At 44.0% G+C, this 288,358-nt stretch overlaps 5 protein-coding genes across 16 annotated transcripts; all 5 read right to left on the bottom strand.

The window, feature by feature from the left end:
- Positions 1 to 7,668: 7,668 nt before the first annotated feature.
- On the bottom strand, positions 7,669 to 68,521 carry LOC117548250 (protein NLRC3-like). Of its 5 annotated transcripts, none has more exons than XM_034219402.1 (15): positions 68,366 to 68,521; positions 67,277 to 67,476; positions 59,377 to 61,237; positions 58,701 to 58,874; positions 51,837 to 52,007; positions 48,214 to 48,387; positions 30,126 to 30,299; positions 23,675 to 23,715; positions 23,439 to 23,479; positions 17,739 to 17,785; positions 17,127 to 17,344; positions 16,022 to 16,281; positions 10,770 to 10,886; positions 10,500 to 10,641; positions 7,669 to 8,570 (listed from the first exon to the last, which is right to left on the bottom strand). In XM_034219402.1, the coding sequence occupies exons 1-15, from the start codon at positions 68,488 to 68,490 to the stop codon at positions 8,143 to 8,145; spliced, it is 4,173 nt and encodes a 1,390-aa protein (XP_034075293.1). In that variant the 5' UTR covers positions 68,491 to 68,521; the 3' UTR covers positions 7,669 to 8,142. The 5 variants fall into 5 exon arrangements, with proteins under 5 accessions (XP_034075293.1, XP_034075294.1, XP_034075295.1 ...); XM_034219403.1 differs by having other exon boundaries at positions 59,377 to 61,234; XM_034219404.1 differs by lacking the exon at positions 51,837 to 52,007.
- Positions 68,522 to 81,595: 13,074 nt separating this feature from the next.
- Positions 81,596 to 112,534, bottom strand: LOC117548245 (protein NLRC3-like). Of its 5 annotated transcripts, none has more exons than XM_034219391.1 (15): positions 112,398 to 112,534; positions 111,658 to 111,816; positions 110,495 to 110,694; positions 102,485 to 104,342; positions 101,814 to 101,987; positions 99,078 to 99,248; positions 96,693 to 96,860; positions 94,294 to 94,334; positions 94,058 to 94,098; positions 91,272 to 91,318; positions 90,660 to 90,877; positions 89,558 to 89,817; positions 83,510 to 83,626; positions 83,249 to 83,390; positions 81,596 to 82,755 (listed from the first exon to the last, which is right to left on the bottom strand). In XM_034219391.1, exons 1-15 carry the CDS (start codon positions 112,517 to 112,519, stop codon positions 82,403 to 82,405), a joined length of 4,071 nt encoding a protein of 1,356 aa, XP_034075282.1. In that variant the 5' UTR covers positions 112,520 to 112,534; the 3' UTR covers positions 81,596 to 82,402. The 5 variants fall into 5 exon arrangements, with proteins under 5 accessions (XP_034075282.1, XP_034075281.1, XP_034075285.1 ...); XM_034219390.1 differs by having other exon boundaries at positions 81,597 to 82,755; positions 102,485 to 104,345; XM_034219394.1 differs by having other exon boundaries at positions 81,598 to 82,755; positions 96,693 to 96,845; positions 99,234 to 99,248; positions 102,485 to 104,345.
- An 8,149-nt stretch (positions 112,535 to 120,683) lies between these two features.
- On the bottom strand, positions 120,684 to 186,064 carry LOC117548247 (protein NLRC3-like). 2 transcript variants are annotated; one of them, XM_034219395.1, is made up of 15 exons: positions 185,973 to 186,064; positions 185,277 to 185,429; positions 184,108 to 184,307; positions 172,113 to 173,922; positions 171,443 to 171,616; positions 166,740 to 166,910; positions 146,146 to 146,319; positions 139,696 to 139,736; positions 139,460 to 139,500; positions 133,770 to 133,816; positions 133,158 to 133,375; positions 132,053 to 132,312; positions 122,085 to 122,201; positions 121,824 to 121,965; positions 120,684 to 121,320 (listed from the first exon to the last, which is right to left on the bottom strand). In XM_034219395.1, exons 1-15 carry the CDS (start codon positions 186,047 to 186,049, stop codon positions 120,968 to 120,970), a joined length of 3,978 nt encoding a protein of 1,325 aa, XP_034075286.1. In that variant the 5' UTR covers positions 186,050 to 186,064; the 3' UTR covers positions 120,684 to 120,967. The 2 variants fall into 2 exon arrangements, with proteins under 2 accessions (XP_034075286.1, XP_034075288.1); XM_034219397.1 differs by having other exon boundaries at positions 172,113 to 173,919.
- Positions 186,065 to 193,739: 7,675 nt separating this feature from the next.
- On the bottom strand, positions 193,740 to 227,587 carry LOC117548248 (protein NLRC3-like). Of its 2 annotated transcripts, XM_034219398.1 has the most exons (14): positions 227,432 to 227,587; positions 226,344 to 226,543; positions 218,372 to 220,232; positions 217,696 to 217,869; positions 214,963 to 215,130; positions 212,596 to 212,763; positions 210,197 to 210,237; positions 209,961 to 210,001; positions 206,852 to 206,898; positions 206,240 to 206,457; positions 205,134 to 205,393; positions 195,669 to 195,785; positions 195,408 to 195,549; positions 193,740 to 194,915 (listed from the first exon to the last, which is right to left on the bottom strand). In XM_034219398.1, exons 1-14 carry the CDS (start codon positions 227,554 to 227,556, stop codon positions 194,563 to 194,565), a joined length of 3,915 nt encoding a protein of 1,304 aa, XP_034075289.1. In that variant the 5' UTR covers positions 227,557 to 227,587; the 3' UTR covers positions 193,740 to 194,562. The 2 variants fall into 2 exon arrangements, with proteins under 2 accessions (XP_034075289.1, XP_034075290.1); XM_034219399.1 differs by lacking the exon at positions 212,596 to 212,763.
- A 13,543-nt stretch (positions 227,588 to 241,130) lies between these two features.
- On the bottom strand, positions 241,131 to 286,762 carry LOC117548249 (protein NLRC3-like). Of its 2 annotated transcripts, XM_034219400.1 has the most exons (14): positions 285,042 to 286,762; positions 284,664 to 284,986; positions 283,993 to 284,166; positions 279,279 to 279,452; positions 274,793 to 274,963; positions 270,182 to 270,222; positions 269,946 to 269,986; positions 256,100 to 256,165; positions 253,782 to 253,828; positions 253,170 to 253,387; positions 252,110 to 252,369; positions 242,532 to 242,648; positions 242,271 to 242,412; positions 241,131 to 241,767 (listed from the first exon to the last, which is right to left on the bottom strand). In XM_034219400.1, exons 1-14 carry the CDS (start codon positions 286,545 to 286,547, stop codon positions 241,415 to 241,417), a joined length of 3,633 nt encoding a protein of 1,210 aa, XP_034075291.1. In that variant the 5' UTR covers positions 286,548 to 286,762; the 3' UTR covers positions 241,131 to 241,414. The 2 variants fall into 2 exon arrangements, with proteins under 2 accessions (XP_034075291.1, XP_034075292.1); XM_034219401.1 differs by lacking the exon at positions 256,100 to 256,165.
- Positions 286,763 to 288,358: the final 1,596 nt, after the last annotated feature.

Here is a 288,358-nt window from a genome sequence, read left to right as displayed (position 1 = left end):
TTAATAGCCAACAAATATATAATACAAATACATTTAAATAGTAAAAGGTACAATTGTGCTCCTAATTACCCACAATTTGATTTATATAGCCCCATGATAGTGAATACAAATCATTTTCATGGGAAAAAAGTGTTAAAATGCCTGATTAATATGTTTGTAATGCTGGCAGCAGGTTCACTGCTGTAAGCAGGGTCCCACACTCACAGGCAGAGATCCAGGGTGATGCAAATGGATTTCTTACCCAGGAATGAGTGTGTGAAAGCTGGGTAAAAGTGCTGTGAATACAGGGAGGGAGAGAGAGCAGCAGCAGCAGCAGGATGTGACCCAGAGAGCTCCTTCCAGCACCTCGCTCTCCCACCACCAAGAGGACAGGCTGCTTCACAGCACTATGTAACCCAGGAAAGAAGCTTGAAACCTGTCCATTTCATCCACATTTGACTCATGAAATGTACAGGAATATGTCCATTTCATCCACATTTGACTCATGAAATGTACAGCAGAGTCACTGCTGTGTCAGCAGGGTGTCAGCTTCGTGGACCTCAATTTAGCAGGAGATGTCCTTGATATTGACAAACATATTTATCTACAGAATGATGATTATTTTACCCTCAGACACATGCATAGAGAACCCACAAGTGTTGCATGTGTGTAGGCATAGTTGGTAAAAATGTGTCCTGCCCGTGGCAGGGACTTTGCATTGGAAGTTGACATCACATTCCATTTCCATTCCATTCATCCAGAGGCAGAAAAAGTCTAAGTTAACTTTTGGAAGAACCAGAGAAAAGGGTGAAAATGGATCAATTGTATACCAAAAATAGTGTCTCTTAAGGCGGGTAAAAGTTATGTGAATATGGGGTGACGTATATGGACACTTGAGCACCAGCAAGACCCCCACCTCCATAACCTTGTGTCCTGCCCGTGGCAGGGACTTTGCATTGGAAGTTGACATCACATTCCATTTCCATTCCATTCATCCAGAGGCAGAAAAAGTCTAAGTTAACTTTTGGAAGAACCAGAGAAAAGGGTGAAAATGGATCAATTGTATACCAAAAATAGTGTCTCTTAAGGCGGGTAAAAGTTATGTGAATATGGGGTGACGTATATGGACACTTGAGCACCAGCAAGACCCAAACCTCCATAACCTTGTGTCCTGCCCGTGGCAGGGACTTTGAATTGGAAGTTGACATCACATTCCATTTCCATTCCATTCATCCAGAGGCAGAAAAAGTCTATGTTAACTTTTGGAAGAACCAGAGGAAGGGGTGAAAATGGATAAAATGTATCCGAAAATAGTGTCTCATTATTCCGTGACAACTCCCCTTGAATTCCTCCAGAGACCAGTTCAAAAACTTAATGTTGTGTAAGAACCATGATTGGGGGTCCTCCAGGCAACAATTGTATCCGATCCAAAGTGCTCATGTAGCGGATGCATTCCTCCATGATTTCCCCATCATGTGAAATAGGCCGTTTTTTTTCAAAGTGCTCTCAGAAACCGGGTTTCCGATTTCGTGCAGATTGTAGCTTGGAAAAGATGAATGAATTTTTTGGACGGAGGAAGGGAGGTCTCGATTCCCCTCTCCGTTGTAAATTGCACCGGGGAGTGCAAATGTCTCCGGGGCTTCCGCCGGAAGCACCGAAGACTTGAGCTTGTTGTAGCCCCTCCTCCGTTGGCACTTAGCCGTTTTTTCGAGAATTTTTTCAAACTTCATTTTCGATTCTTTTAAGATATAATTGACCGTTTTCTTTACTTTGTTTTGCTTTCCACGGGTGGGGGTGCATGACAGGCCGCCTATGAGCTCCCAAATTCGGCCTGGAACCTCCGGGAATTGTGGGCTAAGCTCCATAAACTGACAAAGTCACCCAGAAATGTCACTTTAATAGCCAACAAATATATAATACAAATACATTTAAATAGTAAAAGGTACAATTGTGCTCCTAATTACCCACAATTTGATTTATATAGCCCCATGATAGTGAATACAAATCATTTTCATGGGAAAAAAGTGTTAAAATGCCTGATTAATATGTTTGTAATGCTGGCAGCAGGTTCACTGCTGTAAGCAGGGTCCCACACTCACAGGCAGAGATCCAGGGTGATGCAAATGGATTTCTTACCCAGGAATGAGTGTGTGAAAGCTGGGTAAAAGTGCTGTGAATACAGGGAGGGAGAGAGAGCAGCAGCAGCAGCAGGATGTGACCCAGAGAGCTCCTTCCAGCACCTCGCTCTCCCACCACCAAGAGGACAGGCTGCTTCACAGCACTATGTAACCCAGGAAAGAAGCTTGAAACCTGTCCATTTCATCCACATTTGACTCATGAAATGTACAGGAATATGTCCATTTCATCCACATTTGACTCATGAAATGTACAGCAGAGTCACTGCTGTGTCAGCAGGGTGTCAGCTTCGTGGACCTCAATTTAGCAGGAGATGTCCATGATATTGACAAACATATTTATCTACAGAATGATGATTATTTTACCCTCAGACACATGCATAGAGAACCCACAAGTGTTGCATGTGTGTAGGCATAGTTGGTAAAAATGTGTCCTGCCCGTGGCAGGGACTTTGCATTGGAAGTTGACATCACATTCCATTTCCATTCCATTCATCCAGAGGCAGAAAAAGTCTAAGTTAACTTTTGGAAGAACCAGAGAAAAGGGTGAAAATGGATCAATTGTATACCAAAAATAGTGTCTCTTAAGGCGGGTAAAAGTTATGTGAATATGGGGTGACGTATATGGACACTTGAGCACCAGCAAGACCCCCACCTCCATAACATTGTGTCCTGCCCGTGGCAGGGACTTTGCATTGGAAGTTGACATCACATTCCATTTCCATTCCATTCATCCAGAGGCAGAAAAAGTCTAAGTTAACTTTTGGAAGAACCAGAGGAAGGGGTGAAAATGGATAAAATGTATCCGAAAATAGTGTCTCATTATTCCGTGACAACTCCCCTTGAATTCCTCCAGAGACCAGTTCAAAAACTTAATGTTGTGTAAGAACCATGATTGGGGGTCCTCCAGGCAACAATTGTATCCGATCCAAAGTGCTCATGTAGCGGATGCATTCCTCCATGATTTCCCCATCATGTGAAATAGGCCGTTTTTTTCAAAGTGCTCTCAGAAACCGGGTTTCCGATTTCGTGCAGATTGTAGCTTGGAAAAGATGAATGAATTTTTTGGACGGAGGAAGGGAGGTCTCGATTCCCCTCTCCGTTGTAAATTGCACCGGGGAGTGCAAATGTCTCCGGGGCTTCCGCCGGAAGCACCGAAGACTTGAGCTTGTTGTAGCCCCTCCTCCGTTGGCACTTAGCCGTTTTTTCGAGAATTTTTTCAAACTTCATTTTCGATTCTTTTAAGATATAATTGACCGTTTTCTTTACTTTGTTTTGCTTTCCACGGGTGGGGGTGCATGACAGGCCACCTATGAGCTCCCAAATTCGGCCTGGAACCTCCGGGAATTGTGGGCTAAGCTCCATAAACTGACAAAGTCACCCAGAAATGTCACTTTAATAGCCAACAAATATATAATACAAATACATTTAAATAGTAAAAGGTACAATTGTGCTCCTATTTACCCGCAATTTGATTTATATAGCCCCATGATAGTGAATACAAATCATTTCCATGGGAAAAAAGTGTTAAAATGCCTGATTAATATGTTTGTAATGCTGGCAGCAGGTTCACTGCTGTAAGCAGGGTCCCACAGTCACAGGCAGAGATCCAGGGTGATGCACATGGATTTCTTACCCAGGAATGAGTGTGTGAAAGCTGGGTAAAAGTGCTGTGAATACAGGGAGGGAGAGAGAGCAGCAGCAGCAGCAGGATGTGACCCAGAGACCCCCACCTCCAGGGGGACAGGTGTCGGCAGGATCCCCCACGGAAGAGGACAAGTACTTGGCAGGACCCCCGGCAGAAGAGTAGTCGGCGGGACCTCCAACGGCACAGGACATAGGGTTGGCAGGACCCCCGGCAGAAGAGTAGTCGGCGGGACCTCCAACGGCACAGGACATAGGGTTGGCAGGACCCCCGCAGAAGAGTAGTCGGCAGGACCCCCAACGGGACAGGACATGGAGTTGGCAGGACCCCGAGCGGAACCTCCAACATACCAAGACATTGGGTAGGGACTCGAGAGGAGACTCGAGAGGGAACTCGAGAGGTGAGTTGAGAGGGAACTCGAGAGGAGACTCGAGAGGAGACTTGAGAGGGGACTCGAGAGGAGAGTCGAGAGGAGACTTGAGAGGAGACTTGAGAGGGAACTGGAGAGGTGACTTGAGACGGTCGGTACGCCGACAGAACACGGGGAGCTGGCGTCGGCCGGGGAGCCAGTACTGGAGCCGAAACTGGAGCCAGAAACATGGCTGCTGGGGCCGGAACCATGGCTGCTGGGGCCAGGACTAAGGCTGGAACCATGGCTGCTGGGTCCAGAACTGGGGCCGGAACCATGGCTGCTGGGGCACGGGCTGGAACCCTGCGTCTCCTAGAGGCCCTTTGGAGACACCGTGGACCTCTACCAGGATAGTAGTCGGATCCCAGGAAAGGGTTAGAGGCTTGAGAAAAGTTTCCAGGACTACTGGTAAAAAGTTGTAGCCACTCAGGCAACAAACTCCTGAGCCAGGGCTTGCGAGTAACCTCCTGGCCTGCCTCCTTCAAAGCAGCCACTCTACCCCGTATAGATGAGGCGTCATACCACATATAAAAAATGTACTCCAGAGAGTACCCAAGACGTTCTGCCCGTAGCATCAAAAAAGCTGAATCTGCTGAGTCCAAAGCTGGTCGGTTCATTCTGTTACGGTTTGGGAAAGGTAGGACCCAAAAGCAGATTACAAAAAAAGGCTAAGGTCTACAAACAAAAGCGAGATTTATTTCAAAGCCGATCAGCAAAATAGCATGGCATGGATAGCACAGAGGTAACACGAGGAAAATACAATACCCAAAACACGGTCGTGACCAACATGGAGGGAGACAGGACAAAACAAACAATGAACCGACACCGAACACAGGAAGAGACAAGACTAAATACAGGGACGGGTAATCACGAGAAACACAAGGGCAACAGGTGAACACAATCAGACAATCAGACACACCAGGGAAACTAACGACAGGGAGGAAAACACAGGGAGAAGGACCAGACAAGAAACAAGGAGGAAAACATGACAGGGAGAACAGAACAACAAAATAACCCCACAACTAGACACAACAAAACTCAAACCCTGACATGATTGAAAATAAAACAGTGTCTTACATTATCATATTTGTTATATCATTACTGTTATATCATTGCTTACTATACGTGGTTATCAAGTATCAGACACTTAAACAACAGCGAAGGTTTTAAGAAATAGGACTATACTGACTTATTCAGCCGTTTGCTTGTTTAATCTGATGGGAAATATATCATTCAAAAGAGAGAAAAAAGCTTATTAAACTAGACGAACGCTCAATACAGGCGATGACGTCACCTTTGCGCGTCCCCGCGAACAGGGCTTCAATCTACGGCACAACACCGGGCCACACTCTTCTCTTGATTGCCGAGACAGGCAGCCGCAGAACCCCTACATTGCCAATCTGCCCTTAATTGTTGTATATCCAGTACATACTGTAAGCCGGTATGTTCAGGAATGATACTGTGAGTTATTTTATCATACAGTCTCTGCCCCGCACCATAGCCCCGTTTATCCTTATCCCATCCATTATTTTATATTTTCATCAGCCATTGTCACTTCATATAGTCCGTCTCCTTTCACCCTGCACCCCATCACCACTCCACTTTTTTTTTTTTAAACTCCTTTTAGCAGATCCATTACAGATACCACTGCTTTTCCCCTTTCCACCGCCGCCGCCACCACCGTAAGCTCTTTTTTTATATTTATCCTCTTCCACCACCCACTCCAACTCCTCTCTCACCTCTTTTTGTTTCCCTACTGCTGTTTTTCCATTTTGTCCGCTCGCATTTTCGTTGTCATTGTCCTTTCCTTGTTCATTCACAGTTTCCCGTCCCTCTCCACACTCCGCTGTAATGTTTCAATGTCCGGGATCCGTGACGCAGTCAATAAAGCCATTCCAGTTTTCGTTGCCAGTATCCATCAAAACGAAAAACACACGGGTCGGGGGAAACCCCCAGACAGCAAGGCTGTTTTGGGGGGGGGGGGGGACTAAAAACAAAAACAAACTATAAGTTTGACGAAACAAAATAGATTCACAAACAAACAATTCACCTCTCCTTCTTGGACCAAAACACGCACGCAGGCTCATAGGCCCCCTACTGACTGAGCCACTGTCGGACACTGTTATCACACATAGCTCAACGTTCTCCATATCTGTTCAGAAACTTATGAAACGTCATTGTTTATAAATGTACAAACCACAGACTGAATGAAAGTGCTGCTTTATTTCTGTCTGTATGACGTTGTTGTGAGTGTGGAAGGAGCGGCTACATGTTAGCTTAGCGCGATCGATCCGACCTCCATTCAGACAACATGTTAAACGTCTGCCGTCTTTTAAGCACACTTATCAAACCAAAACCATTCATTCATAGTTTTACTTCCCGGTTTTATTCTGTAGTTATTTCGGCATCAATTTGAAAACGTGTATTTCAATTAAATCCCAGAAAAATATGTTGATATTGTTGTTGGTATTTACATGGAGATAAGCCCCGCCTCCTCGCCAGTGCGTCTAGTTTGAGTGACGCGAGGAAACACCAATGAGGCTGCCGTTAAACTCGTAACGGTATGCGTATCTTAGCTGTCAGTGAAAAGCATTAAAAAACATTATTTTAATTTCAAAATGACGACAACAATAAAGACGTTAAAGTTAATTTACTGGAGTTTTTTTTTAACGTGAGTCTTATTTTTGTAGCTCTAACTTCCTGTTGCTTCTGTTTTCAAACCCTTTAGAAAATAGGATCATTAGTTGTTTATTGCGGATGATTTTAATCGGAAACCTTTTATACAAAAAAATGAAGCTGCTAATACTTAATAATTAAAAAATAGTTTGTCATTTTTCAAGTGTCTTAAATGTGAGGAAATATTTTGATTATTTTCAAATCAAAGGAGTTATTCTGATTTACTTTCAAACTGTGACACACTTTATTAAATATTTTTTTAAACCTTTAAATCTTTAGTTAAAAAACGTTTTTTCAATACAATTCCAAACAAATTGAGAAATGAAATGTCAAAGGATGACTGAAAATAAAGTCAGCCGTCTCCAGCCTGACTGAAAGTTATTATAATATCATCTTTATGAAATAATTTATTAAGTTTAAGGTATTTTTTCAATCAAGAAATGGAGCTTAAAGTACATTTTCAATTATACAAAATCTACACATTTAATTGAAAATAAACTTCAAAATAATGATTTTTTTAAAGTAAATTATTAAATATATAAATCAACAAATAAATAAACCCAGGGAAAACAAACTTCTAAAAATATGTTCAAGAGAAATTATAAAACTTCAGCGTTCTCCCGTGAATAAAACAATTTAATTTTTAAAATGCATATTCAATTTTGTGGGACCGTAATCATTTACACAATATTTAATACATACAACTCGACTATGTTAGTGTCTTTGATGTACCTCTTTTAGAAGCGTGCGTTTGTGTGTGTGTGTGTGTGTGTGTATGTGTGTGTTTGTGTGTGTGTGTGTGTAAATATTTTGAAGAAGCTTACTTTGTTTTTAATTCATGTTTTTAATAATAATGAATTTATTCACAGAGGCAGTTTGAACAGTGTTACAAGTTGAATCACATATCAAATGTAACATGTCTGTGTTTAAATCCTCCTCTTTTCTCTCAGTAAGTGCAAAAAAAGTAATTAAACAGACTGACAGGAAATAAACACTAAAGGGAACAGCAGAAGAAGACAGACAACAGGTACACGGTATGAACAGACTTGGACAGTTATAGCATTGGTTTTTATAACATATGTCTCCCCCTGATGTCAATTGGTTTGTATTCAAAATATATGATGTTCATATATGTTTTTGTATAAAATAAATGAAAGAAAAGGTGGCTTTAGGGTCTGCGCTGCTGGCGGTCAGACGGCCACATCACCTGGCCAATCAGGTACCGGTAACAATTCAGTACCTGACACCCATCTCTAGTTACAGTTAGCAACGTACAAAACTAGCAGGGGCTTTCACACTCACTCCACGAGGTTTTTCTTGTTGAGCTCTTCGTAAAGAAGCGGGTCCAGCTCACGGAGAGCTTTGATCAGAACCTTGCTGGCTGCTACTCCTTTTTTTTGCACCGCGTCCACCACCTCTCGTGCTCCGTCTCGTGCTCCCTTATTTTGGGATTTGGCTCTGGCTGACTCCATTTCAGATGTCCTGATCACTCCAGACTCAAGGAGTTTATCCAGAAGGTCGTTAAGGACAGTTTCAGTCATTCTGTTAATGAACTCTGTCCGAAAGAGCCGCCACTTCTCTGCTGGGACTCTGCTCTCTGCTGGGTCTCTGCTCTCTGCTGGGACTCTGCTCTCTGCTGGGACTCTGCTCTCTGCTGGGACTCTGCTCTCTGCTGGGACTCTGCTCTCTGCTGGGACATTTATCTGGGACAATTCCTTCCTTGGATCTGGAAGACAAACAGGGGAAATACTTTTGTTAACCAACAATCACATTAAACAGATCTCTTAACAATTAAAGTATAACTCAGCATTCCCAGAGGTGGATTTATGTTCACTTGAAGTTATAATATGTAGCATTTCCTTATAATGTATAACAACTCCTACACCTCTATTATTTATATTGTGTTGAGTTGTGTACGTACATTATCCCAAATGGTTCAGAGAGATGTGTCATTTTAATCAAGGTAACAGTACGTTCATCACGGTCTCCTGTAATGGCGGCGTATCCACTTAACCACGAGAAGCTGAAGACTACAACTCCCATGATTTGTAGGACTAGAGGGAAAGCGTTCTTGGACGCCTTTTCAGCTTACTATATTCTTCCTACCTCGTTTACCTTGAACTATTCTAGGAGAGTGTGTTGACGTTGACTCGTTGGGCCTTTCCTCCTGTACTTGTTTGTTCCCCAGTTCTTTCCTTTAACTGAATCTAGGAGAGGGCATTTAGGCCTCTCTACTTCCTTCTTTTGATTAGTTTAGTTTTTCACCCCCTTTCCCTTGAACTAATTTATACAGGAGAGTGCATTTACGTAGTCACGTTGTGCCTCTCGGCGTATACTTTGACTTTCTGTCTCTTTGGAGAGTGCTAGTACGTTGGATACGTTGGGATTTTTCACTGTTGTCCCTCTTCACTAGTATCCCATGTCCCCTCTTTATAATTTGGGTCTTCATAATTTCCACCCTATTCTAAGGGGAAGCATGATGGTGCCTTTTCTTTTCAATTTCTGGCTTTGTGTTTCTCATTTAATATTTAGGAGAGTGCATTTACGTAGTCACGTTCTGCCTCTCTTCCTGGCTATTCTTTTCATACCCTTGTTTCTCTGAGAAGAGAAGAAATTATATTCTAAAAGGAGCTGACACATGGTGTCTCTTCACTTGTACACTTGAGGGGTCAGAGTTCATATGGTGAGGGATTCCATGAGCGATATAGGCCTTTACCTTGGACTTCTAATAGAACTGCTCGGGTCTTGATAGATTGAGTGGGGAAGTTCATGAGATCTTTCTAGAGGGTTATCAAGAATAACTTTTATCCAATGACCTTTTCCCTCTCTGTCTGTGTCTGTGTATTCTCTTGTTCCGATTAACCCAGCCAAATCTTTTTTCTTGTTTTGTATCTATATCTACGCCGGGATCCGGAGTCGAGGCTGATCCTCTTGCTGTAGTCCTGTGTCTTGGATCCTCTATCCCGAGTTCTGGATTAAGTCGTGGACGTTTCGGGTTGTGGCTGAACCTGTCTCTGCGGTCCTGCCTTGGGTCTCGCCATGCTGCTTCCCTGATGGCTTCCTCAGGATTGTAGCTGACATCCTCGTGGATTAATCTTCTTATTACAGACACATGCATTTCCTAACATTCGGTCTATATGCTGTAAAATGTATTATCTCTTCGATTTACACACGGCATCTATTGCACGTCTGTCCGTCCTGGGAGAGGGATCCCTCCTCTGTTGCTCTCCCTGAGGTTTCTCCCATGTTCCCTTTAAACTGTGGGTTTTCTCTGGAAGTTTTTCCTTGTACGATGTGAGGGTCTAAGGACAGAGGGTGTCGTCTTTCTCATACTGATATTCTGAACAATCTGTGTTGTTGTATTTGCTCTAAAGTGTCTCTACTGTAGGCTAATTTTATTATATGTACAACACTTTGGCTCCACCAAAAATCGTTTATAAATGTGCTATATAAATAAAACTTGATTTGATTTGATTTGATGATGCCCCGCTGTTTCACCACCACACTAGTTTTTACTATGGTTTTAGAATATAACAGGTTGTGTGTTTAATGTCGTAATGATACGCTGCCATGGAGTCTTAATAGAGAAGGCTATGAGATAGAGCTTTAGCGTTATCAGTCTATCACTGGGTCTGAGCTCAGGTGGAGTCTTTACCTTCCAGTGACACGCGATAATTCCAGACTTCATTTCCACCTTGGTCCTTGACCTTCAAGAACACTCTCTCTGTGCTCGTCATCAGGGACACTTGAAATGTCGGATGGTAGTTTGGTCCAAACATGGATTTAAATGTTTTACTCTGAAAACCAGAAGCAGAAGTTAAATGTTTATCTTCTTTCTTTCTTTCTTTCCTGATTGTGGATCCACATGCAGATAAATGTGTGTTAATGATCATTGTGTTTCTTTAGAGGAGTATCAGTGACTCACCTCAGGCTGAATGAAGAAGCCCTCAGGTTCACAGTGCACACTGTAACTGTGATCAATGTCCAGCTCACAGTCGGAGGAGATTGGGATGTTCACAGCCCGTTTGTGTTTTTTAACAACCTTCAGTAACAGGACAATTTGATCAATTTAAAACAACATATGTTGACAGACCTGCAGTACAGAGAGATAAGAATTACAATCAATTAAGAATAACATCATGAGGACATATTTGAGTAGATTAATTAAAGTGTGGTTAGATGTCTTTGCAGGGGTGGGGAACCTCCAGGCCGTATACGGACCGCGAGACCATTTGGTACGGCCCTCGAGGTAATTTATAAACACACGCAAAATAGAAAACAATTCAAGAAATCTAGACCGCAAAGTAATCAAACATGCGAGTGCCTGTTTTTCCTGGCCAAGGTCAGGGTCCTTGAACACAACACGAGCCTAACGTGTCATCACGTGGTATATGTCTCGTCTGACTGTGGCCGTTTCTCAATCTCAAGGATACTGGCTTCCAAGCCAATATTTCAAGGATGCTACGTCATAGAGTGCCGCCGAAGGACTATTCCAATGTCCAGCATACTTGGAATTCCACCGAGGCCGCGTCCTTGGTTTGGGGATAATTTCGAGGCTGCACATGGGTAGACTTTGCGTCCTTAAAATCCCCACAATGCTTTGCGCACGGACCAATTTCCCCAAATCTGTGGCGGAAAATGTAAGGCGGGGCCTCTCATATGACGCACACCTGCACACTTGCTAGCCTGTTCCACTCTTCGTTTTCCGAATGCCAGGAAGGATTCTTGCCTAGCTGCTGAAGCAAGTGACTCGGAAGCAGAGGTTGCGTTAACCGAATATTTTCCGCCTATGACGGATTTTTTTTAACAATGACGGAAAAATCTGAAAACAGTCCGTCATTTTGACAGATTAGAACAAACTCAGAACAGCACCAAAGCTTCCCCGCAGCGAGGCTCCGGTGTTATGCATGCCCACCAAAAAGGAAATGATATAGTTTCCAAACCTAACTTTGCCGTACAAATAATTGATAAGTCTTTGAGTTTTTACTTTACGCTGTGGCACGCTCCAGCGAGGTGCAGTGAGCATGCATAATACGGCATAACACCGGCGCTAATAGTTCACCACCCCTGCCCTAAAGGGTCATGAAAAAAAATAAAGAATGTATCTCATGCAAGAAAGTTACCGGTTCGCCAAGTAGGAGAGATGTGCCTTTTACGCACCACCTTCACTGTGTTTACCTTCATTAGAACAGCTGAATAGAGATCGACGCTGCTACGTTTTAACCACACACACCTCTACACACACACACACACACACACACACACACACACACACACACACACACACACACACACACACACACACACACACACACACACACCTCTACACACATCGAACTGCCCGATTATTAAGCCATATTATTAGTTTTATGAAGGAGATGTCCGGTCGCCAGGGCGTGTGTATGTGTGTGTGTGTGTGTGACAATGGCATTTGTTTTCAGAAGATATTATGAAAGTGTTGTTTGTTCCGGTGCACTCCGATAGGACTGAGCACTACATCGAGATTAAGATTAAACAAACTTCTTCACTTGGGAACACACACATATACCTATGGAGTTGGCCAGATGTGTGTAAATTAATGTTCATGGTCATTTGAAAACAAAGGCTGGTGTCGGGCACATACGAACACACACGCACAGAGCAAAGCTGAGCAGAGCACACACACACACACCATGTGCCTTAGTGACCGGACATCTCCTTCATAAAACGAGTAATAGGGGGAACTAGAGAATGCAATTCCTGAAGAAATTGCTAGTTGGAATGCTTTATGCTGAAAAGCTGACACTGAATTGGTATGCTGAAATGTAATGTGTAAGAAGAAAGTGAATAATTTAGATTGAAATGATACATGAACACTGGGGGCTTGAATGTGTGATGAGAGAAGAAAATAAAGTAAAAAGGCTTGGAAAAGCAGCAGAATATTTGAACTGCAAACTTTTGAACTAACTTGGTGGCAAATGATCTGTCGCCATGCCAACGGCATTTGATGACGTCCCATAATACGCTTAGATGCGTTGATGGCTGCATCGTTACCAAACCTGTGAAGTTTTGGGCCGTTTGGAACATTTTCACTGAAGTTATGAGAAAACCGTGTTACATGGTGACGAGCATTGTGTTGCCATGGCAACAGCATTTGAAGAAATCTCAAAACTGTCCCGTAGATGTCTTCACGGCTGGACTGTTAGCACACATGTGAAGTTTGAGCACTTTTTGAACATTTTCATAGAAGTTAATGGGACATCGTCTTTTATGGAGAGGGATGGAAACGGCATATGGTGAGATCTCAGATTTGGCGTAAAGCTGTTGAGGCATGGACCGGTGATATACAAGTGAAGATTGGGGGACGATTGGACCGTGTCCATTGGACTTACATCGACATCGTGTTTTATGGCGAGTGGTCTGTCGCCATGGCAACGGCATTTGATGACACCCCATAATACGCTTAGATGCGTTGATGGCTGCATCGTTACCAAACCTGTGAAGTTTTGGGCGGTTTGGAGCATTTTCACTGAAGTTATGAGAAAACCATGTTTCATGGCGAGCATTGTGTTGCCATGGCGACGGCATTTGAAGAAATCTCAAAACTGTCCCGTAGATGTCTTCAAGGCTGGACTGAAGTTTGAGCACTTTTTGAACATTTTCATAGGAGTTAATGTATAGCGACATCGTCTTTTATGGCGAGGGATGCGTTTCCATAGAAGCGGCATATGATGATGACACCCCATATTTGACGTAGAGCTGTTGAGGGCATGGCCGTTAACCTTTATCTGAAGTCTGCTGCTCTGAGCATGTCATTGGAGCGATGACATCATCGTGTTCCATTACACAGGTGTTTCTATTTGAGCTAACGAGGTGTCCAGAGATCAAAGGTTTTCATCGCTCTGAATGAGAGATAAACCTCTTACATGTGAACATTTTGTTAAAGAACCGTAACAGATATCGGTGAAATTTCAAAGCGTGAAGTATCTCAAGGAAGTTGAGTATCTGAAGTGTGCTTTTTGTGTACTTTCGGGTCAATAATGTGGCCTTTTTGGCAGATTAACTAAAGGTGTGCGGCTGCCGATGTGAGGAGAAATCAGCCTGAAATTACAATGGGCTTTAATGGAGGAATGTTGAACGTTGTTGTCACTTCATGCCCTCAAGAGGCACTTTGTTTAATTATTATTGCTTAATTATTTGTCATTTTTCAAGCTACGAGATGTTTTCCTACGTTTGTCATGAAAAATGTTGTCTCAGGAATGTAGGGTTTTGCACAGCAGCCACCGCTCATCGGTTCAGTAAGACAATGCGGTCCGTACGCTTGGTTATGGTCATTTTCAGATAATGATTTGAAGGTCACCTATTGAGCAAAATCCACTTTTTCATCTCTCTTCTACATCAACATGTGTCCTCTCTTCTTCATGTCTCTTCTACATCAACATGTGTCCCCTCTTCTTCATGTCTCTTCCACATCAACATGTGTCCCCTCTTCTTCATGTCTCTTCTACATCAACATGTGTCCCCTCTTCTTCATGTCTCTTCTACATCAACATGTGTCCCCTCTTCTTCATGTCTCTTCTACATCAGCATGTGTCCCCTCTTCTTCATGTCTCTTCCACATCAACATGTGTCCCCTCTTCTTCATGTCTCTTCTACATCAACACGTGTCCCCTCTTCTTCATGTCTCTTCTACATCAACACGTGTCCCCTCTTCTTCATGTCTCTTCTACATCAACATGTGTCCCCTCTTCTTCATGTCTCTTCTACATCAACATGTGTCCCCTCTTCTTCATGTCTCTTCTACATCAACATGTGTCCCCTCTTCTTCATGTCTCCTCTACATCAACATGTGTCCCCTCTTCTTCATGTCTCTTCTACATCAACATGTGTCCCCTCTTCTTCATGTCTCTTCTACATCAACATGTGTCCCCTCTTCTTCATGTCTCTTCTACATCAACATGTGTCCCCTCTTCTTCATGTCTCTTCTACATCAACATGTGTCCCCTCTTCTTCATGTCTCCTCTACATCAACATGTGTCCCCTCTTCTTCATGTCTCTTCTACATCAACATGTGTCCCCTCTTCTTCATGTCTCTTCTACATCAACATGTGTCCCCTCTTCTTCATGTCTCTTCTATATCAACATGTGTCCCCTCTGTGGAAAGAGACTCTGAAAGTTTCAGGAACAAAGATTCTCTCTCTTTTTGATCCATTTCTATAAAAACCTGTCTGAAAATGAGCTGATCAGATTGTGGCCACTTTATGATGTCATAACGATGTTTTGGCTTGTGTAACCATTAGCCAATCAGCAACCAAGGTAACGATTAGGGTTGGACTCTCAAAATACTTCCTCTCAATCTTTCAGTTGTTGAGTGTTTCAACCGTGCCTTTCAGTATTTGCTAACCATCTGATTTACTGTCGATGTTAATTATGTAACCTGCCATTCATACATTCATCATCACATTATTGATATAATACTTATGTTATTCTGTGGTTTATATATTCTTAGCAGTTCATGATTATTTCATTTATAAAGAACCATGGTATGTGTTTTGTGTGTGAAGTAAATCAGCCGATGTTCACAGAGTAAACTCAGATTTTCAGATTATGAAACTAATTGTGTTATCATGTTATCTCTCTCAGTAGGGAGCTTGGGGCCACAACATCTTAACATTTATTTTTACATATTTTAAAGTATGAAGGTAAACTTCGAGTTTGATAACCAAAGTAGAGTGTGGCACATCTGAGTCTTCTCACAACCAAGAAAGTTTGAAAAGAGGAGCAGTGTCCGGCAGTGGCTCAAACAGCAGGGGCTTGGACTGGGAGCTGTAGGGCCGCTGGTTCAAGTCCCTGAACAGATGTTAAATATGAAGTGTGGACTGCTACTTGGAGAGGTCCCAGTTCACCTCCTGCCCTGCTGTGGTGCCCTTGAGCAAGGCATTGGACACCCCCCACCCCCCCACTCCTGTTGCTCCCCAGGCGCTGTGCAATAGCTGCCCACTGCTCCTAGTGCTAGACTAGGATGGGTAAAAAGCAGAGAACACATTTCACTGTGTGCATGTATGTGTGACCATTAAAGAGGGTTGCAATCCTCCAATTATATTATATTCTATTCAGTAGGGAGCTTGGGGCCACAACTTCTCTGTGGAAACAGCTATGGTTTCAAACCAGTGTTTAGTCTGATGGTGAGCACTTTACCTCCTCCTCAGGGACGTTGTTGTGCAGCAGAAATACATCCAGTATTTGCTCCTCTCGGCCCGGGGGTCGTAGGAACACCAGAACTTGGCCATTTATCCGCCACTTTAGAAGCCTTTTCAATTTATCGATGATGAGGCCAAACGGAGAGAGGTGAAGCACCTTCACCACCACGTGAGTGCGTGTGACCTCCAGCGGCTCCAAGATGCTCAGGCCTTCATCAGTGATGTGGACGACAGACAACAGGCCGTCCAGGAGCAGCGCTGTGGAGCAAAGAGCTGGTCATCTGTTGCTTTGCTGCTGAAACAGCTTCATCATATTCAATGTCCCACCACGTTAGCTCAGAGCTAATGTTCATCTAATTCACTTTGGAGCCTCACTAGGATGTACCAGTTTATATCCTCCACCTTTTATCCTAATGTGTAATTATTGATCTGCCCCCTGTGATCTTTCTGGATGTGAGCATTTACTGAAATGTTTGCAATCTGCAGCCAGAACAGCTTGACTGAGTCCGGTCTCATGTCTGAGTGATTCTCTAGATGTGTGAAGAGTCTTCTAAAGCTTTCAGGGCGTAGAAAGTCTAACTTATAAATGTTGTTGTCTGTTGTTTTGTTTTGTTCATGGTTCAGCCAGACTGACAGTGTGAAGAGCAGAAAGAGCAACAGATGGAAATCAAAGTAAGAAGTATTCAAACTGCTAGCTTAGCATCACAACAGTAACAGAGAGTTAGCGTTGAGTTAGCACTGTTAGCAGCAGAGCATGCTGTGGACTGACCAATCACAGTTTAAAACTCTTTAATATTACAGAGAGGAGACTGCAGAGGGCGCAAAGAAAATCCAACTCAGTATTTAGAGCTGCATTGCATCGTCTGCTTCAATAATGATCAATGATGTCATGAAACACATCGACTAAATGGACGTTTTATAATTTAATTCTTCTTCTTTTGGGGACAAAACTATTTGAATGTAAAGAACAGATTTGGTGTTTGAATGATCTTATCTTTATTAAACTAGTTTAATAAAGCTGATTCATAACCTTTGAACAGTAGTGGAGAGTATAAGGTGCTAATAATTATATAAGTATATTTGTGAACACTAGATGTCTTTACCATCCTCTGTCTCACTGTGTGGCAGGTGGAGCTGGCAGATGGCAGCTTCATCAGAACTCTTCACGTCGAACAGCGGCCCTGCTGCCTGCTTGCCAGCTGATTGGAGGAGGCTCTCCTCCCAAGGGACCGCCCTGTACAGAAGCTCCGCCTCCTGAGCCATGACGAACACCAGGCCAGTCGAAGCACACTGGAACTCACCTGGACCAGGACACCTGAACCTGTAGACACGCAGGGGACAAGTTACTACAACAAGCTTCACTGGCCTGTGTTCTGACTGACAGGTGTTCATCCAGCTGGAGTCTGACCTGCAGGAGGGTTTGATGTAAGATCTGAAACACCTGATGATTACAGGAACATCACTGAAGATGTGTCCACATGCATCAGGATGTGTGTGTACACACACCTTCATTAAATTAACACAATGTCTAGTCCAGCGAGGATCTAGACTGGTACAAGAAAACAATCCTTCCTACACAGAGGCATTATTTTATTGTCTGTTGGAAAGAGATCGGATGCAATTCCTCAAGGTGAAAGACATGAAATCAAACACAATTAAATTAATATATATTTGTAATGTGTTTAAAATAATGTTTGGTCATGTTATAGGATTACCTGTATGAAGACTCAGTTGTGAGTTCAGGTGAGAAGGATTGAGGAGCCTGGAACAAACAAAGTTATTATTTTAATAGAAATCAAGTTAAGTTCTAGCTTCATGAAACTAAACCAGCACATATTCAGAGCAATTAGAACAATGCAAATGAGTCTGGATCATCTGAGTTCATTGTCAATTTCAATATCATGTCACAGCAGTACCAGCCAATCACAGCACAGTAGTACCACACACACACACACACACACACACACACACACACACACACACACACACACACACACACACACACACACACACACACACACACACACACACACACACACACACACACACACACACACACACACACACACACACACCTCTTGTGGAACGCTGAATGAAGGGCGATGTAGCCCTTCATTCAGGAAAAATGATTCTTATGGTATTCCCAAAAACAAATATGAGACCTTTTATAAATGCTGTTCAACACATAAATGGGATGATCTTTTTCTGGGAATAGACCACGAAGAAGACAGTCAAATGTTCTCAAAAACATTAGAGAGCACTATCAGAGATTTCAATTGCAAATTCAAGCAAGAAAATAAGAAAAACACTGTCCCTTGGATACATTTGAATATTTTAAAACTAATGAATGAAAACAAATCCATCAGGCCATGACAGGCATCACTTTGCTGTGCTGAGGAACAAAGTCATTAAGAAGTTACGGAAGGCTTAGGCAGACTTCTTCTTGACTATAATAGACAAGGCAGGGTTCATTCTAAAATGATCTGGAAACAGTCATAACTATTCACTGGAAATACATATAGGGAAATAAAACAGCTTGAACTTAAAGACAATGGAAAGCTTATAAACAATCCAGCTGACAGAGCTGAAGTTTTAAACCACTACTTCATGGATTCTGTTGCAACCATTGCACAGTGTTTCTCACCTGACTGCACACATTTGTGTTATGTTAATACAATTGAGCCGGCTTTCAGCATAAGAAATATCACTGAATCTGAAGTTACAAAAGTGATAGGATCTCTTAAAGCATTTAGAACAAAGGATATATTTGGCATGGACATGGCTAAAAGATCTCAGCACAACACTTTCTTATCCTATTGCCAACCTTTCTGTCAGGGAATGATTCCAAGTGTTTGGAAGCTGGCTATAGTGATCCAAATCTTTAAAAGTGGAGACATTCCTGTTACGACAGTCCAATTAGTATCCTTCCTACAGCGTCAAAGGTTGCTGAGAAACTTGTGTCTGAGCAAATTATTGACCATTTAAACACTAGTACATTTTCTCTGCATCCAGTGCAGTTTGGCTTTAGGGCCAAATAGTCAACAGAGACCGCCAACTGTTTTTTCATAGAACAAATCAAAAACACTTAAATGGATAGCATCTTATTTGTTTAACCGATCTCAGTATGTGAGAGTTCAAAATTATGAATCTTTTGACCTTCGTCTTTCGACAGGGGTCCCACAAGGTTCAATCCTGGGACCATTACTATTTTCGCTATATATAAATGATTTACCATCTGTATGTCCTGACACAAACATCCAAATGTACGCATATGACACTGTAATATATGTACATGGAAGCAATATGACACAAGTGGCTAATGAACTAACAAACACCATGGTTCATGTAACAGCTTGGTTGGAACAATGCTGTTTGCAACTAAATATTTGTAAAACCGTATGCATCTTCTTCACCAAAACAAAGTCCTCTTGTGTTGAGCCAGATATGTTTGTATCAGGGGAGAGGCTACAGGTGGTGTCACAATCCAATACCTCGGAGTCATGATTGATTCAACACTTAATTTCAAGGCTCAGGTTCAAAAAGTATGTAATAGGGTCAAATTCAGTCTGTCGAATGTTAGGTTCACCAGAGATTACATGTCAATTGAGGCATCTCTGATGTACACACACTCTATGGTTCTCTCACACATCACCCACAATTAAACATGCAAATGCTTGTCTTTTGCCGGAGAGCAATTAGCAGTGCAAAGAGACAATACAGAGACGAAGTGGAGTCTGACTTCAAAGGCTGTAAAACCCGGAACTTGTGGGCGGGACTAAGAACAATGACAGACTACAAAGGAGCAGCAGGGGGTGCTGCGGGACTGTCTGCGTGCGCATCTCTCCCAGATGAGCTGAACAGCTTTTGTGCTCGATTCGAGAGCAGCCAGGCTGTGGAGGCACAGAAGGACCGGGAGCCCTGCCCTTTTGTTTTAAACAGGGCGGATGTGTGTAAATCCTTTAAAAGGGTTAACCCACACAAGGCTCCTGGACCTGATGGCATCCCTGGCCGTGATCTCAGGGTGTGTGCAGTTCAGTTGGCAGAGGTGTTCACAGACATCTTCAACAGGTCCCTGCTGCAGTTTGTAGTCCCCACATGCTTCAAACACTCCACCATCGTTCCTGTCCCCAAGAAGACAATAATCACCAGCCTCAATGACTACCGCCCAGTAGCACTCCATCATAATGAAGTGCTTTGAGCGGTTAGTCAAAACCAGTGGCGAGTGACTTTTATACCTAGGCCCCCTGACCCCCCCTTCCCTCGAAAAAAAAGAAGAGATATTATGTCACAGCGTATACTTCAGCGGAATATCAAAACAACGGCCCGGGGTGCAAAACGCATCAATGACAGCGACCCTCTACCACACAGAACAACACCATTTATATAAACACCTATCATGACAGGGCACCCACAGCCAAGTAACAATTAAACATGAATTAAGTCGGCACGGCGGCCCACATTGAAAATGACTTAGGCCTACCTTTGATGATAAATCACTGAAACACAAAGTCCATCCTCCTGTCCTTTTGGATGAAGCACTTGATGGCGGGTCATTCAGCTGATCCTTTGCCACTCCAGTTTATCATTGTAACTCAATCTTGAAAATGACTCGGTTAATAATTTCGCAACGATGTCATCACTATCACTGAAGTGAGCAATCATGAACGAACTTATGCTAATTATAAATCTATCGATCATAAATCTATCGATTAGATTTATGATTCAAAAATAATAAAAGTAGGATAGACATGTGGATATTATCCGTCTGAACAAAACGTGCATTTATCTAACAGGTTCTTTTCCACAGACCTTATTTCGAACTATTTTCCAAAATCGTATGGAGAAATGCCATTGCTTTCTGTCGAGGGAATCCGAGCGGAGCTTACTTCCGGGTTTTAGGACGCGTCACTGCACCACTTACATAGACCTCACAGCGGGCGGAACTTGTCATAAAGTCCGCGAAAATAAAGCCCGCCCATTTAGAGGGAAGATATGATTGGTCAATTGTACTGTCATTTGACATTACTCTCTCGTTGAGTTACTACAGCGGGCCCTCTGTGAATGTAGAGAGGGACCAACAAGCTCTCCCGTCTTCACATAACTCGCAGAGACGGCATTTAACCCTTCACATTCCAACAGAAACTGAACAGGCAGATTCGAAGGATTTATTTCTTTGGAAATATTATTTTTAAATACAATTAAATCAAGTTATTTTGGTAAAACTAATGAAAAATGTAACAACAAAAACATATTAAAAAAATATTTTAAAAAAAAAGTATTTTTTTTATTTTTTTTTTTAATGTTTTCAAATATTATTTCTTAGAATACTTAGGCCCTCACAGAGGGCCTAGAGGGCCCTGACGGCTCGCCACTGGTCAAAAACCTTCATCACCTCCTCCCTGACTCTCTGGACCCCCTGCAGTTTGCCTACAGAGCAAACAGGTCCACAGACGACGCCATAGCCCTCACCATCCATACTGCCCTGACCTTCTACAGGTGCACCATAGAGAGGATCCTGACCTTCTACAGATGCACCATAGAGAGCATCCTGACCTTCTACAGGTGCACCATAGAGAGGATCCTGACCTTCTACAGGTGCACCATAGAGAGGATCCTGACCTTCTACAGGTGCACCATAGAGAGCATCCTGACCTTCTACAGGTGCACCATAGAGAGGATCCTGACCTTCTACAGGTGCACCAGAGAGAGGACCCTGACCTTCTACAGGTGCACCAGAGAGAGGACCCTGACCTTCTACAGGTGCTCCATAGAGAGGATCCTGACCTTCCACAGGTGCACCATAGAGAGGACCCTGACCTTCTACAGGTGCTCCATAGAAAGGATCCTGACCTTCTACAGGTGCTCCATAGAGAGGATCCTGACCTTCTACAGGTGCTCCATAGAGAGGATCCTGACCTTCTACAGGTGCTCCATAGAGAGGATCCTGACATTCTACAGGTGCTCCATAGAGAGGATCCTGACTGGCTGCATCACGGCCTGGTACAGCAGCTGCACCGCCCTCAATAGTAAGGCTTTACAGAGGTTGGTGAAAACTGCACAGAACATCACCAGGAAGGAGCTGCCATCCATGGAGGACCTTTACTCCCAGCGGCTCAGGAAGAAATCCCTCAGGATTATAAAAGACCCCCATCCCCCCAGCCACACACTGTTCTGTCTGCTGCCGTCTGGCAGGCGGTTCCGCAGCATCCGGACTAAAACCACCAGACTCTGGGACAGTTTCATCGCACCGGCCATAAGACTATTAAACACCTGAACTTTGAAACAACATAAATAACATTCATCTGTTTGCAACTCACATTTATCATATATACCAACATTCCAATTACTGTATCTAGAATATTCTGCACAGTTTCTATCATATTCTGTTTCTATTATATTTTATTTACTTGTATTATTGTATCTGTTTATTGTGTTGCTCTGTTGGAGGAGCCTGTGACCTCAGATTTTCATTGTCACAACTGCACTGTAGCTGCTGCACAAATGACCATAAAACCCTTAAACCCTTGAACCCTTGAAACCTTGAACCCTTGAAACCTTAAATGACCAAGCCGACTGTTTGTTTTGTTGTTGTAATGTATCGTATGTCATGATCTGCACAACTGTAATGTGACACTGTCAATTCCAACTGCTCTGTCATTCCTGTCCATTTGTGTTTGACACTCAATAAACAAAGTTCATAATAAAAAGCTTGACGCTATTGAGTCAGTTAATTGAATATTGATGATAGCTGCTTTAGAAAGTGTCTCATCAGCTGCATGTTAGTGGTGTTCTGAAATGCCTCCACGCTCCTCGTCTCAAACACACCCACATTAAATAAACGGTAAATAAATCAATCTGAGCTCAAAGAATTGTCTTGATGCCATCAAACAATTACCAACAACTACAAGCAGTCTCAATCAATTAAAACATGTGATCGCTTTAATCACATTGATAATCTGTGTTTAAACTAAACGTTAGTATTTTAGAACAGACTTGTATTCAGGGATAGTGATTGATATCTTCTCTCGTACCTGCTCACATCGTTAGTAAGCAGCTCAGCAGCTGCAGTGCAAATTGCTCTTCATCCCTGACATCGCTCAGCGGTGATGTAGGCTTGCATTTCTCAATAACAACAATTTGAATACATAAATGGACATGTCTTTATGATGTCAGTCTTTATAGAGCCTTCATTATGAATTGTTTTTAAGTTGAAAGATAAACTCAGACAATAGTCGACAGCAATATCTCCTATTTCTCCGGTAAATAAAAATGTACGAACTTGTTTCTTTTGACTCATTAAGGTTTCTAGATGAATTACGAGCGCTCTATTGTTTAACTGGACAGCCCTAACAATTATATTTTAATTCAGTGGGGAAATAAATACACGCCACTCTGTTCATCTGCTCCTCTCTCACCTCTCTGTCTGTCTTCACTTCCTGTTCCACATCGGAGTCACCTGATGGAGAGAAGAGGTGAAACAGAAAGATAATAATGAAACTTGAACAAAGAGAAACATTAGCAGCCAAATTGATTGAATAGAGCTGTAACAAAATGGAACTAAAATATATTGTTGTTGTGCTATAAAGAACTTTGAAGATCAGGTTTAATGTACAATGTCTGGATGAATGGAGGATATGGTTTCAGTACTCACAGGTCTTCTGGATCTTGGCTCTGATCGTCTCTCCATTGATCCTGTAGAGATGAACACAATCCAACAGTTTTAGATCCAGTTTAAAATAAGTGTTTGTTCTTTGAGTCAGCTTCAGAGTCCTGATCTCATGCTTTACATCCCATCATATCTTCTCTGCAAACACTACGACTGCCTGCCTCAGCTCTCAGCTGCATCACAGGAAGTAACGTCGGGTTACGTGTGGTAACCCTTGTTATATTAGCACAGGCGGAGCCCTCTACTGGACTCTATGGGTACTACCTTACCCTGCGAACATTCTCCCACTGAGACTTCTATAGACGTAGCCGGCCTTGGGCGGGCCTACCTGAATGCGCGCGCATCACACCGTATAAAAGGAGGCCTCACCTCCTGACTATCATCCTACACCTCTCTTCAGCGAGCGGAATAGGACAGACAGTGCCCTGGGTAGAGGGCTCCGCCTGTGCTAATATAACAAGGGTTACCATACGTAACCCGACGTTATATCTCTCACAGGCTCCGCCCTCTACTGGACTCTATGGGTACAGTGGGTGGAGCCGCGATGTATACGCGCACTGTCATCCAACAACAATATTCCACCCTACTGCCCCTGACCGGCTTTTATGGTCAGCAGCTGCTGCCCCACATTCTCCTTTAACCCGGTTATAACCGAGGAGAAATCTGGGCTGTGGCTGACAGAGCACACCCTGCAGAAAGTGTGCTCAAAAAACAGTGCCGGGGGACCCCCCCCCCCCGCCCATAGACGGATGGGGAGAGCCCCCTCGGCCCCGGATGGGCTTACTACATGCCTGCCTCCCTGAATCCCTAAGGATAACAGGGAGAGCGTCAGAGCCCACGTCCCACACTCAAACACTGACCCCGTGCAGAGTGTGTGGACTAAAGTGTGGAGGGCTACCCCCCTCCTGCCTCTCGACAGGAGGAGAGTAGTCCTCCAGCCCTGTAAGGGCCCAGTGTGCCCCCCCACCGCCCCTCCCGGGACCCTCAGAAGGCCCGAGAACAGCGAAGGCGCATTACATCCGGGGAGGGGGTCAGATGCCAACTGACCCACAACCCCCCTCCCCCTACCAGTCCTGTGTTGCCCCCGCAAGCACAGACGAGGAGAAAGAGCCCGACATGTCCAAGAGATAAAACCTTATGAAGGGGCCTGGCGTCGACCAAGACGCCGCTGTGCATATATCCTCCACACTCACACCGTTGAATAAGGCTGTTGACGCAGCCACAGCCCGTGTGGAGTGTGCACGAACCCCCGTGGGGCAGGCTCTCCCTGCCTGTCCGTAGGCATGTGCAACGCACTCGCAGAGCCAGCCTGCCAGGCGTTTCTTGGACAGAGCTTTCCCGATCACCCCGCCCCCGAAGCACACGAATAGCTGTTCGGTGCGTCCAAGGGCAGCCGTGCGCTTCACACAACATGCTAGCGCACGCACCGGGCAGAGGAGGTGCAGTTTAGCCTCCCTGGTCCCACCATGGGGGGGAAGACTAAAACCCCCTAACTGAATAGCCCTTGACCTGAACGCACTCCTTAGGCTCTTGGGCAAAAAGGAGGGGTTCGGTCTGAGTGTCGAGCCGCTCTGGTCACCCCGAATCTGTAAACAGCTCGGGTGCACCGACAGAGCAGTTAACTCGGACACTAAGGCAAGAAGCAAAGCTGTTTTCCACGACAATGCTTTCAGAGAGGAGAGCTCCAGAGGCTCAAACGGCCCCGAGGCCAGAGCCTCGAGCACTAGGGGCAGGTCCCACTGTGGGGTGGAGGCGTGCACTACTGGGCGCAGCCTCCTGACCCCCTGTAAAAACCGCAACATCAGTGATTGACTAAAGGCTGACCTGCCGCAAAATCCCTCATGGCAGGACGAGATGGCTGCTGCATACACTTTCACTGTTGAATGCGCAAGCCCTCTGTCCACCAGTAACTGTAAGAAGGATAAAATAGAGCCTAACTCACAAGATAGGGGCTCTATTCTCTGCTCCTCACACCATCGCTGGAATCCTAGCCACTTTGGCCTGTAACAGGCTGTGGTGGATCCCGCTCTAGCTGCCTGGATAGACTGAATAACACTATCAGACAATCTCTCAGGAGGCAAACCTGGAGAGGACGGCCGAGAGTGGGTAACGCCCCGATTGCACCTGCCTCTTGAGAGATCGCCCCCCAGAACTGGGGAACCACCCAGGGCTGGTCCACCTTCATCTGTGTCATCTCTGAGTACCACGGCGCCCCAACGCGATCCGGAGCCACTAGGATGACTGACAGACGTTCTCGCCTCACTCTCCTCAGGAGGGGGAGAATGAGACGCAGCGGTGGAAAGGCGTATAGCAGCTTCCTTGGCCATGGCTCGTGTGCAAACGCGTCCACCCCCAAGGGTGGGTCGTCGCTCCGAGCCACGGAGAACCACAGGGCACAGTGGCTGTTTCGCCGGCTGGCGAACAGATCCACTTCCGCTCTCCCGAACTGGGCCCAGATTTGCTTCACCACCCTCGGGTGAAGCACCCACTCGCCTGGCAGGGGGCCGCCCCTCGACATGAGGTTGGCCCCTCTGTTCTCCAGTCCCGGGATATGGAGGGCTCTCAGAGATAACACCACCTCTGAAGCCCATAACCACAGTTCCTCCGCTGTGGTCAACAAGGCGGCAGATCGAACTCCGCCCTGCCTGTTGATGTAAGCCACTGTGGTGCTGTTGTCGCTCCTGACCATTACATGCCTCCCTTGAATTAGGGGCCTGAAATGCTGGAGGACTAACACTACCGCCCGTAGCTCTAGGAGGTTGCTGTGTCGAGACTCTGTTAGAGCCCAGCGCCCACCTATAGCGCTCTTCAGGCAGGTCCCTCCCCATCCTGTTCTGGATGCATCCGTGAACACTGTGATGTAGGAGGTCACCCGTCCCAGTGGAGACCCCCTCCGGAGGTGATCCGGAGACCCCCAAAACCGGAGGTTGCCCTCCACTGAGGGGGGGATGGTCACCAGCCGCCGCCTGTGCCTCTTGGGATCCAAGCGCAGGCTGGAGAACCACCTTTGCAGGCGGCGCATATGTAGTAACCCTAACGGGACCACCATGTGAGCAGCCGCCATGAGACCCAATGTCTGCATGACAGTAAAAGCTGTCACTGTTGCCCCCTGTCGCAGCCTGCGCACCCCCTGAAGAAGGGACGCACGTCTGCTCTCTGACAGGGTGGCGTGCGACGCGCCTGCATCGAGCACCACACCCAAATACAGCGCCTGTTGGTGAGGTATGGGGGTGCTCTTTTTCCAATTGATCGCAAAGCCCAATTTGGTCAGGTGTGTGATCAATTGTGCTGTGCAAAACATTGCCTGTTCCCGTGACCCAGCCATGACTATGAGGTCGTCTATGTAAAAGAAAACTCTCATGCCGTGGGCGCGCAGCGGTTGAAGCGCTGTGGCCACACATTTGCTGAATGTGCGTGGGGATAGGGAATAGCCGAACGACAGCCTGTTGTACTCGTAGGCTATTCCCTGGAAGGCAAAACGCAGATACTTTCTGTGCTCTGGAGCAATTTCTACATGAAAGTACGCGTCTTTCAGGTCGATGGTGGTGAACCAATCGCCTGGCTGCACAAGCCCCAGTAACTGTTTCATAGTTAACCTGCGGAATTTCCTGCAGGAAATGTGGCGATTCAGGCCGCTGAGATCTAGAATAGGTCTAAATTCCCCTGTCTTCCTGAGAACCAGGAAGTACATGGAATAAAGATCATTTTCTCTGTGCTGAGGGTGCACAACAGACACAGCCTGTTTCTGCACCAGAGCCTGAATCTCTGCTGAGAGGAAACACATCTCCTCCTGGGAGGACAGATTTACCTCTTGCATGCCCATGAAAAAGGTGGGTGTGGGACACCCACAAGACAGTGGTCCATGTGATACATTGGTACAGTGTATAGACATGTGGTACAGTGGGACGCTGCAAAACTGGAGTGAATGGCCCCGTTTCAGCGTCCTGTCCCTCCACATTGTAAGCACACAGCTGAGTTTCCATTCCCCAGAACATTGTGTTAATGGACAAGCCCTCAGGTGTGGGGCAGCAGCTATGAAGCTGTGATACTCTCTGGTGACCCGTTCCGCCGCAAAAACTCCCCGCGAAGGGAAGATTTGCCCATGGAGGGTTGACACAGAAAGGGCCGATTATTTACTGAGGACCCTGAACGCACCGCCGCGCGCTCTTGTGTGAGCGCGCGCTCCACCCTAATGCTGTTCTCACCACTACGGTAAACAGCATTCATCGGAGTCTTTATAGGCGTAGTGTGTTTTACTAAGGTCCCTGAACGCACCGCCACGCGCTCTTGTGTGAGTGCGGGCTCCGCCATAATGCAGCCTTTACCACTACGGAAAACTGCATTGGAGTCTTTGCTCTAGGCGTAGTGTGTTCTCTGACAGCAATACGCCGGCCATAATGTCCCTGTACCCGCATAGTGCTCTCCCTTAGATAGCACTCCCTGCGGTTCATCCCTCTCATCTGCGCATGCCCACTAGCCACCTCCTTTACAGGAGCTGCAGCATGGGGCAGCGAATGGGGAATTTGTACGGTTAACATTGTGTGTAAGTGTGGCCCTTGTGGAAACAAAAGACACTTAGACTTGGATACAGATCAACCTCATTTCTATTAGAAAACGTAGTGATCTGTGCATTATACAGGGAGGAGGCGGGATTCGCCCCCTCGTCCCGGGCGGAGAGATTTTCTCCCCCCGCCAGCCAGATCCGTAAAGACGGAAAGCCCGTCCCCGTGAGTGCCGGCACGCCGGTTCCACGGGGTGGGCCGAAGAGGTGGAGGGCGCCGCGGGCACGGAATCTCCGTGTCGGCACCTCTCCCTTCATCTCACCTCTCTAATGAGGTCTTTGAACGCACCGTGGCCCGCCCTCGGGGGAGGGGGGCCGCGCGCGCCGTCACAATGCCGTCTCTTTGAAACGGACATTATGGGGAAAAGTGGAATTGTGGAGAGAAATTACTCTTACTCTGGGATAAATGCAATAGTCTTTACTGAATGCATTTTTCCCACACACATACCTCACTCCAGAACTAGAGTTTACAAACGTAAACCACCGTTCTCCTGCGGGGGTCCCTGAACGCACCGCGGCCACTCTCACGAGGGCTGCGCGCCCACGTATTAATGCTGTATTTCCCATTGCAACGGTGAAATGCATTAATCTGAGCTATTATACCAGGCAAGGTGTGTTTTCTGACAACAGCACGCAGGCAATAGCGTCTCTTGAACCCGCACAGTGCTTTGACAGCACTCGGTTTATTCCACTCACGTGCACACGCCCCCCTGCTGGCTCCCTATACTGGGGTTTACAGCGGGGGCGGGGAGTGTAGGACAGTGTTTCTTCCTCTGGGAATGGGCAAGAAGCAGCCACGCTGCGACTACTCCTCATCCCGTGAGCAAGGAGATCGAGCCAAAGAGCCCTCCGTAAACACGGGGGCTCCCAGGAGATCAACACGATCCTCTTTGGAAAGTGCCACGCGGCGTGATATCCCAGGGACATCACACGGCGGGCAGCGGCGGCGGCCTGTGATGAAGTAGGGTCGACCCTATATCATGTGAAGCCACCGAGCACCGGTCCCCGGGGGAACCGGGCCTGGGGCAAGGCCCGTGGACCAAGCTACTTATTCGGCCTTGCGGCCCAATAATCGCTCTGACCTGGTGAGGCGCGGGCATCTCTAGCAATGAGTGAGTAGCCCACACACCCGCCGCCAAGATCATCATCCAGGGAGAGTACAGCCCTGGGCGGTGGACTTCCATGGACGCCAGACCCGGAAGGAATGGCGAACGTGAATGGCACCGCCTCGGCCATATCCTGGTCCCCCAAACACTCGAATCTAGCAGTGGCGACTCCCTGAAGGTATGATAACTCTTTTTAAACGTCTCTCAGTCTTTCGTGGAATCACCTCCGCTGCTGAAGAGAAAAGGATGATAGTCAGGAGGTGAGGCCTCCTTTTATACGGTGTGATGCGCGCGCATTCAGGTAGGCCCGCCCAAGGCCGGCTACGTCTATAGAAGTCTCAGTGGGAGAATGCTCGCAGGGTAAGGTAGTACCCATAGAGTCCAGTAGAGGGCGGAGCCTGTGAGAGATATAACTGCTCGTTAGTCTAGAAACTAAAAGCATGACAGGAAACAAAACAGAGAATCTTTTCCACTCTTCTGTAAAATCCTATAAGTCTGTTAGAAAGTTTCTTACTAACTAAACGTGGCTTTGCATTTTCAGCTTACAATATATAGTAGATGGAAGAATGAGAGAGCAGTCAGTGGAAACATCACTGATCTGTTTCTTCAGTGAGAGAAACACCTCCCTGTGTTTCATACAATACTGCTGAACCAGCAGAGACCCCGTACTGACCAGAGATGAGTGATATCAGCCTGATGTCTGCAGCTCAGAGTCAACACAACTCTCACATATTCATCTCAGCACAGAAGTTACAGATGGAGAACTGACCTGAGAGTCTCCAGTCTGCAGTCTGGACTCTCCAGAAGATCTCTCAGCAGCTTCACTCCTGAATCCTGCAGCCTGTTCCCACTCAGGTCCAGATCTCTCAGATGGGAGGGGTTGGACTTCAGAGCTGAGATCAGAGCAGAACAGCTGATCTCTGACAAGCTGCAGCCCCACAGTCTGAATAAAGAGAACGTGATGTTACTTTAGAAAACAATGTTCCTGCTTGAAATAACTCCAGGTTTAATAATCTGATCAGAGCTGAAGAAGTTCAGAAAGTGGAAACTCCAACAGGTTAAAAACTGTGAGACACAGAAAGAGGAAAAGAGCTCTCATTCACATTAAAGACAACGTGCAGCTACTTCAGTGTAAACTATTCAGTCAGTGTCAGCATCATGTAGATCCAGGAACACGTTGGAAACAGCAACAACTGAAAATACTTGTTTGATCATTTTAACAGAATTATTTTTTGTATTTCTGTATTTTTTTATAATTCATTTTATAAAAGCAGGATGGAGAATATAAGATGAATCTCAGGTGTTCAGAGTGAATCATGCAGTGTAGGGTTGTTCTTGTTATTTTAATCTAAAGATCATCAGTGCTCTGCCAGTCAGTGAAATGAGGCGAAGCCTGCAAGCTAGTTCAGGCAGTCAACTCGAGCACTTATGCTGCATTCATACATAACGCCCCTTGCCACTCTACAACCAACCAAACAGAGTCTCCTTAATATGCCGCTCTATTTAACCTGCCAGATCTCTCTCCATGCATTGCTTGCTGCTGCTATTGCCGCAGCTACCTCTACGTCGCTGCTGCTTGCCTGCTGCCACTGCTGCGTTCACTTGCTATTGCTGCGTTCATGTTCCTGCTGCTGTGTTTCATGTTGCTGCTGCTTGCCTGCCGGTGCTGTCCTTGCAAATGTCTATTGCAATCTCCGACTCTGGAACCGAATCATCATACGCAAGAAGCCGTAAGAAATGGCTCATTCCCGAAACACAGGCTAGCTCAGAGCATGGTTCAGACGCCGCTGGAACGAGCCACAGCTCCCGCACGACACACATTCAGGTGTCCCACTCCCTTCCGTCCATATCTGGAGTAGCTTTTAATATCCTTTGGGCCAGAGGAAGTCCCGAGTTCTACGCCAGCTCCGGTAACAACCCCTTTCTTGTGTGTCAGCTAAGAGTCTCTCGGTCGGCGGTGTAAAGGAATATTTTAGTCTGATGCTTAGCTGACCTGAGAAACTTCACGAGTGACTACTCTTTCTCTGTGTGGGGGAGGGGTACTGCCCACTCAGACAGAGTTTCTTTGTCTGTTCATCTGTAATCGATTAGGGGAAAAGGCGGGCTGTTTGGACCCCTCCTTTAAAGGATATATAGAGATGTTTCTATCTTTTGTGTTTAGAGTTAATTTTGGCAGCTTGCATTGAACAGTGCGAGTTGCTTTGTTAATCCTCCGGCCGTTTGTCTCTCAATAAATATCAGTGTATTGACAGGCGAATCCAGTTTCCCTCATTTGATGATTGGCTCAACATTGCTGCAAAGAAGTTTTTACTTCACAATTGGCGTCGCGAACAATTACCAACAGATCGTCGAGCTGGTGAGTGTAATTTCAAATCTATATTTTGACATTGCCTTGCCAGACTCTGTGATTGACGGTATAAAAATTACCTGTGGAACAGATAGATGCAATTTTTTTGGTTTCCTCTGTGTGTGTGCACGGCAAATATTCGGAGAGACCTTAAAGAGGGCATCAGTAATGTGGAACTTCTGTTCAAAAGCAATGTAAAGATTTGTACTGAAACGAATCCCCGAATTCTGGAGATTTCAACGGTTTAACTAGTTAAATCAACTCGCCTCGAAATCTCCCTGTTGCTGCTGCAAGGAGGGTGTGGGTAATTCCCCTCCCCCCCTGTGGAGAGCAGCACACGAGGAGAAACAAAGCACAGTGTTGTATTCTTCTTAAATCGCACCATTATGAGTTTTGGAACTAAACATAACTCTTATTAGGATGATACGAAATATTACGTCACGCTGTGTTTCATAAACTGGGGGGTTGTTGAATTTGGCTGTTGTTAAAATAAAGGGTACTGAATTCATTAAAAGTCTCTGCTCTCCGGATCGGGGAGGGCAGAGCACCACTAAATTAGCATAGTGGTTGTTGATTGAGAATAATGTGGTTATTACTCTTCAGCAGATTCCGTTCTTAGCACTTGTACAAGTATATATGAGTAAGAAGGCACTCATATTAAACAGATATTTCCCTACCCCCGCTGAAGTTTCCCTAATTCGGATTAAATTAAGCTGGATGAGTTTAGCTGTCACCTGATATTTGTTGCGGGTTCATGTTTGTTTGTATAATTGTTTCGTGTTTGTTTGTCTACCCGCCGTCTTGTGCATGCTTTGTAACAACTAATAATCAGTCCACAGCCAAGGTAAAATGAACTAAACTTTAGTTATCTCACCAAAAGTAAATGACAAGAACAAGACTCAGACATAATGATGATTGAACCCTTTTGCACTGTTTCTGCAAAATGAAAACTTTTTCATTATCTATTTCCAACTGGCCAGTGGAATTGGATAATTGATATAAGTTGAAGTTCAATTACAGTTTTTAAATATAGTTCAACATTCTTTATTAAACTGTTTCAAATTATTTCTAGTCATAATCCCCTCCTTTCTCTGCCCTGCTTGGTGCTGCAGAAGAAAAAAATTAAAAAAAAAAAAAAAAAACGCAAGACACGGGGTCAGAGACAGGCGTGACCTCTGGAAGGAAAAGATAATCTGAAGCAGACCACAGCACGGTGCGTTGGGGGTTTTATGGCCTGAGCACAAAGGAACATCTAATTTCAGCAGTCAGTTTTTTTTTGGCAGAACTGTTGAGCACTTTCAAAATGTATTTTCATGCCTCTGCAAGGCTTAGTCTTTCTATCTGTATAGCCACTGGTGTAAAGTAACTAAGTTCATAAACTCAACAAGTACTATACTTGGGCACAATTTTGAGATACTGGTACTTTATTTGAGTATTTAAATGTTTTGCTACTTTATTCTTCTACTCCACTACAGTTCAGTGGTACATGGTGTATTTCTACTCCACTACATGTATTTAATACCTTTAGTTACTTTCAGATGTGGATGAATGATGTGAAATATAACCAAGTGTTGAATCAGACTTTAGTTCCACCTGGAGTAAATCCACCAGCTACCCTGCAGTATACAAAGTCATTCAAACTAGCTGCACCTTTACCAGCTTTGAGAACACTCTCATGATCAATCATTATAAAACATATCATATATAGTATTCTGAAATAAACCAATCTGCACAGTGACTACTTTTACTGTCGCTATTTTGATGACAATACGTTTATACTTTTACTTGAGTAACATTTTGAATGCAGTGCTTTTACTGTAACTTAGTATTCCTACACTCTGGTACTTCTACTTTTACTCAAGAACAAGATCTGAGTACCTAAGCTAACGTTAGCCAGAAACCTTCCATTTTGACACACAGAACAATGGGGTGATTCAAAGTAATTCAAAGTAATTCACACAGCCTCTTCCCTATGGGAGGAGCAGCAGTTTCAGCTTCATTTAAATATGTCGTGTAGTAATGGATGGATTTATTTTTTCCTCTCAAGAGAGAATGTGTATTTTATGTTAGTATTTCAAAAAATCTCCTGGAGGAGAATCCCCCCAGACCCCAAGCGGGGGTTGGGTTTTCAGCATGTCAACTATTTCACTTGTGAGGAAATGGCAGGATTGGCTCCAGGTCACCCTTTTTATTTACTACAAGACAAATGTGCCTTTTTTATTTCATACAGTTAAATTTGGATTGAGACAGGGAAATAATCTAAACCTCACGCGTGGCGTTTCACTGTCAAAGGGGCAGTGTATGTAATTACATTTCTAATGCTGATTTGAGCCCCACCACTGTATGGGTTAGACCTACCATAGATTACCCAACGCAAATATCGCAAATACTCGGGAGCCGATAAGTCAATAAGTTGCTTTTCGCGACAGGCACACAATAAAACAGTGGAAACAAACATGTGTTTGACTTTCATTAGTGAATGAAACTGTGTGCCCTTTATAGTCTGTGTCCAATATTGTGTATTTGTATATATATTATATATATATATCCTAAATATATGCTAAGGTCCCGCTACTGACACGATAGCAGTCACTTCGTGCGCATGTGCGTAATTAAACCCATGATATCAAAATCTCACTCCAGCCAGGTACCCAAAGTTAGCAACCCTGTCCATACCCCAATAATATTTTATTGCAGAATCTACATGAATCACACAAACGACCTATTTTGGATTCAAAACGGCAAATTTCCCCAAAAGATGACAAGTTTGCATCCCTGCCTGTTATCGTTTTCATCACAGAGCTGGACAAATGGTGTATTGATTACTGATCTGTGCAAGTCCAATTTGTTAACTGACTTTGGTTCTAATGTTAATGTTAATTTGATTTCAACCCATAAGTAATTATTTAAATTAACTCAACATTCCACATGATGGATTAGTGTTCCACATTTTTCCCACTAATTTGTTTATGATTAGGCCAATGGTAAAGAGAGACATTGATGACCCTGTGTCCTTTTTGTTAGCACGTGGTTCCATTTTGTCTAATGGCGTTGGACAGCTTCACTAAGAGTCACCCAGCTCTACCCTGCTACAGTCCGGCTGAGTGCAGTCACAGAGATGCTATGGCTGCTCTACATGACATTAATGGTTTGGTCCGAGAATGGGCACCATTTCCTGCTCCCAGAGAGAATGACGCTCCTCACACTGAACATTACAGCCGTTGATACTGTCTCACGTGGGTCTGCTCCCCCCCACCGAGCCATGAACTGAAAGCTTGACGTCTGCTCTGAACACTTGGAACTGTCACACCAGCACCAACCCTTGGGTCAGTTAGATGAGACTAACGGCTTCACTTAGGGCATATGGGTCAGAAATATGACTCTCGTTACCATGGAGTGGGTTGTTTGTTTTTTAAGGCTATTTATACTGCTATGCAGAGTGAAGAGCCCCTACTATTTAAAAAAATAGGCCTAATGTCAGGGGCCTCTTACTGTCTACTTCTGCATGTATTCACGTTATATGGACCATGTTTCCACCTGTTGAAACTAGAGGCTGCACGGAACTCAGGCTACAATACAACCATTTTGTTCTGCTCTAACGATTCAATTTATGGATTCTACATCAAAATACTTCGTTTTTATTGTTTCCAATGATAACGTCACCTTAAGTGGAGGAATGCAAACCTGTTTTAAAATGTAAGGTTTTGAATTTCTTTGACATTTCTCAGTAATGACCAGACTCCCACTATCATTTATGCCAGTGGTTCCCAAACCTTTTTGTGCCCAAGGCACACCAAAGGACAAGTAAAAAAAAAAAAATCTCAAGGCACACCTATTGTGAAAAAATAGCCCTTATAACACATGTTATCACTCATATCATGTAAAGTATTTGTAAATGTGCATAATTATTTACTAATGCCAAATAAAATGTGACAAAGTCAACTATATTACGAAATATTTCCGAAATTAATTTGAAACTTTATCAAATTAGGCTTCATCAAAGCAGCAACACACTCATTTACACCAGACAGGTCACAAAATAGAAAATGATGCAAAGGAAACTCAGCAGAAATTCAGCACAGACAACTGTCAATGCAAGGAAGCTGCATTGTCCATGGTCCGGAACTACAAATTATAAATTATAAATGTATTACTTTAAAAATGTAATATATTACACTACTTCGTTACTATTTACTTTACTCGTTACTTTACTCGCCGAGCACGTACAAACTGCGCATGCGTGAGTGGCAATAACTTTCCTTACCAGCAGGCGGCGGTAGTCAAGCCCCCAGGAAGTGCGCCGGACTCAGATGAAAGTATTCGTAGTGGCCAATCGGCGGTACTACACTTCCGTTTGGTTGCCAGGCCCGGAAACACTTTTCCCATTGACTTACATGGGGAAAGAGTGGTCTGTAACTCGTTGGATAATTTTTTTAAACTAAATAAACTACCCAGTATGAACACTTGTATAGCCCTTATTAAAAACATCCGTTCCTCAAATTGTAAATTTTTTGCTAATAACGTTATTCTGAGAGTTATTTCCCTCTGCATTATGAACGCGCATCTAATCCACGGGACCGCGCCGCCCGGCACGTTCATGTTACGTGTCCCGACCAATCAGAGCACACTGTGCTCACAGGGAGGGTGGGGCTGGAGCTATTGGAGCTACAACGAGCCGTTAAAGGCAGAGAGTGAAATTCAGTGAATACACGTAGTTTACAAAGATGCTTTCTTCATCTTTCTGTTCGGTGGGCTCAGGCAGACAACTCTGCAGGACGAGCGATGGTTTCAGAGGCATCTGGATGTGCCACTTGGAATAGGCAGGTGCACTGCTCTCAAGCAGATAGCAGAAGGAATGCAGGCAGATGAGCCTCTGTTTCACTGGGAGATCATAAAGTGCTCACTGAATGAGCCACAAAAGCAGAGAAATTGGGGGGGATTGAGATATGGCGCTCTGATGAAGAAGAGTTTTGAGCCAATCAGCACCTCAGTGCTAATCTACAGATAATTGAGTTATGGCGCTCTGATGAAGAAAAGTTTTGAGCCAATCAGCACCTCAGTGCTAATCTACAGTATCAGGATGCCTTTACACACCAGACATTCTGTGTCATAAAGAGAGGAGGAAAACATGTCTTCTAGCTCTCGTACAAAGATAACATTTGAATTGAATGACCAGATGATTACAGATGTACAATTAATGATTGTTTTTGTATTCCCAATGAACAGATATGTGTTAAATAGTGGTGATAAATATATTTGATCAGATTACACTTTCACACTAAACTAATTAATGAATTGATATTTTCAGATTTATAAGGTATTGAACAATAAGATATTTCTAATATTATAACAGACAATGTTACTATCCTTAATCATTACCAGGTAAAACAGATGTTTTGATATTGATCTCAGTTGATGCTCTGAATAAAGAACAGATGTTTTTCTTTTTCTTTTTCAGGTTGTTATACAATAAAATGTTTGATTCTTCAGATTGTTAAACATTTTGAGAATTGTTTAGTTTTCCCTTCAGATTTTGAAATGACATAATGATTGATAGTTGAAGTAATGTAATTAATTAAATATCATGCCTTACTCTTGAATAAAGCGTAATGAAGTAAACGTAAAGTAATGTTAAAGATTGAGGACACTGTAACTTTACAGATTGATCGATTCATCACTGTGAATTTATACCTTAACCAGGAACCTTAGCTGGATCTCTCATGATTCTGATTTATACCTCAATTGGATTTATTATAAATCCTAAATTCTAATTGTGTTTTAATAAGTAATTGCCTTGAAGTAAATATTTGAGATGTAAGCTGATTTAGAATTTGTGTTTGATGAATGAGATTAACTGAGGGATAAATGATCAAATATCTTATTCTTGAAACATATATTTTGCTATAATATTGTTGTATTTCACGTGTTTATTATTGTGCTTTTTGACAAATGATGCCAAACACTGAAGAGAGATGATTTTATTATGATTGACTGTGTTCAACAAGGGCGCCGGAAGCGGGGGGGGCCAGGGGGCCATTGGCCCCCCCACTTTTCAGCCCTGCCCCACATTTTCGCAGCAGCAGATTTTTTTTAAATTTTTTTTTTATTTTCAGTCTTTATTTCGAACAGATTCAAAAATAACAAATAACAAATAACAAATGTGAAAAACAGAATACCGTATTGTTATAATACAGTATTTATCCACATGCATGGTAATATTTGTATATTCAACAAAAAAAACAAAAAAAGTCTTCATATTAATAATAATAATAATAAATCATGTGTCCGAAAGGGAGCAGGAGGAAGCAAATGCTTATTAATTCCCACCCCTTACTTGATCAATGATTGTCCTTTAAATCATTATGCAAGTTATTCCTACATACATTTACATTTATACATATACAATAATTTCTCGTCTTCAATCACCTTTCTTCATTCTCATATTTTTCCAAAAAAGTGTTTCTGTACATCCTTTTAAACTGAATGATGCTTGTGCTTTGTTTTAACTCCTGCTCCAAACCATTCCATAAAGTCACCCCACAGATTGTTATACTCATACTTCTCAGAGTTGTTCTGACCTTGAGTTTAAAATGTAGATTTCCTCTCAGATGATACCCACCCTCTCTGTCTACGAACAGTGTTTTTAATTTCCTAGGAAGTAGTTTATGTCTTGCTCTGTACATGATTTGTGCCGTTTTAAATTTAACCAGATCAATGAACTTCAATATGTGTGACTTCAAAAAGAATACATTAGTGTGTTCAAGATATCCAACATTATTGATAACTCTTATAGCCCTTTTTTGTAATGTGCATAACGGCTGTAGGTTGGTTTTGTACGTGTTTCCCCAAATCTCCACACAGTAAATCAGATATGGCAATATTAGTGTGTTATATAGAGTATACAATGAGTTCCAGAATGTATCTGGCTTTTCCCAATATTGCGATAGTTTTAGCTAGTTTTGCTTTTACATGAGTGATATGAGGTTTCCAGCTGATATTGTGGTCTAAAACCACACCAAGGAACTTAATTTCATATACTCTTTCTATGTGTATGTTATCTAGTATTAATTGTATCTGTGGATTTGTTTTATGTTTTCAACAAATTCAACAAAGTGTTGTCTGTTGCTTAAATAATCTCTCACCCAGTGTAATCCCAACCCTCTGATGCCATACCGTTCCAGTTTTATCAGTAAAATATTGTAATGGTGTCAAATGCTTTTTGTAAGTCTATAAATATTCCCACTGCTTGTTTTTTATTGTCCATGCAGTTTGCTCTTTCCTCACTTAATTCCATTAGTGCCATAGATGTTGATCTATCTTTCCTGAATCCATATTGACTGTCGTCCAAAAGCTGATGTGTTTCCATGAAACTGTGCCGCGGAAAACTGTACAAATCCCGTTTCAATAATTCCCCTCTACTCTAAAGTCGCATCTAAAACGTGATCTGATCTAGCTGTGTATATTTTGTTATTTTTGATTGTTATATTCAATCTCACTAGCTACAGGCATGTTTGAAGCTTGTAAAGGGAAGATGACAGCTCTCGCCACTCTGCTGTTCCTCAGCGCCGCCCCCCTCCCTCCCGATGAAATTATGAATGTAAGGTGTAGAGTAATCATAGATAACACGGCAGGGTCTGTTACAGTTTGTTTTTATCTGACTTCAAATAAGCAAAGTCTTGGGTTTCAGAATATTAAACTTGTTTCGGCAAATTCAGATGATAAATAGGCCTACAACGTTGAAGCTTGTGACGGCATAATTACAAGCGGAGAAGGGAGTAGCTTAACGTCACAGCAGGCATAACAACAGCCGGTGTTTCTCGTGAGTGCAGTAATCCAAACGAAAATATCTTCCCTCCGTAGTATTATGATCATTTGCTCTGCTAATAATCAATCATGATGATTGATGATGAGAAATGATGGATTCCAGAGAAGAGACAACTTTAAAGGCCTTTTTCTCAAAATGATGACTCTGTAACAGTCATTATATAATGTGACATATTTTGCTTAATATTTGGAGTACAAAAACAATCCTGATATCATTAGAAAGCTAGGAATCAAAATGTGTCTTCGGGTCAATGCGACTGATTTCGATGGAGCAGCAGGTAACTTTGCATTAGGTAAAATAAAGCAGGCAGACATAACAGGAAGAATATGTACATTTTAACCCAATCAAATAGGACATTGTCACACCATTCAAATGTATCCATGTAAATTACAACCATTAACAAAGCTTAGATTTGTTTATTTGTTACGTTGTTTACTTTATTTGTTACGTTGTTCTGTGTGTGTCAGCCGTTAACCTAGAAATAATATATACACTTGCAAACATGTCAGAAGAACCAGCGCAGAAGAAAACTAAATGTGACCCGCTCTATCGAAATCAGTCGGAAGTCGCAACGGCTCATTTCAGAATAAACGTGGATTTACGTAAAAAACTATTTGTTCAGGGTTCGGGTGTTTTGTTTGATTTTAAACAAACAAAGTCTTGGCTTTCAGAATATGAAACTTTTATTTCCAAAACCTCTATTTCCAAAACCTCTCATTCGCAATCTGCTCTTCCAGCAGCGCCGCCCCCCTCCCTCCGCTGAAATTATGAATGTAAGAGTAGAGTAATCATAGATAACACGGCAGGGTCCGTTACAGTTTGTTTTCATCTGATTTTAATTAAACAAAGTCTTGGCTTTCAGAATATTAAACTTGTTTCGGCAAATTCAGATGATAAATACAACTTTGAAGCTTGTAACGGCATAATTACAAGCTGAGAACGGAGTAATTTAACGTCATAGCAGGCATAACAACAGCCGGTGTTTCTTGTGAGTGTTTTCCCCGGGAAACAAACACAATACACACAAACGCAAAATTACACAAACACACACACGTATACACACACACACACACACACACTCGCGAGCTTCCCCTCCAAACGAAAATATCTTCCCTCCGTAGTATTTGATCATTTGCTAATAATCAATCAGATCGATCCAGAGAAGAGGAAACTTTGAATGCCTTTTCTCAAAATGAGGACTCGGTGACAGTCATGATATAATGTGACATATTTCGCTTAATATTTGGAGAACAAAAACAATCCTGATATCATTAGAAAGCTCGGAATATCCTCTTTCCAACCGTGTATACAACTCAAAATGTGTCTTCGGGTCAATGCGACTGATTTCGATGGAGCAGGTCACAAATACAGTCAATCTAAACTTAAATGTAACAACTGGAAGGTCACATCCCTGACATCCACATCTCCGGAGCCTGGACCTTCATCAATCATAGAAACAGCGAAGCCAGATGAACCCAAAAGCAGCACCTCTGCGGCCGCAGAAACTGTCAAAACCACCGCCGCCGTCGTTGAACCGAAACAGGCTGGTTCCGACTGCATGGAGGTTTGTTGTTGGGACATTGAGGCGGGTAAAGCTGTACAGCTAACTATCGGAAAAAAGGAGACCGCTAGTAGATTATTTGAGCAAAGAGAAGGTACTTCAACGCAGAATGGTACAAAAACAGAGAGTGGTTCATTCTTTGCAAAACCACTAAACGATAGTGATAAATTGCGATGTTAACAACCTCATGATAACCTCATATTTTTTTAACTTAGGATCATACCTGTGTTTAGTCTAGAAAAAGGTAAATGTGTGCATTTTATTATAAAGTTGTGTATATTTACAGACTATTGCAAAAACTAAGAAGCTTATAAACATCAGGTTTAAAACTAAAAGAGCTTTACAAAAAAGTAACCAAAGATGTTTGGAGTTTTATTTGAGTTATTCATTTACATTTTTTGTCTAAGAGATGCTGATTTGAAACCGTTGTTAGGCCTACATACAGTTACGCATTTCCTGTTTCTGCCAGAGAGAGGGGAGTTTGTCCCAAAGCTTGCTGCTGTATTTACTCCCTCCATCTGACAGGAGGGAGCCTCATGTGTCACTCCACGGAGTTCACTCCATCACGGAGGGGGAGTGTGTAGGTGTAGGGCGTGGTTTGGGATTGGGCCATACACACGCACTTTTTTTGGCCCCCCCACTTCTAAAATGAATCCGGCGCGCCTGGTGTTCAATCATGGTGATTGAAGTGTTTTCAATCTTGTTCTACTTTTGATGTAATTAATGTGAGTGAGCCCACACAACTCTGAAGACGCTTATTGATTTGAGTATTGACTGAAATATTCTTTAGACTAATGTTAATTGATTATCATAAATTGATAAAAGGGTGGATATTTTAGTCTGATGCTTAGCTGACCTGAGAAACTTCATGAGTGACTACTCTTTCTCTGTGTGGGGGAGGGGTACTGCCCGCTCAGACAGAGTTTCTTTGTCTGTTCATCTGTAATCGATTAGGGGAAAAGGCGGGCTGTTTGGACCCCTCCTTTAAAGGATATATAGAGATGTTTCTGTCTTTTGTGTTTAGAGTTAATTTTGGCAGCTTGCATTGAACAGTGCGAGTTGCTTTGTTAATCCTCCGGCCGTTTGTCTCTCAATAAATATCAGTGTATTGACTAAGGCGAATCCAGTTTCCCTCATTTGATGATTGGCTCAACATTGCTGCAAAGAAGTTTTTACTTCACAGGCGGGTAATTAAACACCAAAAAAAAAGAAGAAAAAAAAGGCAGGAGCAAGCTGACCCCGGCATTCCCAAAGTACCTGCCTCCCTGTCCTACCTTCTCGAAGTAAAATCAGCGCTTGAAGCCTTTAATTGCACGATATATTCCCGTGAACAAACTCGATTTCCTCTGCCTGCATGTAAACAAATGTTTCAACTTCCGCGTTCAACCACTTGTGCCACTGACGTCACACTCCCGAGGATTCTGGGAATTGGAATTAGCTTCCTGCCCCCTGCAGCAGAAGTTCCTTAGGAATCGCATCTTGGCAGGTATATAATACTATTCTGCATAAGAAATGTTTTATTATGGAAATATTTGGCCTGCAGTAAGTCATATTTGAGGCAATTATACAGAAGTTGTATGTGTATAAGTATTTATACTACTATAAATCAATTAAATAAAAAATGGAAATAAATTAATAATTTCCATCACGGGAATATGAAGGGAAGCTCGATACATTTTTGACCATCATTTTAGACTTCAATCTCTCCTACAGTGTCTTTTCTATGAATACCATGAATCATTCTCTGCCAAGCGGCCATGTACATTTAATCACCTACCAAAGAAGAGTTTTTCCTTACAGGAATTAAGCTCTACCTGCAATATTCTGCCCCTCGCTGGGTGTGCCTCAGGAGGCCACATGCTGCAAATCGTTTCTAAGCTCTTTCTAATCACAGATGTTCGTCAAATGACCTTATCACAGGCTTAAATCAAGGTTTCTTAGCAGGTTATGCTGGCTCCCAGGGACCCATGTCTGTTGAAACCTGCACTCAAGACTGAAGTTTGCACTGAAGGAGCCAGGAGTATTACACGTGCTGCTATTTAAACGTTTAAAAATCACGACAGGCCCCTAGCCTAGTGCTAGGAGGAATTATTCTAGCAACGTTTCTTGAGCCGTTAGTTCCTCACGATTATTCTGTTAAGAGTATTAATAACTACTAAAGATTTTCCTGTTTCTTTGCTCTGTAGATGACATGGCAGGGAAAGCAGACATCCCATATGCCTTCTGTGGCATATATATTTTAAGGTTTTACAATCAAATGTGCATTTGGTTGCCATAATAGCCCACGTTTCTTTGACACCTCATCAGAAGCAGTATGCTGGATTCTCTGCAACACTTGCAAGCACCCCTTGGTGTCCATCTTTTAACCATTTCCTAGTTAACTTTCCCAGATAAAACTTTTCAACAGCTAGGCCTACCTCTTTCAGAACAGGAACTGTTTCCACACGTCTAGAATTATCGGTATCATTCTCGATAGTGTGCTGATGCAAGCTTCACTGCCACCAGACAAGCTGTCCCGCATCAGAACTGCCATAATTACAATTCATGTTATTTATTTAGCGCCTTTCCAAATGTTCAAAGTGCTCTACGTTATACTACATATTAGACTTGTAATACATTCAATACTGATTACTGCCTTCAATTATGGTCTCCCACTGGTAGTCTCTCTAAAAGAGATGTTTTATATTTATAAGGAACAAGCGCTAGCCTTTCTGTTCAAACCATAAGGCACCATAGTCTTAGGTCACGTTCACACCTGCTTGGTTAGTACTATTGAATCGGTCCCTGTAGCGTTAACCCCTTGATGCGGTTCGTTGGATTGGTGTGGAAGCAGTCCGATACCTCTGCTCCGCCTAATAGAGGTGGCCTCGGGTCGCTCGCTAGTAAACTCCAGAGAGGTTCATTGCTGGTGTGACGCAGTCCGCATCAAAACATGGGAAAGAACTATTTGTGCATCATCGCTTGTTTTGCTATCTATGCTGTGTGCAACATCCAGTAACCTATATGGTCATGCATTCATTCTGGTGACTGCTTACCTCACTGGTCCCCTGTGTACAGAGAAAAGGCAGTGGTACAATTCCATCAGAGCCACCTGTCATCGGTGAAACCTCCTCACTGCATAACGTCGCATTTTGTGTTATAATGTTTTTAATGCACGTTGTCTGATTTATAATCCTATGCGCCGGCCGCAGAGTCTGTTGATGCACTCTCCAGATTAACAGCAGTATGAAAATAACCTGCCAATGCTCCATGATGCAGGCTACTGTAGGAATTGCTGGGATCTGCATTTTATCCGCTTGATGTCCCGCCAATTGTTGAAAAAGCATCTCCATACAATGACTTTAGTTTACAGTTCATAGTCTATTTGAAGTTGCCTGGGTGAACGCAAACCCAACCTTCTGCAAATGAAATGATGTAATACACTTGCGTCTGGTGTAAAGACGCGGACTATTCGGCATGAATGCAATCTTAGAGATGGTTATTGCTCAGATCTTTGGTCCTTAGCCCCTCTGCGACGAGTGCAATGTTATGTTCATTCTTTTATAATGACCTTGCGGTGTCCTCAGATCCTCTCTAGTTACTTACAGATGCTGCGCCTTCTGCTGGTTCGGGGGATTTCACAATGAGTGGTTTGCCCCACCAGCTTGCCATGCCCTTCGTTCAACCAAATTACTCTGGATCTACACGTCAAGCCCTCAAGGATTTCCCATATTCTGCCTCCAACCAAGAGCATGATTCAAAGATTACAATTCAGCTTGGTACTTTATCTTCTTCTGTCCCTCCTCTGTGTACTTGTGCAATAGATATAATAGTCGTTCATGCATTATATATAATTGTATTTTTATTTGAATCCTGCAATCTTCAAGTGCTAAGTATTAAGCCACGCTAGAGTTCATTAATTTGCTCCTCAAGGGCCTTAAGCAGGCACGTCCTCCACGCAATGATAAAGACTGGCAAAGGGGTTTCACTATACATTGATAAACGTCAGAGGCAGTTGTTACAGCTTTCTATTGGTTTCTCAGGTGGCGAATATACACAGACCTCTCACCTTTTAATCCTCAGCATAATCTCACCCTTACTGAATTAACGTTGGAGATCAAATATACACAGTTTTGAAACATTCAATGTCTGACAGTTCTGTCTGGGGAGTCAAGGAACCCCGAATAATCATTGCTAAAACTAACACTGTTTTCTTTGTCCTTTATCTTCCATGCTGAACTTCTCGCATCATTGCCCTCTGACACATGGGTCGGCACCCATGTTTATTCGATGGCTGCAAACCCAACGACGAGGGTTCTCCTCCAAGCTGCGTGATCTCTGCCTAAGCTGCGATCTGCCCCCAGATCGCTATTCCCACTGTTTAAGAATCTGCACAGCCACAACCGCAGCTCTATATCCGCCTACCTCAACCCTGAGTATCCTGGGCCGTCGGTCATCTTCTGCCCACCAGCGCTATATCATGCCTCACATGAATGAGATCCTTTCAGCACAAACAACCATGAGCTCTTGCACTACTCGATGATGAGTAAACGTTCAAATATGTATATCTGTAGAATTCTGTTATTGCATACCAGGTGGTTGCTGGGTTAGATTATATTTATTTCATTATAGTATATTCCCCTCATAGCTGCATGCTTGGGGGGGAAAGCTCATTGTCGCTGCCTCAAAGACCTAGATACAGCAGTCTTGATAGGTAGTATATTCCCCTCAAAGCCGCGGTGCTTAAGGGGGGGATGGCTTTTCGGGCTGTTCCCGGGCCTTCACATAGCAGTTTCACTAGGTAGTATATTCCCCTTAAATCCGTGGTGCTTAAGGGGGATGGCTTTTCGGGCTGTTTCCGGGCCTTCACATAGCAGTTTCACTAGGTAGTATATTCCCCTTAAATCCGTGGTGCTTAATGGGGATGGCTTTTCAGGCTGTTCCCGGGCCTTCACATAGCAGTTTCACTAGGTAGTGTATATAGGTAGTATATTCCTCTCCAAGCTGCTGTGCTCAGGGAAGAATCGGCTCTGGGCTATTCCTCAGGCCTTCACATAGCAGTCTCACTTAGTAGTATATTCCCCTTAAAGCCGCTGTGCTTGGCCACATGGCAGCTCGCCAGGCCCTCTACTTATCAGTCTTACATCACCAGCGTCAGGCTCGGGCTACGCAGTTTTGGGGGATAGTATCTAATCTCCATGCAGTTTTGGGGATTAGTTATTTAATCATCACTCATCGTGCTATGTATATCTATGGAGTGATGATGCCCGAGCCTAGTTGCCAAACTCAACTATATGCTGCTTCTAATAAACAAGGAACACGTGAGTTGTCTGACTGAAATGAGGCGAAGCCTGCGAGCTAGTTCAGGCAGTCAACTCGAGCACTTATGCTGCATTCATACATAACGCCCCTTGCCACTCTACAACCAACCAAACAGAGTCTCCTTAATATGCCGCTCTATTTAACCTGCCAGATCTCTCTCCATGCATTGCTTGCTGCTGCTATTGCCGCAGCTACCTCTACGTCACTGCTGCTTGCTGCCCCACCACCACCCCAGCTTCCACCTGTAGGCTCGGGGGTTAGTTATTTAATCATCACTCATCGTGCTATGTATATCTATGGAGTGATGAAGCCCGAGCCTAGACGCCAAACTCAACTATATGCTGCTTCTAATAAACATGTTAAAGGAACACGTGAGTTGTCTGACTGAACTACACTTGTTGTAGTTTCTTGTTGTTTAGCCTTTCTGAGGCTATTACATGGTCACATGGTGTTGTTGTTGTTGTTATTAGTTATACATTAATGTCACATCCCTGCAGTAGAAACATCCTGACAGCTTAGTTTGTCTTCAAAGGAAAGATGTTTATAACATGAGTGCAGGGCTGAGGCTTTACAAGCATTCTAACTGAAGCAGAGCAGGACACCAACCATATGAACAAAGGGCTGAGCCTGTAGATCAGGGGTGGAGAACCTTTTTCCTCTCAAGGGCCATTTCAATGTTTTCAACATCCTCCGAGGGCCGTACAAATTATTGACCTCTGCTTAAATAAACTAAAATCACAGCCCATTCATTTGGCCTTTCTTTCATGCTGTGCAAAGAAAAAGCAACCTCTCAATCCAGATATCTCACCATGACTCGCGCACGCACGTGCACGGTGTGGCATGACCACCCAAACAGAAAGATATGGACACAAGATGTGTGCCAATGTGTTTACTTTCCTATCCATCTGAACATGATTTAAGTGGGGGGGGGGGCCTAACCTCCTCTAGGGGGTGTGCTCCCCCGGGAAGATTTTCTTTTAAATATTGAAGTTAAAAGCATCAATCTGGTGCACTTTGAGATCACAATTAGGAGCTCTATGGAAACATCTCTCAACACCCAGATGAAACAGAACTGTAAGCATATTTATTTTTCTTTATGGATATTTTACAAATCACTCTCCTTTCAAACTGTATTCTTGTTTATTAATAATAACTTTTTTTTACTGTCATATAGTATTGTATACCTGTTTACTTTATTCTCTTATTTTTTTATAACTATAATGATCATATAAAGATGTGCCTTTACCTCACTGGTTGTAGAAAAAGATTCTTATATTCGTTAGCATAGCTAGCTAACCAGATGCTAACAACAACAAAGGTATTGACTGTATGATCAGAATGACAGATCGCCACTGGGCTTTCAACTAAAGACACAGCCACGTAGAAACTGCGGCATGTGTACGGCTCCTTATGGGTACTGCAATTTGTGGAAGTGCCGGAGCGGAGCCGCGTTCTGGTGCTCTCCGTCAGAACTGCACCCTGTCAGACGAGACATACCACGTGATGACACGTTAGGCTCGTGATGTGTTCAAGGACCCTGACCTTGGACAGGAAAAACAGGCACTCACTTGTTTAATTTTTTTGCGGTCTAGATTTCTTTAATTTTTTTCTTTTTTGCGTGTGTTTATAAATTACCTCGAGGGCCGTAGCAAAGGTCTCGCGGGCCGTATACGGCCCGGGGCCCAGAGGTTCCCCACCCCTGCTGTAGAGGGTTAAGATGCTCAGTGAGGATCAGAGTGATATCAGCCTGATGTCTGCAGCTCAGAGTCAACACAACTCTCACATATTCATCTCAGCACAGAAGCTACAGATGGAGAACTGACCTGAGAGTCTCCAGTCTGCAGTCTGGACTCTCCAGAAGATCTCTCAGCAGCTCCACTCCTGAAACCTGCAGATCGTTGTTACTCAGGTCCAGATCTCTCAGATGGGAGGGGTTGGACTTCAGAGCTGAGATCAGAGCAGAACAGCTGATCTCTGACAACCTGCAGCTCTCCAGTCTGAATAAAGAGAACATGATGTAACTTTAGAAAACAATGTTCCTGTTTGAAATAACTCCAGGTTTAATAATCTGATCAGAGCTGAAGAAGTTCAGAAAGTGGAAACTCCAACAGGTTAAAAACTGTGAGACACAGAAAGAGGAAAAGAGCTCTCATTCACATTAAAGACAACGTGCAGCTACTTCAGTGTAAACTATTCAGTCAGTGTCAGCATCATGTAGATCCAGGAACACGTTGGAAACAGCAACAACTGAAAATACTTCTTGGTGGTTGATAGTTTCAACAGAAATATAAAACAATTCTACTCATGTATTTTTTTATAATTCATTTTCTAAAAGCAGGATGGAGAATATAAGATGAATCTCAGGTGTTCAGAGGTTCAGAGTGAATCATTCAGTGTAGGGTTGTTCTTGTTATTTTAATCTAAAGATCATCAGTGCTCTGCCAGTCAGTGAACTACACTTGGTGTAGTTTGTTGTTGTTTAGCCTTTCTGAGGCTAGTACATGGTCACATGTTGTTGTTGTTGTTGTTGTTGTTGTTGTTGTTATTATGTATACATTAATGTCACATCCCTGCAGCAGAAACATCCAGACAGCTTAGTTTGTCTTCAAAGGAAAGATGTTTATAACATGAGTGCAGGGCTGAGGCTTTACAAGCATTCTAACTGAAGCAGAGCAGGACACCAACCATATGAACAAAGGGCTGAGGCTGGAGAGGGTTAAGATCAGGGGCGGACTGGGACTACAAATCAGCCCGGGACTCTCGACCGGCCCACTTCGGTACCGCCGGCCCACCGCGGTACCGCAAGTAAATACCGCTAGTAAATTGTCGACATGGGGGGGGGGGGGTGCTAGTGACTTGCCGCAGAGGTAGACATTAAGGGTAGAATGGACTTGTATTGTCACTGGCCCCACTATTGTAACCTCTGGCCCGGAGCATTCGTCCAAAACAAAATCGACTAATAATGAAGAAAATTAACACATTTGTTGCAGTAGTAATTTATGTACACACTACATTACTACATACTACAACATTTGAACAATCCGTTGTTCCTCATTTTCCTCCATTGTTCATATTTGGTTTATTAAAATAATGATATTGTGGTCATTGTTAAAAAATGTCTGCTATTATTATGAGTATTATTATTTGTATAATGCACTTTCTGCCTTCCTGTCATTAGGAGTTAGAAATGTAATGGCTATAGATTAGATTAGAACCTTCTTTATCCTAAACTGCTGGGACATTTCCCTATAGCCAATACCTTTATATTTTCTACTCTTCACTTACTTGTCAGCATAGGTCGGCATTGATGTACAGAACCGACAGAAGACCTTGTTTATACTGGCATCATATTGAGAGGTGCAGCCAGTGACGCGTCCTAAAACCAGGAAGTAAGCTGCTGGTTCCCTCGACAGAAAGCAATGGGATTTCTCCACAGGGTTTTGGAAAATAGCTGGAAATAAGGTCTGTGGAAAACGAACCTGTTAAATAAATGCACGTTTTGTTCAGCCGGATAATCTCCACATGTCTCCTACTTTTATAATTTTTGAATCATAAATCTAATCGATAGATTATAAAAAGGGTTTTAGGATGCGTCACTGCACCACGCTATAGAAGCCAACTCCATCGATCAAGCTGGCTGAAACTTTCTCTCCCTCTTCTTCTCATGCTCCCTGTCACTCTCCTTTAACTCCTCCGGTGACTTTCTTTTATTTGAAGATTGTTTTTTGCCCGGCGCTTGGTCGGCTACCGCTGGTATTAAAAACATTTTGGCGAATGGTTAGGTGGCGCGATAGTCTGTAGTGAAGGAGCGCGCTCCCGCTCATGCGTATGGGCTCATAACAGTCTCATAATACACACATGCACACAGAAGGATCCACACTTGTGTTCTTCAATACACACAAATGTGTTCCGTTTCATATTCATGTAAATAAAATCCAAATACAGAAAAAAGTTTTACATATGTGTTTTTGATCCACACTTATTTGTTTTCCGTTTGAATCCTCTGAACCTGGAAACACAAACCGCTCTCTGTGCACGGATCGCTGTGCATTCGTGAGTGGGTTTTTTGAGACTCCCCTGAAGGTCAGCCGATTCCTACTTGTAATTTTTTCTATCTATAGCCAATCAGATGTCTCCTTCATTCTAAGCCAATCACATGAGCGCGCCCCCACGAGGGTAGGATTACTTCATATACGCATTTTGCGCAGTCCGATCAGCTCGCTAAACAGAGGGCGGAGCTTCAGGTGATCATGCAGAGCTGCGTGTCTCCGTCAGTCTCAGCAGCTGATCTGATCTCTCTATCGCGTCCAGTTATACTTCACTCGCGTTTATGTCCATATCGATCAGATCCAGCTCTCCTCTTTATAGAGAGCACCGATCAAACTATTAAGAGTGAATATCGGCCGATAATGACCCCCCCTCCCCCCTCACTGTGCACTGGTCGATTAGGCTAAGCTAACCTGTAGCTGCTCCCTCCACACTCACAACAACTTCATACAGACATAAATTAAGCAGCTGTATTCGCCATACAGGAAACACACATTTAAAACGGTTTTGCCTGCCGTTTTTGTGTACACAAGCATTCATCAATGGTTCGGAAAGTGGCGCTGTACCTTAATAATATAAAGGCTTGGATTTGCGTGCATTTCCTGTTCGGAAAGTGGCGCTGTACTGAGAGTGGAGGTGTCCTGAGATTAGCTCCATGGACCTGTCAGCTCCGGACTGCGCAAAATAAGTACATGAAGCACTACGTCATGAACGCAAGAAATCATACCCTGGTGGGGGCGCGCTCATGTGATTGGCTTAGAATGAAGGAGACATCTGATTGGCTATAGATAGGAAAAATTACAAGTACGAATCGGCTGACCGTCAGGGGAGTCTCAAAAAACCCACACACGAATGCACAGCGACCCGTGCACAGAGAGCGGGTTGTGTTTGCAGGTGCAGAGGATTTAAACGGAAAACAAATATGTGAGGATCAAAAATACACATGTAAAACTTTTTTCTGTATTTGGATTTTATTTACGTGAATATGAAACGGAACACATTTGTGTGCATTGAAAAACACAAGTGTGCATGTATGTATTATGAGACTGTTCTGAGCCCATACGCGGGAGCCTGCTCGCGCTGCGCTCCGCAGAAAACAGCTGTTTGCTTTCACCCAACAACGACAACCGCCTCACGAAACACTATGTTGTAGCGTTAATAAACAAAACAATTTAACTAAATTGTTTGTCAAAATACCAGTTACCGGACGGCCCACATCGTCCGACCGGCCCACTTCAGTACCGGCCCATCGGGACGTTCGGGACGAATCCCGATGGGCCAGTCCGCCCCTGGTTAAGATGCTCAGTGAGGATCAGAGTGATATCAGCCTGATGTCTGCAGCTCAGAGTCAACACAACTCTCTTCATCTCAGCACAGAAGTTACAGATGGAGAACTGACCTGAGAGTCTCCAGTCTGCAGTCTGGACTCTCCAGAAGATCTCTCAGCAGCTTCACTCCTGAATCCTGCAGCTCGTTGTTACTCAGGTCCAGATGTCTCAGATGGAGGTTGGACTTCAGAGCAGAGATCAGAGCAGAACAGCTGATCTCTGACAAACTGCAGAACTCCAGTCTGAATAAAGAGAACATGATGTAACTTTAGAAAACAATGTTCCTGTTTGAAATAACTCCAGGTTTAATAATCTGATCAGAGCTGAAGGAGTTCAGAAAGTGGAAACTCCAACAGGTTAAAAACTGTGAGACACAGAAAGAGGAAAAGAGCTCTCATTCACATTAAAGACAACGTGCAGCTACTTCAGTGTAAACTATTCAGTCAGTGTCAGCATCATGTAGATCCAGGAACACGTTGGAAACAGCAACAACTGAAAATACTTGTTTGATCATTTTAACAGAAATATATTTTGTATTTCTGTATTTTTTTTAATTTCATTTTCTAAAAGCAGGATGGAGAATATAAGATGAATCTCAGGTGTTCAGAGGTTCAGAGTGAATCATGCAGTGTAGGGTTGTTCTTGTTATTTTAATCCAAAGATCATCAGTGCTCTGCCAGTCAGTGAACTACACTTGTTGTAGTTTGTTGTTGTTTAGCCTTTCTGAAACTAGTACATGGTTACATGTTGTTATTATTATTTATACATTAATGTACCATCCCTGCAGCAGAAACATTTATTTTACATCATGGCGATCTGGAATGAAGAAACTGAAGACCAACTCAGTTGCCACGTAATTTGCTGCCACACTTCCTGCATGAGGTGACAATAGCTTCTTCAAGTATGTACCGGACAGGACCCTGGAAAATGAAACCTCAACAGACAGTTCACTCATTTGTAACAATGTCATCATTTGCCCGTCAGTGTTATGATGTTGAATATTAATATCCTCTTGGGTTATAATTACTGATGCATGGAATGTGGTAGCAGCAGTACTTCAAGGCTGCCAGCCAGGCGTGCCGGATTCATTTTAGAAGTGGGGGGGCCAAAAAAAGTGCGTGTGTATGGCCCAATCCCAAACCACGCCCTACACCTACACACTCCCCCTCCGTGATGGAGTGAACTCCGTGGAGTGACACATGAGGCTCCCTCCTGTCAGATGGAGGGAGTAAATACAGCAGCAAGCTTTGGGACAAACTCCCCTCTCTCTGGCAGAAACAGGAAATGCGTAACTGTATGTAGGCCTAACAACGGTTTCAAATCAGCATCTCTTAGACAAAAAATGTAAATGAATAACTCAAATAAAACTCCAAACATCTTTGGTTACTTTTTTGTAAAGCTCTTTTAGTTTTAAACCTGATGTTTATAAGCTTCTTAGTTTTTGCAATAGTCTGTAAATATACACAACTTTATAATAAAATGCACACATTTACCTTTTTCTAGACTAAACACAGGTATGATCCTAAGTTAAAAAAATATGAGGTTATCATGAGGTTGTTAACATCGCAATGTATCACTATCGTTTAGTGGTTTTGCAAAGAATGAACCACTCTCTGTTTTTGTACCATTCTGCGTTGAAGTACCTTCTCTTTGCTCAAATAATCTACTAGCGGTCTCCTTTTTCCGATAGTTAGCTGTACAGCTTTACCCGCCTCAATGTCCCAACAACAAACCTCCATGCAGTCGGAACCAGCCTGTTTCGGTTCAACGGCGGCGGCGGTGGTTTTGACAGTTTCTGCGGCCGCAGAGGTGCTGCTTTTGGGTTCATCTGGCTTCGCTGTTTCTATGATTGATGAAGGTCCAGGCTCCGGAGATGTGGATGTCAGGGATGTGACCTTCCAGTTGTTACATTTAAGTTTAGATTGACTGTATTTGTGACCTGCTCCATCGAAATCAGTCGCATTGACCCGAAGACACATTTTGAGTTGTATACACGGTTGGAAAGAGGATATTCCGAGCTTTCTAATGATATCAGGATTGTTTTTGTTCTCCAAATATTAAGCGAAATATGTCACATTATATCATGACTGTCACCGAGTCCTCATTTTGAGAAAAAGGCATTCAAAGTTTCCTCTTCTCTGGATCGATCTGATTGATTATTAGCAAATGATCAAATACTACGGAGGGAAGATATTTTCGTTTGGAGGGGAAGCTCGCGAGTGTGTGTGTGTGTGTGTGTGTGTGTGTGTGTGTGTGTGTGTGTGTGTGTGTGTGTGTGTGTGTGTGTGTATACGTGTGTGTGTTTGTGTAATTTTGCGTTTGTGTGTATTGTGTTTGTTTCCCGGGGAAAACACTCACAAGAAACACCGGCTGTTGTTATGCCTGCTATGACGTTAAATTACTCCGTTCTCAGCTTGTAATTATGCCGTTACAAGCTTCAAAGTTGTATTTATCATCTGAATTTGCCGAAACAAGTTTAATATTCTGAAAGCCAAGACTTTGTTTAATTAAAATCAGATGAAAACAAACTGTAACGGACCCTGCCGTGTTATCTATGATTACTCTACTCTTACATTCATAATTTCAGCGGAGGGAGGGGGGCGACGCTGCTGGAAGAGCAGATTGCGAATGAGAGGTGCCTCTTCGTCCCTTTACAAGCTTCAAACATGTATTTATCGTGTGATTTTGGAAATAAAAGTTTCATATTCTGAAAGCCAAGACTTTGTTTGTTTAAAATCAAACAAAACACCCGAACCCTGAACAAATAGTTTTTTACGTAAATCCACGTTTATTCTGAAATGAGCCGTTGCGACTTCCGACTGATTTCGATAGAGCGGGTCACATTTAGTTTTCTTCTGCGCTGGTTCTTCTGACATGTTTGCAAGTGTATATATTATTTCTAGGTTAACGGCTGACACACACAGAACAACGTAACAAATAAAGTAAACAACGTAACAAATAAACAAATCTAAGCTTTGTTATTGGTTGTAATTTACATGGATACATTTGAATGGTGTGACAATGTCCTATTTGATTGGGTTAAAATGTACATATTCTTCCTGTTATGTCTGCCTGCTTTATTTTACCTAATGCAAAGTTACCTGCTGCTCCATCGAAATCAGTCGCATTGACCCGAAGACACATTTTGATTCCTAGCTTTCTAATGATATCAGGATTGTTTTTGTACTCCAAATATTAAGCAAAATATGTCACATTATATAATGACTGTTACAGAGTCATCATTTTGAGAAAAAGGCCTTTAAAGTTGTCTCTTCTCTGGAATCCATCATTTCTCATCATCAATCATCATGATTGATTATTAGCAGAGCAAATGATCATAATACTACGGAGGGAAGATATTTTCGTTTGGATTACTGCACTCACGAGAAACACCGGCTGTTGTTATGCCTGCTGTGACGTTAAGCTACTCCGTTCTCCGCTTGTAATTATGCCGTCACAAGCTTCAACGTTGTAGGCCTATTTATCATCTGAATTTGCCGAAACAAGTTTAATATTCTGAAACCCAAGACTTTGCTTATTTGAAGTCAGATAAAAACAAACTGTAACAGACCCTGCCGTGTTATCTATGATTACTCTACACCTTACATTCATAATTTCATCGGGAGGGAGGGGGGCGGCGCTGAGGAACAGCAGAGTGGCGAGAGCTGTCATCTTCCCTTTACAAGCTTCAAACATGCCTGTAGCTAGTGAGATTGAATATAACAATCAAAAATAACAAAATATACACAGCTAGATCAGATCACGTTTTAGATGCGACTTTAGAGTAGAGGGGAATTATTGAAACGGGATTTGTACAGTTTTCCGCGGCACAGTTTCATGGAAACACATCAGCTTTTGGACGACAGTCAATATGGATTCAGGAAAGATAGATCAACATCTATGGCACTAATGGAATTAAGTGAGGAAAGAGCAAACTGCATGGACAATAAAAAACAAGCAGTGGGAATATTTATAGACTTACAAAAAGCATTTGACACCATCACAATATTTTACTGATAAAACTGGAACGGTATGGCATCAGAGGGGTGGGATTAAACTGGGTGAGAGATTATTTAAGCAACAGACAACACTTTGTTGAATTTGTTGAAAACATAAAACAAATCCACAGATACAATTAATACTAGATAACATACACATAGAAAGAGTATATGAAATGAAGTTCCTTGGTGTGGTTTTAGACCACAAAATCAGCTGGAAACCTCATATCACTCATGTAAAAGCAAAACTAGCTAAAACTATCGCAATATTGGGAAAAGCCAGATACATTCTGGAACTCATTGTATACTCTATATAACACACTAATATTGCCATATCTGATTTACTGTGTGGAGATTTGGGGAAACACGTACAAAACCAACCTACAGCCGTTATGCACATTACAAAAAAGGGCTATAAGAGTTATCAATAATGTTGGATATCTTGAACACACTAATGTATTCTTTTTGAAGTCACACATATTGAAGTTCATTGATCTGGTTAAATTTAAAACGGCACAAATCATGTACAGAGCAAGACATAAACTACTTCCTAGGAAATTAAAAACACTGTTCGTAGACAGAGAGGGTGGGTATCATCTGAGAGGACATCTACATTTTAAACTCAAGGTCAGAACAACTCTGAGAAGTATGAGTATAACAATCTGTGGGGTGACTTTATGGAATGGTTTGGAGCAGGAGTTAAAACAAAGCACAAGCATCATTCAGTTTAAAAGGATGTACAGAAACACTTTTTTGGAAAAATATGAGAATGAAGAAAGGTGATTGAAGACGAGAAATTATTGTATATGTATAAATGTAAATGTATGTAGGAATAACTTGCATAATGATTTAAAGGACAATCATTGATCAAGTAAGGGGTGGGAATTAATAAGCATTTGCTTCCTCCTGCTCCCTTTCGGACACATGATTTATTATTATTATTATTAATATGAAGACTTTTTTTGTTTTTTTTGTTGAATATACAAATATTACCATGCATGTGGATAAATACTGTATTATAACAATACGGTATTCTGTTTTTCACATTTGTTATTTGTTATTTGTTATTTTTGAATCTGTTCGAAATAAAGACTGAAAATAAAAAAAAAATTAAAAAAAATCTGCTGCTGCGAAAATGTGGGGCAGGGCTGAAAAGTGGGGGGGCCAATGGCCCCCTGGCCCCCCCGCTTCCGGCGCCCTTGCTGCCAGCCACAATGCTTACATCGTTTATTTCTGCATCAGAGAGCTGATGTTTGAACATATCACGTCTGAAACTCGACCAACAACCAATCACATGAATCTCCCGCCCCTGACACACAAGCAGCGTTTTGATTGGCTAGAGCTTGTACTGGCATATGATTCGATTGGCTGACGTTCTGCCGAGGCTGCAAAAGTTGCACATTGCTCAACTTTTGCAGCGAGCCACGCCAGCAAAGCTCCGCTTCGCTTCCCACAATGCAGTTTGGCGGAAAGTGACGTCACCCCATTCAAAGTGAATGGTGAAGCTTTCAACGCACGCCGCTGTGTGGACGGGCCGTTCCGGTTGCCTCTTTTGAATGACGAATACACATTTCCGTCAGTTTGGTGTGTCAGGGCCTTTACACTCCTGCAGCGAGTAAACAGTCACATCTTATCTGGATAAGTGCTGCAAAGTGCAGAATACCGTTTTGATAAGGGATACATGTGTGTAGTCTTTAATATTAAACATGATCGCTGGTAGAGATAGCCACAGAACAGAAGTCGTGTCACAGTTTATCCTGGGCGGATCACAGCTCCACAGCTGAAGACTTCTCCACGCTGCTTTCAAACTGTGAGTAAACACCGTGTGCTTCACTTGGAGGCTGTCTGAAGGTGTACACAGGTCTCAGATGGACTTGGCATCACATTAGGAACGATATACAGTAATAAGTCTGGCAACAATAACTGGTTTAAATGATTTATTCAAGCGTGCAATGTTTTGAACAGACATCCCCAGTCACCTCGTGTGTCTTTTTGTAGTCCTAACTGTATGCGTCCGGATATCGGCATCGCAACCACAACCTCACACACTGGTACTGAAAGTGCATCAAAGTGTTCCTATGGAGCCAAATATACCAACAGATGAATGTAAACGACAGAAGAAGCGATCGAAATGTGTATTTCCTGGTTATTCGACAAAGGCTCCTCAAAGTACACGCCCCTGACACATTCCTACCGTTATAGAATATCACGAGTTCCCCGCGCCACCAGTTAAACGGTAACACCGTAACAGGCTGCCACTCTGCGCGGCGCCTTGGATGAGGGAGAAGTGGTTTGGAACATGATATGGCGTTAAATCACGGCAGCATTTAGCTGCATCTGAGCAGAGCAGCCAGCCTGCTCATCACAGAACTCACTGCTTGCCTTGCCGTGCTCAACAGGGGGCGGGCCAGCAGCTACAGAATCAGCCCTTCTCTAGCAGCTGAAATAGAGGGATATGAGGGATGTCTAAAATGTATAATCTGTTTGGTATTTTTGAGCACATCTTAGACATGTTTTTAATATATTTGTATATATCTGAGACCCATTATATCTGCCTAAAAATAACATGGTAGGAGATCTTTAATAATCTGATCAGAGCTGACGAAGTTCAGAAAGTGGAATCTCTAAACAGGTTAAAAACTGTAAGATACAGAAAGAGGAAAGAAAGAGCTCTGATTAATGTTAAACACAACGTATTTCTACTTCAATGACAAAGTAGTGAGCTGAACAGGGTTTTAATGTCAGAGATGATGTAGAAACAATCCACTGATAATCTGGAACTCTAACTTTGATCAGATGTTTAACAACTCCTTCATCTCCCTCACAGCTCATCAGTACTGACAGCATCTCCACTGACTCATGGAGCACAGGGTGAGTCTGTGGAAGCTCAACCTCTCTCCCTCACAGATCAGTATGAACTGCAGTCAGTGAACTGACCTCAGAGCCTCCAGTCTGCAGTTTGGACTCTTCAGTCCAGAACTCAGCAGCTCCACTCCTGAATCCTCCAGAGCGTTCCGACTCAGGTCCAGATCTCTCAGGTGGGAGGGGTTAGACTTCAGAGCTGAGGCCACGACTTCACAGTCAGTCTCTGAGAGTCTACAGTCAGTAAGTCTATAATAACACATATATTACAACATGTGTTAGTTTAAAAACAGAGGAAACATTTCATTAACTTACTGAATTTGATGGAACAACTTTTGTTATGTCATTTGATTTAATAATAGAGTTTTCTATATTTATTGTCAGCCTGTCAGACTTATTTTAAACTCTTAAGCATTGTGGTAAAAACAGATCTGATTTAATGTTGAAGAAACTGCAATGATATATTAATAACTTAATTCACTGATAACTGTAAACACTGCTGTATGGTGTGATCACATGCTGCTGTGAGGAAAAAGTCCTTAATTTGTTTGACAAGTCGCCTCCTTCACTCAAAGGAATATGAAGAGGAGAAAACTTTAAAATGTCACATTATTATAAATAAATAGAATAACTAGGATAATTTAATTTCACTCTCAAAGTATTTAAAACATCAAACATTTTAAAGTGTTTATTATAATAATGAAACTTCTGATCCAGATTAATTAATAAAGTTAATCACATCTGGACTTACTCGGCCTTCCTGCAGTTCCTCACAGCTGGAATCAGTCTCCGTCGTCCCTCATCTGATGTGTTGTACTTCCTCAGGTCCAACTCATCCAGAACCTCCTCTGACATCTGCAGCATGTAGGCCAGAGCAGAGCAGTGGATCTCAGAGAGTTCCTCTGATCTGTTCCCTGACTTCAGGAACTCTGTGATCTCCTGAGTTACTGAGTGGTCCTTCATCTCTGTCAGACAGTGGAAGATGTTGATGCTCCTCTCAGGAGAGATGTTATAACTGTTCATCTCCTTCAGGTTGCTGATGGCTCTCTGGATGGTTTCTGGTCTGTTGTCTGTGCGACCCAGCCGGCCTCTGAAGAGTCTCTCGATGATTGTTGGACGCTTGCCTGTGCGACCCAGCAGGCCTCCTAACAGTCTCTGGTTGGACTCCAGAGAGAGGCCGTGGAGGAAGCGGATAAACAGGTCCAGGTGGCCATTTTTACTTTGGAGGGATTTCTCCATGGCTCCCTCCAGGAAGACATCCAGGGATGGGTAATCCTGATCTCTGTTATACCTGTTGCTATAGTCTCCCTGCAGGAAGTCCTTCAGTACCGCTGTGTCTCTGTTGGTGTAACAGTGCAACATGTAGACTGCAGCCAGGAACTCCTGAATGCTCAGATGAACAAAGCAGTAGACTGTTTTCTGGAAGATCACACTCTCTCTTTTGAAGATCTCTGTACAAACTCCTGAGTGCACCAAGGCCTCGGTGACACCAAGACCACAGCGCTGCAGGTCTTCTTGGTAGAACATGATGTCTCCTTTCTCCAGATGTTCAAACGCCAGCCTCCCCAGCTTCAGAAGAAGCTCCCTGTCAGCCTCCGTCAGCTGCTGTGGACTCGTCTCATGTCCCTCTTCATACTTCTGCTTCTTCCTCTTGGTCTGGACCAGCAGGAAGTGTGCGTACATGTCAGTGAGGGTCTTGGGCAGCTCTCCTCTCTGGTCTGTAGTCAACATGTGGTCCAGAACTGCAGCAGTGATCCAGCAGAAGACTGGGATCAGACACATGATGTGGAGGCTCCTGGAGCTCTTGATGTGAGAGATGATTCTGCTGGACAGGTCTTCATCACTCCATCTCCTCCTGAAGTACTCCTCCTTCTGGGCGTCAGTGAAGCCTCGTACTTCTGTCACCCTGTCCACACACTCAGGAGGGATCTGATTGGCCGCTGCAGGTCTGGAAGTTATCCAGACGAGAGCCGAGGGAAGCAGCTTCCCCCTGATGAGGTTTGTCAGCAGCACGTTGACTGAGGACTGCTGTGAGACATCAGACACAACCTCATTGTTTGTGAAGTCCAGAGAAAGTCTGCTTTCATCCAGGCCGTCAAAGATGAACAGCACTTTGCAGACAGCCAGCTGCTCTGCTGTGACCTTCTGTAAGGTGGGATGGAAAACATGGAGCAGCCTGAGAAGACTGTACTGCTCACCTTTGATCAGGTTCAGCTCCCTGAAGGAGAGCGGGATCACCAGACTGACATCTTGGTTTCCCAAACCCTCGGCCCAGTCCAGAGTGAACTTCTGCACTGAGAAGCTTTTTCCAACTCCAGCGACTCCGTTGGTCAGGACCGCTCTGATGGGAGTCTGTTGGTCAGGTGAGGCTTTAAAGATGTCCTGGCACTTGATTGGAGTGTCATGGAGGGGCTTCTTCTTGGAAGCTGTCTCCAGCTGCCTCACCTCATGCTGGGTATTAACCTCTTCACTCTGGCCTTGTGTGATGTAGAGCTCAGTGAAGATCCTGTTGAGGAGGGTTTCACTTTCATCAGTTCCTTCAGTCACACGTTCACATCTCCTCCTCAGACTGAGCCTATGTTCATCTAGAACCTCCTGCAGACCACGTTCTGCTGGAAGGAAACATGAGAGAATCAGGACAATGCTTTTGAGAATCTGATGATGAAAATAAAATAAAAAAACAGTCAGGGTTTTAAATGTCATGATTTTTTTTTTTAAAAATATTTTTATTCACATGGAAAAAAAGTGAAACAGTGCATTACAGCAATTAAGGCATTTTCATGTTTTCCCCCAAAAAGAACCCTTACTCACTTTCCCTTAACGTATCACTCAGCCACATTTTAAAAGAGGGAGGTAAGGAGATTTCCACAAAAGAAGGATTTTCCTACGAGCAATCAAGGCGGTAAAGGCAATGACATTGGTTTGAGTGTTTGTAATGTTGATTTCATCTGGGGGCCGACCGAAAATAGCTACATGAGGGGATGGAGAGGTTTTTAGACCTACAATTTCAGAAATACATTCGAAGAAAGATTGCCAGAAGCTAGATAATTTAGGGCACGACCAGAACATGTGAGTCAGGTCGCAGGGGGCCTGGGAGCATCTATCACACCTGTCATCTAATCTATCTGGATAAATCCTGGAGAGCTTAGCCTTGCTATAATGTAGTCTAAGGATAATCTGTATTAGGCTGAGTCTAGCGCAACTGGAGGATGAGCTAACAGCTCTCAGGGCCTCCTTCCAAAAGTCATCAGATATGGTTGAATATCAACACTAGGGTTGCAAAGGGGCGGAAAGTTTCCGGTAAATATCTGGAAAGTTTCCATGGGAAGTTAAGCTGGGGAATTTTGGAAATATTCAATGCAAAATTAAACAAAAAAACATGACATTTCAACAGATTTAAAAAATAAATAAAAATGTTAACCCACATCCCATCCAAAAATCCCCACAAAGTCCCATTCAAAATGTTAAATGGAAAGAGCCCTTCTCCCTCCAAAAAGTCCCATTAAACATGCAAATCTTCCTTCAAGCAATCCTCTGCATTTTTGCTAAAGCCTTTCAGTCAACGGGCTCTTCCTGGGCCTCATCAACATCACACTCTGAGTCTTCCTCTGCAGTGCCACTGTCTAGCCTGGTTGAGGATGGCTCTGTGTCCAGCTCAGATACCTCATTCACACCAACGGTGTTTCAGGGCCGGTTCGGAGCTGGAGCTTGAAAAGCACCGGGTTTTCTTCTTCACACCGCAGCGGAGCAGCCTGTTAGCTCCGGAATCCGGTTCGTTTCAAGCACCAAAAAATTGTCCGGCCAGAGCAAAAGCACCGCATACGTCACGCTTACGTTGAGGCGGGGGGCAGAGACAGATAAACTCCTGAACAACAACAAAAAGCCCGCGTTTTATTGAGTTTGTACACAACGATGGAGAAACTTAACAAGAGTTTCAGTGTTTCTGCCATAGACTGTATATATAAAGGTTTCTGCTCATGGTAAAGCAACGTGTCTGCGTGTTAAGGTGGAACCTGAGCATTCACGTTGATCACCTCTCATTATAACTCATTATAAATCTATAAAACTATAAATATTAAACTTTACTTCATGTGTTCATTTGAGAACAGCTGTTACATACCTGGGTGAAGGTTACTGTTCATTTAAATGAAAGATACAACGTTACTCCACACTCATGGTTCAGTCCACCTTAAGAAATAAGACCGACCTCGGAAGCAGTTGTGTTTTAAAAAAACCTTTATTGACACAAGTACACTTTTTTATAAGAATATAACTAAACCACAGAAATGACTCCGGAAAAGCTGCAGATAGAGCCATAAAATTTAATGCACCTGATTTCATCCGCGCGGTTTGGCTTTATGAAGTAGGCACGTAAACGGTTACGTCATGACGCAAACGATGACGCAACGACGCATTACCAGTCGGACTCTGGGCGGTGTGAAAAGAGCCAGAGCTAAACCGAAGAACTGGTTCTGAACCTGAAAAGCACGGAGCTTGAACTGGAGTTGCGTTGGTGTGAATGTGGTAAGAGAGCATTAGGATTGCCCGGATGCCAACCAGTGTTTCCACCCTCACATTTGTGAGCCTGTTGGGAACCTTTGTGTGGTCTCAATAGCCATGCAGTAAGCCGTGTGCTATGCCATGGATTTTCAAGTGTACTTGAATGGCATCGGTTTGTTTTAGTCAAGATTATTCTAAAATATACTTTCCCCAACTATGTTTAAGTTCCCTATGAAGATCCAACCTTCAATTTGGAAAATTCCCGGTTTATTCCCATAAATTTCCGTTTATTCCCGTGGAAAGTTTCCATCTTTGAAAATTCCCGGAATTTTGCAACCCTAATCAACACACACATTTGCTACATTGGGAAATGCATCGATGACGTGGTACTGAAGTTTACTGTACAAACATTCCCGAATCAAAAGCCCTGGATAAACAGCGAGGTGCGTACTGAAGTAACCTGTGTTCCTAGTATCCAGATATGAGTTTGCTTAAACATATGTGTGTACTTAATTACTTTGTATTAAATAATAGCAGTCTGTATAACAAGAAGCAGGAAATATGAGAAGTGAAACATTTGTATTAAGAGTAGTGGAGATGTGAGAGATGAGATATCCTTATTTGGACACAGCATGTCAAACATCTGGTGGGCTGCATGGTGTGCATGGTGAAATGAGTGTGCGTTAAACATGCTGTAAAGGTCTACTATTTCTCACATTGCTGTAGGATTTCTTGGGAGCAGAGGTAATGTTTTCCTCGTTATTATTGATATTAAAGTAACGTACATATATTACTTGTATTAGTCAACGATAAACAACTATATCTTAGACATATCTTAAAAATGCCAAGGGTGTGTGGAGCTGTGTGTATTGAACTGATGGGGGAGGGGGCCGGAGAGAGGGAAGTCTATGCAGAAAATGTGTGTGCGTGTGCAGGCTGCAAGAATGCGAGACAACGAACACCAGATGTGTTTGTTTTGCCTCAAACGTAAGAGACTCTTGTTTCCGGGTCGCCTCGGCTGGCTCGCACTGATTCGTTGCGACCAGCCATCGTTTTTGTATCGCCCAATGGATGACCTATATGGGAGGAGCATCCGCACACAACTCCTCCCTTTCTAACTACATGAAGCCCTGTTGTGTCCTTGTGTCCGGTCTCTTTTCCTCCTGCTGCCAAGATAGTAAGATCTCCCAGCACTGGGAACAGAGCAGGGGTACCCCTTTAAAGTGTACTGGGGACAGAGCAGGGGTGCTCCTTTAAAGTGTACTGGGGACAGAGCAGGGGTGCCCCTTTAAAGTGTACTGGGAACAGAGCAGGGGTGCCCCTTTAAAGTGTACTGGGGACAGAGCAGGGGTGCCCCTTTAAAGTGTACTGGGGACAGAGCAGGGGTGCCCCTTTAAAGTGTACTGGGGACAGAGCAGGGATGCCCCTTTAAAGTGTACTGGGGACAGAGCAGGGGTACCCCTTTAAAGTCTACTGGGGACAGAGCAGGGGTGCCCCTTCAAAGTGTACTGGGGACAGAGCAGGGGTACCCCTTTAAAGTGTACTGGGGACAGAGCAGGGGTGCCCCTTTAAAGTGTATTGTTGTTGTTTACCATTAAAACAGATTATTGTTTAATCTGTAGGATTGCTTGGGAGCAGAGGTAATGTTTTCCTCGTTATTATTGATATTAAAGTAACGTACATGTATTACTTGTATTAGTCAACGATAAACAACTATATCTTAGACATATCTTAAAAATGCCAAGGGTGTGTGGAGCTGTGTGTATTGAACTGATGGGGGAGGGGGCCGGAGAGAGGGAAGTCTATGCAGAAAATGTGTGTGTGTGTGTGCAGGCTGCAAGAATGCGAGACAACGAACACCAGATGTGTTTGTTTTGTCTCAAACGTAAGAGACTCTTGCTTCCGGGTCGCCTCGGCTGGCTCGCGCTGATTCGTTGCGACCGGCCATCGTTTTTGTATCGCCCAATGGATGACCTATATGGGAGGAGCATCCTACACAACCCCTCCCTTTCTAACTACATGAAGCCCTGTTGTGTCCTTGTGTCCGGTCTCTTTTCCTCCTGCTGCCAAGATAGTAAGATCTCCCAGCACTGGGAACAGAGCAGGGGTACCCCTTTAAAGTGTACTGGGGACAGAGCAGGGGTGCCCCTTTAAAGTGTACTGGGGACAGAGCAGGGGTACCCCTTTAAAGTGTACTGGGGACAGAGCAGGGGTGCCCCTTTAAAGTGTACTGGGGACAGAGCAGGGGTACCCCTTTAAAGTGTACTGGGGACAGAGCAGGGGTGCCCCTTTAAAGTGTACTGGGGACAGAGCAGGGGTGCCCCTTTAAAGTGTACTGGGGACAGAGCAGGGGTACCCCTTTAAAGTGTACTGGGGACAGAGCAGGGGTGCCCCTTTAAAGTGTACTGGGGACAGAGCAGGGGTGCCCCTTTAAAGTGTACTGGGGACATAGCAGGGGTGCCCCTTTAAAGTGTATTGTTGTTGTTTACCATTAAAACAGATTATTGTTTAATCTTTATCCTGGTGCTTTGAATTCCTTCTTTTATAATTTGACCAGCTCATCAAAGGACGCGTGGAGCCGAGGTGGGTTTCAGACCACTCATTGCTCCAACAGTACCAAGCTGAAAGCGCGCACTATCGCGTTTAGAGGTGGAGATTCAGATGAGTTCAGGAAATCAAGGTATGAACTCCGGAGAGCAATCAGCAGTGCAAAGAGACAATACAGAGACAAAATGGAGTCTGACTTCAAAGGCTGTAACACCCGGAACTTGTGGGCGGGACTAAGAACAATGACAGACTACAAAGGAGCAGCAGGGGGTGTTAAGGGAGTGTCTGCGTGCGCATCTCTCCCAGATGAGCTGAACAGCTTTTGTGCTCAATTCGAGAGCAGTCAGGCTGTGGAGGCACAGAAGGACCGGGAGCCCTGCCATTTTGTTTTAAAAAGGGCGGATGTGTGTAAATCCTTTAAAAGGGTTAATCCACACAGGCTCCTGGACCTGATGGCATCCCTGGCCGTGTTCTCAGGGTGTGTGCAGTTCAGCTGGCAGAGGTGTTCAACAGGTCCCTGCTGCAGTCTGTAGTCCCCACATGCTTCAAACACTCCACCATCGTTCCTGTCCCAAAAAGACAATAATCACCAGCCTCAACAACTACCGCCCAGTAGCACTCCATCATAATGAAGTGCTTTGAGCGGTTAGTCAAACCCTTCTTCACCTCCTCCCTCCTTGACTCTCTGGACCCCCTGCAGTTTGCCTACAGAGCAAACAGGTCCACAGATGACGTCATAGCCCTCACCATCCACACTGCCCTCTCACACCTGGACCAGAGGAACACTTGTGAGAATGCTGTTCATTGATTACAGTTCAGCTTTCAACACCATTGTGCCCTCCAAGCTGGCCATCAAGCTCAGAGACCTCGGGCTCAACAGCGCCCTCTGTGACTGGATCCTGAACTTCCTGACCTTCCTGACGGGCAGACCCCAGGCAGTGCGGGTGGGAAACATCACATCCTCCACCCTGATCCTCAACACCGGAGCCCCTCAAGGCTGCGTGCTCAGCCCTCTGCTCTACTCCCTGTTCACTCACAACTGTGTGGCCACACACAGCTCCAACACCATCGTGAAGTTTGCTGACGACACGACCGTTATCGGCCAACTGCACAGCACATCACCAGGAAGGAGCTGCCATCAATGGAGGACCTTTACTCCCAGCGGCTCAGGAAGAAAGCCCTCAGGATTATCAAAGACCCCCATCACCCCAGCCACAAACTGTTCTGTCTGCTGCCGTCTGGCAGGCGGTACCGCAGCATCCTGACTAAAACCACCAGACTCTGGGTCAGTTTCATCCCACAGGCCATAAGACTGTTAACCACCTGAACTTTCAAACAGCATTCATAACATTAAGCTGGTTGCTAATTATTTATCTAATATATCATATTCCAATGACTTATATGTAGACTCTAATTGAACTATTTCACTTTTTTTACATTTTTCTTTTTGTATTTACTTTTTTTCTGTTTTTCTGTTTTATTGTGTTGCTCTGTTGGAGGAGCCTGTGACCTATGATTGTCATCGTCATAACTACACTGTAGCTATGTTCGTATGACAAATAAAAGCCTTGAACCTTGAACCTTGAATGTGTTCGGCTTCTTACTTTGTAGAATGTTGCATCTTTCTCGACACTGAGGACAGCAGGAGTCTCCTGATGGAGGTCTCTGCTCCCAGTATGAGGTGATGCACTGTCTGCAGAACCAGTGTCCACAGCTGGTAGAGACTGGATCCTTCAGGACGTCCTGACACAGAGCACAGCTAGACAGCTGCTCCTCCACAGGAACAGGACTCTTCCTCTTCCCTCTGTGGAGATGAACACATCCTTTATAGCACTTTACATTAGTGGAGCTGATTCTCTCAGGTAGATAATGGTTAGTTATTCATATAATCAGGGAACCACACAACTTTGTGTCTGGGTTCATAACATCAGCTGCATTAATCTGGTACACTTTAGCACTATGAACCCAATTTACATATAATTTGCTGTGAATTAATGTCTTTAAAGATATGGAAAGGATGCCGAAATAACAATGTAATGATAGTGATTTGTTAAAAGCCTGAGTTAATGCTTTGTCAGGTCTGTCTGCAACACAACAAGCAAAACACTTTAAATGTTAGTTTTCTGAATGGAGATCGATTAAAGCTAGGCTAACGTTGTAGCTGCTGTGTCTAAATGACATCCAGTCATAAGAACAGCAGCTATTATATTGTTAGCACCACAGACAGTCTCTGGTTTATATACAGGTACATGAAGAACCCTGATTTAACATGAGGTGCTGTAGAGCTCTGGGTGCTGATGTTCCCTCTTCTGATTCATCTCAGCATGTCAGTGACCACAGGAGCAGAAGCTCAACACTGACAGGTTTTTGTAACAGAGCGTCACAAACTTCACTCTCAAGTTGCAACTTTACAAGTTGTGTGAATACACGGGGGGGATATACATTTCACATCTTCTTTTGATTTGTGTTGCCAGGCACATTTATGCGCATTGACCCTACAGTTTATCGCACCTCACAAAATAAATCGTCTAATGATAAATACAACCAGCTCACCTGGTTATTACTATCATTATACTATATCTACAGAGTGTCTGTACTCTACTGCCCTCATGTAATTATAAAAGAACCGTTTAGATGATCAGATAATATAAAAACGGAATCCTCTTCAGGTCACAGTAGAAACAGACTCTTACTTTGTGTCTGAGGGTCCGGGTTCATCTCTGAAGTCTGGAGGTTCCTCTTCAGACTGCTCACTCCCGCACAGACCGCTGGGGAATTGAGAGTATGTGTCCTCTTCCTCAACTTTGAAATCACTCATCTTCTCTAGTCTGAGAGAAAAACCAGTAACACTACACACACACACACACACACACACACACACACACACACACACACACACACACACACACACACACACACACACACACACACACACACACACACACCACACACACACACACACACACACACACACACACACACACACACACACACACACACACACACACACACACACACCCACCACACACACACACACACACACACACACACACCACACACACACACACACACACACACACACACACACACACACACACACACATTATAATAATAACATGATGTCAATCTAAACCATCACAATGATAAACTTGGTATCAATACATCAACTCAGTCAGACTTCAGACAGGCTGCTCTCCATGTGACAAACCTCTCCTGTGACAAAATGGCATCCAATGTAATAAAAAAAGTCAATCAAAGAACTAGATTCCTATACCGGATCTCCTCTCTGGTAAACAAAAACACCCTGAAAACTCTAGCAGGAGCACTCATTCAAGGGTACTATGACTATGCTTGCACGTCATGGTACCATAGCACCTCCAAGGCGCTAAAAATAAAACTTCAAACATCGCAAAATAAACTGGTCAGACTACTTCTTGACCTTTCATCTAGAACCCACCTCACCTCTGCCCACTTTGACAACCTAGGATGGCTTAGAGTAGACGACAGAGTACAGCTACTTGCAATGGGCCTGGTCTACAAGATCCACTACACCTCTATGGTACCCATGTACATGTCAAAATTATTCCCAAAGGTCAAGGAATACCATGATCATAACACCAGAGGGAGCTCCACAAATCATGTGAAACCCAGATTTGGCACAAAAAAGGGGGAATACACGTTTCGCAATGATGCCACATCAAGGTGGAACGCTCTTCCCACAACTGTAAAGGAAAGTAAAACTATACTTACCTTCAAAACCTCTCTTAAAGAGCACCTTCGGGGGAGAGCATTGCAAAACTGGCCCCGGTAATGGTACAAATCTCAACCTGTCGTTCAATGGACAGCTTCCCCCCCCCCCCCCCATCTATGTATATACTCGCATTTTAGACTCTGTTACTAACTGTATATCTGTAGACTTGGTATGTCTGAAATGTCCGGTTAGGATGTATTAGAACGAAATCTAAAATGAAAATTGTAAACAAGCAATCTGTATGTAAAAAACCACCTGTATGAAAATTGTAAATAAGCAATATGTATGTCAAATATGTCTTATATGTCTTAAATGACATGATGAATTGGAAATGGGGGACCCTGATGTAAACAAGACGAAAGTCTTTCTCTGGTCTGCATCCCCTTAACAATTGTATGTTTTGAGCTGTACTGTACTGTACCCAATATACAAGCTGTTAATAAACTTTTCAATCAATCAAGACTGCGCTGGGCTGTCGCATGTTATGAAACTCTGATTTAGAAACCAGGAAATGGATAAAAAAGTTCACAACATTTGAAGATGTCACTTTCAACTCCAGGAAATAAATATATTTGTATTTACAGATTATTTTCTGACATACAGTTCAACTGAGTACATTATTAATGTGTTAAAAAGCAGAGTCTGTTGTTAAAACTCACTCTGTTTTCCTCCTGCTCCTCTGTCGAAGTGTAAAATGGAGTCTGGCAGTCTGACTTCCTTCTTTCACTTTGAACACCCTTCCCTCTCTGTAGCTCCTCCCTTTGTTTCATAACCAGCATCATCACATGGACAAACAGGGATTGTTTTCAGTTGCTCTCAGAGTACGGTTACAAAAACACGTATAAGAACCATAGAAATAGACATGAAGCTAAAAACAAGGGAAATAAAGTTATTGAAGAAAAAGTAATAAAACCACAAAGTGAAAATAAATCTAAAAACATCCTGCATTCATTACTTGTTGTTGTTTTGGGTACTCTAGTGTTAACTGTGCAGTGTATTGTTCCATATTATATATATTTGTTTGTGGAATAGTATTACTGCTGCATGTTTAATCAGCAGCCATGCAGATTCTATGAGATCAATAGTGTAGCAGGATAGACTGTTCAGCCCTATCACCACACGGGGCAACCTTTATAAAGAGGGGTCAGTGTCGCTCTTGCTCCCTCTTGCTCTTTGGCACGAAGGCCACTTCCGGGTTCCGCTGACGTGCTTTATCCGCTGGCACCAAGCCCCCAGGAAGTGCGCCGGACTCAGATGAAAATAATCGTGCTGGCCAAACGGCGGTACTACACTTCCGTTTGGTTGCCAGGCCCGGAAACACTTTTTACCATTGACTTACATGGGGAAAGAGTGGTCTGTAACTCGTTGGATAATTTTTTTTAAACTAAATAAACGAACACTTGTATATCCCTTATTAAAAACATTCGTTCCTCAAGTTGTAAAAATGTGCTAATAACGTTATTCTGAGAGTTATTTCCCTCTGCATTATGAACGCGCCGCCCGGCACATTCATGTTACGTGTCCCGACCAATCAGAGCACACTGCTCACAGGGACGGTGGGGGCTGGAGCTATTGGAGCTATTGGAGCTATTGGAGCTACAACGAGCCGTTAAAGGCAGAGAGTGAAATTCAGTGAATACACGTAGTTTACAGAGATGCTCTTTGAGAAACCAATGTGAGTTGCGTTTATCTTTACCCATGGATGCACAATGGACCCATATCGTCTTACTGCTAGCCCACGGAGCTGTAATAATGGATATATTGCACATGTTTGGTGTAATTCATTATCATACATGGGCTGTATGATTAAATCTTGTACCGTAAATGTTGTATTAAATAAAGTTAATATTACCGACATTATTAACGTCCCTGTAGCTTCGTATTGCACTAAGAAGCTTATTGCTTATTGCCCGAGGCACGGGCCGAGGAGGTGGAGTTGCAGCCATCTTTGACTCAAGTTTACTTATCAATACTAAACCAAAATTAAATTATACCTCCTTTGAAAGTCTCGTTTTTAATCTTACGCATCCGACCTGGAAAACTTTGCAGCCAATCTTATTTGTTACAGTGTACCGTGCACCAGGTCCTTATTCAGAATTCTTATCTGAATTCTCTGAGTTTTTATCAACTTTGGTTCTTAAAACAGATAAAGTAATTATCGTAGGTGACTTTAATATTCATGTTGACGATGATAAAAATAGCCTTACTGTTGCATTTAACTCTATATTAGATTCTGTTGGTTTTTGTCAGAGTGTAAATAAACCAACCCACTGCTATAATCACACTCTCGACCTTGTTCTGACTTATGGTATTGAAATTGAGCAACTATTAGTCGAACCGCATAATCCTGCTTTATCCGACCATTTCTTAGTGACTTTTGAAGTACTGTTACTAGACTACAAAGCATTATTCAAAAGCTCCTGCAGCAGAAACCTATCTGTTAGTGCTATAGCCAAATTTAAGGAAGAGATTCCACCAATACTTAACTCGATAGCATGTCTGTATGTAAGGGAGGAAACTTATACAAAATGTACACCACCCCAAATTGATCATGTTGTTGATAGTGCTACAGATGCGCTGCGAATAAAATTAGACTCTGTTGCTCCTTTGAAAAAGAAGAAAATAAAACAACATAGACTAGCTCCATGGCATAATGCCGAAACCCGCAAAATAAAGCAAAAGTCGAGACAACTTGAAAGGATATGGCGTTCTACTAAACTTGAAGAATCTCGTTTAATTTGGCATATTACTCTCAATGAATATAAGAAAGCATTGCGTAAAGCGAGAGCAGCTTACTACTCTTCATTAATAGATGAGAATAAGAATAATGCAAGATTTCTTTTCAGCACTGTAGCCAGGCTGACAGAAAGCCACAGCTCGATTGAGCCTTCTATTCCCATAGCACTCAGTAGTAATGATTTTATGTGCTTTTTTAACGATAAAATTGTTACTCTTAGAAACAAAATTAATGACCTCTTGCCTTTGACCAGTATAGTGTTATCAACAGCTCCCGGAAACGTAAGTTCTAATATTACAATAGATAGTAAACTAGAATGCTTTTCAGCCATAAACCTTGAACAATTAAATTCAATGATTCTCTCTTCTAAACCATCAACGTGCATGTTAGACCCAATTCCAACTAAGCTGTTGAAGGAAGTTTTTCCATTAATTAGCACTTATTTATTAAATATTATGAATATGTCTTTATTATCAGGCTATGTTCCACAATCATTCAAAGTAGCAGTGATAAAACCGCTTCTTAAAAAGCACAACCTCGATCCAGAGGTTTTAGCCAACTATAGACCTATTTCTAATCTTCCGTTCCTCTCAAAAATTCTTGAGAAAGCGGTCGCAAAACAGTTGTGTGATTACTTAAAAACAATGATTTATTTGAAGCTTTTCAGTCTGGCTTTAGAACACATCATAGCACAGAGACAGCTCTGGTTAAAGTCACAAATGACATTCTAATAGCCTCTGACAAGGGACGTGTCTCTATTCTTGTTTTGCTCGATCTCAGTGCTGCATTTGATACTATCGACCATGATATCTTATTGCAAAGACTAGAGCACTTAGTTGGCATACAGGGAACTGCTTTAGACTGGTTTAGGTCCTATCTATCTGAACGCTCTCAGTTTGTACGTGTCAATGATGAATCTTCCACGCAAACCAAAGTTAGCCATGGAGTGCCACAGGGCTCAGTGCTCGGACCTATTTTGTTCACATTATATATGCTTCCGTTAGGCAATATTATAAGGAATCATTCTGTAAACTTTCATTGTTATGCGGATGATACTCAACTATATTTATCAATCAAGCCTGATGAAATTAATCATCTAAATAAAATTCAAGACTGCCTTAAGGACTTAAAAACGTGGATGACCTTAAACTTTTTGATGTTAAACACGACCAAAACTGAAGTTATTGTACTTGGCCCGAAGAATCTACGAAACAAATTATCTAAGGATATACTAACTATGGATGGCATTAATTTGGCCTCCAGTGAGACTGTAAGGAATCTTGGTGTTATATTTGATCAGGATTTATCCTTTAACGCCCACATAAAATCAATTTCAAGGACCGCCTACTTCCATCTACGTAACATTGCAAAAATCAGGCATATCTTGCCTCAAAACGATGCAGAGAAACTAGTCCATGCATTTGTTACTTCAAGGCTGGATTATTGTAACTCTTTATTATCAGGGTGTACCAAGAAGTCAGTCAAGTCGCTTCAGCTGATTCAAAATGCTGCGGCTCGTGTACTAACCAGAGTTAGGAAAAGGGACCACATTACTCCTGTTCTGGCTGCCTTACACTGGCTCCCTATAGAACACAGGATAGAATTTAAAATTCTTCTTCTCGCCTACAAAGCCCTTAATGGGCAGGCGCCATCTTACCTTAAAGAACTCATTATACCCTACTGTCCTACTAGGGCATTGCGTTCCAAGAATGCAGGGTTGTTGGTTGTTCCTAGAGTCTCTAAAAGTACAATGGGAGCCAGAGCCTTTTCTTATCAAGCTCCACATTTGTGGAATCAGCTTCCAGTTTGTGTTCGGGCGGCAGACACCCTATCCGTTTTTAAGAGTGCGCTTAAGACCTTCCTTTTTGATAAAGCTTATAGTTAGGGCTGATTAGATCCAGCCCCTAGTTTTGCTGATATAGGCTTAGTTTGTCGGGGGACATCTTACTTCTTCCTTCTCTCTGTCTATACCTGTGTACTCTCATGTTCCGATTAACCCAGCTTCCCCAAATGTCTTTCTTTTTGGTGTCTGTATACGCCGGGATCCGGAGTCATGGATGATCCTGCGCTCCTCTGTCCTGGATCGCGAGCCCTGGATCTTGAGTCGTGGCTGTGGTCCTGGATCATAGGCCCTGGATGGATATCCTCGTGGATTCATCTTCCTATTATACACACATGCATTTCCAAACATTTGGACTACCTATGTTGCAAATGTATTATCTTTTCAATTTACACACGGCATCTATTGCACGTCTGTCGGTCCTGGGAGAGGGATCCCTCCTCTGTTGCTCTCCCTGAGGTTTCTCCCATTTTTCCCTTTAAACTGTGGGTTTTCTCCGGAAGTTTTTCCTTGTACGATGTGAGGGTCTAAGGACAGAGGGTGTCGTATTGTCATACTGATATTTTGTACAAACTGTAAAGTCCACTGAGACAAATGTAACATTTGTGATATTGGGCTATATAAATAAACATTGATTGATTGATTGCACTGAATATAAATATATATATATATACAGTGCAATAATTATTTCATGCTAAATGAAGCTCTGTTGGATATCACTAGATCCTGTTACAGCGTAATATAAGTACATAACGATTGATGTGTACATTAGCATCATTACTAGCTAGCCGCTAGCTGCTAACTGCCGCCTCGTTCATATCAAATCCATGATAACAACAAGCCATTACCATGCTGTCATGAACGCGCGGTGCTGTTACGTGTACGCAAATTGACGTGCTTTATGTGAACGAGCATTTTGGTTAAAGTTGCGCATGCTCTATGAGTGCACATACGGGTACTTCTCAGGCATGCTGGGTAATCTGTGACGTTTCACTCTCTCAAAAGTTGGGCCATTTTATCATCATGCGCTAATGAGCAGCTCTCATAGGAATGAATGAGGCCCCGCCTCCCACACTGTATCCAGTTCTTATTATACATCCATGGCTGGCACCGGTGAGTTTGCAGTGGCTGCCGTTTGTTGTACACCTAGCATGACAATTAGCCTAAATACTAAATGTATCGCTGGTTGTAGATCCTTGCAGGGATCCTGCAGCCCATGTCTGCTGCCGCTGTAAATGAAGCTCTCCTGCTGTGTGTTTGTCTGAACTTGGCTTGATCGGTATGTAGACCTTCTGCTTGTCTCATTCTTCCTGAATGATCTTAACCTAGTATTGTTATTGTAACATCACCTGATCGCTTAATGTCTGCTAGGCTCTGCCCTGGAAGCGTGATAAAGGACTGCTGTTTTGCCTCTACGTCTGTGTTGCATTCACGACTGCTCTACGTCTACGAGTGTATTTATGGAGTCAGATTTGGGTCAATATTCTAGCACGTAAAACAAGCCACTCACGAGCGGAAAATGTGCTTTTACACGCGCATAAAATGACTTGCGCGCAGATTAAACCGCCGCGAGCGGCTATGCGCTCGCTCGCGAGAGAGACAGCCCTCTTGCTCGCTCGCGGGAGGGTTACGGCCCCTACACACGCCGGCGGCTGTTGCCGCTTCAACGCTTCTGCCCATTCACTTTGAATGGGGTGACGTCAGGATTCGCCGAACTGCATTGTGGGAGCAAAGCGTAGCTTCTCTCGCGGTGCTCGCTGCAAAAGTAGAGCAATGTTCTACTTTTGCCGCCTCGATGGAGGCGGCAAATCCCGCGTATGCAAATCTGACATTCCAAGCGCTAGCCAATCAAACCGCGTGTATGTTGGGAGAGCCAGACCGCAGTTATTTCCCAAAAAATGGAGGAGAAAATGATCGTGGCGGTACTATATGACCACCAGTCCCTCTTTACATACAGGGATACAAACCGGAGGAGCCAGGCATGGGGGGAGGTGGCAGAGACAGTGGGTGAAACTGGTAGGTTTTCGCCTGTTTGGAGAGTTTATATCCAGTGTACTTCGTTTGAATGGACAGCTAGCAAGCATAGACAGTATATTTAGCCAGCATGGATGTAGCATGAATGCTTTGCTTTGTATGTCCGGGGCGGGACATTCATGTGATTGGTTGTTGCTCGCGTTGCTCGCGTTGACTCCCCAAGCTCAAGACACGCCCACCGCCAAGCGGCAACGAACGCCGCCGTGTGTAGGCTCCGTCAGCCTCAATCGCTCGCGGAGTCTGTCTATGCGCGCGTGAAAAGTTTCTGACACTTTGGGGCAGAGCCACTGGACTTTGATTGACAGCTGCCAGGAACCCCGGAGTTGCCAGGTTTGATAAATGCCTGAATTATCAAGAGCCGAGGACTGACAGCTGCAAGATCAGTTGGACGAGATTAAATGGTAAAGTTGTCCATAAAAAACTATTATATTCGTAAAGTGTACAGCTAATATATATATATATATATATATATATATATATTAATTAATTTTATATAAAACAATATATTTTTGAGTTGAAAACTGCTAGCTGCTGTCTGCTGTATGCACCTCCCTTACGAAATGAACTATAAATGAATTATAGTATTACTATAGTATACTATAAGAGTTGTATAGTGTCCTTTAGTAAGTTTGTAGTGTTCTGTAGTATTTTTCACCAGCTATTGTATTACAATAGTTTTTTCTGTAGTGCCATTTTATTAGCTATAGTAGCCCTATAATATTTCAATAGTAACACTATATATCTAGATCTTTGTAGTATTCCTATATTTTAAATAGTATAATATATAGTGTTTCTGTAGTTGTTTTTTAAACACACTATAGAACACTCCTAATAGCATGATATTGTCATAGTGAATGCATATTATTACTTTAGTGTTTGTAAAAGTATTACTATAGTGTTTTTGTTGGTGTTTCCGTATTAAGACTATTATTTTAAATAGTACTACTATAGTATACTATATAGTGTTTCTGTAGTTGTTTTTTGAACACACTATAGAACACTCCTATAGTAATAGTATAATGAATGCATATTATTACTATAGTGTTTGTAAAAGTATTGCACTCAGAATTAATGTGTGATTTTTTTATATCAAATTGATTTATATATATATATATATTAGTTGTACACTTTACGAATATAATAGTTTTTTATGGACAACTTTACCATTCAATCTCGTCCACCTGATCTTGCCGCTGTCACTCCTCGGCTCTTGGTAGTTCATGCATTTATCAAACCTGGCAACTCCGGGCTTCCTGGCAGCTGTCAATCAAAGTCCAGTGGCTCCGTCCCAAAGTGCCAGAAACTTTTCATGCGCGCGTAGACAGACTCCGCGAGCGAGTGAAGCTGACACTCCCGCGAGCGAGCAAGAGGGCTCTCTCTCCTTGCGGGGGTTTAATCTGCGCGCGAGGGTCATTTTAGGCGCGTGTAAAATCACATTTTCCGCTAGTGAGTAGCTTGTTTTACGCGCTAGAATATTGACCCAAATCTGACTCCATAGTATTGCCTGCCTGCCTGTTGCCTGGACCGCTGGTCTGCCCTCACGGCTGTGTCTGTCTGCACAGTCGGCCTGCCCTACTGTGCTTCACCGCCACTACTGCCTGGCGGGTGTTGCTCTTGGCCTACATTGTCTGTCTTGGTATCACTGTGCCTTTGCTCTTCATTACAGGGCCATATTTTAAACATTGTTCTCGTGGACTGTTCGATTAATCTCTGTTCATGATTAGTTATTTCATTGAGTTAAGTTTGTTTTGTTTATTTAATTCAAGATTAAGTAGACTGTTAGGTTGATTTTCGTTTCTTTGGTTTAGTTTTCGACCCTGTTGCTTTACATTTGTTTTGTTTATTTCAGTTACTTGAAATCAGTATTTTGTAGTATTCTTGACTTTTTATTGTCTTATACTTATCTTATGTGTTGGTCGGTGTATTAATTTGTGTTTACTGTTTATCCCAGTAATTGTTTATTGTTTGCCCTTCTTAGTTGCTGAGAGCCAAAGGTGTGGTGCTGGTGTCCCCGGTGGTGGCTTCCCCCTTTGTGTGTCGTGCTGTGCTACCCCCGATTTGTGTTCCTTCGTGTGAGTGTGTAGTGATCACGGGTGCCTTAATTTACTTTGTTGGGATCCCTCTCACCCCTCGTCACCTCCATCCACTGGTAAGCCTCAGCATCCCTGAATTAAGAGTTCCCCTCTTCATTTCCAGTGTGTATAATTATCTTATGGTGTTTTTAATGATATTTTAATGCCAGAAATAAAACATTTGATAAATTGGAACCACGTCTCCTACCCCTCAGTATCACGAACCTGAGTGCCTTGTTGGTACTTGGAATAATTATTTCCTTGGGTGCAATTCCCAAGGTGGCGTTGTCTGGCTTTTAGTTGAATAGGATTTCCAACAAACACCCCCACGTGCCGCCACACTAGCAACCACCTTGGTAACAATGAAAACGTTTTATAGACACAATTTCCTGAAGTAATCTTCGTAATAACTAGCAAACTTAAGATTGTGTACATCTACTGCACACATACTCTGAAATAACAACTCACATTTCTCGCATCAAATGACATCAAAACGCATTTTAATGGCCAAACTAACCTTAAAATAGGCATTTTCCACCGAGAATAAAACGAAGTTCGGCCATGTTTTTTTTTCTGAAGGGAGAAATTTGAAGATCATGTGACATAGACGCCAGCCATTAGAATGAATGGTGAAAAAAGACGTAGGGATCTTACAATTTCAGAGGCGTTTTTGTAGAAATACTACGTCCCAAGTTGTGGACCAACGTAGTTATTACACGTTTTTTTGTGAGACTGGGTTGGAAGTTCAACACTGTATCTATAGCAGGGGATCCATCACAATGAAGGATTGAAGAGTATGTGCATCAATAGCATGTTGCTAAGAAGTGTCTAAATGAGATGACTAATGGCGCTTTTCCACTGCAGGGCCTCGCTCGGCTTAGTACGGTATGGCTAGGCCTCGTTAGGCCTTGTTAGGCCAGGCTCACTTTATGCTGCGTTTCCATTACAGTTTAGGAACTGGGGCAGTATCTATAGTAACGCAGTGTGGGCAGAACACACAACCAACATCAGCCGTTAGCCCTCAGAGCTCACAGCTCCTCATATCTGTTCAGAAACTAGACAAAAGTTAAACAAGTACAAACCACAGACTGTCTGTCATGGAGAATACAGTCGCTGCTTTATTTATGTCTGTATAGGCCGTTCTTGTGAACGGTCGGAGCATATACTGCGTTAGCTTAGCCCAGGGGTTCCCAACCTTTTTTCCCAAGAGCCCCCCCAAATGACTCCTGTTGGAAGTTGCGCCCCCCCCCCCCACACACACACACACACACACACAAAAGTTTTAAAAGTCTCAAAATGCTACAACTACCGTCATAAACTGGATGAATGTGAAGTATTTTGTTAAAGGAGGATGAAAGCATAGTTAAGGAGCACTATTGGAGTGACTTTGATGGTTATTGGACTCAGGATGAATTCATTTGGATTCCCGCTGTATGAAGAAATGAAAGGACGGCGCAAGTGGAAACAATTCACAAAGGGATTAAACTGTTTAAAACACATGCTCAAAGTAAGCCAGATTTTGCCGATGTGTTTATGTGGATTCAAAAGTCGTACATAATCTACAAAATGGAGGAGACCGATCTGATCGGAGCAACTGTGACAAATAATCCAACTGAAACCGGCATGGACAATGACTATGTTTTAAAAATGCGCTTATCCAGAAAAGCCTGGTTTGGACACTTTACGGGCAGAAGAAACATTTCTATTAAAGAAAGAATTATACATTTATATATTTTTATGCCTTTAATAGATAAATCAATCTCTCCACTCCCTAGCCCCTCCATACATCTCTGACCTCCTTCAGCCCTACACCCCCTCTCGTCACCTGCGGTCCTCCGACAAAGGGCTGCTCTCCATCCAGCGCTCCAAGCTGAAAACATTTGGCAACAGAGCCTTCAGTGTCACAGCCCCCACCCTCTGGAATCCTCTACCCTCTGCAATCAGGAATGCAGACTCTCTGGACACCTTCAAAAAACACCTCAAACACCATCTGTTCACTCAGGCCTTTGGCCTCAACTAATATGCGGTATCCAGCAAACTGTTCCTGTTTTGTTTTCTTCAGCCTATGTATCTGTATGATTGTTATTACTTTTTTGTTGTTGTTGTTACTTCCCATTGTAAAGCGTCCTTGGGTTTCGTGAAAAGCGCTATAGAAATTGAAATTATTATTATTAATAGCTACTAACTTGAATTTTTATTCAAGTTAGTAGGTTGGGAACCACTGGCTTAGCCAATCTCCATTCAGAAAACACGCATTTAAAAAAGTTTTTCGTCTGTCTGCAGACTTGTCAAAGCATTAATTCATGTTTTTTTACAAACCGGTATCAGTATGTTGTTACTTCGGCATCATTTTGAAACGTGTATTACAATTAAATCACGGTAAAATATGTTCATTTTGTTTAGCATACTCAGCCCGGTTGTTGGCCCGGAAAGAACCTCGATTTTGGAGAGCCAGAAAACTGAAAAAGTACCCGCTAACCGGAACCACGCCAAGTGAAAACGCAACCAAAAACGGGCCAGGCGTGGCACCCTTAAACCGCGCTCCGCGCTGTAGTGGATGTGCGCAATAAATGTCATCACTCCCAACATTAGCCGCCTTTAGCTTAGCGGTGGTGACGTGAAGTCATGTGACCGTGCTGTAGTTCCTTTATAGCCCAACATTAGCCACCTTTAGCTTAGCGGTGGTGATGTGAAGTCATGTGACCGTGCTGTAGTTCCTTTATAGCCCAACATTAGCCTCCTTTAGCTTAGCGGTGGTGACGTGAAGTCATGTGACCGTGCTGTAGTTCCTTTATAGCCCAAGGTTGCGGTCGAATAGTCCAACAATCAGCTCCTAAGTTCTAACCCTATCTCCTATTCCTTGACCTCTGAGTGAAACGTCACGGGGTTAAGGGATAGTGGATAGGAGAATTCAAAAGGACTTAGGAGAAGAGACTGCGGTACTTTAGAGAATCCGAATGCACTTTCACTATCCGACATGTTTATGATGCGCCAGCGGACGTCATGAATGTGCGTCTGCTGCTGTGGGGAAACTATGGAAACTACAGATCTCTATACAGCGGACTACAACATGGATGTTCAATAAGAACGAGGGACTCCTGTAAACTCATCTAGAGACTCTGCACCGTGCTCTGATGCTGTTGCTTTATGCTTTATGAACGTGGACAACAGAGAAACATATTCTTCATGACTAAAGCTGGAATTGAAATAAAAAAGGAAAGTGAAACTGATGCTCGTCACCCTCTCCCTCCGGTCCACATTAATACAAATGATCCCAATACGTATGATTGATGAAAAGATCTTAAAATCAATACAGATGTATTTATTATAAACGTTAGTCCTTACCATCTATCTCTGTGTATATCACCATTCAAACATCTTTTAAAAGTTGAACAACCCCACACAGCTCAGTAAAGACTGTGAAATGTTGACTTTATTTGATCATTTCAGTAAAAACTAACGTTCATATTTCTCTTTTTGATTATAATACTGATGAATGTTCAAAACAAAGCACTTTGGCAACTTACCACATACATTTTAAAATGCGTAATAAGCACCATAACTTTCATGATATCATTTCTCGGTCATAATCGGTTGTTTCCGTGAACGGCCGACTGTTGTGTGACGGTAAATGCTGCGGCTGCAATGCATTGTGGGGCAGCATTTTCTCCTCTCCTCTCATAAAGGAAGGTCCAGTGGTTTGCCTGACAAAAATGTGAAAGGACGCAATGGATTCTGGCAAATTAAAGTATTGTATCAGTGTTTCCCCATTGTCTTGGTAGACAACGGAGCCCCGCGCCCCCCCTGAAATTCAAGGTGTTTTTTTTTCCTTTCTTTTTTTCTATATATAAAATATATATATATATAACTGAAGTAATCTATCGACGGTCATTTTTCACATTGAAAATGTGGACTTTTATTATCCAATTCATGTGCATGTTTCAGTGTCTGACTTGTTTATTTTCTGTAGATTTGACTCGGACAACGACTGACCCCCCCCCCCCCCCCCGGCCAGGCAGCACCCCCCAAAGCAGTAAACCTAGGGGAAACACTGATTGTATGTAATAAAGTGAACAACTACTTGAAAAAATATCAAGATAATACCAAAGGAAGGCCAATACGGGTAGCTGCTCTCAGGAGGGAGTCCAGGAGAAAAGAGAGAAGGAAAGTGGCCTTCGCTCAGAATCTGTGATACCTTCAAGGACAAGGGGGGAAATGTACAGGTAACAAAACAGAGGACAGGACTTCAACTGTCAAAACTAGCAGGGGCTTTCACACACTCCACGAGGTTTTGCCTCAGCTCGAGTTGAGCTCTTCGTAAAGAAGCGGGTCCAGCTCACGGAGAGCATTGATCAGAACCCTGCTGGCTGCAGCTCCTTTATTTCGCACCACGTCCACCACCTCTCGTGCTCCGTCATTTCGGGATTTGGTTTTGGCTGACTCCATTTCAGATTCATTGATCACTTCAGACTGAAAGAGTTTATCCAGAAGGTCCTTCAGGACGGATAGAGACACTCTTTGAATGAACTCTGTCCGAACTGAGAGCAGCCACTCCTTTGCTGGGACTCTGCTCTCTGCTGGGATTCTGCTCTCTGCTGGGACTCTGCTCTCTGCTGGGACATTTCTCTGGGACAATTCCTTCCTTGGATCTGGAAGAAAAACAGGGAAAATACTTTTGTTAACCAACAATCACATTAAACAGATCTCTTAACAATTAAAGTATAACTCAGCATTCCCAGAGGTGGATTTCTGTTCACCTAAAGTTATAATATGTAGCATTTCCTCATAATGTATAAAAACTCTTACACCTGTATTATTTATATTGTGTTGAGTTGTGTACGTACATTATCCCAAATGGTTCAGAGAGACGTGTAATTTTAATCAAGGTAACAGTACGTTCATCACGGTCTCCTGTAATGGCGGTGTATCCACTTAACCACGAGAAGCTGAAGACTACAACTCCCATGATGCCCCGCTGTTTCACCACCACACTAGTTTTTACTATAGTTTTAGAATATAACAGGTTGTGTGTTTAATGTCGTAATGATACGCTGCCATGGAGTCTTAATAGAGAAGGCTATGAGATGGAGCTTTAGAGTTAAACAGTCTATCACTGGGTCTGAGCTCAGGTGGAGTCTTTACCTTCCAGTGACACGCGATAATTCCAGACTTCATTTCCACCTTGGTTCTGGACCTTCAAGAACACTCTCTCTGTGCTCGTCATCAGGGACACTTGAAATGTCGGATGGTAGTTTGGTCCAAACATGGATTTAAAAGTTTTACTCTGAAAACCAGAAACAGAAGTGAAATGTGTATCTGTTTCTTTCCTGATTGTGGATCCAAATGCAGATACATGTGTGTTAATGATCATTGTGTTTCTTTAAAGGAGCATCAGTGACTCACCTCAGGCTGAATGAAGAAGCCCTCAGGTTCACAGTGCACACTGTAACTGTGATCAATGTCCAGCTCACAGTCGGAGGAGATTGGGATGTTCACAGCCCGTTTGTGTTTTTTAACAACCTTCAGTAACAGGACAATTTGATCAATTTAAAACAACATATGTTGACAGACCTGCAGTACAGAGAGATAAGAATTACAATCAATTAAGAATAACATCATGAGGACATATGTGAGTAGATTAATTAAAGTGTATAGGTTAGATATTTTTGGATGAAATTCCAACTCTCCAACACATGTTTTTATATATTTATTAGGGTTGTTTACGGAGCCCCTAAAGCAGGGGTGGGGAACCTCCGGCCTCCAGGCCGTATACGGACCGCGAGACCATTTGGTACGGCCCTCGAGGTAATTTATAAACACACGCAAAATAGAAAACAATTCAAGAAATCTAGACAGCAAAATAATCAAACAAGCTAGTGCCTGTTTTTCCTGGCCAAGGTCAGGGTCCTTGAACACAACACGAGCCTAACGTGTCATCACGTGGTATATGTCTCGTCTGACTGTGGCCGTTTCTCAATCGCAAGGATACTGGCTTCCAAGCCAATATTTCAAGGATGCTACGTCATCGAGTGCCGCCGAAGGACTGTTCCAATGTCCAGCATACTTGGAATTCCACCGAGGCCGCGTCCTTGGTTTGGGGGTAATTTTGAGGCTGCACATGGGTAGACTTTGCGTCCTTAAAATCCCCACAATGCTTTGCGCACGGACCAATTTCCCCAAATCTGTGGCGGAAAATGTAAGGCGGGGCCTCTCATATGAGCACACCTGCACACTTGCTAGCCTGTTCCACTCTTCGTTTTCCGAATGCCAGGAAGGATTCTTGCCTAGCTGCTGAAGCAAGTGACTCTGAAGCAGAGGTCGCGTTAACCGAATATTTTCCGCCTATGACGGATTTTTTTTAACAATGACGGAAAAATCTGAAAACAGTCCGTCATTTTGACAGATTAGAACAAACTCAGAACAGCACCAAAGCTTCCCCGCAGCGAGGCTCCGGTGTTAAGCATGCCCGCCAAAAAGGAAATTATATAGTTTCCAAACCTAACTTTGCCGTACAAATAATTGATATGTCTTTGAGTTTTTACTTTACGCTGTGGCACGCTCCAGCGAGGTGCAGTGAGCATGCATAATACGGCATAACACCGGCGCTAACAGTTCACCCCCCCCCACCCCCGACGGGTCATAATGGATTTTGACGGAAATGCTACAATCCTGCGAATCCGAAAAAGTCTAGCGCAACCTCTGCTGACGGAGAGCACCAGAACGCCGCTCCGGGCCGGGACTTCACAAAATGCAGTACCCATAATAAGGATATAAGCATATAAGGAGCCGTACACATGCCGCAGTTTTTGCGTGGCTGTGTCTTTAGTTGAAAGCCCAGTGGCGATTTGTTCATCTGTCATACTGATCATGCAAGGCAAGTTTATTTATATAACACTTTTCTGTACGCGATAATTCAAAGTGCTTTACAAAACAAATTAAAAGACTGTCAATAACTTTGTTGTTATTAGCATCTGGTTAGCTAGCTATGCTAACGAATATAAGAAGCTTTTTCTACAACCAGTTAAGGCACATCTTTATATGATCATTATATAAAAATAAGAGAATAAAGGAAAAACTGGTATAAAATACTATATGACAGTAAAAAAAAGTTATTATTAATAAACAAGAATACAGTTTGAAAGGGGAGTGATTTGTAAAATATCCATAAAGAAAAATAAATCTGCTTACAGTTCTGTTTCATATGGGTGTTGAGAGATGTATCCATAGATCTCCTAATGTTGCTCTTAAAGTGCACCAGATTGATGCTTTTAACTTCAATATTTAAAAAAAAATCTTCCCGGGGGAGCATGCCCCCAGAGCCCCCTCGAGGAGGTTAGGTCCCCCCCCCCCCTACTTAAATCATGCTCACATGGATAGGATACTAACTACATTTGCACACATCTTGTGTCCATATCTTTCTGTTTTGGTGGTCATGCCACACCGTGCACGTGCATGCATGCGCGAGTCATGGTAAGATGTCTGGATTAAGAGGTTGCTTTTTCTTTGCACAGCATGAAAGAATGGCGAAATGAATGGGCTGTGATTTTAGTTTATTTAAGCAGACGTTGAGTTCAATAATTTGTACGGCCATCTGAAGATGTTGTAAAAATTGAAATGGCCCTTGAGAGGATAAAGGTTCACCACCCCTGCCCTAAAGGGTCATGAAAAAAATAAAGAATGTATCTCATGCAAGAAAGTTACCGGTTCGCCAAGTAGGAGAGATGTGCCTTTTACGCACCACCTTCACTGTGTTTACCTTCATTAGAACAGCTGAATAGAGATCGACGCTGCTACGTTTTAACCACACACACCTCTACACACACACACACACACCGAACTGCCCGATTATTACGCCATATTATTAGTTTTATGAAGGAGATGTCCGGTCGCCAGGGCGTGTGTATGTGTGACAATGGCATTTGTTTTCAGAAGATATTATGAAAGTGTCGTTTGTTCCGGTGCACTCCGATAGGACTGAGCACTACATCGAGATTAAGATTAAACAAACTTCTTCACTTGGGAACACACACATATACCTATGTAGTTGGCCAGATGTGTGTAAATTAATGTTCATGGTCATTTGAAAACAGGCCGGTGTCGGGCACATACGAACACACACGCACAAAGCTGAGCAGAGCTGAGCTGAGCTGAGCAGAGCAGAGCAGAGCAGAGCAGAGCAGAGAGCACACACACACACACACACACACACACACACACACACACACACACACACACACACACACACACACACACACACACACACACACACCATGTGCCTTAGTGACCGGACATCTCCTTCATAAAACGAGTAATAGGGGGAACTAGAGAATGCAATTCCTGAAGAAATTGCTAGTTGGAATGCTTTATGCTGAAAAGCTGAATTGCTATGCTGAAATGTAATGTGTAAGAAGAAAGTGAAGAATTTAGATTGAAATGATACATGAACACTGGGGGCTTGAATGTGTGATGAGAGAAGAAAATAAAGTAAAAAGGCTTGGAGAAGCAGCAGAATATTTGAACTGCAAACTTTTGAACTAACTTGGTTGCAAATGATCTGTCACCATGCCAACGGCATTTGATGACATCCCATAATACGCTTAGATGCGTTGATGGCTGCATCGTTACCAAACCTGTGAAGTTTTGGGCCGTTTGGAGAATTTTCACTGAAGTTATGAGAAAACCGTGTTACATGGTGACGAGCATTGTGTTGCCATGGCAACAGCATTTGAAGAAATTTCAAAACTGTCCCGTAGATGTCTTCACGGCTGGACTGTTAGCACACATGTGAAGTTTGAGCACTTTTTGAACATTTTCATAGGAGTTATAGGGACATCGTCTTTTATGGAGAGGGATGGAAACGGCATATGATGATGACACCCCATATTTGACATAGAGCTGTTGAGGGCAGGGCCGTTAACCTTTATCTGAAGTCTGCTGCTCTGAGCATGTCATTGGAGCGATGACATCATCGTGTTCCATTACACAGGTGTTTCTATTTGAGCTAACGAGGTGTCCAGAGATCAAAGGTTTTCATTGTTCTGAATGAGAGATAAACCTGTTACATGTGAACGTTTTGTTAAAGAACCGTAACAGATATCGGTGAAATTTCAAAGCGTGAAGTATCTCAAGGAAGTTGAGTATCTGAAGTGTGCTTTTTGTGTACTTTCGGGTCAATAATGTGGCCTTTTTGGCAGATTAACTAAAGGTGTGCGGCTGCCGATGTGAGGAGATATCAGCCTGAAATTACAATGGGCTTTAATGGAGGAATGTTGAACGTTTTTGTCACTTCATGCCCTCAAGAGGCACTTTGTTTAATTATTTTTGCTTAATTATTTGTCATTTTTCAAGCTACGAGATGTTTTCCTACGTTTGTCATGAAAAATGTTGTCTCAGGAATGTAGGGTTTTGCACAGCAGCCACCGCTCATCGGTTCAGTAAGACAATGCGGTCCATACGCTTGGTTATGGTCATTTTCAGTTAATGATTTGAAGGTCACCTATTGAGCAAAATCCACTTTTTCATCTCTCTTCTACATCAACTAGTGTCCCCTCTTCTTTATGTCTCTTCTACATCAACATGTGTCCCCTCTTCTTCATGTCTCTTCTACATCAACATGTGTCCCCTCTTCTTCATGTCTCCTCTACATCAACATGTGTCCCCTCTTCTTCATGTCTCTTCTACATCAACATGTGTCCCCTCTTCTTCATGTATTTTCTACATCAACATGTGTCCCCTCTTCTTCATGTCTCTTCTACATCAACATGTGTCCCCTCTTCTTCATGTCTCTTCTACATCAACATGTGTCCCCTCTTCTTCATGTCTCTTCTACATCAACATGTGTCCCCTCTTCTTCATGTCTCTTCTACATCAACATGTGTCCCCTCTTCTTCATGTCTCTTCTACATCAACATGTGTCCCCTCTTATTCATGTCTCTTCTACATCAACATGTGTCCCCTCTTATTCATGTCTCTTCTACATCAACATGTGTCCCCTCTTCTTCATGTCTCTTCTACATCAACATGTGTCCCCTCTTCTGCATGTATCTTCTACATCAACATGTGTCCCCTCTTCTTCATGTCTCTTCTACATCAACATGTGTCCCCTCTTCTTCATGTCTCTTCTACATCAACATGTGTCCCCTCTTCTTCATGTCTCTTCTACATCAACATGTGTCCCCTCTTCTCCATGTCTCTTCTACATCAACATGTGTCCCCTCTTCTTCATGTCTCTTCTACATCAACATGTGTCCCCTCTTCTTCATGTCTCTTCTACATCAACATGTGTCCCCTCTTCTTCATGTCTCCTCTACATCAACATGTGTCCCCTCTTCTTCATGTCTCTTCTACATCAACATGTGTCCCCTCTTCTTCATGTCTCTTCTACATCAACATGTGTCCCCTCTGTGGAAAGAGACTCTGAAAGTTTGAGGAACAAAGATTCTCTCTCTTTTTGATCCATTTCTATAAAAACCTGTCTGAAAATGAGCTGATCAGATTGTGGCCACTTTATGATGTCATAACGATGTTTTGGCTTGTGCAACCATTAGCCAATCAGCAACCAAGGTAACGATTAGGGTTGGACTCTCAAAATACTTCCTCTCAATCTTTCAGTTGTTGAGTGTTTCAACCGTGCCTTTCAGTATTTGCTAACCATCTGATTTACTGTCGATGTTAATTATGTAACCTGCCATTCATACATTCATCATCACATTATTGATATAATACTTATGTTATTCTGTGGTTTATATATTCTTAGCAGTTCATGATTATTTCATTTATAAAGAACCATGGTATGTGTTTTGTGTGTGAAGTAAATCAGCCTATGTTCACAGAGTAAACTCAGATTTTCAGATTATGAGACTAATTGTGTTATCATGTTATCTCTCTCAGTAGGGAGCTTGGGGCCACAACATCTTAACATTAATTTGACGTATTTTAAAGTATTAAGGTAAACTTTGAGTTTGATAACCAAAGTAGAGTGTGGCTCATCTGAGTCTTCTCCCAACCAAGAAAGTTTGAAAAGAGGAGCAGTGTCCGGCAGTGGCTCAAACAGCAGGGGCTTGGACTGGGAGCTGTAGGGCCGCTGGTTCAAGTCCCTGAACAGATGTTAAATATGAAGTGTGGACTGCTACTTGGAGAGGTCCCAGTTCACCTCCTGCCCTGCTGTGGTGCCCTTGAGCAAGGCATTGGACACCCCCCACCCCCCCACCCCCCCACTCCTGTTGCTCCCCAGGCGCTGTGCAATAGCTGCCCACTGCTCCTAGTGCTAGACTAGGATGGGTAAAAAGCAGAGAACACATTTCACTGTGTGCATGTATGTGTGACCATTAAAGAGGGTTGCAATCCTCCAATTATATTATATTCTATTCAGTAGGGAGCTTGGGGCCACAACTTCTCTGTGGAAACAGCTATGGTTTCAATCAGTGTTTAGTCTGATGGTGAGCACTTTACCTCCTCCTCAGGGACGTTGTTGTGCAGCAGAAATACATCCAGTATTTGCTCCTCTCGGCCCGGGGGTCGTAGGAACACCAGAACTTGGCCATTTATCCGCCACTTTAGAAGCCTTTTCAATTTATCGATGATGAGGCCAAACGGAGAGAGGTGAAGCACCTTCACCACCACGTGAGTGCGTGTGACCTCCAGCGGCTCCAAGATGCTCAGGCCTTCATCAGTGATGTGGACGACAGACAACAGGCCGTCCAGGAGCAGCGCTGTGGAGCAAAGAGCTGGTCATCTGTTGCTTTGCTGCTGAAACAGCTTCATCATATTCAATGTCCCACCACGTTAGCTCAGAGCTAATGTTCATCTAATTCACTTTGGAGCCTCACTAGGATGTACCAGTTTATATCCTCCACCTTTTATCCTAATGTGTAATTATTGATCTGCCCCCTGTGATCTTTCTGGATGTGAGCATTTACTGAAATGTTTGCAATCTGCAGCCAGAACAGCTTGACTGAGTCCGGTCTCATGTCTGAGTGATTCTCTAGATGTGTGAAGAGTCTTCTAAAGCTTTCAGGGCGTAGAAAGTCTAACTTATAAATGTTGTTGTCTGTTGTTTTGTTTTGTTCATGGTTCAGCCAGACTGACAGTGTGAAGAGCAGAAAGAGCAACAGATGGAAATCAAAGTAAGAAGTATTCAAACTGCTAGCTTAGCATCACAACAGTAACAGAGAGTTAGCGTTGAGTTAGCACTGTTAGCAGCAGAGCATGCTGTGGACTGACCAATCACAGTTTAAATCTCTTTAATATTACAGAGAGGAGACTGCAGAGGGCGCAAAGAAAATCCAACTCAGTATTTAGAGCTGCATTGCATCGTCTGCTTCAATGATGATCAATGATGTCATGAAACACATCGACTAAATGGACGTTTTATAATTTCATTCTTCTTCTTTTGGGGACAAAACTATTTGAATGTAAAGAACAGATTTGGTGTTTGAATGATCTTATCTTTATTAAACTAGTTTAATAAAGCTGATTCATAACCTTTGAACAGTAGTGGAGAGTATAAGGTGCTAATCATATAAGTATATTTGTTAACACTAGATGTCTTTACCATCCTCTGTCTCACTGTGTGGCAGGTGGAGCTGGCAGACGGCAGCTTCATCAGAACTCTTCACGTCGAACAGCGGCCCTGCTGCCTGCTTGCCAGCTGATTGGAGGAGGCTCTCCTCCCAAGGGACCGCCCTGTACAGAAGCTCCGCCTCCTGAGCCATGACGAACACCAGGCCAGTCGAAGCACACTGGAACTCACCTGGACCAGGACACCTGAACCTGTAGACACGCAGGGGACAAGTTACTACAACAAGCTTCACTGGCCTGTGTTCTGACTGACAGGTGTTCATCCAGCTGGAGTCTGACCTGCAGGAGGGTTTGATGTAAGATCTGAAACACCTGATGATTACAGGAACATCACTGAAGATGTGTCCACATGCATCAGGATGTGTGTGTACACACACCTTCATTAAATTAACACAATGTCTAGTCCAGCGAGGATCTAGACTGGTACAAGAAAACAATCCTTCCTACACAGAGGCATTATTTTATTGTCTGTTGGAAAGAGATCGGATGCAATTCCTCAAGGTGAAAGACATGAAATCAAACACAATTAAATTAATATATATTTGTAATGTGTTTAAAATAATGTTTGGTCATGTTATAGGATTACCTGTATGAAGACTCAGTTGTGAGTTCAGGTGAGAAGGATTGAGGAGCCTGGAACAAACAAAGTTATTATTTTAATAGAAATCCAGTTAAGTTCTAGCTTCATGAAACTAAACCAGCACATATTCAGAGCAATTAGAACAATGCAAATGAGTCTGGATCATCTGAGGTCTATGGGCATAGATATGTCTCATAATTATTTGTGTGAACATAAAAATAATGTGTGTAAATATGTGATTTATTATCTCTTTAACATTTACAACTTTCGATCAGGCATTTGTGAATCCATTTTGTATTTGTCGAACAAAAATGCGCTCGTGGATCTCAAATCTCTGCTCGTGGATCGTCTTTTTACACACACGGAATTTTGAGACATATTTTCCGCCGGTCTCGGCTCAAATCTACTCGTGTCACTCGGTGATTTTCGGAAACCACGTGATGGCCCGCTGTTGACGACATTTCCGCATGATTTCAAAGTAAGAGCATGATGGTTTGTTTAATGCTCTGTTTTTGTATTATAATGAACAGCGGAACGTTAGATGCATTCTTTATCACCATCATCATCATCATCATCATCACCATCATCATCACCATCATCATCATGTTATAGTGATACAGTTAGTTTGTGTTAGTTTGTTGGTTCAATACAGCATATCGAGCACCTCCGTTGATGTTGTAGGCTACAGGCTATACGCCACTTTGACCTACAGGTGCTCCATAGAGAGCATCCTGACCTTCTACAGGTGCACCATAGAGAGCATCCTGACCTTCTACAGGTGCTCCATAGAGAGCATCCTGACCTTCTACAGGTGCTCCATAGAGAGCATCCTGACCTTCTACAGGTGCACCATAGAGAGGATCCTGACCTTCTACAGGTGCACCATAGAGAGCATCCTGACCTTCTACAGGTGCACCATAGAGAGGATCCTGACCTTCTACAGGTGCTCCATAGAGAGGATCCTGACCTTCTACAGGTGCACCATAGAGAGCATCCTGACCTTCTACAGGTGCACCATAGAGAGGATCCTGACCTTCTACAGGTGCACCATAGAGAGCATCCTGACCTTCTACAGGTGCACCATAGAGAGCATCCTGACCTTCTACAGGTGATAGAGAGGATCCTGACCTTCTACAGGTGCACCATAGAGAGCATCCTGACCTTCTACAGGTGCACCATAGAGAGGACCCTGACCTTCTACAGGTGCTCCATAGAGAGGATCCTGACCTTCTACAGGTGCACCATAGAGAGCATCCTGACCTTCTACAGGTGCTCCATAGAGAGGATCCTGACCTTCTACAGGTGCTCCATAGAGAGGATCCTGACCTTCTACAGGTGCACCATAGAGAGGATCCTGACTGGCTGCATCACGGCCTGGTACAGCAGCTGCACCGCCCTCAATAGTAAGGCTTTACAGAGGTTGGTGAAAACTGCACAGAACATCACCAGGAAGGAGCTGCCATCCATGGAGGACCTTTACTCCCAGCGGCTCAGGAAGAAAGCCCTCAGGATTATCAAAGACCCCCAGCCCCCCAGCCACACACTGTTCTGTCTGCTGCCGTCTGGCAGGCGGTTCCGCAGCATCCGGACTAAAACCACCAGACTCTGGGACAGTTTCATCGCACCGGCCATAAGACTATTAAACACCTGAACTTTGAAACAACATAAATAACATTCATCTGTTTGCAACTCACATTTATCATATATACCAACATTCCAATTACTGTATCTAGAATATTCTGCACAGTTTCTATCATATTCTGTTTCTATTATATTCTATTTACTTGTATTATTGTATCTGTTTATTGTGTTGCTCTGTTGGAGGAGCCTGTGACCTCAGATTTTCATTGTCACAACTGCACTGTAGCTGCTGCACAAATGACCATAAAACCCTTAAACCCTTGAACCCTTGAAACCTTGAACCCTTGAAACCTTAAATGACCAAGCCGACTGTTTGTTTTGTTGTTGTAATGTATCGTATGTCATGATCTGCACAACTGTAATGTGACACTGTCAATTCCAACTGCTCTGTCATTCCTGTCCATTTGTGTTTGACACTCAATAAACAAAGTTCATAATAAAAAGCTTGACGCTATTGAGTCAGTTAATTGAATATTGATGATAGCTGCTTTAGAAAGTGTCTCATCAGCTGCATGTTAGTGGTGTTCTGAAATGCCTCCACGCTCCTCGTCTCAAACACACCCACATTAAATAAACGGTAAATAAATCAATCTGAGCTCAAAGAATTGTCTTGATGCCATCAAACAATTACCAACAACTACAAGCAGTCTCAATCAATTAAAACATGTGATCGCTTTAATCACATTGATAATCTGTGTTTAAACTAAACGTTAGTATTTTAGAACAGACTTGTATTCAGGGATAGTGATTGATATCTTCTCTCGTACCTGCTCACATCGTTAGTAAGCAGCTCAGCAGCTGCAGTGCAAATTGCTCTTCATCCCTGACATCGCTCAGCGGTGATGTAGGCTTGCATTTCTCAATAACAACAATTTGAATACATAAATGGACATGTCTTTATGATGTCAGTCTTTATAGAGCCTTCATTATGAATTGTTTTTAAGTTGAAAGATAAACTCAGACAATAGTCGACAGCAATATCTCCTATTTCTCCGGTAAATAAAAATGTACGAACTTGTTTCTTTTGACTCATTAAGGTTTCTAGATGAATTACGAGCGCTCTATTGTTTAACTGGACAGCCCTAACAATTATATTTTAATTCAGTGGGGAAATAAATACACTTCACTCTGTTCAACTGCTCCTCTCTCACCTCTCTGTCTGTCTTCACTTCCTGTTCCACATCGGAGTCACCTGATGGAGAGAAGAGGTGACACAGAAAGATAATAATGAAACTTGAACAAAGAGAAACATTAGCAGCCAAATTGATTGAATAGAGCTGTAACAAAATGGAACTAAAATATATTGTTGTTGTGCTATAAAGAACTTTGAAGATCAGGTTTAATGTACAATGTCTTGATGAATGGAGGACATGGTTTCAGTACTCACAGGTCTTCTGGATCTTGGCTCTGAACGTCTCTCCATTGATCCTGTGGGGATGAACACAATCCAACAGTTTTAGATCCAGTTTAAAATAAGTGTTTGTTCTTTGAGTCAGCTTCAGAGTCCTGATCTCTTGCTTTACATCCCATCATATCTTCTCTGCAAACACTACGACTGCCTGCCTCAGCTCTCAGCTGCATTACAGGAAGTAACTGCTCGTTAGTCTAGAAACTAAAAGCATGACAGGAAACAAAACAGAGAACCTTTTCCACTCTTCTGTAAAATCCTATAAGTCTGTTAGAAAGTTTCTTACTAACTAAATGTGGCTTTGCATTTTCAGCTTACAATATATAGTAGTATAGTATTTGTTTATTAGTCCCCGAGGGGAAAATGGGTTGCAGCACATCACAGAGGCATTTAAAAAGTTAATACAATACATCACTGACAACAACATAGACACAGATCAAAACAAACAGACATAAGAAAACCAGATATCGGCAGACATGACAAGGAGCCGATACGATAGGCCCTCATTTGCGAAATAGGGAGGACAGGGCCAGAGCAGCTGGGTAAACATGAAGCGCTACGTCATCAACGCAATAATTCTACCCTAGACATCTGATTGGCTATAGATGGAAAAAATTACAAGTACGAATCGGCTGACCGTCAGGGGAGTCTCAAAAAACCCACACACGAATGCACAGCGACCCGTGCACAGAAAGCGGGTTGTGTTTGCAGGTGCAGAGGATTTAAACGGGAAACAAATATGTGAGGATCAAAAATACACATGTAAAACTTTTTTCTGTATTTGTATTTTATTTACATGAATATGAAACGGAACACATTTGTGTGCATTGAAAAACACAAGTGTGCATGTGTGTATTATGAGACTGTTCTGAGCCCATAAGCGGGAGCCTGCTCGCGCTGCGCTACGCAGCAAACAGCTGTTTGCTTTCACCCAACAACGACAACCGCCTCACGAAACACTATGTTGTAGCGTTAATAAACAAAACAATTTAACTAAATTGCTTGTCAAAAATACCGGTTGCCTGCCGGCCCACATCGTCCGACCGGCCCACTTCAGTACCGGCCCATCGGGATTCGTCCCGAACGTCCCGATGGCCAGTAGGGGTGTTGAAAATAATCGTTTCTACGATGCATTGCGATGCGGACGTGGACGATTCGGTCTCGATGCAGTGACGGAAGATAATCGGTTATAGCGTAGTAACGTTGCTTCCTGATTTTCCGGCCGCGGCTTTACTATAACGTTTATTTTTTCTGTCACTTAATATCAAATCGGTCGGTGACGCAGAGATCAGGGAACAGGCGTGACAGCGGCACAGCAACACCAAACACGGAGCAGTCTGCTTTATCCACCAACACAAGAACACCAGTCCAGAACCAACAGCAGAAGGACCCGCTCTGAATCACTCCGTGTCGCTGCGGCACAGGGATTTATGTTTTTCAAAAATAATCGCGTTACAATCATGTCAGGTTTTTGGTGGATTTAATGAAGTCTTGGATTGCAGAGTATGAATGTCCTCTAGCAATTTTCAGACGATATATACGTGTGTAAAGTTTGTGAAGGCAGGAGGAAAAAAGCTTCCGCGATCACCGTCTTCTCTCCGTTTCTCCAAGCCCCGCCCCCTCCCTGAAAATAATGAGTGACAGGCTGATAGTGACCCGATAGAAACTTTATTATTCACTTAATCACTGAGATATAATGAAGCTAATTTAATCTCATACATTCATGGGATTCATGTAACAGTAAGACAGAGAATGTAAGTGTGCACCCACATGCACTATTTTAGTTGTTATATGCTGTTGTAAATACTCCTGTTGTCTGCTGTGTTCAGACTCAAGTCCTGTGTGTGATGCCACATTCAGGACATTCAGTGTCCTTTCTTTAACAGAAGACTGTTGCTAGAAGCTGCAGCTAGACTGCAGAAGCATTATGTTTTTGTTTTTGAGGATGGAACAACTTCACACACAGATATAGGGAGGCTAGGCCTATACAATTCATTTATTATGGTTTATAAATGAATGTCAAGACATTTATGTTATTGATTTCTGAAGCACTTTCTAAATAATGAAAAGAGAGTTCATATGTATTTACTGCATGTATGCATTGATGAAAAATAAGCCATGTGCAGTAATATAGAAAATTGAGGATGCAACGCATTGGTATGAATCGTGATGCATCGGGATATCGAATTGAATCGAATCGTTGACAGGATAATCGTAATCGAATCGAGAGACCAGTGAAGATGCACAGCCCTAATGGCCAGTCCGCCCCTGGTTAAGATGCTCAGTGAGGATCAGAGTGATATCAGCCTGATGTCTGCAGCTCAGAGTCAACACAACTCTCTTCATCTCAGCACAGAAGTTACAGATGGAGAACTGACCTGAGAGTCTCCAGTCTGCAGTCTGGACTCTCCAGAAGATCTCTCAGCTTCACTCCTGAATCCTTCAGATTATTGTAACTCAGGTCCAGATGTCTCAGATGGAGGTTGGACTTCAGAGCAGAGATCAGAGCAGAACAGCTGATCTCTGACAAACTGCAGAGCTCCAGTCTGAACAAAGAGAACATGATGTAACTTTAGAAAACAATGTTCCTGTTTGAAATAACTCCAGGTTTAATAATCTGATCAGAGCTGAAGGAGTTCAGAAAGTGGAAACTCCAACAGGTTAAAAACTGTGAGACACAGAAAGAGGGAAAGAGCTCTCATTCACATTAAAGACAACGTGCAGCTACTTCAGTGTAAACTATTCTGTCAGTGTCAGCATCATGTAGATCCAGGAACACGTTGGAAACAGCAACAACTGAAAATACTTCTTGGTGGTTGATAGTTTTAACAGAAATATAAAACAATTCTACTCATGTATTTTCTTTATAATTCATTTTCTAAAAGCAGGATGAAGAATATAAGATGAATCTCAGGTGTTCAGAGGTTCAGAGTGAATCATGCAGTGTAGGGTTGTTCTTGATATTTTAATCTAAAGATCATCAGTGCTCTGCCAGTCAGTGAACTACACTTGGTGTAGTTTGTTGTTGTTTAGCCTTTCTGAGGCTAGTACATGGTCACATGTTGTTGTTGTTGTTGTTTAGCCTTTCTGAGGCTAGTACATGGTCACATGTTGTTGTTGTTGTTGTTGTTGTTGTTGTTGTTATTAGTTATACATTAATGTCACATCCCTGCAGCAGAAACATCCTGACAGCTTAGTTTGTCTTCAAAGGAAAGATGTTTATAACATGAGTGCAGGGCTGAGGCTTTACAAGCATTCTAACTGAAGCAGAGCAGGACACCAACCATATGAACAAAGGGCTGAGACTGTAGATCAAGGGTGGAGAACCTTTTTCCTCTCAAGGGCCATTTCAATGTTTTCAACATCCTCTGAGGGCCGTACAAATTATTGACCTCTGCTTAAAAATACTAAAATCACAGCCTTGGCCTTTCTTTCATGCTGTGCAAAGAAAAAGCAACCTCTCAATCCAGATATCTCACCATGACTCGCGCACGCACGTGCACGGTGTGGCATGACCTCCAGAACAGAAAGATATGGACACAAGATGTGTTTCAATGTGTTTACTTTCCTATCCATGTGAACATGATTTAGGTGGGGGGGGGGGGCCTAACCTCCTCTAGGGGGTGTTCTCCCCCGGGAAGATTTTCTTTTAAATATTGATGTTAAAAGCATCAATCTGGTGCACTTTGAAATCACAATTAGGAGATAATAATAATAATCCTTATATTTATTATAGCGCTTTATCAAAGACTCTCAAAGCGCTTTACAAATACACATTACACATACAGATCATACATGTAATGGTCAGATACTGTGGACAATACCCACAGGAGCAAATTCGGGTGAAGTGTCTTGCCCAAGGACACAACGGCCTGACGCAGTGGGGCGGGAGCGGGTTTCGAACTGGAGTTCCCCAACGCCCCCCTTGATCTGATGATCAAACGCACAGACCACTGCGCCACCCGTCCCCAGATCTGTGTTGAGAGATCTATGGATACATCTCTCAACACCCAGATGAAACAGAACTGTAAGCATATTTATTTTTCTTTATGGATATTTTACAAATCACTCTCCTTTCAATCTGTATTGTTGTTTATTAATAATAACTTTTTTTTACTGTCATATAGTATTTTATACCTGTTTACTTTATTCTCTTATTTTTGTATAACTATAATGATCATATAAAGATGTGCCTTTACCTCACTGGTTGTAGAAAAAGCTTCTTATATTCGTTAGCATAGCTAGCTAACCAGATGCTAATAACAACACAGTTATTGACTGTATGATCAGTATGACAGATGAGCAGATGGGCTTTCAACTAAAGACACAGCCACGTAGAAACTGAGGCATGTGTACGGCTCCTTATGGGTACTGCAATTTGTGGAAGTGCCGGAGCGGAGCCGCGTTCTGGTGCTCTCCGTCAGAACTGCACCCTGTCAGACGAGACATACCACGTGATGACACATTAGGCTCGTGATGTGTTCGAGGACCCTGACCTTGGCCAGGAAAAACAGGCACTCACTTGTTTAATTTTTTTGCGGTCTAGATTTCTTTAATTTTTTTCTTTTTTTATAAATTACCTCGAGGGCCGTAGCGAAGGTCTCGCGGGCCGTATACGGCCCGGGGGCCGGAGGTTCCCCACCCCTGCTTTAGAGGGTTAAGATGCTCAGTGAGGATCAGAGTGATATCAGCCTGATGTCTGCAGCTCAGAGTCAACACAACTCTCTTCATCTCAGCACAGAAGTTACAGATGGAGAACTGACCTGAGAGTCTCCAGTCTGCAGTCTGGACTCTCCAGAAGATCTCTCAGCAGCTCCACTCCTGAATCCTGCAGAGCGTTGTAACTCAGGTCCAGATCTCTCAGGTGGAGGTTGGACTTCAGAGCAGAGATCAGAGCAGAACAGCTGATCTCTGACAACCTGCAGGTCCTCAGTCTGAATAAAGAAAACATGATGTAACTTTAGAAAACAATGTTCCTGCTTGAAATAACTCCAGGTTTAATAATCTGATCAGAGCTGAAGGAGTTCAGAAAGTGGAAACTCCAACAGGTTAAAAACTGTGAGACACAGAAAGAGGAAAAGAGCTCTCATTCACATTAAAGACAACGTGCAGCTACTTCAGTGTAAACTATTCAGTCAGTGTCAGCATCATGTAGATCCAGGAACACGTTGGAAACAGCAACAACTGAAAATACTTCTTGGTGGTTGATAGTTTTAACAGAAATATAAAACAATTCTACTCATGTATTTTTTTATAATTCATTTTCTAAAAGCAGGATGGAGAATATAAGATGAATCTCAGGTGTTCAGAGGTTCAGAGTGAATCATGCAGTGTAGGGTTGTTCTTGTTATTTTAATCCAAAGATCATCAGTGCTCTGCCAGTCAGTGAACTACACTTGTTGTAGTTTGTTGTTGTTTAGCCTTTCTGAAACTAGTACATGGTTACATGTTGTTATTATTATTTATACATTAATGTAACATCCCTGCAGCAGAAACATTTATTTTACATCATGGCGATCTGGAATGAAGAAACTGAAGACCAACTCAGTTGCCACGTAATTTGCTGCCACACTTCCTGCATGAGGTGACAATAGCTTCTTCAAGTATGTACCGGACAGGACCCTGGAAAATGAAACCTCAACAGACAGTTCACTCATTTGTAACAATGTCATCATTTGCCCGTCAGTGTTATGATGTTGAATATTAATATCATCTTGGGTTATAATTACTGATGCATGGAATGTGGTAGCAGCAGTACTTCAAGGCTGCCAGCCACAATGCTTACATCGTTTATTTCTGCATCAGAGAGCTGATGTTTGTACACATCACGTCTGAAACTCGACCAACAACCAATCACATGAATCTCCCGCCCCTGACACACAAGCAGCGGTTTGATTGGCTAGAGCTTGTTCTGGCATACGATTCGATTGGCTGACGTTCTGCCGAGGCTTCAAAAGTTGCACATTGCTCAACTTTTGCAGCGAGCCACGCCAGCAAAGCTCTGCTTTGCTTCCCACAATGCAGTTTGGCGGAAAGTGACGTCACCCCATTCAAAGTGAATGGTGAAGCTTTCAACGCACGCCGCCGTGTGGACGGGCCGTTCCGGTTGCCTCTTTTGAATGACGATTACACATTTCCGTCAGTTTGGTGTGTCAGGGCCTTTACACTCCTGCAGCGAGTAAACAGTCACATCTTATCTGGATAAGTGCTGCAAAGTGCAGAATACCGTTTTGATAAGGGATACATGTGTGTAGTCTTTAATATTAAACATGATCGCTGGTAGAGATAGCCACAGAACAGAAGTCGTGTCACAGTTTATCCTGGGCGGATCACAGCTCCACAGCTGAAGACTTCTCCACGCTGCTTTCAAACTGTGAGTAAACACCGTGTGCTTCACTTGGAGGCTGTCTGAAGGTGTACACAGGTCTCAGATGGACTTGGTATCACATTAGGAACGATATTCAGTAATAAGTCTGGCAACAATAACTGGTTTAAATGATTTATTCAAGCGTGCAATGTTTTGAACAGACATCCCAGTCACCTCGTGTGTCTTTTTCTAGTCCTCACTGTATGCGTCCGGATATCGGCATCGCAACCACAACCTCACACACTGGTACTGAAAGTGCATCAAAGTGTTCCTATGGAGCCAAATATACCAACAGATGAATGTAAACGACAGAAGAAGCGATCGAAATGTGTATTTCCTGGTTATTCGACAAAGGCTCCTCAAAGTACACGCCCCTGACACATTCCTACCGTTATAGAATATCACGAGTTCCCCGCGCCACCAGTTAAACGGTAACACCGTAACAGGCTGCCACTCTGCGCGGCGCCTTGGATGAGGGAGAAGTGGTTTGGAACATGATATGGCGTTAAATCACGGCAGCATTTAGCTGCATCTGAGCAGAGCAGCCAGCCTGCTCATCACAGAACTCACTGCTTGCCTTGCCGTGCTCAACAGGGGGCGGGCCAGCAGCTACAGAATCAGCCCTTCTCTAGCAGCTGAAATAGAGGGATATGAGGGATGTCTAAAATGTATAATCTGTTTGGTATTTTTGAGCACATCTTAGACATGTTTTTAATATATTTGTATATATCTGAGACCCATTATATCTGCCTAAAAATAACATGGTAGGAGATCTTTAATAACCTGATCAGAGCTGACGAAGTTCAGAAAGTGGAATCTCTAAACAGGTTAAAAACTGTAAGATACAGAAAGAGGAAAGAAAGAGCTCTGATTAATGTTAAACACAACGTATTTCTACTTCAATGACAAAGTAGTGAGCTGAACAGGGTTTTAATGTCAGAGATGATGTAGAAACAATCCACTGATAATCTGGAACTCTAACTTTGATCAGATGTTTAACAACTCCTTCATCTCCCTCACAGCTCATCAGTACTGACAGCATCTCCACTGACTCATGGAGCACAGGGTGAGTCTGTGGAAGCTCAACCTCTCTCCCTCACAGATCAGTATGAACTGCAGTCAGTGAACTGACCTCAGAGCCTCCAGTCTGCAGATTGGACTCTTCAGTCCAGAACTCAGCAGCTCCACTCCTGAATCCTCCAGAGCGTTCCGACTCAGGTCCAGATCTCTCAGGTGGGAGGGGTTAGACTTCAGAGCTGAGGCCACGACTTCACAGTCAGTCTCTGAGAGTCTACAGTCAGTAAGTCTATAATAACACATATATTACAACATGTGTTAGTTTAAAAACAGAGGAAACATTTCATTAACTTACTGAATTTGATGGAACAACTTTTGTCATGTCATTTGATTTAATAATAGAGTTTTCTATATTTATTGTCAGCCTGTCAGACTTATTTTAAACTCTTAAGCATTGTGGTAAAAACAGATCTGATTTAATGTTGAAGAAACTGCAATGATATATTAATAACTTAATTGACTGATAACTGTAAACACTGCTGTATGGTGTGATCACATGCTGCTGTGAGGAAAAAGTCCTTCATTTGTTTGACACCTCCTTCACTCAAAGGAATATGAAGAGGAGAAAACTTTAAAATGTCACATTATTATAAATAAATAGAATAACTAGGATAATTTAATTTCACTCTCAAAGTATTTAAAACATCAAACATTTTAAAGTGTTTATTATAATAATGAAACTTCTGATCCAGATTAATTAATAAAGTTAATCACATCTGGACTTACTCGGCCTTCCTGCAGTTCCTCACAGCTGGAATCAGTCTCCGTCGTCCCTCATCTGATGTGTTGTACTTCCTCAGGTCCAACTCATCCAGAACCTCCTCTGACATCTGCAGCATGTAGGCCAGAGCAGAGCAGTGGATCTCAGAGAGTTCCTCTGATCTGTTCCCTGACTTCAGGAACTCTGTGATCTCCTGAGTTACTGAGTGGTCCTTCATCTCTGTCAGACAGTGGAAGATGTTGATGCTCCTCTCAGGAGAGATGTTATAACTGCTCATCTCCTTTAGGTTGCTGATGGCTCTCTGGATGGTTTCTGGTCTGTTGTCTGTGCGACCCAGCCGGCCTCTGAAGAGTCTCTCGATGATTGTTGGACGCTTGCCTGTGCGACCCAGCAGGCCTCCTAACAGTCTCTGGTTGGACTCCAGAGAGAGGCCGTGGAGGAAGCGGACAAACAGGTCCAGGTGGCCATTTTTACTTTGGAGGGATTTCTCCATGGCTCCCTCCAGGAAGACATCCAGGGATGGGTAATCCTGATCTCTGTTATACCTGTTGCTATAGTATCCCTGCAGGAAGTCCTTCAGTACCTCTGTGTCTCTGTTGGTGTAACAGTGCAACATGTAGACTGCAGCCAGGAACTCCTGAATGCTCAGATGAACAAAGCAGTAGACTGTTTTCTGGAAGATCACACTCTCTCTTTTGAAGATCTCTGTACAAACTCCTGAGTGCACCAAGGCCTCGGTGACACCAAGACCACAGCGCTGCAGGTCTTCTTGGTAGAACATGATGTCTCCTTTCTCCAGATGTTCAAACGCCAGCCTCCCCAGCTTCAGAAGAAGCTCCCTGTCAGCCTCCGTCAGCTGCTGTGGACTCGTCTCATGTCCCTCTTCATACTTCTGCTTCTTCCTCTTGGTCTGGACCAGCAGGAAGTGTGCGTACATGTCAGTGAGGGTCTTGGGCAGCTGTCCTCTCTGGTCTGTAGTCAACATGTGGTCCAGAACTGCAGCAGTGATCCAGCAGAAGACTGGGATCAGACACATGATGTGGAGGCTCCTGGAGCTCTTGATGTGAGAGATGATTCTGCTGGACAGGTCTTCATCACTCCATCTCCTCCTGAAGTACTCCTCCTTCTGGGCGTCAGTGAAGCCTCGTACTTCTGTCACCCTGTCCACACACTCAGGAGGGATCTGATTGGCCGCTGCAGGTCTGGAAGTTATCCAGACGAGAGCCGAGGAAAGCAGCTTCCCCCTGATGAGGTTTGTCAGCAGCACGTTGACTGAGGACTGCTGTGAGACATCAGACACAACCTCATTGTTTGTGAAGTCCAGAGAAAGTCTGCTTTCATCCAGGCCGTCAAAGATGAACAGCACTTTGCAGACAGCCAGCTGCTCTGCTGTGACCTTCTGTAAGGTTGGATGGAAAACATGGAGCAGCCTGAGAAGACTGTACTGCTCACCTTTGATCAGGTTCAGCTCCCTGAAGGAGAGCGGGATCACCAGACTGACATCTTGGTTTCCCAAACCCTCGGCCCAGTCCAGAGTGAACTTCTGCACTGAGAAGCTTTTTCCAACTCCAGCGACTCCGTTGGTCAGGACCGCTCTGATGGGAGTCTGTTGGTCAGGTGAGGCTTGAAAGATGTCCTGGCACTTGATTGGAGTGTCATGGAGGGGCTTCTTCTTGGAAGCTGTCTCCAGCTGCCTCACCTCATGCTGGGTATTAACCTCTTCACTCTGGCCTTGTGTGATGTAGAGCTCAGTGAAGATCCTGTTGAGGAGGGTTTCACTTTCATCAGTTCCTTCAGTCACACGTTCACATCTCCTCCTCAGACTGAGCCTATGTTCATCTAGAACCTCCTGCAGACCACGTTCTGCTGGAAGAGAAGGAAACATGAGAGAATCAGGAAAATGCTTTTGAGAATCTGATGATGAAAATAAAATAAAAAAACAGTCAGGGTTTTAAATGTCATGATTTTTTTTTTTCTAAATATTTTTATTCACATGGAAAAAAAGTGAAACAGTGCATTACAGCAATTAAGGCATTTTCATGTTTTCCCCCAAAAAGAACCCTTACTCACTTTCCCTTAACGTATCACTCAGCCACATTTTAAAAGAGGGAGGTAAGGAGATTTCCACAAAAGAAGGATTTTCCTACGAGCAATCAAGGCGGTAAAGGCAATGACATTGGTTTGAGTGTTTGTAATGTTGATTTCATCTGGGGGCCGACCGAAAATAGCTACATGAGGGGATGGAGAGATTTTTAGACCTACAATTTCAGAAATACATTCGAAGAAAGATTGCCAGAAGCTAGATAATTTAGGGCACGACCAGAACATGTGAGTCAGGTCGCAGGGGGCCTGGGAGCATCTATCACACCTGTCATCTAATCTATCTGGATAAATCCTGGAGAGCTTAGCCTTGCTATAATGTAGTCTAAGGATAATCTGTATTAGGCTGAGTCTAGCGCAACTGGAGGATGAGCTAACAGCTCTCAGGGCCTCCTTCCAAAAGTCATCAGATATGGTTGAATATCAACACTAGGGTTGCAAAGGGGCGGAAAGTTTCCGGTAAATATCTGGAAAGTTTCCATGGGAAGTTAAGCTGGGGAATTTTGGAAATATTCAATGCAAAATTAAACAAAAAAACATGACATTTCAACAGATTTAAAAAATAAATAAAAATGTTAACCCACATCCCATCCAAAAATCCCCACAAAGTCCCATTCAAAATGTTAAATGGAAAGAGCCCTTCTCCCTCCAAAAAGTCCCATTAAACATGCAAATCTTCCTTCAAGCAATCCTCTGCATTTTTGCTAAAGCCTTTCAGTCAACGGGCTCTTCCTGGGCCTCATCAACATCACACTCTGAGTCTTCCTCTGCAGTGCCACTGTCTAGCCTGGTTGAGGATGGCTCTGTGTCCAGCTCAGATACCTCATTCACACCAACGGTGTTTCAGGGCCGGTTCGGAGCTGGAGCTTGAAAAGCACCGGGTTTTCTTCTTCACACCGCAGCGGAGCAGCCTGTTAGCTCCGGAATCCGGTTCGTTTCAAGCACCAAAAAATTGTCCGGCCAGAGCAAAAGCACCGCATACGTCACGCTTACGTTGAGGCGGGGGGCAGAGACAGATAAACTCCTGAACAACAACAAAAAGCCCGCGTTTTATTGAGTTTGTACACAACGATGGAGAAACTTAACAAGAGTTTCAGTGTTTCTGCCATAGACTGTATATATAAAGGTTTCTGCTCATGGTAAAGCAACGTGTCTGCGTGTTAAGGTGGAACCTGAGCATTCACGTTGATCACCTCTCATTATAACTCATTATAAATCTATAAAACTATAAATATTAAACTTTACTTCATGTGTTCATTTGAGAACAGCTGTTACATACCTGGGTGAAGGTTACTGTTCATTTAAATGAAAGATACAACGTTACTCCACACTCATGGTTCAGTCCACCTTAAGAAATAAGACCGACCTCGGAAGCAGTTGTGTTTTAAAAAAACCTTTATTGACACAAGTACACTTTTTTATAAGAATATAACTAAACCACAGAAATGACTCCGGAAAAGCTGCAGATAGAGCCATAAGAAATTAATGCACCTGATTTCATCCGCGCGGTTTGGCTTTATGAAGTAGGCACGTAAACGGTTACGTCATGACGCAAACGATGACGCAACGACGCATTACCAGTCGGACTCTGGGCGGTGTGAAAAGAGCCAGAGCTAAACCGAAGAACTGGTTCTGAACCTGAAAAGCACGGAGCTTGAACTGGAGTTGCGTTGGTGTGAATGTGGTAAGAGAGCATTAGGATTGCCCGGATGCCAACCAGTGTTTCCACCCTCACATTTGTGAGCCTGTTGGGAACCTTTGTGTGGTCTCAATAGCCATGCAGTAAGCCGTGTGCTATGCCATGGATTTTCAAGTGTACTTGAATGGCATCGGTTTGTTTTAGTCAAGATTATGCTAAAATATACTTTCCCCAACTATGTTTAAGTTCCCTATGAAGATCCAACCTTCAATTTGGAAAATTCCCGGTTTATTCCCATAAATTTCCGTTTATTCCCGTGGAAAGTTTCCATCTTTGAAAATTCCCGGAATTTTGCAACCCTAATCAACACACACATTTGCTACATTGGGAAATGCATCGATGACGTGGTACTGAAGTTTACTGTACAAACATTCCCGAATCAAAAGCCCTGGATAAACAGCGAGGTGCGTACTGAAGTAACCTGTGTTCCTAGTATCCAGATATGAGTTTGCTTAAACATATGTGTGTACTTAATTACTTTGTATTAAATAATAGCAGTCTGTATAACAAGAAGCAGGAAATATGAGAAGTGAAACATTTGTATTAAGAGTAGTGGAGATGTGAGAGATGAGATATCCTTATTTGGACACAGCATGTCAAACATCTGGTGGGCTGCATGGTGTGCATGGTGAAATGAGTGTGCGTTAAACATGCTGTAAAGGTCTACTATTTCTCACATTGCTGTAGGATTGCTTGGGAGCAGAGGTAATGTTTTCCTCGTTATTATTGATATTAAAGTAACGTACATATATTACTTGTATTAGTCAACGATAAACAACTATATCTTAGACATATCTTAAAAATGCCAAGGGTGTGTGGAGCTGTGTGTATTGAACTGATGGGGGAGGGGGCCGGAGAGAGGGAAGTCTATGCAGAAAATGTGTGTGCGTGTGCAGGCTGCAAGAATGCGAGACAACGAACACCAGATGTGTTTGTTTTGCCTCAAACGTAAGAGACTCTTGTTTCCGGGTCGCCTCGGCTGGCTCGCACTGATTCGTTGCGACCAGCCATCGTTTTTGTATCGCCCAATGGATGACCTATATGGGAGGAGCATCCGCACACAACTCCTCCCTTTCTAACTACATGAAGCCCTGTTGTGTCCTTGTGTCCGGTCTCTTTTCCTCCTGCTGCCAAGATAGTAAGATCTCCCAGCACTGGGAACAGAGCAGGGGTACCCCTTTAAAGTGTACTGGGGACAGAGCAGGGGTGCTCCTTTAAAGTGTACTGGGGACAGAGCAGGGGTGCCCCTTTAAAGTGTACTGGGGACAGAGCAGGGGTGCCCCTTTAAAGTGTACTGGGGACAGAGCAGGGGTGCCCCTTTAAAGTGTACTGGGAACAGAGCAGGGGTGCCCCTTTAAAGTGTACTGGGGACAGAGCAGGGGTACCCCTTTAAAGTCTACTGGGGACAGAGCAGGGGTGCCCCTTCAAAGTGTACTGGGGACAGAGCAGGGGTGCCCCTTTAAAGTGTACTGGGGACAGAGCAGGGATGCCCCTTTAAAGTGTACTGGGGACAGAGCAGGGGTACCCCTTTAAAGTCTACTGGGGACAGAGCAGGGGTGCCCCTTCAAAGTGTACTGGGGACAGAGCAGGGGTACCCCTTTAAAGTGTACTGGGGACAGAGCAGGGGTGCCCCTTTAAAGTGTATTGTTGTTGTTTACCATTAAAACAGATTATTGTTTAATCTGTAGGATTGCTTGGGAGCAGAGGTAATGTTTTCCTCGTTATTATTGATATTAAAGTAACGTACATGTATTACTTGTATTAGTCAACGATAAACAACTATATCTTAGACATATCTTAAAAATGCCAAGGGTGTGTGGAGCTGTGTGTATTGAACTGATGGGGGAGGGGGCCGGAGAGAGGGAAGTCTATGCAGAAAATGTGTGCGTGTGTGTGCAGGCTGCAAGAATGCGAGACAACGAACACCAGATGTGTTTGTTTTGTCTCAAACGTAAGAGACTCTTGCTTCCGGGTCGCCTCGGCTGGCTCGCGCTGATTCGTTGCGACCGGCCATCGTTTTTGTATCGCCCAATGGATGACCTATATGGGAGGAGCATCCTACACAACCCCTCCCTTTCTAACTACATGAAGCCCTGTTGTGTCCTTGTGTCCGGTCTCTTTTCCTCCTGCTGCCAAGATAGTAAGATCTCCCAGCACTGGGAACAGAGCAGGGGTACCCCTTTAAAGTGTACTGGGGACAGAGCAGGGGTGCCCCTTTAAAGTGTACTGGGGACAGAGCAGGGGTACCCCTTTAAAGTGTACTGGGGACAGAGCAGGGGTGCCCCTTTAAAGTGTACTGGGGACAGAGCAGGGGTACCCCTTTAAAGTGTACTGGGGACAGAGCAGGGGTGCCCCTTTAAAGTGTACTGGGGACAGAGCAGGGGTGCCCCTTTAAAGTGTACTGGGGACAGAGCAGGGGTACCCCTTTAAAGTGTACTGGGGACAGAGCAGGGGTGCCCCTTTAAAGTGTACTGGGGACAGAGCAGGGGTGCCCCTTTAAAGTGTACTGGGGACATAGCAGGGGTGCCCCTTTAAAGTGTATTGTTGTTGTTTACCATTAAAACAGATTATTGTTTAATCTTTATCCTGGTGCTTTGAATTCCTTCTTTTATAATTTGACCAGCTCATCAAAGGACGCGCGGAGCCGAGGTGGGTTTCAGACCACTCATTGCTCCAACAGTACCAAGCTGAAAGCGCGCACTATCGCGTTTAGAGGTGGAGATTCAGATGAGTTCAGGAAATCAAGGTATGAACTCCGGAGAGCAATCAGCAGTGCAAAGAGACAATACAGAGACAAAATGGAGTCTGACTTCAAAGGCTGTAACACCCGGAACTTGTGGGCGGGACTAAGAACAATGACAGACTACAAAGGAGCAGCAGGGGGTGTTAAGGGAGTGTCTGCGTGCGCATCTCTCCCAGATGAGCTGAACAGCTTTTGTGCTCAATTCGAGAGCAGTCAGGCTGTGGAGGCACAGAAGGACCGGGAGCCCTGCCATTTTGTTTTAAAAAGGGCGGATGTGTGTAAATCCTTTAAAAGGGTTAATCCACACAGGCTCCTGGACCTGATGGCATCCCTGGCCGTGATCTCAGGGTGTGTGCAGTTCAGCTGGCAGAGGTGTTCAACAGGTCCCTGCTGCAGTCTGTAGTCCCCACATGCTTCAAACACTCCACCATCGTTCCTGTCCCAAAAAGACAATAATCACCAGCCTCAACAACTACCGCCCAGTAGCACTCCATCATAATGAAGTGCTTTGAGCGGTTAGTCAAACCCTTCTTCACCTCCTCCCTCCTTGACTCTCTGGACCCCCTGCAGTTTGCCTACAGAGCAAACAGGTCCACAGATGACGTCATAGCCCTCACCATCCACACTGCCCTCTCACACCTGGACCAGAGGAACACTTGTGAGAATGCTGTTCATTGATTACAGTTCAGCTTTCAACACCATTGTGCCCTCCAAGCTGGCCATCAAGCTCAGAGACCTCGGGCTCAACAGCGCCCTCTGTGACTGGATCCTGAACTTCCTGACCTTCCTGACGGGCAGACCCCAGGCAGTGCGGGTGGGAAACATCACATCCTCCACCCTGATCCTCAACACCGGAGCCCCTCAAGGCTGCGTGCTCAGCCCTCTGCTCTACTCCCTGTTCACTCACAACTGTGTGGCCACACACAGCTCCAACACCATCGTGAAGTTTGCTGACGACACGACCGTTATCGGCCAACTGCACAGCACATCACCAGGAAGGAGCTGCCATCAATGGAGGACCTTTACTCCCAGCGGCTCAGGAAGAAAGCCCTCAGGATTATCAAAGACCCCCATCACCCCAGCCACAAACTGTTCTGTCTGCTGCCGTCTGGCAGACGGTACCGCAGCATCCGGACTAAAACCACCAGACTCAGGGTCAGTTTCATCCCACAGGCCATAAGACTGTTAAACACCTGAACTTTGAAACAACATCCATAACATTAAGCTGGTTGCTAATTATTTATCTAATATATCATATTCCAATGACTTGTATGTAGACTCTAATTGAACTATTTCACATTTTTCTTTTTGTATTTACTTGCACTATTTTTTTCTGTTTTTCTGTTTTATTGTGTTGCTCTGTTGGAGGAGCCTGTGACCTATGATTTTCATCGTCATAACTATACTGTAGCTATGTTCGTATGACAAATAAAAGCCTTGAACCTTGAACCTTGAATGTGTTCGGCTTCTTACTTTGTAGAATGTTCCATCTTTCTCCACACTGAGGACAGCAGGAGTCTCCTGATGGAGGTCTCTGCTCCCAGTATGAGGTGATGCACTGTCTGCAGAACCAGTGTCCACAGCTGGTAGAGACTGGATCCTTCAGGACGTCCTGACACAGAGCACAGCTGGACAGCTGCTCCTCCACAGGAACAGGACTCTTCCTCTTCCCTCTATGGAGATGAACACATCCTTTATAACACTTTACATTAGTGGAGCTGATTCTCACCAAAGGTACAAGGTGGCAAATTCTAGTTTGATTTTTTTTTTAAAAGTCTGTATAGATGCTATTTCATCATGATAAGGTAGATAGTGGTTAGTTATTCATATAATCAGGGAACCACACAGCTTTGTGTCTGGGTTCATAACATCAGCTGTATTAATCTGGTACACTTTAGCACTATGAACCCAATTTACATATAATTTGCTGTGAATTAATGTCTTTAAAGATATGGAAAGGATGCCGAAATAACAATGTAATGATAGTGATTTGTTAAAAGCCTGAGTTAATGCTTTGTCAGGTCTGTCTGCAACACAACAAGCAAAACACTTTAAATGTTAGTTTTCTGAATGGAAATCGATTAAAGCTAGGCTAACGTTGTAGCTGCTGTGTCTAAATGACATCCAGTCATAAGAACAGCAGCTATTATATTGTTAGCACCACAGACAGTCTCTGGTTTATATACAGGTACATGAAGAACCCTGATTTAACATGAGGTGCTGTAGAGCTCTGGGTGCTGATGTTCCCTCTTCTGATTCATCTCAGCATGTCAGTGACCACAGGAGCAGAAGCTCAACACTGACAGGTTTTTGTAACAGAGCGTCACAAACTTCACTCTCAAGTTGCAACTTTACAAGTTGTGTGAATACACGGGGGGGATATACATTTCACATCTTCTTTTGATTTGTGTTGCCAGGCACATTTATGCGCATTGACCCTACAGTTTATCGCACCGCACAAAATAAATCGTCTAATGATAAATACAACCAGCTCACCTGGTTATTACTATCATTATACTATATCTACAGAGTGTCTGTACTCTACTGCCCTCATGTAATTATAAAAGAACCGTTTAGATGATCAGATAATATAAAAACTGAATCCTCTTCAGGTCACAGTAGAAACAGACTCTTACTTTGTGTCTGAGGGTCCGGGTTCATCTCTGAAGTCTGGAGGTTCCTCTTCAGACTGCTCACTCCCGCACAGACCGCTGAGGAATTGAGATTTGTCCTCTTCCTCAACTTTGAAATCACTCATCTTCTCCAGTCTGAGAGAAAAACCAGTAACACTACACACACACACACACACACACACACACACACACACACACACACACACACACACACACACACACACACACACACACACACACACACACACACACACACACACACACACACACACACACACACACACACACACACACACACACACACACACACACACACACACACACACACACACACACACACACACACACACACACACACACACACACACACACACACACACACACACACACACACACATACACACACATACACACACACACACACACACACACACACACACACACACATTATAATAATAACATGATGTCAATCTAAACCATCATAATGATAAACTTGGTTTCAATACATCAAATCAGTCAGACTTCAGACAGGCTGCTCTCCATGTGACTGCGCTTGGCTGTTACATGTTATGAAACTCTGATTTAGAAACCAGGAAATGGATAAAAAAGTTCACAACATTTGAAGATGTCACTTTCAACTCCAGGAAATAAATATATTTGTATTTACAGATTATTTTCTGACATACAGTTCAACTGAGTAAATGATTAAAGTGTTAAAAAGCAGTCTGTTGTTAAAACTCACTCTGTTTTCCTCCTGCTGCTCTGCCGAAGTGTAAAATGGAGTCTGGCAGTTTGACTTCCTTCTTTCACTTTCAACATCCTTCCCTGTCTGTAGCTCCTCCCTTTGTTTCATAACCAGCTTCATCACATGGACAGGTACAACAGGGATTATGTTCTATTGCTCTCACAGTAAGACGGTTACAAAAACACGTATAGGAACGATATAAATAGACATGCAGCTAAAAACAAGGAAAATAAAGTTATTGAAGAAAAAGTAATAAAACCACAAAGTGAAAATAAATCTAAAAACATCCTGCATTCAAAACCTTACTTGTTGTTGTTTTGGGTACTCTAGTGTTAACTGTGTATTGTTCCATATTATATATATTTGTTTGTGGAATAGTATTACTGCTGCATGAATGCTCAAGTTTCATTTTGTAGATTATTTAAACTCCTTTATAAACTCTTTGTTTGTTTAATCAGCAGCAATGCAGATTCTATGAGATCAATAGTGTAGCAGGATAGACTGTTCAGCCCTATCACCACACGGGGCAACCTTTATAAAGAGGGGTCAGTGTCGCTCTTGCTCCCTCTTGCTCTTTGGCACGAAGGCCACTTCCGGGTTCCGCTGACGTGCTTTATCCGCTGGCACCGGTGAGTTTGCAGTGGCTGCCGTTTGTTGTACACCTAGCATGACAATTAGCCTAAATACTAAATGTATCACTGGTTGTAGACCCTTGCAGGGATCCTGCAGCCCATGTCTGCTGCCGCTGTAAATGAAGCTCTCCTGCTGTGTGTTTGTCTGAACTTGGCCTGATCGGTATGTAGTAGTGATGGTGAGATGAAGCCTTATGAAGCTTTGAAGCTTTCCAGCCAATTGGTTCGCAAAAGGGTTCATCTCATGAGGCTTCATCATGGGCTTCATTTGAACACAAACCCCCTGTTGGTGAAAGTGTGTACAACAGGCAGATTGGACATCTCAACAGTGTGCTCTATCTCATACCGAGTTCCCAATGAGTAAAGCCTTAGAATAACTCTAAACAACGAACATTAAATCATATTTTCATGTTAACAATATTGTTGTTATTCCAGTTGAATGATTGTGATTGAAAAGCCTAAGGACGCTGGTAAACATTGCAAAGAGGGATTTGTATTCCTTAATAATATTCGTAAACGTAACCATGTTGTAGCCTGAGAAAGGCTAAACCATATCAAAGAATACATTTATTAACTACATTGTCTCATTTAGCTGTAGCTTTTATAAACAACAAAAAATACGTATTGTTCAGTCGTTGAACCAGAGACCCTGCGGTCGTGAGTCAACTGCTTTCCAGCTGAGCCACAGCACACACACTACAGCTCTCTGAAAACACTGGAACATATTTATTTCTGTATTTATTCATGTTTTTATTCCTACATTTATTTATGCTTGTATCTATTTATACGTTATGACATGTTCCGACCTCTATATAAGTGAGGGTCTGAGCTCTCTTGATTCCATCGTGTCACCGGGCCCGGGTACAGGAGGGGTAATATGGTTCTTATTATACATCCATTGGTATTATGAGCGTTGTGGTTCAACCGATCTGAATCGCTTCCTGAAGCAGTCACGTGGTATCGACAGGCAGCGAGGCTTCGTTTGTCATCGATGACGTCACTGGCACAAAACGATACAAGCCTCGATACATGCTTCACAAAAAGCTTCGGGGATTACTCGACACACGCTCCGAAGCCTCGGCGCAATACGTAACATCACTAGTATGTAGACCTTCTGCTTGTCTCATTCTTCCTGAATGATCTTAACCTAGTATTGTTATTGTAACATCACCTGATCGCTTAATGTCTGCTAGGCTCTGCGCTGGAAGCGTGATAAAGGACTTCTGTTTTGCTTCTATGTCTGCGTTGCATTCACGACTGCTCTACGTCTACGAGTGTATTTATGGAGTCAGATTTGGGTCAATATTCTAGCACGTAAAACAAGCCACTCACGAGCGGAAAATGTGCTTTTACACACGCATAAAATGACTCGCGCGCAGATTAAACCGCTCGCTCGCGGGAGGGTTACGGCCCCTACACACGGCGGCGTGCGTTGCCGCTTCTGCCCATTCACTTTGAATGGGGTGACGTCACTATTCGCCGAACTGCATTGTGGGAGCAAAGCGTAGCTTCTCTCGCGGTGCTCGCTGCAAAAGTAGAGCAATGTTCTACTTTTGCCGCCTCGATGGAGGCGGCAAATCCCGCGTATGCAAATCTGACATTCCAAGCGCTAGCCAATCAAACCGCGTGTATGTTGGGAGAGCCAGACCGCAGTTATTTCCCATATGTCAAAAATGGAGGAGAAAATGATCGTGGCGGTACTATATGACCACCAGTCCCTCTTTACATACAGGGATACAAACCGGAGGAGCCAGGCATGGGGGGAGGTGGCAGAGACAGTGGGTGACACTGGTAGGTTTTCGCCTGTTTGGAGAGTTTATATCCAGTGTACTTCGTTTGAATGGACAGCTAGCAAGCATAGACAGTATATTTAGCCAGCATGGATGTAGCATGAATGCTTTGCTTTGTATGTCCGGGGCGGGACATTCATGTGATTGGTTGTTGCTCGCGTTGCTCGCGTTGACTCCCCAAGCTCAAGACACGCCCACCGCCAAGCGGCAACGCACGCCGCCGTGTGTAGGCTCCGTCAGCCTCACTCACTCGCGGAGTCTGTCTATGCGCGCGTGAAAAGTTTCTGACATTTTGTTGCGGAGCCACTGGACTTTGATTGACAGCTGCCAGGAAGCCCGGAGTTGCCAGGTTTGATAAATGCCTGAACTACCAAGAGCCGAGGAGTGACAGCTGCAAGATCAGTTGGACGAGATTAAATGGTAAAGTTGTCCATAAAAAACTATTATATTCGTAAAGTGTACAGCTAATATATATATTAATTAATTTGATATAAAACAATATATTTTTGAGTGGAAAACTGCTAGCTACTGTCTGCTGTATGCACCTCCCTTACGAAATGAACTATACATGAATTATAGTATTACTATAGTATACTATAAGAGTTGTATAGTGTCCTTTAGTAAGTTTGTAGTGTTCTGTAGTATTTTTCACCAGCTATTGTATTACAATAGTTTTTTCTGTAGTGCCATTTTATTAGCTATAGTAGCCCTATAATATTTCAATAGTAACACTATGTATCTAGATCTTTGTAGTATTCCTATATTTTAAATAGTACTACTATAGTATACTATATAGTGTTTCTGTAGTTGTTTTTTGAACACACTATAGAACACTCCTATAGTAATAGTATAATGAATGCATATTATTACTATAGTGTTTGTAAAAGTATTGCACTCAGAATTAATGTGTCATTTTTTTATATCAAATTAATTTATATATATATATTAGTTGTACACTTTACGAATATAATAGTTTTTTATGGACAACTTTACCATTCAATCTCGTCCACCTGATCTTGCCGCTGTCACTCCTCGGCTCTTGGTAGTTCATGCATTTATCAAACCTGGCAACTCCTGGCAGCTGTCAATCAAAGTCCAGTGGCTCCGTCCCCAAAGTGCCAGAAACTTTTCACTGCGCGCGTAGACAGACTCCGCGAGCGAGTGAAGCTGACACTCCCGCGAGCGAGCAAGAGGGCTCTCTCTCCTCGCGGGGGTTTAATCTGCACGCGAGGGTCATTTTAGGCGCGTGTAAAATCACATTTTCCGCTCGTGAGTAGCTTGTTTTATGCGCTAGAATATTGACCCAAATCTGACTCCATAGTATTGCCTGCCTAACTGTTGCCTGGACCACTGGTCTGCCCTCACGGCTGTGTCTGTCTGCACAGTCGGCTTGCCTGCCCTACTGTGCTTCACCTGCCACACTACTGCCTGGCGGGTGTTGCTCTTGGCCTACATTGTCTGTCTTGGTATCACTGTGCCTTTGCTCTTCATTACAGGGCCATATTTTAAACATTGTTATCGTGGACTGTTCGATTAATCTCTGTTCATGATTACTTATTTCATTGAGTTAAGTTTGTTTTGTTTATTTAATTCAAGATTAATTCAAGACTGTTAGGTTGATTTTCGTTTCTTTGGTTTAGTTTTCGACCCTGTTGCTTTAAATTTGTTTTGTTTATTTCAGTTACTTGAAATCAGTATTTTGTAGTATTCTTGACTTTTTATTGTCTTATACTTATCTTATGTGTTGGTCGGTGTATTAATTTGTGTTTACTGTTTATCCCAGTAATTGTTTATTGTTTGCCCTTCTTAGTTGCTGAGAGCCAAAGGTGTGGTGCTGGTGTCCCCGGTGGTGGCTTCCCCCTTTGTGTGTCGTGCTGTGCTCCCCCCGATTTGTGTTCCTTCGTGTGAGTGTGTAGTGATCACGGGTGCCTTAATTTACTTTGTTGGGATCCCTCTCACCCCTCGTCACCTCCATCCACTGGTAAGCCTCAGCATCCCTGAATTAAGAGTTCCCCTCTTCATTTCCAGTGTGTATAATTATCTTATGGTGTTTTTAATGATATTTTAATGCCAGAAATAAAACATTTGATAAATTGGAACCACGTCTCCTACCCCTCAGTATCACGAACCTGAGTGCCTTGTTGGTACTTGGAATAATTATTTCCTTGGGTGCCATTCCCAAGGTGGCGTTGTCTGGCTTTTAGTTGAATAGGATTTCCAACAAACACCCCCACGTGCCGCCACACTAGCAACCACCTTGGTAACAATGAAAACGTTTTATAGACACAATTTCCTGAAGTAATCTTCGTAATAACTAGCAAGCTTAAGATTGTGTACATCTACTGCACACATACTCTGAAATAACAACTCACATTTCTCGCATCAAATGACATCAAAACGCATTTTAATGGCCAAACTAACCTTAAAATAGGCATTTTCCACCGAGAATAAAACGAAGTTCGGCCATGTTTTTTTTTCTGAAGGGAGAAATTTGAAGCTCACGTGACATAGACGCCATCCATTGGAATGAATGGTGAAAAAAGACGTAGGGATCTTACAATTTCAGAGGCGTTTTTGTAGAAATACTACGTCCCAAGTTGTGGACCAACGTAGTTATTACACGTTTTTTTGTGAGACTGGGTTGGAAGTTCAACACTGTATCTATAGCAGGGGATCCATCACAATGAAGGATTGAAGAGTATGTGCATCAATAGCATGTTGCTAAGAAGTGTCTAAATGAGATGACTAATGGCGCTTTTCCACTGCAGGGCCTCGCTCGGCTTAGTACGGTATGGCTAGGCCTCGTTAGACCTTGTTAGGCCAGGCTCACTTTATGCTGCGTTTCCATTACAGTTTAGGAACTGGGGCAGTATCTATAGTAACGCAGTGTGGGCAGAACACACAACCAACATCAGCCGTTAGCCCTCAGAGCTCACAGCTCCTCATATCTGTTCAGAAACTAGACAAAAGTTAAACAAGTACAAACCACAGACTGTCTGTCATGGAGAATACAGTCGCTGCTTTATTTATGTCTGTATAGGCCGTTCTTGTGAACGGTCGGAGCATATACTGCGTTAGCTTAGCCCAGGGGTTCCCAACCTTTTTTCCCAAGAGCCCCCCCAAATGACTCCTGTTGGAAGTTGCGCCCCCCCCCCCCCCACACACACACACACACACACAAAAAGTTTAAAAGTCTCAAAAGCTACAACTACCGTCATAAACTGGATGAATGTGAAGTATTTTGTTAAAGGAGGATGAAAGCATAGTTAAGGAGCACTATTGGAGTGACTTTGATGGTTATTGGACTCAGGATTAATTCATTTGGATTCCCGCTGTATGAAGAAATGAAAGGACGGCGGAAGTGGAAACAATTCACAAAGGGATTAAACTGTTTAAAACACATGCTCAAAGTAAGCCGGATTTTGCCGATGTGTTTATGTGGATTCAAAAGTCGTAAATAATCTACAAAATGGAGGAGACCGATCTGATCGGAGCAACTGTGACAAATAATCCAACTGAAACCGGCATGGACAATGACTATGTTTTAAAAATGCGCTTATCCAGAAAAGCCTGGTTTGGACACTTTACCGGCAGAAGAAATATTTCTATTAAAGAAATAATTATACATTTATGTCTTTTTATGCCTTTAATAGATAAATAAATCTCTCCACTCCCTAGCCCCTCCATACATCTCTGATCTCCTTCAGCCCTACACCCCCTCTCGTCACCTGTGGTCCTCCGACAAAGGGCTGCTCTCCATCCAGCGCTCCAAGCTGAAAACATTTGGCAACAGAGCCTTCAGTGTCGCAGCCCCCACCCTCTAGAATCCTCTACCCTCTGCAATCAGGAATGCAGACTCTCTGGACACCTTCAAAAAACACCTCAAACACCATCTGTTCACTCAGGCCTTTGGCCTCAACTAATATGCGGTATCCAGCAAACTGTTCCTGTTTTGTTTTCTTCAGCCTATGTATCTGTATGATTGTTATTACTTTTGTTGTTGTTGTTGTTACTTCCCATTGTAAAGCGTCCTTGGGTTTCGTGAAAAGCGCTATAGAAATTGAAATTATTATTATTAATAGCTACTAACTTGAATTTGTATTCAAGTTAGTAGGTTGGGAACCAGCCAATCTCTATTCAGAAAACACGCATTTAAAAAAGTTTTTCGTCTGTCTGCAGACTTGTCAAAGCATTAATTCATGTTTTTTTACAAACCGGTATCAGTATGTTGTTACTTCGGCATCATTTTGAAACGTGTATTACAATTAAATCACGGTAAAATATGTTCATTTTGTTTAGCATACTCAGCCCGGTTGTTGGCCCGGAAAGAACCTCGATTTTGGAGAGCCAGAAAACTGAAAAAGTACCCGCTAACCGGAACCACGCCAAGTGAAAACGCAACCAAAAACGGGCCAGGCGTGGCACCCTTAAACCGCGCTCCGCGCTGTAGTGGATGTGCGCAATAAATGTCATCACTCCCAACATTAGCCGCCTTTAGCTTAGCGGTGGTGACGTGAAGTCATGTGACCGTGCTGTAGTTCCTTTATAGCCCAACATTAGCCACCTTTAGCTTAGCGGTGTTGACGTGAAGTCATGTGACCGTGCTGTAGTTCCTTTATAGCCCAACATTAGCCTCCTTTAGCTTAGCGGTGGTGACGTGAAGTCATGTGACCGTGCTGTAGTTCCTTTATAGCCCAAGGTTGCGGTCGAATAGTCCAACAATCAGCTCCTAAGTTCTAACCCTATCTCCTATTCCTTGACCTCTGAGTGAAACGTCACGGGGTTAAGGGATAGTGGATAGGAGAATTCAAAAGGACTTAGGAGAAGAGACTGCGGTACTTTAGAGAATCCGAATGCACTTTCACTATCCGACGTGTTTATGATGCGCCAGCGGACGTCATGAATGTGCGTCTGCTGCTGTGGGGAAACTACAGATCTCTATACAGCGGACTACAACATGGATGTTCAATAAGAACGAGGGACTCCTGTAAACTCATCTAGAGACTCCGTGCTCTGATGCTGTTGCTTTGCTTTATGAACGTGGACAACAGAGAAACATATTCTTCATGACCAAAGTTAGAATTGAAATAAAAAAGGAAAGTGAAACTGATGCTCGTCACCCTCTCCCTCCGGTCCACATGAATACAAATGATCCCAATACGTATGATTGATGAAAATATCTTAAAATCAATACAGATGTATTTATTATAAACGTTAGTCCTTAACATCTATCACTGTGTATATCACCATTCAAACATCTTTTAAAAGTTGAACAAACCCCAAAGACTTTATTTGATCATTTCAGTAAAAACTAACGTTCATATTTCTCTTTTTGATTATAATACTGATGAATGTTCAAAACAAAGCACTTTGGCAACTTACCACATACATTTTAAAATGCGTAATAAGCACCATAACTTTCATGATATCATTTCTCGGTCATAATCGGTTGTTTCCGTGACTGTTGTGTGACGGTAAATGCTGCGGCTGCAATGCATTGTGGGGCAGCATTTTCTCCTCTCCTCTCATAAAGGAAGGTCCAGTGGTTGGCCTGACAAAAATGTGAAAGGACGCAATGGATTCTGGCAAATTAAAGTATTGTATCAGTGTTTCCCCATTGTCTTGGTAGACAACGGAGCCCCGCGCCCCCCCTGAAATTCAAGGTGTTTTTTTTCCTTTCTTTTTTTCTATATATAAAATATATATATATATATATAACTGAAGTAATCTATCGACGGTCATTTTTCACATTGAAAATGTGGACTTTTATTATCCAATTCATGTGCATGTTTCAGTGTCTGACTTGTTTTTTTTCTGTAGATTTGACTCGGACAACGACTGCCCCCCCCCCCCCCCCCCGGCCAGGCAGCACCCCCCAAAGCAGTAAACCTAGGGGAAACACTGATTGTATGTAATAAAGTGAACAACTACTTGAAAAAATATCAAGATAATACCAAAGGAAGGCCAATACGGGTAGCTGCTCTCAGGAGGGAGTCCAGGAGAAAAGAGAGAAGGAAAGTGGCCTTCGCTCAGAATCTGTGATACCTTCAAGGACAAGGGGGGAAATGTACAGGTAACAAAACAGAGGACAGGACTTCAACTGTCAAAACTAGCAGGGGCTTTCACACACTCCACGAGGTTTTGCCTCAGCTCGAGTTGAGCTCTTCGTAAAGAAGCGGGTCCAGCTCACGGAGAGCATTGATCAGAACCCTGCTGGCTGCAGCTCCTTTATTTCGCACCACGTCCACCACCTCTCGTGCTCCGTCATTTCGGGATTTGGTTTTGGCTGACTCCATTTCAGATTCATTGATCACTTCAGACTGAAAGAGTTTATCCAGAAGGTCCTTCAGGACGGATAGAGACACTCTTTGAATGAACTCTGTCCGAACTGAGAGCAGCCACTCCTTTGCTGGGACTCTGCTCTCTGCTGAGACTCTGCTCTCTGCTGGGACTCTGCTCTCTGCTGGGACATTTCTCTGGGACAATTCCTTCCTTGGATCTGGAAGACAAACAGGGAAAATACTTTTGTTAACCAACAATCACATTAAACAGATCTCTTAACAATTAAAGTATAACTCAGCATTCCCAGAGGTGGATTTCTGTTCACCTAAAGTTATAATATGTAGCATTTCCTCATAATGTATAAAAACTCTTACACCTGTATTATTTATATTGTGTTGAGTTGTGTTGAGTTGTGTACGTACATTATCCCAAATGGTTCAGAGAGACGTGTAATTTTAATCAAGGTAACAGTACGTTCATCACGGTCTCCTGTAATGGCGGTGTATCCACTTAACCACGAGAAGCTGAAGACTACAACTCCCATGATGCCCCGCTGTTTCACCACCACACTAGTTTTTACTATAGTTTTAGAATATAACAGGTTGTGTGTTTAATGTTGTAATGATACGCTGCCATGGAGTCTTAATAGAGAAGGCTATGAGATGGAGCTTTAGAGTTAAACAGTCTATCACTGGGTCTGAGCTCAGGTGGAGTCTTTACCTTCCAGTGACACGCGATAATTCCAGACTTCATTTCCACCTTGGTTCTGGACCTTCAAGAACACTCTCTCTGTGCTCGTCATCAGGGACACTTGAAATGTCGGATGGTAGTTTGGTCCAAACATGGATTTAAAAGTTTTACTCTGAAAACCAGAAACAGAAGTGAAATGTGTATCTGTTTCTTTCCTGATTGTGGATCCAAATGCAGATACATGTGTGTTAATGATCATTGTGTTTCTTTAAAGGAGCATCAGTGACTCACCTCAGGCTGAATGAAGAAGCCCTCAGGTTCACAGTGCACACTGTAACTGTGATCAATGTCCAGCTCACAGTCGGAGGAGATTGGGATGTTCACAGCCCGTTTGTGTTTTTTAACAACCTTCAGTAACAGGACAATTTGATCAATTTAAAACAACATATGTTGACAGACCTGCACTACAGAGAGATAATAATTACAATCAATTAAGAATAACACCATGAGGACATATGTGAGTAGATTAATTAAAGTGTATAGGTTAGATATTTTTGGATGAAATTTCAAATCTCCAACACATGTTTTTATATATTTATTAGGGTTGTTTACGGAGCCCCTAAAGCAGGGGTGGGGAACCTCCGGCCTCCAGGCCGTATACGGACCGCGAGACCATTTGGTACGGCCCTCGAGGTAATTTATAAACACACGCAAAATAGAAAACAATTCAAGAAATCTAGACAGCAAAATAATCAAACAAGCGAGTGCCTGTTTTTCCTGGCCAAGGTCAGGGTCCTTGAACACAACACGAGCCTAACGTGTCATCACGTGGTATATGTCTCGTCTGACTGTGGCCGTTTCTCAATCGCAAGGATACTAGCTTCCAAGCCAATATCATCGAGTGCCGCCGAAGGACTGTTCCAATGTCCAGCATACTTGGAATTCCACCGAGGCCGCGTCCTTGGTTTGGGGGTAATTTCGAGGCTGCACATGGGTAGACTTTGCGTCCTTAAAATCCCCACAATGCTTTGCGCACGGACCAATTTCCCCAAATCTGTGGCGTAAAATGTAAGGCGGGGCCTCTCATATGACGCACACCTGCACACTTGCTAGCCTGTTCCACTCTTCGTTTTCCGAATGCCAGGAAGGATTCTTGCCTAGCTGCTGAAGCAAGTGACTCACTCGCAGAGGTCGCATTAACCGAATATTTTCCACCTATGACGGATTTTTTTTAACAATGACGGAAAAATCTGAAAACAGTCCGTCATTTTGACAGATTAGAACAAACTCAGAACAGCACCAAAGCTTCCCCACAGCGAGGCTCCGGTGTTATGCATGCCCGCCAAAAAGGAAATTATATAGTTTCCAAACCTAACTTTGCCGTACAAATAATTGATATGTCTTTGAGTTTTTACTTTACGCTGTGGCACGCTCCAGCGAGGTGCAGTGAGCATGCATAATACGGCATAACACCGGCGCTAATAGTTCACCACCCCCGCCCTAAAGGGTCATGAAAAAAAATAAAGAATGTATCTCATGCAAGAAAGTTACCGGTTCGCCAAGTAGGAGAGATGTGCCTTTTACGCACCACCTTCACTGTGTTTACCTTCATTAGAACAGCTGAATAGAGATCGACGCTGCTAAGTTTTAACCACACACACCTCTACACACACACACACACCACACACACACCTCTACACACATCGAACTGCCCGATTATTACGCCATATTATTGAAAGTGTCGTTTGTTCCGGTGCACTCCGATAGGACTGAGCACTACATCGAGATTAAGATTAAACAAACTTCTTCACTTGGGAACACACACATATACCTATGGAGTTGGCCAGATGTGTGTAAATTAATGTTCATGGTCATTTGAAAACAAAGGCCGGTGTCGGGCACATACGAACACACACGCACAGAGCAAAGCTGAGCAGAGCACACACACACACCATGTGCCTTAGTGACCGGACATCTCCTTCATAAAACGAGTAATAGGGGGAACTAGAGAATGCAATTCCTGAAGAAATTGCTAGTTGGAATGCTTTATGCTGAAAAGCTAACGCTGAATTGCTATGCTGAAATCTAATGTGTAAGAAGAAAGTGAAGAATTTAGATTGAAATGATACATGAACACTGGGGGCTTGAATGTGTGATGAGAGAAGAAAATAAAGTAAAAAGGCTTGGAAAAGCAGCAGAATATTTGAATTGCAAACTTTTGAACTAACTTGGTTGCAAATGTTCTGTCGCCATGCCAACGGCATTTGATGACATCCCATAATACGCTTAGATGCGTTGATGGCTGCATCGTTACCAAACCTGTGAAGTTTTGGGCCGTTTGGAGAATTTTCACTGAAGTTATGAGAAAACCGTGTTACATGGCGACGAGCATTGTGTTGCCATGGCAACAGCATTTGAAGTAATCTCAAAACTGTCCCGTAGATGTCTTCACGGCTGGACTGTTAGCACACATGTGAAGTTTGAGCACTTTTTGAACATTTTCATAGGAGTTATAGGGACATCGTCTTTTATGGCGAGGGATGGAAATGGCATATGGTGAGATCTCAGATTTGGCGTAAAGCTGTTGAGGCATGGACCGGTGATATACAAGTGAAGATTGGGGGACGATTGGACCGTGTCCATTGGACTTACATCGACATCGTGTTTTATGGCGAGTGGTCTGTCGCCATGGCAACGGCATTTGATGACACCCCATAATACGCTTAGATGCGTTGATGGCTGCATCGTTACCAAACCTGTGAAGTTTTGGGCGGTTTGGAGCATTTTCACTGAAGTTATGAGAAAACCATGTTTCATGGCGAGCATTGTGTTGCCATGGCAACGGCATTTGAAGAAATCTCAAAACTGTCCCGTAGATGTCTTCACGGCTGGACTGAAGTTTGAGCACTTTTTTAACATTTTCATAGGAGTTAATGTATAGCGACATCGTCTTTTATGGCGAGGGATGCGTTTCCATAGAAACGGCATATGATGACACCCCATATTTGACATAGAGCTGTTGAGGGCATGGCCGTTAACCTTTATCTGAAGTCTGCTGCTCTGAGCATGTCATTGGAGCGATGACATCATCGTGTTCCATTACACAGGTGTTTCTATTTGAGCTAACGAGGTGTCCAGAGATCAAAGGTTTTCATTGTTCTGAATGAGAGATAAACCTGTTACATGTGAACATTTTGTTAAAGAACCGTAACAGATATCGGTGAAATTTCAAAGCGTGAAGTATCTCAAGGAAGTTGAGTATCTGAAGTGTGCTTTTTGTGTACTTTCGGGTCAATAATGTGGCCTTTTTGGCAGATTAACTAAAGGTGTGCGGCTGCTGATGTGAGGAGATATCAGCCTGAAATTACAATGGGGTTTAATGGAGGAATGTTGAACGTTTTTGTCACTTCATGCCCTCAAGAGGCACTTTGTTTAATTATTATTGCTTAATTATTCGTCATTTTTCAAGCTACGAGATAATTTCCTACGTTTGTCATGAAAAATGTTGTCTCAGGAATGTAGGGTTTTGCACAGCAGCCACCGCTCATCGGTTCAGTAAGACAATGCGGTCCATACGCTTGGTTATGGTGATTTTCAGTTAATGATTTGAAGGTCACCTATTGAGCAAAATCCACTTTTTCATCTCTCTTCTACATCAACATGTGTCCCCTCGTCTTCATGTCTCTTCCACATCAGCATGTGTCCCCTCTTCTTCATGTCTCTTCTACATCAACATGTGTCCCCTCTTCTTCATGTCTCTTCTACATCAACATGTGTCCCCTCTTCTTCATGTCTCTTCTACATCAACATGTGTCCCCTCTTCTTCATGTCTCTTCTACATCAACATGTGTCCCCTCTTCTTCATGTCTCCTCTACATCAACATGAAGTACAACCGCGTGACTCAGTCATCTTTCACCTAAAAAAGCATTTAAATACCGCATTTAAAATCTGATGAACTCAGTGTACATCTGGACCGGGTGACGACATTTCCTATTGACGCAGCAACCACTGTAAGTTATATTCTTGTTTAATTAGACTTCTCTGTTTCATTTATTCTACTCTGTATAATTGTTCTGTAGTTATTGTAGCTAAAACGGCTAAATCGCTTTTGAGAGATTTTAAATCTCAGATCTGCTCAGGCGAAACCTGCTACACAGGTCTCAGCTCTCAAGCCTGCATTATAATATAGGCAGGGCCAGTCTATTGTCGCCCATCAGCTGTAGATAGTTAACTAATTAGAGGGGCACGCCCCTACAGCTGTGAGAACTCAGCAATCAGGCGTCCATTTTAGGTAGCTCTTTCCTGGAGCGTCAGCTTAAGCGTCAGACAGCCGAAGACTGACAAAGACATTGGAGTCCTACGGGAGTAAGACTGACAAAGACATTGGAGTCCTACGGGAGTCACGAGGGAGGCAAAGAGGAGGCAAATCCTACTCTGATTGAGCTGGTGTCTTATTTCTCTTTTCTTTAGTTTTCTAGCCCCTCATGCTATAATCATGTGTATTTTCTCCATTCCTGTTCATGTGTCTTCTCGCAATTATCACTGGCCCCGTGTATCTCCTAATCGATATAACCGGCCTGCTCTCGTCTATCCCACATGCTCCACTGAGATCCAACATCTAGTTTCAGGTGGCCTGTGGAATTGCCAGTCAGCTGTTCCTAAGGCTGACTTCATCTCTGGCTACGCCTCCCTGCAATCTCTGGATTTCCTTGCTCTCACTGAGACCTGGATTACTCCATCCAACACATCCACCCCAGCAGCTCTCTCCACTGCATATTCCTTCTCCCATACACCCAGACCAACTGGCAGAGGAGGTGGCACTGGTCTCCTGCTCTCTCCCAAATGGAGCTTTTCCCTCTTCAAGCTACCTAACTTCACTCCTTCCACCTTTGAATTCCATGCCGTCACAGTAACCCATCCTATACAGTTAACCATTGTTGTTCTCTACCGTCCACCAGGCGCCTTGGGGGACTTCTTGGAGGAATTAGATAATCTCCTCTCACACATCCCTGAAACTGGCCCTCCCGCTGTACTTCTCGGAGACTTCAACCTCCAGACGGGGAAGATAGACGAACTAACATCCCTGTTAACTGCCTTTGCTTTCTCACTGTCTCCGTCCCCAATGACTCATAAAGCTGGCAATGTCCTTGATCTCATATTCTCAAGGAACTGCGCTACTTCTAACCTCTCTGTAAACCCGCTCCACACATCCGATCACTTCTTCATTTCATTCTCTCTATCCCTTTCCAAACATAACAAACTAATCTCTTCTCATCCTGCACTTGTCCGCCGTAACCTTCGTTCCCTCTCCCCCTCTACCTTTGCCTCGTCGGTGCTCTCAGCCCTCCCTTCCTCTGACTCGTTTCCAACTCCTGCCTCCAAACTCTGCTGCAGAAACTCTCCTCTCTACTCTCTCATACTGTCTGGACTCGCTCTGTCCTCTCACATCTCGGCAGGCTCGTCAGTCTCCTCCTGCTCCCTGGCTAAATGATGCACTGCGTGCTAATACAACCGTCCTTAGGGCAGCAGAGCGGAAACGGTGGAAATCCAAACACTGTGACGAACTCCTAACCTATCAGGCTCTCCTCTCCTCTTTCTCTGCTTCGATCTCTCAGGCAAAAAGCACTTTCTTACAAGATAAGATCCAATCTTCCTATTCCAATCCGTAAAAACTATTTTCCATCTTCTCCACCCTCTTGGACCCTCCAAAAGCTCCTCCCCCCTCCTCACTTCTGTCAAGCGACTTTGTTACCCACTTTGAAAAAAAGGTTGATGATATTCGCTCTTCTTTTTCTGACTCACCTTTACTCACCGCTGGGTCACCAGACCCTCCTTCCACCAACACACTAACCTCCTTTTCCCCTCTCTCTCCAAGTGAGGTTCTTACCCTCATTACCTCTGCCCGCCCCTACCACCTGTCCTCTGGACCCTATCCCTTCAAACCTCCTTCAGACTATCGCTCCTGATATTCTACCATTTCTCACCCATTTCATCAACACTTCTCTAACTTCTGGTCACTTTCCAAACAGTCTCAAGGAGGCAAGAGTAAACCCTCTCCTAAAGAAACCCACTCTCAACCCGTCTGATGTTATAAACTACAGGCCTGTCTCTCTCCTCCCGTTCCTGTCTAAATCACTTGAACGCGCTGTCTTTAAACAACTCTCCTGTTATCTCAATCAGAACAACCTTCTGGATCCGCACCAGTCTGGTTTCAAGGCAGGTCACTCAACAGAAACTGCTCTCATTGCTGTCACTGAGGAACTGCACACTGCTAAAGCAGCCTCCCTCTCCTCTGTCTTCTGGACCTGTCTGCTGCATTCGACACGGTGAACCATCAGATCCTCCTTCACACTCTCCAAGAACTTGGAGTTTCTGGCTCTGCACTTTCCCTCCTCACCTCATATCTGAAAGACCGTACCTACAGGGTTACTTGGAGAGGGTCTGAGTCCGACCCTTGTCAATTAACTACAGGGGTCCCTCAGGGCTCTGTTCTTGGTCCCCTCCTCTTCTCCCTGTACACAAACTCGCTCGGATCAGTCATTAGCCCGCATGGTTTTTCATACCACTGCTACGCTGACGACACCCCAATTAATTCTGTCCTTTCCCCGCTCAGAGACCCAGGTCGTCGCACGCATCTCTGCTTGTCTAGCTGACATCTCTCAGTGGATGTCTGCTCACCACCTCAAGCTCAACCTTGACAAGACTGAGCTGCTCTTCCTCCCGGGAAAAGATTGTCCCACTCTTGACCTAACAATCAACATCGGCACCTCAGTTGTTTCCCCGACTCAGACTGCAAGGAATCTGGGTGTGACCCTAGATAACAAACTGTCCTTCACTGCAAACATAGCTGCTACAACCCGTTGCTGCAGATACACGCTTTACAACATCAGGAAGATACGTCCCCAGCTGACACAGAAAGCGACGCAGGTTCTGGTCCAGGCTCTCGTCATCTCACGCCTAGACTACTGCAACTCCCTCCTGGCTGGTCTACCTGCATGTGCCATCCGACCTCTGCAGCTCATCCAGAATGTAGCGGCTCGTTTGGTCTTCAACCTTCCTAAATTCTCCCACACCACTCTGCTCCTCCGCTCCCTTCCGGTAACTGCTAGAATCCACTTCAAGACACTGGTACTTGCTTACCATGCTGCGAATGGATCTGGCCCTTCGTACATCCAGGACATGGTTAAACCGTACACCCCAGCGCGTGCACTACGCTCTGCATCAACCAAACGACTCGCTGCACCCTCGCTGCGAGGGGGACCCAAGTTCCCATCGGCAAAAACACGTGGGTTTGCTATCCTGGCTCCGAGATGGTGGAATGAGCTCCCCATTGACATCAGGACAGCAGATAGCTTACACATCTTCCGGCGCAGACTGAAAACTCATCTCTTTCGACTCCACTTCGAGCGATAGAACTATTAACGAAGCACTTTTATACTAATAAAGGACTGGCTTATCTAAAGCCAGTTGAGTAGCACTTGAAATGTTTTGGCTCTATGAAACCTGATGTACTTATATGATTCTGTTTTCTTCAAGGTTGTGTCTTCCTGGTCGAATGTACTTATTGTAAGTCGCTTTGGATAAAAGCGTCAGCTAAATGCAATGTAATGTAACATGTGTCCCCTCTTCTTCATGTCTCTTCTACATCAACATGTGTCCCCTCTTCTTCATGTCTCTTCTACATCAACATGTGTCCCCTCTTCTTCATGTCTCTTCTACATCAGCATGTGTCCCCTCTTCTTCATGTCTCTTCTACATCAACATGTGTCCCCTCTTCTTCATGTCTCTTCTACATCAACATGTGTCCCCTCTTCTTCATGTCTCCTCTACATCAACATGTGTCGCCTCTTCTTCATGTCTCTTCTACATCAACATGTGTCCCCTCTTCTTCATGTCTCTTCTACATCAACATGTGTCCCCTCTTCTTCATGTCTCTCCTACATCAACATGTGTCCCCTCTTCTTCATGTCTCTTCTACATCAACATGTGTCCCCTCTTCTTCATGTCTCTTCTACATCAACATGTGTCCCCTCTTCTTCATGTCTCTTCTACATCAACACGTGTCCCCTCTTATTCATGTCTCTTCTACATCAACACGTGTCCCCTCTTCTTCATGTCTCTTCTACATCAACATGTGTCCCCTCTTCTTCATGTCTCTTCTACATCAACATGTGTCCCCTCTTCTTCATGTCTCTTCTACATCAACATGTGTCCCCTCTTCTCATGTCTCTTCTTCATCAACATGTGTCCCCTCTTCTTCATGTCTCTTCTATATCAACATGTGTCCCCTGTTCTTCATGTCTCTTCTATATCAACATGTGTCCCCTCTTCTTCATGTCTCTTCTACATCAACATGTGTCCCCTCTTCTTCATGTCTCTTCTACATCAACATGTGTCCCCTCTTCTTCATGTCTCTTCTACATCAACATGTGTCCCCTCTTCTTCATGTCTCTTCTACATCAACATGTGTCCCCTCTTCTTCATGTCTCTTCTACATCAACATGTGTCCCCTCTTCTTCATGTCTCTTCTACATCAACATGTGTCCCCTCTTCTTCATGTTTCTTCTATATCAACATGTGTCCCCTCTTCTTCATGTCTCTTCTATATCAACATGTGTCCCCTCTTCTTCATGTCTCTTCTACATCAACATGTGTCCCCTCTTCTTCATGTCTCTTCTACATCAACATGTGTCCCCTCTTCTTCATGTCTCCTCTACATCAACATGTGTCCCCTCTTCTTCATGTCTCTTCTACATCAACATGTGTCCCCTCTTCTTCATGTCTCTTCTATATCAACATGTGTCCCCTCTTCTTCATGTCTCTTCTACATCAACATGTGTCCCCTCTTCTTCATGTCTCTTCTACATCAACATGTGTCCCCTCTTCTTCATGTCTCTTCTACATCAACATGTGTCCCCTCTTCTCCATGTCTCTTCTACATCAACATGTGTCCCCTCTTCTCCATGTCTCTTCTACATCAACATGTGTCCCCTCTTCTTCATGTCTCTTCTATATCAACATGTGTCCCCTCTTCTTCATGTCTCTTCTATATCAACATGTGTCCCCTCTTCTTCATGTCTCTTCTATATCAACATGTGTCCCCTCTTCTTCATGTCTCTTCTACATCAACATGTGTCCCCTCTTCTTCATGTCTCTTCTATATCAACATGTGTCCCCTCTTCTCCATGTCTCTTCTACATCAACATGTGTCCCCTCTGTGTAAAGAGACTCTGAAAGTTTCAGGAACAAAGATTCTCTCTCTTTTTGATCCATTTCTATAAAAACCTGTCTGAAAATGAGCTGATCAGATTGTGGCCACTTGATGATGTCATAACGATGTTTTGGCTTGTGCAACCATTAGCCAATCAGCAACCAAGGTAACGATTAGGGTTGGACTCTCAAAATACTTCCTCTCAATCTTTCAGTTGTTGAGTGTTTCAACCGTGCCTTTCAGTATTTGCTAACCATCTGATTTACTGTCGATGTTAATTATGTAACCTGCCATTCATACATTCATCATCACATTATTGATATAATACTTATGTTATTCTGTGGTTTATATATTCTTAGCAGTTCATGATTATTTCATTTATAAAGAACCATGGTATGTGTTTTGTGTGTGAAGTAAATCAGCCGATGTTCACAGAGTAAACTCAGATTTTCAGATTATGAGACTAATTGTGTTATCATGTTATCTCTCTCAGTAGGGAGCTTGGGGCCACAACATCTTAACATTTATTTTTACGTATTTTAAAGTATGAAGGTAAACTTTGAGTTTGATAACCAAAGTAGAGTGTGGCACATCTGAGTCTTCTCACAACCAAGAAAGTTTGAAAAGAGGAGCAGTGTCCGGCAGTGGCTCAAACAGCAGGGGCTTGGACTGGGAGCTGTAGGGCCGCTGGTTCAAGTCCCTGAACAGATGTTAAATATGAAGTGTGGACTGCTACTTGGAGAGGTCCCAGTTCACCTCCTGCCCTGCTGTGGTGCCCTTGAGCAAGGCATTGGACACCCCCCACCCCCCCACTCCTGTTGCTCCCCAGGCGCTGTGCAATAGCTGCCCACTGCTCCTAGTGCTAGACTAGGATGGGTAAAAAGCAGAGAACACATTTCACTGTGTGCATGTATGTGTGACCATTAAAGAGGGTTGCAATCCTCCAATTATATTATATTCTATTCAGTAGGGAGCTTGGGGCCACAACTTCTCTGTGGAAACAGCTATGGTTTCAATCAGTGTTTAGTCTGATGGTGAGCACTTTACCTCCTCCTCAGGGACGTTGTTGTGCAGCAGAAATACATCCAGTATTTGCTCCTCTCGGCCCGGGGGTCGTAGGAACACCAGAACTTGGCCATTTATCCGCCACTTTAGAAGCCTTTTTAATTTATCGATGATGAGGCCAAACGGAGAGAGGTGAAGCACCTTCACCACCACGTGAGTGCGTGTGACCTCCAGCGGCTCCAAGATGCTCAGGCCTTCATCAGTGATGTGGACGACAGACAACAGGCCGTCCAGGAGCAGCGCTGTGGAGCAAAGAGCTGGTCATCTGTTGCTTTGCTGCTGAAACAGCTTCATCATATTCAATGTCCCACCACGTTAGCTCAGAGCTAATGTTCATCTAATTCACTTTGGAGCCTCACTAGGATGTACCAGTTTATATCCTCCACCTTTTATCCTAATGTGTAATTATTGATCTGCCCCCTGTGATCTTTCTGGATGTGAGCATTTACTGAAATGTTTGCAATCTGCAGCCAGAACAGCTTGACTGAGTCCGGTCTCATGTCTGAGTGATTCTCTAGATGTGTGAAGAGTCTTCTAAAGCTTTCAGGGCGTAGAAAGTCTAACTTATAAATGTTGTTGTCTGTTGTTTTGTTTTGTTCATGGTTCAGCCAGACTGACAGTGTGAAGAGCAGAAAGAGCAACAGATGGAAATCAAAGTAAGAAGTATTCAAACTGCTAGCTTAGCATCACAACAGTAACAGAGAGTTAGCGTTGAGTTAGCACTGTTAGCAGCAGAGCATGCTGTGGACTGACCAATCACAGTTTAAATCTCTTTAATATTACAGAGAGGAGACTGCAGAGGGCGCAAAGAAAATCCAACTCAGTATTTAGAGCTGCATTGCATCGTCTGCTTCAATAATGATCAATGATGTCATGAAACACATCGACTAAATGGACGTTTTATAATTTCATTCTTCTTCTTTTGGGGACAAAACTATTTGAATGTAAAGAACAGATTTGGTGTTTGAATGATCTTATCTTTATTAAACTAGTTTAATAAAGCTGATTCATAACCTTTGAACAGTAGTGGAGAGTATAAGGTGCTACTCATTATATAAGTGTATTTGTTAACACTAGATGTCTTTACCATCCTCTGTCTCACTGTGTGGCAGGTGGAGCTGGCAGACGGCAGCTTCAACAGAACTCTTCACGTCGAACAGCGGCCCTGCTGCCTGCTTGCCAGCTGATTGGAGGAGGCTCTCCTCCCAAGGGACCGCCCTGTACAGAAGCTCCGCCTCCTGAGCCATGACGAACACCAGGCCAGTCGAAGCACACTGGAACTCACCTGGACCAGGACACCTGAACCTGTAGACACGCAGGGGACAAGTTACTACAACAAGCTTCACTGGCCTGTGTTCTGACTGACAGGTGTTCATCCAGCTGGAGTCTGACCTGCAGGAGGGTTTGATGTAAGATCTGAAACACCTGATGATTACAGGAACATCACTGAAGATGTGTCCACATGCATCAGGATGTGTGTGTACACACACCTTCATTAAATTAACACAATGTCTAGTCCAGCGAGGATCTAGACTGGTACAAGAAAACAATCCTTCCTACACAGAGGCATTATTTTATTGTCTGTTGGAAAGAGATCGGATGCAATTCCTCAAGGTGAAAGACATGAAATCAAACACAATTAAATTAATATATATTTGTGATGTGTTTAAAATAATGTTTGGTCATGTTATAGGAGTACCTGTATGAAGACTCAGTTGTGAGTTCAGGTGAGAAGGATTGAGGAGCCTGGAACAAACAAAGTTATTATTTTAATAGAAATCAAGTTAAGTTCTAGCTTCATGAAACTAAACCAGCACATATTCAGAGCAATTAGAACAATGCAAATGAGTCTGGATCATCTGAGTTCATTGTCAATTTCAATATCATGTCACAGCAGTACCAGCCAATCACAGCACAGTAGTACCACACACACACACACACACACACACACACACACACACACACACACACACACACACACACACACACACACACACACCACACACACACACACACACACACACACACACACACACACACACACACACACCTCTTGTGGAACGCTGAATGAAGGGCGATGTAGCCCTTCATTCAGGAAAAATGATTCTTATGGTATTCCCAAAAACAAATATGAGACCTTTTATAAATGCTGTTCAACACATAAATGGGATGATCTTTTTCTGGGAATAGACCACGAAGAAGACAGTCAAATGTTCTCAAAAACATTAGAGAGCACTATCAGAGATTTCAATTGCAAATTCAAGCAAGAAAATAAGAAAAACACTGTCCCTTGGATACATTTGAATATTTTAAAACTAATGAATGAAAACAAATCCATCAGGCCATGACAGGCATCACTTTGCTGTGCTGAGGAACAAAGTCATTAAGAAGTTACGGAAGGCTTAGGCAGACTTCTTCTTGACTATAATAGACAAGGCAGGGTTCATTCTAAAATGATCTGGAAACAGTCATAACTATTCACTGGAAATACATATAGGGAAATAAAACAGCTTGAACTTAAAGACAATGGAAAGCTTATAAACAATCCAGCTGACAGAGCTGAAGTTTTAAACCACTACTTCATGGATTCTGTTGCAAACCATTGCACAGTGTTTCTCACCTGACTGCACACATTTTTGTTATGTTAATACAATTGAGCCGGCTTTCAGCATAAGAAATATCACTGAATCTGAAGTTACAAAAGTGATAGGATCTCTTAAAGCATTTAGAACAAAGGATATATTTGGCATGGACATGGCTAAAAGATCTCAGCACAACACTTTCTTATCCTATTGCCAACCTTTCTGTCAGGGAATGATTCCAAGTGTTTGGAAGCTGGCTATAGTGATCCAAATCTTTAAAAGTGGAGACATTCCTGTTACGACAGTCCAATTAGTATCCTTCCTACAGCGTCAAAGGTTGCTGAGAAACTTGTGTCTGAGCAAATTATTGACCATTTAAACACTAGTACATTTTCTCTGCATCCAGTGCAGTTTGGCTTTAGGGCCAAATAGTCAACAGAGACCGCCAACTGTTTTTTCATAGAACAAATCAAAAACACTTAAATGGATAGCATCTTATTTGTTTAACCGATCTCAGTATGTGAGAGTTCAAAATTATGAATCTTTTGACCTTCGTCTTTCGACAGGGGTCCCACAAGGTTCAATCCTGGGACCATTACTATTTTCGCTATATATAAATGATTTACCATCTGTATGTCCTGACACAAACATCCAAATGTACGCATATGACACTGTAATATATGTACATGGAAGCAATATGACACAAGTGGCTAATGAACTAACAAACACCATGGTTCATGTAACAGCTTGGTTGGAACAATGCTGTTTGCAACTAAATATTTGTAAAACCGTATGCATCTTCTTCACCAAAACAAAGTCCTCTTGTGTTGAGCCAGATATGTTTGTATCAGGGGAGAGGCTACAGGTGGTGTCACAATCCAATACCTCGGAGTCATGATTGATTCAACACTTAATTTCAAGGCTCAGGTTCAAAAAGTATGTAATAGGGTCAAATTCAGTCTGTCGAATGTTAGGTTCACCAGAGATTACATGTCAATTGAGGCATCTCTGATGTACACACACTCTATGGTTCTCTCACACATCACCCACAATTAAACATGCAAATGCTTGTCTTTTGTCGGAGAGCAATCAGCAGTGCAAAGAGACAATACAGAGACGAAGTGGAGTCTGTCTTCAAAGGCTGTAAAACCCGGAACTTGTGGGCGGGACTAAGAACAATGACAGACTACAAAGGAGCAGCAGGGGGTGCTGCGGGACTGTCTGCGTGCGCATCTCTCCCAGATGAGCTGAACAGCTTTTGTGCTCGATTCGAGAGCAGCCAGGCTGTGGAGGCACAGAAGGACCGGGAGCCCTGCCCTTTTGTTTTAAACAGGGCGGATGTGTGTAAATCCTTTAAAAGGGTTAACCCACAAGGCTCCTGGACCTGATGGCATCCCTGGCCGTGATCTCAGGGTGTGTGCAGTTCAGCTGGCAGAGGTGTTCACAGACATCTTCAACAGGTCCCTGCTGCAGTCTGTAGTCCCCACATGCTTCAAACACTCCACCATCGTTCCTGTCCCCAAGAAGACAATAATCACCAGCCTCAATGACTACCGCCCAGTAGCACTCCATCATAATGAAGTGCTTTGAGCGGTTAGTCAAAACCAGTGGCGAGTGACTTTTATACCTAGGCCCTCTGACCCCCCCTTCCCTCGAAAAAAAAGAAGAGATATTATGTCACAGCGTATACTTCAGCGGAATATCAAAACAACGGCCCGGGGTGCAAAACGCATCAATGACAGCGACCCTCTACCACACAGAACAACACCATTTATATAAACACCTATCATGACAGGGCACCCACAGCCAAGTAACAATTAAACATGAATTAAGTCGGCACGGCGGCCCACATTGAAAATGACTTAGGCCTACCTTTGATGATAAATCACTGAAACACAAAGTCCATCCTCCTGTCCTTTTGGATGAAGCACTTGATGGCGGGTCATTCAGCTGATCCTTTGCCACTCCAGTTTATCATTGTAACTCAATCTTGAAAATGACTCGGTTAATAATTTCGCAACGATGTCATCACTATCACTGAAGTGAGCAATCATGAACGAACTTATGCTAATTATAAATCTATCGATCATAAATCTATCGATTAGATTTATGATTCAAAAATAATAAAAGTAGGGTAGACATGTGGATATTATCCGTCTGAACAAAACGTGCATTTATCTAACAGGTTCTTTTCCACAGACCTTATTTCGAACTATTTTCCAAAATCGTATGGAGAAATGCCATTGCTTTCTGTCGAGGGAATCCGAGCAGAGCTTACTTCCGGGTTTTAGGACGCGTCACTGCACCACTTACATAGACCTCACAGCGGGCGGAACTTGTCATAAAGTCCGCGAAAATAAAGCCCGCCCATTTAGAGGGAAGATATGATTGGTCAATTGTACTGTCATTTGACATTACTCTCTCGTTGAGTTACTACAGCGGGCCCTCTGTGAATGTAGAGAGGGACCAACAAGCTCTCCCGTCTTCACATAACTCGCAGAGACGGCATTTAACCCTTCACATTCCAACAGAAACTGAACAGGCAGATTCGAAGGATTTATTTCTTTGGAAATATTATTTTTAAATACAATTAAATCAAGTTATTTTGGTAAAACTAATGAAAAATGTAACAACAAAAACATATTAAAAAAATATTTCAAAAAAAAAGTATTTTTTTAATTTTTTTTTTTAATGTTTTCAAATATTATTTCTTAGAATACTTAGGCCCTCACAGAGGGCCTAGAGGGCCCTGACGGCTCGCCACTGGTCAAAAACCTTCATCACCTCCTCCCTGACTCTCTGGACCCCCTGCAGTTTGCCTACAGAGCAAACAGGTCCACAGACGACGCCATAGCCCTCACCATCCATACTGCCCTGACCTTCTACAGGTGCACCATAGAGAGGATCCTGACCTTCTACAGATGCACCATAGAGAGCATCCTGACCTTCTACAGGTGCACCATAGAGAGGATCCTGACCTTCTACAGGTGCACCATAGAGAGGATCCTGACCTTCTACAGGTGCACCATAGAGAGCATCCTGACCTTCTACAGGTGCACCATAGAGAGGATCCTGACCTTCTACAGGTGCACCAGAGAGAGGACCCTGACCTTCTACAGGTGCACCAGAGAGAGGACCCTGACCTTCTACAGGTGCTCCATAGAGAGGATCCTGACCTTCCACAGGTGCACCATAGAGAGGACCCTGACCTTCTACAGGTGCTCCATAGAAAGGATCCTGACCTTCTACAGGTGCTCCATAGAGAGGATCCTGACCTTCTACAGGTGCTCCATAGAGAGGATCCTGACCTTCTACAGGTGCTCCATAGAGAGGATCCTGACATTCTACAGGTGCTCCATAGAGAGGATCCTGACTGGCTGCATCACGGCCTGGTACAGCAGCTGCACCGCCCTCAATAGTAAGGCTTTACAGAGGTTGGTGAAAACTGCACAGAACATCACCAGGAAGGAGCTGCCATCCATGGAGGACCTTTACTCCCAGCGGCTCAGGAAGAAATCCCTCAGGATTATCAAAGACCCCCAGCCCCCCAGCCACACACTGTTCTGTCTGCTGCCGTCTGGCAGGCGGTTCCGCAGCATCCGGACTAAAACCACCAGACTCTGGGACAGTTTCATCGCACCGGCCATAAGACTATTAAACACCTGAACTTTGAAACAACATAAATAACATTCATCTGTTTGCAACTCACATTTATCATATATACCAACATTCCAATTACTGTATCTAGAATATTCTGCACAGTTTCTATCATATTCTGTTTCTATTATATTTTATTTACTTGTATTATTGTATCTGTTTATTGTGTTGCTCTGTTGGAGGAGCCTGTGACCTCAGATTTTCATTGTCACAACTGCACTGTAGCTGCTGCACAAATGACCATAAAACCCTTAAACCCTTGAACCCTTGAAACCTTGAACCCTTGAAACCTTAAATGACCAAGCCGACTGTTTGTTTTGTTGTTGTAATGTATCGTATGTCATGATCTGCACAACTGTAATGTGACACTGTCAATTCCAACTGCTCTGTCATTCCTGTCCATTTGTGTTTGACACTCAATAAACAAAGTTCATAATAAAAAGCTTGACGCTATTGAGTCAGTTAATTGAATATTGATGATAGCTGCTTTAGAAAGTGTCTCATCAGCTGCATGTTAGTGGTGTTCTGAAATGCCTCCACGCTCCTCGTCTCAAACACACCCACATTAAATAAACGGTAAATAAATCAATCTGAGCTCAAAGAATTGTCTTGATGCCATCAAACAATTACCAACAACTACAAGCAGTCTCAATCAATTAAAACATGTGATCGCTTTAATCACATTGATAATCTGTGTTTAAACTAAACGTTAGTATTTTAGAACAGACTTGTATTCAGGGATAGTGATTGATATCTTCTCTCGTACCTGCTCACATCGTTAGTAAGCAGCTCAGCAGCTGCAGTGCAAATTGCTCTTCATCCCTGACATCGCTCAGCGGTGATGTAGGCTTGCATTTCTCAATAACAACAATTTGAATACATAAATGGACATGTCTTTATGATGTCAGTCTTTATAGAGCCTTCATTATGAATTGTTTTTAAGTTGAAAGATAAACTCAGACAATAGTCGACAGCAATATCTCCTATTTCTCCGGTAAATCAAAATGTACGAACTTGTTTCTTTTGACTCATTAAGGTTTCTAGATGAATTACGAGCGCTCTATTGTTTAACTGGACAGCCCTAACAATTATATTTTAATTCAGTGGGGAAATAAATACACGCCACTCTGTTCATCTGCTCCTCTCTCACCTCTCTGTCTGTCTTCACTTCCTGTTCCACATCGGAGTCACCTGATGGAGAGAAGAGGTGAAACAGAAAGATAATAATGAAACTTGAACAAAGAGAAACATTAGCAGCCAAATTGATTGAATAGAGCTGTAACAAAATGGAACTAAAATATATTGTTGTTGTGCTATAAAGAACTTTGAAGATCAGGTTTAATGTACAATGTCTGGATGAATGGAGGATATGGTTTCAGTACTCACAGGTCTTCTGGATCTTGGCTCTGATCGTCTCTCCATTGATCCTGTAGAGATGAACACAATCCAACAGTTTTAGATCCAGTTTAAAATAAGTGTTTGTTCTTTGAGTCAGCTTCAGAGTCCTGATCTCATGCTTTACATCCCATCATATCTTCTCTGCAAACACTACGACTGCCTGCCTCAGCTCTCAGCTGCATCACAGGAAGTAACGTCGGGTTACGTGTGGTAACCCTTGTTATATTAGCACAGGCGGAGCCCTCTACTGGACTCTATGGGTACTACCTTACCCTGCGAACATTCTCCCACTGAGACTTCTATAGACGTAGCCGGCCTTGGGCGGGCCTACCTGAATGCGCGCGCATCACACCGTATAAAAGGAGGCCTCACCTCCTGACTATCATCCTACACCTCTCTTCAGCGAGCGGAATAGGACAGACAGTGCCCTGGGTAGAGGGCTCCGCCTGTGCTAATATAACAAGGGTTACCATACGTAACCCGACGTTATATCTCTCACAGGCTCCGCCCTCTACTGGACTCTATGGGTACAGTGGGTGGAGCCGCGATGTATACGCGCACTGTCATCCAACAACAATATTCCACCCTACTGCCCCTGACCGGCTTTTATGGTCAGCAGCTGCTGCCCCACATTCTCCTTTAACCCGGTTATAACCGAGGAGAAATCTGGGCTGTGGCTGACAGAGCACACCCTGCAGAAAGTGTGCTCAAAAAACAGTGCCGGGGGACCCCCCCCCCCGCCCATAGACGGATGGGGAGAGCCCCCTCGGCCCCGGATGGGCTTACTACATGCCTGCCTCCCTGAATCCCTAAGGATAACAGGGAGAGCGTCAGAGCCCACGTCCCACACTCAAACACTGACCCCGTGCAGAGTGTGTGGACTAAAGTGTGGAGGGCTACCCCCCTCCTGCCTCTCGACAGGAGGAGAGTAGTCCTCCAGCCCTGTAAGGGCCCAGTGTGCCCCCCCACCGCCCCTCCCGGGACCCTCAGAAGGCCCGAGAACAGCGAAGGCGCATTACATCCGGGGAGGGGGTCAGATGCCAACTGACCCACAACCCCCCTCCCCCTACCAGTCCTGTGTTGCCCCCGCAAGCACAGACGAGGAGAAAGAGCCCGACATGTCCAAGAGATAAAACCTTATGAAAGGGCCTGGCGTCGACCAAGACGCCGCTGTGCATATATCCTCCACACTCACACCGTTGAATAAGGCTGTTGACGCAGCCACAGCCCGTGTGGAGTGTGCACGAACCCCCGTGGGGCAGGCTCTCCCTGCCTGTCCGTAGGCATGTGCAACGCACTCGCAGAGCCAGCCTGCCAGGCGTTTCTTGGACAGAGCTTTCCCGATCACCCCGCCCCCGAAGCACACGAATAGCTGTTCGGTGCGTCCAAGGGCAGCCGTGCGCTTCACACAACATGCTAGCGCACGCACCGGGCAGAGGAGGTGCAGTTTAGCCTCCCTGGTCCCACCATGGGGGGGAAGACTAAAACCCCCTAACTGAATAGCCCTTGACCTGAACGCACTCCTTAGGCTCTTGGGCAAAAAGGAGGGGTTCGGTCTGAGTGTCGAGCCGCTCTGGTCACCCCGAATCTGTAAACAGCTCGGGTGCACCGACAGAGCAGTTAACTCGGACACTAAGGCAAGAAGCAAAGCTGTTTTCCACGACAATGCTTTCAGAGAGGAGAGCTCCAGAGGCTCAAACGGCCCCGAGGCCAGAGCCTCGAGCACTAGGGGCAGGTCCCACTGTGGGGTGGAGGCGTGCACTACTGGGCGCAGCCTCCTGACCCCCTGTAAAAACCGCAACATCAGTGGTTGACTAAAGGCTGACCTGCCGCAAAATCCCTCATGGCAGGACGAGATGGCTGCTGCATACACTTTCACTGTTGAATGCGCAAGCCCTCTGTCCACCAGTAACTGTAAGAAGGATAAAATAGAGCCTAACTCACAAGATAGGGGCTCTATTCTCTGCTCCTCACACCATCGCTGGAATCCTAGCCACTTTGGCCTGTAACAGGCTGTGGTGGATCCCGCTCTAGCTGCCTGGATAGACTGAATAACACTATCAGACAATCTCTCAGGAGGCAAACCTGGAGAGGACGGCCGAGAGTGGGTAACGCCCCGATTGCACCTGCCTCTTGAGAGATCGCCCCCCAGAACTGGGGAACCACCCAGGGCTGGTCCACCTTCATCTGTGTCATCTCTGAGTACCACGGCGCCCCAACGCGATCCGGAGCCACTAGGATGACTGACAGACGTTCTCGCCTCACTCTCCTCAGGAGGGGGAGAATGAGACGCAGCGGTGGAAAGGCGTATAGCAGCTTCCTTGGCCATGGCTCGTGTGCAAACGCGTCCACCCCCAAGGGTGGGTCGTCGCTCCGAGCCACGGAGAACCACAGGGCACAGTGGCTGTTTCGCCGGCTGGCGAACAGATCCACTTCCGCTCTCCCGAACTGGGCCCAGATTTGCTTCACCACCCTCGGGTGAAGCACCCACTCGCCTGGCAGGGGGCCGCCCCTCGACATGAGGTTGGCCCCTCTGTTCTCCAGTCCCGGGATATGGAGGGCTCTCAGAGATAACACCACCTCTGAAGCCCATAACCACAGTTCCTCCGCTGTGGTCAACAAGGCGGCAGATCGAACTCCGCCCTGCCTGTTGATGTAAGCCACTGTGGTGCTGTTGTCGCTCCTGACCATTACATGCCTCCCTTGAATTAGGGGCCTGAAATGCTGGAGGACTAACACTACCGCCCGTAGCTCTAGGAGGTTGCTGTGTCGAGACTCTGTTAGAGCCCAGCGCCCACCTATAGCGCTCTTCAGGCAGGTCCCTCCCCATCCTGTTCTGGATGCATCCGTGAACACTGTGATGTAGGAGGTCACCCGTCCCAGTGGAGACCCCCTCCGGAGGTGATCCGGAGACCCCCAAAACCGGAGGTTGCCCTCCACTGAGGGGGGGATGGTCACCAGCCGCCGCCTGTGCCTCTTGGGATCCAAGCGCAGGCTGGAGAACCACCTTTGCAGGCGGCGCATATGTAGTAACCCTAACGGGACCACCATGTGAGCAGCCGCCATGAGACCCAATGTCTGCATGACAGTAAAAGCTGTCACTGTTGCCCCCTGTCGCAGCCTGCGCACCCCCTGAAGAAGGGACGCACGTCTGCTCTCTGACAGGGTGGCGTGCGACGCGCCTGCATCGAGCACCACACCCAAATACAGCGCCTGTTGGTGAGGTATGGGGGTGCTCTTTTTCCAATTGATCGCAAAGCCCAATTTGGTCAGGTGTGTGATCAATTGTGCTGTGCAAAACATTGCCTGTTCCCGTGACCCAGCCATGACTATGAGGTCGTCTATGTAAAAGAAAACTCTCATGCCGTGGGCGCGCAGCGGTTGAAGCGCTGTGGCCACACATTTGCTGAATGTGCGTGGGGATAGGGAATAGCCGAACGACAGCCTGTTGTACTCGTAGGCTATTCCCTGGAAGGCAAAACGCAGATACTTTCTGTGCTCTGGAGCAATTTCTACATGAAAGTACGCGTCTTTCAGGTCGATGGTGGTGAACCAATCGCCTGGCTGCACAAGCCCCAGTAACTATTTCATAGTTAACCTGCGGAATTTCCTGCAGGAAATGTGGCGATTCAGGCCGCTGAGATCTAGAATAGGTCTAAATTCCCCTGTCTTCCTGAGAACCAGGAAGTACATGGAATAAAGATCATTTTCTCTGTGCTGAGGGTGCACAACAGACACAGCCTGTTTCTGCACCAGAGCCTGAATCTCTGCTGAGAGGAAACACATCTCCTCCTGGGAGGACAGATTTACCTCTCGCATGCCCATGAAAAAGGTGGGTGTGGGACACCCACAAGACAGTGGTCCATGTGATACATTGGTACAGTGTATAGACATGTGGTACAGTGGGACGCTGCAAAACTGGAGTGAATGGCCCCGTTTCAGCGTCCTGTCCCTCCACATTGTAAGCACACAGCTGAGTTTCCATTCCCCAGAACATTGTGTTAATGGACAAGCCCTCAGGTGTGGGGCAGCAGCTATGAAGCTGTGATACTCTCTGGTGACCCGTTCCGCCGCAAAAACTCCCCGCGAAGGGAAGATTTGCCCATGGAGGGTTGACACAGAAAGGGCCGATTATTTACTGAGGACCCTGAACGCACCGCCGCGCGCTCTTGTGTGAGCGCGCGCTCCACCCTAATGCTGTTCTCACCACTACGGTAAACAGCATTCATCGGAGTCTTTATAGGCGTAGTGTGTTTTACTAAGGTCCCTGAACGCACCGCCACGCGCTCTTGTGTGAGTGCGGGCTCCGCCATAATGCAGCCTTTACCACTACGGAAAACTGCATTGGAGTCTTTGCTCTAGGCGTAGTGTGTTCTCTGACAGCAATACGCCGGCCATAATGTCCCTGTACCCGCATAGTGCTCTCCCTTAGATAGCACTCCCTGCGGTTCATCCCTCTCATCTGCGCATGCCCACTAGCCACCTCCTTTACAGGAGCTGCAGCATGGGGCAGCGAATGGGGAATTTGTACGGTTAACATTGTGTGTAAGTGTGGCCCTTGTGGAAACAAAAGACACTTAGACTTGGATACAGATCAACCTCATTTCTATTAGAAAACGTAGTGATCTGTGCATTATACAGGGAGGAGGCGGGATTCGCCCCCTCGTCCCGGGCGGAGAGATTTTCTCCCCCCGCCAGCCAGATCCGTAAAGACGGAAAGCCCGTCCCCGTGAGTGCCGGCACGCCGGTTCCACGGGGTGGGCCGAAGAGGTGGAGGGCGCCGCGGGCACGGAATCTCCGTGTCGGCACCTCTCCCTTCATCTCACCTCTCTAATGAGGTCTTTGAACGCACCGTGGCCCGCCCTCGGGGGAGGGGGGCCGCGCGCGCCGTCACAATGCCGTCTCTTTGAAACGGACATTATGGGGAAAAGTGGAATTGTGGAGAGAAATTACTCTTACTCTGGGATAAATGCAATAGTCTTTACTGAATGCATTTTTCCCACACACATACCTCACTCCAGAACTAGAGTTTACAAACGTAAACCACCGTTCTCCTGCGGGGGTCCCTGAACGCACCGCGGCCACTCTCACGAGGGCTGCGCGCCCACGTATTAATGCTGTATTTCCCATTGCAACGGTGAAATGCATTAATCTGAGCTATTATACCAGGCAAGGTGTGTTTTCTGACAACAGCACGCAGGCAATAGCGTCTCTTGAACCCGCACAGTGCTTTGACAGCACTCGGTTTATTCCACTCACGTGCACACGCCCCCCTGCTGGCTCCCTATACTGGGGTTTACAGCGGGGGCGGGGAGTGTAGGACAGTGTTTCTTCCTCTGGGAATGGGCAAGAAGCAGCCACGCTGCGACTACTCCTCATCCCGTGAGCAAGGAGATCGAGCCAAAGAGCCCTCCGTAAACACGGGGGCTCCCAGGAGATCAACACGATCCTCTTTGGAAAGTGCCACGCGGCGTGATATCCCAGGGACATCACACGGCGGGCAGCGGCGGCGGCCTGTGATGAAGTAGGGTCGACCCTATATCATGTGAAGCCACCGAGCACCGGTCCCCGGGGGAACCGGGCCTGGGGCAAGGCCCGTGGACCAAGCTACTTATTCGGCCTTGCGGCCCAATAATCGCTCTGACCTGGTGAGGCGCGGGCATCTCTAGCAATGAGTGAGTAGCCCACACACCCGCCGCCAAGATCATCATCCAGGGAGAGTACAGCCCTGGGCGGTGGACTTCCATGGACGCCAGACCCGGAAGGAATGGCGAACGTGAATGGCACCGCCTCGGCCATATCCTGGTCCCCCAAACACTCGAATCTAGCAGTGGCGACTCCCTGAAGGTATGATAACTCTTTTTAAACGTCTCTCAGTCTTTCGTGGAATCACCTCCGCTGCTGAAGAGAAAAGGATGATAGTCAGGAGGTGAGGCCTCCTTTTATACGGTGTGATGCGCGCGCATTCAGGTAGGCCCGCCCAAGGCCGGCTACGTCTATAGAAGTCTCAGTGGGAGAATGCTCGCAGGGTAAGGTAGTACCCATAGAGTCCAGTAGAGGGCGGAGCCTGTGAGAGATATAACTGCTCGTTAGTCTAGAAACTAAAAGCATGACAGGAAACAAAACAGAGAATCTTTTCCACTCTTCTGTAAAATCCTATAAGTCTGTTAGAAAGTTTCTTACTAACTAAACGTGGCTTTGCATTTTCAGCTTACAATATATAGTAGATGGAAGAATGAGAGAGCAGTCAGTGGAAACATCACTGATCTGTTTCTTCAGTGAGAGAAACACCTCCCTGTGTTTCATACAATACTGCTGAACCAGCAGAGACCCCGTACTGACCAGAGATGAGTGATATCAGCCTGATGTCTGCAGCTCAGAGTCAACACAACTCTCACATATTCATCTCAGCACAGAAGTTACAGATGGAGAACTGACCTGAGAGTCTCCAGTCTGCAGTCTGGACTCTCCAGAAGATCTCTCAGCAGCTTCACTCCTGAATCCTGCAGCCTGTTCCCACTCAGGTCCAGATCTCTCAGATGGGAGGGGTTGGACTTCAGAGCTGAGATCAGAGCAGAACAGCTGATCTCTGACAAGCTGCAGCCCCACAGTCTGAATAAAGAGAACATGATGTAACTTTAGAAAACAATGTTCCTGCTTGAAATAACTCCAGGTTTAATAATCTGATCAGAGCTGAAGAAGTTCAGAAAGTGGAAACTCCAACAGGTTAAAAACTGTGAGACACAGAAAGAGGAAAAGAGCTCTCATTCACATTAAAGACAACGTGCAGCTACTTCAGTGTAAACTATTCAGTCAGTGTCAGCATCATGTAGATCCAGGAACACGTTGGAAACAGCGACAACTGAAAATACTTGTTTGATCATTTTAACAGAAATATTTTTTGTATTTCTGTATTTTTTTATAATTCATTTTATAAAAGCAGGATGGAGAATATAAGATGAATCTCAGGTGTTCAGAGTGAATCATGCAGTGTAGGGTTGTTCTTGTTATTTTAATCTAAAGATCATCAGTGCTCTGCCAGTCAGTGAAATGAGGCGAAGCCTGCAAGCTAGTTCAGGCAGTCAACTCGAGCACTTATGCTGCATTCATACATAACGCCCCTTGCCACTCTACAACCAACCAAACAGAGTCTCCTTAATATGCCGCTCTATTTAACCTGCCAGATCTCTCTCCATGCATTGCTTGCTGCTGCTATTGCCGCAGCTACCTCTACGTCGCTGCTGCTTGCCTGCTGCCACTGCTGCGTTCACTTGCTATTGCTGCGTTCATGTTCCTGCTGCTGTGTTTCATGTTGCTGCTGCTTGCCTGCCGGTGCTGTCCTTGCAAATGTCTATTGCAATCTCCGACTCTGGAACCGAATCATCATACGCAAGAAGCCGTAAGAAATGGCTCATTCCCGAAACACAGGCTAGCTCAGAGCATGGTTCAGACGCCGCTGGAACGAGCCACAGCTCCCGCACGACACACATTCAGGTGTCCCACTCCCTTCCGTCCATATCTGGAGTAGCTTTTAATATCCTTTGGGCCAGAGGAAGTCCCGAGTTCTACGCCAGCTCCGGTAACAACCCCTTTCTTGTGTGTCAGCTAAGAGTCTCTCGGTCGGCGGTGTAAAGGAATATTTTAGTCTGATGCTTAGCTGACCTGAGAAACTTCACTGAGTGACTACTCTTTCTCTGTGTGGGGGAGGGGTACTGCCCACTCAGACAGAGTTTCTTTGTCTGTTCATCTGTAATCGATTAGGGGAAAAGGCGGGCTGTTTGGACCCCTCCTTTAAAGGATATATAGAGATGTTTCTATCTTTTGTGTTTAGAGTTAATTTTGGCAGCTTGCATTGAACAGTGCGAGTTGCTTTGTTAATCCTCCGGCCGTTTGTCTCTCAATAAATATCAGTGTATTGACAGGCGAATCCAGTTTCCCTCATTTGATGATTGGCTCAACATTGCTGCAAAGAAGTTTTTACTTCACAATTGGCGTCGCGAACAATTACCAACAGATCGTCGAGCTGGTGAGTGTAATTTCAAATCTATATTTTGACATTGCCTTGCCAGACTCTGTGATTGACGGTATAAAAATTACCTGTGGAACAGATAGATGCAATTTTTTTGGTTTCCTCTGTGTGTGTGCACGGCAAATATTCGGAGAGACCTTAAAGAGGGCATCAGTAATGTGGAACTTCTGTTCAAAAGCAATGTAAAGATTTGTACTGAAACGAATCCCCGAATTCTGGAGATTTCAACGGTTTAACTAGTTAAATCAACTCGCCTCGAAATCTCCCTGTTGCTGCTGCAAGGAGGGTGTGGGTAATTCCCCTCCCCCCCCTGTGGAGAGCAGCACACGAGGAGAAACAAAGCACAGTGTTGTATTCTTCTTAAATCGCACCATTATGAGTTTTGGAACTAAACATAACTCTTATTAGGATGATACGAAATATTACGTCACGCTGTGTTTCATAAACTGGGGGGTTGTTGAATTTGGCTGTTGTTAAAATAAAGGGTACTGAATTCATTAAAAGTCTCTGCTCTCCGGATCGGGGAGGGCAGAGCACCACTAAATTAGCATAGTGGTTGTTGATTGAGAATAATGTGGTTATTACTCTTCAGCAGATTCCGTTCTTAGCACTTGTACAAGTATATATGAGTAAGAAGGCACTCATATTAAACAGATATTTCCCTACCCCCGCTGAAGTTTCCCTAATTCGGATTAAATTAAGCTGGATGAGTTTAGCTGTCACCTGATATTTGTTGCGGGTTCATGTTTGTTTGTATAATTGTTTCGTGTTTGTTTGTCTACCCGCCGTCTTGTGCATGCTTTGTAACAACTAATAATCAGTCCACAGCCAAGGTAAAATGAACTAAACTTTAGTTATCTCACCAAAAGTAAATGACAAGAACAAGACTCAGACATAATGATGATTGAACCCTTTTGCACTGTTTCTGCTAAATTAAAACTTTTTCATTATCTATTTCCAACTGGCCAGTGGAATTGGATAATTGATATAAGTTGAAGTTCAATTACAGTTTTTAAATATAGTTCAACATTCTTTATTAAACTGTTTCAAATTATTTCTAGTCATAATCCCCTCCTTTCTCTGCCCTGCTTGGTGCTGCAGAAGAAAAAAAAAAAAAAAAAAAAAAAACGCAAGACACGGGGTCAGAGACAGGCGTGACCTCTGGAAGGAAAAGATAATCTGAAGCAGACCACAGCACGGTGCGTTGGGGGTTTTATGGCCTGAGCACAAAGGAACATCTAATTTCAGCAGTCAGTTTTTTTTTGGCAGAACTGTTGAGCACTTTCAAAATGTATTTTCATGCCTCTGCAAGGCTTAGTCTTTCTATCTGTATAGCCACTGGTGTAAAGTAACTAAGTTCATAAACTCAACAAGTACTATACTTGGGCACAATTTTGAGATACTGGTACTTTATTTGAGTATTTAAATGTTTTGCTACTTTATTCTTCTACTCCACTACAGTTCAGTGGTACATGGTGTATTTCTACTCCACTACATGTATTTAATACCTTTAGTTACTTTCAGATCTGGATTAATGATGTGAAATCTAATCAAGTGTTGAATCAGACTTTAGTTCCACCTGGAGTAAATCCACCAGCTACCCTGCAGTATACAAAGTCATTCAAACTAGCTGCACCTTTACCAGCTTTGAGAACACTCTCATGATCAATCATTATAAAACATATCATATATAGTATTCTGAAATAAACCAATCTGCACAGTGACTACTTTTACTGTCGCTATTTTGATGACAATACGTTTATACTTTTACTTGAGTAACATTTTGAATGCAGTGCTTTTACTGTAACTTAGTATTCCTACACTCTGGTACTTCTACTTTTACTCAAGAACAAGATCTGAGTACCTAAGCTAACGTTAGCCAGAAACCTTCCATTTTGACACACAGAACAATGGGGTGATTCAAAGTAATTCAAAGTAATTCACACAGCCTCTTCCCTATGGGAGGAGCAGCAGTTTCAGCTTCATTTAAATATGTCGTGTAGTAATGGATGGATTTATTTTTTCCTCTCAAGAGAGAATGTGTATTTTATGTTAGTATTTCAAAAAATCTCCTGGAGGAGAATCCCCCCAGACCCCAAGCGGGGGTTGGGTTTTCAGCATGTCAACTATTTCACTTGTGAGGAAATGGCAGGATTGGCTCCAGGTCACCCTTTTTATTTACTACAAGACAAATGTGCCTTTTTTATTTCATACAGTTAAATTTGGATTGAGACAGGGAAATAATCTAAACCTCACGCGTGGCGTTTCACTGTCAAAGGGGCAGTGTATGTAATTACATTTCTAATGCTGATTTGAGCCCCACCACTGTATGGGTTAGACCTACCATAGATTACCCAACGCAAATATCGCAAATACTCGGGAGCCGATAAGTCAATAAGTTGCTTTTCGCGACAGGCACACAATAAAACAGTGGAAACAAACATGTGTTTGACTTTCATTAGTGAATGAAACTGTGTGCCCTTTATAGTCTGTGTCCAATATTGTGTATTTGTATATATATATTATATATATATATCCTAAATATATGCTAAGGTCCCGCTACTGACACGATAGCAGTCACTTCGTGCGCATGTGCGTAATTAAACCCATGATATCAAAATCTCACTCCAGCCAGGTACCCAAAGTTAGCAACCCTGTCCATACCCCAATAATATTTTATTGCAGAATCTACATGAATCACACAAACGACCTATTTTGGATTCAAAACGGCAAATTTCCCCAAAAGATGACAAGTTTGCATCCCTGCTTGTTATCGTTTTCATCACAGAGCTGGACAAATGGTGTATTGATTACTGATCTGTGCAAGTCAAATTTGTTAACTGACTTTGGTTCTAATGTTAATGTTAATTTGATTTCAACCCATAAGTAATTATTTAAATTAACTCAACATTCCACATGATGGATTAGTGTTCCACATTTTTCCCACTAATTTGTTTATGATTAGGCCAATGGTAAAGAGAGACATTGATGACCCTGTGTCCTTTTTGTTAGCACGTGGTTCCATTTTGTCTAATGGCGTTGGACAGCTTCACTAAGAGTCACCCAGCTCTACCCTGCTACAGTCCGGCTGAGTGCAGTCACAGAGATGCTATGGCTGCTCTACATGACATTAATGGTTTGGTCCGAGAATGGGCACCATTTCCTGCTCCCAGAGAGAATGACGCTCCTCACACTGAACATTACAGCCGTTGATACTGTCTCACGTGGGTCTGCTCCCCCCCACCGAGCCATGAACTGAAAGCTTGACGTCTGCTCTGAACACTTGGAACTGTCACACCAGCACCAACCCTTGGGTCAGTTAGATGAGACTAACGGCTTCACTTAGGGCATATGGGTCAGAAATATGACTCTCGTTACCATGGAGTGGGTTGTTTGTTTTTTAAGGCTATTTATACTGCTATGCAGAGTGAAGAGCCCCTACTATTTTAACAAATAGGCCTAATGTCAGGGGCCTCTTACTGTCTACTTCTGCATGTATTCACGTTATATGGACCATGTTTCCACCTGTTGAAACTAGAGGCTGCACGGAACTCAGGCTACAATACAACCATTTTGTTCTGCTCTAACGATTCAATTTATGGATTCTACATCAAAATACCTTGTTTTTATTGTTTCCAATGATAACGTCACCTTAAGTGGAGGAATGCAAACCTGTTTTAAAATGTAAGGTTTTGAATTTCTTTGACATTTCTCAGTAATGACCAGACTCCCACTATCATTTATGCCAGTGGTTCCCAAACCTTTTTGTGCCCAAGGCACACCAAAGGACAAGTAAAAAAAAAAAAATCTCAAGGCACACCTATTGTGAAAAAATAGCCCTTATAACACATGTTATCACTCATATCATGTAAAGTATCTGTAAATGTGCATAATTATTTACTAATGCCAAATAAAATGTGACAAAGTCAACTATATTACGAAATATTTCCGAAATTAATTTGAAACTTTATCAAATTAGGCTTCATCAAAGCAGCAACACACTCATTTATACCAGACAGGTCACAAAATAGAAAATGATGCAAAGGAAACTCAGCAGAAATTCAGCACAGACAACTGTCAATGCAAGGAAGCTGCATTGTCCATGGTCCTGAACTACAAATTATAAATTATAAATGTATTACTTTAAAAATGTAATATATTACACTACTTCGTTACTATTTACTTTACTCGTTACTTTACTCGCCGAGCACGTACAAACTGCGCATGCGTGAGTGGCAATAACTTTCCTTACCAGCAGGCGGCGGTAGTCAAGCCCCCAGGAAGTGCGCCGGACTCAGATGAAAGTATTCGTAGTGGCCAATCGGCGGTACTACACTTCCGTTTGGTTGCCAGGCCCGGAAACACTTTTCCCATTGACTTACATGGGGAAAGAGTGGTCTGTAACTCGTTGGATAATTTTTTTAAACTAAATAAACTACCCAGTATGAACACTTGTATAGCCCTTATTAAAAACATCCGTTCCTCAAATTGTAAATGTTTTGCTAATAACGTTATTCTGAGAGTTATTTCCCTCTGCATTATGAACGCGCATCTAATCCACGGGACCGCGCCGCCCGGCACGTTCATGTTACGTGTCCCGACCAATCAGAGCACACTGTGCTCACAGGGAGGGTGGGGCTGGAGCTATTGGAGCTACAACGAGCCGTTAAAGGCAGAGAGTGAAATTCAGTGAATACACGTAGTTTACAAAGATGCTGTATGAGGAACCAATGTGAGTTGCGTTTATCTTTACCCCTGGATGCACAATAAGAACGGATCCATATCGTCTTACTGCCATCCCACAGAGCTGTAATAATGGATATATTGCACATGTTTGCTGTAATTCATTGTCATACTACATGGGCTGTATGATTAAATCTTGTACCGTAAATGTTGTATTAAATAGAGTTAATATTACCGACATTATTAACGTCCCTGTAGCTTCGTGTTGCACTGGGAAGCTTATTGCACTGTATATAAATATATATATATACAGTGCAGTAATAATTTCATGCTAAATGAGGCTCTGTTGGATATCACTAGATCATTACTAGCTAGCCGCTAGCTGCTAACTGCCGCCTCGTTCATATCAAATCCACGATAACAACAATCCATTACCATGCTGTCATGAACGCGCGCGGTGCTGTTACGTGTACGCAAATTGACGTGCTTGATGTGAACGAGCATTTTGGTTAAAGTTGCGCATGCTCTATGAGTGCACATACGGGTACTTCTCAGGCATGCTGGGTAATCTGTGACGTTTCACTCTCTCAAAAGTTGGGCCATTTTATCATCATGCGCTAATGAGCAGCTCTCATAGGAATGAATGAAGCCCCGCCTCCCACGCTGTATCCAGTTCTTATTGTACATCCATGGCGGTAGTGTGTATTTGTCATTCAAAACAGGCAACAACCAGAAGACAGAGAAGAAGAACAGACTGCGTGATATAAACAAACAACTAATAGCTGTGCGTTAGCTTCACCTTAGCATGTGTTCTTTGCAGGTGTTTGTTGAGGTTTGACCTCGTGGTGTTTCCAGCAGTGGATAACAGCTTCTGGCCTGGACACAGTTTGCACCTCACCGTCACATTCCTGTCTATTCTTCGGACGAACTCAAAATAATGGGCATACCTCCACCCCTCGAGAGTTATCGCTGACTCAGCCATGTTTATGCAGCACTGCACGTGGAGATGTGGACGCGCAAGTCGCGCAGATTACGTACATATAAACCTACAAAGTACTGATATAGTAAATTAAAAAAATATATATATTTTTGTGTAGTTGTATATTGCAATAATAACGTATGGTTGTCACAAAATCCCACGGCACACCCGGACTTGTCTCACGGCACACCAGTGTGCCGCGGCACACCGTTTGGTAACCACTTATTTATGCTATGCCTTCAGTGGTAACTCAGATGCTTACATGGACTTGTATGTTTTTACTTCATATCTAACAGAAGTAAGAGAGAAAGAGATGGGGAAGTGAGTAAAGAGGGAGATGAAGAAGAGAGAGGGATGAGAAAGAGACAATAGAAGAGATGGGGAAGTGAGTAAAGGGAGATGGGAGTGAGATGAAGAAGAGAAAGAGACAATAGAAAGAGATGGGGAAGTGAGTAAAGAGGGATAGGAAGAAGAGAGAGGGATGAGAAAGAGACAATAGAAAGAGATGGGGAAGTGAGTAAAGAGGGATAGGAAGAAGAGAGAGGGATGAGAAAGAGACAATAGAAAGAGATGGGGAAGTGAGTAAAGAGGGATAGGAAGAAGAGAGAGGGATGAGAAAGAGACAATAGAAAGAGATGGGGAAGTGAGTAAAGAGGGATAGGAAGGAGGAGAGATATTTGCGAGTTGCATACTGACTCTGAGTTTTCTCGATTAATAGCTTATATAGACAATACCATGCTTAAATAGACTCCTAAGTTATTATTTCATATGTGACAATATGTAAGAAAAGAGAGGGAAGAGTCAAATTATATTGAGAAATTGAGCAATTGATTTCATATTGGAACATTCATTTCTCAAACCTATGTTTTATGGAAGAGGAAATGTACTTCTGATAAACTAATCCTTGATCAAACGGTAAATGGTGAATTAATATAACATTTATAATCATTGAGAAAGGGTTATTCCACAGGGACTAGCTCACATTTAACTTAAAATAACATTTATCTGCTTTGGACTGATGAGTATATGATTCTTGCATGTTAAATGACTAACACAATCCTTACATTTATAATGTGCATGTGTCAGGAAGGCTCCCAAATCATTCTGAGGGGGCCTATCCTATTTTTGTAATTGAATGATAATGTGCTAATCCATTACTTTGAGTTGTCTGCACTCAGGAAAACATCCCTATCAAGTGTTAACCCAATAACTAGGAGAGCTCTGAAGGCCAAGGGTCAGAGAGAGAGGATCACACTCTGCGGCTGTAGAGAGCAACTTATCCACGGGCAAGGAGGTCGTTCGAGATGAGAGGATTCTAATCTTCAACTTTCTGATGAGATGGGATGCTTCTTCATCTTTCTGTTCGGTGGGCTCAGGCAGACAACTCTGCAGGACGAGCGATGGTTTCAGAGGCATCTGGATGTGCCACTTGGAATAGGCAGGTGCACTGCTCTCAAGCAGATAGCAGAAGGAATGCAGGCAGATGAGCCTCTGTTTCACTGGGAGATCATAAAGCGCTCACTGAATGAGCCACAAAAGCAGAGAAATTGGGGGGGATTGAGATATGGCGCTCTGATGAAGAAGAGTTTTGAGCCAATCAGCACCTCAGTGCTAATCTACAGATAATTGAGTTATGGCGCTCTGATGAAGAAGAGTTTTGAGCCAATCAGCACCTCAGTGCTAATCTACAAGTTATGGCGCTCTGATGAAGAAGAGTTTTGAGCCAATCAGCACCTCAGTGCTAATCTACAGTATCAGGATGCCTTTACACACCAGACATTCTGTGTCATAAAGAGAGGAGGAAAACATGTCTTCTAGCTCTCGTACAAAGATAACATTTGAATTGAATGACCAGATGATTACAGATGTACAATTAATGATTGTTTTTGTATTCCCAATGAACAGATATGTGTTAAATAGTGGTGATAAATATATTTGATCAGATTACACTTTCACACTAAACTAATTAATGAATTGATATTTTCAGATTTATAAGGTATTGAACAATAAGATATTTCTAATATTATAACAGACAATGTTACTATCCTTAATCATTACCAGGTAAAACAGATGTTTTGATATTGATTACAGTTGATGCTCTGAATAAAGAACAGATGTTTTTCTTTTTCTTTTTCAGGTTGTTATACAATAAAATGTTTGATTCTTCAGATTGTTAAACATTTTGAGAATTGTTTAGTTTTCCCTTCAGATTTTGAAATGACATAATGATTGATAGTTGAAGTAATGTAATTAATTAAATATCATGCCTTACTCTTGAATAAAGCGTAATGAAGTAAACGTAAAGTAATGTTAAAGATTGAGGACACTGTAACTTTACAGATTGATCGATTCATCACTGTGAATGTATACCTTAACTAGGAACCTTAGCTGGATCTCTCATGATTCTGATTTATACCTCAATTGGATTTATTATAAATCCTAAATTCTAATTGTGTTTTAATAAGTAATTGCCTTGAAGTAAATATTTGAGATGTAAGCTGATTTAGAATTTGTGTTTGATGAATGAGATTAACTGAGGGATAAATGATCAAATATCTTATTCTTGAAACATATATTTTGCTATAATATTGTTGTATTTCACGTGTTTATTATTGTGCTTTTTGACAAATGATGCCAAACACTGAAGAGAGATGATTTTATTATGATTGACTGTGTTCAACAAGGGCGCCGGAAGCGGGGGGGCCAGGGGGCCATTGGCCCCCCCACTTTTCAGCCCTGCCCCACATTTTTGCAGCAGCAGATTTTTTTTTAATTTTTTTTTTATTTTCAGTCTTTATTTCGAACAGATTCAAAAATAACAAATAACAAATAACAAATGTGAAAAACAGAATACCGTATTGTTATAATACAGTATTTATCCACATGCATGGTAATATTTGTATATTCAACAAAAAAAACAAAAAAAGTCTTCATATTAATAATAATAATAATAAATCATGTGTCCGAAAGGGAGTAGGAGGAAGCAAATGCTTATTAATTCCCACCCCTTACTTGATCAATGATTGTCCTTTAAATCATTATGCAAGTTATTCCTACATACATTTACATTTATACATATACAATAATTTCTCGTCTTCAATCACCTTTCTTCATTCTCATATTTTTCCAAAAAAGTGTTTCTGTACATCCTTTTAAACTGAATGATGCTTGTGCTTTGTTTTAACTCCTGCTCCAAACCATTCCATAAAGTCACCCCACAGATTGTTATACTCATACTTCTCAGAGTTGTTCTGACCTTGAGTTTAAAATGTAGATTTCCTCTCAGATGATACCCACCCTCTCTGTCTACGAACAGTGTTTTTAATTTCCTAGGAAGTAGTTTATGTCTTGCTCTGTACATGATTTGTGCCGTTTTAAATTTAACCAGATCAATGAACTTCAATATGTGTGACTTCAAAAAGAATACATTAGTGTGTTCAAGATATCCAACATTATTGATAACTCTTATAGCCCTTTTTTGTAATGTGCATAACGGCTGTAGGTTGGTTTTGTACGTGTTTCCCCAAATCTCCACACAGTAAATCAGATATGGCAATATTAGTGTGTTATATAGAGTCTACAATGAGTTCCAGAATGTATCTGGCTTTTCCCAATATTGCGATAGTTTTAGCTAGTTTTGCTTTTACATGAGTGATATGAGGTTTCCAGCTGATTTTGTGGTCTAAAACCACACCAAGGAACTTAATTTCATATACTCTTTCTATGTGTATGTTATCTAGTATTAATTGTATCTGTGGATTTGTTTTATGTTTTCAACAAATTCAACAAAGTGTTGTCTGTTGCTTAAATAATCTCTCACCCAGTTTAATCCCACCCCTCTGATGCCATACCGTTCCAGTTTTATCAGTAAAATATTGTGATGGTGTCAAATGCTTTTTGTAAGTCTATAAATATTCCCACTGCTTGTTTTTTATTGTCCATGCAGTTTGCTCTTTCCTCACTTAATTCCATTAGTGCCATAGATGTTGATCTATCTTTCCTGAATCCATATTGACTGTCGTCCAAAAGCTGATGTGTTTCCATGAAACTGTGCCGCGGAAAACTGTACAAATCCCGTTTCAATAATTCCCCTCTACTCTAAAGTCGCATCTAAAACGTGATCTGATCTAGCTGTGTATATTTTGTTATTTTTGATTGTTATATTCAATCTCACTAGCTACAGGCATGTTTGAAGCTTGTAAAGGGAAGATGACAGCTCTCGCCACTCTGCTGTTCCTCAGCGCCGCCCCCCTCCCTCCCGATGAAATTATGAATGTAAGGTGTAGAGTAATCATAGATAACACGGCAGGGTCTGTTACAGTTTGTTTTTATCTGACTTCAAATAAGCAAAGTCTTGGGTTTCAGAATATTAAACTTGTTTCGGCAAATTCAGATGATAAATAGGCCTACAACGTTGAAGCTTGTGACGGCATAATTACAAGCGGAGAACGGAGTAGCTTAAAGTCACAGCAGGCATAACAACAGCCGGTGTTTCTCGTGAGTGCAGTAATCCAAACGAAAATATCTTCCCTCCGTAGTATTATGATCATTTGCTCTGCTAATAATCAATCATGATGATTGATGATGAGAAATGATGGATTCCAGAGAAGAGACAACTTTAAAGGCCTTTTTCTCAAAATGATGACTCTGTAACAGTCATTATATAATGTGACATATTTTGCTTAATATTTGGAGTACAAAAACAATCCTGATATCATTAGAAAGCTAGGAATCAAAATGTGTCTTCGGGTCAATGCGACTGATTTCGATGGAGCAGCAGGTAACTTTGCATTAGGTAAAATAAAGCAGGCAGACATAACAGGAAGAATATGTACATTTTAACCCAATCAAATAGGACATTGTCACACCATTCAAATGTATCCATGTAAATTACAACCATTAACAAAGCTTAGATTTGTTTATTTGTTACGTTGTTTACTTTATTTGTTACGTTGTTCTGTGTGTGTCAGCCGTTAACCTAGAAATAATATATACACTTGCAAACATGTCAGAAGAACCAGCGCAGAAGAAAACTAAATGTGACCCGCTCTATCGAAATCAGTCGGAAGTCGCAACGGCTCATTTCAGAATAAACGTGGATTTACGTAAAAAACTATTTGTTCAGGGTTCGGGTGTTTTGTTTGATTTTAAACAAACAAAGTCTTGGCTTTCAGAATATGAAACTTTTATTTCCAAAATCACACGATAAATACATGTTTGAAGCTTGTAAAGGGACGAAGAGGCACCTCTCATTCGCAATCTGCTCTTCCAGCAGCGCCGCCCCCCTCCCTCCGCTGAAATTATGAATGTAAGAGTAGAGTAATCATAGATAACACGGCAGGGTCCGTTACAGTTTGTTTTCATCTGATTTTAATTAAACAAAGTCTTGGCTTTCAGAATATTAAACTTGTTTCGGCAAATTCAGATGATAAATACAACTTTGAAGCTTGTAACGGCATAATTACAAGCTGAGAACGGAGTAATTTAACGTCATAGCAGGCATAACAACAGCCGGTGTTTCTTGTGAGTGTTTTCCCCGGGAAACAAACACAATACACACAAACGCAAAATTACACAAACACACACACATATACACACACACACACTCGCGAGCTTCCCCTCCAAACGAAAATATCTTCCCTCCGTAGTATTTGATCATTTGCTAATAATCAATCAGATCGATCCAGAGAAGAGGAAACTTTGAATGCCTTTTTCTCAAAATGAGGACTCGGTGACAGTCATGATATAATGTGACATATTTCGCTTAATATTTGGAGAACAAAAACAATCCTGATATCATTAGAAAGCTCGGAATATCCTCTTTCCAACCGTGTATACAACTCAAAATGTGTCTTCGGGTCAATGCGACTGATTTCGATGGAGCAGGTCACAAATACAGTCAATCTAAACTTAAATGTAACAACTGGAAGGTCACATCCCTGACATCCACATCTCCGGAGCCTGGACCTTCATCAATCATAGAAACAGCGAAGCCAGATGAACCCAAAAGCAGCACCTCTGCGGCCGCAGAAACTGTCAAAACCACCGCCGCCGTCGTTGAACCGAAACAGGCTGGTTCCGACTGCATGGAGGTTTGTTGTTGGGACATTGAGGCGGGTAAAGCTGTACAGCTAACTATCGGAAAAAAGGAGACCGCTAGTAGATTATTTGAGCAAAGAGAAGGTACTTCAACGCAGAATGGTACAAAAACAGAGAGTGGTTCATTCTTTGCAAAACCACTAAACGATAGTGATAAATTGCGATGTTAACAACCTCATGATAACCTCATATTTTTTTAACTTAGGATCATACCTGTGTTTAGTCTAGAAAAAGGTAAATGTGTGCATTTTATTATAAAGTTGTGTATATTTACAGACTATTGCAAAAACTAAGAAGCTTATAAACATCAGGTTTAAAACTAAAAGAGCTTTACAAAAAAGTAACCAAAGATGTTTGGAGTTTTATTTGAGTTATTCATTTACATTTTTTGTCTAAGAGATGCTGATTTGAAACCGTTGTTAGGCCTACATACAGTTACGCATTTCCTGTTTCTGCCAGAGAGAGGGGAGTTTGTCCCAAAGCTTGCTGCTGTATTTACTCCCTCCATCTGACAGGAGGGAGCCTCATGTGTCACTCCACGGAGTTCACTCCATCACGGAGGGGGAGTGTGTAGGTGTAGGGCGTGGTTTGGGATTGGGCCATACACACGCACTTTTTTTGGCCCCCCCACTTCTAAAATGAATCCGGCGCGCCTGGTGTTCAATCATGGTGATTGAAGTGTTTTCAATCTTGTTCTACTTTTGATGTAATTAATGTGAGTGAGCCCACACAACTCTGAAGACGCTTATTGATTTGAGTATTGACTGAAATATTCTTTAGACTAATGTTAATTGATTATCATAAATTGATAAAAGGGTGGATATTTTAGTCTGATGCTTAGCTGACCTGAGAAACTTCACGAGTGACTACTCTTTCTCTGTGTGGGGGAGGGGTACTGCCCGCTCAGACAGAGTTTCTTTGTCTGTTCATCTGTAATCGATTAGGGGAAAAGGCGGGCTGTTTGGACCCCTCCTTTAAAGGATATATAGAGATGTTTCTGTCTTTTGTGTTTAGAGTTAATTTTGGCAGCTTGCATTGAACAGTGCGAGTTGCTTTGTTAATCCTCCGGCCGTTTGTCTCTCAATAAATATCAGTGTATTGACTAAGGCGAATCCAGTTTCCCTCATTTGATGATTGGCTCAACATTGCTGCAAAGAAGTTTTTACTTCACAGGCGGGTAATTAAACACCAAAAAAAAAAGAAGAAAAAAAAGGCAGGAGCAAGCTGACCCCGGCATTCCCAAAGTACCTGCCTCCCTGTCCTACCTTCTCGAAGTAAAATCAGCGCTTGAAGCCTTTAATTGCACGATATATTCCCGTGAACAAACTCGATTTCCTCTGCCTGCATGTAAACAAATGTTTCAACTTCCGCGTTCAACCACTTGTGCCACTGACGTCACACTCCCGAGGATTCTGGGAATTGGAATTAGCTTCCTGCCCCCTGCAGCAGAAGTTCCTTAGGAATCGCATCTTGGCAGGTATATAATACTATTCTGCATAATAAATGTTTTATTATGGAAATATTTGGCCTGCAGTAAGTCATATTTGAGGCAATTATACAGAAGTTGTATGTGTATAAGTATTTATACTACTATAAATCAATTAAATAAAAAATGGAAATAAATTAATAATTTCCATCACGGGAATATGAAGGGAAGCTCGATACATTTTTGACCATCATTTTAGACTTCAATCTCTCCTACAGTGTCTTTTCTATGAATACCATGAATCATTCTCTGCCAAGCGGCCATGTACATTTAATCACCTACCAAAGAAGAGTTTTTCCTTACAGGAATTAAGCTCTACCTGCAATATTCTGCCCCTCGCTGGGTGTGCCTCAGGAGGCCACATGCTGCAAATCGTTTCTAAGCTCTTTCTAATCACAGATGTTCGTCAAATGACCTTATCACAGGCTTAAATCAAGGTTTCTTAGCAGGTTATGCTGGCTCCCAGGGACCCATGTCTGTTGAAACCTGCACTCAAGACTGAAGTTTGCACTGAAGGAGCCAGGAGTATTACACGTGCTGCTATTTAAACGTTTAAAAATCACGACAGGCCCCTAGCCTAGTGCTAGGAGGAATTATTCTAGCAACGTTTCTTGAGCCGTTAGTTCCTCACGATTATTCTGTTAAGAGTATTAATAACTACTAAAGATGTTCCTGTTTCTTTGCTCTGTAGATGACATGGCAGGGAAAGCAGACATCCCATATGCCTTCTGTGGCATATATATTTTAAGGTTTTACAATCAAATGTGCATTTGGTTGCCATAATAGCCCACGTTTCTTTGACACCTCATCAGAAGCAGTATGCTGGATTCTCTGCAACACTTGCAAGCACCCCTTGGTGTCCATCTTTTAACCATTTCCTAGTTAACTTTCCCAGATAAAACTTTTCAACAGCTAGGCCTACCTCTTTCAGAACAGGAACTGTTTCCACACGTCTAGAATTATCGGTATCATTCTCGATAGTGTGCTGATGCAAGCTTCACTGCCACCAGACAAGCTGTCCCGCATCAGAACTGCCATAATTACAATTCATGTTATTTATTTAGCGCCTTTCCAAATGTTCAAAGTGCTCTACGTTATACTACATATTAGACTTGTAATACATTCAATACTGATTACTGCCTTCAATTATGGTCTCCCACTGGTAGTCTCTCTAAAAGAGATGTTTTATATTTATAAGGAACAAGCGCTAGCCTTTCTGTTCAAACCATAAGGCACCATAGTCTTAGGTCACGTTCACACCTGCTTGGTTAGTACTATTGAATCGGTCCCTGTAGCGTTAACCCCTTGATGCGGTTCGTTGGATTGGTGTGGAAGCAGTCCGATACCTCTGCTCCGCCTAATAGAGGTGGCCTCGGGTCGCTCGCTAGTAAACTCCAGAGAGGTTCATTGCTGGTGTGACGCAGTCCGCATCAAAACATGGGAAAGAACTATTTGTGCATCATCGCTTGTTTTGCTATCTATGCTGTGTGCAACATCCAGTAACCTATATGGTCATGCATTCATTCTGGTGACTGCTTACCTCACTGGTCCCCTGTGTACAGAGAAAAGGCAGTGGTACAATTCCATCAGAGCCACCTGTCATCGGTGAAACCTCCTCACTGCATAACGTCGCATTTTGTGTTATAATGTTTTTAATGCACGTTGTCTGATTTATAATCCTATGCGCCGGCCGCAGAGTCTGTTGATGCACTCTCCAGATTAACAGCAGTATGAAAATAACCTGCCAATGCTCCATGATGCAGGCTACTGTAGGAATTGCTGGGATCTGCATTTTATCCGCTTGATGTCCCGCCAATTGTTGAAAAAGCATCTCCATACAATGACTTTAGTTTACAGTTCATAGTCTATTTGAAGTTGCCTGGGTGAACGCAAACCCAACCTTCTGCAAATGAAATGATGTAATACACTTGCGTCTGGTGTAAAGACGCGGACTATTCGGCATGAATGCAATCTTAGAGATGGTTATTGCTCAGATCTTTGGTCCTTAGCCCCTCTGCGACGAGTGCAATGTTATGTTCATTCTTTTATAATGACCTTGCGGTGTCCTCAGATCCTCTCTAGTTACTTACAGATGCTGCGCCTTCTGCTGGTTCGGGGGATTTCACAATGAGTGGTTTGCCCCGACCAGCTTGCCATGCCCTTCGTTCAACCAAATTACTCTGGATCTACACGTCAAGCCCTCAAGGATTTCCCATATTCTGCCTCCAACCAAGAGCATGATTCAAAGATTACAATTCAGCTTGGTACTTTATCTTCTTCTGTCCCTCCTCTGTGTACTTGTGCAATAGATATAATAGTCGTTCATGCATTATATATAATTGTATTTTTATTTGAATCCTGCAATCTTCAAGTGCTAAGTATTAAGCCACGCTAGAGTTCATTAATTTGCTCCTCAAGGGCCTTAAGCAGGCACGTCCTCCACGCAATGATAAAGACTGCCTCTTAACTTTGCACCCGTGCAAAGGTTAATGTATAAGTTCAGGCAAAGGGGTTTCACTATACATTGATAAACGTCAGAGGCAGTTGTTACAGCTTTCTATTGGTTTCTCAGGTGGCGAATATACACAGACCTCTCACCTTTTAATCCTCAGCATAATATCACCCTTACTGAATTAACATTGGAGATCAAAAATACACAGTTTTGAAACATTCAATGTCTGACAGTTCTGTCTGGGGAGTCAAGGAACCCCGAATAATCATTGCTAAAACTAACACTGTTTTCTTTGTCCTTTATCTTCCATGCTGAACTTCTCGCATCATTGCCCTCTGACACATGGGTCGGCACCCATGTTTATTCGATGGCTGCAAACCCAACGACGAGGGTTCTCCTCCAAGCTGCGTGATCTCTGCCTAAGCTGCGATCTGCCCCCAGATCGCTATTCCCACTGTTTAAGAATCTGCACAGCCACAACCGCAGCTCTATATCCGCCTACCTCAACCCTGAGTATCCTGGGCCGTCGGTCATCTTCTGCCCACCAGCGCTATATCATGCCTCACATGAATGAGATCCTTTCAGCACAAACAACCATGAGCTCTTGCACTACTCGATGATGAGTAAACGTTCAAATATGTATATCTGTAGAATTCTGTTATTGCATACCAGGTGGTTGCTGGGTTAGATTATATTTATTTCATTATAGTATATTCCCCTCATAGCTGCATGCTTGGGGGGGAAAGCTCATTGTCGCTGCCTCAAAGACCTAGATACAGCAGTCTTGATAGGTAGTATATTCCCCTTAAATCCGTGGTGCTTAAGGGGGATGGCTTTTCGGGCTGTTCCCGGGCCTTCACATAGCAGTTTCACTAGGTAGTATATTCCCCTTAAATCCGTGGTGCTTAAGGGGGATGGCTTTTCGGGCTGTTTCCGGGCCTTCACATAGCAGTTTCACTAGGTAGTATATTCCCCTTAAATCCGTGGTGCTTAAGGGGGATGGCTTTTCGGGCTGTTTCCGGGCCTTCACATAGCAGTTTCACTAGGTAGTATATTCCCCTTAAATCCGTGGTGCTTAATGGGGATGGCTTTTCAGGCTGTTCCCGGGCCTTCACATAGCAGTTTCACTAGGTAGTGTATATAGGTAGTATATTCCTCTCCAAGCTGCTGTGCTCAGGGAAGAATCGGCTCTGGGCTATTCCTCAGGCCTTCACATAGCAGTCTCACTTAGTAGTATATTCCCCTTAAAGCCGCTGTGCTTGGCCACATGGCAGCTCGCCAGGCCCTCTACTTATCAGTCTTACATCACCAGCGTCAGGCTCGGGCTACGCAGTTTTGGGGGATAGTATCTAATCTCCATGCAGTTTTGGGGATTAGTTATTTAATCATCACTCATCGTGCTATGTATATCTATGGAGTGATGATGCCTGAGCCTAGTTGCCAAACTCAACTATATGCTGCTTCTAATAAACAAGGAACACGTGAGTTGTCTGACTGAAATGAGGCGAAGCCTGCGAGCTAGTTCAGGCAGTCAACTCGAGCACTTATGCTGCATTCATACATAACGCCCCTTGCCACTCTACAACCAACCAAACAGAGTCTCCTTAATATGCCGCTCTATTGAACCTGCCAGATCTCTCTCCGTGCATTGCTTGCTGCTGCTATTGCCGCAGCTACCTCTACGTCACTGCTGCTTGCTGCCCCACCACCACCCCAGCTTCCACCTGTAGGCTCGGGGGTTAGTTATTTAATCATCACTCATCGTGCTATGTATATCTATGGAGTGATGAAGCCCGAGCCTAGACGCCAAACTCAACTATATGCTGCTTCTAATAAACATGTTAAAGGAACACGTGAGTTGTCTGACTGAACTACACTTGTTGTAGTTTCTTGTTGTTTAGCCTTTCTGAGGCTATTACATGGTCACATGGTGTTGTTGTTGTTGTTATTAGTTATACATTAATGTCACATCCCTGCAGTAGAAACATCCTGACAGCTTAGTTTGTCTTCAAAGGAAAGATGTTTATAACATGAGTGCAGGGCTGAGGCTTTACAAGCATTCTAACTGAAGCAGAGCAGGACACCAACCAAATGAACAAAGGGCTGAGGCTGTAGATCAAGGGTGGAGAACCTTTTTCCTCTCAAGGGCCATTTCAATGTTTTCAACATCCTCCGAGGGCCGTACAAATTATTGACCTCTGCTTAAATAAACTAAAATCACAGCCCATTCATTTGGCCTTTCTTTCATGCTGTGCAAAGAAAAAGCAACCTCTCAATCCAGATATCTCACCATGACTCGCGCACGCACGTGCACGGTGTGGCATGACCACCCAAACAGAAAGATATGGACACAAGATGTGTGCCAATGTGTTTACTTTCCTATCCATCTGAACATGATTTAAGTGGGGGGGGGGGCCTAACCTCCTCTAGGGGGTGTGCTCCCCCGGGAAGATTTTCTTTTAAATATTGAAGTTAAAAGCATCAATCTGGTGCACTTTGAGATCACAATTAGGAGCTCTATGGAAACATCTCTCAACACCCAGATGAAACAGAACTGTAAGCATATTATTTTTCTTTATGGATATTTTACAAATCACTCTCCTTTCAAACTGTATTCTTGTTTATTAATAATAACTTTTTTTTACTGTCATATAGTATTGTATACCTGTTTACTTTATTCTCTTATTTTTTTATAACTATAATGATCATATAAAGATGTGCCTTTACCTCACTGGTTGTAGAAAAAGATTCTTATATTCGTTAGCATAGCTAGCTAACCAGATGCTAACAACAACAAAGGTATTGACTGTATGATCAGAATGACAGATCGCCACTGGGCTTTCAACTAAAGACACAGCCACGTAGAAACTGCGGCATGTGTACGGCTCCTTATGGGTACTGCAATTTGTGGAAGTGCCGGAGCAGAGCCGCGTTCTGGTGCTCTCCGTCAGAACTGCACCCTGTCAGACGAGACATACCACGTGATGACACGATAGGCTCGTGATGTGTTCAAGGACCCTGACCTTGGACAGGAAAAACAGGCACTCACTTGTTTAATTTTTTTGCGGTCTAGATTTCTTTAATTTTTTTCTTTTTTGCGTGTGTTTATAAATTACCTCGAGGGCCGTAGCAAAGGTCTCGCGGGCCGTATACGGCCCGGGGCCCAGAGGTTCCCCACCCCTGCTGTAGAGGGTTAAGATGCTCAGTGAGGATCAGAGTGATATCAGCCTGATGTCTGCAGCTCAGAGTCAACACAACTCTCACATATTCATCTCAGCACAGAAGCTACAGATGGAGAACTGACCTGAGAGTCTCCAGTCTGCAGTCTGGACTCTCCAGAAGATCTCTCAGCAGCTCCACTCCTGAAACCTGCAGATCATTGTTACTCAGGTCCAGATGTCTCAGGTGGAGGTTGGACTTCAGAGCAGAGATCAGAGCAGAACAGCTGATCTCTGACAAACTGCAGAGCTCCAGTCTGAATAAAGAGAACATGATGTAACTTTAGAAAACAATGTTCCTGCTTGAAATAACTCCAGGTTTAATAATCTGATCAGAGCTGAAGGAGTTCAGAAAGTGGAAACTCCAACAGGTTAAAAACTGTGAGACACAGAAAGAGAAAAAGAGCTCTCATTCACATTAAAGACAACGTGCAGCTACTTCAGTGTAAACTATTCAGTCAGTGTCAGCATCATGTAGATCCAGGAACACGTTGGAAACAGCAACAACTGAAAATACTTCTTGGTGGTTGATAGTTTTAACAGAAATATAAAACAATTCTACTCATGTATTTTCTTTATAATTCATTTTCTAAAAGCAGGATGGAGAATATAAGATGAATCTCAGGTGTTCAGAGGTTCAGAGTGAATCATGCAGTGTAGGGTTGATCTTGTTATTTTAATCTAAAGATCATCAGTGCTCTGCCAGTCAGTGAACTACACTTGTTGTAGTTTGTTGTTGTTTAGCCTTTCTGAGGCTAGTACATGGTCACATGTTGTTGTTGTTGTTGTTATTATGTACACATTAATGTCACATCCCTGCAGCAGAAACATCCTGACAGCTTAGTTTGTCTTCAAAGGAAAGATGTTTATAACATGAGTGCAGGGCTGAGGCTTTACAAGCATTCTAACTGAAGCAGAGCAGGACACCAACCATATGAACAAAGGGCTGAGGCTGGAGAGGGTTAAGATCAGGGGCGGACTGGGACTACAAATCAGCCCGGGACTCTCGACCGGCCCACTTCGGTACCGCCGGCCCACCGCGGTACCGCAAGTAAATACCGCTAGTAAATTGTCGACATGGGGGGGGGGGGTGCTAGTGACTTGCCGCAGAGGTAGACATTAAGGGTAGAATGGACTTGTATTGTCACTGGCCCCACCATTGTAACCTCTGGCCCGGAGCATTCGTCCAAAACAAAATCGACTAATAATGAAGAAAATTAACACATTTGTTGCAGTAGTAATTTATGTACACACTACATTACTACATACTACAACATTTGAACAATCCGTTGTTCCTCATTTTCCTCCATTGTTCATATTTGGTTTATTAAAATAATGATATTGTGGTCATTGTTAAAAAATGTCTGCTATTATTATGAGTATTATTATTTGTATAATGCACTTTCTGCCTTCCTGTCATTAGGAGTTAGAAATGTAATGGCTATAGATCAGATTAGAACCTTCTTTATCCTAAACTGCTGGGACATTTCCCTATAGCCAATACCTTTATATTTTCTACTCTTCACTTACTGGTCAGCATAGGTCGGCATTGATGTACAGAGCCGACAGAAGGCCTTGTTTATACTGGCATCATATTGAGAGGTGCAGCCAGTGACGCGTCCTAAAACCAGGAAGTAAGCTGCTGGTTCCCTCCACAGAAAGCAATGGGATTTCTCCACAGGGTTTTGGAAAATAGCTGGAAATAAGGTCTGTGGAAAACAAACCTGTTAAATAAATGCACGTTTTGTTCAGCCGGATAATCTCCACATGTCTCCTACTTTTATAATTTCCAAATCATAAATCTAATCGATAGATTATAAAAAGGGTTTTAGGATGCGTCACTGCACCACGCTATAGAAGCCAACTCCATCGATCAAGCTGGCTGAAACTTTCTCTCCCTCTTCTTCTCATGCTCCCTGTCACTCTCCTTTAACTCCTCCGGTGACTTTCTTTTATTTGAAGATTGTTTTTTTGCCCGGCGCTTGGCCGGCTACCGCTGGTATTAAAAACATTTTGGCGAATGGTTAGGTGGCGCGATAGTCTGTAGTGAAGGAGCGCGCTCCCGCTCATGCGTATGGGCTCAGAACAGTCTCATAATACACACATGCACACAGAAGGATCCACACTTGTGTTTTTCAATGCACACAAATGTGTTCCGTTTCATATTCATGTAAATAAAATCCAAATACAGAAAAAAGTTTTACATATGTATTTTTGATCCTCACTTATTTGTTTTCCGTTTAAATCCTCTGCACCTGGAAACACAACCCGCTCTCTGTGCACGGATCGCTGTGCATTCGTGTGTGACTGCGCAAAATGCGTACATGAAGCGCTACGTCATGAACGCAAGAAATCTACCCTCGTGGGGGCGCGCTCATGTGATTGGCTTAGAATGAAGGAGACATCTGATTGGCTATAGATAGAACAAATTACAAGTATGAATCGGCTGACCGTCAGGGGAGTCTCAAAAAACCCACACACGAATGCACAGCGATCCGTGCACAGAGAGCGGGTTGTGTTTGCAGGTGCAGAGGATTTAAACGGGAAACTAATATGTGAGGATCAAAAATACACATGTAAAACTTTTTTCTGTATTTGGATTTTATTTACATGAATATGAAACGGAACACATTTGTGTGCATTGAAAAACACAAGTGTGGATGTGTGTATTATGAGACTGTTCTGAGCCCATACGCGGGAGCCTGCTCGCTTTCTGAGGCTATTACATGGTCACATGGTGTTATTATTATTTATACATTAATGTCACATCCCTGCAGCAGAAACATTTATTTTACATCATGGCGATCTGGAATGAAGAAACTGAAGACCAACTCAGTTGCCACGTAATTTGCTGCCACACTTCCTGCATGAGGTGACAATAGCTTCTTCAAGTATGTACCGGACAGGACCCTGGAAAATGAAACCTCAACAGACAGTTCACTCATTTGTAACAATGTCATCATTTGCCCGTCAGTGTTATGATGTTGAATATTAATATCATCTTGGGTTATAATTACTGATGCATGGAATGTGGTAGCAGCAGTACTTCAAGGCTGCCAGCCACAATGCTTACATCGTTTATTTCTGCATCAGAGAGCTGATGTTTGAACATATCACGTCTGAAACTCGACCAACAACCAATCACATGAATCTCCCGCCCCGGACACACAAGCAGCGGTTTGATTGGCTAGAGCTTGTTCTGACATACGATTCGATTGGCTGACGTTCTGACGAGGCTTCAAAAGTTGCACATTGCTCAACTTTTGCAGCGAGCCACGCCAGCAACGCTCCGCTTCGCTTCCCACAATGCAGTTTGGCGGAAAGTGACGTCACCCCATTCAAAGTGAATGGTGAAGCTTTCAACGCACGCCGCCGTGTGGACGGGCCGTTCCGGTTGCCTCTTTTGAATGACGATTACACATTTCCGTCAGTTTGGTGTGTCAGGGCCTTTACACTCCTGCAGCGAGTAAACAGTCACATCTTATCTGGATAAGTGCTGCAAAGTGCAGAATACCGTTTTGATAAGGGATACATGTGTGTAGTCTTTAATATTAAACATGATCGCTGGTAGAGATAGCCACAGAACAGAAGTCGTGTCACAGTTTATCCTGGGCGGATCACAGCTCCACAGCTGAAGACTTCTCCACGCTGCTTTCAAACTGTGAGTAAACACCGTGTGCTTCACTTGGAGGCTGTCTGAAGGTGTACACAGGTCTCAGATGGACTTGGCATCACATTAGGAACGATATTCAGTAATAAGTCTGGCAACAATAACTGGTTTTAAATGATTTATTCAAGCGTGCAATGTTTTGAACAGACATCCCCAGTCACCTCGTGTGTCTTTTTGTAGTCCTAACTGTATGCGTCCGGATATCGGCATCGCAACCACAACCTCACACACTGGTACTGAAAGTGCATCAAAGTGTTCCTATGGAGCCAAATATACCAACAGATGAATGTAAACGACAGAAGAAGCGATCGAAATGTGTATTTCCTGGTTATTCGACAAAGGCTCCTCAAAGTACACGCCCCTGACACATTCCTACCGTTATAGAATATCACGAGTTCCCCGCGCTACCAGTTAAACGGTAACACCGTAACAGGCTGCCACTCTGCGCGGCGCCTTGGATGAGGGAGAAGTGGTTTGGAACATGATATGGCGTTAAATCACGGCAGCATTTAGCTGCATCTGAGCAGAGCAGCCAGCCTGCTCATCACAGAACTCACTGCTTGCCTTGCCGTGCTCAACAGGGGGCGGGCCAGCAGCTACAGAATCAGCCCTTCTCTAGCAGCTGAAATAGAGGGATATGAGGGATGTCTAAAATGTATAATCTGTTTGGTATTTTTGAGCACATCTTAGACATGTTTTTAATATATTTGTATATATCTGAGACCCATTATATCTGCCTAAAAATAACATGGTAGGAGATCTTTAATAATCTGATCAGAGCTGACGAAGTTCAGAAAGTGGAATCTCTAAACAGGTTAAAAACTGTAAGATACAGAAAGAGGAAAGAAAGAGCTCTGATTAATGTTAAACACAACGTATTTCTACTTCAATGACAAAGTAGTGAGCTGAACAGGGTTTTAATGTCAGTGATGATTTAGAAACAATCCACTGATAATCTGGAACTCTAACTTTGATCAGATCTTTAACAACTCCTTCATCTCCCTCACAGCTCATCAGTGCTGACAGCATCTCCACTGACTCATGGAGCACAGGGTGAGTCTGTGGAAGCTCAACCTCTCTCCCTCACAGATCAGTATGAACTGCAGTCAGTGAACTGACCTCAGAGCCTCCAGTCTGCAGTTTGGACTCTTCAGTCCAGAACTCAGCAGCTCCACTCCTGAATCCTCCAGAGCGTTCCGACTCAGGTCCAGATCTCTCAGGTGGGAGGGGTCAGACTTCAGAGCTGAGGCCACGACTTCACAGTCAGTCTCTGAGAGTCCACAGTTAGTAAGTCTATAATAACACATATATTACAACATGTGTTAGTTTAAAAACAGAGGAAACATTTCATTAACTCCTGAATTTGATGGAACAACTTTTGTCATGTCATTTGATTTAATAATAGAGTTTTCTATATTTATTGTCAGCCTGTCAGACTTATTTTAAACTCTTAAGCATTGTGGTAAAAACAGATCTGATTTAATGTTGAAGAAACTGCAATGATATATTAATAACTTAATTCACTGATAACTGTAAACACTGCTGTATGGTGTGATCACATGCTGCTGTGAGGAAAAAGTCCTTAATTTGTTTGACACCTCCTTCACTCAAAGGAATATGAAGAGGAGAAAACTTTAAAATGTCACATTATTATAAATAAATAGAATAACTAGGATAATTTAATTTCACTCTCAAAGTATTTAAAACATCAAACATTTTAAAGTGTTTATTATAATAATGAAACTTCCGATCTACACTAATTTATAAAGTTAATCACATCTGGACTTACTTGGCCTTCCTGCAGTTCCTCACAGCTGGAATCAGTCTCCGCCGTCCCTCCTCTGATGTTTTGTACTTCTCCAGGTCCAACTCATCCAGAACCTCCTCTGACATCTGCAGCATGTAGGCCAGAGCAGAGCAGTGGATCTCAGAGAGTCTCTTCTCTGATCTGTTCTCTGACTTCAGGAACTCTGTGATCTCCTGATGTACTGAGTGGTCCTTCATCTCTGTCAGACAGTGGAAGATGTTGATGCTCCTCTCAGGAGAGATTTTATAACTGCTCATCTCCTTCAGGTTGCTGATGGCTCTCTGGATGGTTTCTGGTCTGTTGTCTGTGCGACCCAGCAGGCCTCCTAACAGTCTCTGGTTGGACTCCAGAGAGAGGCCGTGGAGGAAGCGGACAAACAGGTCCAGGTGGCCATTTTCACTTCTGAGGGATTTCTCCATGGCTCCTTTTAGGAAGACATCCAGGGATGGGTAATCCTGATCTCTGTTATACCTGTTGCTATAGTCTCCCTGCAGGAAGTCCTTCAGTACCGCTGTGTCTCTGTTGGTGTAACAGTGCAACATGTAGACTGCAGCCAGGAACTCCTGAATGCTCAGATGAACAAAGCAGTAGACTGTTTTCTGGAAGATCACACTCTCTCTTTTGAAGATCTGTGTACAAACTCCTGAGTGCACCAAGGCCTCGGTGACACCAAGACCACAGCGCTGCAGGTCTTCTTGGTAGAACATGATGTCTCCTTTCTCCAGATGTTCAAACGCCAGCCTCCCCAGCTTCAGAAGAAGCTCCCTGTCAGCCTCCGTCAGCTGCTGTGGACTCGTCTCATGTCCCTCTTCATACTTCTGCTTCTTCCTCTTGGTCTGGACCAGCAGGAAGTGTGAGTACATGTCAGTGAGGGTCTGGGGCAGCTCTCCTCTCTGGTCTGTAGTCAACATGTGGTCCAGAACTGCAGCAGTGATCCAGCAGAAGACTGGGATCAGACACATGATGTGGAGGCTCCTGGAGCTCTTGATGTGAGAGATGATTCTGCTGGACAGGTCTTCATCACTCCATCTCCTCCTGAAGTACTCCTCCTTCTGGGCGTCAGTGAAGCCTCGTACTTCTGTTACCCTGTCCACACACTCAGAAGGGATCTGATTGGCCGCTGCAGGTCTGGAAGTTATCCAGACGAGAGCCGAGGGAAGCAGCTTCCCCCTGATGAGGTTTGTCAGCAGCACGTTGACTGAGGACTGCTGTGAGACATCAGACACAACCTCATTGTTTCTGAAGTCCAGAGAAAGTCTGCTTTCATCCAGGCCGTCAAAGATGAGCAGCACTTTGCAGACAGCCAGCTGCTCTGCTGTGACCTTCTGTAAGGTTGGATGGAAAACATGGAGCAGCCTGAGAAGACTGTACTGCTCACCTTTGATCAGGTTCAGCTCCCTGAAGGAGAGCGGGATCACCAGACTGACATCTTGGTTCCCCAAACCCTCGGCCCAGTCCAGAGTGAACTTCTGCACTGAGAAGGTTTTTCCAACTCCAGCGACTCCGTTGGTCAGGACCGCTCTGATGGGAGTCTGCTGGTCAGGTGAGGCTTTAAAGATGTCCTGGCACTTGATTGGAGTGTCATGGAGGGTCTCCTTCTTGGAAGCTGTCTCCAGCTGCCTCACCTCATGTTGGGTATTAACCTCTTCACTCTGGCCTTGTGTGATGTAGAGCTCAGTGAAGATCCTGTTGAGGAGGGTTTCACTTTGATCAGTTCCTTCAGTCACACGTTCACATCTCCTCCTCAGACTGAGCCTATGTTCATCTAGAACCTCCTGCAGACCACGTTCTGCTGGAAGAGAAGGAAACATGAGAGAATCAGGAAAATGCTTTTGAGAATCTGATGATGAAAATAAAATAAAAAAACAGTCAGGGTTTTAAATGTCATGATTTTTATAAAACATTTGTATGTCTATACTTTACAACACGACACTAAATAAAATGTTATAAGCAGGGGTGCACATAACTTTTTTGCCCTGGTTCTCAAAGGAGCACCTGGAGATGTTGCTTGGTGCTCATCCTTAAAATGAAATAAACTGTAACTTTTTAGGGGGTCTTGACTTTATTTGCCAGACACACGGCACTGAACACACATGCAGAGGTGAACACAGAACACACATGCAAAGGTGAACACAGAACACACATGCAGAGGTGAACACTGAACACACATGCAGAGGTGAACACAGAACACACATGCAGAGGTGAACACAGAACACACATGCAGAGGTGAACACAGAACACACATGCAGAGGTGAACACAGAACACGCATGCAGAGGTGAACACAGAACACACATGCAGAGGTGAACACAGAACACGCATGCAGAGGTGAATACAGAACACACATGCAGAGGTGAACACAGAACACGCATGCAGAGGTGAACACAGAACACACATGCAGAGGTGAACACAGAACACACATGCAGAGGTGAACACAGAACACACATGCAGAGGTGAACACAGAACACGCATGCAGAGGTGAACACAGAACACACATGCATAGGTGAACACAGAACACACATGCAGAGGTGAACACAGAACACGCATGCAGAGGTGAACACAGAACACACATGCAGAGGTGAACACAGAACACACACTGAGGTGAACACAGAACACACACACAGTGGTGAACACAGAACACACATGTAGAGGTGAACACAGAACACACATGCAGAGGTGAACACAAGAGAACATTAGCACGACCAGTAATCCTACAAGCTGTCATCACTTCCCTCCTGACTGTTCTCCTCTCTGTCTTCCTCTCTGTCAGACATGGTAGCTGATGATGTAGGCCTACTTCTTTCTCTCTGGTTGAGTCTGCGATTAGCTGCTTGCATCCACAAGTCAACAGCTGGGTTTGGGTCGAAAGTCTCTGTTGTCATCTTAGACAAGTGGATGTGATCAAATAAGTATGTGAACATAACCAATAACCTACCATAGCCAATAACAAATGAATGTAACTTATTTTATTTATGTTGTTCATTCATATCTTACCAGCACCTTACCGTGGTAGAGAGGTTTGTGTGCCCTGATGAACCTGGGGGCTGTGTTGTCTGGAACCTTGTGTTCCTGGTAGGGTTTCCCATGGCAAATTGGTCTCAGGCAAGGGGCCAGACTAAGATTGGTTCAAAAGACCTCATGAAAGACGATACAAGAAGTGAGGATACCCGGCCCGGAGGAAGCCCGGGGTCCCCTTCTGGAGCCAGGCCCAGAAGGAGGACTCGTCGGCGAGCGTCTGGTGGCCGGGCTTGCCACGGAGCCCGGCCGGGCCCAGCCCGAAAAGGCAACGTGGGCAATACCTCCGCTTCTCCGTCCCGCGGGCCCACCACCTACGGGAAACATCAATGGGGTCGGGTGCGCTGCCAGAAGGGTGGCAGTGAAAGCGGAGGGTCTCGACGGACCAGACCCGGGCGACAGAAGCTGGCTTTGGGGACGTGGAACGTCACCTCTCTGGGGGGGAAGGAGCCGGAGCTTGTGCGGGAGGTGGAACGTTACCAGTTGGATCTGGTTGGGCTCACCTCTACGCACAGCGTCGGCTCTGGAACCTTACTTCTGGATAGGGATTGGACTCTATTCTTCTCCGGAGTTGCTCAAGGTGTGAGGCGCCGGGCGGGTGTGGGGATACTCACAAGTCCCCGGTTAGGTGCTTCGTTGTTGGAGTTTACCCCAGTGGACGAGAGGGTCGCCTCCCTACGCCTGCGGGTTATGGGGGGGAAAACTCTGACTGTTGTGTGTGCTTATGCACCCAACAGCAGTTCAGAGTATACGGCCTTCTTGGAGACCCTGGAAAGAGTCCTGTATGGGGCTCCTGAAGGGGACTCTTTAATCTTGCTGGGAGACTTCAACGCACATGTGGGCAATGATGGAGACACTTGGAGGGGCGTGATTGGGAGGAACGGCCCCCCTGATCTGAACCGGAGTGGTGGTTTGTTACTGGACTTCTGTGCTAGTCATGGATTGGCCATAACAAACACCATGTTCGAACATAAGGATGCTCATAAGTGTACGTGGTACCAGAGCACCCTAGGCAGAAGGTCCATGATCGATTTCGTTATCGTATCATCGGACCTGAGGCCGTATGTTTTGGACACTCGGGTAAAGAGAGGGGCGGAGTTGTCAACTGATCACCATCTGGTGGTGAGTTGGGTCGAGTGGCGGGGGAAGCCTCTGGATAGACCTGGTAAGCCCAAACGTGTAGTTCGGGTGAACTGGGAACGTCTGGAGGAGGCCCAAGTTCAGGAGGCCTTCAACTCACACCTCCGGCGGAGCTTTTCGGGCATTCCTGTGGAGGTTGGGGACATTGAACCAGAGTGGTTGGTGTTCAAAGCCTCTATTGCCGAAGCCGCGGCGGGGAGCTGTGGTCTCAATGTCCTAGGTGCCTCAAGGGGCGGTAACCCTCGAACCTCCTGGTGGACACCGGTGGTCAGGGAAGCCGTCCGACTGAAGAAGGAGGCCTTCAGGGATTTGTTATCCCGGGGGACTCCCGAGGCAGTTGCAAGGTACCGACAGGCCCGAAGGGCAGCAGCCTCATCCGTGGCCGAGGCAAAGCAGCGGGTGTGGGAGAAGTTCGGAGAAGACATGGAGAAGGACTTTCGGGCGGCACCAAAGTTGTTCTGGAAAACTGTCCGACACCTCAGGAGGGGGAAGCAGGGAACCATCCAAGCTGTGTACAGTAAGGATGGGACGTTGTTGACCTCAACTGATGGAGTGTTAGGGCGTTGGAAGGAACACTTTGAGGAACTCCTGAACCCGACAACTCCGCCCTCTATGTTAGAGGCAGAGCTGGAGTATGACGGGGGATCAACACCAATCTCCCGGGGGGAGGTCACTGAGGTCGTCAAACAACTCCACAGTGGCAAAGCCCCGGGGGTGGATGAGATCCGCCCGGAAATGCTGAAGGCTCTGGGTGTTGAGGGACTGTCATGGTTGACACGTCTCATCAACGTTGCGTGGAAGTCGGAAACAGTACCGAAGGAGTGGCAGACCGGGGTGGTGGTTCCCCTATTTAAAAAGGGGGATCAGAGGGTGTGTGCCAATTACAGAGGCATCACACTACTCAGCCTCCCCGGGAAAGTTTACTCTAAGGTACTCGAAAGGAGGGTCAGGCCGATTGTCGAACCTCAGATTGAGGAGGAACAATGCGGATTCCGTCCTGGTCGTGGAACGACGGATCAGCTTTTTACTCTCGCAAGGATCCTGGAGGGGGCCTGGGAGTACGCTTATCCGGTCTACATGTGTTTTGTAGACTTGGAGAAGGCGTATGACCGAGTTCCCAGGGAGTTACTGTGGGAGGTGCTGCGGGAGTATGGGGTGAGGGGGTCTCTACTCAGGGCCATCCAATCTCTGTACTCCCAAAGCGAGAGCTGTGTCCGGGTCCTCGGCAGTAAGTCGGACCCATTTCCGGTGAGGGTTGGCTTCCGCCAGGGCTGCGCTTTGTCACCAATCCTGTTTGTAATATACATGGATCGGATTTCGAGGCGTAGTCATGGGGGAGGGGGTCTGCAGTTCGGTGGACTAAGGATTGCACCACTGCTTTTTGCAGATGATGTGGTTCTAATGGCTTCATCGGTCTGCGACCTTCAGCACTCACTGGATCGGTTCGCAACCGAGTGTGAAGCGGCTGGGATGAGGATCAGCACCTCCAAATCTGAGGCCATGGTTCTCAGCAGGAAACCGATGGACTGTCCACTCCAGGTAGGGAATGAGTCCTTACCCCAAGTGAAGGAGTTCAAGTATCTCGGGGTCTTGTTCTCGAGTGAGGGAACAATGGAGCGTGAGATGGGCCGGAGAATCGGAGCAGCGGGAGCGGTACTGCAGTCGCTTTACCGCACCGTTGTGACGAAAAGGGAGCTGAGCCAGAAGGCAAAGCTCTCAGTCTTCCGGGCCATTTTCGTTCCTACCCTCACCTATGGTCATGAAGGATGGGTCATGACCGAAAGAACGAGATCGCGGATACAAGCGGCCGAGATGGGTTTTCTCCGCAGGGTGGCTGGTGTCTCCCTTAGGGATAAGGTGAGAAGTTCGGTCATCAGGGAGGGACTCGGAGTTGAGCCGCTCCTCCTTCGCGTCGAAAGGAGCCAGTTGAGGTGGTTCGGGCACCTAGTTAGGATGCCACCTGGGCGCCTCCCTAGGGAGGTGTTCCAGGCACGTCCAGCTGGGAAGAGACCAAGGGGTAGACCTAGGACCAGGTGGAGGGATTATATCTCTTCGCTGGCCTGGGAGCGCCTTGGGATCCCCCAGTCAGAGCTGGTTGATGTCGCCAGGGAAAAGAAAGTTTGGGGCTCTCTGCTGGAACTGCTACCCCCGCGACCCGACCACGGATAAGCGGGAGAAGATGGATGGATGGATGGATGGATTCATATCTTATTTTACCTTAACATTTATTTATTTATGCATTTTTTTTTATCTCTCCAGTTTTAAAGGATTAACAGGATCCAACTTTGCCTTTTTCTCGTATATTTTCAGTGTGTATTTACTTTTTGCCGTGTGCTTTTAACCTGGTCCGCAACATGTGAGCCGACCACAGCAACTAGCTATACACAGGGTTGTGAGGGTTACTTTGTAAATGTAATTAGTTCCTGAATACTGAATACATGGCTCTGAAAGTAATCCGAATCCGAATACAGTTACGTGTCTTAAAAACGTATTCAGATTACTTTTAGAATACTTTTGGAATGCTTTCTTTTTTCCATCACAGATGGGTATGTGTTGGTGCACAGGAGACACTTATTTACTCTTTTAATGGCTTATCAAGAACTCAAACACGACATCTTGGTGTCATTCTGGACAGCTCCCTCTCATTTGCACCCCACGTAAAAAACATCACCCGGACTGCATTCTTCTCCAGACTCCTGTCTCAATCCAGCACTGCTTCCTGGTTCATGCATTCCTCACATCCCGCATTGACTATTGTAATACGATGCTCTCAGGCCTTCCCATCAAACTCCTCAATAAACTTCAAATCATTCAGAACTCTGCTGCCCGGATCATCACCAAGTCCTCTGACCTCATCACCTCCATCCTCTGACCTCATCACCCCCATCCTCTGACCTCATCACCCCCATCCTCTGACCTCATCAACCCCATCCTCTGACCACATCAACCCCATCCTCTGACCACATCACCTCCATCCTCTGACCTCATCACCTCCATCCTCTGACCTCATCACCCCCATCCTCTGACCACATCACCCCCATCCTCTGACCACATCACCCCCATCCTCTGACCTCATCACCCCCATCCTCTGACCACATCCTCTCACCTCATCACCAAGTCTTCTGACCTCATCACCCCCATCCTCTGACCACATCACCCCCATCCTCTGACCACATCACCCCCATCCTCTGACCACATCACCTCCATCCTCTGACCTCATCACCTCCATCCTCTGACCACATCACCCCCATCCTCTGACCTCATCACCTCCATCCTCTGACCACATCACCAAGTCCTCTGACCTCATCACCTCCATCCTCTGACCTCATCACCCCCATCCTCTGACCACATCACCTCCATCCTCTGACTACATCACCAAGTCCTCTGACCTCATCACCTCCATCCTCTGACCTCATCACCCCCATCCTCTGACCACACCACCCCCATCCTCTGACCTCATCACCTCCATCCTCTGACCACACCACTCCCATCCTCTGACCACATCACCAAGTCCTCTGACCTCATCACCAAGTCCTCTGACCTCATCTCTGACCTCATCACCTCCATCCTCTGACCTCATCACCCCCATCCTCATCCATCTGCATTGAAATGGATTTAACTTCTGTTAAACAGCCATATGCCATACATATTTGCATACATTCACAGTAAATATGTATTCAGTATGATAGCTGTCTAACAGAAGTTACATTCATTTCTCACTTATTCTGACAATGTACTTAACCCAAAATAAAAGAACCCAATAAAAAGAGTTGTTAAATAATGGTGAAGTCACGTTGCAATAACAATAACTCATCTGTCTCTCGAGTTTTATTTTTCAGCTTTGCCAAAAGCCACTGTGTCAAGTGTCCTTCTTGGGTTGCCGTACGGAGTTGTCCAATATGGCGGACCATCTCGCACATGCGCACTGCAGATCGGCCAGAGCTGCAGATCGGGTAGTGACAGCCGCTCGCGGGGGTTTAATCTGCGCGCGAGGGTCATTTCATGCGCGTGTAAAAGCACATTTTCCGCTAGTGAGTAGCTTGTTTTGCACGCTAGAATATTGACCCAAATCTGACTCCATATTAAACCTTTCCTTAGAATATTTTATGAATTGTAAGGTGTCTTTGGGTGCTGTGAAAGGTGCCTCTAAATGAATTATTATTATTATTAATTATTATTATTATTATTATTATTATCTGAAACGATGTAATAACTTTTTTTTTACGTTTTCCAGTCACTTGCCCGATGCTTTCAGCAGCAGCAGGCCATTCACTTTGATTTGATCCCGTTATGAAATGTCATCATTTCAACAATAAAGAAATGCTACATAAACGTTATCTTGCACATTATATCGAACCATCTCCGTTTCTAACTTTCAATACATTTTGAAAGAGATCTCTCTCTCTCATCTGCGTGCGGGGGCGGGGCCTCACAGACACGCTGCATCTCTCTCTCTCGCTCACAGACATGCTGCAGCGCTGTGTAATTCATTACCGGCATACTGCCGGGGTAAAGTGTTATTTTTACAAGTGGGGGGGGACCTAACCTCCTCAAGGGGAAAACAATTTTTTAAATATTGAAGTTAAAAGCATCAATCTGGTGCACTTTGAGAGCAACATTAACCTGACCTTAATGATACCTTAAAGGGGACAAAAGGCACTGGAGAATACTTATTAATTAACACCCTTTAATGAAGCCTCTGCAGCTCATCCAGAATGCAGCGGCTCGTCTGGTTTTCAACCTTCCTAAATTCTCCCACACCACTCCGCTCCTCCGCTCCCTTCACTGGCTTCCGGTAACTGCTAGAATCCACTTCAAGACACTGGTACTTGCTTACCGTGCTGCGAATGGATCTGGCCCTTCCTACATCCAGGACATGGTTAAACCGTACACCCCAGCGCGTGCACTACGCTCTGCATCAGCCAAACGACTCGTTGCGCCCTCGCTGCGAGGGGGACCCAAGTTCCCATCGGCGAAAACACGTGGGTTTGCTATCCTGGCTCCAAGATGGTGGAATGAGCTCCCCATTGACATCAGGACAGCAGATAGCTTGCACATCTTCCGGCGCAAACTGAAAACTCATCTCTTTCGACTCCACTTCGAGCGTTAGAACGATTAACGAAGCACTTTTATACCAATAAAGGACTGGATTACCTAAAGCCAGTTGAGTAGCACTTGAAATGTTTGGCTCTATGAAACCTGATATACTTATATGATTCTGTTTTCTTCAAGGTTGTGTCTTCCTGGTCGAATGTACTTATTGTAAGTCGCTTTGGACAAAAGCGTCAGCTAAATGCAATGTAATGTAATGTAATGTAATGTAATGAAGCAAACTAATGCATTAACTCACTCAAATACTCTACTTTTACTGTAGTACAATATCTGAGTACTTCTACTTTTACTTTAGGAACATTTTTAATGCAGGACTTTTACTGTAACAGAGTATTCCTACACTCTGGTACTTTTACTCAAGTACAAGACCTGAGTACTTCTACTTTTACTCAAGTACAAGATCTGAGTACTTATACTTTTACTCAAGTACAAGATCTGAGTACTTCTACTTTTACTCAAGAACAAGATCTGAGTACTTCTACTTTTACTCTAGTACAATATCTGAGTACTTCTACTTGTAATCAAGTACAAGATCTGAGTGCTTCTACTTTTACTGAAGTACAAGATCTGAGTAGGCCTACTTCTACTTTTACTCTAGTACAATATCTGAGTACTTCTACTTTTACTCAAGTACAAGATCTGAGTACTTCTACTTTTACTCAAGCACAAGATCTGAGTGCTTCTACTTTTACTCAAGTACAAGATCTATACTTATACCACCTCTGTTTATAGCCTATGAAAAAAACTATTAGAAAACTAAGGCTAAAGCTAACGTTAGCAGATAGTGACAATGTATGCTAGCAAGCTAGCTCAACGATAATATTGCGACAGAAACACTTTTCAGTTCACATCACGCTCTGCCGCTCCGACAGGGAGCTCTGCTCTGAACACCTGAACGGCCCGTTCTAACAGCTGTTCACCAGCGGTCCAGTCTGTGCCACAGTGACTCCGGACCGCACAGTTAATATTAACGAACGCACCCGTAGGTAATGTAGCTGCTGAAGCTAGACCATCATCACGGCCGCAGATTACTCCGGGTAATAAACAGATTATTGTTTAATCTTTATCCTGGTGCTTTGAATTCCTTCTTTTATAATTTGACCAGCTCATCAAAGGACGCGCGGAGCCGAGGTGGGTTTCAGACCACTCATTGCTCCAACAGTACCAAGCTGAAAGTGCGCACTATCGCGCTCAGAGGTGGAGATTCAGATGAGTTCAGGAAATCAAGGTATGAACTCCGGAGAGCAATCAGCAGTGTAAAGAGACAATACAGAGACAAAATGGAGTCTGACTTCAAAGGCTGTAACACCCGGAACTTGTGGGCGGGACTAAGAACAATGACAGACTACAAAGGAGCAGCAGGGGGTGCTGCGGGACTGTCTGCGTGCGCATCTCTCCCAGATGAGCTGAACAGCTTTTGTGCTCGATTCGAGAACAGTCAGGCTGTGGAGGCACAGAAGGACCGGGAGCCCTGCCATTTTGTTTTAAAGAGGGCGGATATGTGTAAATCCTTTAAAAGGGTTAATCCACACAAGGCTCCTGGACCTGATGGCATCCCTGGCCGTGATCTCAGGGTGTGTGCAGTTCAGCTGGCAGAGGTGTTCACAGACATCTTCAACAGGTCCCTGCTGCAGTCTGTAGTCCCCACATGCTTCAAACACTCCACCATCGTTCCTGTCGCAAAAAGACAATAATCACCAGTCTCAACAACTACCGCCCAGTAGCACTCCATCATAATGAAGTACTTTGAGCGGTTAGTCAAACCCTTCTTCACCTCCTCCCTCCTTGACTCTCTGGACCCCCTGCAGTTTGCCTACAGAGCAAACAGGTCCACAGACGACGTCATAGCCCTCACCATCCACACTGCCCTCTCACACCTGGACCAGAGGAACACTTATGTGAGAATGCTGTTCATTGATTACAGTTCAGATTTCAACACCATTGTGCCCTCCAAGCTGGTCATCAAGCTCAGAGACCTCGGGCTCAACAGCGCCCTCTGTGACTGGATCCTGAACTTCCTGACCTTCCTGACGGCAGACCCCAGGCAGTGCGGGTGGGAAACATCACATCCTCCACCCTGATCCTCAACACCGGAGCCCCTCAAGGCTGCGTGCTCAGCCCTCTCCTCTACTCCCTGTTCACTCACAACTGTGTGGCCACACACAGCTCCAACACCATCGTGACGTTTGCTGACGACACGACCGTTATCGGCCAACTGCACAGCACATCACCAGGAAGGAGCTGCCATCAATGGAGGACCTTTACTCCCAGCGGCTCAGGAAGAAAGCCCTCAGGATTATCAAAGACCCCCATCACCCCAGCCACAAACTGTTCTGTCTGCTGCCGTCTGGCAGACGGTACCGCAGCATCCGGACTAAAACCACCAGACTCTGGGTCAGTTTCATCCCACAGGCCATAAGACTGTTAAACACCTGAACTTTCAAACAACATCCATAACATTAAGCTGGTTGCTAATTATTTATCTAATATATCATATTCCAATTACTTGTATGTAGACTCTAATTGAACTATTTCACATTTTTCTTTTTGTATTTACTTGCACTATTTTTTTCTGTTTTTCTGTTGTATTGTGTTGCTCTGTTGGAGGAGCCTGTGACCTATGATTTTCATCGTCATAACTATACTGTAGCTATGTTCGTATGACAAATAAAAGCCTTGAACCTTGAACCTTGAATGTGTTCGGCTTCTTACTTTGTAGAATGTTCCATCTCTCTCCACACTGAGGACAGCAGGAGTCTCCTGATGGAGGTCTCTGCTCCCAGTATGAGGTGATGCACTGTCTGCAGAACCAGTGTCCACAGCTGGTAGAGACTGGATCCTTCAGGACGTCCTGACACAGAGCACAGCTGGACATCTGCTCCTCCACAGGAACAGGACTCTTCCTCTTCCCTCTATGGAGATGAACACATCCTTTATAACACTTTACATTAGTGGAGCTGATTCTCACCAAAGGTACAAGGTGGCAAATTCTAGTTTGATTTTTTTTTTTAAAAGTCTGTATAGATGCTATTTCATCATGATAAGGTAGATAGTGGTTAGTTATTCATATAATCAGGGAACCACACAGCTTTGTGTCTGGGTTCATAACATCAGCTGTATTAATCTGGTACACTTTAGCACTATGAACCCAATTTACATATAATTTGCTGTGAATTAATGTCTTTAAAGATATGGAAAGGATGCCGAAATAACAATGTAATGATAGTGATTTGTTAAAAGCCTGAGTTAATGCTTTGTCAGGTCTGTCTGCAACACAACAAGCAAAACACTTTAAATGTTAGTTTTCTGAATGGAAATCGATTAAAGCTAGGCTAGGCTAACGTTGTAGCTGCTGTGTCTAAATGGCATCCAGTCATAAGAACAGCAGCTATTATATTGTTAGCACCACAGACAGTCTCTGGTTTATATACAGGTACATGAAGAACCCTGATTTAACATGAGGTGCTGTAGAGCTCTGGGTGCTGATGTTCCCTCTTCTGATTCATCTCAGCATGTCAGTGACCACAGGAGCAGAAGCTCAACACTGACAGGTTTTTGTAACAGAGCGTCACAAACTTCACTCTCAAGTTGCAACTTTACAAGTTGTGTGAATACACGGGGGGGATAAACATTTCACATCTTCTTTTGATTTGTGTTGCCAGGCACATTTATGCGCATTGACCCTACAGTTTATCGCACCGCACAAAATAAATCGGTTAATGATAAATACAACCAGCTCACCCGGTTATTACTATCATTATACTATATCTACAGAGTGTCTGTACTCTACTGCCCTCATGTAATTATAAAATAACCGTTTAGATTATCAGATAATATAAAAACTGAATCCTCTTCAGGTCACAGTAGAAACAGACTCTTACTTTGTGTCTGAGGGTCCGGGTTCATCTCTGAAGTCTGGAGGTTCCTCTTCAGACTGCTCACTCCCGCACAGACCGCTGGGGAATTGAGATTTGTCCTCTTCCTCAACTTTGAAATCACTCATCTTCTCTAGTCTGAGAGAAAAACCAGTAACACTAACACACACACACACACACACACACACACACACACACACACACACACACACACACACACACACACACACACACACACACACACACACACACACACACACACACACACACACACACACACACACACACACACACACACACACACACACACACACACACACACACACACACACACACACACACACACACACACACACACACACACACACACACACACACACACACACACACACACACACACACACATTATAATAATAACATGATGTCAATCTAAAACCATCATAATGATAAACTTGGTTTCAATACATCAACTCAGTCAGACTTCAGACAGGCTGCTCTCCATGTGACTGCGCTTGGCTGTTACATGTTATGAAACTCTGATTTAGAAACCAGGAAATGGATAAAAAAGTTCACAACATTTGAAGATGTCACTTTCAACTCCAGGAAATAAATATATTTGTATTTACAGATTATTTTCTGACATACAGTTCAACTGAGTAAATGATTAAAGTGTTTAAAAAGCAGTCTGTTGTTAAAACTCACTCTGTTTTCCTCCTGCTGCTCTGCCGAAGTGTAAAATGGAGTCTGGCAGTTTGACTTCCTTCTTTCACTTTCAACATCCTTCCCTGTCTGTAGCTCCTCCCTTTGTTTCATAACCAGCCTCATCACATGGACAGGTACAACAGGGATTATGTTCAATTGCTCTCACAGTAAGACGGTTACAAAAACACGTATAGGAACGATATAAATAGACATGCAGCTAAAAACAAGGAAAATAAAGTTATTGAAGAAAAAGTAATAAAACCACAAAGTGAAAATAAATCTAAAAACATCCTGCATTCAAAACCTTACTTGTTGTTGTTTTGGGTACTCTAGTGTTAACTGTGTATTGTTCCATATTATATATATTTGTTTGTGGAATAGTATTACTGCTGCATGAATGCTCAAGTTTCATTTTGTAGATTATTTAAACTCCTTTATAAACTCTTTGTTTGTTTAATCAGCAGCAATGCAGATTCTATGAGATCAATAGTGTAGCAGGATAGACTGTTCAGCCCTATCACCACACGGGGCAACCTTTATAAAGAGGGGTCAGTGTCGCTCTTGCTCCCTCTTGCTCTTTGGCACGAAGGCCACTTCCGGGTTCCGCTGACGTGCTTTATCCGCTGGCACCGGTGAGTTTGCAGTGGCTGCCGTTTGTTGTACACCTAGCATGACAATTAGCCTAAATACTAAATGTATCACTGGTTGTAGACCCTTGCAGGGATCCTGCAGCCCATGTCTGCTGCCGCTGTAAATGAAGCTCTCCTGCTGTGTGTTTGTCTGAACTTGGCCTGATCGGTATGTAGTAGTGATGGTGAGATGAAGCCTTATGAAGCTTTGAAGCTTTCCAGCCAATTGGTTCGCAAAAGGGTTCATCTCATGAGGCTTCATCATGGGCTTCATTTGAACACAAACCCCCTGTTGGTGAAAGTGTGTACAACAGGCAGATTGGACATCTCAACAGTGTGCTCTATCTCATACCGAGTTCCCAATGAGTAAAGCCTTAGAATAACTCTAAACAACCAACATTAAATCATATCTTCATGTTAACAATATTGTTTTTATTCCAGTTTAATGATTGTGATTGAAAAGCCTAAGGAGGCTGGTAAACATTGCAAATAGGGATTTGTATTCCTTAATAATATTCGTAAACGTAACCATGTTGTAGCCTGAGAAAGGCTAAACCATATCAAAGAATACATTTATTAACTACATTGTCTCATTTAGCTGTAGCTTTTATAAACAACAAAAAATACGTATTGTTCAGTCGTTGAACCAGAGACCCTGCGGTCGTGAGTCAACTGCTTTCCAGCTGAGCCACAGCACACACACTACAGCTCTCTGAAAACACTGGAACATATTTATTTCTGTATTTATTCATGTTTTTATTCCTACATTTATTTATGCTTGTATCTATTTATACGTTATGACATGTTCCGACCTCTATATAAGTGAGGGTCTGAGCTCTCTTGATTCCATCGTGTCACCGGGCCCGGGTACAGGAGGGGTAATATGGTTCTTATTATACATCCATTGGTATTATGAGCGTTGTGGTTCAACCGATCTGAATCGCTTCGTGAAGCAGTCACGTGGTATCGACAGGCAGCGAGGCTTCGTTTGTCATCGATGACGTCACTGGCACAAAACGATACAAGCCTCGATACATGCTTCACAAAAAGCTTCGGGGATTACTCGACACACGCTCCGAAGCCTCGGCGCAATACGTAACATCACTAGTATGTAGACCTTCTGCTTGTCTCATTCTTCCTGAATGATCTTAACCTAGTATTGTTATTGTAACATCACCTGATCGCTTAATGTCTGCTAGGCTCTGCGCTGGAAGCGTGATAAAGGACTTCTGTTTTGCTTCTATGTCTGCGTTGCATTCACGACTGCTCTACGTCTACGAGTGTATTTATGGAGTCAGATTTGGGTCAATATTCTAGCACGTAAAACAAGCCACTCACGAGCGGAAAATGTGCTTTTACACACGCATAAAATGACTCGCGCGCAGATTAAACCGCTCGCTCGCGGGAGGGTTACGGCCCCTACACACGGCGGCGTGCGTTGCCGCTTCTGCCCATTCACTTTGAATGGGGTGACGTCACTATTCGCCGAACTGCATTGTGGGAGCAAAGCGTAGCTTCTCTCGCGGTGCTCGCTGCAAAAGTAGAGCAATGTTCTACTTTTGCCGCCTCGACGGAGAAGTCAGCCAATCAAATCCCGCGTATGCAAATCTGACATTACAAGCGCTAGCCAATCAAACCGCGTGTATGTTGGGAGAGCCAGACCGCAGTTATTTCCCATATGTCAAAAAATGGAGGAGAAAATTATCGTGGCGGTACTATATGACCACCAGTCCCTCTTTACATACAGGGATACAAACCGGAGGAGCCAGGCATGGGGGGAGGTGGCAGAGACAGTGGGTGAAACTGGTAGGTTTTCGCCTGTTTGGAGAGTTTATATCCAGTGTACTTCGTTTGAATGGACAGCTAGCAAGCATAGACAGTATATTTAGCCAGCATGGATGTAGCATGAATGCTTTGCTTTGTATGTCCGGGGCGGGACATTCATGTGATTGGTTGTTGGTCGCGTTGCTCGCGTTGACTCCCCAAGCTCAAGACACGCCCACCGCCAAGCGGCAACGCACGCCGCCGTGTGTAGGCTCCGTCAGCCTCACTCACTCGCGGAGTCTGTCTATGCGCGCGTGAAAAGTTTCTGACATTTTTGTTGCGGAGCCACTGGACTTTGATTGACAGCTGCCAGGAAGCCCGGAGTTGCCAGGTTTGATAAATGCCTGAACTACCAAGAGCCGAGGAGTGACAGCTGCAAGATCAGTTGGACGAGATTAAATGGTAAAGTTGTCCATAAAAAACTATTATATTCGTAAAGTGTACAGCTAATATATATATTAATTAATTTGATATAAAACAATATATTTTTGAGTGGAAAACTGCTAGCTACTGTCTGCTGTATGCACCTCCCTTACGAAATGAACTATACATGAATTATAGTATTACTATAGTATACTATAAGAGTTGTATAGTGTCCTTTAGTAAGTTTGTAGTGTTCTGTAGTATTTTTCACCAGCTATTGTATTACAATAGTTTTTTCTGTAGTGCCATTTTATTAGCTATAATAGCCCTATAATATTTCAATAGTAACACTATGTATCTAGATCTTTGTAGTATTCCTATATTTTAAATAGTACTACTATAGTATACTATATAGTGTTTCTGTAGTTGTTTTTTGAACACACTATAGAACACTCCTATAGTAATAGTATAATGAATGCATATTATTACTATAGTGTTTGTAAAAGTATTGCACTCAGAATTAATGTGTCATTTTTTTATATCAAATTAATTTATATATATATTAGTTGTACACTTTACGAATATAATAGTTTTTTATGGACAACTTTACCATTCAATCTCGTCCACCTGATCTTGCCGCTGTCACTCCTCGGCTCTTGGTAGTTCATGCATTTATCAAACCTGGCAACTCCTGGCAGCTGTCAATCAAAGTCCAGTGGCTCCGTCCCAAAGTGCCAGAAACTTTTCATGCGCGCGTAGACAGACTCCGCGAGTGAAGCTGACACTCCCGCGAGCGAGCAAGAGGGCTCTCTCTCCTCGCGGGGGTTTAATCTGCACGCGAGGGTCATTTTAGGCGCGTGTAAAATCACATTTTCCGCTCGTGAGTAGCTTGTTTTATGCGCTAGAATATTGACCCAAATCTGACTCCATAGTATTGCCTGCCTAACTGTTGCCTGGACCACTGGTCTGCCCTCACGGCTGTGTCTGTCTGCACAGTCGGCTTGCCTGCCCTACTGTGCTTCACTGCCACACTACTGCCTGGCGGGTGTTGCTCTTGGCCTACATTGTCTGTCTTGGTATCACTGTGCCTTTGCTCTTCATTACAGGGCCATATTTTAAACATTGTTATCGTGGACTGTTCAATTAATCTCTGTTCATGATTACTTATTTCATTGAGTTAAGTTTGTTTTGTTTATTTAATTCAAGATTAATTCAAGACTGTTAGGTTGATTTTCGTTTCTTTGGTTTAGTTTTCGACCCTGTTGCTTTAAATTTGTTTTGTTTATTTCAGTTACTTGAAATCAGTATTTTGTAGTATTCTTGACTTTTTATTGTCTTATACTTATCTTATGTGTTGGTCGGTGTATTCATTTGTGTTTACTGTTTATCCCAGTAATTGTTTATTGTTTGCCCTTCTTAGTTGCTGAGAGCCAAAGGTGTGGTGCTGGTGTCCCCGGTGGTGGCTTCCCCCTTTGTGTGTCGTGCTGTGCTCCCCCCGATTTGTGTTCCTTCGTGTGAGTGTGTAGTGATCACGGGTGCCTTAATTTACTTTGTTGGGATCCCTCTCACCCCTCATCACCTCCATCCACTGGTAAGCCTCAGCATCCCTGAATTAAGAGTTCCCCTCTTCATTTCCAGTGTGTATAATTATCTTATGGTGTTTTTAATGATATTTTAATGCCAGAAATAAAACATTTGATAAATTGGAACCACGTCTCCTACCCCTCAGTATCACGAACCTGAGTGCCTTGTTGGTACTTGGAATAATTATTTCCTTGGGTGCCATTCCCAAGGTGGCGTTGTCTGGCTTTTAGTTGAATAGGATTTCCAACAAACACCCCCACGTGCCGCCACACTAGCAACCACCTTGGTAACAATGAAAACGTTTTATAGACACAATTTCCTGAAGTAATCTTCGTAATAACTAGCAAGCTTAAGATTGTGTACATCTACTGCACACATACTCTGAAATAACAACTCACATTTCTCGCATCAAATGACATCAAAACGCATTTTAATGGCCAAACTAACCTTAAAATAGGCATTTTCCACCGAGAATAAAACGAAGTTCGGCCATGTTTTTTTTTCTGAAGGGAGAAATTTGAAGCTCACGTGACATAGACGCCAGCCATTGGAATGAATGGTGAAAAAAGACGTAGGGATCTTACAATTTCAGAGGCGTTTTTGTAGAAATACTACGTCCCAAGTTGTGGACCAACGTAGTTATTACACGTTTTTTTGTGAGACTGGGTTGGAAGTTCAACACTGTATCTATAGCAGGGGATCCATCACAATGAAGGATTGAAGAGTATGTGCATCAATAGCATGTTGCTAAGAAGTGTCTAAATGAGATGACTAATGGCGCTTTTCCACTGCAGGGCCTCGCTCGGCTTAGTACGGTATGGCTAGGCCTCGTTAGGCCTTGTTAGGCCAGGCTCACTTTATGCTGCGTTTCCATTACAGTTTAGGAACTGGGGCAGTATCTATAGTAACGCAGTGTGGGCAGAACACACAACCAACATCAGCCGTTAGCCCTCAGAGCTCACAGCTCCTCATATCTGTTCAGAAACTAGACAAAAGTTAAACAAGTACAAACCACAGACTGTCTGTCATGGAGAATACAGTCGCTGCTTTATTTATGTCTGTATAGGCCGTTCTTGTGAACGGTCGGAGCATATACTGCGTTAGCTTAGCCCAGGGGTTCCCAACCTTTTTTCCCAAGAGCCCCCCCAAATGACTCCTGTTGGAAGTTGCGCCCCCCCCCCCCCCCACACACACACACACACACACAAAAAGTTTAAAAGTCTCAAAAGCTACAACTACCGTCATAAACTGGATGAATGTGAAGTATTTTGTTAAAGGAGGATGAAAGCATAGTTAAGGAGCACTATTGGAGTGACTTTGATGGTTATTGGACTCAGGATTAATTCATTTGGATTCCCGCTGTATGAAGAAATGAAAGGACGGCGGAAGTGGAAACAATTCACAAAGGGATTAAACTGTTTAAAACACATGCTCAAAGTAAGCCGGATTTTGCCGATGTGTTTATGTGGATTCAAAAGTCGTAAATAATCTACAAAATGGAGGAGACCGATCTGATCGGAGCAACTGTGACAAATAATCCAACTGAAACCGGCATGGACAATGACTATGTTTTAAAAATGCGCTTATCCAGAAAAGCCTGGTTTGGACACTTTACGGGCAGAAGAAACATTTCTATTAAAGAAATAATTATACATTTATGTCTTTTTATGCCTTTAATAGATAAATAAATCTCTCCACTCCCTAGCCCCTCCATACATCTCTGATCTCCTTCAGCCCTACACCCCCTCTCGTCACCTGTGGTCCTCCGACAAAGGGCTGCTCTCCATCCAGCGCTCCAAGCTGAAAACATTTGGCAACAGAGCCTTCAGTGTCGCAGCCCCCACCCTCTAGAATCCTCTACCCTCTGCAATCAGGAATGCAGACTCTCTGGACACCTTCAAAAAACACCTCAAACACCATCTGTTCACTCAGGCCTTTGGCCTCAACTAATATGCGGTATCCAGCAAACTGTTCCTGTTTTGTTTTCTTCAGCCTATGTATCTGTATGATTGTTATTACTTTTGTTGTTGTTGTTGTTACTTCCCATTGTAAAGCGTCCTTGGGTTTCGTGAAAAGCGCTATAGAAATTGAAATTATTATTATTAATAGCTACTAACTTGAATTTGTATTCAAGTTAGTAGGTTGGGAACCAGCCAATCTCTATTCAGAAAACACGCATTTAAAAAAGTTTTTCGTCTGTCTGCAGACTTGTCAAAGCATTAATTCATGTTTTTTTACAAACCGGTATCAGTATGTTGTTACTTCGGCATCATTTTGAAACGTGTATTACAATTAAATCACGGTAAAATATGTTCATTTTGTTTAGCATACTCAGCCCGGTTGTTGGCCCGGAAAGAACCTCGATTTTGGAGAGCCAGAAAACTGAAAAAGTACCCGCTAACCGGAACCACGCCAAGTGAAAACGCAACCAAAAACGGGCCAGGCGTGGCACCCTTAAACCGCGCTCCGCGCTGTAGTAGATGTGCGCAATAAATGTCATCACTCCCAACATTAGCCGCCTTTAGCTTAGCGGTGGTGACGTGAAGTCATGTGACCGTGCTGTAGTTCCTTTATAGCCCAACATTAGCCACCTTTAGCTTAGCGGTGGTGACGTGAAGTCATGTGACCGTGCTGTAGTTCCTTTATAGCCCAACATTAGCCTCCTTTAGCTTAGCGGTGGTGACGTGAAGTCATGTGACCGTGCTGTAGTTCCTTTATAGCCCAAGGTTGCGGTCGAATAGTCCAACAATCAGCTCCTAAGTTCTAACCCTATCTCCTATTCCTTGACCTCTGAGTGAAACGTCACGGGGTTAAGGGATAGTGGATAGGAGAATTCAAAAGGACTTAGGAGAAGAGACTGCGGTACTTTAGAGAATCCGAATGCACTTTCACTATCCGACGTGTTTATGATGCGCCAGCGGACGTCATGAATGTGCGTCTGCTGCTGTGGGGAAACTATGGAAACTACAGATCTCTATACAGCGGACTACAACATGGATGTTCAATAAGAACGAGGGACTACTGTAAACTCATCGAGAGACTCTGCACCGTGCTCTGATGCTGTTGCTTTGCTTTATGAACGTGGACAACAGAGAAACATATTCTTCATGACCAAAGTTAGAATTGAAATAAAAAAGGAAAGTGAAACTGATGCTCGTCACCCTCTCCCTCCGGTCCACATTAATACAAATGATCCCAATACGTATGATTGATGAAAATATCTTAAAATCAATACAGATGTATTTATTATAAACGTTAGTCCTTAACATCTATCACTGTGTATATCACCATTCAAACATCTTTTAAAAGTTGAACAAACCCCAAAGACTTTATTTGATCATTTCAGTAAAAACTAACGTTCATATTTCTCTTTTTGATTATAATACTGATGAATGTTCAAAACAAAGCACTTTGGCAACTTACCACATACATTTTAAAATGCGTAATAAGCACCATAACTTTCATGATATCATTTCTCGGTCATAATCGGTTGTTTCCGTGAACGGCCGACTGTTGTGTGACGGTAAATGCTGCGGCTGCAATGCATTGTGGGGCAGCATTTTCTCCTCTCCTCTCATAAAGGAAGGTCCAGTGGTTTGCCTGACAAAAATGTGAAAGGACGCAATGGATTCTGGCAAATTAAAGTATTGTATCAGTGTTTCCCCATTGTCTTGGTAGACAACGGAGCCCCGCGCCCCCCCTGAAATTCAAGGTGTTTTTTTTCCTTTCTTTTTTTCTATATATAAAATATATATATATATAACTGAAGTAATCTATCGACGGTCATTTTTCACATTGAAAATGTGGACTTTTATTATCCAATTCATGTGCATGTTTCAGTGTCTGACTTGTTTATTTTCTGTAGATTTGACTCGGACAACGACTGACCCCCCCCCCCCCCCCGGCCAGGCAGCACCCCCCAAAGCAGTAAACCTAGGGGAAACACTGATTGTATGTAATAAAGTGAACAACTACTTGAAAAAATATCAAGATAATACCAAAGGAAGGCCAATACGGGTAGCTGCTCTCAGGAGGGAGTCCAGGAGAAAAGAGAGAAGGAAAGTGGCCTTCGCTCAGAATCTGTGATACCTTCAAGGACAAGGGGGGAAATGTACAGGTAACAAAACAGAGGACAGGACTTCAACTGTCAAAACTAGCAGGGGCTTTCACACACTCCACGAGGTTTTGCCTCAGCTCGAGTTGAGCTCTTCGTAAAGAAGCGGGTCCAGCTCACGGAGAGCATTGATCAGAACCCTGCTGGCTGCAGCTCCTTTATTTCGCACCACGTCCACCACCTCTCGTGCTCCGTCATTTCGGGATTTGGTTTTGGCTGACTCCATTTCAGATTCATTGATCACTTCAGACTGAAAGAGTTTATCCAGAAGGTCCTTCAGGACGGATAGAGACACTCTTTGAATGAACTCTGTCCGAACTGAGAGCAGCCACTCCTTTGCTGGGACTCTGCTCTCTGCTAAGACTCTGCTCTCTGCTGGGACTCTGCTCTCTGCTGGGACATTTATCTGGGACAATTCCTTCCTTGGATCTGGAAGACAAACAGGGAAAATACTTTTGTTAACCAACAATCACATTAAACAGATCTCTTAACAATTAAAGTATAACTCAGCATTCCCAGAGGTGGATTTCTGTTCACCTAAAGTTATAATATGTAGCATTTCCTCATAATGTATAAAAACTCCTACACCTGTATTATTTATATTGTGTTGAGTTGTGTACGTACATTATCCCAAATGGTTCAGAGAGATGTGTCATTTTAATCAAGGTAACAGTACGTTCATCACGGTCTCCTGTAATGGCGGTGTATCCACTTAACCACGAGAAGCTGAAGACTACAACTCCCATGATGCCCCGCTGTTTCACCACCACACTAGTTTTTACTATAGTTTTAGAATATAACAGGTTGTGTGTTTAATGTTGTAATGATACGCTGCCATGGAGTCTTAATAGAGAAGGCTATGAGATAGAGCTTTAGCGTTATCAGTCTATCACTGGGTCTGAGCTCAGGTGGAGTCTTTACCTTCCAGTGACACGCGATAATTCCAGACTTCATTTCCACCTTGGTTCTGGACCTTCAAGAACACTCTCTCTGTGCTCGTCATCAGGGACACTTGAAATGTCGGATGGTAGTTTGGTCCAAACATGGATTTAAAAGTTTTACTCTGAAAACCAGAAACAGAAGTGAAATGTTTATCTGTTTCTTTCCTGATTGTGGATCCAAATGCAGATACATGTGTGTTAATGATCATTGTGTTTCTTTAAAGGAGCATCAGTGACTCACCTCAGGCTGAATGAAGAAGCCCTCAGGTTCACAGTGCACACTGTAACTGTGATCAATGTCCAGCTCACAGTCGGAGGAGATTGGGATGTTCACAGCCCGTTTGTGTTTTTTAACAACCTTCAGTAACAGGACAATTTGATCAATTTAAAACAACATATGTTGACAGACCTGCACTACAGAGAGATAATAATTACAATAAATTAAGAATAACACCATGAGGACATATGTGAGTAGATTAATTAAAGTGTATAGGTTAGATATTTTTGGATGAAATTTCAAATCTCCAACACATGTTTTTATATATTTATTAGGGTTGTTTACGGAGCCCCTAAAGCAGGGGTGGGGAACCTCCGGCCTCCAGGCCGTATACGGACCGCGAGACCATTTGGTACGGCCCTCGAGGTAATTTATAAACACACGCAAAATAGAAAACAATTCAAGAAATCTAGACAGCAAAATAATCAAACAAGCTAGTGCCTGTTTTTCCTGGCCAAGGTCAGGGTCCTTGAACACAACACGAGCCTAACGTGTCATCACGTGGTATATGTCTCGTCTGACTGTGGCCGTTTCTCAATCGCAAGGATACTAGCTTCCAAGCCAATATTTCAAGGATGCTACGTCATCGAGTGCCGCCGAAGGACTGTTCCAATGTCCAGCATACTTGGAATTCCACCGAGGCCGCGTCCTTGGTTTGGGGGTAATTTCGAGGCTGCACATGGGTAGACTTTGCGTCCTTAAAATCCCCACAATGCTTTGCGCACGGACCAATTTCCCCAAATCTGTGGCGTAAAATGTAAGGCGGGGCCTCTCATATGACGCACACCTGCACACTTGCTAGCCTGTTCCACTCTTCGTTTTCCGAATGCCAGGAAGGATTCTTGCCTAGCTGCTGAAGCAAGTGACTCGGAAGCAGAGGTTGCATTAACCGAATATTTTCCACCTATGACGGATTTTTTTTAACAATGACGGAAAAATCTGAAAACAGTCCGTCATTTTGACAGATTAGAACAAACTCAGAACAGCACCAAAGCTTCCCCGCAGCGAGGCTCCGGTGTTATGCATGCCCGCCAAAAAGGAAATTATATAGTTTCCAAACCTAACTTTGCCGTACAAATAATTGATATGTCTTTGAGTTTTTACTTTACGCTGTGGCACGCTCCAGCGAGGTGCAGTGAGCATGCATAATACGGCATAACACCGGCGCTAATAGTTCACCACCCCCGCCCTAAAGGGTCATGAAAAAAAATAAAGAATGTATCTCATGCAAGAAAGTTACCGGTTCGCCAAGTAGGAGAGATGTGCCTTTTACGCACCACCTTCACTGTGTTTACCTTCATTAGAACAGCTGAATAGAGATCGACGCTGCTAAGTTTTAACCACACACACCTCTACACACACACACACACACACACACACCTCTACACACATCGAACTGCCCGATTATTACGCCATATTATTGAAAGTGTCGTTTGTTCCGGTGCACTCCGATAGGACTGAGCACTACATCGAGATTAAGATTAAACAAACTTCTTCACTTGGGAACACACACATATACCTATGGAGTTGGCCAGATGTGTGTAAATTAATGTTCATGGTCATTTGAAAACAAAGGCCGGTGTCGGGCACATACGAACACACACGCACAGAGCAAAGCTGAGCAGAGCACACACACACACACCATGTGCCTTAGTGACCGGACATCTCCTTCATAAAACGAGTAATAGGGGGAACTAGAGAATGCAATTCCTGAAGAAATTGCTAGTTGGAATGCTTTATGCTGAAAAGCTGACACTGAATTGGTATGCTGAAATGTAATGTGTAAGAAGAAAGTGAAGAATTTAGATAGAAATGATACATGAACACTGGGGGCTTGAATGTGTGATGAGAGAAGAAAATAAAGTGAAAAGGCTTGGAAAAGCAGCAGAATATTTGAATTGCAAACTTTTGAACTAACTTGGTTGCAAATGTTCTGTCGCCATGCCAACGGCATTTGATGACATCCCATAATACGCTTAGATGCGTTGATGGCTGCATCGTTACCAAACCTGTGAAGTTTTGGGCCGTTTGGAGAATTTTCACTGAAGTTATGAGAAAACCGTGTTACATGGCGACGAGCATTGTGTTGCCATGGCAACAGCATTTGAAGTAATCTCAAAACTGTCCCGTAGATGTCTTCACGGCTGGACTGTTAGCACACATGTGAAGTTTGAGCACTTTTTGAACATTTTCATAGGAGTTATAGGGACATCGTCTTTTATGGCGAGGGATGGAAATGGCATATGGTGAGATCTCAGATTTGGCGTAAAGCTGTTGAGGCATGGACCGGTGATATACAAGTGAAGATTGGGGGACGATTGGACCGTGTCCATTGGACTTACATCGACATCGTGTTTTATGGCGAGTGGTCTGTCGCCATGGCAACGGCATTTGATGACACCCCATAATACGCTTAGATGCGTTGATGGCTGCATCGTTACCAAACCTGTGAAGTTTTGGGCGGTTTGGAGCATTTTCACTGAAGTTATGAGAAAACCATGTTTCATGGCGAGCATTGTGTTGCCATGGCAACGGCATTTGAAGAAATCTCAAAACTGTCCCGTAGATGTCTTCACGGCTGGACTGAAGTTTGAGCACTTTTTTAACATTTTCATAGGAGTTAATGTATAGCGACATCGTCTTTTATGGCGAGGGATGCGTTTCCATAGAAACGGCATATGATGACACCCCATATTTGACGTAGAGCTGTTGAGGGCAGGGCCGTTAACCTTTATCTGAAGTCTGCTGCTCTGAGCATGTCATTGGAGCGATGACATCATCGTGTTCCATTACACAGGTGTTTCTATTTGAGCTAACGAGGTGTCCAGAGATCAAAGGTTTTCATTGCTCTGAATGAGAGATAAACCTGTTACATGTGAACATTTTGTTAAAGAACCGTAACAGATATCGGTGAAATTTCAAAGCGTGAAGTATCTCAAGGAAGTTGAGTATCTGAAGTGTGCTTTTTGTGTACTTTCGGGTCAATAATGTGGCCTTTTTGGCAGATTAACTAAAGGTGTGCGGCTGCTGATGTGAGGAGATATCAGCCTGAAATTACAATGGGGTTTAATGGAGGAATGTTGAACGTTTTTGTCACTTCATGCCCTCAAGAGGCACTTTGTTTAATTATTATTGCTTAATTATTCGTCATTTTTCAAGCTACGAGATAATTTCCTACGTTTGTCATGAAAAATGTTGTCTCAGGAATGTAGGGTTTTGCACAGCAGCCACCGCTCATCGGTTCAGTAAGACAATGCGGTCCATACGCTTGGTTATGGTGATTTTCAGTTAATGATTTGAAGGTCACCTATTGAGCAAAATCCACTTTTTCATCTCTCTTCTACATCAACATGTGTCCCCTCGTCTTCATGTCTCTTCCACATCAGCATGTGTCCCCTCTTCTTCATCTCTCTTCTACATCAACATGTGTCCCCTCTTCTTCATGTCTCTTCTACATCAACATGTGTCCCCTCTTCTTCATGTCTCTTCTACATCAACATGTGTCCCCTCTTCTTCATGTCTCTTCTACATCAACATGTGTCCCCTCTTCTTCATGTCTCCTCTACATCAACATGAAGTACAACCGCGTGACTCAGTCATCTTTCACCTAAAAAAGCATTTAAATACCGCATTTAAAATCTGATGAACTCAGTGTACATCTGGACCGGGTGACGACATTTCCTATTGACGCAGCAACCACTGTAAGTTATATTCTTGTTTAATTAGACTTCTCTGTTTCATTTATTCTACTCTGTATAATTGTTCTGTAGTTATTGTAGCTAAAACGGCTAAATCGCTTTTGAGAGATTTTAAATCTCAGATCTGCTCAGGCGAAACCTGCTACACAGGTCTCAGCTCTCAAGCCTGCATTATAATATAGGCAGGGCCAGTCTATTGTCGCCCATCAGCTGTAGATAGTTAACTAATTAGAGGGGCACGCCCCTACAGCTGTGAGAACTCAGCAATCAGGCGTCCATTTTAGGTAGCTCTTTCCTGGAGCGTCAGCTTAAGCGTCAGACAGCCGAAGACTGACAAAGACATTGGAGTCCTACGGGAGTAAGACTGACAAAGACATTGGAGTCCTACGGGAGTCACGAGGGAGGCAAAGAGGAGGCAAATCCTACTCTGATTGAGCTGGTGTCTTATTTCTCTTTTCTTTAGTTTTCTAGCCCCTCATGCTATAATCATGTGTATTTTCTCCATTCCTGTTCATGTGTCTTCTCGCAATTATCACTGGCCCCGTGTATCTCCTAATCGATATAACCGGCCTGCTCTCGTCTATCCCACATGCTCCACTGAGATCCAACATCTAGTTTCAGGTGGCCTGTGGAACTGCCAGTCAGCTGTTCCTAAGGCTGACTTCATCTCTGGCTACGCCTCCCTGCAATCTCTGGATTTCCTTGCTCTCACTGAGACCTGGATTACTCCATCCAACACATCCACCCCAGCAGCTCTCTCCACTGCATATTCCTTCTCCCATACACCCAGACCAACTGGCAGAGGAGGTGGCACTGGTCTCCTGCTCTCTCCCAAATGGAGCTTTTCCCTCTTCAAGCTACCTAACTTCACTCCTTCCACCTTTGAATTCCATGCCGTCACAGTAACCCATCCTATACAGTTAACCATTGTTGTTCTCTACCGTCCACCAGGCGCCTTGGGGGACTTCTTGGAGGAATTAGATAATCTCCTCTCACACATCCCTGAAACTGGCCCTCCCGCTGTACTTCTCGGAGACTTCAACCTCCAGACGGGGAAGATAGACGAACTAACATCTCTGTTAACTGCCTTTGCTTTCTCACTGTCTCCGTCCCCAATGACTCATAAAGCTGGCAATGTACTTGATCTCATATTCTCAAGGAACTGCGCTACTTCTAACCTCTCTGTAAACCCGCTCCACACATCCGATCACTTCTTCATTTCATTCTCTCTATCCCTTTCCAAACATAACAAACTAATCTCTTCTCATCCTGCACTTGTCCGCCGTAACCTTCGTTCCCTCTCCCCCTCTACCTTTGCCTCGTCGGTGCTCTCAGCCCTCCCTTCCTCTGACTCGTTTCCAACTCCTGCCTCCAAACTCTGCTGCAGAAACTCTCCTCTCTACTCTCTCATACTGTCTGGACTCGCTCTGTCCTCTCACATCTCGGCAGGCTCGTCAGTCTCCTCCTGCTCCCTGGCTAAATGATGCACTGCGTGCTAATACAACCGTCCTTAGGGCAGCAGAGCGGAAACGGTGGAAATCCAAACACTGTGACGACCTCCTAACCTATCAGGCTCTCCTCTCCTCTTTCTCTGCTTCGATCTCTCAGGCAAAAAGCACTTTCTTTCAAGATAAGATCCAATCTTCCTATTCCAATCCGTAAAAACTATTTTCCATCTTCTCCACCCTCTTGGACCCTCCAAAAGCTCCTCCCCCCTCCTCACTTCTGTCAAGCGACTTTGTTACCCACTTTGAAAAAAAGGTTGATGATATTCGCTCTTCTTTTTCTGACTCCCCTTTACTCACCGCTGGGTCACCAGACCCTCCTTTCACCCACACACTGACCTCCTTCTCCCCTCTCTCTCCAAGTGAGGTTCTTACCCTCATTACCTCTGCCCGCCCTACCACCTGTCCTCTGGACCCTATCCCTTCAAACCTCCTTCAGACTATCGCTCCTGATATTCTACCGTTTCTCACCCATTTCATCAACACTTCTCTAACTTCTGGTCACTTTCCAAACAGTCTCAAGGAGGCAAGAGTAAACCCTCTCCTAAAGAAACCCACTCTCAACCCGTCTGATGTTATAAACTACAGGCCTGTCTCTCTCCTCCCGTTCCTGTCTAAATCACTTGAACGCGCTGTCTTTAAACAACTCTCCTGTTATCTCAATCAGAACAACCTTCTGGATCCGCACCAGTCTGGTTTCAAGGCAGGTCACTCAACAGAAACTGCTCTCATTGCTGTCACTGAGGAACTGCACACTGCTAAAGCAGCCTCCCTCTCCTCTGTCTTCTGGACCTGTCTGCTGCATTCGACACGGTGAACCATCAGATCCTCCTTCACACTCTCCAAGAACTTGGAGTTTCAGGCTCTGCACTTTCCCTCCTCACCTCATATCTGAAAGACCGTACCTACAGGGTTACTTGGAGAGGGTCTGAGTCCGACCCTTGTCAATTAACTACAGGGGTCCCTCAGGGCTCTGTTCTTGGTCCCCTCCTCTTCTCCCTGTACACAAACTCGCTCGGATCAGTCATTAGCCCGCATGGTTTTTCATACCACTGCTACGCTGACGACACCCAATTAATTCTGTCCTTTCCCCGCTCAGAGACCCAGGTCGTCGCACGCATCTCTGCTTGTCTAGCTGACATCTCTCAGTGGATGTCTGCTCATCACCTCAAGCTCAACCTTGACAAGACTGAGCTGCTCTTCCTCCCGGGAAAAGATTGTCCCACTCTTGACCTAACAATCAACATCGGCACCTCAGTTGTTTCCCCGACTCAGACTGCAAGGAATCTGGGTGTGACCCTAGATAACAAACTGTCCTTCACTGCAAACATCGCTGCTACAACCCGTTGCTGCAGATACACGCTTTACAACATCAGGAAGATACGTCCCCAGCTGACACAGAAAGCGACGCAGGTTCTGGTCCAGGCTCTCGTCATCTCACGCCTAGACTACTGCAACTCCCTCCTGGCTGGTCTACCTGCACGTGCCATCCGACCTCTGCAGCTCATCCAGAATGTAGCGGCTCGTTTGGTCTTCAACCTTCCTAAATTCTCCCACACCACTCTGCTCCTCCGCTCCCTTCCGGTAACTGCTAGAATCCACTTCAAGACACTGGTACTTGCTTACCATGCTGCGAATGGATCTGGCCCTTCGTACATCCAGGACATGGTTAAACCGTACACCCCAGCGCGTGCACTACGCTCTGCATCAGCCAAACGACTCGCTGCACCCTCGCTGCGAGGGGGACCCAAGTTCCCATCGGCAAAAACACGTGGGTTTGCTGTCCTGGCTCCGAGATGGTGGAATGAGCTCCCCATTGACATCAGGACAGCAGATAGCTTACACATCTTCCGGCGCAGACTGAAAACTCATCTCTTTCGACACCACTTCGAGCGATAGAACTATTAACAAAGCACTTATATACTAATAAAGGACTGGCTTATCTAAAGCCAGTTGAGTAGCACTTGAAATGTTTTGGCTCTATGAAACCTGATGTACTTTATGATTCTGTTTTCTTCAAGGTTGTGTCTTCCTGGTCGAATGTACTTATTGTAAGTCGCTTTGGATAAAAGCGTCAGCTAAATGCAATGTAATGTAACATGTGTCCCCTCTTCTTCATGTCTCTTCTACATCAACATGTGTCCCCTCTTCTTCATGTCTCTTCTACATCAACATGTGTCCCCTCTTCTTCATGTCTCTTCTACATCAGCATGTGTCCCCTCTTCTTCATGTCTCTTCTACATCAACATGTGTCCCCTCTTCTTCATGTCTCTTCTACATCAACATGTGTCCCCTCTTCTTCATGTCTCCTCTACATCAACATGTGTCCCCTCTTCTTCATGTCTCTTCTACATCAACATGTGTCCCCTCTTCTTCATGTCTCTTCTACATCAACATGTGTCCCCTCTTCTTCATGTCTCTCCTACATCAACATGTGTCCCCTCTTCTTCATGTCTCTTCTACATCAACATGTGTCCCCTCTTCTTCATGTCTCTTCTACATCAACATGTGTCCCCTCTTCTTCATGTCTCTTCTACATCAACATGTGTCCCCTCTTCTTCATGTCTCTTCTACATCAACATGTGTCCCCTCTTCTTCATGTTTCTTCTACATCAACATGTGTCCCCTCTTCTTCATGTCTCTTCTACATCAACATGTGTCCCCTCTTCTTCATGTCTCTTCTACATCAACATGTGTCCCCTCTTCTTCATGTCTCTTCTACATCAACATGTGTCCCCTCTTCTTCATGTCTCTTCTACATCAACATGTGTCCCCTCTTCTTCATGTCTCTTCTACATCAACATGTGTCCCCTCTTCTTCATGTCTCTTCTACATCAACATGTGTCCCCTCTTCTTCATGTCTCTTCTACATCAACATGTGTCCCCTCTTCTTCATGTCTCTTCTACATCAACATGTGTCCCCTCTTCTTCATGTCTCTTCTACATCAACATGTGTCCCCTCTTCTTCATGTCTCTTCTACATCAACATGTGTCCCCTCTTCTTCATGTCTCTTCTACATCAACATGTGTCCCTCTTCTTCATGTCTCTTCTACATCAACATGTGTCCCCTCTTCTTCATGTCTCTTCTACATCAACATGTGTCCCCTCTTCTTCATGTCTCTTCTACATCAACATGTGTCCCCTCTTCTTCATGTCTCTTCTACATCAACATGTGTCCCCTCTGTGTAAAGAGACTCTGAAAGTTTCAGGAACAAAGATTCTCTCTCTTTTTGATCCATTTCTATAAAAACCTGTCTGAAAATGAGCTGATCAGATTGTGGCCACTTGATGATGTCATAACGATGTTTTGGCTTGTGCAACCATTAGCCAATCAGCAACCAAGGTAACGATTAGGGTTGGACTCTCAAAATACTTCCTCTCAATCTTTCAGTTGTTGAGTGTTTCAACCGTGCCTTTCAGTATTTGCTAACCATCTGATTTACTGTCGATGTTAATTATGTAACCTGCCATTCATACATTCATCATCACATTATTGATATAATACTTATGTTATTCTGTGGTTTATATATTCTTAGCAGTTCATGATTATTTCATTTATAAAGAACCATGGTATGTGTTTTGTGTGTGAAGTAAATCAGCCGATGTTCACAGAGTAAACTCAGATTTTCAGATTATGAGACTAATTGTGTTATCATGTTATCTCTCTCAGTAGGGAGCTTGGGGCCACAACATCTTAACATTTATTTTTACATATTTTAAAGTATGAAGGTAAACTTCGAGTTTGATAACCAAAGTAGAGTGTGGCACATCTGAGTCTTCTCCCAACCAAGAAAGTTTGAAAAGAGGAGCAGTGTCCGGCAGTGGCTCAAACAGCAGGGGCTTGGACTGGGAGCTGTAGGGCCGCTGGTTCAAGTCCCTGAACAGACGTTAAATATGAAGTGTGGACTGCTACTTGGAGAGGTCCCAGTTCACCTCCTGCCCTGCTGTGGTGCCCTTGAGCAAGGCATTGGACACCCCCCCCCCCCCCCACTCCTGTTGCTCCCCAGGCGCTGTGCAATAGCTGCCCACTGCTCCTAGTGCTAGACTAGGATGGGTAAAAAGCAGAGAACACATTTCACTGTGTGCATGTATGTGTGACCATTAAAGAGGGTTGCAATCCTCCAATTATATTATATTCTATTCAGTAGGGAGCTTGGGGCCACAACTTCTCTGTGGAAACAGCTATGGTTTCAATCAGTGTTTAGTCTGATGGTGAGCACTTTACCTCCTCCTCAGGGACGTTGTTGTGCAGCAGAAATACATCCAGTATTTGCTCCTCTCGGCCCGGGGGTCGTAGGAACACCAGAACTTGGCCATTTATCCGCCACTTTAGAAGCCTTTTCAATTTATCGATGATGAGGCCAAACGGAGAGAGGTGAAGCACCTTCACCACCACGTGAGTGCGTGTGACCTCCAGCGGCTCCAAGATGCTCAGGCCTTCATCAGTGATGTGGACGACAGACAACAGGCCGTCCAGGAGCAGCGCTGTGGAGCAAAGAGCTGGTCATCTGTTGCTTTGCTGCTGAAACAGCTTCATCATATTCAATGTCCCACCACGTTAGCTCAGAGCTAATGTTCATCTAATTCACTTTGGAGCCTCACTAGGATGTACCAGTTTATATCCTCCACCTTTTATCCTAATGTGTAATTATTGATCTGCCCCCTGTGATCTTTCTGGATGTGAGCATTTACTGAAATGTTTGCAATCTGCAGCCAGAACAGCTTTACTGAGTCCGGTCTCATGTCTGAGTGATTCTCTAGATGTGTGAAGAGTCTTCTAAAGCTTTCAGGGCGTAGAAAGTCTAACTTATAAATGTTGTTGTCTGTTGTTTTGTTTTGTTCATGGTTCAGCCAGACTGACAATGTGAAGAGCAGAAAGAGCAACAGATGGAAATCAAAGTAAGAAGTATTCAAACTGCTAGCTTAGCATCACAACAGTAACAGAGAGTTAGCGTTGAGTTAGCACTGTTAGCAGCAGAGCATGCTGTGGACTGACCAATCACAGTTTAAAATCTCTTTAATATTACAGAGAGGAGACTGCAGAGGGCGCAAAGAAAATCCAACTCAGTATTTAGAGCTGCATTGCATCGTCTGCTTCAATAATGATCAATGATGTCATGAAACACATCGACTAAATGGACGTTTTATAATTTCATTCTTCTTCTTTTGGGGACAAAACTATTTGAATGTAAAGAACAGATTTGGTGTTTGAATGATCTTATCTTTATTAAACTAGTTTAATAAAGCTGATTCATAACCTTTGAACAGTAGTGGAGAGTATAAGGTGCTACTCATTATATAAGTGTGTTTGTTAACACTAGATGTCTTTACCATCCTCTGTCTCACTGTGTGGCAGGTGGAGCTGGCAGACGGCAGCTTCAACAGAACTCTTCACGTCGAACAGCGGCCCTGCTGCCTGCTTGCCAGCTGATTGGAGGAGGCTCTCCTCCCAAGGGACCGCCCTGTACAGAAGCTCCGCCTCCTGAGCCATGACGAACACCAGGCCAGTCGAAGCACACTGGAACTCACCTGGACCAGGACACCTGAACCTGTAGACACGCAGGGGACAAGTTACTACAACAAGCTTCACTGGCCTGTGTTCTGACTGACAGGTGTTCATCCAGCTGGAGTCTGACCTGCAGGAGGGTTTGTTGAAAGATCTGAAACACCTGATGATTACAGGAACATCACTGAAGATGTGTCCACATGCATCAGGATGTGTGTGTACACACACCTTTATTAAATTAACACAATGTCTAGTCCAGCGAGGATCTAGACTGGTACAAGAAAACAATCCTTCCTACACAGAGGCATTATTTTATTGTCTGTTGGAAAGAGATCGGATGCAATTCCTCAAGGTGAAAGACATGCAATCAAACACAATTAAATTAATATATATTTGTGATGTGTTTAAAATAATGTTTGGTCATGTTATAGGATTACCTGTATGAAGACTCAGTTGTGAGTTCAGGTGAGAAGGATTGAGGAGCCTGGAACAAACAAAGTTATTATTTTAATAGAAATCCAGTTAAGTTCTAGCTTCATGAAACTAAACCAGCACATATTCAGAGCAATTAGAACAATGCAAATGAGTCTGGATCATCTGAGGTCTATGGGCATAGATATGTCTCATAATTATTTGTGTGAACATAAAAATAATGTGTGTAAATATGTGATTTATTATCTCTTTAACATTTACAACTTTCGATCAGGCATTTGTGAATCCATTTTGTATTTGTCGAACAAAAATGCGCTCGTGGATCTCAAATCTCTGCTCGTGGATCTCAAATCTCTGCTCGTGGATCTCAAATCTCTGCTCGTGGATCTCAAATCTCTGCTCGTGGATCTCAAATCTCTGCTCGTGGATCTCAAATCTCTGCTCGTGGATCTCAAATCTCTGCTCGTGGATCGTCTTTTTACACACACGGAATTTTGAGACATATTTTCCGCCGGTCTCGGCTCAAATCTACTCGTGTCACTCGGTGATTTTCGGAAACCACGTGATGGCCCGCTGTTGACGATATTTCCGCATGATTTCAAAGTAAGAGCATGATGGTTTGTTTAATGCTCTGTTTTTGTATTATAATGAACAGCGGAACGTTAGATGCATTCTTTATCACCATCATCATCATCATCATCATCACCATCATCATCATCACCATCATCATCATGTTATAGTGATACAGTTAGTTTGTGTTAGTTTGTTGGTTCAATACAGCATATCGAGCACCTCCGTTGATGTTGTAGGCTACAGGCTATACGCCACTTTGACCTACAGGTGCTCCATAGAGAGCATCCTGACCTTCTACAGGTGCACCATAGAGAGCATCCTGACCTTCTACAGGTGCACCATAGAGAGGATCCTGACCTTCTACAGATGCACCATAGAGAGCATCCTGACCTTCTACAGGTGCTCCATAGAGAGCATCCTGACCTTCTACAGGTGCACCATAGAGAGCATCCTGACCTTCTACAGGTGCACCATAGAGAGGATCCTGACCTTCTACAGATGCACCATAGAGAGCATCCTGACCTTCTACAGGTGCTCCATAGAGAGGATCCTGACCTTCTACAGATGCACCATAGAGAGCATCCTGACCTTCTACAGGTGCTCCATAGAGAGGATCCTGACCTTCTACAGGTGCACCATAGAGAGCATCCTGACCTTCTACAGGTGCTCCATAGAGAGGATCCTGACCTTCTACAGATGCACCATAGAGAGCATCCTGACCTTCTACAGGTGCTCCATAGAGAGCATCCTGACCTTCTACAGGTGCTCCATAGAGAGGATCCTGACCTTCTACAGGTGCTCCATAGAGAGGATCCTGACCTTCTACAGGTGCACCATAGAGAGCATCCTGACCTTCTACAGGTGCACCATAGAGAGGATCCTGACGTTCTACAGGTGCACCATAGAGAGCATCCTGACCTTCTACAGGTGCTCCATAGAGAGCATCCTGACCTTCTACAGGTGCTCCATAGAAAGGATCCTGACCTTCTACAGGTGCACCATAGAGAGCATCCTGACCTTCTACAGGTGCACCATAGAGAGGACCCTGACCTTCTACAGATGCTCCATAGAGAGGATCCTGACCTTCTACAGGTGCTCCATAGAGAGGATCCTGACTGGCTGCATCACGGCCTGGTACAGCAGCTGCACCGCCCTCAATAGTAAGGCTTTACAGAGGTTGGTGAAAACTGCACAGAACATCACCAGGAAGGAGCTGCCATCCATGGAGGACCTTTACTCCCAGCGGCTCAGGAAGAAATCCCTCAGGATTATCAAAGACCCCCAGCCCCCCAGCCACACACTGTTCTGTCTGCTGCCGTCTGGCAGGCGGTTCCGCAGCATCCGGACTAAAACCACCAGACTCTGGGACAGTTTCATCGCACCGGCCATAAGACTATTAAACACCTACACTTTGAAACAACATAAATAACATTCATCTGTTTGCAACTCACATTTATCATATATACCAACATTCCAATTACTGTATCTAGAATATTCTGCACAGTTTCTATCATATTCTGTTTCTATTATATTCTATTTACTTGTATTATTGTATCTGTTTATTGTGTTGCTCTGTTGGAGGAGCCTGTGACCTCAGATTTTCATTGTCACAACTGCACTGTAGCTGCTGCACAAATGACCATAAAACCCTTGAACCCTTGAAACCTTGAACCCTTGAAACCTTAAATGACCAAGCCGACTGTTTGTTTTGTTGTTGTAATGTATCGTATGTCATGATCTGCACAACTGTAATGTGACACTGTCAATTCCAACTGCTCTGTCATTCCTGTCCATTTGTGTTTGACACTCAATAAACAAAGTTCATAATAAAAAGCTTGACGCTATTGAGTCAGTTAATTGAATATTGATGATAGCTGCTTTAGAAAGTGTCTCATCAGCTGCATGTTAGTGGTGTTCTGAAATGCCTCCACGCTCCTCGTCTCAAACACACCCACATTAAATAAACGGTAAATAAATCAATCTGAGCTCAAAGAATTGTCTTGATGCCATCAAACAATTACCAACAACTACAAGCAGTCTCAATCAATTAAAACATGTGATCGCTTTAATCACATTGATAATCTGTGTTTAAACTAAACGTTAGTATTTTAGAACAGACTTGTATTCAGGGATAGTGATTGATATCTTCTCTCGTACCTGCTCACATCGTTAGTAAGCAGCTCAGCAGCTGCAGTGCAAATTGCTCTTCATCCCTGACATCGCTCAGCGGTGATGTAGGCTTGCATTTCTCAATAACAACAATTTGAATACATAAATGGACATGTCTTTATGATGTCAGTCTTTATAGAGCCTTCATTATGAATTGTTTTTAAGTTGAAAGATAAACTCAGACAATAGTCGACAGCAATATCTCCTATTTCTCCGGTAAATAAAAATGTACGAACTTGTTTCTTTTGACTCATTAAGGTTTCTAGATGAATTACGAGCGCTCTATTGTTTAACTGGACATCCCTAACAATTATATTTTAATTCAGTGGTGAAATCAATACACTTCACTCTGTTCAACTGCTCCTCTCTCACCTCTCTGTCTGTCTTCACTTCCTGTTCCACATCGGAGTCACCTGATGGAGAGAAGAGGTGACACAGAAAGATAATAATGAAACTTGAACAAAGAGAAACATTAGCAGCCAAATTGATTGAATAGAGCTGTAACAAAATGGAACTAAAATATATTGTTGTTGTGCTATAAAGAACTTTGAAGATCAAGTTTAATGTACAATGTCTTGATGAATGGAGGACATGGTTTCAGTACTCACAGGTCTTCTGGATCTTGGCTCTGAACGTCTCTCCATTGATCCTGTGGGGATGAACACAATCCAACAGTTTTAGATCCAGTTTAAAATAAGTGTTTGTTCTTTGAGTCAGCTTCAGAGTCCTGATCTCTTGCTTTACATCCCATCATATCTTCTCTGCAAACACTACGACTACCTGCCTCAGCTCTCAGCTGCATTACAGGAAGTAACTGCTCGTTAGTCTAGAAACTAAAAGCATGACAGGAAACAAAACAGAGAACCTTTTCCACTCTTCTGTAAAATCCTATAAGTCTGTTAGAAAGTTTCTTACTAACTAAATGTGGCTTTGCATTTTCAGCTTACAATATATAGTAGTATAGTATTTGTTTATTAGTCCCCGAGGGGAAAATGGGTTGCAGCACATCACAGAGGCATTTAAAAAGTTAATACAATACGTCACTGACAACAACATAGACACAGATCAAAACAAACAGACATAAGAAAACCAGATATCGGCAGACATGACAAGGAGCCGATACGATAGGCCCTCATTTGCGAAATAGGGAGGACAGGGCCAGAGCAGCTGGGTAAACATGAAGCGCTACGTCATCAACGCAATAATTCTACCCTAGACATCTGATTGGCTATAGATGGAAATAATTACAAGTACGAATCGGCTGACCGTCAGGGGAGTCTCAAAAAACCCACACACGAATGCACAGCGACCCGTGCACAGAGAGCGGGTTGTGTTTGCAGGTGCAGAGGATTTAAACGGGAAACAAATATGTGAGGATCAAAAATACACATGTAAAACTTTTTTCTGTATTTGTATTTTATTTACATGAATATGAAACGGAACACATTTGTGTGCATTGAAAAACACAAGTGTGCATGTGTGTATTATGAGACTGTTCTGAGCCCATAAGCGGGAGCCTGCTCGCGCTGCGCTACGCAGCAAACAGCTGTTTGCTTTCACCCAACAACGACAACCGCCTCACGAAACACTATGTTGTAGCGTTAATAAACGAAACAATTTAACTAAATTGCTTGTCAAAAATACCGGTTGCCTGCCGGCCCACATCGTCCGACCGGCCCACTTCAGTACCGGCCCATCGGGATTCGTCCCGAACGTCCCGATGGCCAGTAGGGGTGTTGAAAATAATCGTTTCTACGATGCATTGCGATGCGGACGTGGACGATTCGGTCTCGATGCAGTGACGGAAGATAATCGGTTATAGCGTAGTAACGTTGCTTCCTGATTTTCCGGCCGCGGCTTTACTATAACGTTTATTTTTTCTGTCACTTAATATCAAATCGGTCGGTGACGCAGAGATCAGGGAACAGACGTGACAGCGGCACAGCAACACCAAACACGGAGCAGTCTGCTTTATCCACCAACACAACACCACCAGTCCAGAACCAACAGCAGAAGGACCCGCTCTGAATCACTCCGTGTCGCTGCGGCACAGGGATTTATGTTTTTCAAAAATAATCGCGTTACAATCATGTCAGGTTTTTGGTGGATTTAATTAAGTCTTGGATTGCAGAGTATGATTGTCCTCTAGCAATTTTCAGACGATATATACGTGTGTAAAGTTTGTGAAGGCAGGAGGAAAAAAGCTTCCGCGATCACCGTCTTCTCTCCGTTTCTCCAAGCCCCGCCCCCTCCCTGAAAATAATGAGTGACAGGTTGATAGTGACCCGATAGAAACTTTATTATTCACTTAATCACTGAGATATAATGAAGCTAATTTAATCTCATACATTCATGGGATTCATGTAACAGTAAGACAGAGAATGTAAGTGTGCACCCACATGCACTATTTTAGTTGTTATATGCTGTTGTAAATACTCCTGTTGTCTGCTGTGTTCAGACTCAAGTCCTGTGTGTGATGCCACATTCAGGACATTCAGTGTCCTTTCTTTAACAGAAGACCGTTGCTAGAAGCTGCAGCTAGACTGCAGAAGCATTATGTTTTTGTTTTTGAGGATGGAACAACTTCACACACAGATATAGGGAGGCTAGGCCTATACAATTCATTTATTTTGGTTTATAAATGAATGTCAAGACATTTATGTTATTGATTTCTGAAGCACTTTCTAAATAATGAAAAGAGAGTTCATATGTATTTACTGCATGTATGCATTGATGAAAAATAAGCCATGTGCAGTAATATAGAAAATTGAGGATGCAACGCATTGGTATGAATCGTGATGCATCGGGATATCGAATTGAATCGAATCGTTGACAGGATAATCGTAATCGAATCGAGAGACCAGTGAAGATGCACAGCCCTAATGGCCAGTCCGCCCCTGGTTAAGATGCTCAGTGAGGATCAGAGTGATATCAGCCTGATGTCTGCAGCTCAGAGTCAACACAACTCTCTTCATCTCAGCACAGAAGTTACAGATGGAGAACTGACCTGAGAGTCTCCAGTCTGCAGTCTGGACTCTCCAGAAGATCTCTCAGCTTCACTCCTGAATCCTTCAGATTATTGTAACTCAGGTCCAGATGTCTCAGATGGAGGTTGGACTTCAGAGCAGAGATCAGAGCAGAACAGCTGATCTCTGACAAACTGCAGAGCTCCAGTCTGAACAAAGAGAACATGATGTAACTTTAGAAAACAATGTTCCTGTTTGAAATAACTCCAGGTTTAATAATCTGATCAGAGCTGAAGGAGTTCAGAAAGTGGAAACTCCAACAGGTTAAAAACTGTGAGACACAGAAAGAGGGAAAGAGCTCTCATTCACATTAAAGACAACGTGCAGCTACTTCAGTGTAAACTATTCAGTCAGTGTCAGCATCATGTAGATCCAGGAACACGTTGGAAACAGCAACAACTGAAAATACTTCTTGGTGGTTGATAGTTTCAACAGAAATATAAAACAATTCTACTCATGTATTTTCTTTATAATTCATTTTCTAAAAGCAGGATGAAGAATATAAGATGAATCTCAGGTGTTCAGAGGTTCAGAGTGAATCATGCAGTGTAGGGTTGTTCTTGATATTTTAATCTAAAGATCATCAGTGCTCTGCCAGTCAGTGAACTACACTTGGTGTAGTTTGTTGTTGTTTAGCCTTTCTGAGGCTAGTACATGGTCACATGTTGTTGTTGTTGTTTAGCCTTTCTGAGGCTAGTACATGGTCACATGTTGTTGTTGTTGTTGTTGTTATTAGTTATACATTAATGTCACATCCCTGCAGCAGAAACATCCTGACAGCTTAGTTTGTCTTCAAAGGAAAGATGTTTATAACATGAGTGCAGGGCTGAGGCTTTACAAGCATTCTAACTGAAGCAGAGCAGGACACCAACCATATGAACAAAGGGCTGAGCCTGTAGATCAAGGGTGGAGAACCTTTTTCCTCTCAAGGGCCATTTCAATGTTTTCAACATCCTCTGAGGGCCGTACAAATTATTGACCTCTGCTTAAAAATACTAAAATCACAGCATTGGCCTTTCTTTCATGCTGTGCAAAGAAAAAGCAACCTCTCAATCCAGATATCTCACCATGACTCGCGCACGCACGTGCACGGTGTGGCATGACCACCCAAACAGAAAGATATGGACACAAGATGTGTTTCAATGTGTTTACTTTCCTATCCATGTGAACATGATTTAGGTGGGGGGGGGGGCCTAACCTCCTCTAGGGGGGTTCTCCCCCGGGAAGATTTTCTTTTAAATATTGATGTTAAAAGCATCAATCTGGTGCACTTTGAAATCACAATTAGGAGATAATAATAATAATCCTTATATTTATTATAGCGCTTTATCAAAGACTCTCAAAGCGCTTTACAAATACACATTACACATACAGATCATACATGTAATGGTCAGATACTGTGGACAATACCCACAGGAGCAAATTCGGGTGAAGTGTCTTGCCCAAGGACACAACGGCCTGACGCAGTGGGGCGGGAGCGGGTTTCGAACTGGAGTTCCCCAACGCCCCCCTTGATCTGATGATCAAACGCACAGACCACTGCGCCACCCGTCCACAGATCTGTGTTGAGAGATCTATGGATACATCTCTCAACACCCAGATGAAACAGAACTGTAAGCATATTTATTTTTCTTTATGGATATTTTACAAATCACTCTCCTTTCAATCTGTATTGTTGTTTATTAATAATAACTTTTTTTTACTGTCATATAGTATTTTATACCTGTTTACTTTATTCTCTTATTTTTGTATAACTATAATGATCATATAAAGATGTGCCTTTACCTCACTGGTTGTAGAAAAAGCTTCTTATATTCGTTAGCATAGCTAGCTAACCAGATGCTAATAACAACACAGTTATTGACTGTATGATCAGTATGACAGATGAGCAGATGGGCTTTCAACTAAAGACACAGCCACGTAGAAACTGCGGCATGTGTACGGCTCCTTATGGGTACTGCAATTTGTGGAAGTGCCGGAGCGGAGCCGCGTTCTGGTGCTCTCCGTCAGAACTGCACCCTGTCAGACGAGACATACCACGTGATGACACATTAGGCTCGTGATGTGTTCGAGGACCCTGACCTTGGCCAGGAAAAACAGGCACTCACTTGTTTAATTTTTTTGCGGTCTAGATTTCTTTAATTTTTTCTTTTTTTATAAATTACCTCGAGGGCCGTAGCAAAGGTCTCGCGGGCCGTATACGGCCCGGGGGCCGGAGGTTCCCCACCCCTGCTTTAGAGGGTTAAGATGCTCAGTGAGGATCAGAGTGATATCAGCCTGATGTCTGCAGCTCAGAGTCAACACAACTCTCTTCATCTCAGCACAGAAGTTACAGATGGAGAACTGACCTGAGAGTCTCCAGTCTGCAGTCTGGACTCTCCAGAAGATCTCTCAGCTTCACTCCTGAATCCTTCAGATTATTGTAACTCAGGTCCAGATGTCTCAGGTGGAGGTTGGACTTCAGAGCTGAGATCAGAGCAGAACAGCTGATCTCTGACAACCTGCAGGTCCTCAGTCTGAATAAAGAAAACATGATGTAACTTTAGAAAACAATGTTCCTGCTTGAAATAACTCCAGGTTTAATAATCTGATCAGAGCTGAAGGAGTTCAGAAAGTGGAAACTCCAACAGGTTAAAAACTGTGAGACACAGAAAGAGGAAAAGAGCTCTCATTCACATTAAAGACAACGTGCAGCTACTTCAGTGTAAACTATTCAGTCAGTGTCAGCATCATGTAGATCCAGGAACACGTTGGAAACAGCGACAACTGAAAATACTTCTTGGTGGTTGATAGTTTTAACAGAAATATAAAACAATTCTACTCATGTATTTTTTTATAATTCATTTTCTAAAAGCAGGATGGAGAATATAAGATGAATCTCAGGTGTTCAGAGGTTCAGAGTGAATCATGCAGTGTAGGGTTGTTCTTGTTATTTTAATCCAAAGATCATCAGTGCTCTGCCAGTCAGTGAACTACACTTGTTGTAGTTTGTTGTTGTTTAGCCTTTCTGAAACTAGTACATGGTTACATGTTGTTATTATTATTTATACATTAATGTACCATCCCTGCAGCAGAAACATTTATTTTACATCATGGCGATCTGGAATGAAGAAACTGAAGACCAACTCAGTTGCCACGTAATTTGCTGCCACACTTCCTGCATGAGGTGACAATAGCTTCTTCAAGTATGTACCGGACAGGACCCTGGAAAATGAAACCTCAACAGACAGTTCACTCATTTGTAACAATGTCATCATTTGCCCGTCAGTGTTATGATGTTGAATATTAATATCATCTTGGGTTATAATTACTGATGCATGGAATGTGGTAGCAGCAGTACTTCAAGGCTGCCAGCCACAATGCTTACATCGTTTATTTCTGCATCAGAGAGCTGATGTTTGTACACATCACGTCTGAAACTCGACCAACAACCAATCACATGAATCTCCCACCCCTGACACACAAGCAGCGTTTTGATTGGCTAGAGCTTGTTCTGGCATACGATTCGATTGGCTGACGTTCTGCCGAGGCTTCAAAAGTTGCACATTGCTCAACTTTTTCAGCGAGCCACGCCAGCAAAGCTCTGCTTTGCTTCCCACAATGCAGTTTGGCGGAAAGTGACGTCACCCCATTCAAAGTGAATGGTGAAGCTTTCAACGCACGCCGCCGTGTGGACGGGCCGTTCCGGTTGCCTCTTTTGAATGACGATTACACATTTCCATCAGTTTGGTGTGTCAGGGCCTTTACACTCCTGCAGCGAGTAAACAGTCACATCTTATCTGGATAAGTGCTGCAAAGTGCAGAATACCGTTTTGATAAGGGATACATGTGTGTAGTCTTTAATATTAAACATGATCGCTGGTAGAGATAGCCACAGAACAGAAGTCGTGTCACAGTTTATCCTGGGCGGATCACAGCTCCACAGCTGAAGACTTCTCCACGCTGCTTTCAAACTGTGAGTAAACACTGTGTGCTTCACTTGGAGGCTGTCTGAAGGTGTACACAGGTCTCAGATGGACTTGGTATCACATTAGGAACGATATTCAGTAATAAGTCTGTCAACAATAACTGGTTTAAATGATTTATTCAAGCGTGCAATGTTTTGAACAGACATCCCAGTCACCTCGTGTGTCTTTTTCTAGTCCTCACTGTATGCGTCCGGATATCGGCATCGCAACCACAACCTCACACACTGGTACTGAAAGTGCATCAAAGTGTTCCTATGGAGCCAAATATACCAACAGATGAATGTAAACGACAGAAGAAGCGATCGAAATGTGTATTTCCTGGTTATTCGACAAAGGCTCCTCAAAGTACACGCCCCTGACACATTCCTACCGTTATAGAATATCACGAGTTCCCCGCGCTACCAGTTAAACGGTAACACCGTAACAGGCTGCCACTCTGCGCGGCGCCTTGGATGAGGGAGAAGTGGTTTGGAACATGATATGGCGTTAAATCACGGCAGCATTTAGCTGCATCTGAGCAGAGCAGCCAGCCTGCTCATCACAGAACTCACTGCTTGCCTTGCCGTGCTCAACAGGGGGCGGGCCAGCAGCTACAGAATCAGCCCTTCTCTAGCAGCTGAAATAGAGGGATATGAGGGATGTCTAAAATGTATAATCTGTTTGGTATTTTTGAGCACATCTTAGACATGTTTTTAATATATTTGTATATATCTGAGACCCATTATATCTGCCTAAAAATAACATGGTAGGAGATCTTTAATAATCTGATCAGAGCTGACGAAGTTCAGAAAGTGGAATCTCTAAACAGGTTAAAAACTGTAAGATACAGAAAGAGGAAAGAAAGAGCTCTGATTAATGTTAAACACAACGTATTTCTACTTCAATGACAAAGTAGTGAGCTGAACAGGGTTTTAATGTCAGAGATGATGTAGAAACAATCCACTGATAATCTGGAACTCTAACTTTGATCAGATGTTTAACAACTCCTTCATCTCCCTCACAGCTCATCAGTACTGACAGCATCTCCACTGACTCATGGAGCACAGGGTGAGTCTGTGGAAGCTCAACCTCTCTCCCTCACAGATCAGTATGAACTGCAGTCAGTGAACTGACCTCAGAGCCTCCAGTCTGCAGTTTGGACTCTTCAGTCCAGAACTCAGCAGCTCCACTCCTGAATCCTCCAGAGCGTTCCGACTCAGGTCCAGATCTCTCAGGTGGGAGGGGTTAGACTTCAGAGCTGAGGCCACGACTTCACAGTCAGTCTCTGAGAGTCTACAGTCAGTAAGTCTATAATAACACATATATTACAACATGTGTTAGTTTAAAAACAGAGGAAACATTTCATTAACTTACTGAATTTGATGGAACAACTTTTGTTATGTCATTTGATTTAATAATAGAGTTTTCTATATTTATTGTCAGCCTGTCAGACTTATTTTAAACTCTTAAGCATTGTGGTAAAAACAGATCTGATTTAATGTTGAAGAAACTGCAATGATATATTAATAACTTAATTCACTGATAACTGTAAACACTGCTGTATGGTGTGATCACATGCTGCTGTGAGGAAAAAGTCCTTAATTTGTTTGACAAGTCGCCTCCTTCACTCAAAGGAATATGAAGAGGAGAAAACTTTAAAATGTCACATTATTATAAATAAATAGAATAACTAGGATAATTTAATTTCACTCTCAAAGTATTTAAAACATCAAACATTTTAAAGTGTTTATTATAATAATGAAACTTCTGATCCAGATTAATTAATAAAGTTAATCACATCTGGACTTACTCGGCCTTCCTGCAGTTCCTCACAGCTGGAATCAGTCTCCGTCGTCCCTCATCTGATGTGTTGTACTTCCTCAGGTCCAACTCATCCAGAACCTCCTCTGACATCTGCAGCATGTAGGCCAGAGCAGAGCAGTGGATCTCAGAGAGTTCCTCTGATCTGTTCCCTGACTTCAGGAACTCTGTGATCTCCTGAGTTACTGAGTGGTCCTTCATCTCTGTCAGACAGTGGAAGATGTTGATGCTCCTCTCAGGAGAGATGTTATAACTGCTCATCTCCTTTAGGTTGCTGATGGCTCTCTGGATGGTTTCTGGTCTGTTGTCTGTGCGACCCAGCCGGCCTCTGAAGAGTCTCTCGATGATTGTTGGACGCTTGCCTGTGCGACCCAGCAGGCCTCCTAACAGTCTCTGGTTGGACTCCAGAGAGAGGCCGTGGAGGAAGCGGATAAACAGGTCCAGGTGGCCATTTTTACTTTGGAGGGATTTCTCCATGGCTCCCTCCAGGAAGACATCCAGGGATGGGTAATCCTGATCTCTGTTATACCTGTTGCTATAGTCTCCCTGCAGGAAGTCCTTCAGTACCGCTGTGTCTCTGTTGGTGTAACAGTGCAACATGTAGACTGCAGCCAGGAACTCCTGAATGCTCAGATGAACAAAGCAGTAGACTGTTTTCTGGAAGATCACACTCTCTCTTTTGAAGATCTCTGTACAAACTCCTGAGTGCACCAAGGCCTCGGTGACACCAAGACCACAGCGCTGCAGGTCTTCTTGGTAGAACATGATGTCTCCTTTCTCCAGATGTTCAAACGCCAGCCTCCCCAGCTTCAGAAGAAGCTCCCTGTCAGCCTCCGTCAGCTGCTGTGGACTCGTCTCATGTCCCTCTTCATACTTCTGCTTCTTCCTCTTGGTCTGGACCAGCAGGAAGTGTGCGTACATGTCAGTGAGGGTCTTGGGCAGCTGTCCTCTCTGGTCTGTAGTCAACATGTGGTCCAGAACTGCAGCAGTGATCCAGCAGAAGACTGGGATCAGACACATGATGTGGAGGCTCCTGGAGCTCTTGATGTGAGAGATGATTCTGCTGGACAGGTCTTCATCACTCCATCTCCTCCTGAAGTACTCCTCCTTCTGGGCGTCAGTGAAGCCTCGTACTTCTGTCACCCTGTCCACACACTCAGGAGGGATCTGATTGGCCGCTGCAGGTCTGGAAGTTATCCAGACGAGAGCCGAGGAAAGCAGCTTCCCCCTGATGAGGTTTGTCAGCAGCACGTTGACTGAGGACTGCTGTGAGACATCAGACACAACCTCATTGTTTGTGAAGTCCAGAGAAAGTCTGCTTTCATCCAGGCCGTCAAAGATGAACAGCACTTTGCAGACAGCCAGCTGCTCTGCTGTGACCTTCTGTAAGGTGGGATGGAAAACATGGAGCAGCCTGAGAAGACTGTACTGCTCACCTTTGATCAGGTTCAGCTCCCTGAAGGAGAGCGGGATCACCAGACTGACATCTTGGTTTCCCAAACCCTCGGCCCAGTCCAGAGTGAACTTCTGCACTGAGAAGCTTTTTCCAACTCCAGCGACTCCGTTGGTCAGGACCGCTCTGATGGGAGTCTGTTGGTCAGGTGAGGCTTGAAAGATGTCCTGGCACTTGATTGGAGTGTCATGGAGGGGCTTCTTCTTGGAAGCTGTCTCCAGCTGCCTCACCTCATGCTGGGTATTAACCTCTTCACTCTGGCCTTGTGTGATGTAGAGCTCAGTGAAGATCCTGTTGAGGAGGGTTTCACTTTCATCAGTTCCTTCAGTCACACGTTCACATCTCCTCCTCAGACTGAGCCTATGTTCATCTAGAACCTCCTGCAGACCACGTTCTGCTGGAAGGAAACATGAGAGAATCAGGACAATGCTTTTGAGAATCTGATGATGAAAATAAAATAAAAAAACAGTCAGGGTTTTAAATGTCATGATTTTTTTTTTTCAAAATATTTTTATTCACATGGAAAAAAAGTGAAACAGTGCATTACAGCAATTAAGGCATTTTCATGTTTTCCCCCAAAAAGAACCCTTACTCACTTTCCCTTAACGTATCACTCAGCCACATTTTAAAAGAGGGAGGTAAGGAGATTTCCACAAAAGAAGGATTTTCCTACGAGCAATCAAGGCGGTAAAGGCAATGACATTGGTTTGAGTGTTTGTAATGTTGATTTCATCTGGGGGCCGACCGAAAAATAGCTACATGAGGGGATGGAGAGGTTTTTAGACCTACAATTTCAGAAATACATTCGAAGAAAGATTGCCAGAAGCTAGATAATTTAGGGCACGACCAGAACATGTGAGTCAGGTCGCAGGGGGCCTGGGAGCATCTATCACACCTGTCATCTAATCTATCTGGATAAATCCTGGAGAGCTTAGCCTTGCTATAATGTAGTCTAAGGATAATCTGTATTAGGCTGAGTCTAGCGCAACTGGAGGATGAGCTAACAGCTCTCAGGGCCTCCTTCCAAAAGTCATCAGATATGGTTGAATATCAACACTAGGGTTGCAAAGGGGCGGAAAGTTTCCGGTAAATATCTGGAAAGTTTCCATGGGAAGTTAAGCTGGGGAATTTTGGAAATATTCAATGCAAAATTAAACAAAAAAACATGACATTTCAACAGATTTAAAAAATAAATAAAAATGTTAACCCACATCCCATCCAAAAATCCCCACAAAGTCCCATTCAAAATGTTAAATGGAAAGAGCCCTTCTCCCTCCAAAAAGTCCCATTAAACATGCAAATCTTCCTTCAAGCAATCCTCTGCATTTTTGCTAAAGCCTTTCAGTCAACGGGCTCTTCCTGGGCCTCATCAACATCACACTCTGAGTCTTCCTCTGCAGTGCCACTGTCTAGCCTGGTTGAGGATGGCTCTGTGTCCAGCTCAGATACCTCATTCACACCAACGGTGTTTCAGGGCCGGTTCGGAGCTGGAGCTTGAAAAGCACCGGGTTTTCTTCTTCACACCGCAGCGGAGCAGCCTGTTAGCTCCGGAATCCGGTTCGTTTCAAGCACCAAAAAATTGTCCGGCCAGAGCAAAAGCACCGCATACGTCACGCTTACGTTGAGGCGGGGGGCAGAGACAGATAAACTCCTGAACAACAACAAAAAGCCCGCGTTTTATTGAGTTTGTACACAACGATGGAGAAACTTAACAAGAGTTTCAGTGTTTCTGCCATAGACTGTATATATAAAGGTTTCTGCTCATGGTAAAGCAACGTGTCTGCGTGTTAAGGTGGAACCTGAGCATTCACGTTGATCACCTCTCATTATAACTCATTATAAATCTATAAAACTATAAATATTAAACTTTACTTCATGTGTTCATTTGAGAACAGCTGTTACATACCTGGGTGAAGGTTACTGTTCATTTAAATGAAAGATACAACGTTACTCCATACTCATGGTTCAGTCCACCTTAAGAAATAAGACCGACCTCGGAAGCAGTTGTGTTTTAAAAAAACCTTTATTGACACAAGTACACTTTTTTATAAGAATATAACTAAACCACAGAAATGACTCCGGAAAAGCTGCAGATAGAGCCATAAGAAATTAATGCACCTGATTTCATCCGCGCGGTTTGGCTTTATGAAGTAGGCACGTAAACGGTTACGTCATGACGCAAACGATGACGCAACGACGCATTACCAGTCGGACTCTGGGCGGTGTGAAAAGAGCCAGAGCTAAACCGAAGAACTGGTTCTGAACCTGAAAAGCACGGAGCTTGAACTGGAGTTGCGTTGGTGTGAATGTGGTAAGAGAGCATTAGGATTGCCCGGATGCCAACCAGTGTTTCCACCCTCACATTTGTGAGCCTGTTGGGAACCTTTGTGTGGTCTCAATAGCCATGCAGTAAGCCGTGTGCTATGCCATGGATTTTCAAGTGTACTTGAATGGCATCGGTTTGTTTTAGTCAAGATTATGCTAAAATATACTTTCCCCAACTATGTTTAAGTTCCCTATGAAGATCCAACCTTCAATTTGGAAAATTCCCGGTTTATTCCCATAAATTTCCGTTTATTCCCGTGGAAAGTTTCCATCTTTGAAAATTCCCGGAATTTTGCAACCCTAATCAACACACACATTTGCTACATTGGGAAATGCATCGATGACGTGGTACTGAAGTTTACTGTACAAACATTCCCGAATCAAAAGCCCTGGATAAACAGCGAGGTGCGTACTGAAGTAACCTGTGTTCCTAGTATCCAGATATGAGTTTGCTTAAACATATGTGTGTACTTAATTACTTTGTATTAAATAATAGCAGTCTGTATAACAAGAAGCAGGAAATATGAGAAGTGAAACATTTGTATTAAGAGTAGTGGAGATGTGAGAGATGAGATATCCTTATTTGGACACAGCATGTCAAACATCTGGTGGGCTGCATGGTGTGCATGGTGAAATGAGTGTGCGTTAAACATGCTGTAAAGGTCTACTATTTCTCACATTGCTGTAGGATTGCTTGGGAGCAGAGGTAATGTTTTCCTCGTTATTATTGATATTAAAGTAACGTACATATATTACTTGTATTAGTCAACGATAAACAACTATATCTTAGACATATCTTAAAAATGCCAAGGGTGTGTGGAGCTGTGTGTATTGAACTGATGGGGGAGGGGGCCGGAGAGAGGGAAGTCTATGCAGAAAATGTGTGTGCGTGTGCAGGCTGCAAGAATGCGAGACAACGAACACCAGATGTGTTTGTTTTGCCTCAAACGTAAGAGACTCTTGTTTCCGGGTCGCCTCGGCTGGCTCGCACTGATTCGTTGCGACCAGCCATCGTTTTTGTATCGCCCAATGGATGACCTATATGGGAGGAGCATCCGCACACAACTCCTCCCTTTCTAACTACATGAAGCCCTGTTGTGTCCTTGTGTCCGGTCTCTTTTCCTCCTGCTGCCAAGATAGTAAGATCTCCCAGCACTGGGAACAGAGCAGGGGTACCCCTTTAAAGTGTACTGGGGACAGAGCAGGGGTGCTCCTTTAAAGTGTACTGGGGACAGAGCAGGGGTGCCCCTTTAAAGTGTACTGGGGACAGAGCAGGGGTGCCCCTTTAAAGTGTACTGGGGACAGAGCAGGGGTGCCCCTTTAAAGTGTACTGGGAACAGAGCAGGGGTGCCCCTTTAAAGTGTACTGGGGACAGAGCAGGGGTACCCCTTTAAAGTCTACTGGGGACAGAGCAGGGGTGCCCCTTTAAAGTGTACTGGGGACAGAGCAGGGATGCCCCTTTAAAGTGTACTGGGGACAGAGCAGGGGTACCCCTTTAAAGTCTACTGGGGACAGAGCAGGGGTGCCCCTTCAAAGTGTACTGGGGACAGAGCAGGGGTACCCCTTTAAAGTGTACTGGGGACAGAGCAGGGGTGCCCCTTTAAAGTGTATTGTTGTTGTTTACCATTAAAACAGATTATTGTTTAATCTGTAGGATTGCTTGGGAGCAGAGGTAATGTTTTCCTCGTTATTATTGATATTAAAGTAACGTACATGTATTACTTGTATTAGTCAACGATAAACAACTATATCTTAGACATATCTTAAAAATGCCAAGGGTGTGTGGAGCTGTGTGTATTGAACTGATGGGGGAGGGGGCCGGAGAGAGGGAAGTCTATGCAGAAAATGTGTGTGTGTGTGTGCAGGCTGCAAGAATGCGAGACAACGAACACCAGATGTGTTTGTTTTGTCTCAAACGTAAGAGACTCTTGCTTCCGGGTCGCCTCGGCTGGCTCGCGCTGATTCGTTGCGACCGGCCATCGTTTTTGTATCGCCCAATGGATGACCTATATGGGAGGAGCATCCTACACAACCCCTCCCTTTCTAACTACATGAAGCCCTGTTGTGTCCTTGTGTCCGGTCTCTTTTCCTCCTGCTGCCAAGATAGTAAGATCTCCCAGCACTGGGAACAGAGCAGGGGTACCCCTTTAAAGTGTACTGGGGACAGAGCAGGGGTGCCCCTTTAAAGTGTACTGGGGACAGAGCAGGGGTACCCCTTTAAAGTGTACTGGGGACAGAGCAGGGGTGCCCCTTTAAAGTGTACTGGGGACAGAGCAGGGGTACCCCTTTAAAGTGTACTGGGGACAGAGCAGGGGTGCCCCTTTAAAGTGTACTGGGGACAGAGCAGGGGTGCCCCTTTAAAGTGTACTGGGGACAGAGCAGGGGTGCCCCTTTAAAGTGTACTGGGGACAGAGCAGGGGTGCCCCTTTAAAGTGTACTGGGGACAGAGCAGGGGTGCCCCTTTAAAGTGTACTGGGGACATAGCAGGGGTGCCCCTTTAAAGTGTATTGTTGTTGTTTACCATTAAAACAGATTATTGTTTAATCTTTATCCTGGTGCTTTGAATTCCTTCTTTTATAATTTGACCAGCTCATCAAAGGACGCGTGGAGCCGAGGTGGGTTTCAGACCACTCATTGCTCCAACAGTACCAAGCTGAAAGCGCGCACTATCGCGTTTAGAGGTGGAGATTCAGATGAGTTCAGGAAATCAAGGTATGAACTCCGGAGAGCAATCAGCAGTGCAAAGAGACAATACAGAGACAAAATGGAGTCTGACTTCAAAGGCTGTAACACCCGGAACTTGTGGGCGGGACTAAGAACAATGACAGACTACAAAGGAGCAGCAGGGGGTGTTAAGGGAGTGTCTGCGTGCGCATCTCTCCCAGATGAGCTGAACAGCTTTTGTGCTCAATTCGAGAGCAGTCAGGCTGTGGAGGCACAGAAGGACCGGGAGCCCTGCCATTTTGTTTTAAAAAGGGCGGATGTGTGTAAATCCTTTAAAAGGGTTAATCCACACAGGCTCCTGGACCTGATGGCATCCCTGGCCGTGTTCTCAGGGTGTGTGCAGTTCAGCTGGCAGAGGTGTTCAACAGGTCCCTGCTGCAGTCTGTAGTCCCCACATGCTTCAAACACTCCACCATCGTTCCTGTCCCAAAAAGACAATAATCACCAGCCTCAACAACTACCGCCCAGTAGCACTCCATCATAATGAAGTGCTTTGAGCGGTTAGTCAAACCCTTCTTCACCTCCTCCCTCCTTGACTCTCTGGACCCCCTGCAGTTTGCCTACAGAGCAAACAGGTCCACAGATGACGTCATAGCCCTCACCATCCACACTGCCCTCTCACACCTGGACCAGAGGAACACTTGTGAGAATGCTGTTCATTGATTACAGTTCAGCTTTCAACACCATTGTGCCCTCCAAGCTGGCCATCAAGCTCAGAGACCTCGGGCTCAACAGCGCCCTCTGTGACTGGATCCTGAACTTCCTGACCTTCCTGACGGGCAGACCCCAGGCAGTGCGGGTGGGAAACATCACATCCTCCACCCTGATCCTCAACACCGGAGCCCCTCAAGGCTGCGTGCTCAGCCCTCTGCTCTACTCCCTGTTCACTCACAACTGTGTGGCCACACACAGCTCCAACACCATCGTGAAGTTTGCTGACGACACGACCGTTATCGGCCAACTGCACAGCACATCACCAGGAAGGAGCTGCCATCAATGGAGGACCTTTACTCCCAGCGGCTCAGGAAGAAAGCCCTCAGGATTATCAAAGACCCCCATCACCCCAGCCACAAACTGTTCTGTCTGCTGCCGTCTGGCAGGCGGTACCGCAGCATCCGGACTAAAACCACCAGACTCTGGGTCAGTTTCATCCCACAGGCCATAAGACTGTTAACCACCTGAACTTTCAAACAACATCCATAACATTAAGCTGGTTGCTAATTATTTATCTAATATATCATATTCCAATGACTTGTATGTAGACTCTAATTGAACTATTTCACTTTTTTTACATTTTTCTTTTTGTATTTACTTTTTTTCTGTTTTTCTGTTTTATTGTGTTGCTCTGTTGGAGGAGCCTGTGACCTATGATTGTCATCGTCATAACTACACTGTAGCTATGTTCGTATGACAAATAAAAGCCTTGAACCTTGAACCTTGAATGTGTTCGGCTTCTTACTTTGTAGAATGTTGCATCTTTCTCGACACTGAGGACAGCAGGAGTCTCCTGATGGAGGTCTCTGCTCCCAGTATGAGGTGATGCACTGTCTGCAGAACCAGTGTCCACAGCTGGTAGAGACTGGATCCTTCAGGACGTCCTGACACAGAGCACAGCTAGACAGCTGCTCCTCCACAGGAACAGGACTCTTCCTCTTCCCTCTGTGGAGATGAACACATCCTTTATAGCACTTTACATTAGTGGAGCTGATTCTCTCAGGTAGATAATGGTTAGTTATTCATATAATCAGGGAACCACACAACTTTGTGTCTGGGTTCATAACATCAGCTGCATTAATCTGGTACACTTTAGCACTATGAACCCAATTTACATATAATTTGCTGTGAATTAATGTCTTTAAAGATATGGAAAGGATGCCGAAATAACAATGTAATGATAGTGATTTGTTAAAAGCCTGAGTTAATGCTTTGTCAGGTCTGTCTGCAACACAACAAGCAAAACACTTTAAATGTTAGTTTTCTGAATGGAGATCGATTAAAGCTAGGCTAACGTTGTAGCTGCTGTGTCTAAATGACATCCAGTCATAAGAACAGCAGCTATTATATTGTTAGCACCACAGACAGTCTCTGGTTTATATACAGGTACATGAAGAACCCTGATTTAACATGAGGTGCTGTAGAGCTCTGGGTGCTGATGTTCCCTCTTCTGATTCATCTCAGCATGTCAGTGACCACAGGAGCAGAAGCTCAACACTGACAGGTTTTTGTAACAGAGCGTCACAAACTTCACTCTCAAGTTGCAACTTTACAAGTTGTGTGAATACACGGGGGGATATACATTTCACATCTTCTTTTGATTTGTGTTGCCAGGCACATTTATGCGCATTGACCCTACAGTTTATCGCACCTCACAAAATAAATCGTCTAATGATAAATACAACCAGCTCACCTGGTTATTACTATCATTATACTATATCTACAGAGTGTCTGTACTCTACTGCCCTCATGTAATTATAAAAGAACCGTTTAGATGATCAGATAATATAAAAACGGAATCCTCTTCAGGTCACAGTAGAAACAGACTCTTACTTTGTGTCTGAGGGTCCGGGTTCATCTCTGAAGTCTGGAGGTTCCTCTTCAGACTGCTCACTCCCGCACAGACCGCTGGGGAATTGAGAGTATGTGTCCTCTTCCTCAACTTTGAAATCACTCATCTTCTCTAGTCTGAGAGAAAAACCAGTAACACTACACACACACACACACACACACACACACACACACACACACACACACACACACACACACACACACACACACACACACACACACACACACACACACACACACACACACACACACACACACACACACACACACACACACACACACACACACACACACACACACACACACACACACACACACACACACACACACACACACACACACACACACACACATTATAATAATAACATGATGTCAATCTAAACCATCATAATGATAAACTTGGTATCAATACATCAACTCAGTCAGACTTCAGACAGGCTGCTCTCCATGTGACAAACCTCTCCTGTGACAAAATGGCATCCAATGTAATAAAAAAAGTCAATCAAAGAACTAGATTCCTATACCGGATCTCCTCTCTGGTAAACAAAAACACCCTGAAAACTCTAGCAGGAGCACTCATTCAAGGGTCTATGACTGCTTGCACGTCATGGTACCATAGCACCTCCAAGGCGCTAAAAATAAAACTTCAAACATCGCAAAATAAACTGGTCAGACTACTTCTTGACCTTTCATCTAGAACCCACCTCACCTCTGCCCACTTTGACAACCTAGGATGGCTTAGAGTAGACGACAGAGTACAGCTACTTGCAATGGGCCTGGTCTACAAGATCCACTACACCTCTATGGTACCCATGTACATGTCAAAATTCTTCCCAAAGGTCAAGGAATACCATGATCATAACACCAGAGGGAGCTCCACAAATCATGTGAAACCCAGATTTGGCACAAAAAAGGGGGAATACACGTTTCGCAATTATGCCACATCAAGGTGGAACGCTCTTCCCACAACTGTAAAGGAAAGTAAAACTATACTTACCTTCAAAACCTCTCTTAAAGAGCACCTTCGGGGGAGAGCATTGCAAAACTGGCCCCGGTAATGGTACAAATCTCAACCTGTCGTTCAATGGACAGCTTCCCCCCCCCCCCCCATCTATGTATATACTCGCATTTTAGACTCTGTTACTAACTGTATATCTGTAGACTTGGTATGTCTGAAATGTCCGGTTAGGATGTATTAGAACGAAATCTAAAATGAAAATTGTAAATAAGCAATCTGTATGTAAAAAACCACCTGTATGTAAATTGTAAATAAGCCATCTGTATGTCAAATATGTCTTATATGTCTTAAATGACATGATGAATTGGAAATGGGGGACCCTGATGTAAACAAGACGAAAGTCTTTCTCTGGTCTGCATCCCCTTAACAATTGTATGTTTTGAGCTGTACTGTACTGTACCCAATATACAAGCTGTTAATAAACTTGTCAATCAATCAATCAATCAAGACTGCGCTGGGCTGTCGCATGTTATGAAACTCTGATTTAGAAACCAGGAAATGGATAAAAAAGTTCACAACATTTGAAGATGTCACTTTCAACTCCAGGAAATAAATATATTTGTATTTACAGATTATTTTCTGACATACAGTTCAACTGAGTACATTATTAATGTGTTAAAAAGCAGAGTCTGTTGTTAAAACTCACTCTGTTTTCCTCCTGCTCCTCTGTCGAAGTGTAAAATGGAGTCTGGCAGTCTGACTTCCTTCTTTCACTTTGAACACCCTTCCCTCTCTGTAGCTCCTCCCTTTGTTTCATAACCAGCATCATCACATGGACAAACAGGGATTGTTTTCAGTTGCTCTCAGAGTACGGTTACAAAAACACGTATAAGAACCATAGAAATAGACATGAAGCTAAAAACAAGGGAAATAAAGTTATTGAAGAAAAAGTAATAAAACCACAAAGTGAAAATAAATCTAAAAACATCCTGCATTCATTACTTGTTGTTGTTTTGGGTACTCTAGTGTTAACTGTGCAGTGTATTGTTCCATATTATATATATTTGTTTGTGGAATAGTATTACTGCTGCATGTTTAATCAGCAGCCATGCAGATTCTATGAGATCAATAGTGTAGCAGGATAGACTGTTCAGCCCTATCACCACACGGGGCAACCTTTATAAAGAGGGGTCAGTGTCGCTCTTGCTCCCTCTTGCTCTTTGGCACGAAGGCCACTTCCGGGTTCCGCTGACGTGCTTTATCCGCTGGCACCAAGCCCCCAGGAAGTGCGCCGGACTCAGATGAAAATAATCGTGCTGGCCAAACGGCGGTACTACACTTCCGTTTGGTTGCCAGGCCCGGAAACACTTTTTACCATTGACTTACATGGGGAAAGAGTGGTCTGTAACTCGTTGGATAATTTTTTTTAAACTAAATAAACGAACACTTGTATATCCCTTATTAAAAACATTCGTTCCTCAAGTTGTAAAAATGTGCTAATAACGTTATTCTGAGAGTTATTTCCCTCTGCATTATGAACGCGCCGCCCGGCACATTCATGTTACGTGTCCCGACCAATCAGAGCACACTGCTCACAGGGACGGTGGGGGCTGGAGCTATTGGAGCTATTGGAGCTATTGGAGCTACAACGAGCCGTTAAAGGCAGAGAGTGAAATTCAGTGAATACACGTAGTTTACAGAGATGCTCTTTGAGAAACCAATGTGAGTTGCGTTTATCTTTACCCATGGATGCACAATGGACCCATATCGTCTTACTGCTAGCCCACGGAGCTGTAATAATGGATATATTGCACATGTTTGGTGTAATTCATTATCATACATGGGCTGTATGATTAAATCTTGTACCGTAAATGTTGTATTAAATAAAGTTAATATTACCGACATTATTAACGTCCCTGTAGCTTCGTATTGCACTAAGAAGCTTATTGCTTATTGCCCGAGGCACGGGCCGAGGAGGTGGAGTTGCAGCCATCTTTGACTCAAGTTTACTTATCAATACTAAACCAAAATTAAATTATACCTCCTTTGAAAGTCTCGTTTTTAATCTTACGCATCCGACCTGGAAAACTTTGCAGCCAATCTTATTTGTTACAGTGTACCGTGCACCAGGTCCTTATTCAGAATTCTTATCTGAATTCTCTGAGTTTTTATCAACTTTGGTTCTTAAAACAGATAAAGTAATTATCGTAGGTGACTTTAATATTCATGTTGACGATGATAAAAATAGCCTTACTGTTGCATTTAACTCTATATTAGATTCTGTTGGTTTTTGTCAGAGTGTAAATAAACCAACCCACTGCTATAATCACACTCTCGACCTTGTTCTGACTTATGGTATTGAAATTGAGCAACTATTAGTCGAACCGCATAATCCTGCTTTATCCGACCATTTCTTAGTGACTTTTGAAGTACTGTTACTAGACTACAAAGCATTATTCAAAAGCTCCTGCAGCAGAAACCTATCTGTTAGTGCTATAGCCAAATTTAAGGAAGAGATTCCACCAATACTTAACTCGATAGCATGTCTGTATGTAATGGAGGAAACTTATACAAAATGTACACCACCCCAAATTGATCATGTTGTTGATAGTGCTACAGATGCGCTGCGAATAAAATTAGACTCTGTTGCTCCTTTGAAAAAGAAGAAAATAAAACAACATAGACTAGCTCCATGGCATAATGCCGAAACCCGCAAAATAAAGCAAAAGTCGAGACAACTTGAAAGGATATGGCGTTCTACTAAACTTGAAGAATCTCGTTTAATTTGGCATATTACTCTCAATGAATATAAGAAAGCATTGCGTAAAGCGAGAGCAGCTTACTACTCTTCATTAATAGATGAGAATAAGAATAATGCAAGATTTCTTTTCAGCACTGTAGCCAGGCTGACAGAAAGCCACAGCTCGATTGAGCCTTCTATTCCCATAGCACTCAGTAGTAATGATTTTATGTGCTTTTTTAACGATAAAATTGTTACTCTTAGAAACAAAATTAATGACCTCTTGCCTTTGACCAGTATAGTGTTATCAACAGCTCCCGGAAACGTAAGTTCTAATATTACACTAGATAGTAAACTAGAATGCTTTTCAGCCATAAACCTTGAACAATTAAATTCAATGATTCTCTCTTCTAAACCATCAACGTGCATGTTAGACCCAATTCCAACTAAGCTGTTGAAGGAAGTTTTTCCATTAATTAGCACTTATTTATTAAATATTATGAATATGTCTTTATTATCAGGCTATGTTCCACAATCATTCAAAGTAGCAGTGATAAAACCGCTTCTTAAAAAGCACAACCTCGATCCAGAGGTTTTAGCCAACTATAGACCTATTTCTAATCTTCCGTTCCTCTCAAAAATTCTTGAGAAAGCGGTCGCAAAACAGTTGTGTGATTACTTAAAAAACAATGATTTATTTGAAGCTTTTCAGTCTGGCTTTAGAACACATCATAGCACAGAGACAGCTCTGGTTAAAGTCACAAATGACATTCTAATAGCCTCTGACAAGGGACGTGTCTCTATTCTTGTTTTGCTCGATCTCAGTGCTGCATTTGATACTATCGACCATGATATCTTATTGCAAAGACTAGAGCACTTAGTTGGCATACAGGGAACTGCTTTAGACTGGTTTAGGTCCTATCTATCTGAACGCTCTCAGTTTGTACGTGTCAATGATGAATCTTCCACGCAAACCAAAGTTAGCCATGGAGTGCCACAGGGCTCAGTGCTCGGACCTATTTTGTTCACATTATATATGCTTCCGTTAGGCAATATTATAAGGAATCATTCTGTAAACTTTCATTGTTATGCGGATGATACTCAACTATATTTATCAATCAAGCCTGATGAAATTAATCATCTAAATAAAATTCAAGACTGCCTTAAGGACTTAAAAACGTGGATGACCTTAAACTTTTTGATGTTAAACACGACCAAAACTGAAGTTATTGTACTTGGCCCGAAGAATCTACGAAACAAATTATCTAAGGATATACTAACTATGGATGGCATTAATTTGGCCTCCAGTGAGACTGTAAGGAATCTTGGTGTTATATTTGATCAGGATTTATCCTTTAACGCCCACATAAAATCAATTTCAAGGACCGCCTACTTCCATCTACGTAACATTGCAAAAATCAGGCATATCTTGCCTCAAAACGATGCAGAGAAACTAGTCCATGCATTTGTTACTTCAAGGCTGGATTATTGTAACTCTTTATTATCAGGGTGTACCAAGAAGTCAGTCAAGTCGCTTCAGCTGATTCAAAATGCTGCGGCTCGTGTACTAACCAGAGTTAGGAAAAGGGACCACATTACCACTGTTCTGGCTGCCTTACACTGGCTCCCTATAGAACACAGGATAGAATTTAAAATTCTTCTTCTCGCCTACAAAGCCCTTAATGGGCAGGCGCCATCTTACCTTAAAGAACTCATTATACCCTACTGTCCTACTAGGGCATTGCGTTCCAAGAATGCAGGGTTGTTGGTTGTTCCTAGAGTCTCTAAAAGTACAATGGGAGCCAGAGCCTTTTCTTATCAAGCTCCACATTTGTGGAATCAGCTTCCAGTTTGTGTTCGGGCGGCAGACACCCTATCCGTTTTTAAGAGTGCGCTTAAGACCTTCCTTTTTGATAAAGCTTATAGTTAGGGCTGATTAGATCCAGCCCCTAGTTTTGCTGATATAGGCTTAGTTTGTCGGGGGACATCTTACTTCTTCCTTCTCTCTGTCTATACCTGTGTACTCTCATGTTCCGATTAACCCAGCTTCCCCAAATGTCTTTCTTTTTGGTGTCTATATACGCCGGGATCCGGAGTCATGGATGATCCTGCGCTCCTCTGTCCTGGATCGCGAGCCCTGGATCTTGAGTCGTGGCTGTGGTCCTGGATCATAGGCCCTGGATGGATATCCTCGTGGATTCATCTTCCTATTATACACACATGCATTTCCAAACATTTGGACTACCTATGTTGCAAATGTATTATCTTTTCAATTTACACACGGCATCTATTGCACGTCTGTCGGTCCTGGGAGAGGGATCCCTCCTCTGTTGCTCTCCCTGAGGTTTCTCCCATTTTTCCCTTTAAACTGTGGGTTTTCTCCGGAAGTTTTTCCTTGTACGATGTGAGGGTCTAAGGACAGAGGGTGTCGTATTGTCATACTGATATTTTGTACAAACTGTAAAGTCCACTGAGACAAATGTAACATTTGTGATATTGGGCTATATAAATAAACATTGATTGATTGATTGCACTGAATATAAATATATATATATATACAGTGCAATAATTATTTCATGCTAAATGAAGCTCTGTTGGATATCACTAGATCCTGTTACAGCGTAATATAAGTACATAACGATTGATGTGTACATTAGCATCATTACTAGCTAGCCGCTAGCTGCTAACTGCCGCCTCGTTCATATCAAATCCATGATAACAACAAGCCATTACCATGCTGTCATGAACGCGCGGTGCTGTTACGTGTACGCAAATTGACGTGCTTTATGTGAACGAGCATTTTGGTTAAAGTTGCGCATGCTCTATGAGTGCACATACGGGTACTTCTCAGGCATGCTGGGTAATCTGTGACGTTTCACTCTCTCAAAAGTTGGGCCATTTTATCATCATGCGCTAATGAGCAGCTCTCATAGGAATGAATGAGGCCCCGCCTCCCACACTGTATCCAGTTCTTATTATACATCCATGGCTGGCACCGGTGAGTTTGCAGTGGCTGCCGTTTGTTGTACACCTAGCATGACAATTAGCCTAAATACTAAATGTATCGCTGGTTGTAGACCCTTGCAGGGATCCTGCAGCCCATGTCTGCTGCCGCTGTAAATGAAGCTCTCCTGCTGTGTGTTTGTCTGAACTTGGCTTGATCGGTATGTAGACCTTCTGCTTGTCTCATTCTTCCTGAATGATCTTAACCTAGTATTGTTATTGTAACATCACCTGATCGCTTAATGTCTGCTAGGCTCTGCCCTGGAAGCGTGATAAAGGACTGCTGTTTTGCCTCTACGTCTGTGTTGCATTCACGACTGCTCTACGTCTACGAGTGTATTTATGGAGTCAGATTTGGGTCAATATTCTAGCACGTAAAACAAGCCACTCACGAGCGGAAAATGTGCTTTTACACGCGCATAAAATGACTTGCGCGCAGATTAAACCGCCGCGAGCGGCTATGCGCTCGCTCGCGAGAGAGACAGCCCTCTTGCTCGCTCGCGGGAGGGTTACGGCCCCTACACACGCCGGCGGCTGTTGCCGCTTCAACGCTTCTGCCCATTCACTTTGAATGGGGTGACGTCAGGATTCGCCGAACTGCATTGTGGGAGCAAAGCGTAGCTTCTCTCGCGGTGCTCGCTGCAAAAGTAGAGCAATGTTCTACTTTTGCCGCCTCGATGGAGGCGGCAAATCCCGCGTATGCAAATCTGACATTCCAAGCGCTAGCCAATCAAACCGCGTGTATGTTGGGAGAGCCAGACCGCAGTTATTTCCCAAAAAATGGAGGAGAAAATGATCGTGGCGGTACTATATGACCACCAGTCCCTCTTTACATACAGGGATACAAACCGGAGGAGCCAGGCATGGGGGGAGGTGGCAGAGACAGTGGGTGAAACTGGTAGGTTTTCGCCTGTTTGGAGAGTTTATATCCAGTGTACTTCGTTTGAATGGACAGCTAGCAAGCATAGACAGTATATTTAGCCAGCATGGATGTAGCATGAATGCTTTGCTTTGTATGTCCGGGGCGGGACATTCATGTGATTGGTTGTTGCTCGCGTTGCTCGCGTTGACTCCCCAAGCTCAAGACACGCCCACCGCCAAGCGGCAACGAACGCCGCCGTGTGTAGGCTCCGTCAGCCTCAATCGCTCGCGGAGTCTGTCTATGCGCGCGTGAAAAGTTTCTGACACTTTGGGGCAGAGCCACTGGACTTTGATTGACAGCTGCCAGGAACCCCGGAGTTGCCAGGTTTGATAAATGCCTGAATTATCAAGAGCCGAGGACTGACAGCTGCAAGATCAGTTGGACGAGATTAAATGGTAAAGTTGTCCATAAAAAACTATTATATTCGTAAAGTGTACAGCTAATATATATATATATATATATATATATATATTAATTAATTTTATATAAAACAATATATTTTTGAGTTGAAAACTGCTAGCTGCTGTCTGCTGTATGCACCTCCCTTACGAAATGAACTATAAATGAATTATAGTATTACTATAGTATACTATAAGAGTTGTATAGTGTCCTTTAGTAAGTTTGTAGTGTTCTGTAGTATTTTTCACCAGCTATTGTATTACAATAGTTTTTTCTGTAGTGCCATTTTATTAGCTATAGTAGCCCTATAATATTTCAATAGTAACACTATATATCTAGATCTTTGTAGTATTCCTATATTTTAAATAGTATAATATATAGTGTTTCTGTAGTTGTTTTTTAAACACACTATAGAACACTCCTAATAGCATGATATTGTCATAGTGAATGCATATTATTACTTTAGTGTTTGTAAAAGTATTACTATAGTGTTTTTGTTGGTGTTTCCGTATTAAGACTATTATTTTAAATAGTACTACTATAGTATACTATATAGTGTTTCTGTAGTTGTTTTTTGAACACACTATAGAACACTCCTATAGTAATAGTATAATGAATGCATATTATTACTATAGTGTTTGTAAAAGTATTGCACTCAGAATTAATGTGTGATTTTTTTATATCAAATTGATTTATATATATATATATATTAGTTGTACACTTTACGAATATAATAGTTTTTTATGGACAACTTTACCATTCAATCTCGTCCACCTGATCTTGCCGCTGTCACTCCTCGGCTCTTGGTAGTTCATGCATTTATCAAACCTGGCAACTCCGGGCTTCCTGGCAGCTGTCAATCAAAGTCCAGTGGCTCCGCCCCAAAGTGCCAGAAACTTTTCACGCGCGCGTAGACAGACTCCGCGAGCGAGTGAAGCTGACACTCCCGCGAGCGAGCAAGAGGGCTCTCTCTCCTCGCGGGGGTTTAATCTGCGCGCGAGGGTCATTTTAGGCGCGTGTAAAATCACATTTTCCGCTCGTGAGTAGCTTGTTTTATGCGCTAGAATATTGACCCAAATCTGACTCCATAGTATTGCCTGCCTAACTGTTGCCTGGACCGCTGGTCTGCCCTCACGGCTGTGTCTGTCTGCACAGTCGGCTTGCCTGCCCTACTGTGCTTCACCGCCACTACTGCCTGGCGGGTGTTGCTCTTGGCCTACATTGTCTGTCTTGGTATCACTGTGCCTTTGCTCTTCATTACAGGGCCATATTTTAAACATTGTTCTCGTGGACTGTTCGATTAATCTCTGTTCATGATTAGTTATTTCATTGAGTTAAGTTTGTTTTGTTTATTTAATTCAAGATTAAGTAGACTGTTAGGTTGATTTTCGTTTCTTTGGTTTAGTTTTCGACCCTGTTGCTTTAAATTTGTTTTGTTTATTTCAGTTACTTGAAATCAGTATTTTGTAGTATTCTTGACTTTTTATTGTCTTATACTTATCTTATGTGTTGGTCGGTGTATTAATTTGTTTTTACTGTTTATCCCAGTAATTGTTTATTGTTTGCCCTTCTTAGTTGCTGAGAGCCAAAGGTGTGGTGCTGGTGTCCCCGGTGGTGGCGGCTTCCCCCTTTGTGTGTCGTGCTGTGCTACCCCCGATTTGTGTTCCTTCGTGTGAGTGTGTAGTGATCACGGGTGCCTTAATTTACTTTGTTGGGATCCCTCTCACCCCTCGTCACCTCCATCCACTGGTAAGCCTCAGCATCCCTGAATTAAGAGTTCCCCTCTTCATTTCCAGTGTGTATAATTATCTTATGGTGTTTTTAATGATATTTTAATGCCAGAAATAAAACATTTGATAAATTGGAACCACGTCTCCTACCCCTCAGTATCACGAACCTGAGTGCCTTGTTGGTACTTGGAATAATTATTTCCTTGGGTGCCATTCCCAAGGTGGCGTTGTCTGGCTTTTAGTTGAATAGGATTTCCAACAATCACCCCCACGTGCCGCCACACTAGCAACCACCTTGGTAACAATGAAAACGTTTTATAGACACAATTTCCTGAAGTAATCTTCGTAATAACTAGCAAGCTTAAGATTGTGTACATCTACTGCACACATACTCTGAAATAACAACTCACATTTCTCGCATCAAATGACATCAAAACGCATTTTAATGGCCAAACTAACCTTAAAATAGGCATTTTCCACCGAGAATAAAACGAAGTTCGGCCATGTTTTTTTTTCTGAAGGGAGAAATTTGAAGCTCACGTGACATAGACGCCAGCCATTGGAATGAATGGTGAAAAAAGACGTAGGGATCTTACAATTTCAGAGGCGTTTTTGTAGAAATACTACGTCCCAAGTTGTGGACCAACGTAGTTATTACACGTTTTTTTGTGAGACTGGGTTGGAAGTTCAACACTGTATCTATAGCAGGGGATCCATCACAATGAAGGATTGAAGAGTATGTGCATCAATAGCATGTTGCTAAGAAGTGTCTAAATGAGATGACTAATGGCGCTTTTCCACTGCAGGGCCTCGCTCGGCTTAGTACGGTATGGCTAGGCCTCGTTAGGCCTTGTTAGGCCAGGCTCACTTTATGCTGCGTTTCCATTACAGTTTAGGAACTGGGGCAGTATCTATAGTAACGCAGTGTGGGCAGAACACACAACCAACATCAGCCGTTAGCCCTCAGAGCTCACAGCTCCTCATATCTGTTCAGAAACTAGACAAAAGTTAAACAAGTACAAACCACAGACTGTCTGTCATGGAGAATACAGTCGCTGCTTTATTTATGTCTGTATAGGCCGTTCTTGTGAACGGTCGGAGCATATACTGCGTTAGCTTAGCCCAGGGGTTCCCAACCTTTTTTCCCAAGAGCCCCCCCAAATGACTCCTGTTGGAAGTTGCGCCCCCCCCCCCCCCCCCCACACACACACACACACACAAAAAGTTTAAAAGTCTCAAAAGCTACAACTACCGTCATAAACTGGATGAATGTGAAGTATTTTGTTAAAGGAGGATGAAAGCGTAATTAAGGAGCACTATTGGAGTGACTTTGATGGTTATTGGACTCAGGATTAATTCATTTGGATTCCCGCTGTATGAAGAAATGAAAGGACGGCGGAAGTGGAAACAATTCACAAAGGGATTAAACTGTTTAAAACACATGCTCAAAGTAAGCCGGATTTTGCCGATGTGTTTATGTGGATTCAAAAGTCGTAAATAATCTACAAAATGGAGGAGACCGATCTGATCGGAGCAACTGTGACAAATAATCCAACTGAAACCGGCATGGACAATGACTATGTTTTAAAAATGCGCTTATCCAGAAAAGCCTGGTTTGGACACTTTACCGGCAGAAGAAATATTTCTATTAAAGAAATAATTATACATTTATGTCTTTTTATGCCTTTAATAGATAAATAAATCTCTCCACTCCCTAGCCCCTCCATACATCTCTGATCTCCTTCAGCCCTACACCCCCTCTCGTCACCTGTGGTCCTCCGACAAAGGGCTGCTCTCCATCCAGCGCTCCAAGCTGAAAACATTTGGCAACAGAGCCTTCAGTGTCGCAGCCCCCACCCTCTAGAATCCTCTACCCTCTGCAATCAGGAATGCAGACTCTCTGGACACCTTCAAAAAACACCTCAAACACCATCTGTTCACTCAGGCCTTTGGCCTCAACTAATATGCGGTATCCAGCAAACTGTTCCTGTTTTGTTTTCTTCAGCCTATGTATCTGTATGATTGTTATTACTTTTGTTGTTGTTGTTGTTACTTTCCCATTGTAAAGCGTCCTTGGGTTTCGTGAAAAGCGCTATAGAAATTGAAATTATTATTATTAATAGCTACTAACTTGAATTTGTATTCAAGTTAGTAGGTTGGGAACCAGCCAATCTCTATTCAGAAAACACGCATTTAAAAAAGTTTTTCGTCTGTCTGCAGACTTGTCAAAGCATTAATTCATGTTTTTTTACAAACCGGTATCAGTATGTTGTTACTTCGGCATCATTTTGAAACGTGTATTACAATTAAATCACGGTAAAATATGTTCATTTTGTTTAGCATACTCAGCCCGGTTGTTGGCCCGGAAAGAACCTCGATTTTGGAGAGCCAGAAAACTGAAAAAGTACCCGCTAACCGGAACCACGCCAAGTGAAAACGCAACCAAAAACGGGCCAGGCGTGGCACCCTTAAACCGCGCTCCGCGCTGTAGTGGATGTACGCAATAAATGTCATCACTCCCAACATTAGCCGCCTTTAGCTTAGCGGTGGTGACGTGAAGTCATGTGACCGTGCTGTAGTTCCTTTATAGCCCAACATTAGCCACCTTTAGCTTAGCGGTGGTGACGTGAAGTCATGTGACCGTGCTGTAGTTCCTTTATAGCCCAACATTAGCCTCCTTTAGCTTAGCGGTGGTGACGTGAAGTCATGTGACCGTGCTGTAGTTCCTTTATAGCCCAAGGTTGCGGTCGAATAGTCCAACAATCAGCTCCTAAGTTCTAACCCTATCTCCTATTCCTTGACCTCTGAGTGAAACGTCACGGGGTTAAGGGATAGTGGATAGGAGAATTCAAAAGGACTTAGGAGAAGAGACTGCGGTACTTTAGAGAATCCGAATGCACTTTCACTATCCGACGTGTTTATGATGCGCCAGCGGACGTCATGAATGTGCGTCTGCTGCTGTGGGGAAACTATGGAAACTACAGATCTCTATACAGCGGACTACAACATGGATGTTCAATAAGAACGAGGGACTCCTGTAAACTCATCTAGAGACTCTGCACCGTGCTCTGATGCTGTTGCTTTGCTTTATGAACGTGGACAACAGAGAAACATATTCTTCATGACCAAAGTTAGAATTGAAATAAAAAAGGAAAGTGAAACTGATGCTCATCACCCTCTCCCTCCGGTCCACATTAATACAAATGATCCCAATACGTATGATTGATGAAAATATCTTAAAATCAATACAAATGTATTTATTATAAACGTTAGTCCTTAACATCTATCACTGTGTATATCACCATTCAAACATCTTTTAAAAGTTGAACAAACCCCAAAGACTTTATTTGATCATTTCAGTAAAAACTAACGTTCATATTTCTCTTTTTGATTATAATACTGATGAATGTTCAAAACAAAGCACTTTGGCAACTTACCACATACATTTTACAATGCGTAATAAGCACCATAACTTTCATGATATCATTTCTCGGTCATAATCGGTTGTTTCCGTGAACGGCCGACTGTTGTGTGACGGTAAATGCTGCGGCTGCAATGCATTGTGGGGCAGCATTTTCTCCTCTCCTCTCATAAAGGAAGGTCCAGTGGTTTGCCTGACAAAAATGTGAAAGGACGCAATGGATTCTGTCAAATTAAAGTATTGTATCAGTGTTTCCCCATTGTCTTGGTAGACAACGGAGCCCCGCGCCCCCCCTGAAATTCAAGGTGTTTTTTTTCCTTTCTTTTTTTCTATATATAAAATATATATATATATATAACTGAAGTAATCTATCGACGGTCATTTTTCACATTGAAAATGTGGACTTTTATTATCCAATTCATGTGCATGTTTCAGTGTCTGACTTGTTTATTTTCTGTAGATTTGACTCGGACAACGACTGACCCCCCCCCCCCCCCCCCCCCCCGGCCAGGCAGCACCCCCCAAAGCAGTAAACCTAGGGGAAACACTGATTGTATGTAATAAAGTGAACAACTACTTGAAAAAATATCAAGATAATACCAAAGGAAGGCCAATACGGGTAGCTGCTCTCAGGAGGGAGTCCAGGAGAAAAGAGAGAAGGAAAGTGGCCTTCGCTCAGAATCTGTGATACCTTCAAGGACAAGGGGGGAAATGTACAGGTAACAAAACAGAGGACAGGACTTCAACTGTCAAAACTAGCAGGGGCTTTCACACACTCCACGAGGTTTTGCCTCAGCTCGAGTTGAGCTCTTCGTAAAGAAGCGGGTCCAGCTCACGGAGAGCATTGATCAGAACCCTGCTGGCTGCAGCTCCTTTATTTCGCACCACGTCCACCACCTCTCGTGCTCCGTCATTTCGGGATTTGGTTTTGGCTGACTCCATTTCAGATTCATTGATCACTTCAGACTGAAAGAGTTTATCCAGAAGGTCCTTCAGGACGGATAGAGACACTCTTTGAATGAACTCTGTCCGAACTGAGAGCAGCCACTCCTTTGCTGGGACTCTGCTCTCTGCTGAGACTCTGCTCTCTGCTGGGACTCTGCTCTCTGCTGGGACATTTCTCTGGGACAATTCCTTCCTTGGATCTGGAAGACAAACAGGGAAAATACTTTTGTTAACCAACAATCACATTAAACAGATCTCTTAACAATTAAAGTATAACTCAGCATTCCCAGAGGTGGATTTCTGTTCACCTAAAGTTATAATATGTAGCATTTCCTCATAATGTATAAAAACTCTTACACCTGTATTATTTATATTGTGTTGAGTTGTGTTGAGTTGTGTACGTACATTATCCCAAATGGTTCAGAGAGACGTGTAATTTTAATCAAGGTAACAGTACGTTCATCACGGTCTCCTGTAATGGCGGTGTATCCACTTAACCACGAGAAGCTGAAGACTACAACTCCCATGATGCCCCGCTGTTTCACCACCACACTAGTTTTTACTATAGTTTTAGAATATAACAGGTTGTGTGTTTAATGTTGTAATGATACGCTGCCATGGAGTCTTAATAGAGAAGGCTATGAGATGGAGCTTTAGAGTTAAACAGTCTATCACTGGGTCTGAGCTCAGGTGGAGTCTTTACCTTCCAGTGACACGCGATAATTCCAGACTTCATTTCCACCTTGGTTCTGGACCTTCAAGAACACTCTCTCTGTGTTCGTCATCAGGGACACTTGAAATGTCGGATGGTAGTTTGGTCCAAACATGGATTTAAAAGTTTTACTCTGAAAACCAGAAACAGAAGTGAAATGTGTATCTGTTTCTTTCCTGATTGTGGATCCAAATGCAGATACATGTGTGTTAATGATCATTGTGTTTCTTTAAAGGAGCATCAGTGACTCACCTCAGGCTGAATGAAGAAGCCCTCAGGTTCACAGTGCACACTGTAACTGTGATCAATGTCCAGCTCACAGTCGGAGGAGATTGGGATGTTCACAGCCCGTTTGTGTTTTTTAACAACCTTCAGTAACAGGACAATTTTATCAATTTAAAACAACATATGTTGACAGACCTGCACTACAGAGAGATAATAATTACAATAAATTAAGAATAACACCATGAGGACATATGTGAGTAGATTAATTAAAGTGTATAGGTTAGATATTTTTGGATGAAATTTCAAATCTCCAACACATGTTTTTATATATTTATTAGGGTTGTTTACGGAGCCCCTAAAGCAGGGGTGGGGAACCTCCAGGCCGTATACGGACCGCGAGACCATTTGGTACGGCCCTCGAGGTAATTTATAAACACACGCAAAATAGAAAACAATTCAAGAAATCTAGACAGCAAAATAATCAAACAAGCGAGTGCCTGTTTTTCCTGGCCAAGGTCAGGGTCCTTGAACACAACACGAGCCTAACGTGTCATCACGTGGTATATGTCTCGTCTGACTGTGGCCGTTTCTCAATCGCAAGGATACTAGCTTCCAAGCCAATATTTCAAGGATGCTACGTCATCGAGTGCCGCCGAAGGACTGTTCCAATGTCCAGCATACTTGGAATTCCACCGAGGCCGCGTCCTTGGTTTGGGGGTAATTTCGAGGCTGCACATGGGTAGACTTTGCGTCCTTAAAATCCCCACAATGCTTTGCGCACGGACCAATTTCCCCAAATCTGTGGCGTAAAATGTAAGGCGGGGCCTCTCATATGACGCACACCTGCACACTTGCTAGCCTGTTCCACTCTTCGTTTTCCGAATGCCAGGAAGGATTCTTGCCTAGCTGCTGAAGCAAGTGACTCGGAAGCAGAGGTTGCATTAACCGAATATTTTCCACCTATGACGGATTTTTTTTAACAATGACGGAAAAATCTGAAAACAGTCCGTCATTTTGACAGATTAGAACAAACTCAGAACAGCACCAAAGCTTCCCCGCAGCGAGGCTCCGGTGTTATGCATGCCCGCCAAAAAGGAAATTATATAGTTTCCAAACCTAACTTTGCCGTACAAATAATTGATATGTCTTTGAGTTTTTACTTTACGCTGTGGCACGCTCCAGCGAGGTGCAGTGAGCATGCATAATACGGCATAACACCGGCGCTAATAGTTCACCACCCCCGCCCTAAAGGGTCATGAAAAAAAATAAAGAATGTATCTCATGCAAGAAAGTTACCGGTTCGCCAAGTAGGAGAGATGTGCCTTTTACGCACCACCTTCACTGTGTTTACCTTCATTAGAACAGCTGAATAGAGATCGACGCTGCTAAGTTTTAACCACACACACCTCTACACACACACACACACACACACACACACACCCACCTCTACACACATTGAACTGCCCGATTATTACGCCATATTATTGAAAGTGTCGTTTGTTCCGGTGCACTCCGATAGGACTGAGCACTACATCGAGATTAAGATTAACCAAACTTCTTCACTTGGGAACACACACATATACCTATGGAGTTGGCCAGATGTGTGTAAATTAATGTTCATGGTCATTTGAAAACAAAGGCCGGTGTCGGGCACATACGAACACACACGCACAGAGCAAAGCTGAGCAGAGCACACACACACACCATGTGCCTTAGTGACCGGACATCTCCTTCATAAAACGAGTAATAGGGGGAACTAGAGAATGCAATTCCTGAAGAAATTGCTAGTTGGAATGCTTTATGCTGAAAAGCTAACGCTGAATTGCTATGCTGAAATCTAATGTGTAAGAAGAAAGTGAAGAATTTAGATTGAAATGATACATGAACACTGGGGGCTTGAATGTGTGATGAGAGAAGAAAATAAAGTAAAAAGGCTTGGAAAAGCAGCAGAATATTTGAATTGCAAACTTTTGAACTAACTTGGTTGCAAATGTTCTGTCGCCATGCCAACGGCATTTGATGACATCCCATAATACGCTTAGATGCGTTGATGGCTGCATCGTTACCAAACCTGTGAAGTTTTGGGCCGTTTGGAGAATTTTCACTGAAGTTATGAGAAAACCGTGTTACATGGCGACGAGCATTGTGTTGCCATGGCAACAGCATTTGAAGTAATCTCAAAACTGTCCCGTAGATGTCTTCACGGCTGGACTGTTAGCACACATGTGAAGTTTGAGCACTTTTGAACATTTTCATAGGAGTTATAGGGACATCGTCTTTTATGGCGAGGGATGGATATGGCATATGGTGAGATCTCAGATTTGGCGTAAAGCTGTTGAGGCATGGACCGGTGATATACAAGTGAAGATTGGGGGACGATTGGACCGTGTCCATTGGACTTACATCGACATCGTGTTTTATGGCGAGTGGTCTGTCGCCATGGCAACGGCATTTGATGACACCCCATAATACGCTTAGATGCGTTGATGGCTGCATCGTTACCAAACCTGTGAAGTTTTGGGCGGTTTGGAGCATTTTCACTGAAGTTATGAGAAAACCATGTTTCATGGCGAGCATTGTGTTGCCATGGCAACGGCATTTGAAGAAATCTCAAAACTGTCCCGTAGATGTCTTCACGGCTGGACTGAAGTTTGAGCACTTTTTTAACATTTTCATAGGAGTTAATGTATAGCGACATCGTCTTTTATGGCGAGGGATGCGTTTCCATAGAAACGGCATATGATGACACCCCATATTTGACATAGAGCTGTTGAGGGCATGGCCGTTAACCTTTATCTGAAGTCTGCTGCTCTGAGCATGTCATTGGAGCGATGACATCATCGTGTTCCATTACACAGGTGTTTCTATTTGAGCTAACGAGGTGTCCAGAGATCAAAGGTTTTCATTGCTCTGAATGAGAGATAAACCTGTTACATGTGAACATTTTGTTAAAGAACCGTAACAGATATCGGTGAAATTTCAAAGCGTGAAGTATCTCAAGGAAGTTGAGTATCTGAAGTGTGCTTTTTGTGTACTTTCGGGTCAATAATGTGGCCTTTTTGGCAGATTAACTAAAGGTGTGCGGCTGCTGATGTGAGGAGATATCAGCCTGAAATTACAATGGGGTTTAATGGAGGAATGTTGAACGTTTTTGTCACTTCATGCCCTCAAGAGGCACTTTGTTTAATTATTATTGCTTAATTATTCGTCATTTTTCAAGCTACGAGATAATTTCCTACGTTTGTCATGAAAAATGTTGTCTCAGGAATGTAGGGTTTTGCACAGCAGCCACCGCTCATCGGTTCAGTAAGACAATGCGGTCCATACGCTTGGTTATGGTGATTTTCAGTTAATGATTTGAAGGTCACCTATTGAGCAAAATCCACTTTTTCATCTCTCTTCTACATCAACATGTGTCCTCTCTTCTTCATGTCTCTTCTACATCAACATGTGTCCCCTCTTCTTCATGTCTCTCCTACATCAACATGTGTCCCCTCGTCTTCATGTCTCTTCCACATCAGCATGTGTCCCCTCTTCTTCATGTCTCTTCTACATCAACATGTGTCCCCTCTTCTTCATGTCTCTTCTACATCAACATGTGTCCCCTCTTCTTCATGTCTCTTCTACATCAACATGTGTCCCCTCTTCTTCATGTCTCTTCTACATCAACATGTGTCCCCTCTTCTTCATGTCTCCTCTACATCAACATGAAGTACAACCGCGTGACTCAGTCATCTTTCACCTAAAAAAGCATTTAAATACCGCATTTAAAATCTGATGAACTCAGTGTACATCTGGACCGGGTGACGACATTTCCTATTGACGCAGCAACCACTGTAAGTTATATTCTTGTTTAATTAGACTTCTCTGTTTCATTTATTCTACTCTGTATAATTGTTCTGTAGTTATTGTAGCTAAAACGGCTAAATCGCTTTTGAGAGATTTTAAATCTCAGATCTGCTCAGGCGAAACCTGCTACACAGGTCTCAGCTCTCAAGCCTGCATTATAATATAGGCAGGGCCAGTCTATTGTCGCCCATCAGCTGTAGATAGTTAACTAATTAGAGGGGCACGCCCCTACAGCTGTGAGAACTCAGCAATCAGGCGTCCATTTTAGGTAGCTCTTTCCTGGAGCGTCAGCTTAAGCGTCAGACAGCCGAAGACTGACAAAGACATTGGAGTCCTACGGGAGTAAGACTGACAAAGACATTGGAGTCCTACGGGAGTCACGAGGGAGGCAAAGAGGAGGCAAATCCTACTCTGATTGAGCTGGTGTCTTATTTCTCTTTTCTTTAGTTTTCTAGCCCCTCATGCTATAATCATGTGTATTTTCTCCATTCCTGTTCATGTGTCTTCTCGCAATTATCACTGGCCCCGTGTATCTCCTAATCGATATAACCGGCCTGCTCTCGTCTATCCCACATGCTCCACTGAGATCCAACATCTAGTTTCAGGTGGCCTGTGGAATTGCCAGTCAGCTGTTCCTAAGGCTGACTTCATCTCTGGCTACGCCTCCCTGCAATCTCTGGATTTCCTTGCTCTCACTGAGACCTGGATTACTCCATCCAACACATCCACCCCAGCAGCTCTCTCCACTGCATATTCCTTCTCCCATACACCCAGACCAACTGGCAGAGGAGGTGGCACTGGTCTCCTGCTCTCTCCCAAATGGAGCTTTTCCCTCTTCAAGCTACCTAACTTCACTCCTTCCACCTTTGAATTCCATGCCGTCACAGTAACCCATCCTATACAGTTAACCATTGTTGTTCTCTACCGTCCACCAGGCGCCTTGGGGGACTTCTTGGAGGAATTAGATAATCTCCTCTCACACATCCCTGAAACTGGCCCTCCCGCTGTACTTCTCGGAGACTTCAACCTCCAGACGGGGAAGATAGACGAACTAACATCCCTGTTAACTGCCTTTGCTTTCTCACTGTCTCCGTCCCCAATGACTCATAAAGCTGGCAATGTCCTTGATCTCATATTCTCAAGGAACTGCGCTACTTCTAACCTCTCTGTAAACCCGCTCCACACATCCGATCACTTCTTCAGTTCATTCTCTCTATCCCTTTCCAAACATAACAAACTAATCTCTTCTCATCCTGCACTTGTCCGCCGTAACCTTCGTTCCCTCTCCCCCTCTACCTTTGCCTCGTCGGTGCTCTCAGCCCTCCCTTCCTCTGACTCGTTTCCAACTCCTGCCTCCAAACTCTGCTGCAGAAACTCTCCTCTCTACTCTCTCATACTGTCTGGACTCGCTCTGTCCTCTCACATCTCGGCAGGCTCGTCAGTCTCCTCCTGCTCCCTGGCTAAATGATGCACTGCGTGCTAATACAACCGTCCTTAGGGCAGCAGAGCGGAAACGGTGGAAATCCAAACACTGTGACGACCTCCTAACCTATCAGGCTCTCCTCTCCTCTTTCTCTGCTTCGATCTCTCAGGCAAAAAGCACTTTCTTTCAAGATAAGATCCAATCTTCCTATTCCAATCCGTAAAAACTATTTTCCATCTTCTCCACCCTCTTGGACCCTCCAAAAGCTCCTCCCCCCTCCTCACTTCTGTCAAGCGACTTTGTTACCCACTTTGAAAAAAAGGTTGATGATATTCGCTCTTCTTTTTCTGACTCACCTTTACTCACCGCTGGGTCACCAGACCCTCCTTCCACCAACACACTAACCTCCTTTTCCCCTCTCTCTCCAAGTGAGGTTCTTACCCTCATTACCTCTGCCCGCCCTACCACCTGTCCTCTGGACCCTATCCCTTCAAACCTCCTTCAGACTATCGCTCCTGATATTCTACCGTTTCTCACCCATTTCATCAACACTTCTCTAACTTCTGGTCACTTTCCAAACAGTCTCAAGGAGGCAAGAGTAAACCCTCTCCTAAAGAAACCCACTCTCAACCCGTCTGATGTTATAAACTACAGGCCTGTCTCTCTCCTCCCGTTCCTGTCTAAATCACTTGAACGCGCTGTCTTTAAACAACTCTCCTGTTATCTCAATCAGAACAACCTTCTGGATCCGCACCAGTCTGGTTTCAAGGCAGGTCACTCAACAGAAACTGCTCTCATTGCTGTCACTGAGGAACTGCACACTGCTAAAGCAGCCTCCCTCTCCTCTGTCTTCTGGACCTGTCTGCTGCATTCGACACGGTGAACCATCAGATCCTCCTTCACACTCTCCAAGAACTTGGAGTTTCAGGCTCTGCACTTTCCCTCCTCACCTCATATCTGAAAGACCGTACCTACAGGGTTACTTGGAGAGGGTCTGAGTCCGACCTTTGTCAATTAACTACAGGGGTCCCTCAGGGCTCTGTTCTTGGTCCCCTCCTCTTCTCCCTGTACACAAACTCGCTCGGATCAGTCATTAGCCCGCATGGTTTTTCATACCACTGCTACGCTGACGACACCCAATTAATTCTGTCCTTTCCCCGCTCAGAGACCCAGGTCGTCGCACGCATCTCTGCTTGTCTAGCTGACATCTCTCAGTGGATGTCTGCTCACCACCTCAAGCTCAACCTTGACAAGACTGAGCTGCTCTTCCTTCCGGGAAAAGATTGTCCCACTCTTGACCTAACAATCAACATCGGCACCTCAGTTGTTTCCCCGACTCAGACTGCAAGGAATCTGGGTGTGACCCTAGATAACAAACTGTCCTTCACTGCAAACATAGCTGCTACAACCCGTTGCTGCAGATACACGCTTTACAACATCAGGAAGATACGTCCCCAGCTGACACAGAAAGCGACGCAGGTTCTGGTCCAGGCTCTCGTCATCTCACGCCTAGACTACTGCAACTCCCTCCTGGCTGGTCTACCTGCACGTGCCATCCGACCTCTGCAGCTCATCCAGAATGTAGCGGCTCGTTTGGTCTTCAACCTTCCTAAATTCTCCCACACCACTCTGCTCCTCCGCTCCCTTCCGGTAACTGCTAGAATCCACTTCAAGACACTGGTACTTGCTTACCGTGCTGCGAATGGATCTGGCCCTTCGTACATCCAGGACATGGTTAAACCGTACACCCCAGCGCGTGCACTACGCTCTGCATCAACCAAACGACTCGCTGCACCCTCGCTGCGAGGGGGACCCAAGTTCCCATCAGCAAAAACACGTGGGTTTGCTATCCTGGCTCCAAAATGGTGGAATGAGCTCCCCATTGACATCAGGACAGCAGATAGCTTACACATCTTCCGGCGCAGACTGAAAACTCATCTCTTTCGACTCCACTTCGAGCGATAGAACTATTAACGAAGCACTTATATACTAATAAAGGACTGGCTTATCTAAAGCCAGTTGAGTAGCACTTGAAATGTTTTGGCTCTATGAAACCTGATGTACTTATATGATTCTGTTTTCTTCAAGGTTGTGTCTTCCTGGTCGAATGTACTTATTGTAAGTCGCTTTGGATAAAAGCGTCAGCTAAATGCAATGTAATGTAACATGTGTCCCCTCTTCTTCATGTCTCTTCTACATCAACATGTGTCCCCTCTTCTTCATGTCTCTTCTACATCAACATGTGTCCCCTCTTCTTCATGTCTCTTCTACATCAACATGTGTCCCCTCTTCTTCATGTCTCTTCTACATCAACATGTGTCCCCTCTTCTTCATGTCTCTTCTACATCAGCATGTGTCCCCTCTTCTTCATGTCTCTTCTACATCAACATGTGTCCCCTCTTCTTCATGTCTCTTCTACATCAACATGTGTCCCCTCTTCTTCATGTCTCCTCTACATCAACATGTGTCCCCCTCTTCTTCATGTCTCTTCTACATCAACATGTGTCCCCTCTTCTTCATGTCTCTCCTACATCAACATGTGTCCCCTCTTCTTCATGTCTCTTCTACATCAACATGTGTCCCCTCTTCTTCATGTCTCTTCTACATCAACATGTGTCCCCTCTTCTTCATGTCTCTTCTACATCAACATGTGTCCCCTCTTCTTCATGTCTCTTCTACATCAACATGTGTCCCCTCTTCTTCATGTTTCTTCTACATCAACATGTGTCCCCTCTTCTTCATGTCTCTTCTACATCAACATGTGTCCCCCTCTTCTTCATGTCTCTTCTACATCAACATGTGTCCCCCTCTTCTTCATGTCTCTTCTACATCAACATGTGTCCCCTCTTCTTCATGTCTCTTCTACATCAACATGTGTCCCCTCTTCTTCATGTCTCTTCTACATCAACATGTGTCCCCTCTTCTTCATGTTTCTTCTACATCAACATGTGTCCCCTCTTCTTCATGTCTCTTCTACATCAACATGTGTCCCCTCTTCTTCATGTCTCTTCTACATCAACATGTGTCCCCTCTTCTGCATGTATCTTCTACATCAACATGTGTCCCCTCTTCTTCATGTCTCTTCTACATCAACATGTGTCCCCTCTTCTTCATGTCTCTTCTACATCAACATGTGTCCCCTCTTCTTCATGTCTCTTCTACATCAACATGTGTCCCCTCTTCTCCATGTCTCTTCTACATCAACATGTGTCCCCTCTTCTTCATGTCTCTTCTACATCAACATGTGTCCCCTCTTCTTCATGTCTCTTCTACATCAACATGTGTCCCCTCTGTGGAAAGAGACTCTGAAAGTTTGAGGAACAAAGATTCTCTCTCTTTTTGATCCATTTCTATAAAAACCTGTCTGAAAATGAGCTGATCAGATTGTGGCCAATTTATGATGTCATAACGATGTTTTGGCTTGTGCAACCATTAGCCAATCAGCAACCAAGGTAACGATTAGGGTTGGACTCTCAAAATACTTCCTCTCAATCTTTCAGTTGTTGAGTGTTTCAACCGTGCCTTTCAGTATTTGCTAACCATCTGATTTACTGTCGATGTTAATTATGTAACCTGCCATTCATACATTCATCATCACATTATTGATATAATACTTATGTTATTCTGTGGTTTATATATTCTTAGCAGTTCATGATTATTTCATTTATAAAGAACCATGTTATGTGTTTTGTGTGTGAAGTAAATCAGCCTATGTTCACAGAGTAAACTCAGATTTTCAGATTATGAGACTAATTGTGTTATCATGTTATCTCTCTCAGTAGGGAGCTTGGGGCCACAACATCTTAACATTAATTTGACGTATTTTAAAGTATTAAGGTAAACTTCGAGTTTGATAACCAAAGTAGAGTGTGGCACATCTGAGTCTTCTCACAACCAAGAAAGTTTGAAAAGAGGAGCAGTGTCCGGCAGTGGCTCAAACAGCAGGGGCTTGGACTGGGAGCTGTAGGGCCGCTGGTTCAAGTCCCTGAACAGATGTTAAATATGAAGTGTGGACTGCTACTTGGAGAGGTCCCAGTTCACCTCCTGCCCTGCTGTGGTGCCCTTGAGCAAGGCATTGGACACCCCCCACCCCCCCACTCCTGTTGCTCCCCAGGCACTGTGCAATAGCTGCCCACTGCTCCTAGTGCTAGACTAGGATGGGTAAAAAGCAGAGAACACATTTCACTGTGTGCATGTATGTGTGACCATTAAAGAGGGTTGCAATCCTCCAATTATATTATATTCTATTCAGTAGGGAGCTTGGGGCCACAACTTCTCTGTGGAAACAGCTATGGTTTCAAACCAGTGTTTAGTCTGATGGTGAGCACTTTACCTCCTCCTCAGGGACGTTGTTGTGCAGCAGAAATACATCCAGTATTTGCTCCTCTCGGCCCGGGGGTCGTAGGAACACCAGAACTTGGCCATTTATCCGCCACTTTAGAAGCCTTTTCAATGTATCGATGATGAGGCCAAACGGAGAGAGGTGAAGCACCTTCACCACCACGTGAGTGGGTGTGACCTCCAGCGGCTCCAAGATGCTCAGGCCTTCATCAGTGATGTGGACGACAGACAACAGGCCGTCCAGGAGCAGCGCTGTGGAGCAAAGAGCTGGTCATCTGTTGCTTTGCTGCTGAAACAGCTTCATCATATTCAATGTCCCACCACGTTAGCTCAGAGCTAATGTTCATCTAATTCACTTTGGAGCCTCACTAGGATGTACCAGTTGATATCCTCCACCTTTTATCCTAATGTGTAATTATTGATCTGCCCCCTGTGATCTTTCTGGATGTGAGCATTTACTGAAATGTTTGCAATCTGCAGCCAGAACAGCTTGACTGAGTCCGGTCTCATGTCTGAGTGATTCTCTAGATGTGTGAAGAGTCTTCTAAAGCTTTCAGGGCGTAGAAAGTCTAACTTATAAATGTTGTTGTCTGTTGTTTTGTTTTGTTCATGGTTCAGCCAGACTGACAATGTGAAGAGCAGAAAGAGCAACAGATGGAAATCAAAGTAAGAAGTATTCAAACTGCTAGCTTAGCATCACAACAGTAACAGAGAGTTAGCGTTGAGTTAGCACTGTTAGCAGCAGAGCATGCTGTGGACTGACCAATCACAGTTTAAAACTCTTTAATATTACAGAGAGGAGACTGCAGAGGGCGCAAAGAAAATCCAACTCAGTATTTAGAGCTGCATTGCATCGTCTGCTTCAATGATGATCAATGATGTCATGAAACACATCGACTAAATTTGAATGTAAAGAACAGATTTGGTGTTTGAATGATCTTATCTTTATTAAACTAGTTTAATAAAGCTGATTCATAACCTTTGAACAGTAGTGGAGAGTATAAGGTGCTACTCATTATATAAGTGTATTTGTTAACACTAGATGTCTTTACCATCCTCTGTCTCACTGTGTGGCAGGTGGAGCTGGCAGACGGCAGCTTCAACAGAACTCTTCACGTCGAACAGCGGCCCTGCTGCCTGCTTGCCAGCTGATTGGAGGAGGCTCTCCTCCCAAGGGACCGTCCTGTACAGAAGCTCCGCCTTCTGAGCCATGACGAACACCAGGCCAGTCGAAGCACACTGGAACTCACCTGGACCAGGACACCTGAACCTGTAGACACGCAGGGGACAAGTTACTACAACAAGCTTCACTGGCCTGTGTTCTGACTGACAGGTGTTCATCCAGCTGGAGTCTGACCTGCAGGAGGGTTTGATGTAAGATCTGAAACACCTGATGATTACAGGAACATCACTGAAGATGTGTCCACATGCATCAGGATGTGTGTGTACACACACCTTTATTAAATTAACACAATGTCTAGTCCAGCGAGGATCTAGACTGGTACAAGAAAACAATCCTTCCTACACAGAGGCATTATTTTATTGTCTGTTGGAAAGAGATCGGATGCAATTCCTCAAGGTGAAAGACATGAAATCAAACACAATTAAATTAATATATATTTGTGATGTGTTTAAAATAATGTTTGGTCATGTTATAGGATTACCTGTATGAAGACTCAGTTGTGAGTTCAGGTGAGAAGGATTGAGGAGCCTGGAACAAACAAAGTTATTATTTTAATAGAAATCAAGTTAAGTTCTAGCTTCATGAAACTAAACCAGCACATATTCAGAGCAATTAGAACAATGCAAATGAGTCTGGATCATCTGAGGTCTATGGGCATAGATATGTCTCATTATTTGTGTGAACATAAAAATAATGTGTGTAAATATGTGATTTGTAAATGTAAAACACCACAAATGCATTTAAAAGACTTGCAAACTCACAAATAAATGTGCAAGTGTAAAACGGATCTGCAAATACGCTAAATATGTTCACAAATAAAAAAAAGATCTGTGAATATCTCTTTAACATTTACAACTTTCGATCAGGCATTTGTGAATCCATTTTGTATTTGTCAACCAAAAATGCGCTCGTGGATCTCAAATCTCTGCTCGTGGATCTCAAATCTCTGCTCGTGGATCTCAAATCTCTGCTCGTGGATCTCAAATCTCTGCTCGTGGATCGTCTTTTTACACACACGGAATTTTGAGACATATTTTCCGCCGGTCTAAAATCTACTCGTGTCACTCGGTGATTTTCGGAAACCACGTGATGGCCTGCTGATGACGACATTTCCGCATGATTTCAAAGTAAGAGCATGATGGTTTGTTTAATGCTCTGTTTTTATATTATAATGAACAGCGGAACGTTAGATGCATTCTTCATCACCATCATCATCATCATCACCATGTTATAGTGATACAGTTAGTTTGTGTTAGTTTATTGGATCAATACAGCATATATCGAGCACTTTCGTTGATGTTGAAGTGCAGGCTATACTCCACTTCCGGGTCCCGGGGGAGCAGCTGGCAGCGAAGCAGATAAAACTCTTTCTTCATTGTTTGTTGTGTATTCAGTCAAGCGGGTCGAAGTTACAAAGCACTTCACATCTTATTAATCGGCCTAGTTTTACCTTACCAGTGCAGTAATAAAGTAATCTGTAGAAAAGCACCGTATTTAGGTCAGCCTTCATAGTAAGGCTACATTAAATGTTATAATATTCATCGTGTCCTTTCTACTATATATGCATATATTCCTGTCTATTGCTTTCATTTGTATTTAATGTTATTGTGTTTATACTTGTTTCCACACATTTCACAATTTGGGATGAATGAAGTATCTATATATGATATCTATCTATATATGATATCCATCTATCTATCTATCTACCTACCTATCTACCTATCTACCTGCCTACTAGTTGTTTTGTTTGGAAAGGTTTTGTCATTGTATTGCTCTTTACCGGCACCTGCAGAGTACAGGACTTTACATTGTAACTTCGACCCGCTTGACTGAATACACAACAAACAATGAAGAAAGAGTTTTATCTGCTTCGCTGCCAGCTGCTCCCCCCGGGATCCGAAAGTGGCGTATAGCCTGTACTTCAACATCAACGAAAGTGCTCGATATATGCTGTATTGAACCAATAAACACAAACTAACTGTATCACTATAACATGATGGTGATGGTGATGAAGAATGCATCTAACGTTCCGCTGTTCATTATAATACAAAAACAGAGCATTAAACAAACCATCATGCTCTTACTTTGAAATCATGCGGAAATGTCGTCATCAGCGGGCCATCACGTGGTTTCCGAAAATCACCGAGTGACACGAGTAGATTTTAGACTGGCGGAAAATATGTCTCAAAATTCCGTGTGTGTAAAAAGACGATCCACGAGCAGAGATTTGAGATCCACGAGCAGAGATTTGAGATCCACGAGCAGAGATTTGAGATCCACGAGCAGAGATTTGAGATCCACGAGCAGAGATTTGAGATCCACGAGCAGAGTTTTGAGATCCACGAGCAGAGATTTGAGATCCACGAGCAGAGATTTGAGATCCGCAAGCGCATTTTTGGTTGACAAATACAAAATGGATTCACAAATGCCTGATCGAAAGTTGTAAATGTTAAAGAGATATTCACAGATCTTTTTTTTAATTTGTGAACATATTTAGCGTATTTGCAAATCCGTTTTACACTTGCACATTTATTTGTGAGTTTGCAAATCTTTTAAATGCATTTGTGGTGTTTTACATTTACAAATCACATATTTACACACATTATTTTTATGTTCACACAAATAATTATGAGACATATCTATGCCCATAGAGTTCATTGTCGATTTCAATGTCATGTCACAGCAGTACCAGCCAATCACAGCACAGCAGTACCAGCCAATCACAGCAGTACCAGACAAACACACACACACACACACACACACACACACACACACACACACACACACACACACACACACCTCTTGTGGAACACTGCCAGCAGTCTGGGGTCCAGCATGTTCTCCTCTGGCTCCCAGCTGTTGTGCCTGATACAAATAATAAGACACCAATTACATTAAGAAAATACCTGTAAACTCATATAACTAAGTAGTACCAGGTCAGCAGCGTCCCATGACACAGTACTACTGTGCTGTGATTGGCACAGTATTACCAGCCAATCACAGCACAGTAGTACCAGCCAATCGGGATAGCATCCATTGCAATGAAATGAATTGTAATGGCAATGAATTAGAATGTGTTGGTGTCAATATAACTTTGTCACCACAAATGTCATTTATTTTAATAGCTATTTATCGGCCTCTTTCTTCAAACAATCTTTTTTATGAGAATTTTAGGAAATTATTAAGAGAATGTAATTTTAAACAAAGAAGTTATTATAATGGCCGATTTTAACATCAACTGGGAGGATACATCTGCTAGAAGAATCTTAAACCGATAACTTTGACCTTGTGCTACTGATCAATGGACCTACAAGAATCACTAATTCCACCAGGACACAAATTGATCTAATTTTTTGTAACAAACCAGAGAGAATTTTTAAATATTTTAATATATTAACTGGTCTCTCTGACCACAATATGATTTTAGTCGCCATGAACCTAACAAAGAGGCGATGTAGCCCTTCATTCAGGAAAAATGATTCTTATGGTATTCCCGAAAACAAATATGAGACCTTTATAAATGCTGTTCAACACATAAATGGGATGATCTTTTTCTGGGAATAGACCACGAAGAAGACAGTCAAATGTTCTCAAAAACATTAGAGAGCACTATCAGAGATTTCAATTGCAAATTCAAGCAAGAAAATAAGAAAAACACTGTCCCTTGGATACATTTGAATATTTTAAAACTAATGAATGAAAACAAATCCATCAGGCCATGACAGGCATCACTTTGCTGTGCTGAGGAACAAAGTCATTAAGAAGTTACGGAAGGCTAAGGCAGACTTCTTCTTGACTATAATAGACAAGGCAGGGTGCATTCTAAAATAATCTGGAAACAGTCATAACTATTCACTGGAAATACATATAGGGAAAGAAAACTGCTTGATCCTGTCCTAGGTGCCTCAAGGGGCGGTAACCCTCGAACCTCCTGGTGGACACCGGTGGTCAGGGAAGCCGTCCGACTGAAGAAGGAGGCCTTCAGGGATTTGTTATCCCGGGGGAGTCCCGAGGCAGTTGCAAGGTACCGACAGGCCCGAAGGGCAGCAGCCTCAGCCGTGGCCGAGGCAAAGCAGCGGGTGTGGGAGAAGTTCGGAGAAGACATGGAGAAGGACTTTCGGGCGGCACCAAAGTTGTTCTGGAAAACTGTCCGACACCTCAGGAGGGGGAAGCAGGGGACCATTCAAGCTGTGTACAGTAAGGATGGGACGCTGCTGACCTCAACTGATGGAGTGTTAGGGCGTTGGAAGGAACACTTTGAGGAACTCCTGAACCCGACAACTCCGCCCTCTATGTTAGAGGCAGAGCTGGAGTATGACGGGGGATCAACACCAATCTCCCGGGGGGAGGTCACTGAGGACGTCAAACAACTCCACAGTGGCAAAGCCCTGGGGGTGGATGAGATCCGCACAGAAATGCTGAAGGCTCTGGGTGTTGAGGAACTGTCATGGTTGACACGTCTCATCAACGTTGCGTGGAAGGAGTGGCAGACCGGGGTGGTGGTTCCCCTTTTTAAAAAGGGGGATCAGATAGGGATGCACGATATTGGTTTTTTGAAACCGATACCGATACCGATAACTTCCTGCTTCTCAAGACCGATACCGATAACCGATAATAATATAATATATATATATATATTAAATGTACCTGTAGTTTTTGCACACCTGGTGGTAAAAAAAAGACTAGTAGTGAGCAAATGACATGAGCATTACTACTATGAACAAAACAAAGCCAAGAACAGTTTTGACTCTTCAAAGTGACCATATTTATTTTCCCAAATAAAGTTCTTGCCTTTTTCAAAAGCCTCGTGGATAGGTAAAAGCCCCGGTGCCTTTGCAGCTGGCTTTGGATTTGCCGCTAGTTTAGCAGCGCAGGCGTCTTCGTACGCTTTTAACACACCATCGTAGCGATGGCGATGTTACAGGTGACTAATCAGGTTTGAAGTATTATAGCTCGTTGCCTTTTTCCCTCCTCGTGGAACTTCTGCATTTGTTAATACAAATAGCAAGCGAACTATCTAACTCTGAAACTTTGAAATAGTCCCATACCACCAACGACATGTTTGTTTACTGTCCTGGCTTCACCGCCGCACACCATTTACGCCACAGCCAGGCACGAGTTAGGGAGCGCTGGATTTGTGAAAAACTCCCCTCTTCCTAAACCACAGTACTGGCAAAACGGGAGGAGCCGAGTGAAAAACAAGCGCCCCTCATCCCAATCCACCCACACCGCAGTATTTATTTTTTTTTTTTACGCAAAAAACATATTTTATATTATCGGGGCTATTAATACTTGTATCGGGTTTATTGGGATGACGTCATAATTCCTAATATCGGACCACTAGGATCAGAGGGTGTGTGCCAATTACAGAGGCATCACACTACTCAGCCTCCCCGGGAAAGTTTACTCTAAGGTACTCGAAAGGAGAGTCAGGCCGATTGTCGAACCTCAGATTGAGGAGGAACAATGCGGATTCCGTCCTGGTCGTGGAACGACGGATCAGCTTTTTACTCTCCCAAGGATCCTGGAGGGGGCCTGGGAGTACGCTTATCCGGTCTACATGTGTTTTGTAGACTTGGAGAAGGCGTATGACCGAGTTCCCAGGGAGCTACTGTGGGAGGTGCTGCGGGAGTATGGGGTGAGGGGGTCTCTACTCAGGGCCATCCAATCTCTGTACTCCCAAAGCGAGAGCTGTGTCCAGGTCCTCGGCAGTAAGTCGGACCCATTTCCGGGGAGGGTTGGCCTCCGCCAGGGCTGCGCTTTGTCACCAATCCTGTTTGTAATATACATGGATCGGATTTCGAGGCGTAGTCATGGGGGAGGGGGTCTGCAGTTCGGTGGATTAAGGATTGCACCACTGCTTTTTGCAGATGATGTGGTTCTGATGGCTTCATCGGTCTGCGACCTTCAGCACTCACTGGATCGGTTCGCAACCGAGTGTGAAGCGGCTGGGATGAGGATCAGCACCTCCAAATCTGAGGCCATGGTTCTCAGCAGGAAACCGGTGGACTGTCCACTCCAAGTAGGGAATGAGTCCTTACCCCAAGTGAAGGAGTTCAAGTATCTTGGGGTCTTATTCTCAAGTGAGGGAACAATGGAGCGTGAGATGGGCCGGAGAATCGGAGCAGCGGGAGCGGTACTGCAGTCGCTTTACCACACCGTTGTGACGAAAAGGAAGCTGAGCCAGAAGGCAAAGCTCTCTGTCTACCGGGCCATTTCCGTTCCTACCCTCACCTATGGTCATGAAGGATGGGTCATGACCGAAAGAACGAGATCGCGGATACAAGCGGCCGAGATGGGCTTTCTCCGCAGGGTGGCTGGTGTCTCCCTTAGGAATAAGGTGAGCAGTTCGGTCATCCGGGAGGGACTCGGAGTTGAGCCGCTCCTCCTTCACTTCGAAAGGAGCCAGTTGAGGTGGTTCGGGCACCTAGTTAGGATGCCACCTGGGCGCCTCCCTAGGGAGGTGTTCCAGGCAACGTCCAGCTGGGAAGAGACCAAGGGGTAGACCTAGGACCAGGTGGAGGGATTATATCTCTTCGCTGGCCTGGGAGCGCCTTGGGATCCCCCAGTCAGAGCTGGTTGATGTCGCCAGGGAAAATAAAGTTTGGGGCTCTCTGCTGGAACTGCTACCCCCGCGACCCGACCACGGATAAGCGGGAGAAGATGGATGGATGGATGAAAACTGCTTGAAGTAAATGGAAAGCTTATAAACAATCCAGCTAACAGAGCTGAAGTTTTAAACCACTACTTCATTGATTCTGTTGCAACCATTGCACAGTGTTTCTCACCTGACACATTTTTGTTATGTTAATACAATTGAGCCGGCTTTCAGCATTAGAAATATCACTGAATCTGAAGTTACAAAAGTGATAGGATCTCTTAAAGCATTTAGAACAAAGGATATATTTGGCATGGACATGGCTAAAATATCTCAGCACAACACTTTCTTATCCTATTGCCGAAATGATTAACCTCTCCTTCTGTCAGGGAATGATTCCAAGTGTTTGGAAGCTGGCTATAGTGATCCAAATCTTTAAAAGTGGAGACCTTCCTGTTACTAGAGTCCAATTAGTATCCTTCCTACAGCGTCAAAGGTTGCTGAGAAACTTGTGTCTGAGCAAATCATTGACCATTTAAACACTAGTACATTTTCTCTGCATCCAGTGCAGTTTGGCTTTAGGGCCAAATAGTCAACAGAGGCCGCCAACTGTTTTTTCATAGAACAAATCAAAAACACTTAAATGGATAGCATCTTATTTGTTTAACCGATCTCAGTATGTGAGAGTTCAAAATTATGAATCTTTTGACCTTCGTCTTTCGACAGGGGTCCCACAAGGTTCAATCCTGGGACCATTACTATTTTCGCTATATATAAATGATTTACCATCTGTATGTCCTGACACAAACATCCAAATGTACGCAGATGACACTGTAATATATGTACATGGAAGCAATATGACACAAGTGGCTAATGAACTGACAAACACCATGGTTCATGTAACAGCTTGGTTGGAACAATGCTGTTTGCAACTAAACATTTGTAAAACCGTATGCATCTTCTTCACCAAAACAAAGTCCTCTTGTGTTGAGCCAGATATGTTTGTATCAGGGGAGAGGCTACAGGTGGTGTCACAATCCAATACCTCGGAGTCATGATTGATTCAACACTCAATTTCAAGGCTCAGGTTAAAAAATGATGTAATAGGGTTAAATTCAGTCTGTCGAATGTTAGGTTCACCAGAGATTACATGTCAATTGAGGCATCTCTGATGTACACACACTCTATGGTTCTCTCACACATCACCCACAATTAAACATGCAAATGTTTGTCTTTTGCCGGAGAGCAATCAGCAGTGCAAAGAGACAATACAGAGACGAAGTGGAGTCTGACTTCAAAGGCTGTAAAACCCGGAACTTGTGGGTGGGACTAAGAACAATGACAGACTACAAAGGAGCAGCAGGGGGTGCTGCGGGAGTGTCTGCGTGCGCATCTCTCCCAGATGAGCTGAACAGCTTTTGTGCTCGATTCGAGAGCAGCCAGGCTGTGGAGGCACAGAAGGACCGGGAGCCCTGCCATTTTGTTTTAAAGAGGGCGGATGTGTGTAAATCCTTTAAAAGGGTTAACCCACACAAGGCTCCTGGACCTGATGGCATCCCTGACCGTGTTCTCAGGGTGTGTGCAGTTCAGCTGGCAGAGGTGTTCAACAGGTCCCTGCTGCAGTCTGTAGTCCCCACATGCTTCAAACACTCCACCATCGTTCCTGTCCCCAAGAAGACAATAATCACCAGCCTCAATGACTACCGCCCAGTAGCACTCACCTCCATCATCATGAAGTGCTTTGAGCGGTTAGTCAAAACCAGTGGCGAGTGACTTTTATACCTAGGCCCTCTGACCCCCCCTTCCCTCGAAAAAAAAGAAGAGATATTACGTCACAGCGTATACTTCAGCGGAATATCAAAACAGCTGCCCGGGGTGCAAAACGCATCAATGACAGCGCAAAACAACACCATTTATATAAACACCTATCATGACAGGGCACCCACAGCCAAGTAACAATTAAACATGAATTAAGTCGGCACGGCGGCCCACATTGAAAATGACTTAGGCCTACCTTTGATGATAAATCACTGAAACACAAAGTCCATCCTCCTGTCCTTTTGGATGAAGCACTTGCGGGTCATGCAGCTGATCCTTTGCCACTCCAGTTTATCATTGTAACTCAATCTTGAAAATGACTCGGTTAATAATTTCGCAACGATGTCATCACTATCACTGAAGTGAGCCATCATGAACGCACTTATGCTAATTATAATGCTAATTATAAATCTATCGATCATAAATCTATCGATTAGATTTATGATTCAAAAATAATAAAAGTAGGATAGACATGTGGATATTATCCGGCTGAACAAAACGTGCATTTATCAAACAGGTTCGTTTTCCACAGACCTTATTTCGAGCTATTTTCCAAAATCCTATGGAGAAATCCCACTGCTTTCTGTCGAGGGAATCCGAGCAGAGCTTACTTCCGGGTTTTAGGACGCGTCACTGCACCACTTACATAGACCTCACAGCGGGCGGAACTTGTCATAAAGTCCGCGAAAATAAAGCCCGCCCATTTAGAGGGAATATATGATTGGTCAATTGTACTGGCATTTGACATTTCTCTCTCATTGAGTTACTATAGCGGGCCCTCTGTGAATGTAGAGAGGGACCAACAAGCTCTCCCGTCTTCACATAACTCGCAGAGACGGCATTTAACCCTTCACATTCCAACAGAAACTGAACAGGCAGATTCAAAGGATTTATTTCTTTGGAAATATTATTTTTAAATACAATTAAATCAAGTTATTTTGGTAAAACTAATGAAAAATGTAACAACAAAAACATATAAAAAAATATTTTAAAAAAAAAGTATTTTTTTTAATGTTTTCAAATATTATTTCTTAGAATACTTAGGCCCTCACAGAGGGCCTAGAGGGCCCTGACGGCTCGCCACTGGTCAAAACCTTCATCACCTCCTCCCTGACTCTCTGGACCCCCTGCAGTTTGCCTACAGAGCAAACAGGTCCACAGACGACGCCATAGCCCTCACCATCCATACTGCCCTGACCTTCTACAGGTGCACCATAGAGAGGACCCTGACCTTCTACAGGTGCTCCAGAGAGAGGATCCTGACCTTCTACAGGTGCTCCATAGAGAGGATCCTGACCTTCTACAGGTGATAGAGAGGATCCTGACCTTCTACAGGTGATAGAGAGGATCCTGACCTTCTACAGGTGCACCATAGAGAGGATCCTGACTGGCTGCATCACGGCCTGATACGGCAGCTGCACCGCCCTCAATAGTAAGGCTTTACAGAGGGTGGTGAAAACTGCACAGAACATCACCAGGACGGAGCTGCCATCAATGGAGGACCTTTACTCCCAGCGGCTCAGGAAGAAAGCCCTCAGGATTATAAAAGACCCCCATCCCCCCAGCCACAAACTGTTCAGTCTGCTGCCGTCTGGCAGGCGGTTCCGCAGCATCCGGACTAAAACCACCAGACTCTGGGACAGTTTCATCGCACCGGCCATAAGACTATTAAACACCTGAACTTTGAAACAACATCCATAACATTCATCTGTTTGCAACTCACATTTATCATATATACTGTAGTGCCGTGAAAAGAGAGTCGGAGGCGGTGTATTAAGAATGGAGTTCCAATCTTTATTATCCATTACTTTCAGAGAGGTTAACACATGCACTGCTCTGCCTGATGAGCTAGCAGGAATGGCAGCTAAAGCTACAGGTGTTCCCCACTAAAGGGTCCGTGTGGCAACACAATAAGCAAGGTGAATTATGTCCAATAACGTGTCACCACACAAGCCCCCCCAGAATTCACACATAAACAAAATCAGCATGGCGGGGAGGAACGACACGCCGACCCCCACGACTCCTGAGCACGGGAGTCGGAAAAGTGACTCCCGCCTGTGCGGCCCCCGGAAGGGGAGGGACCGGAACAACAGGTCTTAAATCCGTGACAGGGGACGAGGCCGGGGGGCGGCCCCGTCGCGGAGGTCGAGCCAGCACCACAGGCTGGTCCAAGTCCAGGTGAGCAGCCTTCACCCGGTCCACCGAGACGTGCTCGGCCTTGCCACCCAGGTCGACCACCAGGTGCTTGTCCCCGTGCTCCAAGACCCGGAAAGGCCCATCATAAGGGGGCTGCAGGGGGCCTCTGTGCGCATCGTGCCGGATGAACACGTGCTCCGCCGAGCGGTGCTCTGCGGGAACCTGGGACACCTGAGTACCGTGCTGAGTAGTAGGGATCGGAACAAAGGCCTCAGCGGCGTCACGCAGGAAAGCCCGCTGGGCCGACGCCGACCAGGGAGCCGATGCATTTGGGAGGAAATCCCCCGGAACTCTCAGCGGCTGACCGTAGACCATCTCCGCTGTAGAACACTGCAGATCTTCCTTAGGTGCGGTCCTCAGGCCCAGCATCACCCAGGGCAGCTTGTCGACCCAGTTACCGTCCGTAAGGCCGGCCTTGAGGGCCGCCTTCATGGAGCGATGAAAGCGCTCGCAGAGACCGTTAGCCTGAGGGTGGTAAGCGGTAGTCCTGTGCAGCTTAACCCCCAAACCGCCTGCCACAGCGTTCCAGAGCTCGGACGTGAACTGAGAGCCCCTGTCTGAGGAAATGTCTGACGGGGTGCCAAAACGACACACCCACGTTGCAATGAAGGCCCGGGCAACGTCTGCGGCTGATGTCGAAACGAGCGGAACCGCCTCCGGCCAACGGGTCGTCCAGTCCACCATGGTGAGGAGGTAGGAAAACCCCTGAGAGGAAGGCAACAGACCAACCAGGTCAATGTTGACGTGATCAAACCTCCTCTCAGGCACCAGGAAACGCTCCAACGGGGCCTTCGTGTGGCGGTGCACCTTAGCGCGTTGACAAGCCACGCACTCCCTGGCCCAAGTCCTCACGTCCCTTTTCAGTCCTTGCCAAACGAACTTCGCCGCTACCAAACGGACCGAAGGTTTAACGCCGGGGTGTGACAGGCCGTGCACAGCCTCGAACACAGGACGCCTCCAGCTGGCAGGGACGACAGGCCGCGCCAGGGCCCGTAGAGACGTCACACAGGAGAGTAATGCCCGCGTCGCCGAACACCACGTCCTCCAAGCGCAGCCCCCGCGCTCTCCACCTTCAGGGCCTGGACGCCGGGATCTGTGACCTGGTCTGCCGCCATGCGAGTATAGTCCAGGCCCAACTGGACGGCACCGATGACGACCCTGGAGAGGCAATCAGCAACCAGGTTCGACTTGCCAGCCACGTGCTTAATGTCCGTAGTGAACTCCGATATGTAGGACAGCTGCCGCTGCTGACGTGCCGACCAAGGCTCCGCCACTTTTGACATGGCAAAGGTGAGCGGCTTGTGGTCGACAAACGCCGTAAATTCACGGCCTTCCAGCATGAAACGGAAGTGCCGCACGGCCAAATAAAGTCCGAGGAGCTCCCGGTCAAAGGCGCTGTATTTGCGTTCTCTAGGCGTCAGCTGGCGGCTGAAAAAGGCGAGCGGCTGCCAAGCGCCCTCCACCCACTGCTCGTGCACTGCGCCGACCGCGTAGTCTGACGCGTCCGTGGTGATGGAGATGGGAGCCGTAGATGATGGGTGTGCCAGCAAAAGCCGCCTGAGCCAACGCGGTCTTGACCTCAGCAAAAGCGCCGTCCGCCTCTGCTGTCCAGTCGATCTCCTGGACGGGGGTCTTGCCTTTCAACGCTTCATACAGCGGCCGCATGATGTGTGCGGCCCGGGCGATGAAACGGTGGTAGAAAGTCACCATCCCCAGAAACTCACGGAGCGACCGGGCTGTGAGCGGGCGAGGAAACGCCGCAACAGCCTCCACCTTCGCTGGCAGATGTGTCGCACCGCCCTTGGTGACGCGGTGCCCCAGGAAATCGATGTCCGACACCCCGAACTGGCACTTTGCAGGATTGATGATTAATCCGTGTTCGTTGAGCCGTGTGAAAAGGGCTCGGAGGTGGGACAGGTGCTCCTGCACTGAAGCGCTGGCGACGAGTATGTCGTCGAGGTAAACAAACACAAACGGCAGGTCCCGCAGCACCGAATCCATCAGGCGCTGGAACGTCTGAGCGGCATTCTTGAGTCCAAAAGGCATCCGCAGGAACTCAAAAAGTCCAAAAGGCGTTATCACTGCTGTCTTGGGAATGTCCAGGGGGTGCATGGGCACCTGGTGGTATCCACGCACCAGGTCCACCTTGGAAAACACCCCCGTACCGGCCAGATGCGCCGAAAAGTCCTGAATGTGCGGCACCGGATAGCGGTCAGGCGTAGTGGCGTCGTTGAGTCGGCGGTAATCCCCGCACGGGCGGAAACCCGCCGTTCGATTTGGGAACGACGTGCAGGGGGGAAGCCCAAGGACTGTCGGAGCGGCGGACAATGCCCAGGCGCTCCATGGTTGCGAACTCCGCCCTCGCTACAGCCAGCTTAGAAGGGTTCAACCGCCGGGCCCTGGCGTAGACAGGAGGCCCTCCGGTAGTGACGTGGTGTTCCATGCCATGCTTAGTGGTAAGCGCAGAGAAGGTGGGTAGCGACAGGTCTGGAAACTCGGCCAACAGTCTGAGAAACGTGTCTGCACCTGACAGCGAGCCTGACAGCCCGTCGTACGCTGCGCTGCCAAGTGTGCACACGAGGGAAGAAAACGTTAAGGCATCAACCAAACGCCTATTCTTAACGTCCACTAAGAGTCCATGAGCACACAAAAAATCCGCTCCGAGGAGGGGAAAAGAAATGTCCGCTGTCACAAAATCCCAGCTGAAACGCTGTGCTCCGATGCACAAACACATAGGCCTCACGCCGTACGTGCGAATGGGACTGCCGTTAGCCGCCGTCAATCGCGGTCCGTGCCCCCCACGGGCGACGTCTTCACTCGACGCTGGAACTACGCTCCGTTGAGCGCCCGTGTCACACAGAAACAGGCTCCCCGAAACGCTGTCGCTGACGAAGAGGAGCCTGCACGTGCCGCCGACGCTCAGAGCCACTACTGAGCGCCGGCCCCTCCATTTCCCGGGGGTTTGTAGCTGCACGGAGCGATGCATCTCTTCGCCCTTGTCCCGAAACGTGCGTGGTAAACGCACTCTCCGGCGTCTCCACGCCGGCTAGCCACAGCCGTGTCCGGCCTCCGCCACGCTTTCTTGACTGCCGGTGGGCCGCTGAGCGTCGCGGCTAACGTCTCTGCCCCGGGCTGTTGCGTAGCCAGGAAAAACGATCCGCTTCCTCAGCCAAAGCACGGGGCTCCGTGACAGGCGTGTTGGCCAGCGCCGTCTGTACCCGGGGAGGCAAGTGACGCAGGAAAATCTCCGTGAATAAAATACGGGGATCTTCCCCCCCTAGCAGATTTAGCATTTTCTCCATTAGCTGGGATGGCTTGCTGTCTCCTAGGCCTTGAATGTCAAGTATCTGGCGGGCCCTCTCCTTAGCAGATAAGCTAAATGTCTTAAGGAGAAGGGCCTTAATCGCCTCATATTTGCCATGATGTGGGGGGGCTGCGATGAATCCCACCAACCTGGACGACGTGGAGCTCCCCAGCGCTGCTACCACATGGTAGTATTTTAGGTCCCCGTCACGGACCTGTCGGCAGGCGAAATGTGCCTCCACGTGTGCGAACCATGCCTCCGCGGTGTGCTCCCAGAATTCCGGCAGCTTTATGAAAACATCGCGCTCAGCCATGTTCGTTAATTTTCCGGAAACTTTCTCGGAAAAGTCAGGGTCACCAGTGTAGTGCCGTGAAAAGAGAGTCGGAGGCGGTGTATTAAGAATGGAGTTCCAATCTTTATTATCCATTACTTTCAGAGAGGTTAACACATGCACTGCTCTGCCTGATGAGCTAGCAGGAATGGCAGCTAAAGCTACAGGTGTTCCCCACTAAAGGGTCCGTGTGGCAACACAATAAGCAAGGTGAATTATGTCCAATAACGTGTCACCACAATACCAACATTCCAATTACTGTATCTAGACTATTCTGCACAGTTTCTATCATATTCTGTTTCTATTATATTCTATTTTATTTTATTTACTTGTATTATTGTATCTGTTCATCTGTTGCTCTGTTGGAGGAGCCTGTGAGCTCAGATTTTCATTGTCAAAACTGCACTGTAGCTGCTGCACTGTAGCTGCTGCACTGTAGCTGCACATACAGTATTATGACAATAAAACTAGGGCTGTCAAACGATTACAATTTTTAATCAGATTAATCACAGCTTAAAAATTCATTAATCATGATTAATCACCATTCGAACTATGTTTAAAATATGCCATTTATTTATGCATATTGTTGTGGGAATGGAAAGATAAATGAAAGAAGGCGGATATATCCATTTAACATACAGTATCTATGTTTATTATAACATTTGTCTGCGTGTCAAAATGAAAGACAACCCACACACCTATCAATCATCAAACCGTGGGGTCTTAATTCATTACGTGTTGATTTCTATCAACGGGGGAGTACTTCAGGAAAGTCGACAGAGGGGGGGCGGCGGCTAGTGGAGTACTTCGTGACCACAGAGTGTGAACGTTGTGATCAGCTGTTTTAGCGCAGTTCTCCAGTGAAGGGGGGGGAGTCTCCCTCCGCAGCCGGTTGGCGTAGTTTTGGCACAATTCCGTTGTACAGACCGACGTTAACAGCAGCCCTGTCTGTGCACACGGAGACCGACTCTGTCGTCCGGTGATCTAACCGCCTTCTGGAAAAGCTTCACAAGTACGTCGGTACGCAAATGCGCTTTGTGACACAAGTGACGGTACGCATTTCAGATTACGCACATAACCTGCGTACCAGTTATGTGCACCCCTGTACTACAGCAAAAGTATTCTCCGTCTGGACTTCCTGCAACAACACCACGCCGTTATCAAAAATGTTCTATTGAGAAGACGATCACTACGTGACAAAAGTTTTCAAAACCGTGGCTACTGAAATCAATCTTACTAACTGCTGTATGTGCAATTTGAATTTACTACGCGCGAGTTGGCAGATTTTATTTTGCTTACTTTAACATCATTTTTCATGGTGGGGCTAAGCCATTTCTTGGTATGGGTGTAGCCTACCCCAGCCATACCCTGGCGCTGCCACTGGTGGCACGTATGGGGCGGGCCATTCTGCACGTGCGTTAAATGCGTTAAATATTTTAACGCAATTAATTCAAAAAATTAATTACCGCCGTTAACGCGATAATTTTGACAGCACTAAATAAAACCCTTGAACCCTTGAAACCTTGAACCCTTGAAACCTTGAATGACCAAGCCGACTGTTTGTTTTGTTGTTGTAATGTATCGTATGTCATGATCTGCACAACTGTAATGTGACACTGTCAATTCCAACTGCTCCGTCATTCCTGTCCATTTGTGTTTGACACTCAATAAACAAAGTTCATAATAAAAAGCTTGACGCTATTGAGTCAGTTAATTGAATATTGATGATAGCTGCTTTAGAAAGTGTCTCATCAGCTGCATGTTAGTGGTGTTCTGAAATGCCTCCACGCTCCTCGTCTCAAACACACCCACATTAAATAAACGGTAAATTAATCAATCTGAGCTCAAAGAATTGTCTTGATGCCATCAAACAATTACCAACAACTACAAGCAGTCTCAATCAATTAAAACATGTGATCGCTTTAATCACATTGATAATCTGTGTTTAAACTAAACGTTAGTATTTTAGAACAGACTTGTATTCAGGGATAGTGATTGATATCTTCTCTCGTACCTGCTCACATCGTTAGTAAGCAGCTCAGCAGCTGCAGTGCAAATTGCTCTTCATCCCTGACATCGCTCAGCGGTGATGTAGGCTTGCATTTCTCAATAACAACAATTTGAATACATAAATGGACATGTCTTTATGATGTCAGTCTTTATAGAGCCTTCATTATGAATTGTTTTTAAGTTGAAAGATAAACTCAGACAATAGTCGACAGCAATATCTCCTATTTCTCCGGTAAATAAAAATGTACGAACTTGTTTCTTTTGACTCATTAAGGTTTCTAGATGAATTACGAGCGCTCTATTGTTTAACTGGACAGCCCTAACAATTATATTTTAATTCAGTAGTGAAATCAATACACTTCACTCTGTTCAACTGCTCCTCTCTCACCTCTCTGTCTGTCTTCACTTCCTGTTCCACATCGGAGTCACCTGATGGAGAGAAGAGGTGACACAGAAAGATAATAATACAACTTGAACAAAGAGAAACATTGGCAGCCAAATTGATTGAATAGAGCTGTAACAAAATGGAACTAAAATATATTGTTGTTGTGCTATAAAGAACTTTGAAGATCAGGTTTAATGTACAATGTCTGGATGAATGGAGGACATGGTTTCAGTACTCACAGGTCTTCTGGATCTTGGCTCTGATCGTCTCTCCATTGATCCTGTAGAGATGAACACAATCCAACAGTTTTAGATCAGGTTTAAAATAAGTGTTTGTTGTTTGAGTCAGCTTCAGAGTCCTGGGGCCTATACTATGAAGCTGGTTCAACCTAACCTGGATATGTTTGAGTTATCCGGTTGGCCTAATCCAAAACATACACGCTCTCGCTAAACTGTCCTACGACGCTGGTTATCAAGTGGATCGCTCAAGCCAGCCGTGTCCTATCTAGTTAGGTGCGCGTTCACATGAAAGGGGTGGTATCTGGAGCATTCGACCAATCACAAACATGGAGAAGCGTACTGACAGCGCAGCGTCATACTTCCTGAATGAAAAGTGAACTTTAATATTAGTCAAAAATGAAGAAGTTCAACTTTAAACATCCATGACTTAAACACTTTATCCAGGATCAAAGCCACAGAGCTGCACCTGCAAGGTGAATACAGCTGGTAACAGAAAAAGTGTTTGAATGCGTACATTAACAGGTTTATGATATCACTGCCCCGTCTAAAACACCATCTGACTTTAATTACATTTGTCTCGAGTGTTTCGTCAACTTAATGTGTTGCTTAAAATAATACTTCTGCATACAGTATGTGACACTGAGTGTTGCACGGCCAGATACGGCTCAGCTGACTCAGATCAGGAAATATATGATACATTATGAAGTGATATGCCGCGGACTGTACTTAATGTTACTCTGATCCGGTTACTTATGTTGTGGCATATATTTAAGTAAGCTTTCTTAACGCTAATGTTATAATAGTCAGATTGCTCTGAAGATGGAGGTGATATTCTATTGATGTTCACGTTCACACAGTCGGTGATTTTTGCCGGCCGTCTTTCCTGCGACGGCAGCTTTTCTGTATTTCCTTTCTCCTGTAATATGACTTGATCGCTTTAAACTCTGCACACTGAGCTCTGATTGGTCAGCAGGCAGTGCTTTCACTGAGTTGAGCTCTTAGCCTGCAACCTAACCTGGTCCCGACCAGGTTAGCCGCTAAGCATCAGTTACCATGGAGATCTAGCCCGCTAAAAAGAGAACCAGCTTCGTAGGACCGGAAAGCCGGAGTTTTCCCTGAATTTAGCCGGCTAAGTAAAAATTTAAGACAATACGTCACTGACAACAACATAGACACAGATCAAAACAAACAGACATAAGAAAACCAGATATCGGCAGACATGACAAGGAGCCGATACGCCGATAGGATCATGGAGCAGAGACTAAATTGCTTGTCAAAATACCGGTTACCGGCCGGCCCACATCGTCCGACCGGCCCACTTCAGTACCGGCCCATCGGGATTCGTCCCGATGGCCAGTCCGCCCCTGGTTAAGATGCTCAGTGAGGATCAGAGTGATATCAGCCTGATGTCTGCAGCTCAGAGTCAACACAACTCTCTTCATCTCATTACATTACATTACATTACATTGCATTTAGCTGACGCTTTTGTCCAAAGCGACTTACAATAAGTACATTCGACCAGGAAGACACAACCTTGAAGAAAACAGAATCATATAAGTATATCAGGTTTCATAGAGCCAAACATTTCAAGTGCTACTCTACTGGCTTTAGATAAGCCAGTCCTTTATTAGTATAAAAGTGCTTCGTTAATAGTTCTATTGCTCGAAGTGGAGTCGAAAGAGATGAGTTTTCAGTTTGCGCCGGAAGATGTGCAAGCTATCTGCTGTCCTGATGTCAATGGGGAGCTCATTCCACCATCTTGGAGCCAGGATAGCAAACCCACGTGTTTTCGCCGATGGGAACTTGGGTCCCCCTCGCAGCGAGGGCGCAACGAGTCGTTTGGCTGATGCAGAGCGTAGTGCACGCGCTGGGGTGTACGGTTTAACCATGTCCTGGATGTAGGAAGGGCCAGATCCATTTGCAGCACGGTAAGCAAGTACCAGTGTCTTGAAGTGGATTCTAGCAGTTACCGGAAGCCAGTGAAGGGAGCGGAGGAGCAGAGTGGTGTGGGAGAATTTAGGAAGGTTGAAAACCAGACGAGCCGCTGCATTCTGGATGAGCTGCAGAGGTCGGATGGCACATGCAGGTAGACCAGCCAGGAGGGAGTTGCAGTAGTCTAGGCGTGAGATGACGAGAGCCTGGACCAGAACCTGAGTCGCTTTCTGAGTCAGCTGGGGACGTATCTTCCTGATGTTGTAAAGCGTGTATCTGCAGCAGCGGGTTGTAGCAGCGATGTTTGCAGTGAAGGACAGGTTGTTATCTAGGGTCACACCCAGATTCCTTGCAGTCTGAGTCGGGAGGAAACAACTGAGGTGCCGATGTTGATTGTCAGGTCAAGAGTTGGACAATCTTTTCCCGGGAGGAAGAGCAGCTCAGTCTTGTCAAGGTTGAGCTTGAGGTGGTGAGCAGACATCCACTGAGAGATGTCAGCTAGACAAGCAGAGATGCGTGCGACGACCTGGGTCTCTGAGCGGGGAAAGGACAGAATTAATTGGGTGTCGTCAGCGTAGCAGTGGTAAGAAAAACCATGCGGGCTAATGACTGATCCGAGCGAGTTTGTGTACAAGGAGAAGAGGAGGGGACCAAGAACAGAGCCCTGAGGGACCCCCGTAGTTAATTGACAAGGGTCGGACTCAGACCCTCTCCAAGTCACCCTGTAGGTACGGTCTTTCAGGTATGAGGTGAGGAGGGAAAGTGCAGAGCCTGAAACTCCAAGTTTTTGGAGAGTGCGAAGGAGGATCTGATGATTCACCGTGTCGAATGCAGCAGACAGGTCCAACAGGATGATGACAGAGGAGAGGGATGCAGTTTTGGCAGTGTGCAGTTCCTCCGTGACAGCAATGAGAGCAGTTTCTGTGGAGTGACCTGCCTTGAAACCAGACTGGTGCGGATCCAGAAGGTTGTTCTGATTGAGATAACAGGAGAGTTGTTTAAAGACAGCGCGTTCAAGTGATTTAGACAGGAACGGGAGGAGAGAGACAGGCCTGTAGTTTATAACATCAGACGGGTTGAGAGTGGGTTTCTTTAGGAGAGGGTTTACTCTTGCCTCCTTGAGACTGTTTGGAAAGTGACCAGAAGTTAGAGAAGTGTTGATGAAATGGGTGAGAAACGGTAGAATATCAGGAGCGATAGTCTGAAGGAGGTTTGAAGGGATAGGGTCCAGAGGACAGGTGGTAGGGCGGGCAGAGGTAATGAGGGTAAGAACCTCACTTGGAGAGAGAGGGGAAAAGGAGGTTAGTGTGTTGGTGGAAGGAAGGTCTGGTGACCCAGCGGTGAGTAAAGGTGAGTCAGAAAAAGAAGAGCGAATATCATTAACCTTTTTTTCAAAGTGGGTAACAAAGTCGCTTGACAGAAGTGAGGAGGGGGGAGGAGCTTTTGGAGGGTCCAAGAGGGTGGAGAAGATGGAAAATAGTTTTTTAGGATTGGAATAGGAAGATTGGATCTTATCTTGAAAGAAAGTGCTTTTTGCCTGAGAGATCGAAGCAGAGAAAGAGGAGAGGAGAGCTTGATAGGTTAGGAGGTCGTCACGGTGTTTGGATTTCCACCATTTCCGCTCTGCTGCCCTAAGGACGGTTGTATTAGCACGCAGTGCATCATTTAGCCAGGGAGCCGGAGGGGACTGACGAGCCTGCCGAGATGTCAGAGGACAGAGAGAGTCCAGAGTGGATGAGAGAGTAGAGAGGAGAGTTTCTGCAGCAGAGTTTGGAGGCAGTAGTTGGAACGAATCAGAGGAAGGGAGGGCTGAGAGCACCGACGAGGCAAAGGTAGAGGGGGAGAGGGAGCGAAGGTTACGGCGGACAAGTGTAGGATGGGAAGAGATTAGTTTGTTATGTTTGGAAAGGGATAGAGAGAATGAAATGAAGAAGTGATTGGATGTGTGGAGCGGGTTTACAGAGAGGTTAGAAGTAGCGCAGTTCCTTGAGAATATGAGATCAAGGACATTGCCAGCTTTATGAGTCGGTGGGGACGGAGAGAGTGAGAAAGCAAAGGCGGTTAACAGAGATGTTAGTTCGTCTATCTTCCCCATCTGGAGGTTGAAGTCTCCGAGAAGTACAGCGGGAGGGCCAGTTTCAGGGATGTGTGAGAGGAGATTATCTAATTCCTCCAAGAAGTCCCCCAAGGCGCCAGGTGGACGGTAGAGAACAACAATGGTTAACTGTATAGGATGGGTTACTGTGACGGCATGGAACTCAAAGGTGGAAGGAGTAAAGTTAGGTAGCTTGAAGAGGGAAAAGCTCCATTTGGGAGAGAGCAGGAGACCAGTGCCACCTCCTCTGCCAGTGGGTCTGGGTGTATGGGAGAAGGAATATGCAGTGGAGAGAGCTGCTGGGGTGGATGTGTTGGATGGAGTAATCCAGGTCTCAGTGAGAGCAAGGAAATCCAGAGACTGCAGGGAGGCGTAGCCAGAGATGAAGTCAGCCTTAGGAACAGCTGACTGGCAGTTCCACAGGCCACCTGAAACTAGATGTTGGATCTCAGTGGAGCACGTGGGATAGACGAGAGCAGGCCGGTTATATCGATTACGAGATCCACGGGGCCAGTGATAATTGCGAGAAGACACATGAACAGGAATGGAGAAAGCAGCACAGAAGTTACAGATGGAGAACTGACCTGAGAGTCTCCAGTCTGCAGTCTGGACTCTCCAGAAGATCTCTCAGCAGCTTCACTCCTGAATCCTGCAGAGCGTTGTAACTCAGGTCCAGATGTCTCAGATGGAGGTTGGACTTCAGAGCTGAGATCAGAGCAGAACAGCTGATCTCTGACAAACTGCAGAACTCCAGTCTGAATAAAGAGAACATGATGTAACTTTAGAAAACAATGTTCCTGCTTGAAATAACTCCAGGTTTAATAATCTGATCAGAGCTGAAGAAGTTCAGAAAGTGGAAACTCCAACAGGTTAAAAACTGTGAGACACAGAAAGAGGAAAAGAGCTCTCATTCACATTAAAGACAACGTGCAGCTACTTCAGTGTAAACTATTCAGTCAGTGTCAGCATCATGTAGATCCAGGAACACGTTGGAAACAGCAACAACTGAAAATACTTCTTGGTGGTTGATAGTTTCAACAGAAATATAAAACAATTCTACTCATGTATTTTTTTATAATTCATTTTCTAAAAGCAGGATGGAGAATATAAGATGAATCTCAGGTGTTCAGAGGTTCAGAGTGAATCATGCAGTGTAGGGTTGTTCTTGTTATTTTAATCCAAAGATCATCAGTGCTCTGCCAGTCAGTGAACTACACTTGTTGTAGTTTGTTGTTGTTTAGCCTTTCTGAGGCTAGTACATGGTCACATGTTGTTGTTGTTGTTGTTGTTGTTGTTGTTGTTGTTGTTGTTATTATGTACACATTAATGTCACATCCCTGCAGCAGAAACATCCTGACAGCTTAGTTTGTCTTCAAAGGAAAGATGTTTATAACATGAGTGCAGGGCTGAGGCTTTACAAGCATTCTAACTGAAGCAGAGCAGGACACCAACCATATGAACAAAGGGCTGAGACTGTAGGGCAGGGGTACTCAAATACAAATCTTAAAGGTCCAAAATAAATGTTTCAATAAGACAAAGGTCCGTTTATTACGGTCATTCAAACTTTTAAACAATTGCAACAAGATTCTTAACACGAGGTTGCAAAAACAAAAATAATCTGTATGCAGCCGTTTTCATTGTTATTGTGTCTGTGCTTGACCCTCAGAGTCGCAGTGTAAGAGCTGCACAGTTATGAATAAAGGCAGCTGCACCCTCTTTCATTCAGCATTCCCATTATTGCTTTATAAATGTCTTGCCCCCTTGTGTGTCCACTGAGGTTCGTCAGGCCCAACACATCTTCAACAAACTCCCCCTTTGCCTCATCATAACAACTCACAAACACCAGCAACTGAGCATTGTCAGTGGTGTCAGTGGACTCACCCACAGCTAAGGAAATGCACTGTGCATTTTTCATTCCATCACAAAGCTGATGAATCAAATCACCAGCCAGTATTTATGTTCTTCTGGTTGCTGTGGAATCTGAGAGGGGGATTTGCTTGATTTGACCTGTTATTTCCTCTTTGTGTTTGCCTTCAACATGGTCTCCATCACTTCAGTCATGCATTCTTTTATACTGCAGTTATTATCCAGTGGAAAGTCCTTACCTGCTGGCCTAGTTCAATCAAAGTGGTTACTTTTTTTTGGCTGGGCAGTGTAGTTTTACACACCGTCTGATTTGACTTTCTCAGGACTTAAAACAGTTTTTTGGGGGCAGACCCCCTCAAAGAAAACAATATATTTACACACGTAAGGTCATCATCTTAATAGTTGTGTATGCTCATCCGTGAGCAGAGCATCAAGTTGACATGTCTATTACAGCTGAATGCGGCGATTACCATTTTGTTCAGCAAAACGCCTCACAAACGTATTAAGATCAACAGCTTCAGTGCGTTTTGATTCAATGCTGAGTACAGCCACACTGACAGTCTCTTCTCTGTCAGACCGCAAACACCTCATTCCTTCAGTGCTTGGGTCCGAATGCTTCTCGTTTTGCGCCGTCCAGTTCAAAATGAAATCGCCGCCAATCGTATGTCCACGCTCGCGCCAGGACCGGGGGAGGGGTTACATGACGTGCATCTTGTGCCTGCATTCACTTGCACTCGGACATTAGAGACTTTCTCTCATAAATGTCCGATGAGCCACAACTTTTCTTTCAAAACAAAGCTGCCAACTGGGGTGGCAAGGCCTATTTGTAGGGTGTCAGTTGCCACCCCGGTAGGTGAAACTAGGCTACTAGCTACAGTACAGATGGAACTAGATGAGCTGTTAACTCTCGCTCTGAATTTTTTTTTTTTAATTCTCGCTCTGACTTAGACAGGTTGAAAGACACACACACATTTTTCCCACCCGCAGTCCGCGAAGACCCGCCCTACTGTGCCTCTGATTCGCAGATTGTTTGGGGGGGAAACGCTGACTGGATGCTGAATGTGATTGGACCAAAGCGTTGACACACACAGGTGGAACACAGTGGAACAGTCAGACATGCAGAGCGCTGTTTGCAGTGGACATAGCGGAGAATTTTGACTCGTTGCGAATGCGTTGTGGCGATGTCTCACATATAATACAGAGAGATAATACATATGAAAAGTATAATTTGCTCAGAGTCCGGAGACAGTGGTGGTTCGGTCCGGATCCGGACCGGAGTCCGTAGTTTGAGGATGCCTGCTGTAGAGCATGGGTCGGCAACAGGTGGCCCGCGGGCCATTGTTGGCCCGCCAGCAATAATATTTGGCCCCTAATTTTGAGAATCAAAAATAAAATATTATTTTGAGATGTTTTTTTTTTTTTTTACAACATAGGACCGACAGTCGCACATCAGGGTTTCCATTAGCGGCAGATAGATCGGCCGCCGGTCATTATCGGCCGATATTCACTCTTAATAATTTGATCGGTGCTCTCTATAAAGCCCGATCAGGAGAGCTGGATCTGATCGATATGGACATAAACGCGAGTGAAATATAACCGGACGCGAGAGAGAGATCAGATCAGCTGCTGAGTCTGACGGAGACACGCAGCTCTGCATAATCACCTGAAGCCCCGCCCACTGTTTAGCGAGCTGCATGAGAAACTAACGGGCTGTCAGAGAGAGAGGGAGGGAGAGAGGAAAAGAGAGCATCCGTTTCTCCCGTGCTATTATTCAAAGTTAATTTAAACTTTTGAATAATGTACTTCATCTACTACAAGTAGTTTGTTTGAATGTAATACTTATGTTGTTTGTTGTTTGTGGAATCATTTATTGAAAAATGAATCTGAATGTTTTGATCTGTAACGATTATAAACTGAAGCAATATAAAAATGAGCCCCATTAACTGAGTTTTAAACATCAGCATATCCGGTCATAGTCCGGTGATTACCTGCTAACGGAAACTCTGCTACACAATTCTTATTATTATTATTGAAACATGACCGGTGAGTTTCAAATTTGTCCGGTAAAATAAATTCTGTCCCGAAATATCCGTTTACATTCATAATGTCAGCGGAGGGAGGGAGGCGGCGCTGTGGAAGAGCAGAGTGGCGAGGGAGAGCTGTCATCTTCCCTTTACGAGCTTCAAACATGTATTTATCGTGTGATTTTGGAAATAAAAGTTCCATATTCTGAAAGCCAAGACTTTGTTTATTTAAAATCAAATAAAACACCCGATCCCGAAAAACTATTTTTTTACGCAAATCCACGTTTATTTTGAAATGAGCCGTTGCGACTTTCGACTGATTTCGATAGAGCGGGTCACATATGGCAAATGTGTGGTTGTGGGGAACCAGGTCAATTAAAGTACTTATTTAACTATTAAATACATTGAGTGTGAGTAAAATACTTGGTTACTGATTAATTTAGGTTATAATATATTAAATTGCAAAGCAAAACTGCTGTAATTGATTTATTTTGTCCTTTGATATTTTTTAAAGGTTTTCAACCTGAAAGAATCCTAATGTGTCCTTGAAAAGTTGAAATAAAGAAAAGGAAAAAGGATTCCAGTTGTCCATGCGTCCTCTGTTGCCCCTCAAGCCTCTCAAATGTGCAAACACTCAAATAAATGCCAAAAACCCAGAGAACTTGACAATAGGCTACTTATCAGAATAAAAGTATGTTAAATAACACTGCTACCTGTTAATAACTCTACTTTACTCAGTGGAGGCTCGTCCATTGAGGAAAGGGAGGACCATCCTCCCTACAATTTCAGAGAAAAATAAACTTTGAAGAGAACAATAAATACACCTCAATTTAAAAGATAAGTCTGTTAAAATACAGATAATAGCCCTGGCTTTGGGACTGAAATGGGGCTAGAGAGGACGAGCCTGGGCGGGTCTAGCCAGAGGCTCTGGATTGGGCGAACCGGGGCGCTGCGCCCTCTTACCAAAATCAATTCCTTGAATTAGGCTTTGATTATGTTCTGGCCCGCCATCTTGCGGCTCAGCAAAAAATTGGCCCACGGCCAAACTTACTTGCCTACCCCTGCTGTAGAGGGTTAAGATGCTCAGTGAGGATCAGAGTGATATCAGCCTGATGTCTGCAGCTCAGAGTCAACACAACTCTCTTCATCTCAGCACAGAAGTTACAGATGGAGAACTGACCCGAGAGTCTCCAGTCTGCAGTCTGGACTCTCCAGAAGATCTCTCAGCAGCTTCACTCCTGAATCCTTCAGAGCGTTGTAACTCAGGTTCAGATGTCTCAGGTGGGAGGGGTTGGACTTCAGAGCAGAGATCAGAGCAGAACAGCCGATCTCTGACAACCTGCAGCCCCTCAGTCTGAATAAAGAGAACATGATGTAACTTTAGAAAACAATGTTCCTGTTTGAAATAACTCCAGGTTTAATAATCTGATCAGAGCTGAAGGAGTTCAGAAAGTGGAAACTCCAACAGGTTAAAAACTGTGAGACACAGAAAGAGGAAAAGAGCTCTCATTCACATTAAAGACAACGTGCAGCTACTTCAGTGTAAACTATTCAGTCAGTGTCAGCATCATGTAGATCCAGGAACACGTTGGAAACAGCAACAACTGAAAATACTTCTTGGTGGTTGATAGTTTTAACAGAAATATAAAACAATTCTACTCATGTATTTTTTTATAATTCATTTTCTAAAAGCAGGATGGAGAATATAAGATGAATCTCAGGTGTTCAGAGGTTCAGAGTGAATCATGCAGTGTAGGGTTGTTCTTGTTATTTTAATCTAAAGATCATCAGTGCTCTGCCAGTCAGTGAACTACACTTGTTGTAGTTTGTTGTTGTTTAGCCTTTCTGAGGCTAGTACATGGTCACATGTTGTTGTTGTTGTTGTTGTTGTTGTTATTATGTATACATTAATGTCACATCCCTGCAGCAGAAACATCCTGACAGCTTAGTTTGTCTTCAAAGGAAAGATGTTTATAACATGAGTGCAGGGCTGAGGCTTTACAAGCATTCTAACTGAAGCAGAGCAGGACACCAACCATATGAACAAAGGGCTGAGGCTGGAGAGGGTTAAGATCAGGGGCGGACTGGGACTACAAATCAGCCCGGGACTCTCGACCGGCCCACTTCGGTACCGCCGGCCCACCGCGGTACCGCAAGTAAATACCGCTAGTAAATTGTCGACATGGGGGGGGGGGGGGTGCTAGTGACTTGCCGCAGAGGTAGACATTAAGGGTAGAATGGACTTGTATTGTCACTGGCCCCACCATTGTAACCTCTGGCCCGGAGCATTCGTCCAAAACAAAATCGACTAATAATGAAGAAAATTAACACATTTGTTGCAGTAGTAATTTATGTACACACTACATTACTACATACTACAACATTTGAACAATCCGTTGTTCCTCATTTTCCTCAATTGTTCATATTTGGTTTATTAAAATAATGATATTGTGGTCATTGTTAAAAAATGTCTGCTATTATTATGAGTATTATTATTTGTATAATGCGCTTTCTGCCTTCCTGTCATTAGGAGTTAGAAATGTAATGGCTATAGATTAGATTAGAACCTTCTTTATCCTAAACTGCTGGGACATTTCCCTATAGCCAATACCTTTATATTTTCTACTCTTCACTTACTGGTCAGCATAGGTCGGCATTGATGTACAGAGCCGACAGAAGACCTTGTTTATATTGGCATCATATTGAGAGGTGCAGCCAGTGACGCGTCCTAAAACCAGGAAGTAAGCTGCTGGTTCCCTCGACAGAAAGCAATGGGATTTCTCCACAGGGTTTTGGAAAATAGCTGGAAATAAGGTCTGTGGAAAACAAACCTGTTAAATAAATGCACGTTTTGTTCAGCCGGATAATCTCCACATGTCTCCTACTTTTATAATTTTCAAATCATAAATCTAATCGATAGATTATAAAAAGGGTTTTAGGATGCGTCACTGCACCACGCTATAGAAGCCAACTCCATCGATCAAGCTGGCTGAAACTTTCTCTCCCTCTTCTTCTCATGCTCCCTGTCACTCTCCTTTAACTCCTCCGGTGACTTTCTTTTATTTGAAGATTGTTTTTTGCCCGGCGCTTGGTCGGCTACCGCTGGTATTAAAAACATTTTGGCGAATGGTTAGGTGGCGCGATAGTCTGTAGTGAAGGAGCGCGCTCCCGCTCACGGGTATGGGCTCAGAACAGTCTCATAATACACACATGCACACAGAAGGATCCACACTTGTGTTTTTCAATGCACACAAATGTGTTCCGTTTCATATTCATGTAAATAAAATCCAAATACAGAAAAAAGTTTTACATATGTGTTTTTGATCCTCACATATTTGTTTTCCGTTTAAATCCTCTGCACCTGGAAACACAAACCGCTCTCTGTGCACGGATCGCTGTGCATTCGTGTGTGACTGCGCAAAATGCGTACATGAAGCGCTACGTCATGAACGCAAGAAATCTACCCTCGTGGGGGCGCGCTCATGTGATTGGCTTAGAATGAAGGAGACATCTGATTGGCTATAGATAGAACAAATTACAAGTATGAATCGGCTGACCGTCAGGGGAGTCTCAAAAAACCCACACACGAATGCACAGCGATCCGTGCACAGAGAGCGGGTTGTGTTTGCAGGTTCAGAGGATTTAAACGGAAAACTAATATGTGAGGATCAAAAATACACATGTAAGACTTTTTTCTGTATTTGGATTTTATTTACATGAATATGAAACGGAACACATTTGTGTGCATTGAAAAACACAAGTGTGGATGTGTGTATTATGAGACTGTTCTGAGCCCATACGCGGGAGCCTGCTCGCTTTCTGAGGCTATTACATGGTCACATGGTGTTATTATTATTTATACATTAATGTACCATCCCTGCAGCAGAAACATTTATTTTACATCATGGCGATCTGGAATGAAGAAACTGAAGACCAACTCAGTTGCCACGTAATTTGCTGCCACACTTCCTGCATGAGGTGACAATAGCTTCTTCAAGTATGTACCGGACAGGACCCTGGAAAATGAAACCTCAACAGACAGTTCACTCATTTGTAACAATGTCATCATTTGCCCGTCAGTGTTATGATGTTGAATATTAATATCATCTTGGGTTATAATTACTGATGCATGGAATGTGGTAGCAGCCGTACTTCAAGGCTGCCAGCCACAATGCTTACATCGTTTATTTCTGCATCAGAGAGCTGATGTTTGAACATATCACGTCTGAAACTCGACCAACAACCAATCACATGAATCTCCCGCCCCTGACACACAAGCAGCGTTTTGATTGGCTAGAGCTTGTTCTGGCATACGATTCGATTGGCTGACGTTCTGCCGAGGCTTCAAAAGTTGCACATTGCTCAACTTTTGCAGCGAGCCACGCCAGCAACGCTCCGCTTCGCTTCCCACAATGCAGTTTGGCGGAAAGTGACGTCACCCCATTCAAAGTGAATGGTGAAGCTTTCAACGCACGCCGCCGTGTGGACGGGCCGTTCCGGTTGCCTCTTTTGAATGACGAATACACATTTCCGTCAGTTTGGTGTGTCAGGGCCTTTACACTCCTGCAGCGAGTAAACAGTCACATCTTATCTGGATAAGTGCTGCAAAGTGCAGAATACCGTTTTGATAAGGGATACATGTGTGTAGTCTTTAATATTAAACATGATCGCTGGTAGAGATAGCCACAGAACAGAAGTCGTGTCACAGCTTATCCTGGGCGGATCACAGCTCCACAGCTGAAGACTTCTCCACGCTGCTTTCAAACTGTGAGTAAACACCGTGTGCTTCACTTGGAGGCTGTCTGAAGGTGTACACAGGTCTCAGATGGACTTGGCATCACATTAGGAACGATATTCAGTAATAAGTCTGGCAACAATAACTGGTTTAAATGATTTATTCAAGCGTGCAATGTTTTGAACAGACATCCCCAGTCACCTCGTGTGTCTTTTTGTAGTCCTAACTGTATGCGTCCGGATATCGGCATCGCAACCACAACCTCACACACTGGTACTGAAAGTGCATCAAAGTGTTCCTATGGAGCCAAATATACCAACAGATGAATGTAAACGACAGAAGAAGCGATCGAAATGTGTATTTCCTGGTTATTCGACAAAGGCTCCTCAAAGTACACGCCCCTGACACATTCCTACCGTTATAGAATATCACGAGTTCCCCGCGCCACCAGTTAAACGGTAACACCGTAACAGGCTGCCACTCTGCGCGGCGCCTTGGATGAGGGAGAAGTGGTTTGGAACATGATATGGCGTTAAATCACGGCAGCATTTAGCTGCATCTGAGCAGAGCAGCCAGCCTGCTCATCACAGAACTCACTGCTTGCCTTGCCGTGCTCAACAGGGGGCGGGCCAGCAGCTACAGAATCAGCCCTTCTCTAGCAGCTGAAATAGAGGGATATGAGGGATGTCTAAAATGTATAATCTGTTTGGTATTTTTGAGCACATCTTAGACATGTTTTTAATATATTTGTATATATCTGAGACCCATTATATCTGCCTAAAAATAACATGGTAGGAGATCTTTAATAACCTGATCAGAGCTGACGAAGTTCAGAAAGTGGAATCTCTAAACAGGTTAAAAACTGTAAGATACAGAAAGAGGAAAGAAAGAGCTCTGATTAATGTTAAACACAACGTATTTCTACTTCAATGACAAAGTAGTGAGCTGAACAGGGTTTTAATGTCAGAGATGATGTAGAAACAATCCACTGATAATCTGGAACTCTAACTTTGATCAGATGTTTAACAACTCCTTCATCTCCCTCACAGCTCATCAGTACTGACAGCATCTCCACTGACTCATGGAGCACAGGGTGAGTCTGTGGAAGCTCAACCTCTCTCCCTCACAGATCAGTATGAACTGCAGTCAGTGAACTGACCTCAGAGCCTCCAGTCTGCAGTTTGGACTCTTCAGTCCAGAACTCAGCAGCTCCACTCCTGAATCCTCCAGAGCGTTCCGACTCAGGTCCAGATCTCTCAGGTGGGAGGGGTCAGACTTCAGAGCTGAGGCCACGACTTCACAGTCAGTCTCTGAGAGTCCACAGTCAGTAAGTCTATAATAACACATATATTACAACATGTGTTAGTTTAAAAACAGAGGAAACATTTCATTAACTTACTGAATTTGATGGAACAACTTTTGTCATGTCATTTGATTTAATAATAGAGTTTTCTATATTTATTGTCAGCCTGTCAGACTTATTTTAAACTCTTAAGCATTGTGGTAAAAACAGATCTGATTTAATGTTGAAGAAACTGCAATGATATATTAATAACTTAATTCACTGATAACTGTAAACACTGCTGTATGGTGTGATCACATGCTGCTGTGAGGAAAAAGTCCTTCATTTGTTTGACACCTCCTTCACTCAAAGGAATATGAAGAGGAGAAAACTTTAAAATGTCACATTATTATAAATAAATAGAATAACTAGGATAATTTAATTTCACTCTCAAAGTATTTAAAACATCAAACATTTTAAAGTGTTTATTATAATAATGAAACTTCTGATCCACATTAATTTATAAAGTTAATCACATCTGGACTTACTTGGCCTTCCTGCAGTTCCTCACAGCTGGAATCAGTCTCCGTCGTCCCTCCTCTGATGTGTTGTACTTCTTCAGGTCCAACTCATCCAGAACCGCCTCTGACATCTGCAGCATGTAGGCCAGAGCAGAGCAGTGGATCTCAGAGAGTTCCTTCTCTGATCTGTTCTCTGACTTCAGGAACTCTGTGATCTCCTGATGAACTGAGAGGTCCTTCATCTCTGTCAGACAGTGGAAGATGTTGATGCTCCTCTCAGGAGAGATGTTATAACTGCTCATCTCCTTCAGGTTGCTGATGGCTCTCTGGATGGTTTCTGGTCTGTTGTCCTGTGCGACCCAGCCGGCCTCTGAAGAGTCTCTCGATGATTGTTGGACGCTTGCCTGTGCGACCCAGCAGGCCTCCTAACACTCTCTGGTTGGACTCCAGAGAGAGGCCGTGGAGGAAGCGGACAAACAGGTCCAGGTGGCCATTTTTACTTCTGAGGGATTTCTCCATGGCTCCTTTTAGGAAGACATCCAGGGATGGGTAATCCTGATCTCTGTTATACCTGTTGCTATAGTCTCCCTGCAGGAAGTCCTCCAGTACCGCTGTGTCTCTGTTGGTGTAACAGTGGAACATGTAGACTGCAGCCAGGAACTCCTGAATGCTCAGATGAACAAAGCAGTAGACTGTTTTCTGAAAGATCACACTCTCTCTTTTGAAGATCTGTGTACAAACTCCTGAGTGCACCAAGGCCTCGGTGACACCAAGACCACAGCGCTGCAGGTCTTCTTGGTAGAACATGATGTCTCCTTTCTCCAGATGTTCAAACGCCAGCCTCCCCAGCTTCAGAAGAAGCTCCCTGTCAGCCTTCGTCAGCTGCTGTGGACTCGTCTCATGTCCCTCTTCATACTTCTGCTTCTTCCTCTTGGTCTGGACCAGCAGGAAGTGTGCGTACATGTCAGTGAGGGTCTGGGGCAGCTCTCCTCTCTGGTCTGTAGTCAACATGTGGTCCAGAACTGCAGCAGTGATCCAGCAGAAGACTGGGATCAGACACATGATGTGGAGGCTCCTGGAGCTCTTGATGTGAGAGATGATTCTGCTGGACAGGTCTTCATCACTCCATCTCCTCCTGAAGTACTCCTCCTTCTGGGCGTCAGTGAAGCCTCGTACTTCTGTCACCCTGTCCACACACTCAGGAGGGATCTGATTGGCCGCTGCAGGTCTGGAAGTTATCCAGACGAGAGCCGAGGGAAGCAGCTTCCCCCTGATGAGGTTTGTCAGCAGCACGTTGACTGAGGACTGCTGAGAGACATCAGACACAACCTCACTGTTTCTGAAGTCCAGAGAAAGTCTGCTTTCATCCAGGCCGTCAAAGATGAACAGCACTTTGCAGACAGCCAGCTGCTCTGCTGTGACCTTCTGTAAGGTTGGATGGAAAACATGGAGCAGCCTGAGAAGACTGTACTGCTCACCTTTGATCAGGTTCAGCTCCCTGAAGGAGAGCGGGATCACCAGACTGACATCTTGGTTCCCCAAACCCTCGGCCCAGTCCAGAGTGAACTTCTGCACTGAGAAGGTTTTTCCAACTCCAGCGACTCCGTTGGTCAGGACCGCTCTGATGGGAGTCTGTTGGTCAGGTGAGGCTTTAAAGATGTCCTGGCACTTGATTGGAGTGTCATGGAGGGTCTTCTTCTTGGAAGCTGTCTCCAGCTGCCTCACCTCATGTTGGGTATTAACCTCTTCACTCTGGCCTTGTGTGATGTAGAGCTCAGTGAAGATCCTGTTGAGGAGGGTTTCACTTTGATCAGTTCCTTCAGTCACACGTTCACATCTCCTCCTCAGACTGAGCCTATGTTCATCTAGAACCTCCTGCAGACCACGTTCTGCTGGAAGAGAAGGAAACATGAGAGAATCAGGAAAATGCTTTTGAGAATCTGATGATGAAAATAAAATTAAAAAACAGTCAGGGTTTTAAATGTCATGATTTTTATAAAACATTTTTATGTCTATACTTTACAACACGACACTAAATAAAATGTTATAACCAGGGGTGCACATAACTTTTTTGCCCTGGTTCTCAAAGGAGCACCTGGAGATGTTGCTTGGTGCTCATCCTTAAAATGAAATAAACTGTAACTTTTTAGGGGGTCTTGACTTTATTTGCCAGACACACGGCACTGAACACACATGCAGAGGTGAACACAGAACACACATGCAGAGTGAACACAGAACACACATGCAGAGGTGAACACTGAACACACATGCAGAGGTGAACACTGAACACACATGCAGAGGTGAACACAGACACACATGCAGAGGTGAACACAGAACACACATGCAGAGGTGAACACAGACACACATGCAGAGGTGAACACAGAACACACATGCAGAGGTGAACACAGAACACACACGGAGGTGAACACAGAACACACATGTAGAGGTGAACACAGAACACGCATGCAGAGGTGAACACAGAACACACTGAGGTGAACACAGAACACACATGCAGAGGTGAACACAGAACACACATGCAGAGGTGAACACAGAACACACATGCAGAGGTGAACACAGAACACACATGCAGAGGTGAACACTGAACACACATGCAGAGGTGAACACAGAACACACATGCAGAGGTGAACACAGAACACACATGCAGAGGTGAACACTGAACACACATGCAGAGGTGAACACAGAACACACATGCAGAGGTGAACACAGAACACGCATGCAGAGGTGAACACAGAACACACATGCAGAGGTGAACACAGAACACACATGCAGAGGTGAACACAGAACCACACATGCAGAGGTGAACACAGAACACACATGCAGAGGTGAACACAGAACACACATGCAGAGGTGAACACTGAACACACATGCAGAGGTGAACACAGAACACCATGCAGAGGTGAACACAGAACACACATGCAGAGGTGAACACAGAACACACATGCAGAGGTGAACACAGAACACACATGCAGAGGTGAACACAGAACACACATGCAGAGGTGAACACAGAACACACATGCAGAGGTGAACACAGAACACGCATGCAGAGGTGAACACAGAACACACATGCAGAGGTGAACACAGAACACACATGCAGAGGTGAACACAGAACACACATGCAGAGGTGAACACAGAACACACATGCAGAGGTGAACACAGAACACACATGCAGAGGTGAACACAAGACAACATTAGCACGACCAGTAATCCTACAAGCTGTCATCACTACCCTCCTGACTGTTCTCCTCACTGTCTTCCTCTCTGTCAGACATGGTAGCTGATGATGTAGGCCTACTACTTTCTCTCTGGTTGAGTCTGTGATTAGCTGCTTGCATCCACAAGTCAACAGCTGGGTTTGGGTCGAAAGTCTCTGTTGTCATCTTAGACAAGTGGATGTGATCAAATAAGTATGTGAACATAACCAATAACCTACCATAGCCAATAACAAATGAATGTAACTTATTTTATTTATGTTGTTCATATCTTATTTTACCTTAACATTTATTTAATTATGCATTTTTTTATCTCTCCAGTTTTAAAGGATATGTTTGGTTACTGTCCTATAGTATACATTGTAATGATTTCAAACCTGTTTATCCCAATAATTATAAAGGAGTGCCTTGGAAATATGTGTTTACATAAATTGTGACCAAACCGTTTGAACTTAGACTAAAGTGAACTATCTAAACACTCAAGAGTCCTTT

Source organism: Gymnodraco acuticeps, unplaced genomic scaffold (assembly GCF_902827175.1).
Source record: "Gymnodraco acuticeps unplaced genomic scaffold, fGymAcu1.1, whole genome shotgun sequence".
Lineage (NCBI taxonomy): Eukaryota > Metazoa > Chordata > Actinopteri > Perciformes > Bathydraconidae > Gymnodraco > Gymnodraco acuticeps.
This window is presented reverse-complemented; position numbering and strand designations above follow the sequence as displayed.

What these genes read in the sequence shown, in the direction of transcription:
- LOC117548250 (XM_034219402.1), bottom strand. Translation starts at nt 68,490, where the DNA reads ATGAGTGATTTCAAAGTTGAGGAAGAGGACACATACTCTCAATTCCCC. An exon ending in TGCAGACTGGAGGCTCTGAG is followed by an intron (nt 52,008 to 58,700) that starts GTCAGTTCACTG and finishes CTCTTTATTCAG; the next exon opens with ACTGGAGTTCTGCAGTTTGT. An exon ending in TTATCGCGTGTCACTGGAAG is followed by an intron (nt 8,571 to 10,499) that starts GTAAAGACTCCA and finishes TTTGTCTTCCAG; the next exon opens with ATCCAAGGAAGGAATTGTCC.
- LOC117548245 (XM_034219390.1), bottom strand. Translation starts at nt 112,519, where the DNA reads ATGAAGCTGGTTATGAAACAAAGGGAGGAGCTACAGACAGGGAAGGAT. An exon ending in AAGTGAAGACAGACAGAGAG is followed by an intron (nt 91,319 to 94,057) that starts GTGAGAGAGGAG and finishes TGTTTGTTCCAG; the next exon opens with GCTCCTCAATCCTTCTCACC. An exon ending in ACAACTGAGTCTTCATACAG is followed by an intron (nt 90,878 to 91,271) that starts GTAATCCTATAA and finishes GCGTGTCTACAG; the next exon opens with GTTCAGGTGTCCTGGTCCAG.
- LOC117548247 (XM_034219395.1), bottom strand. Translation starts at nt 186,049, where the DNA reads ATGTTGAAAGTGAAAGAAGGAAGTCAAACTGCCAGACTCCATTTTACA. An exon ending in AGCAGCAGGAGGAAAACAGA is followed by an intron (nt 185,430 to 185,972) that starts GTGAGTTTTAAC and finishes TGTGTGTGTTAG; the next exon opens with TGTTACTGGTTTTTCTCTCA. An exon ending in TGCAGACTGGAGGCTCTGAG is followed by an intron (nt 166,911 to 171,442) that starts GTCAGTTCACTG and finishes CTCTTTATTCAG; the next exon opens with ACTGGAGCTCTGCAGTTTGT.
- LOC117548248 (XM_034219398.1), bottom strand. Translation starts at nt 227,556, where the DNA reads ATGAGTGATTTCAAAGTTGAGGAAGAGGACACATACTCTCAATTCCCC. An exon ending in AGGAACTGCAGGAAGGCCGA is followed by an intron (nt 217,870 to 218,371) that starts GTAAGTCCAGAT and finishes GTGTTATTATAG; the next exon opens with ACTTACTGACTGTAGACTCT. An exon ending in AGCCAAGATCCAGAAGACCT is followed by an intron (nt 210,002 to 210,196) that starts GTGAGTACTGAA and finishes TCTCTCCATCAG; the next exon opens with GTGACTCCGATGTGGAACAG.
- LOC117548249 (XM_034219400.1), bottom strand. Translation starts at nt 286,547, where the DNA reads ATGTTTCCTTCTCTTCCAGCAGAACGTGGTCTGCAGGAGGTTCTAGAT. An exon ending in GAGGCCTGCTGGGTCGCACA is followed by an intron (nt 284,987 to 285,041) that starts GGCAAGCGTCCA and finishes TGGGTCGCACAG; the next exon opens with GACAACAGACCAGAAACCAT. An exon ending in ACAACGTCCCTGAGGAGGAG is followed by an intron (nt 242,649 to 252,109) that starts GTAAAGTGCTCA and finishes CTGTTACTGAAG; the next exon opens with GTTGTTAAAAAACACAAACG.